The sequence below is a fragment of the Thamnophis sirtalis genome, unplaced genomic scaffold (assembly GCF_051295495.1).
Source record: "Thamnophis sirtalis isolate CommonGarterSnake01/CBP01778 unplaced genomic scaffold, rThaSir2_p1.2 scaffold_1, whole genome shotgun sequence".
Classification (NCBI taxonomy): domain Eukaryota; kingdom Metazoa; phylum Chordata; class Lepidosauria; order Squamata; family Natricidae; genus Thamnophis; species Thamnophis sirtalis.
The window spans coordinates 135,312,185-135,600,542 of NW_028261381.1; the positions used below are offsets into that span (position 1 = coordinate 135,312,185).

A 288,358-nucleotide genomic window follows, 5' to 3' on the forward strand; every position below is an offset into this window, starting at 1 on the left:
GAAAAGGCCCGCAAAAATTAAATTGGAAAAGCCAAATGTGAGATTTTTAAGGGTGGGACTTTGAATTTCTTTTTTATGCTTTCTTCCTTTCCCAGAATTTAAACATATTTTTTGTAAGTGGTACTGAATAGTTTCTCCAAGGTCATCTCTGTAGCTATCTATAATACAAGACCAAAATCTAGTGCAAACTGTGTTCCTCCTCCTCTTACTTTAAAAGTCAAAAAAATAAAATGGAAAAACTGCCAACCACTATGTCTCCGCAAAGCAGATAACATTTAAAAACTCGATCCTATTCCATAGAATTAAAAAAGTAAAGGACAGATTATAGGGCAGCAGTAATATATTTTATATATTTCTCATGCTTCAGGTGGCACATACTTAAGAGTCCCCAATGAGATGGGAAATAGGGAGAAAACACACTTTGCATACAAAAGGAGCTTTAGCACAAACCAACCTGGCCTCACAACACACATAAGAACTGGAGCATGATGCTGATATTTCTCTGAATAGCATTCCAAAGAAATCCTTGCCTCAGGGCATCAGAAAGCAACAGCTAGCATCACTCCACAAGCAGGGCAAAAAAGCTTCACAGCGGTCAGGAGAGCTGAACTATTTCCTGCGATGCAAAGTTATTCTCAACTGTTCACTCACATCCACCTAGATTAGCAACAAGGGTTGGCTTCTTCTCAGTGATGCGATCCTCACAGTTTAACAACCAGTTCAGTGATCGTGTGATTTGCAAATGCGGGCGCAGTTTGAAGAAATCTTCATTTCTGGGTTCCTTCAGAGGAATAACACAGTTGATTTGCTCGGCAATCTGCTCTGCCACGCAAATCAACTGAGAAGATAAAAGTAGGAAAATAGCGCAGGCGGGCGGGTGAGCCCATCTGATCGCTGGGGCAAACGGGTTCGCTCCCAGCTGATCGTCAGAGCTACCAGTTTGCCTAAACCAGTCTGAACTGGGAGAATCCCATTCCTGCTACTTCTGTCATCACATGATTCACAGACATTGTCTGGTGGCATTTTCAGGGATTTGTTGGCAGTTTTTAACACCATTAAAATTTGCTGCAGTGTGTGCTCGTCCCCTCTCTTTCTGCACCAGGAATTTTCATTTTGCACTTACAAAATTCACAAAAAATAACTTGATCAATCCTGTAATTAATTAAAATAGTAAAGGCCTAAATGTAATCCCCTGAGTTAGGTACTCAAATTAATAAGCTAAGATTTGTTTGCTATGTCATTACTGGTTATAATAATTAATCTCCAAAGTAGCCGATGCAGATGGTAAACAGTGTTATCATTTTCATTTTTAAAAAAAGTTTTGAAACTGTGAGAGAAGATTCAGGCTCGCTTTTCAATAGCTTTTCATTATCTCATCAAAATGAAATCATCATTGCTGTATATTAATATTACATATTTAAACAATTAATTCTAGTACAATAGTTTACATCAGTGTTTTTCAAACTTAGCAACTTGAAGAAGTGTGGACTTCAATGCCCAGGTTCTTTGTCACCCTAGCCAGTTGGCTCACAGATTGCTTTGCTGTGCTCTTACAGATTACTTAAAACATTAATTGATTTCTGATGTCTGACCGCAAAGAAAGAAGCAAGTTCTAACTGCAGATAGCAGAGAATTGGTAAATTAATTTAACATTTTTACTATGAAGATTTTTGCCCCTTGTTGGTGGCCAGAAGAGCAGACTGGAAGAAGGTAAACTTCTATTAATAACATAGGTAACAAATAAGGATACACAGAACATCCCTCATAGGTTGTAAGGAATGAATCTGTCAGATTAAGTGCATGGATATCAGCTGTTGAAGCCCCAGGATTTATCTGGGGCAGGATGTTGCTGTTGCTATCTACACTTGGATGGCCTCTAATGACCTCTGTTGGAAGGAGATCAACTGAGTTCCCAGATTTAAGAGACCAATGGCAGAATTCTCTGGGTGGTTCTACAGTCTACTCCACTCTGGGGGAGGAGTCTCCCTAATTCTTTCACCATGTGTAGCTCCACAAGCATCACTGGCATGCAATAAGAAATGAACTCAACTGAACATGGGTTAGATCCACTATTAAGGCCCACAGTAAGGGCAGCAAAGCATCACTACTTCTCTGCCCTTATTGCATCTGCCCTGCATGGGGTGATCTGAGCCCCCCTGGGTAAGGAGGCTTAAAGAACCTCTTACAGGGATATGCAGAGGAATGTGCACAGGATGTAAAGGTAAAGTATATAAAGGTAAAGTCAGGTAAAATAACTTGGATTCAGGTCCCACTCTCAGCCTTTATTGTATGGAGTATAACAGGATTTGATGTTTCTCTCCTTTTTAACACATATATGAGGCTTCTGGCTGAACTCATCCACCAGTATGGCGTGAAGTGTAATCAGTATGCTGATTATACCCAAGATTGGACTACTGAGTCCTCTCTAATGGAGCCATCCTTAAAAAGTATCTGGAAGCTTCAACTGATACATGATGCACTCCTAGAACAGCACGTTACACCTCAGCTTCACAAACTCCACTGAGTGCCAATTTGCTTCTTGAGCCAATGCAAAGTGCTGGTTTTAGCCTTTAAAATCCTCCATGTCATGGGACTGAGTTATTTTGAGGGATCACCTCTCCCTGGTTACAAGCCTTTCCCACTATATCTCAGAGAGTAATCATGTTGCAAGTACCATTGGCTAGACACCTTCATTTGGTGAGACCTAGGAGACATTCCTTCTCTACCATGGAACCCGTCTTCTGGAAAATTATTTCCCCCAAAATTAGATTAGCTCCATCCTCTTTGATATTCTGTAAAGTTCTAACAAGAGATTTGCTCAGCTGCATCCACTGTTGAGATAGCCTTTATTTATCCTTGTGGTTTTTATCTTTTGCTTTCGTATATATTAATAAGATACTTTATATTGTACCTTTTGTTTTATTTATTCTTTTTATTTCACCACTTTGAGTCACTTTTAGTGAGATGGATGACTATAAAAAATTGATAAATAAATAACAGCATATACAGTAATGTATACAGTATATGCAGTGTGTGTGTATATTTATCAGCACAAATACAACACACACACACACACATACACACACACACAATATGCAATATACAGTAGCTAGAAGAGAATAAATGCACTTTTCTTGAACATCTTGGCTAATTGTATTTTAATTTCTACTGACATCCACTAAATTCATGGAAGACACATACATGAGTGTTTTTAACAAGATTGACAGGTTTCCCTGCAGCTACTTCTGCCTTCACCTATGCAAGTAAAACCTAAAATTACTTATCCTAACCAATTAAAGGCCAACATCTCTCTCTTTTTTGCAACTTAAAAGTAACCACCATGAGAGCGGGGGAGAAACTGGCCTCTATAGTTTGGCAGAACATAAATGACTCTTTCTGAAAAGCTTTTATACATTTATGTAGCAAGCATATATAGCCTGCTTCTTTTTATTCCTCCGGTTAATAAACTAAGCTGAAAAACTGAAGAAAGATTCAGGAAAAGTGCAGGATGGAATTCTGGGAGCTGGTCCACATCTCTTAAGGTTTTAAGTCTGAAAAATACTGGTTTACATCCTGTCTCTCAGGATACAAATTCTACCATTGGTGAACAATATCAAAAGTCAAAATACAGAAAATGAGAAAGGGTTATATCTGTTTTGTGATCAGCCTCTGGAGTACCATCATAGTTCCTCTCTGGCTTGTACTAACTGTCAACAGTGATTTGATATTAATATGTTTATTTAAAATTAGCATATAACTTCAGAGTGGTGTGTCTCCAGATCTCGAAGAAGGGCCCAAAACACAGTGGAGATGAAGTTACAATTGTAAGTTGTTATATTCCTTAGTCTCTGTCTTCTAGTGGTTAGTAGCAAATATAACATTTTATGAAAAAAAATGTAACCCTTCCTCAAGTGGAGTGGTCTTGAGACCTCTAGTGTTAAGACTGAGACAACATTATCAACTATAAACTCTCTAGTTTGAGAGTATAAAAAAAGAAAAATAGGAAGGCGTATCTCTTTAGCATCTGAGAATAGGATTACCTTATCATTTACTGAGATAAGAGCTCTCAGCAAGTTGTGCTGAAGTGGGGAGTCCTCATTTAGTGACTGCCTCGTGCAGTTATCATAGTGATGGAAAAATAATTTTGAAATCAATCCTCGCATTTCCAACCTTTGCAGCAGAGGTGGTATTCAGCAGGTTCTGACTAGTTCTGGAGAATCGGTAACGGAAATTTTGAGTAGTTCAGAGAACCGGTAAATACCACCTCTGACTGGCCCTGCCCCCATCTATTCTCTGCCTCCTGAGTCCCAGCTGATCGGAAGGGAATGGGGATTTTGCAGTATCCTTCCCCTGGAGTGGAGAGGGAATGAAGATTTTACAGTACCCTTCCCCAAGAATGGGATGGGAATGGAGATTTTACAGTATCCTTCCCCTGCCATGCACACCAGGCCCTGCCACACCCTCCAAGCAATGCCCATAGAAACAATAGTAAAAAAAAATGAATCCCACCACTGCTTTGCAGGTCCTTAAAGCAAAGAAAAGCTGAAATAAGACTACAAGAACAGCTGCGGTTACACTTAATGAACACTTCACTTAATAACCAAGTTACTGCTCCCAATTGTGGTGAGTAATTGAGGATTACCTGTAAAATAAAGAGCTGGATATATGAAGAATTGCAAGTCCAGATAGAACTGTTCAGTTAGCTGGTCTCAAGTAATGGGAAAATCCAAAGAGTTGAAGTGTGTGATGTGACCAGAAGAATCACATTAATTAAATTAGCAATAGCAATAGCAGTTAGACTTATATACCGCTTTATAGGGCTTTCATAAGATAGAGGTAATTCATGGTACCTCAAATTGTTCCACTCAAAAATGCTGCTTAATGTAATATTAAAAGCCTACTGCCTTCTGCAAAGATTTAGCTGTCCTGATAAGCTCTACACAAAGTGTTTTGATAAAAAAGCAGCACTGTTACTGAACGATTTTTCATGGAAGACTCTAGAAACTACAGAACAATTCAACTACAGAACATAGGTATGGTAGAGGTAGCCATCATCATTGTCATCATCGTCATCATCGTCATCATCGTCATCATCGTCATCATCGTCATCATCGTCATCATCGTCATCATCGTCATCATCGTCATCATCGTCATCATCATCAGTTCCTGTGCAGAGCATATTGGGCAGCAAGTGTTTTCTAGCAGTTTCAGTTGTTCCCAGCATCGTCCTAAGGGACATTAATAATCTTAAGATCTCACCAGGTTTTCTGAGGTTGGTCTTGTTTTCTCTTTCCACAAGGAAGCATCCAATGTAGTGCAATTTTTGGATGCCAGTCTTAAGGCATATGTAAGATATGATTAACAAGCTGCATTCAACATTCATTTGCAATTCCCAATGGGTGTTCTAAATATGATCTTTGTAGCATCTTTTTTATTAGTATTAGGTAGGTATAATTAGATCCATAGAACTATCAATAGATTGTGAATAGATCCACTTCAATGTTACAAGCCCATCCTTAAATAACTCCTGAGCAATACTAAATAAACCATAGGAAGTGTATTTGTTTAGCTCATAGACTTTCTTTTGGCTTATAGAAATTCTTTATATTTGCTGACCAATGAAATATCTATCAATCAGTTATTTAGATTGAACTTCATATCCCATTAAGGGATGTTGTTGTTGTTGTTGTTAAAATCTGACTCAGAGGGATGTGATTAACAAGCAAACTGGATTGAAAATGAGACATCTTTTGTTAGTTTAGCATACAAATGGATTCAGGAAACAATCCTTATTAGATCGTATCCTTAAAATACAAATGTAGAACTAGTTATGTGTGTATTTATCTATCAAATTTAGATATTTCCCATCTCACTCTCACCCATATAACTTGATATAGTAATTTTAATCAGATAGACGAATTAATGTCCTCAAAACTGGCAATGCCTCAGTTAGCAATTCTAACCAATGAAGCTTATTGTTTAGGGAACATAAATTCTAAAGGAATTTAATTAGGTAAGAAATGATATCATTAACAGAAAGAGCAGTTGACATTTGAAATATCTGTTTTTGTTTATGTCAGGAGGTTGTCTAAATCTGTAACTGACCAGAAAACTCATTGATGCAAAATGCGGCACTTTAATTATGAGTTCCATATTATTGCTGAACTCTTTAAACTAGTATAATAGTTTCTTCAGAGCTGTATCTGATCCTGGATCATGGATAGGGCAACTAACATGACAGCCAGAGAGATTATTTTTCTTGAAGAGCAACTGGTGAAAATGACTTATGGTGGAAGTCAGAGAAAAGAGTCCAGCTGAAAGGAGAGCAAGGAAAGTAGGTGGAGACCAATTCTAGTGTTGTTAGTCTTGACCTACGGTACTTCAATTACCCTCCTTCCTTCTCATTTCATTCATTCAGAATAGAGCTGGAAGAGACCTTGGAGATCTTCTAGTCCAACCCCCTGCTCAAGCAGCAGACCCTATACCCGGGATGGCGAACCTATGGCACACATGCCACAGGTGGCATGAGGACCCATTTGTCAGGGCATGCAAAGTGTTGCCTTGTCAGCTGGCCAGCGGCATGCACACGCTGGCCAGCTGACTTCAGCCTTTTTTAAAGACATTTTTCGCCTTCCCCAGGATCCAGAGGCTTTATAGGAGCCTGGGGAGGGTGAAAAGAGCCTCCCTCACCCCCCAGGAAGGCCCTCTGGAGGCTTCAGGAGCTTCTCTGAAGCCTCCAGAGTGCAAAAAAACAGCCCTATGGGCAAACCGGAAGTTCGGGAACGGACTTCCGGTTTGCTCGTAAGGTTGATTTAAGCCCTCTGGAGGCTTCAGGAAAACAGCTTCCCCTGCCCCCTTCTGGAGGCCCTCCGGAGGCTTCAGGGACCTTCAAGAGGCTTCCCTGAAGCCTCCAAAGGGCAAAAAATGACCCTACAAGCAAACTGGAAGTCACTTCCGGTTTGCTCATAGGGTCCTTTTTAGTCCTCCGGAGGCTTCAGGAAAGCTTCCTGAAGGTCCCTGAAGCCTCTGGAGGGCTTAAACTGATCCTACGAGGAAACCGGAAGTGACTTCCAGTTTGCTCATAGGGTTGTTTTTGCCCTTCAGAGGCTTCAGGGAAGCCTCTTGAAGGTCCCTGAAGCCTCCGGAGGGCCTCCAGGAGGGGACGGGGGAGGCTATTTTCGCCCTCCCCAGGCTCCTATAAAGCCTCTGGAGCCTGGGGAGGGTGAAAAAAGCATGGAAAAATGGGGGGAGCACCTTTCATGTGCACATGCGAACTGGGGGTGGGACATGTGTTGCATTATGGGTGCAGCACACCCGCGTATGACCCTCCCTGCACTCCGCCCCTTATGGCAAAAAAGGTTCACTGTCGCTGCCCTATACCATTTCAGACAAATGGTTGTCCAGTCTCTTCTTAAAAACCTCCAGGGCTGGAGCACCCACAACTTATAGTGGCAAGCTGTTCCACTGGTTAATTATCCTCACTGTTAGGAACTTTCTCCTTAATTCCAGTTTTTCTCTCTCCTTGATTGGTTTCCTGTTTTTCTCTCTTCATGGATCCTTCCCACAGAACAATTGCATTGCAATAGCTCTGTGGGTACCTGGATGTTTATATATTGGAAAAAGGAGACAGTCTAAATGAATAAATTTATGGGTTGATTCTGCCACCCACCCCTTTATCAGCATTTCTTTGTTCGATTTCATTAGGCTTTTCATGTATGAAAGGAATGGAACATTTGTAATGGTTTTTATGAACATTATCCATAAATGTCATAAGTGTCATTTTACAGAGAAAAAATTGTTATCCTTCTGTAACTTCAGTCTGTCAGCAAAATCCTTCCTCCTCACATGGACCCCAAATATGTCTCCTAAAGCAAGCATAGACAACCTTCAAATTACAGTAGCAACTTCGGCAACCTTCAAATTACATTATCAACTTTTGACAGTAGAACTACTCAAATTTTCACAGGATATTTTCTTGTTTTTCTGATGCAGAAAATGTGATATGAACTTTAAAACAAGCCCCAGATAGTTTTAACATACTTTTAAAAGGACAAATACAAAGAAAAAAAATTAAACACCCCTCCAAACTGTGCAAAATTAGAAAGAGGCCATCCTCTTTCCCACCCCTGAAGAAAACTTTTAGCATTGTCTCTAGCCTCCCCCTTAACTTCATTAAATTTTCTGCCTTTTTGTAATTTCAAGTAAATATCCAAAATTCTTCCTTGCTATTTCAGCAAATAAAAATTGACTAAAAGATATGTTTTCATAGAGAAATAGCTTTGCAGTCGAGCTTTTTGCTGTTGCAAAGTCAAGAAATCTTTCATCTAATACAACCCAGAACTATCAAGTTTCACCAAGAGATTTATAGAATTCTCATTAACTGAGATTTCCTGTAGGAATCCTGCTAGGATTACCTGTGCTTACCAGTAAATCACTTGCTCCATTTGATAGATTGAATTCAAAGAATAAAGATCCTCCCAAGAGATAAAATTTTATCACAGTGTTTTATCAACAGGTATAGGTCTGAATAATAAATAGAATTTCTCTGTGAGTGAGATGAGCAGTCTCTAAATTTGACAAATAAATACACTTAATGCAGTCCATCAATCATAAATGACAGGCCTTAAAACAAAAAATAAACACCTCTGGTTTCTGAGATTTGACTGTGATTGCAGAAATGGTTGAAATCGTGTCAAAGAACTATCCTAACTCAGGTCTAGTCCTATACCACTAAGTTTTGCAATTAGTCAGACCCTTCCTCAAGTCCTTACCAAATGCCTTGGTGAGGTCACACTTGGAATACTACATTGCCAAAATGTAAAAAAGATATGGAGACTCTAGAAAGAGTGCAGAGAAGAGCAGCAATGATCATGAAGGGACTGGAGGCTAAAATGTATGAAGACCAGTTGCAGGAACTGGGTATGTCTAGTTTAATGAAAAGAAGAATTAGGGGAGACATGATGGCAGTGTTCCAATATCTCAGGGGTTGCCACAAAGAAGAGGGCATTAAGCTATTCTCCAAAGCACCTGAGGGTAGGACAAGAAGCAATAGGTAGAAACTAATCAAGGAGAGAAGCAACTTAGAACTGAGGAGAAATTTCTTGACAGTTAGAACAATTAATCAGTGGGAGAACTTGCCTCCAGAAGTTGTGAATGCTCCAATACTGGAAGTTTTTAAGAAGATGTTGGCTAACCATTTGTCTGAAGTGGTGTAGGATTTCCTGCCTAAGCAGGGGGTTGGACTAGAGGACCTCCAAGCTCCCTTCCAACTCTGTTATTCTATTCTATTCCTGCTATGATGACTCATCAGGATAGGAGGGGGAATCATGGAAGAGATGAATAAAAGATGCCAGGAGTATATAATTCTCAGCAGGGCCATCCAGGTCATGAAGGTCATCTCAGCTGATCAGATAAAACAAGTCCTGGATGTTGAATACTAGCGCGGGAAAACTAGCGCGCGCACAAAGGACTCCCTCCTGATTGGTTCCCGGGCGGAGCCGGTTCAATCCTCGCCCTGATTGGCCGAGCTACTCGACGCCCCATTGGCTCTTCGTTCAAACTCGGGGGTATAAATGTAGGGCGCGAAACACGCCACGTTGAATCGCAGTTTACTATGAGCTGAATAAAGTCACTTTCCTCTTAACCCTTGTCGCGTCCTTCCCTTCGCTCCAAGATACAAAACTGGCGACGAAGGTGGGATCCCGATTCCCGCGACCACGGAGAAGAACAGCCAGCTGCCACCGCGTCTGAACCAGCTAGCACGCTACCCTCGGACCAAGAACGCCGGCAGCGAACGCGAAATTTCTCCGTCATTTCTCTCCCTCTCTCCGGCTCCACATCACGATGGCGTCATCGCTTCCTCCTTTCGCGCCATTCGGCGGAGCCACCGGAGAATCCTGGGACGGGTTCATGGAGCGGTTCGAGTGCTACCTGATCGCCTCAAAAAACCAGGCTCAGACCGACGAGGAGAAGTGCAGTTTCTTCCTCTCCTGCTGCGAGCCGTCCATGTTCGCCTCTGCGAGAGCCCTGGCCGCCCCGAGGCCAGCCTACAAACTTGGGTGGGCCGAGCTGATGTCCAGGCTGAGGAACCACTACGCTCCCTCACCCTCTCTGTTTGCACGCCGTTTCGCTTTCCGCCGCCGAGTACAAAGGGCCAACGAGTCCATCAGCCATTTCCTGGAGGCTTTGCGCACCGTGGCCGCCCAGTGTGATTTCGCAGACCTGGAGGAGAATCTTGCGGAACAGTTTGTGTGCGGGGTCCGCGACGCACATTTACGCGGCCGATTACTCCGGAACCACAAGATTACCCTGATGCAGGCCGTGGAGATAGCGCGAGCAGCCGAACTCTCCGAACAATCCACGGCCGACATGGAACGCCTCCAGCTAAACCCCCCCGCACAACCCGCCGCGGGGCCGTCCACCCAGACGAACCTCGTCGACGATCTCTCCCCTGCTGAAGATGAGGAGGAGGAGGAGGAAATCGTAGGCCAGATGAGGATGCAGCCGAAGCAGAGGCCACCCCAGCAACCGCCGGCGCCCGTTCAGCCAGCATCAAACGCACCTTGCCGCGGTTGTGGCGGCCGCCACAGCCGCGCAGCCTGCCCGTACCGCTCTGCCGTTTGCCGCCGCTGCCGAGGAGAAGGGCACCTCGCCAGAGTATGCCGGGCTCCCCTGCCAGCCCCGTCGTTCATGCAACCCAGCAACCAGCGCCCGGCGCCGCAACGCCGCCAGCAACCACGTCCCGCGAAGCGCACTGAGGACTGCTACTCAACCTACCAGCCCTCCAGCGCTGACTGCGTGGTCTACCAGGCATCCCACGTTCCTGCCGGCCACCGGAAAATAAGCACCGCCGTCCGGCTCGAAGGTCAGCTTTGCCAAATGGAGGTGGACTCCGGTTCATCCCGTTCTCTCCTATCTTGGGCTTTGTTCTCCCGCCTTTGCCCCGGGGTTCCCCAGAGAAAGCTGCGCCCCGCCCGGGTCTCCCTCCTAGACTACCAGGGAAATGGGATTCCCACAGCCGGGATATACCACATCCGGGTGGAATACGGGAATTTTAAAGGGAAACTCCCAGTTTTAGTCGTTAGAAACAACCTGCCCGCTCTCCTGGGGTTGGAATGGTTCTCCGCTTTGGGCCTCACCATAGAAGGGGTACACAGGGTAGTTCCCCTCGCCGTAGATAGCGTCCTAGACGAGTTCTCAGACGTATTTGATGGGAGATTGGGCTGTTATAAGGGTACCCCCATTTCCCTCTGCCTCGATCCCCAGGTCGCTCCCGTTAGACTAAAGGCACGCAGGGTTCCCTTCGCATTGCGAGCTAAAGTAGACGCAGAACTGGACAAACTTATTGAGCAAGGGGTACTCGAGCCCGTAGATCACGCCCGTTGGGAAACCCCCATAGTCCTCCCGGTCAAACCCGACGGATCGGTGAGAATATGTGCCGACTACAAGTCGACCATCAATTTGGCCCTGCAGGCAAACCCGTATCCGGTTCCCGTAGTGCAGCATCTACTCCACTCCTTAGGACAGGGCCGCATTTTCGCCAAGCTAGACATGGCACAGGCCTACCAGCAGCTTCCCGTAGACGACGATGCGGCTACAGCCCAGACCATCGTCACCCACCGTGGGGCCTTCCGTTGCCGCCGCCTACAATTCGGCGTCTCGGTTGCCCCTGGGATTTTCCAGAGCCTCATGGAGCGGTTGCTCCATGGGCTCCCAGGCGTCGTTCCCTACTTCGACGACGTCCTGGTCGCAGCCCCCAGCCACTCGGAACTCCTGAAAACACTGCGGGAGGTCCTCGCACGTTTTAGGGAGGCAGGACTGAAATTGAAGCGCAGCAAATGCGAAATTGCTGTTCCCAAAGTTGAGTTTTTGGGGTTCCTCATTGATGCCCAAGGCATCCACCCCACTCCTTCCAAAGTTGCCGCCATCAAAAATGCACCCGCACCCACCTCTAGGGCGGAATTACAGGCGTTCCTGGGGCTTCTTAATTTCTATGCCCCTTTTATCCCCCACAAGGCGTCACTAGCTGAGCCGCTACACCGACTACTTGACCGGTCAGCGGCCTGGAAATGGGGTAGCCGTGAGGCGCACGCATTCGCGGCTATAAAAGATATTTTAACTTCATCGGCAGTCCTAATCCAGTACAGCGATAGGATGCCTCTAATTCTGACTTGCGACGCCTCCCCCTATGGCGTTGGGGCGGTCCTGAGCCACGTCCTCCCGAACGGCTCAGAAGCCCCCATAGCTTTCTATTCCCGGACACTCTCCTCCACGGAGCGGAACTACAGCCAAATCGATAAAGAGGCCCTGGCTGCAGTATCCGGCATTAAGCGGTTCCATGACTACCTCTACGGTAGGAAATTCACCCTGGTCACGGATCACAAGCCCCTCTTGGGGCTACTGGCGGGCGACAAGCCAACTCCCCCCATTCTGTCCCCCCGCATGACTAGATGGACGGAGTTTCTAACAGCATATTCATATACGCTGTTATACCGTCCGGGCAAACAGCTAGGGCACGCAGACGCTCTAAGCCGTTGCCCTCTGCCAGAGACGGACACAGCCCACGTGCCCGCGCTCTCTGTTCTGTCCATCGCCGAATCCGACCTCCCTGTCTCGGCCGCGGACGTCGCAGCCTGCACAAAGGCTGACCCCGTCCTATCTCAGGTTGCTTCATGGGTTTTGAGGGGGTGGCCCACGGAAAAGATAGCGGAAGAATTCCGTCCATTCAAAATGCGACAAGCCGAACTCGCCCTTCATGGGGGGTGTCTTGTCTGGGGGGATAGGGTAGTGATCCCCACAGCCCTGCGGGCACGAATCCTGCCTGCACTCCATAAAAACCACCCAGGCATAGCACGAATGAAAGCGTTAGCCCGTAGCTATGTGTGGTGGCCCTTGTTAGATTCCGAGATCGCAGATCATGTAGGCCGATGTAGAATATGCCAAAATTCCAGGCCGAATCCCCCCACAGCCGCCCCTCGCGAGTGGGAAATCCCTAGAAGCCCATGGTCCCGTTTACATATTGATTTCGCCGGTCCCTTCCACGGCCGAAACTTTATGATAGTGGTAGATGCTTACTCTAAGTGGGTGGAGCTGGTAATCATGACCTCCACCACAGCGGAGAGTACAGTGAGGGCCCTCCGTAAGATGTTCGCTACCCATGGGTTACCGGATGTGATAGTTTCCGATAACGGGCCCCAGTTTACCTCCACCACGTTCCAAGAATTCCTGGCCGAGCAAGGAATCAGACACGCGGCCACAGCCCCCTATCACCCAGCTAGTAATGGCCGGGCGGAGCGCGCAGTTCGCTCAGCGAAAGAAGCCTTGGGCCGCATGGGCCAGGGCGACTGGCAAGAAAGAGTGGCGGCTTACCTCTTGAGCCAGCACTCCATACCCTGCCCAACGACGAATAAAAGTCCCGCAGAGCTCTTGATGGGTAGGAGATTGCGAACCTCCCTAGACAGGCTCCATCCACTCTACGCAGGGGATCTGCCGAGCAACCTGGGGGCCCTCCCTTCCCACGCGTTTAAGTTAGGGGATCCGGTATGGGCCCGCTCCTTTTCCGGGGATCCACGGTGGGTTCCCGCAACCATCACAGCTCTGACCGGCCCCTGTTCCTTCAGGGTCGGCCTGGCCGACGGAGCACAATGGAGGCGCCACGTGGACCAATTAAGGCGTCGCCTTCCCGCGGAAACAGACGGCCCAAGCCCTGCGCACACCCGCTCACACCAGGAGCCAACATCGTTGATTTTTTCCCCATCGGACCGTTTCCACCCGGGGAACGAGAGGCAAGCCGATACGAACTTTCCGGACAGGCACGCCTCAACCGGCTACTCTTTTCCTCGAAGCCCTTATCGAGACTCTGAACCTACACCCCAACCAGACTGCACGGGACCGCAACCGGACACCCCGGTGGCCACGGAAACGCCACCCCAGACAGTGGGACATTGGACAGGGGACCCGGGGCCAGCTCTCTCCCGCGGGCCCGAACCACAGGTTCACCGCCCTACCACGGACACGCCCCCGCCAGCGGTTTCCCCCCTGTCAACGACCGCTGGGGAGCCACGAAGGTCAGGGCGAGAACGCCACCGCCCCGCCTACCTACAAGACTATGTTTGCCCTTCCCAAAAGAACTCTTTGACTGGGGGGGGAGGGGTGTTGAATACTAGCGCGGGAAAACTAGCGCGCGCACAAAGGACTCCCTCCTGATTGGTTCCCGGGCGGAGCCGGTTCAATCCTCGCCCTGATTGGCCGAGCTACTCGACGCCCCATTGGCTCTTCGTTCAAACTCGGGGGTATAAATGTAGGGCGCGAAACACGCCACGTTGAATCGCAGTTTACTATGAGCTGAATAAAGTCACTTTCCTCTTAACCCTTGTCGCGTCCTTCCCTTCGCTCCAAGATACAAAACTGGAAGTGCCTGATCACTGTAGTCACAATAGCAAAGGCATCATTTCATACTGTGCAGGAGAAGACAATGATACTTCACTCCAGTATTTTACTAAATAAATCTCATGGATGGAAAATATACAATAGCATTGGATGACAGGCCCCTCAACTCAGATGCACTCAACATGCTGCTAAGGAAGAAGTGTCTTTCACCTGATTTAATTTAACAATAAAAGTACTGTATAAATTATAAAGAGAGGGAAATGATAGTAAGAGCAAAAAGAGAGAAGAAATATATAACTATTTTCAGTTGTAGGTATTTGAGTCCACAGCGATACTTAGAAGTTTGTGATACTTAGAACCCTTTTGAATATTCAATATTTCTACATAAATATGGGATTTAAAATGCAATCTGTTGTCCCTACCTGTTACATATTGAGGGAAATTATCCAAAGCTAAAATAAATGAACAAGTAAAATGGCTTTGATTCATTTGTTTAATTGGATTCTCGATATTTAGTTTTAGGACTTGTGTGGAGGGTTTAGAACACCATTCTATATAAGTCTACTCAGGAGTAAATTTCAATGAGTTCTTAGGACTTACTCCAATGCACACCTATGGGACTGCAACCTTATAGCACAGCACAAATCTTGGGAATTGTGCTAAAGAATAATATTAACAGAGCTTCTGAATATATCTAATATGCCTAAAATAAATAAACCCCCTGCATGTTTTATGTTAGTGGATAGAATTCCCAGAACCAAAACAATAGTGGGGGTGATTTTGGGGCCATACTAAAACCCTGATCTTATCGTCAAGGTTAGTTGTAATGACTATAGATTACATTTGCTATCAGAAGCAGGCTGCTGCTGGAGAACAATTTCTAAGAACACAAGGAAACACATGTGGAATGGTAGTTGTATTCCTGTGCCACTTGTGGGCATCCTAAAGACATTTTGCTGGCCACCAAGAAAAGAGAATGTGGAACATGTCTGATCCAATATCGATATTCTTTTATTCCTATAAAATATTTTCATTTATGTTTAGAAACATATTGTAGTATTTTTTTCAATGACAATGTATGAGTTTTTTGCAACAGACAATATAATTCATATTTGTTCCTCAAATCTGGCAACGGGAGTGCAAATCTCTCAGTAGCCATATAGATATTTCAGTGGCCATTAGCTAACTTGTCTGATGTTGTGAGGGGAAATCTACATATGCCAACCTAGCGCTCCTTGAAAAAGAAACCATATTTATGATGTCAGAAGTTCAAAATTAAGTTTAATAAGTGTATAGTCCAGTTTTAAGGCTGCATATCCTTCAAAAGCAGTTTGGAAGAAGTACTTCAAAATGAAGAACATCACAAGAAGTATATTTCTTTAAAGTGGTAATATTACATACTGACAGACAGTATGGTAGGTTCCTCTGATCCAGCGGGAAAATACTGAATGGTGATTGGCTAAGACATTTGACAGCACCCTATAAAAGAAAATGCTGTCAAACAGAAGGCTGCTGGATTTACATAGTTGTGACTAATAAAGAGTTGTGTTACTGTTAACCTGAGTCTGTCTCATCCATTCACCCAATCTAACAAGTAATGTGAAAAAATGCCTTTTTAAAGACCTACTAAGCAAACACTCTCACCACTTCCAAATAATTTTCAAAACTGTGCACAGCCCTATCCAGCATATTAATCTCAAGACAAAATCTATGTTCTCATATTGCATTAAATCATGGTATTGTTTTTATTAAGTTTTGTCACCGTATAACTTGTAACTGAGACACTACTGCTTGTATGTGCCGTCATGGAAGAAGCTGCTAAGAATTCTATCATGAGACAGATTAATTGTTTTGTTTTTATAATAAACACTTAATAATAAACAAATATAATTATGCTTTCACCTAGCAGCAGTGAAACTATCTCAAATGTTACATTATGAATTTTCAGTATCGACATAATCCTACATCATGGCTATAGTCTCAAAATCCAAGGCAAGGTATTTTGCAAAAAATATAGCACCAGGTCGTCTGCAGAGAATGTTTTTGAACAATTTATTATTCAGGCTACGTTAGTGCTCATTTAATTATTCATTTTGTTTATTTATAGTGGAGCTATTACAGATAATATGGTGAAAATCCCCAGCAACCTCAAACACCAGATGTTAGTTTTCTATCTGTAGTCCCATAAGGCAAATCTAAGCACCAACAAGAGAACTTTAAAATAAGCCCAATTACTTTTGTGCTAGCATGTTAATTTGCCTAAAAGAAAATCAAGCAAAGAAGTACGTAACAAGCCTGTAATCATTGCTCCTTCCTTCCTTCCTTCCTTCCTTCCTTCCTTCCTTCCTTCCTTCCTTCCTTCCTTCCTTCCTTCCTTCCTTCCTTTGCACATAAAAACACAGGAAAGGATCTTATGATAAGCAAAATGTTGGCCTCATAACTTCCAATAGAAGAAGGTGTCAATTTGGTGCACTCCATATATTTTGGTGTCTTAACACTCCTCGGCCTCTACCAGTAGTCTAATAGCAATGGCAGTTATCCAAAATATTGGAGGATTCCAAGTGGCTTACTACTAGTTTAGTAATAAGTCACCAAAATAACTGGCAGAAATATTTCACAGGGTTACCTGGGATTACAGGGACTTCTTTTTTCTATACCTTATTAAAACTTATGAGATACTTTGAACAGAAATCTTGAATGAACCTCTGAAATTCAGTTATGGATTGATTGATTTATTGAAGAGAAGAACGAGTCAGTGAGAAGTCCCAATTCACTAATAGTAGTGGAATTCATGTAACGAGTTTTAGAAAGGATGATTTTTCGGTGGGTTTAAGAGATTTTTCCATTCTTTGGCTGAAAAGATTATTGCAAAGAATTGTCTTGTTTGACTACATTCAAAACACTGAATAGTTTCAGGTTCTTGATAAATAAAATGAAAGTCCTCAATAATCTGCATTTAGCATAAAAGATATGACATGGATCCTGGAAAAATGCTGAAGGCTTTATAGATTGGCTAAATTTAGACAAGCATATTCTGAATATACTCTGATCAAGTGTTAATTACATGAGCATGCTAGCTCATTCAGATTAAACTAGCATTTCCCCCCAAAAAAATGATTGTTGTGATTGATGAATCTTCCTAATATATGGTCTGTAGAGATTCTCAGTCACCCAGGTCATGGTTGTCCCAAAGGTGCTTTTTCAGGAGGCAACTGGAATTTCTTGTTTTTTTCTTTTGAAGACGTTTCACTTCCCATTGAAGAAGCTTCTTCAGCTCTGACAGGATAGTGGGGAATGGAAGGATTTTTATTCCTTGCAGACAGTTGATCATTTGCATCCTTTTAGAGGCTCATTGAAGCATTTGGAGGTTTATCTGTGTCCTCAGAATCACCTGAGTAGTCGTGCTCCTGGTTCTGGTCGTCTGCAATTTTTTTTTCTGGGAGTAGGAATAGTGTGGAAGTAGGAATGGATTTCCAGAGGGGGTGGGGAAATGGCAGACTACAGGAATCAGGAGCACCACTCAAGTGACCCTGAGGACACAGATAAACCTCCAAGTGTTCCTAATATGTGGTTTCATGTTAGATTCAGTAACCAGCAGCACATACTGTAGACTTTTTATATATTCCTACAGGGTAAGCTTACCATTCTTATCCATTTAGAAAATATTTTCATAGATATGGCATTTAGGCATACTAAATAAGCCATATTAAGCAACTCAGAATTAGAAATATGGCAGAAATAAAGATCTTAAGAATTTTTGAATAAAACATTTACTGCATGATAACATTATTTATGTAATAAAATAGAATTTCTAGACACACATATCACAGTAGTAAGAAGATAAACATAAAAAGCTTTCGAAGGATTCTGAAGTAGCATGTGATTCCTTTTTTTCTTTTCAGCAAATTGGTGGGTTTTTCTCATGAAAAAAGAAATCAGTATGACAGCCAAATCTCTCCATATTGTCCCTCAAGTTATTTGCTACAGTTTCATCCAATTGCAAGTAATGGGTAGCTTGAAAAAGCCTCTGATTATCTCTTCACAAGCAAAATACTATGAAGTTCAGCGTCTCCCCTTTTAGTCAGTGTTTTAAAATGGTATATTTTTCCTAAATGTCACAACAAGATGTCTGAAACTAAGATTTTGAGTTTCCTTCCTTCTTCCCCACAATAAAAAACCTAGTACCTAAAAAAAACTGTATAAGTATTATATGATTAGATATACCGGTATTAAGTAATATAATTACATCAATTTTGTACACATTTTAATTGTAAGCATATATTATTTAAATTAATTGACAATTTGTACTGGTATATAATTTACACATTAGTTAACACAAGTTAAATCAAGTGATTATACTTCATTACCTCATTCTTTTTATTAATCCAGACAACAAAAATAGACAATTTTACCAGTTTGTATTCAGTTCCAATATAAATAACATTTCTCGGAATCTCTTTGGCCATTTCCTTATTGGTGAGTTGTCTTATATTGTCACCCTTGTAACCAACTGCTTATGCTAGCAACTTTTAGCAAATTAAAATCATTCCTTGAAAATTATTCCTGGTTTTTTATTAAACATAAGCCAACAATTAATAGATCAACTAAAATATATCTCACTAATATTTTCTACCATTATTTTCTCATAGAACCTTAAAAACAATTTTCACTTAAATGTTTATTATATATATAAAATTAACCACTATTTTATCAAATCCTTTTAGTCAAATAGATTGGATATTGATACTATTTCATACTATAGTACTATTTTTAAGGCAAAAATAAGTTGATAAAAATTGTTCTTTAAACATCTGAATTATAAGGGAGCACACACTTACCTAGTGGAAAGCCAGTTTGGTATAGTGGCTAAGGCACCCGGCTAGGAAATACCACATTTCCCCAAAAATTAGACAGGGTCTTATTTTCTTTTGGCCCCTGAAATAAGCACTTGGGTTTATTTTGGGGAAGTTGTTATTATTTTTGAGGCACAGAAGGTGGTGAGCTTGGTCACCTCATGGTTGTTGCTGTGTTGCGGGTCGCTGGGCCTGCTGCTCTTTTTGCGGCAGCAGCAGCCATTAGTGTGACAGAAGGGGCATGGTGGCTAGGGTTGTGGGAGTGGCCATTAGGTAAGGGTGTGTATGGTGCGTGGCATCATGTTCCCCCTCCCTTTCCCTCCCTCCAGCCTCGCCTCATCTTGTGTTGTTTGCGTGGCAAGCAACCAGAAAAAAATGAAGGGGACCGGCTGTACATGTGTTTAAATATTTTTGGGGAGGGCTTATTTTTAGGGGAGGGCTTTAGGCACATGCACTCAAAACCCTGATTGGGCTTATTATCCAGAAAGGTCTTATTTTAGGGGAAACAGGGTAGGAGACTATGAGTTCAATTCCCCACCTTAGATGTGAAACCAGCTAGATGACTTTGGCCCAGTTATTCTCTTTCAGCCACAGGAAGAAGCCAATGGCAAACCATTCCAAAATTTTGTCAAGAAAACTTGACATTCTGGGAGTTGAAGTTCACAGATCGTAAAAGGACCATAGTTCCCCGCCTCTGCACTAATCTATGAGGTCACCAAGAGCCAAACAACAACAGCAAAATTCCTTTCTTCCAGTTGTATTTTAAGACTTCACTGAAATCAACATAAATGAATTTCCCATTTTTGTTGATATGTTTGAAATGTTGGTTGTGTTCTTGAAATAATGTGTAAACTTTATCTAATAAATCTTATTTATGGGACACTTTCAAATAATTTCTTAAAATATTACTAATTAGCAACATGTCTGTGTTACATAATAATTGCAATTTGCATCCATTTTTTATTTCCTGTGCTCAGTGGCAAAATAAAGTTTCCAACCTTTCACATTTGCACTCTTAAAACATGAGCATTTATGAAGACTCTGGATAACATTCCACACATCTAGAAGGCTGCCCCAGACTAGAGAAAGCTGATCTATCCTCTATCTATGTTATAAAATATTATACACATTAATTGATTTGTTAAACAAATTTAAATGGCTATCTTTACATACATGGCTACCATTGATAACTGTTCTGACCCCACTCCGTATGGTGAGTCACGCTGACACAAGGTTACTGTTAGCCATGCTTTATTCACAGTAATTACGCACAGATAAGACTTTGGCAGCAACCCAGACTCCCACAGATAAGAGATACACACAAGAGCTTCTTCAGCTTAGTAAAATGGTTGTGTCCTGCAAAAGGTCTCCTCCCAAAGTCTCTTCTTATATACTCTCTTGGGAGGAGCCAAATCACAACCACCTGGGCCTGATTATCTTCTATGTCTCCATAATTGCTGCCTGAGCTTCTCCACCCTTCTCTGCCTGACATCAGGGACAAACTCCCTTTGGCTTTCACCGCTGCTCCATGCCTCAGGTGCCTCCTGGTGGCCAACCAGCCTCTATGGTCCCTGCCCAGGGTCCTCCACATCGTCCAGAGCCGACTCATAGGTCCCTCGCTATCGGAGTCTGTCGGCAGCGCCAACAGCTCCTGCTGGGCCACAACAGGTAACTTACAACATTAAAGGTTCACAATATAACTCCCCCACCAAGTTAATTCTGTGAACTAATTTCATTATTTGCTGTTTAGGATGCTATTTATTTTCATGGTTGCTCCTTGCCATATTCTTTCCTGACTTCCTTCTGATATAATTCAATGTGGAGGGATTTTCCATTGTAAAAAGACCAGAGTGAAAAATGCAGGAATGGCAAAACCTAGTTTTCAATCAAGCTTATTGTAAGGATAGAGTAACAGTTTCGTGTTTTCTCTTTCTTCCTTCAAATGTAAATAATAATTCACTTAAATACATATTTAGTAATAAGTATGACAACGGTTATTGTAGGAATTGTAGGAATTTTACAATTAAAATTCTGCCCAAGAAGCAAAAGAATGCATTAAAACATGATATCCTTACAGAATGATATTGAAATAAAGGCAGACAAAAATAAGGATTTGCACAACTTTTCATTACAAGAAATTGGGGTGTCCCCCCCCCCTGAAATTAGTGGAATTAACACCCAGAGGCATCATCGTAGTATAGGCACAAGAGTAACAGGGTATTTTCAATCTTGTAGGTGAAGCTACACTGTTTCCATCTATTCTAAGTCCCAGGTTAGCAGCAGGAACGACTCCTAGCATCTTTCAACCTTGGAAATGTTTAAACACTCTTTCTGGCATCCTTCAGGTATCCTTCCCACCAGGGGAAGCACTAGGCAACTCGTATCTGCTCTCAAGTACAGAAAAATCCTTGTGCAGTTGTTAAATCAGTTGTCAGCCAGCAAGCAGCATGTGATCCAGAGGCATCAGACACAATCAGCGCTAACATGCAGATGATGGCTTTGGAGTCATCGCATGGTGATATGAGCCACAAACAAATTTAATAAATAAATAAATAAATAAATGACTAGATGAATTTTAAAACTTCCTCCACATAGTTTCCTTGATTATCTTCTGACACATCACCTTCAGCAGACAAGTAGTGCAGGGAGAAGGTATTAGGAAGTGAGAATTACAGGTCCTGACATCACTGAACTTCACATCCCTTCAGACGTTTGGTTCAGTCCAGGTAGAGAGTGTACTAATTTTCCTATCACTAGCACTTCCCAAGATGCGGGACCCTGGCAGTTAAACTGCTAATTGATGCTGAGCTGTTAGATGCAACTACTGTAGTGCATGTTGTGTCTGCGGGCAACCTGCGGAGCTGGCAGCAGAGTCGGACAGGGAGGAGATTGGGGAGGAACATGGGCCAGTCCTGGAGTTTGATGAAAGCTCATACGAGGGCTCTGCGTCAGAGGCAGAGAGGGGGGCAGGGACATCTGGGAGTTACTGTATGTGCTGCCTCCAGAGTTGGACATCAGCGAGGCAAAGGAACAGGCTCCCCGTTACCAGTGTGCATAAGGGACGACTCGGGAGTAAGGCTTGAAGATGATGGGCTCCTCGCATAGGACATAAAGGAGGAACAAAGGCATGTGAGACTTTGCAGGAAGCAACTTGGTTCACGCTCATCAGCTTACCTTCTGAAGTTCCATTTTAACTCTTTGATCCATGTGGCTTGCCAAGCTAATTGCCAATTAAGTCTTAGGCAGCATTTCAAGGAAGTTAAAGATGGGTGTTTATCAGCCTTATCCCAAAAGACTTTGGCAGCCTATTGTAGGACTCTTTAAAACTATTTGGGACTCATTATAGGCTGTGAATGAACATAATTCACTAAAGTTGCCACTAACACATTTACAGACAAGTGCCAAAAGATTGCTGGCTATCTCCATTGGAGTCCAAAGGGGAAATATACCCTAAACAGGTGCCAGATCAACAGGTGCATTGACACCTGGTTTTCTGAAAGCTGTCCCGCTGGAATTCTGCCAACCTGTTCAAGCAACTGGTTGTTCATGACAGAAAGCACGATTGTCCCCCGCTCAATCATAACATGAGACTTATTGCCAAGCTGGCTTCTTAGGCCATTCTTTGTGATAAATGTAACTGCAGAGAATCATGCTGAATTAGGTTCTGCTCTTGGTTATTTTTAAGAACACTTCGGAAATTAACTCCAGCAGAAAGTGAGCTCTAAGAATGGCAGAGCCTTGGCAGGCTGACTTCAAACTGGACTCAACAGTGACTAAAATACTTGAGTTTCCATTCTAGTATGTTACAGGATTGCAGAATTGGGAGAGATTGCAAGATTCATCAAATTTAATCTTTTTCAGGAAAAACAGTTGACAAGAAATAGAATAGAATAACAGAGTTGGAAAGGACCTTGGAGGTCTTCTAGTCCAACCCCTTGCTTGGGCAGGAAACCCTATACCACTTCAGACATCTTCTTAAAAACTTCCAGTGTTGGAGCATGGTTTAAGCTTTATCTCTTAAAAATCTTCCAAAATGAAGCCACAACTTCCACAAGTTCTGCTTTATTATACCTTCACATATGGGCAATGCTGATATTCATAACATCAAACTTGAGAGTCCAAACCAAGATTCTAAGAGGTTTGTCGGTAGCAACCCTTAGCGCAAGGGGTATAGTTATCCATTTTTTTTAATATAAGAAAGGAATACGGTCAAAAGACCATTGGGAGATGAGCAGTACAGAAATGTGAAAAATAAATAAGAATATGCAGTTGCTCTGAACTTGTACTATTTCCAAATTACCTGTTTCCCGGACACCAACAAAGCATAACACTGAGATCTAGAGGTAAGTCAAACAGGGTGTGCAGGCTCTGAAGTTACATGCACTCATATGACATACGGACATGCAGCATGAAGTCATCTATCCAACAGCAGTCCATATAGCCAGGAAGAGGGAACCAGCCTTCCATTGCTCAGTTGCCTGCTTGCTTGAGAAATAAGCTACTCCTGGAGGGGGTTTGTGTGAATTCACGTGCAGAGACTGAATTTGGGTGGGAAGATTAATATGTGACCTTCAAAAGAAAAGCAAGTGCTGAAAGGAACATTAAAGATGTTTCTGCTAATGCAGTTCTACTGTACCTATATTCTACCTATATTCACACAAATGATGCAAATACAAAAAAGTTCTGGCAGTAGTTTCAGGTTGTTCAAAGTGCACAATACTCAGTATGCATACCCTTGATTTCTAATGTTGAGATTTAAACACAGCAAGTGTCCTCAAACAGTAACTGCCAAGAGCATGCACATAGGGTACATGCACAGCTACATTCAGCAAGCAGTCACTACTATCATATCCAAGGTATTTCTTGCTGGTGGCTGTTTTGCATTCATTGATTCTTGGAGGTATTGCCTTCACGCCTGTTGTTTATTCAACACACTTTGTGTGTTGTGTCCTTTTGTTTATGGAAAATTCAGAGTATGCTTAAAAATACAAATATTTGCATTAGGTGGCCTGCTAACTGCAGGGTTATTCATGGACAGGGTATTCTTTTCATACTGTTATGCAATGTTGATTCAGCCCATAGTGCATTAGACATATAGGCATGGTTGAGCTAGGTTCTTTTTTCACTTGTTGCAGTTCTTTTAGCAATTCAAGTCAAATCCCCAGACACAGAAAAGGTAATTATTGTATTATGATCGAAAGGGTTGTCTTGTGGAATATAAAAACCAACCAACCAACCAACCCATCCACCCACCCACCCATTGATTGCCAAGCAGTTTCTCTTCACATTTCTTTCAATTAAAATAGCAATGGCCCAAATCAAACAGTTGCTTCTGAGAGGCTATAGCAGTGATGGCTAACCTTTTCGGTACCGAGTGCCGAAACTGGATCGCACATGCCAGAACAGCGGAACCCTTAAGACAGCAGCTGGTCTAGCATGCATGCGCACCGGACCAGCTGTCCAGCACACATGCGTGCAACAGAACCCAGAAGAGCAGCGCACATACCCACAGAGAAAGCTCTGCATGTCACCTCTGGCACGTGTGCCATAGGTTTGCCATCAAGGGGCTACAGCTAAGATTACCAGATCTGGATGACCAATAGATAGCAAGTAGCTAAGAGCTTTCTTATCTCTTTGCTATTATCTTACTGGTTGTCCAGATTTTGCAGGCAAGAACTCCGTTCTGAATCCCATTGTTTCCTTTTTACAAAACACCCAGAACCAATCCCACTTCCAGATTAACTGATCTCAGAATAGGAAAATTGGATTTAGTTTGTCCAAATTGTGGTCAGTCTATAAAGAAATAACTGAACTTTGGGAATGAAGTGTTCAAACAAAGTGGGTTTTTCATTTAATTAAGTAGTCTTTCACTGTTTTTTTTCCTTTTCCATGTTCATACAGTTCATCAGCTATATTAATTAATTTTGCATAAATATTGAGGAAGAGAAACCAAAATTTAAAAAGTAATTAAAGAACATCAATACATGTCATGGAAGTGTGATAGGACAAGATTTCTTTGTTTCCTCAGATTCTGTGTAGATTTGCTAACGTGAAGAAAAAACGTTTTGCAGCTTTTGGAAACGGCAGTTCTTTTGCAAATTTATAACAAATTGCACTTTAGGTAAGGTGAGACAAATTTTCTTCTCCATACTTCATCGCTGATTCAAATTCATTGAAGCTAATACGGCCATCAGAATCCTGATCAACCACCCTATAAAAGAAAAACATTTTGATACTTTAATTAATGAAATCATTCTATATTTTATAGCATGAAAGTATGTGATTCTGTAAAGCAAAGACTAATATCTAATTGACAAATATCTAAGGCCAGCATTACAAATGTGCAAAAGGACTTTTCCTTACAACATTTGCAACTTTTAAATGTAGCTCTTCGTACAGTATATAGCTAGTTAATTATAGAGAAATATAAAAAAACCTGAGTATCTGAAAGTAAAGATTGTTCATGCAGCCTTTGGAAGTCCTTTAGGGATTTTTAAAGATGTATGTATGTATGTATGTATGTATGTATGTATGTATGTATGTAGCTGTGTGTGTGTGTGTGTGTGTGTGTGTGTGTGTGTGTGTGTGTGTGTGTGTGTGTGTGTGTGTTCTCCAACATAATTCTGGAACTTCTCGAGCAATTACAACCAAACTTGGTACACAGATGACTTACTCTCTGGAAACAAATACTGTGGGGGTAAAACATCCCTTACACCTCTTGGTGTGTGTCATCTGTTAAGATACAGCCTGTTGTGCCTTAAAATGGCTTCTACTGTACAGTGCAGTGGAGTTGCCATGGTAACGGCTTCACAGTACTCCACAAGGGGACTCCCTCTGGTAGGGAGGAAAATCCAATATTAGAAATTATGTTTGGTCTGGACATTTCCCCCCTGTAAATAAATTCCTGAGCAACGCCGACTTATCAACTAGTATTTTTTATAAATAACTCAACGTGGCGAATATATTTAATACTCGGGAATGAAGACAAATAGGATATTATTGCAAGATCCAATCTGAGTCAATCACTGGAACCAAACGTTTATTCTTCCAAGCTTTCAGGCTCATGCTGGAGCCTGAAAGGGAACTTCTCTCTCTCCAGAATGTATGCTCTGGGCTGTTCTAAGCATTGTATTTATATGGCATGTGGTTGTGTGTGACTTTTAGTTGTTAATTAGGGTGTTGATGACCAGCTATTAACTCATTAGTTGTTGTTTTCTTGGACACCCTGCTCTCCACTCCCAAGTACCCAAGAAGCTGGTGGTAAATCAGCACTCACTATTACCACTATGTGGTAAATCAGTCAACACTATTGACTGACAAGGGGCACATTTCCCAGGCTTCAATCATTTCTCTGGCTATTTTTGTTTCTGCTTGGCCAACAATCTTAGTATCTGCGAAATCATGCAGTTTGGGAGATAAGGCTTCTAAAGGATCTCAAGAATGGAGCTCATTCTCATAGTGCTCTGGAAGCCTCATTCCCCAACCATTAGGTAAATTCACAGAAGAGCAAGCTACAAATAGCTATATATAGTTATGGTTTTTATATTATCTCTAACATGGCAAAGTGCTGCTAAGCCTATGTCTTGTTAACTATTAGAAATATAATGTAAGACTAGGTGGAATTTTGCATTAATTTAGCACAGGTTACACAATACTGTTAAATACAATAATGCATCATTAGAACAAGTCTTCAAGAATTAACAATGACAACTGTTCACCTTATAAGCTGCTCTACTTTTCTCATTGCTGATTGTTTGTGAAACCAATTATTTTGTTGTTTCTGTGTATATTTATTTTTCATTCTGAATTATTATGCTAATGTTTGTAACTGATTCATCAACCAGAGTACGTGCTTTGAACGAACAGCCAGATAAATTGAATAAAATATAAATAAATAAATAATCTGAATGTGTGAGTTTTCAAGTATTATCTAGTTCAAATGAATAACTATGATGAAAATGACATGTTTCATTTCAACGTATCTTTGAAGTAGGAAAAATATTTATCTCTTTGAGTCAGTAAATACAAATCAATAGACTAGAATCACTGCTGTTTATTATTCATCAAATTTTCCTAATAATTTTTAAAACTATTTATTTTGTGCCATTCAGCACCTAAGGCTAATCTTTTACTAGAATGGTAGATGTAATTAGTACACAACTTAATTCAATGCAGAATATAAATTACTTTCTTATTATATTAGGTAATTAAAGCATTCTGAAACACTTCCTACCCTCCCTGGCTGAATAAAGCCACCACTCCAGCTGGAATTTTAAAATATCTGTGTATTGTCTAAACAGCATAAAGAATTCCTTTTGGTATGCTCTCCAGTTTTTTGATTAATTAAAATGCATATATTATAAATGTTGCAATTGTGTCCCCTCCAATCAATAACCCCCTTTCTAATGCAAAGCATTCTCTCACTCAGTTCTCAGTGCTCTATTTCCAGATAACATTTTGGATATTCAAGACATTTCTTTAGCTGCTGATCTACTGGATAATTCACTGATAACTGGAAATCTGAGTCAGGTGACAGGAATTGGCACAAACAGAACAAGAGTATTTTATACATACAGATTGAATCACAGAATTTGTCTACCACCAAGTCAGATCATTGGTTACCAAGCCCAATATTGTCAGAGGAAAGCAATCTTAAGCATGAATCTTCCCCAGCCCTATTTGGAGAAACTGGAAAATTCAGACTATAATTTCCTCTCTGCAAAGTTGCAGCTGGTCTGTATGGTAGGGAATATATTTAGCTTGCAACCATCATTTTGGTTGTTTTCATTCACTGGACAGAACAAACACCATTGCATCTAAGGGTTGTTATGTTTTAGTGAAATTAGCCCTACCGGTAGTAGGATGCGGTGTCACATGACGTATCGAGACTTTTTCTCCCTTTGCTAAACTGGGACAGATGCATGTTGCATCTGGCCCGCGGGCCAAGAGTTTGACAGCCCTGCTCTATATTGTAATATAATGATTACAAAACGTATTTCCTGCTAATTGTGATTCCCATTCTATTTAATATTTGTACAAAGACATTGGATGTTAATATGATGACAAATTTTAGTTTGCCTTCCCTTCATCACCGATTGTGCCAAACTCCTCAGTTTATTCCTGCTTGGACTGAATAATGGGGTTGATATAAGAGGAGTGTAGAGATTAACTTGGAGAAAATATGTAGCTGTTAGTAGAATATGAGCCTAGTCTGGTAAAACAGGAAAGTTGAGAAAGAAATTCAAGATTGTGTTCACTGCTTTTACTCTCTCTGGTATAAAGAGGAGGGACAGAAAATGTTGTCGGGCTTTCAAGTTTCTGTTATTATAGTATATGTCGATAAAGTAGACATATTTCTTGCAATGTCTATTTCCTGCCTTGCCCTGCCTTGAAGGGCTGACATTGGTGAAATTAAAGCTGAGCTTTAAAGAAAGAATTGAAGCTAAATTCCGACAAGTTAGAAGGTTTAGTGGTTGGGAGAATATTCCAGACAAGAACATTTTTCCCCTAAAATGGTATGTTTGAAATTTGGGGGTTATTCTGACTTTGTCTGGTTCTGTCCTTGCATTGCTAGGCCAGCATTGTAGTAGGGGAATGATTACTTTTAATGGTATAAAGGTTCCCCTCACATATATGTGCTAGACATTCCCGACTCTAGGAGGCGGTGCTCATCTCCGTTTCAAAGCCGAAGAGCCAGCACTGTCCAAAGATGTCTCCATGGTCATATGGCATGCATGACTAAACAGCGAAGGAGCACGGAACGCTGTTACCTTCCTACCAAAGGTTGTTCCTATTTTTCTATTTGCATTTTTACATGCTTTCGAACTACTAGGTTGGCAGAAGCTGAGACAAGTAATCGGTGCTCACTCCATTACATGGCATTAGGGATTTAAACCGCTGAACTGCCGACCTTTCTGATTGACAAACTCAGCATCTCAGCCACTGATCTAGCAATTTTTTTAGACAGATCTAATTTGGCTTCCATTTCTCACATGTTGGTTTCTTCCTCTTTGATAATTATAATCTTACTATGGAGGCGCCTGAAGGAAATGCAAACATTAGAAAAGGTCCATATTACAATGATCAGACCAGGTGCTTCCAGGAGGGAGCATTTAACACTCATCCTGGATTAGTCCCCAGTAGATTTCCAAGTTGAATTCAAAGCACTGTTGTGTGGGTCAACCCTGAGGGAAGCTGCCAAGGCAAAGGGTGCTCCAGATGGCTCTGGAATTTTCTCCCCAAAACAGCTTGATCTGCATCTTCATGGGCCTGTTTATCAAAGACTAAAGTTTATTTATTTAAACTGCAGCCTTCTCTCTCTAATAATATTATGCTTCTTAGTCTGTCTTATTAATGTATATAATGAAACCTTTTATTTATACTTATTTGATAGCTTTTTTTTTAATCATGCTTTTTAAATTTGGGATTGGGTTTTTTTATTGTCTCATTATTCTTTGGGTAGGACAATAACATAGACAATTATCAAAACAAACAAATAAGATGCATGAGTCAGCTCTTCCTTCATATCATGTTCTTAAGTCATACCTACTGGAAGCATCAGAATTTCAATTATTAATTAAATAAGCCAAAATTATAAACCACAGTTTGAAATGGGATTGTTTGGATAAAACATGGCAAACTTATCACAGTTTGACCTTATTTCCATATTTAAAAAATCATGGTTAGTTGAAAACAGAAGAAAATTACTTTCGTTCCTTTTGTCAGTCATGCCATGATTGCAAGTTCATGCATGGAGCAGCAATCACACATTGTACTACATTCAGGCAGATTAAAATATTGCAAGAATTATGCTATTATATCAGTGAAAGGATGGTCTAGGGATACCCACTGGCTATGACAAACCTCTGATCTGAGACTGCCTCTTGACATGATACAGACAAATGGCTGATGTCATCTTATGCTATGGCAACACTTTGACTTCTCTGGGATTTCTAACTAGCAATATTAGTCCATGGATAAAAATTAAAGGAATAGGAATAGGAATAGGAATAAGTTTATAGGCCGCCCTTTTCCCTGAGGGGACTCAGGGCGGCTAACAACTTATATGGGAGGGGAATACATACAGTAACATATGACATAACACGTAATTAAAAAAAAAAAGTATTTCTTTTGTTCCTGAAGGAGATTTTCAAAATCTTAAAACTATAGGTAGCAGTATTGTGAAATTACATTGTGCCATTTGGCATTATAATACAACTTTTTCATGGAATGTTAGGGAAGAAGAGAATTTTAAAAGGTCATCTAATCTATTTCCACTGCTCTTTTCATACAGATGAAAAGGCTGATAAATGTACAATCCTTTTTGTGCTTGATAAAGGTACATTTTGCTGGCTATTATTATTCTATCATCAGCAAACATTGATTATCCCTTTGAACTATCAGCAAAGAATAAAATAAATAATGCAATAGTGTTGATTAATGAGAGACACTCAACTGATGGCTTGTCATATTTCAATATTATTACTGTTTTCCATTCCTTGGTGGAGCTGTAGAGGTTCCTATAATTTTCAGAAAAACTCATGTTGTTTTTCACATACACAGGAAAGATGGACCCTTTCTTCTGATATACCCAGAAACCTGAAAGATTTGCTTAATTTCTGAAGAGGGTTTTCCAAGGCATTAGCAGACAATTCTATCAAGGGTCTATTTGGTCTTTGGAACATGTAGTCAAAACAAACTGGTGGTCAGCGTAAATAATAGATGAAGTTCAATTGTACTGCCTGAAACTTGCAAGGATCTAGATGAATTAAAAAAGATTTAGATTCAATGCCAGAAAGAGAAAGGGAGTATGGGTGCAGAAGCCAATATTTTCCATTACATTTCACCATTAGTAAAACTGAACTTCATCATTAATGAAATTCAACCACTAGATATAATTGAATTTCCCTACGCAAAGAAGGATCACAATCTGGGATCCCTCTTGGATTCAAGCTTCTGCTGAAAAGCAAATCAAGATTATGGCCAGGAGAGCTCTTTTAGTTTTGTAGCTATCTATTGTGGGCCATTTCTAATCCAGCAGGCTCTTTTGATAGCCACTCATGCCTTTGTCACTTTATGCTAACTCATTCTATATAAGGCTGCCCTTAAATTTCCTTCAAAAGATACAGTTGATACAGCTGATACTAACAGACATATCACCCACATAACATTCCTACTTTAGAGTTATATTGGTTTCCAACTGGTTTCCCAGTACAATTCAAGGTGCTGATTGTCACATTTAAATGTCAGGACCTAGGTAGTTTTGAGACCACTTTCTCTGAGTGGAACCTGCCTGTCTAGTGAGATCTATGATGTAAGGCATTGCAGGGCCCCAACTCTGGGGGAATGTTCTCCATAAAAGGGGGATGACTCCCTTCTCCAAGAGCAGCATTCTACTGGAGATAATGGGGAAGCAATAGCACGATATCCTTTCTCTGTTGGAGAAGGATATCAAGATGTGGCCTTCTGAAGAGCCTTCTAGAATTAGATGAGCAACTGAATTGTTTCTGAATTAGTATTGCCATGTGATTATTGACTATCTTAAGAAATATATGTGTGTGGTAGATTCTGATTTTATTGCTATGTCATTAGTGGTTTTTTTATTTAACTATATTTTAATCCTCCTAATGTAATGAGGAATATACAGCCACACAGAGTCACTTTTAATTTAAATGGCATATAAGTCTTAATAAAATAATTTAAAAAAAATAAAAGACTCAAGAACTCAGTGTTTCTATTGCATCTGAAAAGGTCCTAAACTATTTAACCACTTTTTTAGAACTATTTTAACCCAATTCTTCAGCACAGCAATTCCTGGAAAATTTACCTGGGTGGCTGAGAATTTACACACACACACAGACACACAGACACACAGAGACAGAGATGGAGAGAGAAAGAGATGGAGAGAAGAGAGAGAGAGAGATGGAGAGAGAAAGAGATGGAGAGAGGAGAGGGAGAGATGAAGAGAGAGAAGAGAGGAGAGGAGAGAGAGGAGAGGAGAGAGATGCTTTGGGCTGAAATCTTGATTAAAGAAAAAACCTTTTCACTCTGCTGTTTAAAGGACAAATACTTACTTTGTTTAAATACGTAAGGCAAAAAGGAAACACTTGCAACAGAATGCAGTGAAAGTAACTAAGAGCGCAAAGCCATTCTTGCTTACTTTAATATTCTTAATAAAAGTATAAACAAGAACTGAAGTGATAATGAATTTATAACAAATCATAGGAAGCCAAGGGGCTCTCCAGTCATGTTTTGTTTTCTGCACACTTATTCCCACACCCTCCTGCCTCTTTTACTGACAATGCCTCCTATAGCTATGTATTATTTCTTTTATTATTTATTTAGAAAGCCATGTACCAGTTATCCGGGTTCATTGAAAAACAGGTCCCAAATGGGAACAATTAAAAGCAGTTTATGATAAGCTTTAAAAACCATCAATTTATATTGAATTACATAAATAATTCAATAAAAGCTTCTAAAAATAAAATACATGGCTTAAAAGCTTTTGAAATGGGGGAAAATAATGCCAGATATGTAGGTGCACCACTTTAATGAGTGCCTACAAAACAGGATAAATCTTACTGCTTGAAGGTTAAAAAGTTCAATGCCAACAATATCAGAATTCTTATTTGTTTATTTATTTGTTTGTTTGTTTTGTCAATCATGTATAAGATAACAAATATAAGTATATACAAGATTATGAATACATGAAATGGATACGAATAAATGTTAGGGCAGAGATGATAGACACATTGGTGCGCTTATGCACGCCCCTTACAGATCTCTTAGGAATGGGATGAGGTCAACAGTAGACAGTCTAAGGTTAAAATTGTGGGGGTTTGGGGAAGAAACCACTGAGTCAGATAAAGCATTCCAGGCATTGACCACTTTGTTGCTGAAGTCGTATTTTCTGCAATCGAGTTTGGTACGGTTTGCCTTAAATTTGTATCTATTGTGTGCTCATGTATTGTTGTGGTTGAAGCTGAAGTAGTCATTGACAGGTAGAACATCGTAGTAGATAATTTATGAACTACGCTTAGGTGACACCGAGGACGGTGTAGTTCTAAGTTGTCTAAGCCCAAAATTTCAAGTCTGGTGGTATAAGTTAGGGTATAAGTATAAGCAGTGGAGTGGAGGACTCTTCTAGTTTGTGACTCTGGACTCACTCAATTGTGTTAATGTCCGATATACAGTAAGGGTTCCAGACATTGGATTCGGATGGCATGCCTCAATAACTATTATATAATTTAAGTAGTAATGTTTCTTCTTGGAGAATGTATGTTGTTAGATATTTATTGTCATTCAATGACCACCCTCATGCTTTATCCTTTGTTTAAGCTTTTTAAGCATGCCAGGAAGAGAATGAAAGCCAGGCAGAAGAGAAGAATGCCATAGAAGATAATTTTAATATCGGGATTATGGGAGTTGTTGGTATAACAATGTTTAACACTAAATAGAAGTTGGGGGAAATACCAGTTTATAATTTTATAATAATATTTATAAGACATATAGTAATGGCACTTAGACGAATATATTACTCCACAATGCTTTACAGCACTGAGAGGTTTCAATGTTATTGCCCCCAATAATCAGGTCCTCGTTTTACTGACCTAAGAAGGATGGAAGGCTGAGTCAACCTTGTGCTCTGTCAGGATTGAACTCCAGGCTGTGGATAGAGTTAGTGTGCAATACTTCTTTAACCATATGCCAGCAGGGCCCCTGTTTGTTTGTGTGTGTGTGTGTGTGTGTTCTGTACACACACACACACACACACACACACACACAAACACACACACACACACACACACACACACACACACACACACACACACACACACACACACACATATATATATATATATATATATATATATATATATATATATATATGAGAGAGAAAGAGGAGAGAGAGGGAGGGAGTGGGTGAGAGAGGGGGGAGGGATGGAAAATAAAATGCATCTATTTATAAGTTTAAACTGGAAGCTATTATTGCAGGACTACTAAATTGTCAAACTGACTGTACACTTTGTATGAAGAGTGATGCTTGGGGATAAAATGACCCACCAACTGATGTTTCAAGGATTGGCAGCTTTTTCAGTAATCTGTCTTTTTGCCTAATAAATTATCCACTGCTATTTATTTCTAATACTTGTACCTTTGTTGATGAGCTTCCTGCAGTGCTCTGCAATTTTCTCAGATGCATGAGTATTAATTTCACTTTTAAAAATGCATGTAAAGAAAACTAAATAAATACTTAACAAACGTGGAACAGCTACAGAAAAGATTGTTATGGTTTTTAGAATAATGTAGTATAGACATAATGACAATCAAACCGGCTATTTTGATAAACGAAACTATCAAGGAAGCATTTTAGTTGCAATGGTATCATCAAGATCTGTAGATACTTACCCTCTAAAATTGTCTGAAGTGCTCTCCAGTTTTTCAATGGCAAACTAATTTAAAGTGATGGGATTAAATAAGAAAGGCAATATATTGTACTGAAGAAAAGGGTTGAAAAAATTAAATAGAAGTGGTTACTTTTTATTGGAAATTCTTTATTTCTGTTATGTAATAGGATCCATATTCAAATAATGTAATTAATGAAAGCAATATTTTATTATTTGGGGGGCATCATTTTAAATAAAAACAAGGTAGTAAGAGAACTCGTCTCATTGACAGTTGGGATATAACAGTTTTATATAAACACTCATATGCATATAAGTCTTCTATTAAATTACAGGTAGACCTCAACCTATGACATTAATGGAGCCTACCCATAACAGTCATGTGTCATAAAGCCCAATCCAATTTTACAACTTTTGTGGTGGTTACTGGTGGTTGTTAAGCGGATCCACAGTCATTGAACAAAGCAATGGTTTGATTCATGTACATATCCAGCACTTTTTCATCCTATGTAATCAAAGACCTAGACCACTTAGCAACATGCATTTCTACATGTACTCTTCCCTTCTAAGAATGCATTGGACGACCATCTTAACGCCAAAATGATAAGCTGATATGGTTCTCTGATTCTTGTAAAGGCAATCTTGCTGCTACATCACAGGTGTCAAACTCAATTATGTCACGTATCGTGACGTTTTTTGCCTTTGCGGACCTGAGGTGGGATAGGCCTGCATTGACGCATCCAGCCCACAGGCTATCAGTTTGACACCCCTGCACTATATTATCTTAAGGATATTCAAAGCAGAACAGAATTACTATACTCAATTTCCTTGCATCCTGGTGTTCACGTCTTCCAATGTTAAATATTTATAAAATCAACTATTGTGGAAGTGACTGGAGAATTCTGGGAGTTGAAGTCCACAAGTTTTAAAGTTGCCAAGTTTGAAGACCTCTGCTTTAAACATTGATCCTAGGAAACTGCCAACAAAGGATATAACACTGGGTAGAAAATTACATTCCTTCTTACATTTGTTGATACAATGAATATTAGAATCAAACTATAGAAATATATTTTATAAAACAAAATGCTATATTTTGTGATGACCCAGGGCAAGGCACAGAGACAACAGTCAGTTCAAACTCCCCTTTATTGCCTTAACTTTCCCCCAAACACATTCAAAGCTCTGCTGTGAATGAACTCATATACATATTTTTTCCTACCGGGTTCTGTGACTGTAGTTTGGTGGAAGTGGAATGTGACTGAGTGGGCGAGGCTATGCGTCACATCGAGTTGGCTGTGCCCACTCAGTCACAGGACCCACCACCAAGCCATGCCCACAGAAGCAGTAGTAAAAAAAAATGAATTTCACCACTGGACCATGCCACATTTATAGTTATTAACAAAAACCAATACTTAGGACAGTGTTGGCGAACCTTTTCAGCACCGAGTACCGAAACGGGAGTGGGGCCACGCGTGCAGGGGAGCGCCAGAAATTGGAAGAGCAGTTCCCTGTTGCGCATGTGTGCACTGGGAAAGTGTGTTTCCAGTTTCTGGCATGCACATGTGCGCCGGTCTCCTGGCCTTCTAGTTTCTGGTCCACATGCGTACACGAAGACCAGCTGAAGAAGAGCAATGGGCAACGGCTGGCGTGCCCACAAAAATGGCTCTGCGTACCACTTCTGGCACGCATGCCATAGGTTCATCATCACAGACTTAGGAGGTCAAACTCGATATGTTCACATCTAGAATATATTATTTCCTTCCCTCAATGAGTGATTCCCCATTATCTGTTTAAGTATAAAAATTCACTTAAAAGATTTCAAACAGCTAGATAGATATAGATTGCTATCATAGCTGCCCTCTTAGTAAGAACAGATGGAGCAACAAAACTTTATATTCAGCATATGCAATTGCATAAAATATGCATAAAAACACTGATGTGCTCAAATGTTTATTAATAGAAAAATGTGCCACACAGCTACAAATCAGAAAACAGAAATTGTACTATATTAATCTACACTTTCAACATCTGCTTAACTACTGATTAAATTATGTCAGCTTTGTTCTCAATACAGCACTAATAGAGACAAATACAAATTTATGGATGCTTTTGCTCTATTAAAAAAAAAGTGTATACACCCAAGCTTTTTCAAATTCCATTAATTTTATTAGAAAGCAATGGATATTCTGGGTACACTCTCACAAAAATCTAAATCACTTAATAAGAGTTAGGATTTCTCTGGATACTTCTTTGTAGTTGTGCTCATTGAAATATTCAGCTTTACAAAACAGTCTTAGCAGACTACAGGCTGCATCAAGCCATGGATAATATCTAAATTAAGATAAGTGATAGCAGTGCTCTATACTGCACTACTGAGATTACTTTTGGAATACTGTATCCAGTTCTGGTCACTATAATACAAAATTATGCTGATGACCTAGAACCCTGATGGCGAAACTATGGTATGTGTGCCACAGGTGGCATGTGGAGCCCTCTATGCTGGCATGTGAGCCGTTGCCCAGCTCAGGTCCACCATACATGAATGCATGCCTCCCACCGGCCATTTGATTTTCGGGTTTCTGCCATGCATGCGGGGGATGCACGTACATGTGCGGGGGGCTGGGGAGGGGAGCATGGGGGAGCTCCCCCCCCCCAGTGCCCTGTTTTTTGTCCCAATAGACTTCAGGGGGGCCTGCTAGGCACAAAATGGGGTGCAGTGGGTCATACGCACATACACAGAGGCACATGTGTGCTGACACACACACACATACGATTTCAGCACGGGAGGACAAAAAGGTTAGCCATCACTGCCCTAGAAAGAGTGCAGAGAGGAGCAACTGAGGGGAAGACATGAGAGCAGTCTTCCAATATTTGAAGGGCTGTTCCAGAGAAGAAGGCAGATTTTTTCTCCATAATATCTGAGGGTAGAACAAGAAGCAATAAGTGGAAGCTTATCTGAGGAAGGTCCAACCTGGAAATAAGGAGGGGTTTCTTAACAGTGAGATTCCCAGAGTTCTGGGTGCTTTATTGCTGGGGGTTTTCAAGGAAAAAAAAAAGATAATTATTTTTTCTGAGATGGTATGAGGACTCCTGCACTGGGCACAGGATTGGACAAAAAGATCTCCAAGGTCCTTTCCAACCCTATGATTCTATGATTTTTGATAGTGTCTTTATCCTACATGAATTAGCTATTTGTGAATGTATACGTTCATTTTTGCTTGGTTTCGGTTAAACCACTTGAAAAAACAAATTTCTTTCAGTGAAACTGGTGGAGATTTTATTATGAGAAACTAGAAAATGTAAACCTTAACTAAGAATGTTTATTTATATACAGTATATCCTATCGTTCATTCAACTGCTGTTATTTAAAACAAATTTAGATTGCTTAAAAATACAACTTTTCAGGAAGATATTGGCAATATCTTTTTTCATCACAAACTGCCCCAATAGTTATGAATATCAGTTTAAAACCTGAATATCTTGCTCACTGCTAAAAACTCATTTACTCCCTGTGAAAATACCTACTATTGATGCTGAGTAGAACACACACATACACACAGAGAATTTATAAAGTGAAACATTAAATTTACAGCAATTTTATGCAAATATAAAACCATGTGAAATATTTTATAACTGTACAAACAAAACTTCCACAAATTCAATACATTTTAACATCAATGCAAGACTAAGCCAATAATAATAAACACATATACTTTCAATTTATAATATTTATATATTTCATAGTTTCTCATAATGTGAGAGAAATAGGTGGTTAATTATTATTGTCATTATCAGAGTATTTTATAAAATCATATCATACAGAAAAAAGTATTTTTCTCCCTTATTTTCTTCATCTTTCAATTTATATGTTAATTTTTCCATTATCACACTAGACCATACGTTATCATACCAATTTTTCTTATATGTCCCTTCTAGATATTTCCAATATTTTGCTATTACTAATCTAGCAGCCATTCATAAAAAAAATTAATAGACCTTTGCATTTCAGATTTGTATCTTTTTAAATATTTATACATATATATACCACTAAAATGTGTCTTTAAGCTTTAACTGGGCGTCATAGGACAACAATTTTTGAACCAAGGTACTCTAAATGGGCTAACTTACAGAATGCATCCACAATCTGACTCTTGTGGGATTCAAATTGGGCAAATTTGTGGTTGCTTCAGTGCTGCTGCGCTACCACCAGGAGGGTTCAATACATTTGTGTCACCTTGGCCATTAAGAGAGTGAGTAAACCAATCCCTCCTCTGACCACTGGAGACCAAGAAGAGTAGTTCCACCCTAGCTCTCTGGAGGTTGGGTAGATTGGTCCCACCATTAGCTGACAGACAATTAGCTACAGTCAAGCCAGCAGGAAGTCAGAAGTTGGAAGTTGCTCCTGCTCCCACTGCTTTTTTTATGGCCTTGGTCATTCTGTTTCTGTGTTTAAAAAGTTAAAGGTTCCCCTCACACATATGTGCTACTCATTCCTAACTCTAGAGGGCGGTGCTCATCTCAGTTTCAAAGTCAAAGAGCCAGCGCTGTCCGAAGATGTCTCCGTGGTCATGTGGCCAGCATGACTAAATGCTGAAGGCGCACGGAACACTGTTTCCTTTCCACCAAAGATAGTTCCTATTTTTCTACTTGTAATTTTTTATGTGCTTTCGAACTGCTAGGTTGGCAGAAGCTGGGACAAGTAACGGGAGCTCACGCAGTACTAGAGACTCGAACCGCTGAACTGCCAACCTTTTTGATCAACAAACTCAGTGTCTTAGCCACTGAGCCACCACGTCCCTATGTTTCTTTGTTTAGGCAAGGAAATATCTCTGAAATGATGACTTGGTTGGTCACAGATTCCCTATTTACAATGGTAAAAGACATAAATGATTTCTCTATTCTTTGATTAGCAATTAAAGCAATTTTCTGAAATATTATGTTCTGAAATTTACTAACTTTTGACTTGTAATGGAATGTATGAATGACCTTGAAGAAAGAGAGGAGATACTGCCTAAGAAATAATCAGTCAAGTGAGGCAGGAGCCCGCAATAGCATAATTGTCAGAGAAAGAGACTTAGAAGTTTCTTTGCCTTCAGATTTGCAAGGTTCTGTCAATGTAGCCTTACAATAATGTTCATCTTACTGTGTTTGCTTATCTGTTTTATCTGAGAGATCTGATAACAATCTTTCAAATCTGGAAGCACAAACTTCCGGTCTCTGTTTTTAACTACTTGATCCATTAGAACAGGTCTTTCTCTGACCATTAAGTGACCTGCAAGCTCCTGCTTTTCTTCCATCTCTCTTGTTATTAGTAATATTATATTACCAATCTCTTGGCAATAAAATTTACGTGTAAATTGACCCTCTAATTATTTATTCTTCTTACGGTACAGGAGAGGAAACTTTCAGTGATATTCTTTCTGTTTTCTGTAATCTTGCTTTTTCTACGTGGTTTTTCCATTTAAATTTGCTTCAACTTTTCAGATGTGGGCCTTCATTCTTCACATTTTTTAATCTTGACTGGAGCAAGTGTGTTTTATTCAAATATACAAAATAGTAGCCAGTTTGTATCATCTACCGATGACAATAAATTTTAACTCAGATGGTTCTCTAAATAGCTTCCCTCTTATACAAAGGAAGATAAAATACAATGTCCAATAAATAATATAATAAAATAAATAAAATACTCTCATGCTGAGTATCACAAATACTAAAAAAAATGCTTCGCTTTTGAATTTGACAATGACCTCTATATTTTTCCTAACAATATTTCCACAGAATGAAAACAAATGCCTGATGCACATCAGGATTTTAAAAAAGATACATTACAAACCAAACTAACTGTATGTGACTAAATGAAAACATAACCTTTCGGCCTATATTTTATTGATTCCATTACTGTTTCTTTTTACAATCTTACTTTCATCCATGATTGAAAACATTTTAAACCTCACAATCAAAGCCAACTACCATTTCTGAATGAACAATGTAAACAAGATACAAAAATAAAAGCAGACAGTCAATCAATACTATCAACAAGGAGACTATATTCTTTGAAATAAAAATGTGAGGTAGCTGTTCACATTTGTTGAGTTTTCTTGCTGGTTTCATTCATATACCTAGCAACAGACTTACAGAAAATTAACAAACAGTGATATTTTCAGACTGTGAAATAAGTTGCAAAGCTGTACCAGATGCTTTTCCAAAAGGCGAATGGGCTTTTTTTCTCTCCTTGAAAGTGTTTCGCTTCTCATCCAAGAAGCTTACTTCCCACCATTCAGTCAGAACTGTAGAAACAGCTTCTCAGACGAGAAGCGAAATGTTTTTAAGGGGGGAGGAACCCCTCAAAAAAGTCCAGTTGCCTTTTGGAAAAAGACCTTTGGGACAACCATGACCTGGATGATTGAGAATCTCCACAGATGTATTACAAAGCTGTTGTGTTTATTTTTAGTACTGACTCTTGACTCAGATTAATTTCATTTACAGATTTCAATCCCAGGAACACTGAAGGGAGATAGAAGTATTAAAAGAAGCACCCTGAAATAAGAGCTAAAAGAAACCAAGTTTGAATTAGAAATGAGGAGCCCATAGCCCTGTTTAGGCATTATCCAATTCTCCTTTTTAATGCTACATACAATGTAGTGGGCCAGGCATATTGCTGACTATTGCCAAGACAAGACTGAGAAGATGTCTTTCATTGTAGCTGCCAGCATATCATGTTGCCAACAAAATGCATCTTCATGGATAGAATGGATGTGGGTTGACAACTACAGTCTTACCACAGGCATCATGATTACCATCAATAGTTTAACATGGAAATTGGTATAAGAATGCCTGACATTTCCAAGGTTCAATATTAATGTGGATGCTTGACTAGCATTATCAAACTTAGCCTATCTCAATGTTTCTCAACTTTAGCGACTTTAAGATGTGTGGACCAACTCATAAATTGGTTGTGAATGGCAAATTCTGGGAGCTGAAGTCTACATATCTTAAAGGAGCTAAGATTAAAAAACACTAGCCTACCCCAAAGAATTATCTGTTAGGATATCCCCACCTAGTGGAACTGCAGTTACCTATTTTCAAATGGTTGCTTGAAAAGCAAATGGGCTTTTCAAGCAACCATTTAAATGCGCAAAATGGTAAAGCAATCAGATGTGTCTTTCCTACAACTTTCAGGAGAAAGACTCATAGCCAAGGCTTGTTCTATGCTTAAATCACTTTTCTTTGTAACAATTTTCTTGAGCTTAGAGAAAGTGATGCAATGTCAGATTCTGCTCATCGAGGGTTTTTTTATTACATTTTTAAAACATTCAAAATGCATTTAAGGCATTTCTCATATTGTTCTATTTCTCAACAGTAATAAAATACTGCTTTGATTGAGATGGTAGGGAAAACTAAGGTGATCAAAATTTTAGGCTATTATTTCTACACTGAACTGAAAGGTTTAAATGGCTGCATTTTATTCAAGATGGAACTGCATATTTTTGCATTATATTTTTAGATATAGTCACTACAGATGAGGTTATTATGAAACACTACATAGTCATGCTTTTAAAAAGTAACCTATACACAATAATTTTTACTAGTCAATTTCACAGAATAGTACTTTCATTATGACCTAGGCTTCACAAAATCACAAAACAGTCTCCTTGTCCCCACAAAACCCCTTTTTATTAAGCAAATGTGAATTCCTCTCATTCACATCCAGCCAGGCAAATAGTCTTTCAACGATGAATTTACAACCACAGACATTATCAGGCTTGGAAAGCTGCCAGGCCAATATCTTCCAAAAGCAATGCTGTACAAGAAAATACTTGGTAGAGTCTCTGAGAGTCAAAAACAAATCTTCAAACTAATTAAGCGAACTAATTGTCTCCTACAGGGATGGGTTGTTACCAACATTACTGCTGGTTTGGTGTGCATGCAATTTGGGTTCATGCGCAATTTTGCTCCACAGGCATGTGCAGTTGATCATAAATAGGTCTGCACATGCGCAAAACATTTTTAAAAGGGGTAAAATTAACTTTGTGAAATTAAAATAGTTCTGCGCATGCGCAGAAGTGAAAAACAGAATGGCAGCAATGGCAGCGCCCGGGGAACCGGTTCGGGGGCATGGCAGGCCTGGGTTGCTGCCAGTTCCTGTGACCCAGGCTGCTAAATCATTACCAGTTCGGCTGAACCGGTTTGAACTGGTAGGAACCCACTACTGATCTCCTGCAAACTCCACTCCCCTTTCACTCTTCTTTATTCCCTTTGGGAGGGACCATTCATCATCTACCTATGCCTTTACACCCAAGCTGGTCTTTGTTTCTTAACTGCTCCCTTCTCCTGGCAGCTCTGCGCATGCACACTTAGGGAACAGGCCCCAGCTGTTCCTCCCCAATTTCCTCACTGTCTGAGTCTGCCACCAGCACCACTGGCTGCTGGCAGGCCACAATAGTTTCTTACAATTTCCAGAACATCGAAACCGCTACCAATATTTTCTATTTAAAACTTTCATATCTGTTCCTCAGCAACAAGATCATAATTAACTGGGATAATTTTTTCACAGATAATGGTTTCTAGTAAGCAGCGGGAATTTTTATTCCCAGCTCCAGTCAGTGTTGTAGGATAGCAGTTTTTGAAAAGTTCTAAGAATACTCGTGTAAGTAATGTCCCCAATTGGTAACAGACAGTTATTAAATATTTCTTCCTGTGTGAACTTTCAAATTGCTGTGCATAGCAAAATGAATTCAGCCTTTTCTAAAAGGAAGAAGAAAAAAGTGTTGCTTCTGCCCTCATAAGGTCTATGATTACGAAATGACAGAAAAAAATTAAAGGTAGTACAGAGAGAAATTTCAAAGACTTCTCTATTACATAGATGTTTATGGGAGATTAAATATGTTAAAATGCACAAATGGAAGTGAGCTCCACTTTCAATCTTATTTGGCCAATTATTTGTATTTTTTCAAAATACAAACAGTAATGTTTTTGTTATTAACCAACATAACCTCCAATTTAACTGTTTTTCAAATATTGTCTTTATTAAAGTGACAAAGATTACAAAACCATTTCAGGGTGAGGAGGTGGGACTATTATGGCTGATTTTGTGTGCGCTGTTGTTCTTCGTATTATGTCTTTGTTTTAAACTGTATAAGGGTATTGTAAACCACCTAGTTATTTGAAGTGGGATGGCTATAAATAAATTTCTAAAGTTCAGGGACTGCAGAACATTTTGTTGTAATGAAGAAGGTTTAAGCCAAGTGTGAATCTTTTCAAGTGTGACTGTGCCACCAAAATACTCTGAAGCACAGCTTGAAATCATCCAGGAAGTTAAATTAATTAATAAAAATGAGGAACATCAGAGGGTAGAGCCCTGTAACACTCAACTTGGTAGTGCTCTCCAGACTGATACACAGCATCTTTTTTTAGATGCTGAGAAGGTCTTTGATATGGTTCAAATTGAATTCATGAATTGCATTTTAAGAAGTTATTAGTTTCCCACAGGTGCTTTTCAAAAAGCAACTGAACTTTCTTGGCTTTTTCCTTGCAAATGTTTTGCTTCTCATCTAAGAAGCTTCTTGGGTGAGAACTGAAGACGCTTTGTGGATGAGAAATGAAGCGTTGGAACAAACATGATTTGGATGATTGAGAATCTCCACAGACAAAATATAGGTTTCTACCATCAATTTTTGCTGGATTTTAATTCGATATCTTTAGTTAAGTTATCATGGTACTTGTCAAGAATGCACTTATCTTCTTCAATTTTCAATTTTGGTTTTTAACCACTGGCTTCATCTTTCAGGACTGCCAAGATTTTAAGACTGTGGTGGTATTTAATAGTGAATATAAATTGTTCTTATATGCTGATGATTATCCTTGAATGTAATGTCATTAGTAAAACTAATTTAAGTTGCATAATATGGTTTGTATTCTTGTTATTCCACGAACTAGAATAAGTCTAATTGGCTGCCTTTGGGATCCACTATATCTATAGACTACTGAAAGAGATTATGATTGCTAATGCTGCATGGATAGATTTGAGTTTATGTTATTCTTGAAGTAAATCACAAGTATGTTAAGTTAAATATATCTAAATATATGCAGGCAATTTCAGTAGACATAAATGGATTATTAAAATGTCCACTAAATCTCCAGGGCAAGATTAATATATATATTAAGGATTCTAGTGTTAATCCCTATTAGATATTCTACACGAATAGATAAATTAATGAGAGTTTTTTTTTAATGGCAAGCTAAAGTCCCTCAAATATCTTTGGCTAAACTGAGATTTTTTATGATGAAGATGATATAACCTACTCAAACATAGATGTTATTTTAACATCTATGTTTTTTCAAAACAAGACTTTATATGAGAATTCCACTCTCTTGGACTTTAAATAAATAATACCTAGAAAACTTAATAGGTTTTACAGTCCAGAAACATTAGAAAAGAATGTTCACCTCTAGCCTTTAATATGGAGGCAATTATATTTTAATCCCAACTTGTATGATAGAACTAATATATTGAACAAGCTATATTTGAAAATAGTGGGAAACATGTACTGAATTGAAATGTTTTGGCGAAATAAGGGATGAATACTTTAAACAAGTAATTGGTTGTTTTAAAGTCTTTGAGAGATTGTTATTTAAATATGATTTACCTATAACATTCACTTAGCTGTGTGACAATTCAACAAATGCATTGTTTGAAATGAAACAAATTCAATTTTATAAGGAATTAAAAAATTAAATGAAACTTAAAAATAGTTATATAACTAAATGTAGAATGTAGAATTGGAATATCTGGCTTTGGAGATCCATGATTCAAAAGGTTAAAATTATAAAATATGATTATGATTTAAATACAAAATTAATTCATCAGAAAATATTCATGTTTACTTTTAAAATGACTGCACTTTAGATTTTTTGTGCTGATGCTATAAGAAACATGAAAGTTCTTTAACTTATATAATGTAGTCTTACTTGGTTTTACAGTTCAGTCCAGGTTTTACAGCTGTAGCTCCCCAAAGCTTATGCCTTAAATCAGTGGTAGTCAATCTGGTCCCTACCGCCCACTAGTGTGCATTCCAGCTTTGCTGTAACTTTGCTTTATAAATTTTATAAAGTAAAGTTACTTCCCTACTTTATAAATCACCATTACTGTGGAACCGGTGGGCGGTTAGAAAATTTTACTACTAACAGAGATACAAAAGTGGGTGGTAGGTATAAAAAGGTTGGCTACCCCTACCTTAAATAATACTGCTAGTCTTAAAAGATGCTATCTTCTGGATTATGGAAACCAGAATATCTAAAAATCAATCCCTCCATCCCATGGACAACAGGATCCAAAATAACAGGAAAATTTTGGTTTCCATTTTGGAAACTTTTTTATTCCATACCTCTACTTTTCACATCTGTTAGCTATGGACCTATTAATGCACAGGTCATTTTTTAAATTACCTTTTAGTCATTAATTCATATTTTTACTGCTTGTTGCTAAGAAACATGCATAACATTAAGATAAATGAATCTATATCTTAGATACTTAGACACATCTCAGAGACTTCCTATTTCCCACATGTACCATTTTATTTCAATTCCTTTTTACTTTCTTTTTTTAATGCTGTTTAAAGATATTTTGAGCAATATACCAATAATCAACCTACATGAACCACTGAATATAAAACTATTTGATACTATAAAAGAGTAGCTGAAGTGCTCCCTGAATATTTATATTCAAGTATTTTCACAAATAAGTATTTTCTTATCTGGACAAAAGCTTAGCTTGTAGTGGAACACAGCCATACTTTTGACAACTGCTTGTTTAGCTTGATGTTTAAGGTGTTGTCCAAACTGTTTGTTCTTGTATATACTCCATACTTGCTGTATAATGTAGCTCTTCTGGATTATACCCTTTATGAGGTAACTGCTGAGAATCTGTAATACCATCTCCCTGATTTTAGCAGTTGACTCCCTCAAAAAACTCCTTTGGAAATAAATATGCAGTTTGCAACTTCATTGATCAAACTGGTTTAAAGAAGGCAGAACTTCTCCACTAAATTGGCCAGTCCAAAAATATCCATTTGTTCGTGAATTCTCCTTGTAAACCAGTGAGCTAATGAAATTGCCTGTGATCCTTATAAACCAGTGAGCTAATGAAATTACCTGTGATCCTATAACAACAAAACACATCTACATAAAGATCAAAAGCAATTTCTTGCACCTCAGCTCAACGCTGACCTTGACTTCATACTTTTACTTTTAACATTAACATTTACTAATAAAACATTTTTTCTCTTTTCTCCAAGTATTGATTTTGTAGTGAGAATAGCACTATTCCCACACAACAAAGAAATACCACCATGGTTGGGATACTGCAATGATGAAACATTAGTAAAAATACAATAAAAATGAAAACCAAGGAGAGGAATATCAAAAACCAAGATTGCAAACTGTAACCAACCAAAATATGGCAATGAAGACAAATTATGAAATGATATAAACATCTAACTCTTTAGAAAACTCTATAATGATGGAAATGTGGAAGAAAAGTCAATCAGCAGCCAGATGGATTACTCTATTACGATTGTGATATGTGAATAATTGCAAGACTGAAGAACAATATCAGATGCAGAGTCATAGAGAAAATGTATCTATTGTGGTCAGAGTCAACACTGATTTGGTAGCACAGTCAACCAATCAACCAATCAATTCATTTAAAATATACAGGTAGTCCCTGACCTTGTTTTTATCAATCTCAAGTTTCAATATTGTCCCTTCAGCCTGTTCTTTAGATTTACCTGTAACAGTGCCAAAATAAGACGAATGGGAGTTGAATGGCTCCAATTTTTATTTGTTATTGTTCACATTTTATCCTTTTCAAGGAACTTTTGATCTTTAAAATGCTCTTTTATTTTGATTAAAAGATATCTGGATAAATCTGGGGCAACTTGTAATACAAGGCTTTTATCTACAATATTAGGCCACAATCGTTCTGATACAGAAGAGGACATGCAATGCATTACCACTGTCTATTGAAAAACCAAGATGCATTTCAGTCACATAAACCAAAGTTCAAAAAATTCAATACCTAAATTTTAGGGTATGGGGGGAGGAGCCTATCTGTTTTTGACTGTTTATATAGAAGTCAGTGAATCTATTTTTGACTCAAAAAAACTTTGGAAACATAAAGGAACAAAATAAAGATTTGAAAATATCTAAAGGTAAATTCAATTAATATAATTGTTACATGACTAAAATCATATTTAATATTTATAAAAGATATGAAACAGTCTAATGACTTTAATAAATTGTACACATTGCATTTTGCACTGAACGCACAGAACATATTACAATAACAAAATGAACTAAAATCAATACATGGTTTGAAATTGACTGGATATGTTTAATCTTCCCTTTATATTGTTTTCCAGGGGGGGGGGGGGAAGCTTCCCTATTTCCCAGCTTCTTCTCTGATGTACTTCCTTACAGAAATAGGAGAAGAGGAAGACTTTTTCCATGGAATTTTAAAAATTAATTCTGCAGCAACAAATAATTCTTTTTATAATAAGGAATGAGAATATTTTATTTATTTGGGACATAAATGACCTTTGGCCTAGTAAAATACACTTCAATTCTACAGAATAAGTATAAAATGTAAGAATCATGAAATACTTTAAAACAATACAGGATAAATCAGCACATAGGTAAAATATGTAAGCCTTTAGAGATTATTTTGCAAAGATTAAGCTATGTGAATATTGCTTAAGAAAGATCATCATCGAAAAGCTACTGCAGAAATCACCAGAACTGAAATGACATTGCACTGTATAGCATGTTCCCATGGCAACTAGCCATAGGAAGATTAATGTTTCATATTCACTCTGCAGTATATGTCTAAATAAAAATTTCATAGACAGCATAAGATCTTCACTGAAGGTATCCACACACTATCTGATTATTTTCATATTTTTATATAATTTCAGGTAATTTTGAATGGGAACAGATAAAGACAATGTGTCTCCAGTGTCTGATCCTATTCATCTAAGCATAAGTGAACTTAAAATGAGAAACAAAATAGCTTCTGTTCAAATATTATCTTGCATATCCTGATCAAAAATCCCCACAAAAACAGCCATAGCTAAGAGTCTGCATTTGCTTCATGCCATATGCAGCATACATAGGAGTTGTAATAGAGTGAAGCTTAGGGTGTTACAAAGTACCCAAATATATAGTTTTTAAAGAAAGAAATTCATTAATGAGGGGTCCTTGGTGCTATTTGAGGTTGATTGTTTTCTTGCAGATATTTCATTACCCAAACTAGGTAACATCATCAGTACAAGTTCATTACTATCATGAATACCAAAATATAAGTTTATTTGAATGGATTAAAAAAAGGAGTAGTAATACAATCTCCAAAAATCTGCTTCTGGAAATATTATTTACAGAACAAGGAGCCTGAATTTTAAAACTGATTAAATAAAGAAGAAAGTTAAGATAGAATGTGTGTATATATTGTTTGTGTTTTCTTTTTTTTAAAGATAAAATAATCATTATTGTCACTTTTTTCTGTGAGCACACTGACACACAAAAAATGAAATTCTGATCCCTGCTCTCAAAGGAAAATATATATAAATATATATAATGCTCAGTTTTCCTATTTTGTCAATTTAGGATTGCCATCTTCCAGCTGAAATCAATTCTAGAGATTCCCCCCAACTGTCCGAATAAGTACTGTATCTACAAGAAATATACTCATACATAATCTGTCACCCAGCACACTTGAAAGAGAGCTCTCTGAAAAAAAAGGAAACACCAGGAAAATATTAAAATAATGTTAATTTAAATATTTAAATTTTCTGTAAAATATTTACAGGCAATATTTAAATTAATTGTGTATTATATGTAAAAATGTTTATTGCTCAGAAGCATATTCACATATAAACTATTTCCCCTTACATATGTATGTATGTATGTATGCATGTATGCATGTATGTAATACACATACATACACATGTACACATCCCATCTTTTATTAAAAGAAGAAGGTGCAGAAAAGACTGTAATGAGTTGTAATGAAAAGGAAGCTGAATTAGGAAAGAAAAAGGAAAAAAAACAAGACAGATGACCTAAAGGATGAAGTAGCTGAACAAAAGAATGTAGGACATTTGTGCTAGGCTCATCAAGCATAAAACTATGGATGCTTACTCCATCCGAATTCCTATTGAGTGTTCCTTTTTGCAGGTAAGTATGTATATCTTGCTGCTATATTTAGGATGGAATTGCTTAGACCAGCTCATTCGATGTGATAACAGTAGAAAAAATCTTTGATGTACAGGACAAAGAGCTCTTTCTAGTTTGCAAGGTATATATTTTTGTTGCACTGTAAACCAAGCACTTTAGAACTATGATTCTCAACTTGTAGTCTGAGGACTCCTGGGGAGCCGTGATGTCTTCACAAAGGCTCCACAGAGGCTTGAAGAAATGTTATAATTTAAATCTTGAGTTAAGTCTTGGTGGTCCGTAGCCATGGTCCATGGCCTCAAAAGGTACTTAAAGGAGATCTGTGGTGAAGAAAAGGTTGAGAACCACTACTTAGAAAGTGCATATACATACTGTATCTCCCATTGAGCAGAAGAGGGGCAGAAGCCAGGGCCATTATATCTGCCTGAGAACAAGGACACAAAATGTGCGAAGTCCAGCTGCTCGTTTATCTGCAGCTTAATGACTCTTCATTTGCATTGTATGTTTGGCTTTATTTTGCAAATATTATTAGGAGTAAAATCTTGGTTCCTTTTACAGGTATCAAGATACTTATGATTACTAAAATAAATAAATCAAATATTTATATATTGCTGCTAATCCTCTCCACTTATGTCTTATGTCAAACGGTGGCGGATTAAGGCTCACTGGTGCCCTAAGAACTGAGAATCTTGGTGCCCTCCCTCCTTTGTACATACTGTACAAATCTTCATTGGTTTTTTTCTTTCGCAACTTTGTTGTGCCCCCTTTGAGCCTGGTACCCTAAGCACACTCTTAGTCTGCTTAATTGTTAATACACCATCTTGGCATTTATTGTAAGCTAGCCAAAGGAAAGGCAGTAGCAATTGGGACAGGCTATTCTGTTACTAAATCACATGGTTGTAAAGTGAGACATCAAGTGACTTGCTTAAATTGAGGCATCAGTTTCAAGTACGGTTGTTAAATAGATCACTGCAGCTATTAAGTACAATGTCACAGGACAACGATTTACAACTTCCTGCCAGCTTCCCTACTGACTGTGTTTGCTGATTGTGAAGGTCACAGATGGTGATCATGTGAGCACAACATGTTGTGAGCATTGTGCATGCATGCTGGCTGCCAAACACCCAAATCATGATCACATGACCTCAGAGACATTGCAAGGGCCTCAAACTTGAGGACCAGCTTTTTTCAGTGCCACTGTAATTTCAAATGGTCACTGAATGAGCAGTCAGTAATAAGGACTACTTATAAATAACTTGGGAGAGATACAACTTCTTGCAGTCTATTTCTTATCCACTGGAAACATTGATGGTTGTGGTGGCAATTACCCTTATTCCATTGACCAGAGGTCAGGAAAGTACATCATGACTTCTTGGAAAGATACACAAATAAATTCCAATTTTGACAATGTAGCAGTTGAGGTGCGATCCAACCAGGAAATTCCATGTACTCAAGAGAGCTCAAGAACCATGGGCACAGATCAGAAGTACATTTGAGTTCACAACTCTATTTACAGTAAATTGAGTATACGACACAAACTTGAACAGAAATATAAATTGAAACTTGTAGATTTTGATGCAAAATCAAATGCAAAATTTCCACAATTGTGAGACCTGCTGCAATGATTTCAGTTATTCCTGATGGAACAAATAATGCATGAACAGATCACTAGATTCCTGCACAAATTTTGTTTGCAAAATCATTGTGACTATTTAAGGCCAGCAAGCAGGTACTGAAACAACAAAGTATGTTATGGACTCCTGTAAGTTAAAGAAAGTAAAAGAGTCTGGTATTTTTGTACCATTCCAGTGTTGTGGTTTTTGCTTCATATTATAGTGACAGTTTTGATATGTGTTTAGAACCTGTATCAAGAGATAGACTAAATGACTTGAATGACTAAATCTGAAATGAACTGACATTGTTATAATGATTTGATGAACTATGGCAACTAAGATTCACTTCTCACAAGATATATTATTGCCTTTATACTAAGTTGTTGTTAATGTCATTGTTAATATGAAAAAAATAAGAATTTAATTTTAAAAAGCAGCATCATACCCAAGAAAAAAAATCTAAGATAAGTACTGCATTGTGAAATACTTTCGGGCCTGTGCAAGAGCTGACATTACATTTCTTTCACTGATTCTCTTTAAAAAGCTATTTAGCACCACCACATGGTTCAGAGGATATATTGTCAATTTAGGTTCATTTTTCTGTTCCACATACACTGTTAAGATCAATGTACAGATTAAAACTTATGCTTACCTATACACATCACCTACAACCCTGCTATTCTTGAATGAAATTAAACAAATAATTGTTTACAGAAAGTTGTTTAAAGAAACACTGTGATTTGACAAAGCATGTTGCATATCACATAAAACTGAAACAGAGAATTTCAAATAGTAAGGTTGTGGAAAGGCGACTGAATAATTTTATAATTAAGCCATTAGCTTCTAGGTAGCCAGCTCTGCTTTGTGTGAGTCTGGAGAACTGCCCAATTAATTTGAATTCTGAAGAATGAATTAAAAAAAGGAATCCCTCCCACCTCACATCCTATATAGTATGGGGAAAAACAGATGCACCCCAGTGGTAGGATTCAATTTTTTTTACTACAGGTTCTGTGGGCATGCTTTGGTGGGTGTGGCAGGGGAAGGATACTGTAAAATCTCCATTCCCTCCCCACTCCAGGGAAAGGGTACTGCAAAATCCCCATTTCCTCCTGATCAGCTGGGACTCGGGATGTAGAGAATAGATCGGGGTGGGACCAGTCAGAGGTGGTATTTACTGGTTCTCCAAACTACTTAAAATTTCTGCTACCAGTTCTCCAGAACTAGTCAGAATCAGAACCTGCTGAATACCACCTTTGATACATCCATAACTTATTTGTGTTTTTAAATCAGGATGGAATAAAATCTGAAAGAAAGTTATCTATCAGGAGGGAGGAACCATCTGAAATATTGCATGGATTTTGAAGTTACTGAAGTGATAGCTTGTCAGACATCTTTCAGAGCATTCTCAAAGCCCCCCCCCCCCCAATTATCTTTTGCCAAAGTAATTTCACTCCACTTCTTGCACCCACCAGCATCTTGATCTCTTTGGAAACTGTTTGTAATAAGGTAATAGAGAAAATAAGAGAGGAGGACAAAGTACACACAAGTACAATTAATTAGTACATGTTGGGAAGAGAGCAGGGACAGAATACAGAGAACTGATTATTTGGCAGGAAAGTACTATACAATGCCTGCAACAGGCCAGACCAGACCATGCAATTTTTCAGAACATCTCAAATAATTCAATTCATCCTACCTGAATGCTTCAACAATGATCCTTTCTGGTAACTTTGGTGCAACAATACTGAAAGCTTTTTTGAAATCTTCAAAAGATAAAAATCCTTTACCTTGTTGAAAAATAAAACAAAAAAGAGGATACAGTTGAAAGATGCTTAGATGTACATTCATAAACCAAGACTGAAAACTGCAATTGTTGATCCACAAGAAATGAAGAGCTTCACAATGTTTTGGAAAAATAATGTAAGCTTATGCCCTTTTATAAAATTTGTTAATCAAAAAATGTGCTCTCACAGCCCTTATGATTTTACATTTTAATTGGATAATATTATTTCTAACCTTGGTAAACTCTGAAGCATCTGGCTCATTAACTAAAGGCAACTACAGAGTTTGAAAAATCAGACTGGGGAGAATTATGTCCAATTTGTCCACAAGATAGAACAATTAGTCCTTGCTTAATGGTGGTAATTGGGACAGGAAACTCTGCGGCTAAGCAATGTAGTTGTAAAATGCAATGGCATGTGACCATGCCAACATAACAGTACTTGTGGTACTCCCATAGCGATCATTAGGTAAATCATGCGTGGTCACGGCATCCTGTGGTCATATGATCACCATTTGCGACCTCTTATTGGTTGTTCCATTGACTTTACATGTCAAAAGGCATGTAAAGTTTGCAAATGATGATCTTGTGACTGTGGTATGCTGTGATGTCATAATTGTGAGCCACTTATCCAAGTGCCGAAATTACAATCAGGTGACCAAGAGGGTGTTGTGATTGCCGCAACTATGAGGACCTGTCATATATTGCCCTTGTGTCATGTCATTGTAACTTTGAATGGATTTAAGTGCCTCAAATCCCACCCAACAAGTCCTTTTCCTTAAATAATTGCCCTGCAATGATATTGATGACAGGAAAAGAAAGGTTTTTATGCTGCCCTAAGCTACATAGAAAAAAGGATATAATTAAAATATAATAGCAAAACATTTTATCAATCAGATATTCAAATAAAGTTATTCCACATTGTGGAAAACTTACATTGTCTGTCAAAAGGCATGAATAACCGTCTTATTTCACTATGGTACAAGTGTAAAACCTTCTTTGTAGTCATAAGATTTAAAAATTCTTCAAGTGATAAACCTAAAAAAATAGGGTTATGGTAAGGCATGTATCAACAGAAGTAAATATTTATTATTTCAACAAATAAACATGTTAGAAGAAAGGTGGGACCAAAAATCCTATAATAATCTGAATGTGAAAGTTAGTAGGAGGATTTAATTAAAAAATAAATAAAATTTAAAAATTAGCTTTCGCTGAATAAAATGTGGGTTAGTGGAAAATTTTAATAAAATCAGTGTAAAAGTAGGAAGTCATTTGCAGCACACAAGAAATATGAACTGAACTGTTACCCATCCATCCATCCACCTTAATATCTTGAACCAAAACCAGTAGTTTTATTTCCTTATTATATTATTTCGGCCAATTAGAACTATTACATATGATTATTGTTTCACTAAACTGTTAGCAATGTTATTTCCACAATTAATTTAAAAATGTCATATTTACAAATAGATTTCTACTTTCCAGGATTTACAATATTAATGTGGATATTAAGCAAATTATTTTTCTATTATGAAGTAACCAATGCTAAAGTGAATTGCAACTAATATTTCAGAAGGACCCTTATATAAAGAAAATTTATTTTGTTAGCTAAACTATATTTTAATCTCATGAATTTATTATACGGCAGAAATATATAAGTAAGAGTTTTTTGTGCTAATTACTATCATTAGACAATAATAACACATTATCAAGCAAAAGAATAACACATTATCAAGCAAAAGATAATCAGGAGCATTTTTAAGGTTGAAGTATAGAAGATTTATTCAGTCAACTAACAGTCAGCCGTAAATTGGAATTAGATAAAGGTCAATAGGATTACAGTAATTTATTTGATTTTTAACCCAATTTTCTTACTTATTTCTTTATTTTCTGTACAAATATTTGCAAATCAATTTAATAATTTATTGAAATCCGAAGAAAAGAACCACTGATGGAGCAGATTTACCCTTCACTATTTCAGGGCATTCTTCCCAGTATAGCCAGGACACTAGGAAATAATCTTGAACAGATCTGGGAAATATAGAGGGAGCATAAAGACAGGAATTCCTGTTGCTTAACAATATTAGGTTTGGCTCAGAGTCTGAAGCAATAATTGTACTAGGGTACCTGTATGCAATTTTTCCACTTTCTATATTTTTAATGTAAACTATCACAACTAAGCAAAATTAATACTTGCAAGTTGATGTCCAAAATCATTTTCCACTATTTAACAAAATAGGTACATCAACATTTCAAACTCTCTAGTTTTTGATTAAGCTCTTATCGTCAGTGCATAATAATAGATTTTCATGCTTATATAATACCAAATGGATTTTGTTTCACAGAGGCCATAACTGAATCCACTTCCACCTAAAATAGAAAAAAAAGTATCATTAACAAAAACCAATTCTTCAGAATTATTAGAATACATAATTATCTAATTATATTTTATTCCACTTTATTTTTGATCCACTTCTTGTTTTCCCCACTATCATATTATGAGAACTCAACATTAAGAGCAAGATCAAAATTTAAAAACCTTAACATCCTTAGATTTTAATTGAAAAGTCAAACACATAAATTTATAAAACCAAAATTAACTAAATTTGAAAGTACTTAACTGGGCAGTAACACTAGTAACAATGTCTCCAGTAACATATTGTAAAGAGTAGATTAAGAAGCCATTGTATTAAACTCTCAAGAGAATCAATTTTTCAAATATCAAAATTAAAATTGCTTTTCTCAAGAAGTAATCTGATAATAACTTTATAATTAAAATGAAAAGTTAAAAACCTTTCCAGGCTCAATGCACCCACTGAAATGAAGTAAGCAAGCTAATTATGACCAAATAAATGCCAATAACATATTAAACCAAGCTTTTTTTAACTGCATTTGTTAAATGTGAATTTAAAAATCAGTGTTAATGTTTGAATTAGCATAATATGATAAATCAGGGGTTCTCAACCTTTTCTTCATCACAGACCATCTTTAAATATCTGTTGACCATGGCCATGGACCACCAAGGCTTATCTCAAGATTTACCGTATTTTCACCCATATAACCCGCCCACGCAAATAACCCGCACACGCATATAACCCGCGGGTTTTCCGGATCGTGTAAAATATTTCCCGTATACTCCGCCCACGCATATAACCCGCACACGCATATAACCCGCCCACGCATATAACCCGCCCACGCATATAACCCGCGACGAGTAAAAGAGAAGGGAAACAGCTGAGATGGGGGGGGAAGAAACGGAGAAAGAAGCCTGCGCACGCTGGGGAAGAGGAAAGGAACGGAGGAGAAGGAAACAGCTGAGATCGGGGTGGGGGAAGAAACGGAGAAAGAAGCCTGCGCACGCTGGGGAAGAGGAAAGGAACGGAGGAGAAGGAAACAGCTGAGATCGGGGTGGGGGAAGAAACGGAGAAAGAAGCCTGCGCACGCTGGGGAAGAGGAAAGGAACGGAGGAGAAGGAAACAGCTGAGATCGGGGTGGGGGAAGAAACGGAGAAAGAAGCCTGCGCACGCTGGGGAAGAGGAAAGGAACGGAGGAGAAGGAAACAGCTGAGATCGGGGTGGGGGAAGAAACGGAGAAAGAAGCAAGCCTCCGATCGTGTAAGCCTCCGATCGTGTAAAATATTTTCCGTATACCCCGCCCACGCATATAACCCGCAGGGGGGCGCTGTGCATGTAAAAACCGCATATAACCCGCGGGTTATATGGGTGAAAATACGGTAAATCATAACATTTCTTCAAGCCTTCTCAGACTTCCTATGGCGACATCCCCACCCAGGGATCTATGGACTATCGGTTGAGAATCACTGTGCTAAACTAAAAATAACGTAAGAACCAAACTAAGTTAATTCAGATAAAATCTGTAGTTCAAATCCCACATACAATACTGAATTATTAGCAACATTACTAAATGTCATTGAACATAGCTTATAATTTTTGCTGGCAATCAACTATTTGCTATTACATCTATACAATAGCATACATTTTCCCTCTGGGTTCCATTACTTAGGTAGGACCTATGCAATATGTTTTCTCTGTTGCTGTTCCTGTCCTCTGGAACAACAACTTTGGATCTGTCGGGCCCCAACCCTGCTGATCTTTCCAAAGATACTAAAGACTGTTTTTCCCCCTCAAGAATTGGGTCTGGGGACCTATTGGATGACATTTTCTAACACTTTATGCCTACGTACATTTCTGTCGGGGATTTTGTTTTGCTGAGTTATTATTGTTCAATATATACTATATTGCCAAAAGTATTCGCTCACAACTGAGTCTGATTATGTGGATGGGTGAGCTAATAGTTTTGGCAATACAGTGTATGTTGACCTGACTTGAGCAGCATGAGCAACTATATAAATTAAGTAAATAAATAACTCAGAAGCGACAAATTTGATAAAAATGAAAAACTCCAATTACTACTCTTATTTTATTTGATTAATTATCGCTGTGGCTTATACTAATACACTGAGTCAAGGTTTGATTTCCTAAGATCTGTTACACCAAAAGCTTTTGGCATTACCTCCTCAGAATTCTGATCCATGCTAAGTTAGTCCCAAACCACAGTGCTTCCCACTGATTTTTTGAATCTGGGAGTGATTTCTGCTTTTTTCCCCTTCCATGAGTTGCACTTTCAACCTCAATAGTTCTCCAAACCAGCCCTCGGCTCATGAATGACACAATACTAGGATTCAGTTGAGAATCCCAATATTAGAATTTAATCAACTTTTGTCTAATCAATGTAATTGAAAATAACCTAGCCTGAAATTGGACTTTAAGTCCAGTAAAAGACAAATGCTTATACATTATTCTAACACATGTTCCCATTGGCTGAAACCATCAGATGTTCAGTCTTTTAAATTTATATACGGGAGTGAATACAAATCACAAAGCGAGAACATTCTTCTCTTAGCACAATTTGTCTCATGATAACTGATATTTGCACTCAACACTGTAACATATTTGTCAGCATAACTGTCTTTTCATTTAACACAGATGGAAAAATCATGTATAGTTATAGTGACAGCAGTGGAATAAAAGCCAAACAAAACTGAATTTACCACAGATGATATTGCACTAAAGCTAAATGGCATTTTAAGAAGCAATTTGTCTATGGAGATTTTAAGTCATCAGGTCATAGTTGTCTCAAAGGTGCTTTTCAAAAGGCACCTGGACTGTTTTTTTTCTTAAGGAAAAAGAAGACGTTTCACTTCTCATCCAAGAAGCTTCATCAGTTGTCATCTTCTTTTTTGTTAAGAAAAAAAAACAGTCCAATTACCTTTTGAAAAAAGTACTTTTGATATAGAAGCAGTCCTTTTGATCTGTAAACCAGATTGCTTCTACCACCTTTGAGAGGAAGGGAAGTGTCTCTTTTATTCTTTGTGGTGCCATATAGAATTTTGTTCTCCCTCTACTAAAAAGTTTACAATAAGGGTTACAGTAGGTACACTTATTGAATTCTAGCTTTGGGAGGCGGAAGCTTAGAACAAGGGAAAGTGAAAAACAAGCTTAGAACAAGGGAAAGTGAACAATGGAAATCTGCAATATCTCAAAAAGATAGCAAGAATCAAATGTTTTATATTTTTAAATAATTCTGAAAAAAATGTTCTTTGAAAACTTCATATTAATAGAGATTATTTAATTTCTTATGTTCAAGTTATTGAAACAATAAGCCAATCCTCAATATAAGAAATAAATGGTACCTTTGAGGGCTTATAGCCAAATAGCATCACTATAGCAACTTTATAGTCTTCTCGGTTTAAGTATCCTTTGTTGTTTTCATCACAAGCCTCAAAAGCCTAAATAAAAAATAAAGATAATTAGGATTTTAAAAGCTCACCATTACTTATCTTGATGTATACCAGAGTTGTGAAAATCCTTCAAAATGAGCTTCATACAACATACAACAACATGGTGTTAAAACCTTTAAAGCAACAAAATCTTTTTAGACTTAGTAACTCTCTTCAGAAGCTGTTCCCAATTGTATGTATATGTTTATGCATGAAAGCAACATAGTTATTGCAACATAATTTTAAATTAATTTATTTGTAAAGGTAATGGTTAGTTTGCAAGATGGTTTTATGACTATCTTGCAAAGTTAAACAGCTCCAATTTGAAATTTTATCGTCTTCAATGTATAATGCTATGTATACATTAGATGACCCTTGTTCTGGGGGATCATTGTTTCATAGATATTTCCGTGACCTGACAAATGCCCGCCTGACAAATGCGCACCGACACAACCACCGCGACAAAACGGCAATGTTGAAAGCGCCCCCACTAAAGCGCGATTAGGGTTTTTAGGTTAGGATTAGGGTTAGGGTTGTTAACGTTGTTACCATTGTTTTTGCGTTGTTTTCGATGGCGCACTTTTGTCCATGTTCACTTGTTGACGCGCTTTAGTGGGCGCGGTTTCAACGGCGCCGTTTTGTCACAGCGGTTTTGTCGGCGCGCATTTGTCGGGCGCGCATTTGTCGGTGAACCGATATTTCATCATCCAAACAGAGAAACCAAATGACCATGGGTGGGCAAAAAAGCAGTGCCAAAAAAAAAAAAAAGCAAAGTTATAATCAGAAGCCAATATGGGTTTGTCAGAAACCTTTAGCATGCCTTTATCAGATAGACAATAATCTTCTAGACATAGTAAAACAATTACTTATGAATGTTTAACAAATGGCCCAACACAGGATATACGTACGACGTAACTGGCTAATCCAATGCCAAACTGTTTACCTCTTTTCCTGCTACTTCCTACTGTCTTGAGCATCTTTTCTAACTCTGTTGTCTTCCACACTTGAGACTATTTTTTTTAACAAAGCTAATGATGCCGTGAATTTGGCACTCCCAACCATTTAAGACCAATAAAAAAGAGTTTATAATGAAGATTCACTGTTTGAATATCTTTCCTCAAAAAATGGTACCTATTTTTTTCAGCAGCTGCTAAAATAATCACAAAATAAGAAAAAGTCAAAGCAATACTTAATTGGACAATAGTACTAACGCAGTTCAGAAATACTTTGATATTCTTTGAATGTATATGAAAGAGATTAGAAAAAATACACATGAATCTAATAATGCTATATTTCTCATCAAATAAAGATCTCAGCCTCTTTTAGTTACAGAATCATGCAGCAACATGCCTTTAAAATAACCCAAAGAGAAAAGAAAAATGATAAATTGCCTACTGATGATCACTAGAAGCACTTTGTGAAGAAAACTGTTAATGAAATCCATGAACAAATTATCAGGTCCTGAAAACACACCAAAGCTACTTCAGAAAATTTGAATAATGATTAAAAGGAACAACCAATAAGCTCTGTTATTTTAAATTCTAGATATAGAGAGTATAAGACTTTTGGAATTGAGCATTAAGCAAATATCACATTTCAGACAATTAGGAAAAATGGATCTAATTCTAACTTTCATTGAAATTTTAATGGTAATATTAGTAAAACCCATAAACAAACTTCCTACCTGGCTAGAATAAAACTTTAAAAATCTCCATCTTCCAGGCATAATTAATGTATACAAATGTAACATCTGTACATTAATTCAGATTAATGTTCATTCAATTTATGGTGTATGACCATGGTATCACATAGTACAGAAGCAGCACTTGTTTATGAACTTTGATGATGGATCTGTCCTGGTTGATCTCTCAATCATGATGTCCTTCTGGGTCAACTACGGACTTTGGGATTATGAGAAAGGGTGCTGCAGTGATGTTATCCATCAATATGGGGTTAAGTAAAATAAATAAACTGATCATGGTTCTATGTCTAAGCCCCTGTTCAACCAAGTAATGTTGTCAAAGTCTAGTCCTACTTCTTAGAATCTGTGATGCTCTGGATGTAAACAACAGACTCAAGCTCAAACCTGCTAAGACCAAATGGGTTCATGGACCTTCTTTTGCTGGAAATTTTGTAATGTTAGTTTTAAGTGGAATAATATACCTCTGTATATAACCGATACACAATTCGGGGAACTTCTTGGATTCACTGTTCCTACTTAAGGAGCAGGGTGCAGCTATGGCCAAGATGGTCTTTACACAAATCCAACTTGTGCGCCAATTGTACTCATTTCTGCACTGAGGGCCCTATTCACAATTATTCATGCATTAGTCACCTCTCAGCTGGATTCTGGCAATTCGCTCTACTTGAGGTTGCCCTTAAAGTCCATTTGGAAACCTTAACTGGTGCAGAAAAAGGCAGTTCAAGCAGATTATATGTCCATATAAAACTTCTCCACCTTCCAGGTGCAATTCAACATGCTGGTTGTCATGTATAAAGCCTTTTAAGTCTTAGGCTCTGTTATTTGAGGGACTATTTTTCCTATGGCTTCTACCTATTTTTTCCCATATATTCCTCCTAATTGAAAGAATTGGGTATGTCTAATTTAATGAAAAGGGCTAGGGATGACATGATAGCAGTGTTCCAATATCTAAGGGGCCCACCTCAAAGAAGGGGTTAAGCTATTTTTCAAAGCACCCAAAGGCACAACAATAAGCAATGGATGGAAACTCATCAAGGAGAGAAACAATCTAAAAATAAGGAGAAATTGACTGCCTTTAGAAATGGTCATCACTGGAGGTTTTAAGAAGAGATTGGAGAACCCCTTGTCTGAAATGCTAAGGTTTTGCTGCTTGAGCAGAGGGGTGAGACTAGAAACCCTCCAAGGTCCCTTCCAACTCTGTTATTGGTATAATCTGCTAATCTGACACAGTTGGCATACTTTCAGCCGCATCTTTCAAGTATGCCTCTCTTACTTAGTTTGATGGAGCAAGCAGAAATACATGTAACTGGGGAAAGGCAGTCCCACAATTTATCTACTCATGCTCCATGTCAGGCTTTACAGGGGAGAACCAGCAGTCCGTATTGCACTTGGAAACATACCGGGAGTTTAAGGACATGTTGAGCAGCACCCATAACTGCCTATCCTGCTGCATTCTGGACCAGATGAAGTTTCTGGATATTCTTGTAAGGCAGCAGCCACATTGGAACGTGCATTCCATGATCCACTCCCGCAGCGACTAAGGCAATTCTTCCCAGTCCAGGAAAAGACACAACCAGCACACAAGACAAAGTTGTATTTTGGCATGTGTTTGGGAAAGCTTCCCTCCCCCCAGTGTTTCCTTGGAATGTATCCTTCGCAGGTTGCATTGGTAGGGATTAGTTGGGGATCTTTAGCAGTTGGGAATCTTTAGACCAGGTGAGAAAATACAGGGACATCAACAATAATGATTGAAGAAAATACGACTTCAGCAACAGAGGGGTCAATGCCTGGAATGCACTACCTGACTCTGTTGTTACATCCCCAAACCCACATAATTTTAACCTAAGACTGTCTAATGTCACCCTCACCTCATTCCTAAGAAGTCTGTAAGCGTGCATAAGCGCACCAGCGTGCCTTCCGTCCTTGTTTTACTATCTCCATTTATTCTTACCCATTTACTGTGCTCATATTTATGTTTATACTTATTATACCTGTTATCTTTTACATGTTTTGACAAAGTAACTTAAATAAATAAATAAACAGACAGACAGACAGACAGACAGACAAATAAATAAATGCCCCATTTAAACTACCTACTTTAACCCATCGTTTTTTGCGGTACTTCTCGGCTGGGCAATCTTTTGATGTCACCGCTTCTTTAGGAGCCGCGCACATTGCCAACAGCAGAAAAGCACAGCCAACTTGCAAGGAAGCTTCCCCTAGCAACGGAGCGACGCTCTCCCTCAACTACCTCTTCGCGATCAAAACGCGGGTTTGTCAGCAGCCGAAGGCAGGAGAAAGACCCATTGGAGGCATCGGGCGTGGAAAAGCTGGTGGTTCGTACTTTTCAGTTCTTGATAAACAGACCAATCATTGGTAGCGAAACGATGTCAATCCTGGAGTCCAGGGGGCGGGAGCTTTCCCCGGAAGAGGAAGTTTGTCTCCCTAGTGCCGCTTTTTCTCTTTCTAAGCCGTTTCGCTGATGGATTGCAATTCATTCGCAGAAGCCACCAGTGAAGAAGAAGTTCCCTCCTGGGGTGTTTTAGGGAATTATTCTTCTGTTTCTTTTCTTACACTTTATTATACTAATAGCTTGTTCAGGTTTGATTCCTAGCGCGCAGCGCTTCCCTTCCTTCTCTCTTATATGATCAAGTCCCCGCGATCACTTTCTGCTGGGTGTTCCGAAGTGTGCGACGTGGCTGGCGATGGATTGAAGTCCCGTGTATAGAAGCGGTGAACGATTTAAAAACCACTAAATTCGGCACATTGAATTATCCTCCGTTCTCCTGCCCAGCGTGTTTTATTAATCTGTTTTATATCTATGGCTTGCCCTTGGTGAACTATAAGGATAGAAAGGGAATTTGCCTGCTGTAGACTTACTGTTTTTAGGAACAGAGGGCAGGGCGTTTATAGCGAACCAAATAACAGTTGAATTCTTTTTGGGATGCCCCTGAATGGAAATGTGTGAAAGCTGAAGGCACAGCATGATAGGTAATTGGCCAAAGGGGCTTCTGCAGTGGGAGAAGTAGTCTCCTCACTCATTTAGACTTTCTTGGAGATCTGTCCCCTTTTTTTCCTTGATATATAGGGTATCATGTCTCAGGAAAGTCAGCATGGGAAATGGACATTGTCCAGTAGTGAAGATAGTATGGATGAATTAGCTGATTCTGAGAAGCCTTCTACCTCTGTGACGCAGAGAGGCCACGAAAGTAAAAAGAGCAGCCACTCTGTCTCAGAGGCAAGGAAAGCTGCTAACAAGAGAAAAATGTCTCCTCTGAAATATGTAGCTGGAAACTTTCCAAAGGAGGAGGAGGCCTCAGATCAGAAATTTGCCCGGGAAGACTTTGGCTGGTGTCTTTCCAGTAGTGAAGATGAGGATCTTAAAACTTCAAGTAGAAATAAAGATGCAATAACTACAGTCAGAAAAGCAGAGAGTGGGACACTCATGGAGCTACCAACAGCTTGTAAGATTCCATCAAGTCACAAGTCTGAAGAGCCATCTGAAGTACAGGACACATGGGATCTGTTGAATGGGCAGGACCCTTTCAGATTCTTCCTCACTAAAGTCAAAGGAATTAAGTCAAAATACAATTCCCGAGCCCTTCATATAAAAGGTAAGCAATATCAAGGCAAAAATACCATGGGAAAAGTGTGCCTAAACATGTTAGTTGCTTTGTTTTTTCTGAAACAATGATACTTCTTGTAGCTGGCATGTAAACAATGTAGTACAGTAACAACCTTAGGCCCTAACATTTGCTCAAGCTCCCTATTATTATTATTTTTTATAAAAAGATTAATTTATAAAAAATGAATGGGAAATTAGCATGCTGTGGAATATCAATCTCTCTAGTCTGCATTTTCAGTAGTGCCTCTGGGCTCCACATAGACCCCAAAGGTATTCTTAAAAACTAAATTGTTGGATTCTGCAAAATGTACCTACTGACCCAGAAAGACTGGAAGAGCTTAAGAATTTCTTACATAATTACCAAATTGGCTTCAACCAATCAATTATATTTATGGCCAAAAGGCCCAGAAGATTAATTTTTTCTATGCTTTATGATTACAAAATACAAGTGAACTCAGTAAAAAATAATAATAAATAATAAAATTACTATATCTTGCTTGATATTTGTGATGGCTTGTTTTTGTAAGTCATCCTTTTTAAATTGTATGTATCAAGATACTAAACATATATCTTAATCAATTTAGTGCCTTCCTTATTTTAGTCCCAGCATATGCTGATTGGTAAATCTACAGGCAGGTTCTGTTCCTACCCATATCTCAATTGAATATTTTGCTAGAAACACTCAAAATAAGAAGGGACAACATGTCCAAGTTCTAATATTGTTGAAATTATGTCTACAAAAACCATGCCAAACACTCTGTAATGTACTGAAACACTCCTTTGAACCTGTAATTTAAACTGTGACTATTCTAATATTCCTGGAAATTAGTACTGAAGCTGAACATTGTAATTAGCTTTTTAGTTATGGGTTAAAGCAAACCAGGACCAGAAACTATCTTAATTTTATTTTGTTTAAATCATGAAATGTAAGCAAGCTGCATTTTTTTCCTAATTTGGATAAACCAGAATATTGCAATTAGTTGAGAATAGATTTAGCTGCTTGGCTATAGTGAGGGAGGCTGTTTAGTAATAGCAATAGGACTTAGACCTATATACTGCTTCACAGTGCTTTACAGCCTTCTCTAAGCGGTTTACAGCATCAGCATATTACCCTCAACAATCTTGGTCCTCATTTTACTGACCTTGGAAGGATGGTAGGCTGAGTCAACCTTGTGCCAGTGAGACTTGAACTGCCAAATTGCAAGCAGCTGGCAGTCAGCAGAAGTAGCCTGCAGTACTGCATTCTAACCACTGCACCACCATAGCTCTTAAATTGTTTATGTTGCAATTTAATATATAATCTTTATATAACATGCAAATTACATTGATAAAATATATTAAATGGTGGTTTTTTCCTGCATCATGGGTACGTCATGTAATTTGTTTGGTTTGGGTTTCTTGTAATATGTGAACCTGACCTGAGCAAAATCTAGGATTAGTTGATTTACATTGCTAAAAAAAATATATGTTACCACTTCAGTAGGTATGCTTGCTGTAGTTACAACATATCTTTTTTTTTCTTATAATAGATATTTTATCTCCTCTTTTTGGGACTCTTGTATCTTCTGCTCAGGTACATTTTATTTATTGTCTTTTCAATATAAAATAGAGCATATCTTTTCTGTAGTAGTGTCAAAATTCAGAATAATCTTTTGCAAATGTATAATTAAAATAGCTCTGTATTGTTGGAAGAAATGTCCATCTGGATTCAGTTCGAAATGGGGAAAAAGACACTGGAAACATGGAGGCTGTTTGGAAAAATGGTTTAATGGTGGACAGGACGACATGTCTTGGAGCTCCAGAATGAAAAGGGAAGAGATGCTGAAAGTCCCTGGGGTTTATGACCTCTGGGCTTTGAACTTCCTGGAGCACAGGAAGAGCATGCTGGTTGGTTGCTGTCAGAAGTCATAGCTAGCTTTGTAGATTGTCTGTGTGCTAAGTTTGGTTGAAACTTGGTGGGTGGGGCAATGAAATGGGGTAGATCTTTGTTATGTAGAATAGACTGGTCTAGGCCTTAATGGCCCATTAACAAAGGGGGGGGGTAAGTTTTTGCCTCTCTGAGTTTCTACTTCTCTTTTTAGGGGAAATATTCTGCCCTTTTAATATTTCTCAAAATATTTCATTTTTCTAGGAGAGGGGTGGGTGCTACCTTCTTACAATATATTAAAAAGGTCCAAAAGACCTTTTTAGTTGATAGTTTTATTAAGACCAGTATCACAAAATAGGTGGCAGTTCTAAAAAGACATGAAACTCTGTGTGTGCACGATGTACTTTTTATTTTAATGCTATTAAAGAATAAGTATCAATTTATTTTAATACATTTATGAATTTAGTTACATATTCATTATAAATCTATTAACTAGGAGTGGTAAGTCAATATTTGTAATGTTTGAACTTAAGAACTACTTTTGTAGTCCTTGATGCTTCTCAGGAGCTCTGAGTGCAAAAGGCTAACTAGTCAAACTACTGGTAATTAGATATTTTTCATGTTTTTTTAAAGTTTCTTAGGGGCTCTGATTTATTATTCTCCAGCAAATCAAGATTTTACATTAATAATACAGCCAGATTTGCAGCACATCTTGTTAAGTAATGTAAGTTGCGATTGACAGTTTGGAAAACTGTTTGTTTAATTAGCTGTTTATTCTTGAGAGAATATCCATGCATAAATTAATAGAATGTGCATTAATGACTCAATTAGGAGAAACTAAGATCTCCCAAAATCCCGGCTTAAATTTTGCATCTGTTTTTGTACATTTCTACAGAATGGCATTCGTTAATTTTCTAATATATTAGAATATTTGTGTTTTATGGGTAAGACAGCATACAAATCTGTATAAACATAGGTATAACTTCTAATGTGCTGTCATTCACTTAATATTGCATTCCCTTTCCTTTTGATTTCTAAAAACTATTTTCATATTTTCCCCATGGCAAAGTTTAATTATTGTATAGATGTGGAATGGCTGGTCCAACAATATCCAAAGGAATTCAGGTAAAGCTTCAGAATTTAATTTCAGCTTCCATTTTGTATTTCTAATTTGTGCATTCTAAATTCACTATTATCAGTATTGTGAGAAAAATGTGTTATTTGCTACATTGAGTAAGAAAAATGAGTTTAAGGATGCAGCAACAGTATCAATCTTTCATTAGAAGATGTCACTCTTTGGAGAAAACAAAGAGAAAATGTATTTTTGCACTGAAGAACTTTAATTCTTAGCAGAGGTGGTATTCAGCTGGTGGTATTCCGCTACCGGCTGTGGAGAACCAGTAGCGGAAATTTTGAGTATTTCAGAGAACCGGTAGATACTACCCCTGACTGACTCCACCCCCATCTATTCTCTGATGGACCTTGCGGGTCAAGTGGGCTTGTTGTTGACGTACCTGCCTCCCAACAGCGTGACAACAGCCCTCCCCTTGCTCCTCGAGTCAGTAGCCGAGCTAGCAGTTGAGTTCCCCAGACTTATGATACTAGGGGACTTCAACTTGCCTTCGCTCGGCAAACACTCTGATGGAGCACAGGAGTTCATGGCTTCCATGACAGCCATGGGCTTGACCCAAGTAATCCAGGGTCCGACTCACTCAGCGGGTCACACACTCGACCTCGTATTTCTCTCGGAGCAGTGGAGTTGTGATCTTGGTTTGAGGGGTAGTGAGATCTTGCCCCTGTCATGGTCAGACCACTTCCTACTGAGGCTTGACTTTCGGAGACCAATCCCCTGCTGTAGGGAGGAGGAACCGATTAGGTGGTTCCACCCCAGGCGTCTTATGGATCCTTAGGGTTTCCAGACAGCGCTTGGCGTTATGCCTGATACTCTTGTCCACAGTCCGGTGGAGACCTTAGTTGCTACTTGGAACTCAGTAGCGTCTGAGGCTCTCCACCGGATTGCGCCTTTATGGCCGATCCGCAACAGTGGATCCAGGAGGGCCCCTTGGTTCACCGAGGACCTGCGGGAGATGAAGCGCCAAAAGAGATGCCTAGAGCGCCGCTGGAGGGCCAGTAAATTCGAGTTAGACCGAGCACTTTTGAAAACCTGCATCGGAGCATATCTATCGGCAATACGGACAGCTAAGAACAATCACATTGCCGCTCTGATAGCGTCCGCTGAGTCACGCCCTGCCGCCTTGTTTAGGGTGACCCGCTCCCTCCTAAATACGAGGGTTGCGGATAACCCCTTACAAGGTAGAGCAGAGGAATATGTCCAGTTCCTCGCGGACAAAGTTGCTCGGCTTCGGATGGACCTGGACTCCAATTGCGCAGAGCCAGCCGGGGTACCGGGGGAAGGTCTTGAACAACATATCTGGACTGACTTTCAACCTGTTGCTCCTGATGAAATGGACAAGGCCATCGGAGCTTGCCATACTGCCACTTGTGTACTGGACCCGTGTCCCTCCTGGCTGGTCGCGAACAGCAAGGAGGTGACGCGGAGCTGGATCCAGGCGATGGTGAGTGCTTCTCTTCGGGAGGGCTTCTTCCCACCGGCACTGAAGATAGCGGTGGTGAGACCCCTCCTGAAGAAGCCATTGTTGGACCCAGCTAGTTTGAACAACTACCAGCCAGTCTCCAACCTCCCTTTCATTGGGAAGGTTGTTGAGAAAGTGGTAGCCTCTCAACTCCGACGGTCCTTGGAGGAAGCCGATTATCTGGACGCCTTTCAGTCGGGATTCAGGCCTGGCTACAGCACAGAAACCGCTTTGGTCGCACTGACCGATGATCTCTGGAGAGCCAGGGATGGAGGTCATTCCTCCATCCTAGTGCTTCTTGACCTCTCAGCGGCCTTCGATACCATCGACCATGGTATCCTTCTGCGACGGTTACGAGAGGTGGGAGTGGGCGGCACCGTTCTTCGGTGGTTCTCCTCCTACCTCTCGGACAGGTCGCAGTTGGTGTTAGTTGGGGGAGAGAGGTCGACCCCTAGGCCCCTGAAATATGGGGTTCCTCAGGGTTCAGTCCTATCCCCCCTTCTGTTCAATATCTACATGAAGCCACTGGGTGACATCATTCGACGGCACGGGATAAAATACCATCAATATGCGGACGATACTCAGTTGTATCTGTCCGCCCCGTGCCAACTCAGTGAGGCGGTTGACATGATGTGCCAGTGCCTGGAGGCTGTCAGGGTCTGGATGGGAGTTAACAAGCTTGTACTCAATCCAGACAAGACCGAGTGGCTGTTGTGTTTCCCTTCCAAAAATTTGGTTAGTATTCCATCACTCAGGCTGGGGGGGGTGAAAATTTACGCCCCTCAGACAGGGCGCGCAACTTGGGAGTCCTCCTTGACCCACAGCTGACCTTAGAACATCACCTGTCAACTGTGACCAGGGGGGCATTTGCCCAGGTTCGCCTGGTGCACCAGTTGCGCCCCTACCTGAACCGGGAGGCACTCGCGACAGTCACGCCCTCGTGACCTCAAGACTGGACTACTGCAATGCGCTCTACATGGGGCAGCCTTTGAAGAGTATTCGGAGACTACAACTCGTCCAGAATGCAGCCGCGCGAGCGATTGTGGGTGCACCTCGGTACACCCATGTTACACCTATCCTCCGCGAGCTGCACTGGCTACCGATTGGTCTCCGGATACGCTTCAAAGTGCTAGTCGTAACTTATAAAGCCCTTCATGGTATTGGACCTGGGTACTTGAGAGACCGCCTGCTGCCAATTACCTCCCATAGACCCGTTAGATCGCACAGGGTCGGCCTCCTCCGGGTTCCGTCTACCAGCCAATGCCATCTGGCTACCATCCAGGGGAGGGCCTTCTCTGTAGAAGCTCCGGCCCTTTGGAATGAACTCCCCGCAGAGATCCGGACCCTCACCTCTCTCCAGGCCTTCCGGAAAGCCGTCAAAACCTGGCTGTGCCGGCAGGCCTGGGGTTGATGAGTTCCCCTCCCCTCTCGACTTGTATGGCTGTATGACTCTTGTGTATTTTAATTACGTGTATTGTGTTTGTATCCCCGTTCCCCTTTGAGTTGTTCACTGCCCTGAGTCCCTCCCGGAGAAGGGCGGCATACAAATAAACTAAATCTTAAATCTGCCTCCTGAGTCCCAGCTGATCGGGAGGGAATGGGGATTTTGCAGTAACCTTCCCCTGGAGTGAGGGCAGGGGAATGGAGATTTTACAGTATCCTTCCCCTGCCATGCCCAGCAAGCCATGCCACACCCACCAAGCCACACCCACAGAACCAATAGTAGTTTTTTTTTAATCCCACCACTGATTCTTAGCATAATTTTTATTTAATAATATAACATGTTTCAAATGCATTTAAAAAATAGTTTCCTGTTAAATAATCCGTTGTCTTCATTGATAATACAAGGATAATATCCACTTGGTCTGAATTAATTTAAAATAGTCACATTGAAGCAATAGCTGTTTTTGATATTTTCTGGTAGAAAGGTAACATTTATATGTAGTCTCTACTCTGTGTAAGAGTTTTTGTTCTAGAACTAGAGATTTTTAAGCTCCTTGGATTATGTCTTCTGCACAAAAGGGCAGGTGTTATTTTCATAACCCTATGTGTCATGTTCAAATTACCTTATTTAACTGTGATATAATCCAGAGATTGTCTTGTTACTTGCCCATCAGGTATTCAGATATAAGAAATCTTAGCAAGTATTGGCTGATAGATACGGTTGAAAATTCTGGAGATGTAGTCCCAGTGCATTGTGAAATACGTTTCTCCAGTCTATTTATACAGTTGAGTAAAGCATATAAAAGACAACCTCTTTTCCCTCCCCATCAGTGGTGGCATTCAATTTTTTTTTTACTATGGGTTCTGTAGGCATGGCTTTGTGGGCATGGCAGGGAACATGCTTGCCACGACCCTCTGTAGAACTCTCCTCCCAAAGGACACCTCAGCGGAGGCGAAAGTGTCCAGTCTATAGTTGCGTATAAATGGAGATGGACCAGACCACATCGCAGCACGGCAGATTTCTTCAATTGGCGCTTGCGTAGCCCAGGCGGCCGAAGTCGCAGCGCTCCTCGTAGAGTGTGCTGTTATGCGCGAGGGAACCGGTCTGGCCTGAATCTCGTAAGACAACTTGATGCACGCTCTGAGCCAGCGTCCGATGGTAGAGGATGTGACCTTCTTCCCCATGGAGGCCGGCTGGAATGACACAAATAAGGCCTCCGATTTACGGAAAGGAGCCGTTGGACTGATGTAAATACGCACAGCCCTCCGTACGTCCAATTTGTGCCAATTTGTGAGTTCCCTCTGGTGCTTGGGACGAGGGCAAAAGTCAGGGAGTATCACTTCCTGCGCTCTGTGGAAGATGGTGTTAATCTTCGGGACAAAAGCAGGGTCCAGTCCCCATTCCTTCTCCACTCTTGTGGGAAGATTACTGCAAAATCCTCATTCCCTTCCCACCCTACTAAACTGCTTTCCAGCTCCGTTTTCCTGTTCAAGGCAACAAAAGAAGATCAGCTGGGAGGCAGCGGGGGCAGGGGCAGCCTATTTGCTGGTTCTCTGAACTACTCAAAATTTCCGCTACCGGTTCTTCAGAACTGGCTGAATACCACCTCTGCTTCCCATGAATTCTCTAAGGAAATTCTTCTGTTCATTTTTGTTCCCTTTAATTTTTCCTACCAATCTTCTTTAAATTGGGTGGTCCTGAATTGCGCTATCCTCCTTAAGTCATCACATTTATGAAGGTCAGGATGAACATAAACGGAAGGAGAAACTCAAGTCTGGTTGCAAATTTCTTTCAGAATCCTTGTGGGAAAGGGAGGATACTCTACCTTATTTTGTGCTTGCGGTGCATAGGAGCTTTCTTCATGCTTGCATTTGCTTTCCAGTAATAACTACATAATTATACAAAGTTAGAGGCTAGTATTTTTGGAAGTGGGAAGATAAGGTTGACCTTCCCATGCTGCTGTGAATGCAGGTTACATTTTTAAGGTGGAAGGGGAAAAAGTGTGAATAATACATTTCACAATTATCCTTGAGAATGTTGCTCAAAATATTTTAAAGATAATTAAGCTGTTTCAAATAAATAATAATTAGAGGCTTATACAAATATTTTTTAAATATATTTTTAAAAACTTAGGGACAAACCTTTATTAATAGTCCATGGAGAGAAGCGAGAATCCAAGGCTGAGCTACATGAAGATGCTCACCCTTATAAAAATGTTCGTTTATGCCAGGTAATCACTTTTATTATCACTACATTTACCAAAAGTATACACAGGGAGTGTATATGATTATGACTACAATTGAGTCCAAAAATTCAGTTGCTAAGTGAAACAATTCTTAAGTGAATTTTGCCCCATTTTATGACTTTTCTTGCCACCATTGTTAAGTGAATCATTACAGTTAAGTTAGAAACATGGTTAAGTGAATTTGGCTTCCCCATGACTTTGCTTGTCAGAAGGTCACAAAAGGACACTCCGTCATCAATACGAATCAGTTGCTAAAGTCTGAATTTTAATCATGTGACCTTGGGGATGCTGCAATGATTATAATTGTGGAAAACAGAAGTATCTTTTTTTCAGTGCCATGGTAACTTTGAATGGTCACTAAATGAACTGTTGTAAATCGAGGCCACCTGTAGTGCTCTAACCTGATACTAAATTCATCATCTAGCAAGCATGCTCAACCTCCCCCCATTTTTTCATGTTCAACTTTTGAATTTTTCCCCTGTGTATTAATGTGATCATGTAAAACTTTTATTGCTTCTGTTTCCTAAAAGATATTCTCTCTCTCTCTCTCTCTCTCTCTCTCTCTCTCTCTCTCTCTCTCTCTCTCTCTCTCTCTCTCTCTCACACACACACACACACACACACACACACACACACACACACACACAATATATATATATATATAATATAGAAAGGCACCAGTAAAGTGAAGGAGTTCTTTTTCCTAATCTTTCATGCTCAATCTCATGTTGTATCTCTTTTTTCCTGCATAATAAAGTTGCTTGGGTGACCTTGGGCCAGTAACACTCTCAGCCCAACTCACCTCATAGAGCGGTATAGAAAGGTATGTTTTCTGCCTTAAAGATAATGGTAAAAGTTCCCATCGCACATATGTGCTAGTCGTTCACGACTCTAGGGGATGGTGCTCATCTCCGTTTCAAAGCCAAAGAGCCAGCGCTGTCCGAAGACGTCTCCATGGTCATGTGGCCAGCTTTTGAATTGCTACCGTGTTTTCCCGAAATTACGACATGTCCTGATAATAAGGCCATGCCATATTTTTCCTGTGGGCAAAAATATACACCCTGGACAACCCCCCCCCCCTCCAGCCAGGCAGAGCCAGGCAGAGCGCCACTCACCAATCTAACGATATCCCGAAGGTGCAAAGCCGCAGGAGCCGGGCAAAGGCACTCACATTGCTTGATGCCTTTGGTTAGGTTGGTGGGTGGCGCTGTGCCCAGCTGGAGCGGGGGGTTGCTGGGCAGCTGCTCTCACGAGCAGCCACCTGGCAACACCCCTTTCCAACTGGAAAGAGAGATTGCGCAAGCACTTGTTCTGCCTCCAGCTCCCGTGCCTCCCACCCTCACCATGCCCTGGCCCAGCTCTCCCTGCAAGGCCGGGCCAGGGTGCTTCTTGGGCCCCGCTGCCGCCGGGGCCCTGCTGTTGCCGCAGCCCTGCCACCGCCACCACCATGCTCCAAGCATAACCGGCTTCCAAACTCCGGAGATCCGCTGCTGAGTCTTCCGGCAGCAGCCGCTCTGGGACTACGCTCTATGGTTGTGGGCTGGCTGATGGAAGACTGATGTGACAGAGAGTCTTCCCGCAGCTAGCCCACAACCATAGAGCATAGTCCCAGATCTCTGGAGTTTGGAAGCCGGTTATGCTTGGAGCTTGGCGCCCTGGCCTGGCCTGCAGGGAGAGCTGGGCCAGGGCATGGTGAGGCTGGGAGGCATGCGAGCTGGAGGCAGAACAAATGCTTGTGCAACCTCTCCAGCCGGGCACAGCGCCACACAGCGTGTTTGGGATATTACTGGGTCGATGAGTGGCGCTCTACCTGGCTAGAAAGGGGGGTTGCCAGGTGGCAGCTCATGAGCGTGGTCACCTCATGGCGGCTTTGTTGCGCTGCTGCAACAGTGCAACACAGCCATTTGCCCCTGAGGCTGTGCCCGGCTCTTCAGGCGCTCGCTTGCAAGAGCAGCCAGCCACTAAAAAGCCCCCCCCGATAATAAGGCCCAAGCAACATTTGGGGGGGTCAAAAGAAAATAAGACCCTGTCTTATTTTCAGGGAAACACGGTAGGTTGGCAGAAGCTGGGTCAAGTAACGGGAGCTCCGTTACGCGGCACTAGGAATTTGAACTGCCAACCTTTCTGATCAACAAGTTTAGTATCTTAGCCACTTAGCCTTTGCCCTCGTTTTCTGCCTTGCGCTATTTCTAAAAAAAATAAGGCAGAATATAGATAAAATAATGTTCAACTTAAACCTTTCCTAACTTGGCATTTTTTGTCTATATTAGGACTGTAATTCTCAAAATTCCCAGTCATTATAACTATGTTTATTGTGAACATTGGAAATTGCAGCTTCAACTCATCTAGATGACAATGTTGTTGAGATACAATCTGAGAAATTTAAAATGAATGTGTGACAATTTATTGTACAAAATAATGTACATTTTGAATCGAAGATTGTATCATGTAGTATTAGCTTTAAAAGGTCTATTGTGCAGTTTATGCAGCAGCCACCAGAGTGCATCAAAATAAAGCAAAGAAAAAGTATTTTTAGTATTATTTCCACATAATGACAGGTGCCCTACACTGAAAAGCATATTTTTAAACAATGTTCTTATTGTAGGCAAAATTGGATATTGCCTTTGGAACCCACCACACGTAAGTAATTTATCATAAATGCTGAATGTCTGCTATAGAAATATCTTATGGTAATTACTTTGATAAATGCCACTGTGATTATAGAAATAATTAGAATCATGTTGTTGTGTTTGGGTTCTGAGAAAATACAAATAAAATGCCAATTACCTTGGCTTACCAATTTCCTTTACCAATTTCCTCTCCTCGCTATTTATTTTCTCTATCTCTTGCTTTACAAAATATTTGTTTTAGGGTAATCAGAGTGCTCTTTGAATTAATAAACCTAATTCATTTAGCATTCCCCTTCCAGAATTCTCAGAAGTAGCTACACTACTTCTGAAGGTTAGTTTGGAGTGTTATCAATATATGGCAAGGTTTTTCTGCTGGAAAGGAAAATACTTTATTATAAGGTGATGGGCTTATAATCTCAACTGTTTTAGTGTTGAACATACAGAGTCAGTTATACTGATGATTTATATAAAATATTTCAGGCTTATATACATTGCCATCAGATGCATTTTAATTTTGATGTGTTTTGTGTTAGATGCACCCGAGCCCCACTTATATTTGTACATATAGTTACATACATGGTCTTACAACCATGGATACTTTCAAAGTGTATCAGAAGAACTTTAATGAGTAGGTTTCATTTTAAAAAATGGGTTTTCTTCTCAGCCAGAAAAAGATGCGTTTCTTTTAATGAATAGCAGAGAGGCGATCCACTTTTGCAAGATCCAAAGCACTTTTTACAAATAGTTTGTGAAGTGTGTAAGACCTATTCTGTCGTTTTTATACATGGGTCCACAGACATTACTGACTAGGATTCACAATTTTATATTCTCTACATCCGTGATGGCAAACCTATGGCACACGTGCCAGAAGTGGCATGCAGAGCCATCTCTTCAGGCATGCGAGCTGCCGCCTATTGCTCTTTCAGGTTCTGGCACACCAGCCAGCTGTCTTAACGTGCGTGAGAGTGCCAGAAACCAGAAGAGCATGTGCGCACCAGGAAGATGATCTTCCAGTTTCTGTGCACCGTCCAGCTGGTCTTTTCATGTGCATGCACACTAGAAACCAACTAGCCGGTGCACATGCGTGTGCCGGAAACCAGAAGACCATCTTCCTCATCTTGCACATTGGGCAGCTGCTCTTCTGGCTCTTCTGTGCTTGCTCCCATTTTCGCCAACACTACGCTATATGGCACTATGACTTCTAACAATATTCTGACATCCACGAATGTAGCAATAGCACTTAAACTTATATACCACTTCACAGTGCTTTATAGTCCTCTCTAAGCAGTTTACACTCTCTGACCCTCAGCATCTTGCCCCCAAAAATCTGGATCTTCATTTTACTGACCTTGGAAGGATAGAAGACCGAGTCAATCTTGAGCCAGTGAGACCTGAACTGCCAAACTGCTGGCAGCCAGTGATCAGGAGAAGAAGCCTATAGTACTGCATTCTCACCATGGTGCCACTGAAGCTCTTGTAGCACAGTTTCCGCGCTATTCTAATATTGTAAATTCCCTGAATTATAGAGCATTATAGTTCATATAAACCATAATTTCAGATTAAAGACATAAAATATTAGAATATTAAAAATATATAAACAGTGGTGCTAGATAATCTAGTTATTTGTTATCCATAATGGCCTGCACAATACTTTATATTGAAAGGCAAAGGTTCCTTGGAGTCCATAATGGCAGGTATGTATGTGTCTTTTTCTGGAATCATAGTTACTTATAATTCTGTTTGCAAGACAAATTAAATCATGGATGGCAACAGCCACATTCTGCAAATGTATTCTTATTGTTTGGTTTACACACAATACTAGCCCATTCTGTGCCTTTTCAAATTATGCTATACCAAAAGAAGAAAAAATCATTACATTAGCATTATGTGTGAATCAGGCCAATGTGTTTCTTTTTTGTTTAATGCTCTATAAAGGCATAGAACACGATAGGACTGATTCTTTTAAAAATTCACCAGATAAAGAGTTTGTTATAACAAAATATGTTTTGAGGGATTAAATTTAGCAAACAAATTCCTTTTAATTAATTAAAGCCTAGTGATATTCATGTCTACTTTTTTGTTTGCTTAAAATGTTTATACAGATAAGAGGGTTCTTGACATACAACCACAGTTGAACCCAAAATTTCCTTTGCTAAGTAAGGCAGTAGTTAAGTGAGTTTTGCTCCATTTTACAAGATTTTTTTTTGCCACAGTTAAACATCTCACTTCAGTTGTTAAATGAATTCTGTGGTCATTAAATCTGGCTTACCCCATTGACGTTGCTTGTTGAATGCCATTGGGAAGGTTACAAATAGTGATTACATAACCCTGGGAGAGTGCAACTGTCATAAATACATACCATAAATACAGGCCAATTGCCAAGTTCTCAAATTTTGATCCCAAGGCTATGGGGATGCAGTTAAAACACATCAAAATCTGGCACCATTGCTAAACTTTCACATGCATCCCACAATTTCATCTCATTAATCTCATTCTATCCCAAGTGACATGGTGGCCTAGAGGTGGAGCTCTCACCTCATAATCAGGAACCTGGAGTTCGATCCTAGGTAGCGGCAGATATTTCTATGTCTGTGCGCAAAGACAAAATAACTCCACATAGACATAATGCAGGTCATCTGGCCAGTAAATGCTCAGCTCCATTCAGTTGCCCCAACTCCACCCCAATGCAAGGGATTACATGGTTGTTAAAAGAAAAGAAAAAACATTCTATCCCAGGGCTTAGAGAAAAGCGAAGTCTTAAGTGCTCTTCAGAACATTAAAAGGGTGAGGGCCTTCCATATTTCAAGGGAAAAGAGTGTTCTATATGGCAGGGCTGCTACAGGAAAGGTATGTTTCCTAGGCCCCATAAAATGGCAACATTTAAAAGGGGGAGTTAGGTACATGCTCACTCCACCCAATGTCTCCTTATTTTTTATTTTATTTATTTGTATCTCACCTTTATTATTTTTACAAATAACTCAAACCAGTCCTTAAGGAGATACAGTCCTGTAAATGGTACCATGCAATATAGGACTTTAATGGTAGTAATCAGCACCTGGAATTGCACCCTGTATGCCTATATTTAAATTACAAAAATTTGGCCGTGGTTGAATGACCACGTTTGATTTGTTTTAGTTAAATAGCACTAGTATATACTACGTTTATTCTGTTCTGTTTTGTTCTGTTCTGTTTTACTCTACTCTACTCTACTCTATTTTTTTAATGTCTACGCTACCCATCTCACTATAAAGGGGCTCATTATAAGATAAAAGCAACAATATTAATCATTAAACAGTAATTAAAATGATAAATATTAAGATTAAAATGAGCAAAAATCAACAGAAGGAAGCAGTATACAATGGGGTGAAGGTGGGATCTTCTTTAATACATCAACCACCTCCAATACCACCACTTAGTTATCCTTCAAAGGTGGTTTTCTAAACCATTAATCAAAGTACTGTTTCAAAAATGTAAACGCAAAGCTCCTTTTGAGTTGCATTAGGATAGAATTAGATCTTGTTAAAATAAAATTTGTGCATATTTTGTAACAAGTTGGTAATTAATATTTTCTAAAACAATTTTCCCAGATAGTATTGTTTTATTGTTATTTTAGGCTTTACTGTTCACTGTATTTTGCAGCATATGAAGCATACTTTAAAGATGTTTTTACTTTAATTTCTAAACTATAAATATTTATAACACTAGCAGAACCATGTGCAATCATAGAGTGAGTCAGTTATATGACTAGGTATATTTTTATTTCAGTATATTTTGATTCTCAGGTGCCAGTTTCTAAGGCAACCTGTTTGGAAGAAAACATCAGGGCAAAATATGGGACATTTTCTATTTAGAATCTATGGTGATTCAATTACTTTTTAAAGTGTTCACAAAAACAAGCTGACAAAAAGAGCATGTGACTATTATATTTACTTAGCAATTTTTTAAGTAGGTGGCCATAGCAGGATCACATTTCAAATTGTGGCAACAATCACATATCAGGTTACATTTTAAAATGAAATCTATTCAATGCACACCATTGAAATTAGACTAGCTATTTAATATGACAAATGCTTTTATAAAATATCTTTAAAAATAAATGATGGAATTATAACAGTGGAGAATTAATAGACAATACAGTAGTCGATTATTTGAAAGCCCTGGTCTCTAGGAAGCTTAAATCTTTTAATGGAGAGATTAGAGTCCCTGAAATTCAGTGGTGGGTTGCAGGAGGTACGCCCCGGTACGGGCGTACCAGAGCAAACCCGGAGCACCAGATACTGTTCTGGTACGGTGCTCCGGAGGGACCACCCATCTGCCCGAGCTCCTTACCGGTGTTTAAAGTCTTCTGCGCTTCCGTGCAGGCTCATGCTGCGTACAGTACCTGTGCAATGCTCCACAGAGCAGCTGGAGCATTGCGGAGGCGCTAAGACACATGCACGCGCTGCACGCGTCCATCAGGACACAGCTGGCCCCGTTCTAACTGTACCGGTTGGAACGGGATTTGCAAACCATCACTGCTGAAATTTGTATATGTGTAATTGATTCCTCAAATAATCAATATTTGTCATTAACAAAGAGTCACAAAATCCTAATTTTAGAGCCATTCAGAATACTGCAAGAGCACTAAAATGGTAATGTAATGTTGCGTAAGCCTTCTATGGACCATGTAACACAGTGAATGACGTACATGTTATAATATACTCAGATTGTTGGATATAATGGCGGTTGGTAATTAGGAAGAAAATTTGTACAAAATTTGGAAGTTCTGAATAATATAACAGGATAAATGCACTAAAGGAAAAAGATTAGTAAACCATACATTATAGAAATATTAGGCACTTATCCTTATGTTTAGATCTGTCATGAGTTCCTACCAATCTAATCTTTCTGATAGCAATATTATATAGAAGCATCTATAAAGGTGATGTCCCAAAAATATTAATGTAATATAGAGCAACAAAATAAAAAAGAATTCAAGCACAAACAATATGAAGAAAGGAAGACATAGTTTTGCAGGAATATAAATGGGAGGTTGGGACTTGCAAGATTCTGTTACAATAGTCTAATAAAAGTAATTTTCCTTTCCCTGTAGTCTACTTCTTGGTCTGGTCTACACATGGGGCTGATAAAAATGACATATAGTCCAGCCAATCAGTTGGATAATCAAGATTGGAATAGATCTACATTTAGGAAATATCACTCTTAAAGGAAATTTTAGCGACTCAAATGGATTTATGTGCTCTTCATTTTTGGCCTTGGTCTTTTAAAATTCTTATAGTATTTGATATGTAATTATTTTGGGAATATTTACATTATTTTTACAGGAAAATGATGTTGTTGAATTATGAAGAAGGCCTTCGAGTCGTGATACATACATCCAATCTTATTGATGATGATTGGTACCAGAAAACCCAAGGGTAAGAAAAATTATAATTTGGTACTTTGGCCCATGACTGCATGCCACAGTTAATGCCTTCACAACAATTATTGAGTTGGTTATTCGTAGAGGACACAGTCTTGTTTATATATTAGTTATTTCTTCCAGAGGTCAAGACGGTCTATGTAATGCCACTTCTACCCGTTTTTCCCACAGAAGCAATCCTATAACTGAACTGAAAGAGAGCAACTGGCCCAAAGTCACCTAGTGAACTTTCACTGTGGGTGGTTGTGCATCTGAGTCTTGCTGGTCTTGCTTCCACTCTCACATCTTAAAGGCAATAGCATATTGGATTTCACTGATTTGATTTGATATAGCGGCAAATCTCCTGATCATGCAGATTTAAAAAGCAGTATCTGTAATAAATCCTATTTTTTTATCAACTAAAGAATAATAAGCAATAGTTAATACTGTTCACCCGAAAGAAGCATTTCAAAATAAATGGTCTTGCATCATATGGAGGACTTCTGAAATTGTAGTGAATTTAATTAAATTATTGCATAATTTCCGGAGGGGGGGGTTGCTGTGAATATATTCTCTTATAATTGATGTCTACAACTGAGAAAGTAGTGCTTTGCTAAAAAGAACCTTTTTATTCAGGATAAAGAGTATTTCCTGAATATAGAATGTTTGCTTTTAGAGAGGAAATTACAGAAAATATTTGGTTATTTTCTACATAATAGGTATTTGGCCATCTACATGACCTTTCATTCATCAGTATAAATAATATGTCAGGGTTGTTGCTTTAATATCCTAAGATTGACTTAATGAAAGTTGCTTTGGTCAGACTGCCCTGAACCTCTATGTCTCTGCATGTCTGTCTTTCCTTGCTACATAGATAAATTATGAATGAGGAAACTTTAAAAATTATTATGTACCTTACTACTCTTGGCATGCTCTGTTTAGTGGTACTACGGGTTGGAGGAAACCTAGTTTTTTGTGAATCTTCATTCCCTCCTTATTCTACCTCATTAATGCTTAAAGTACATGGGAGCAACACACTTAGAGACTTCCTTTTTCCACGCAGTGATAGAATAGTCAACATAGCAATAGCAATAGCACATGGTGGGAAAGGTTTTATAACAGGCCCAGATATATTTGCAAATAGGTTGGGGATCCATTAACAGAAGCCATTTCCTTTCTATATAACTGAAGGAAATAAAGAAATACTGACTAATATGTTAAAGTGTCTGAATATTTATACTCCACCCTTTTTTTTTTACAATATAGGCAGCCTTCACTTAACTATCACTGTCAGGGCTGGAATCTTGGTCGCTGAGCAAAATGAGCGTTAAGCAGACTGTCACATGACTGGCCACATGACTGGTTTGCTCATTGAGTGCAATCCAGGCACTCCCAGTTGTGGTTGATAGCAGACACACACAGATTGTTAAACAGATGGAGTCCCAAATAAAGAGCACAGGATGGGAGGGGAACTCCCTGGGAGATTCCACTCAGGAACTGAAAACCAATACAGGATTTTTAGCTCCTGAGTGAAGAAACCGGTTTCCCTCACCTACCTTCCCTACCCTACACTCCTTACCTTACTGTGCTGCTACTCTGCTCAGGAGCTGAAAATTGTCCTTGGATTTCAGTTCCCTCTTGTACCTAGGGGCTGGCTGAAAGAGCTGCCCCCCTAAGGATGTCAGCTTTCTTCTGTACATTGAAGGGAGCTCTTCCTGTGGGGTGCAGATTTGAGCTCTGATTTTGCACTGTGGGACGATGTCAGTTTTTCTCTACATGTGGAAGGAAACAACTTTGGTGAGGTGGAGGAACAGAGCTTCAAACATCAGGATCTGAGCTTCATTTTTTTATCCCATTGACAGAGTTCAATTCCCCTCAGCAGGCAGCAATTTCAGCCAGCCCACAGAGATGAGAAGTCCTCTTGGCAGTGGCAGCAGCTAGCAACCATCCGTACTGGCTTTCCCACAGACTTTCTGGGGAAGCTATCAGAGAAGATTGCAAATGGCAATCACCTGATCATGGGGCATTGGCAATTGTTCAAAAGTGCAAATAGATTGCTAATCACTTGTCAGGGCAGCCTCCCTCAGTAACCAAGAAAGAAACCACTCAACTCCATTTTGCAGAATTAAGAGTACTTTTACTGGTTATGAGTAAATAGCAGCTAAGCAAAGCAAGAACTGAGGCAAAAGCGCGCGTAATCATAGATATCAATACGTGAGCCAAACTCCCTCCCCCTGGTAACCTCATCCCATAGTCCAATCCGCACACCCCTCAGGTGTCATGTGGGTTCCATCTTTGAAAAGCATCATCAGGCTGGTACGCAGGACAGTTGGCCTTAGCGGGCAAATCCACTATCTGCAGCATGCTCAGTAGATGGTGAGAACAAAACTCCCTTTTCTTACAATCACTCCTGTACTTAAACTTCCCCTCCCAAATACCATGCCTCCCCCTCCCCGTTTCAGTGACAGCCGAAAGCAAGTAGGGAAGCAGAGGCTGACATCACCCAGATTGTTATCACATGAGATGGGAGGGGGAATCACATGATGTGAGAGGGAGGCAGAAGGACTTTTTACAATGACCAGAAGGACTTTACAGGCCATAAAACACTCTTTCTGCAGCCATTGTAACTTCTAATGGACCTCAAATGACTGGTTGTAAATCAAGGTCTAACTGTATGATTTCAAGGGACAGTAAGTGTTCATAACTCAAGTTTGATAGAATATGAAGGATGTCAAAACTGAGTTTAACTTTGCTTTGCAAAAAACACAAAGTAAATGTAAGTTTTTCTTCTTTTTAAACTATATAATATGTGCTTGTTAATGCAATTTTACTGCTTTACCTTTTAATATTTTAGAATATGGCTAAGTCCTTTGTATCCAAGATTGCCTCCCGGGAGTCCTGAGTCTGATGGTGAATCTCATACGCATTTTAAATCAGATCTAATCAGCTATTTGATATCTTATAAATCTGCTAGTCTGATGGAGTGGGTTGAAATAATTAAGCAGCATGATCTTTCAGAGACCAGGTATATAATTCAATGTATCCTTATATTAAATAATTTCTCACAGTTCCAATGTTCATCATAGTTATAAAAATGTGTTTCGATATAAGCAATTTTTAAACTATAAAATTCCTAGAATTGTGTAGAATTATGGCATTGAAGATGCATTTTTGTGAATTTGTTACTAAAAGTAATGTCACTATTTCTTTTGAAAAGCATTTTGTTTGTTTGTTTAGTAATTTAAATTAGACTCTGTGTAGAAGCTTTTTGTGAAAATGTGTCTAGGTTTTTTAATAAGCAGTAATGCAGTTTGGGAAAACAACTTTTAAAATTGTATTATATGCTGTATAATTATGCTGTAATAACATGTACTATGATGCAATTTGGGAAAACAACTTTGTGTGGTTAATTTTTATGCAGGGTATATCTTATTGGGTCAACTCCAGGTCGATACCAAGGTGATGCAAAAGAAAAATGGGGTCATCTTAAACTGAGAAAGGTAATAGATGTTTATGTCTTTCATCTTTCTTGCATTTCTGATAAAAAATTGTAGAACTATGAAAGATTGGAATATTTCCAAGTAAATATTTGTAAAATTATTTATTTATTTATATTTCATGTTTCTAAACTGCCCATCTAGACCGCTCGTCTCCCTCAAGGAGGGGATATGAGCGGTGAAGAGGTAATCTTATGAAGAGGTACTCTTGTTACTCGTTATTGTTGAAAAGTTCGTTGCTATAGCAGCTTTTCTAATAGAATAGCCTTCAGAATTTGAAAACTGTTAAGATCATAAACCCTGTTTGTTTCAGTGTTAGGCATTTTGGACTCTCAATTTACCAAAAAAATCAATAGATTTAAAGAAAAATAAAAAGCAAAACAAAAGTGTAAGAATCTGGTGAACGAAAATTCAAAAGATAGTTTTACTTAGTCAGTGAAATCCTTGGTGACCTGCTTTCCAAAAATATTGAAAAGCTTCATCTGGTATAAAATGCAGAATTGCCAACAGTTATATGCATCCCTAGAACAATACGTTACACCCTACTCCGCAAACTGCATTGGTTTCCATTTTGCTTCCAAATGCAATTCAGGATGCTGGTTTTTAACCTTTAAAAACCTTCATAGCATGCTACAGATACATGAAACATGATTTCCCCTGAAATTGGATTACCGTATTTTTCGGAGTATAAGATGCGCTGGAGTATAAGACGCAGCAAGGTTTTAAAGAGGAAAATTTTTTTAAAAAGTTTTTGCACTCTGAAAACCTCCCAAAACCGGCCCGTTTTTCACGAAAATGGCCCTGGTTTTTTTTTTTCAAAAAAGGGTATGAATAGCCCTTAGGAGGCTTGTAGAATGTTCCTAGGGGGCGGGGGGGGCAAAAACGAGCAAAAAACTGGCCCATTTTTCACAAACAGGCTCGATTTTTGTCAAAAAAAGGGGGCTTATAGAGTGCTGCTGGGGGCGGGGGGGCAAAAAATGGGCCATTTATTGCTCATTTCTGCCCTCCCCAGCCCCCAGGAGCTCTCTGAAAGCCTCCTACAGGCTATGCATAGCCATTTTGGTGAAGGGGGCGGAGTTTCAGGAGGCAAAAAATGCTGTATTCAGTGTATAAAACGCACCCAGATTTTCAGCCTCTTTTTTTAGGGAAAAAGGTGTGTCTTATACTTCGAAAAATATGGTAGCTGCTTCCTTTTTTATATTCCAGAAGGCCCTCAAGACCTGTTTACATTATCAGGCCTGGGGTTCCTAAGAAACCAGAAATATTTTTAGATGGGTCTATTGCTGCAGTGACCAGTTTGCATTTTTGCACTTAGCGGTTTCTATATTTGTAGATTTTTAGATGTTTTATATTTGTGGTTCACTTTTGGGTTGATAGATGACTATACAAATTTGATAAATAAATAAATTGGATGATCTGTCCTTTATCTGACCCTTCAGGTGTCCCAACAGTGAGCCCATTACCACTATAATTGGATCCATCCACTCTGCTGCTGTTTTTTTTCTGTTCCTTTCATTTTCCCCAGCATTATTACGTATCCTACATTATACATTATTTAATTAGCAAATTCATAAGAGATTTAGGCTTACTTTTGCAGTCTCTGCAGGCAAGGTTAGAATTTGATAATAAATAATGGTCAGTCAACCATAAATATTTTGTACACACTGCATATCATCTTGAATTGTTCCAATTAGGCAGCCCTGTATTGTTGTTGTTATTGTTAGGTAATTCACAAATTTATGCCAAAAAAGTGTATTTGGATTGCTGCAACAATTGGTGGTTTCAATTCATTGTCCTTCAGTTTACAAAGGGACTGAAAACTTAATTGGTTTTATGTAGAAATTGAATGCTGGTTTTCCCACTAATAACAGTGGATATGTTAGCCTGCGTCTGCCACAATGCTGGCTCACTAATATAAGACTTAAAGCTAAACGTATCTGGAAAATATTCAGGAAAGTAAGATTTCAGCACAAATGTCTGCAATAATTTTAGTCTGCAGTGTTGGATAAAATATTGAACATATGCAACTAATTAAGGAGCAATGTCTTCATAAAGTGTCTCATCTGCTACTTAATTGAATAATTGAAGGTGATAAAGTGTTAACATTTTATTGGTGTTGTTTCTGGTTTTTTCCCCAAACAGCTTCTGAAAGAACATGCAACACAAATACCTGATCAAGATTCTTGGTCTATAATAGGACAATTCTCAAGTATTGGATCAATGGGAGTTGATCAATCCAAATGGCTGTGTTCAGAATTTAGAGAAAGTTTGGGGAGTTTAGGAAAAAAATTGAAGACTCCTCCAAATGAAATTCCTATCCATCTGGTAATTGACCGCTTGATACATACATTTGGGTCTGGACATGCGTGAGAGAGTGTCTGTGTATTTATAGTGTTAGAAGGGCAGGGATTCAAATGGAGGTTCTTGTTCCCTTCTCTACACTTAAAACTGGGAGGAAATCTTAACATATGAAACCAGCTTCCTGAATGGTTGCTATGGAGAGATAAATGTATGAAGAGCAAATAATGGCACTGCAAAAAGAAACCAGCTATTTCACCTTCAAAATTAAGAATATAGTCTGGGTCTGTTGGTTGCTCATCCTTACTGAAAATACATTGTTCATCTCCACAAAATCTCTACTTTGCTTTTTTAAGTATTCAGATTTCAAAATGTGTATCTGATTCAACAAATCTTTGTCAAAGCAGGTGTGACTTAGTCATCCTTTGAATAAACATAAAAGTCTGTCCAGAAGCTAGTTTCTGTTAGATTTTTTTTTAATGTAGCAAAATCTCAGAAAAAATAACATGAGTTTTCGACAAACCAATAGCAGCATCAAACTTGACTGTTATATACTCATGCTCTGTTACTTGGCAGTATTTTGATGATTGGTAAATTGTATAACATGCACAACGCATTTGTTATAAATACCTGGTATTACATTTGCTTTTATTTGTTTAGATTTATCCAAGTGTCGAAAATGTGAGACGGAGTTTAGAAGGTTATCCAGGTAAGATATATATATTCCTGCCTGTGATAATACATTTGTAAGATCACCTGTCAAAATTAAAAAATTAGTCTTTTATTTCTTTTTCAGCTGGAGGTTCTCTGCCATATAGTATACAAACTGCACAAAAGCAGCTTTGGCTACACTCTTATTTCCAGTAAGTAAAAATGCTGTCTTTATGGTTAGTGTTTTAAAATAAAGATGCAATCAAACCTTAAAAACTAACACTTACTGTGTCTTATATTTCTAAAATATTTTAGAAAAATATTAGTATTAGATGTGTCTTAGAATGTTCATCATAAAAATCCAAACAGAGATTATATAAATTGACTTTCAGGTGTATTGTAATAACCTTTTAAAAAAGCTTAATTATATGCCAATCAATTGATTTTCCAAAAACAACACTTGACATCTCATATTTCAAACATGAGTACAATGTTTTCCGTGTTTCTATTTAATCCTTTCTATTAATATAATTACTGAAATTGTTGTAGATTGGATCTTTGCATGTGATTGGTAAGGATATCTAAATCAGCCTTCCCCAAACTGGTTCTATTCCATGCTGAGTGGAATAGTTCCTCTCAGAGTTTAAATCGCAATATACTTATGAGCCACGGTAGCGCAGTGGTTAGAATGCAGTACTGCAAGCTACTTCTGCTGGCTGCAGTTCGGCAATTCTATTCTCACTAGCTCAATGTTGACTCAGCCATCCATCCTTCCCAGGTGGGTAAAATGAAGACCCAGATTGTTGGGGGCAATATGCTGACTCTGTAAACAGCTTAAAGGGGGCTGTAAAGCCCTGTGAAGTGTATATAAGTCTAAGTGCTAGTGCTACTTGGAGCACTGGAGCGTTGTCAGGTGGCAGGCAGTTGATCCAAACGATATCTTGTCTTTTCTATCAACTGTTGGGATTTTTATTTGTATTAATTTACTACAACTGTGTACCTGAAATCAACCAGATTCTTCAAATGTGTTCAGTTATGTTTCCCATCATCCCTTGCCATCAGGAGTGAACCTTTTTAGTTGGGGTGGATAGAAGCTATTAACCGTTATACCTTGAAGTCACCAAACTCAAATATTTCAAGTAATGTTCAGTTATTTAAAAAGGAGGAATAAAATACCTCTGGCTATGGATTTTGCATCCTAGGAATTAGAATCTAAAAACGTATCTTGGGTTTAATCTGAAAAATTCCTTTCTTTTGTTTTAACCCAAGCAAATGGTCAGCTGAAACTTCAGGTCGTAGTCATGCAATGCCACATATTAAAACTTACATGAGAGCATCCCTGGATTTCCAGAAGATTGCATGGTTTCTAGTGACAAGGTAAGTCTTTTACAGATAATCCTCCGCTTATAATTGGGACTGGAATTTTCATCACTGAGCCATGCAGTGATAAAGCAAGATGTCATGTGACTTAGCAGCCACAATTTCCCTTGGCATCTGGCACAAGGATGTCCGGCACAGTTTGGACAACAGTGGAAGAGGCCTGGGGAGAAGAGCTGGCAGCAACAGCCAGCAACTGGGTGCATCTTGTCAGCAATGGGGATAATATGGTGAAGATCAATTGGGCACAGCAGAGACTCCAGAATGTGGAGGGGGGCTGGGGATTTGCACTGAGGTAGCTGGCCATGATATGATTACTCAATAGAGGCTGCACTGAGACTGAAATAGAGGTGGCAGCTGCTGAAGGTCCCAGCCTCTAGTTCTACCCCAGCCTCCATCAAGGAACGCCACTGTTATGGAGAGAGTTAAAGCATCCTTATGGTCGTAAATGCAAGTAAATTTTGATCACATGACTGCTACAATAGGCGTAATTTCAGGCACAGGTTGTGAGTCCTGTCGTTCAATTCTGAACAAATGGTCTTGTCAAGGACTGCCTATATGGTTTTTTCCCCTATTTTGTCCTCTCCAAATTCTTGCATTCTGTGCACAAACAGAACTCTTTTCTTCTCTTTTTTGTTTATGCCTGTTTAGTGCCAATCTTTCCAAGGCTGCTTGGGGAGCTTTTGAGAAAAATGGCACCCAGCTGATGATCCGATCATATGAACTAGGAGTTCTGTTCCTGCCTTCACAGTTTGTAAGTTCATTTTAATCCTACACCAGGTTGCAATGAATGCAAATAGAGCCAATTTGCTTTTTTTATCCACTGCTCAAGAAAGTCAGAAATGTATTTGCATAAAAAAGTAAAAAGAAAAGTATTTTTCTATGTGTAACTCAGTTCCAAAGAAAACTATTAGTTATGTAGGCTCATTTAATGGGTGTATTAAATTGCAAAACTACATTATACTTTAATGCCAGAAAAGAAGACTTAACCGATTCACCAATTTGTTCAATTCTCCCAGTCATCTAATCGCTCTTGATCGTTTATTCAGCATGATAATTTTTTTCTGGACAGTGACTATACTTCAATCTTAAAAATAAATTATGGATGCTTTGAGGGCTGTAATCAAATGTCCAGTGGTGTCATTACAGACCCAAGCTTTCAGCCTTTTATTTGAAAAGACAAAGATGGATGAAGCAAAAATGATAAAATGAAGTGCTGCAGAAATTTGCTTGCAAATTGATTACACAACAGGGGATGCTCCAGATGCGAAAATATTCCCAGTTGCATCTTCTTATCCAGTAGCAAATATTCCATCCAGTACTGTGCTGTCTCTATGTCTTCTCTTGGGAAATGTCATTAACTGTTATCATGGAAATGAACCTTTATATTTATCTTATGGAAGCTTATACAATCCCAACCAACAATTTGATGCTTACCAAAGATTTTGGTTATAATTCTCAGAATTCCTTGATACAGGCTATAATGGTAGTGAATATTACAAACTGTGTTAACATATTCTAAATAAGGCAGGTTGCTTATTCCTTCTTCAACCTTTTCAGTTCCTGGATTGAATAAATATATTATCCAGCTGATGGCGTAGGAATTGGTTCTCCAGGAATGGTTTGTTCAATCCTTTTTTGCCCAAGAGACTGAGTCAGAATTGAAGCCACGCCTCCAGCTTTCCCTGCTGATATCCAATTCCGACTCAATCTTGCCCGAAAAGAGATGTAATTTTTTTTGCTGTGAGTGAAAATTGGTTTCTTTCTCAGAATAGTTTTTCATTGATTTCTTTCGCTTATCTTTAACGTTATTAGCAGAAGGAAGGTGTTTGAACTTGGCTCACAAGTTCTTTCCCACCTGCTTGTGTTAGGATAGTGAATTCTGTGGGTTGGATCCTCCTGGAGGTTCGCCCAGACAGAACACAGAGAGAGGTCTCTCCTTCGCTGAGGAGTGAGGTTTCACTCCAGGAAGAGGAGGAACAAAAGGAGATGGAGCTTTATGATGATGAAGGTTTGGCACCGGATTCCCCTGCCTTTGCCGGTTTGTTTCCTCCTAATTTGTTCTGTTCCTTGCTATTTAAAGCCAGGAGCACTGCAGCCGCTGAGACAGAGGAGGACAAAGAGAAGGCGAAGGAGACTGGGATTGAGGCTTCGATTTCTAAGGCAGCGCCAAAGAAAAAGTGTTTCTCTGTAGAACCCACGGTGCGGAAAGAGGATATCCCTGTACTGAAACTGTTTCTGGATGTCATCCAGAAACAGTGGGCCAAGCCAGGTACTTTCCCTACCCCAGGTGGGAATGACAGACCGTTCTATAATATGGAGCCTGATTTCTCCCAGGCATTACAGGTTCCAGAAGTGGGCGCTCCTGTGGAGGTGCAGAGAGCCCTCCGTATTTACATAAAGAGAATGGCACCCTCCAGGAAAACAGAGGCGTTGTTTGTTTCTTTCCAGCCTTCTGCCAAGGGGTCACGGGTGTCCTCCTCTACTATTGGACGCTGGTTGCGAGCTTGTATTACCATGGCTTATGAGGCGAGAGGCAAACCGGTACCTCAGGGCATAACAGCTCATTCGACTAGGAGTGCAGCCACCACAGCCGCATGGAACACTCAGGCCCCAGTTGGAGATGTTTGTAGAGCTGCGACGTGGGTTTCCCCTTCACCTTTTATTAAGCATAATAGATTGGATGTGTTTGCATCTGCATAGGCATCATTTGGGCGTAGGGTGCTACAGGGAGTACATGCTTCCTCAGGTGCCACGAACCAGTGAGTTCCCGCCCTAGAGACTGCCACTTTGGTATGTCCCATTCCTGGACCCTCCTGCGCCATCAGCTGGACAAGGAACGTTGGTTCTTCTCAGCGTGGCGCAGGACGGCCCAGATCCCACCCTGGTTGTTGTTTTTGGTTAGGTCTGTGTCCCTGGGGGCTACTAATGCTGCGGGCAGGGCCTGTTCTTCTTTTGTTTCTCTAATTGGAGCTGCGCCTCGTCGGATATCAGCAGGGGAAGCTGGAAGCGTAGCTTCAATTCTGACTCAGTCTCTTGGGCATATAAGGATTGAACAACCCATTCCTGGACCGTTCTGCACCACGCTGAGAAGAATGTTCAGGTAGAACCAATGTTCCAGCTCAACAGAGATACAGTAGATACCCATACTGGTCATATTTAAAAAAGCTTTTAAAATTTAGATATCTCTCCAAAGCTGGGATGATGGGTCCTACATGTTTGACTAGTTTTTACTGGTTGATTCTTTTCCAGATTTGGTGTTTTTAAAAAACTATATTTTATGAGTTTGTTTTAATACATACTACCTTAAGTGGTTGTCTTATGCTTTTCTGAATAAATAACCAAGAGAGAATATTTAATATCCAATGTTTTACTTGCATATAGTACTGTATATAGACCCTGTTACAACCCACAAATAATAGAAATACATATTAAGAAAAACTATCAAGCAAAAAAGCTTTATATTCTCCAAGAATTCAGTGTTTCCGTAGTAGTATTTTGAATGTGAACATAATATACACAATTTTCCTGAAAACTACTCTACATTCATTATTTAACAGAATTAACCTACAGTATGATGTAGAACATTTCTTCATTTCAAATTAAGGTGGTTAAGTTGGTTTTTTGAGGTCTTGCTTAGTTTAAAGAAAATAATGACTGAGTAATAGATTATCTGCTTTTAATTGTGGCAGATTGCTTATACATTAATTATTTGATTATAGTTGCTATTTAGACAACCTACCTAATAGACACATATTGGCAGCATGTTACTAACAGCACCATATTACTGTATTTGGGGTTTTTTTAAATTTGGGTTGAATGCAATATTTTTTTTTTAGAACTTGAATACAGGGTATTTCCAAGTAAAGGAAAATATGTTTGCTAATACATCAGTATTGTCATTTCCTGTTCCTTATGATCTGCCCCCTGAAAAGTATGAAAAAAAAGGTAAGGCATTCTCCTATATAATTATTTTTTCTGCATATAAGTAAAATTAATCCACTTGAATGAATGAAAACCATTTAAAATAATAAAGAACATGCAGTTGTAGATTACTGGGAAAAGAGGATTTAGAAAGGCCAAAACAGACAAGTGAGTAGAATTTTGTGAAGAAATTCCTGAACCAGATTTCTTAACTAGATACCCGATATAACAGCTGCTTAAATTACAATTGTTAGAAGATTCTATTTTCAAATCCAGTGTCAGGGTTCCAAATAACATCCAAAATCAGAGTCCAAGGCAAAGTATTGCTCACAGTTCCAATTTATTAAGAGAGTCATGTTGGCACATCTGGGAAAACCCGAATCTGAAAGCTTCCCGGTTTTTCCCACGCAGTTGAAAGTTCAAGATCCTGCCCCCACACCCACAAGCCCATCACATGGTCCAATCTTCCACTGCCATGCTGCAGCTCCACCCATCCAGTTCCGGTTAGGTGTAGAGACAAAGGATGATCTTGGATTCTAGAAAGACATTTTATTTTGACAACATCACATTCTACTTACTGTTCCCACTCCCAATTCCCCACTAATGAAACAGCAGAGTAGAATAGAATATTAGTGTGGCAGGCCAAAGATCCCAAAAGGAACCGGCTACAGTCCTGACATCCAGCTGAACCCTGAAACTTTTGCACATCATTACCTCTTTACCAGTGTCTTGTTACAAGCTTTTTGGAATAAGCGTGAGGTACAGCTAGAATAAATACAGAATGCTGCTTCATGTTTGAAATGTTTGTTGTAATGTTTATTCCATTTGTATGCCGCCCTATTCCCGAGAGACTCAGGGCAGCTTACAGCAGGGGGGAAGGGGAATACAAACAAAAAAACAAAAAACAAGCAAGTTAAAACAAAGCAACAGTCCCAACCATTTAAGTCGCAACTGATAAGATTTTCAGTTGTTACGATTCATTTGTGTAATGGTGCTGCAATTGAACATGTCACATTTCACTTGCACTTGTACTATAATTCTCTAGCAAATCAGCATTCTATTACTGTATTCACTACACAAATATGCTCCTGTTATTGAACTACAGCTCCTCCTTGGTCTAACAAACAATAGGCTTACTTTTTAGTTCCTTTCAAATTAAATGGGATTTTAAAATATCATTGTGTGCAATAGAATTGGTTTGCTTTAAAAGCTAATAAATGGAAATGGAAGATCCTTTAGGATCTCTGGAACATTATTTTCAAAGGCTTTAATACAGGCATTCCTCTTATTATTCATAATATTTCTGTTTTCTAAATAAGCAAAGTCTCACACAGCGGTCAAAGGGTCATATTAATTTATCCTACGACAGACATATTATCTTTTTTATAGATATATAACTATATACAATTTAGAGCCCTTCCAATCTCAACAGTTCTGATGGCTTACAGTTTAAAAATGAAAAAGTACAAAAATACAAGAAAAAGAAAAGAAATCACAAACATGCAAATAAGCAAAACCATCCAACAGATGCTCAAAACATCCTGCCCAAGAGGTGGGACAATGGTCATATATTTAATAGCTTTATGAAAATTATCAGAGTAGGAGCCACTTGGATCTATGGAAGAATATTGGTCCAAAGGACAGGGGTTGCAGCTGAAAAGTTATACTTCCTGACTGCTTAACCAATAAGATCCAAAATGTGCCCACTCTACTGGATCTCAGCAGATACACCCAACCAAAGAGAGGAAGTACAAATAATCAGGATTGATGTCCTGAAGGTCTTCATAGGCGATGACCAGCATTTCAGATTCCATCTAGAAGCCAAACACTAACCAGTGCTGCTCACAAAATAATGGAGTCACATAAATCTAATGAAGCATGCACATCATTGCCTGCAACTCTGCATTTTGAACCAGTATAGACTTCCAGTCACCTTCAAGAATAGGCCTGTGTTGAGCACATTTGTTAATCTGTTTGTGATGTGACTAAAGGGCCTCCCAGTCCAGAAAAGGATGCAATTGTAATGCTAGATGTACCTATGCAAAGGCCCTTTTGGTCACAGCTGTCACCTGCTGCCTGTTATTTGAGTATGAGTTGTGAGTCCAGATGAACCTCAGATATCATGCCACCTTTGAAGTGCAACTCTGTTTAAGACCAAATATAACCAAAGAACCTTTGATTCTATAATTGCTTTTAGGATTATTGTATATAACGTTGCTCACTACTTAAAGATGGCTTTAAAGAATTGGTTTTGTATTATGAAGCAGTAAATTTAAAAGCTAATTTCAAGTAAAACTTATTCATAAACATTTCCATAGTTTCAAAGTGGCAATATTAGATTATTTAAGATTAACTGATTGGTTAGAAAATGGCTAGGTTTTAAATAGCTTTAATATAAAGAACTTTAGGAAGGGGGAATCTAATTTAATTTCAGTTCATCTTCATCTGTGCTATAAATCTGTCCTTTTAATTTGCTTTGCAGACCACCCATGGATTTGGAATATTCCTTACACCAAAGCTCCTGATACACATGGTAATATGTGGGTTCCGAAATGAACGTTTAAAGTAATTCTGAATCTTTATTTGGAATCATTTGAATACCTGTCAGATTTTATGCTTTATATCTGTACATTTTATTATATATCTGTACACTTGGAAAAAAATTGTTTGAATAAAATAAAATAAAAGACTTTAGGTTATTATTACTAACAGCATTTTTGAAAAAAAATAATTGCTTTGAAGATTAGCAGCATTAAATTTCATGATAAATCATACTTTTGAAATTACATTTATGTAGACTCCTTGTTTAGTGACCATAATTGGGATTAGCAATTCAGTCATCAAGTGAAGTGGTCACTAAATGAAATAGGTAATATTCTTATGATCTTACTTCATCTTTCCTTTGCTTCACAGAGTAATAAATATAAGGATTGATCATAAAGTTCTCTTTCATTACATGTTAGTAATATGTTAATGTAATATGTAATATGTTAATTTTTCATCACTCAAAACTGGTCACTAAATGAAGCAATTGCTAAACAAGGTGTATCTGTAAATTAGAAAATTTTGAAATGGCCGTCAGATAATTGTCTTTTTTAGCCAGAATAACTTTAATCTCTTTGGAGAGTTTTGTGAAATTCTGAACGTGATAAAAGAGAAAGTTTACAAAAAAAATGAAATAAACTACCTAGCTGTTAGCCATAAAAAATGAACATTTAGTATATTTTAATATTAATGTGTGTGTGAATTACTTAGGGAGGCAAGCCAATAAAAGAGCAAGAAACATTCAAATCTGGGATTATTCATGAGTACATTACATAATTGAATCAAGATATTCAGCTATATTTGAGGAAAAAAAGCAGTATTATTTTAAGAATTTATATCCAAATGGGAAATAAAAATATCATTTACAATAGTATCCAGTACTGCCCAGCAATAGAAAATGAAACTTTTTCTGGGCTATTTTCCTTGAATTTTATTCAGGCAGTAATTTATTTAAATAAATTATAACTTGGTCAGTTCTAACAAGTCCCTCCTAACCTGTCTCTTTATTTACCTAAGGCGTTTGATTCAATAGAGGCTTCCATGTGTACAAAGGAAGACAGCTCTCATCTTTTTATTTCCAGTTTCCTTCAGATTAAAAAAAGCAGAGCAGCTGCCTTCTTGTTTCTTCTTCCACTCATCAAAGTCATCTCCAGCCTCATTCAGCAATTTCCTTCCAGGGTTACAGTAGTTCTGGTAGCCTTTTGAAGACTGGCTGACTTACTCTGGTTGTTCTCACTATATAATTCTAGCTCGCCAATTTCTTTTGGGCCCTGAATGTTTCAGAATCAAGCCCAGCAAGCCTTTGACAGAGAGGATTGACTCCAATAGTAGATAAATGGATCCTGTTGTGAGTCTTCAAGATATACCAGATTAGAAAACCAAAGCACACATGCTCATACCAGTACTACATTTTATTACAAGGTATAGTCACAGAACCTTGCAATGAATGCACTTTTCCCCTCCCTTGGTCTTCATGAGAGGTTCTTGTCTGAGAGCCTTACTCAGGGTACAGTTCTGGCCTGGACACATATTTCTTTTATCTGACTTACCTTGGTTGCAGCTCTTCCTCCTGTTTCTCAAATCATTATTTCTATCCATTACACTTCGAAACATGGGATTTAGAATATGTGTGCATGAAATATGCTTCATATTATCAATTTCTTTTTGTTTTTGATGAGTGAAGAACAGAGATGAAAACAATCTCACTTCCATTCCTTTGCCATGTAACTGGAACACATTAGATTAAAAGGGGAGGAGCATCTGAATAGCGACTTTGGGTCCTCTATTTCTAACTTTGGGTTATTCTGATTCTTTTCTATTGCTCAACTCTGGGCATCATGAGAGAAATAATTTACAAAGCATCCAACTCTTTGATCACCCATCTTTTTTTGCCATAGAGAAAGCAGATGAAAACTTGTCACCTCATCATGTCTCTTCCTCTGGGGAATGATCAGGATTGTTTTCAAATAGTTACTCATGGCTATTACTAAAGCCAAAAGAATGGGAGGAGGGAGCTGTGACAATTCGTCCTTCTGCCTTCTTGATTGCTACCTCTGTCCTTGATGCAGATACTTTGAAGAGCCGAGGTGGCGCAGTGGTTAGGGTGCAGTACTGCAGGCCACTTTAGCTGACTGATCTGCAGTTCAGCGGTTCAAATCTCAGCAGTTCAAATCTCACCGGCTCAAGGTCGACTCAGCCTTCCATCCTTCCGAGGTGGGTGAATTAAAGAGGGCTGAAAGCCCTATGAAGCGGTATGTAAGTCAGATAGATAAATAAATAAATAAATGTCTCTATGACTATTTAAAGTGAAAATTTAAATGAAGAAGTGAAAGACAGAGAGCCTGAAATGTCTGATGTCTTAGATTGATTAGGAATCCAGACCCTGTTTTCACCAACTCAATTCCTAAAGAGAGAATACAGGTGAGCAAGTAATAAGATAGTGCCCCTTTAGAGATCAAACATTTCTGTTAGGTAGTACATTAGCAGAATTAGACTGGAAATTCCTAGCAACTGTTGAGAAAACTCAAGTTCAATATAAGAATAGTGTGTAGGATACTGCACAGAATGAGAAATCACTTTCTTTCAGATCAATCTGTTCTAAATTCAGTAAAACTGGAAAATTCAAGATTAAAATGAGGCATTAGACATATGGCACACTGTCTTTTGACTTTGGTTCCTTGCAAAGATAAAGGGTTAAGATAAAGCATGCCTAGCACTTCTGCAGAGATACAGGTAGTCCTCAATTTACAACAGCTCGTTTAGGGACCATTCAGTTACAACAGCACTGAAATGTGACTTAAGACCATTCTTCACACTTACGACCGTTGCAGCCTCTCCATGGTCACATGATAAAAATTCAGATACTTGGCAACTAGTTCATATTTATGACAGCTGCAGTGTCCTAGGGTCATGTGTGATCTGCTTTTGTATCAAAATCAATGGGAAATCCAGATTCACCTAACAACCACGTTACTAACAACACATGCAACGATTCACTGAACAACTCTGGCAAGGAAAGTCGTACAATGGGGCAAACTCACTTAACAAATCATTCACTTAGCAACATAAATTTTTGGCTCCATTGTAGTAGCAACTCTACCTGTACTCTTCACAAAACAGGACTGTTGGCTTCTGAACAATAACGATTACCGACAACACGGTATGGTATACGGGACCTTGGGAATTCATTTCATGTGCTTGTAGCACATGAATTCCTAAATTCCTTAGGGCAGCCCTACTTCCAGACTCTGTCGCCCAGTTTTCCCCGAAACCACAGCCCGATCAACCACAACATTTCCAGTAAAATTCGAATCCGCACTTTCGAAGCTCCTCACCAACCAAGCGCTACAGCTACGCTCGCCGCAAGTGTCTCAAAGCGTTCCCTTGAAGCAGCTTGTAGAGACGGAGGCGTGGGCACACACACGCACACTACGCAGGAAGCAAAAGACCCGAGCTCTGACTCCCTTCGATGGGTTTTGGGGGGGGGGGAATCGGGCGCTCTGTCCAATCTTGATTTTCCCGTCCGAAGAAACGGGAGAGAAAAAACCGGCCCCTTGCGGACCGCGTTGATTTCCTGGCCAACAGGAGTCGCACCGCACGTGGGAAAGGGCGCGCTTTGGGTGTTTTTAACGACCCGGCATTTGGGAAGGCTGAGGCCCTGACCCTGCGCCCGGCCGTTGTGAGATCTGATTGAAGGACTTGATTCAAACCCAGCCTGCGCCGGTGCGCGATTCTAAGAGACGCGCTGTGAGGACGGGCTGCCGCCTATGCTCTGCGAGGCTTGGCCGCAGCGGGTGCGGCATTGTGGTTCGCGCTTCGCCCTCTTGCCCCTTCCTGAGCCTGGGAAGTACTTCGAAGGGCGCCTGGGGCTTGGATCTGCCCCCTTCGGGAGCCGCGGAACCCTACCCGCCGCCACGGACTCCGCGGCCGCCTGTTTCGAGAATCGCGCGAGGAGAATGAGCCGTTGAGGGGAGCTGGGGATAGGGAGGAACTCCGGGGGTGCCCGGCGGGCAGAGAGGGATGGCTCGTCGCGGTCTCTGCTCCTGTTCTTTGCCCAGCTTTGGCGTCCTCACCCAAGACACCGCCCGGTTCCTGCTCCTGGCCGTTCTGACTGTTCTGTACATGGCTTGCGGAGCTGTCATCTTCTCCACTCTAGAGCGACCCTCCGAGCTGGAAACCCTTCGGAAGTGGCAGTTAAAGATTGAAAACTTCTCCCAGAAGCACAACCTGGCTTTGGCGGACCTGAAGGGTTTTCTGTTTGAATACGAGGCTGCCTACCTGATTGGTGTCCGGGTCAACGCGACGCGGCCCCAGTGGGACTTAATAGGGGCCTTTTATTTTGCAGGCACCGTGGTTTCTACTGTAGGTAAGTGAGGAAACCGTCCAAACACTTCTTCACTTTCTTTGCCTTACACTGGGTGGCTCTTGTACTTTTCCAGCTCAGAAAATAACTACCATTCACAAGAGAAGGACAATACATGAATGTTTTCTTTGATCAACATCAGTGCTGGAAGGTAAAGCTTGCATGACTGGTGTATTTGTATATGTAATTTGTGAAATGGCTTTAGTCACTATCTGTAACTAAAACGTGCTTTTCCAAGTCACAGGGTATTTAGAAACATGACAGATTTCTTTCAATAGGGCACATCTGTGTGAACTTCACTGCGGAAAGCCAAATTTATTCCACACAGTACTGAGAGCAATAAGCAAGTTACCCTTCCTTCATGCTTTTCCCACTAGTTTGCTGTGTTATAACATGTCTTTAAGAATCTCGATGTTATGGCTCTTGTTCCTGTTAACACACATTGGAAGTCAGATTTCTTGAAAGTTCATAGTGGCTTTTGCCCACTTTAATCTTGCATGTTCTTGAATATCTCAGTTTCTCTTCCTTCTAAATGGCAACACAATTAGCAATGTTCTTTCTCACATAGACATGAGTTAAATACCCAAAGGTATCACTTTTATCAAAGAATTATCTCAGCAAGTGCTTATTTTCTCCCACACAATCGTTTAGAAACATTTTTTTTCATGACAAATCGTATCACAAAAAGAACAAGCAGTGATGTTATCTGTACTGATGAGTCTTTATAATAACTGCATTTAGCAGGTGTAATTGGCTTTTAAGATGACCCAATTGTACAGTTTTCTTTTGACAGTGATTGAGTGAATTAATATGTAGTAGGTTTTTGTGTTGTTTTTGCTGCTTCAGGGCACCAAATTAAATCATGGTGACTGCCCAGACTAATTCCTACAATTTTATTAGTAAGGTTTTACAAAGTTTCACTCATTGCTTTCTTTGTAGAGCTAAGAGAGGGACCAGCTCCAGGTAATCCACTTGAGTTTGTACTTAAGACAGAACTAAAACTGACAGGTCTCCCCATTTGTAGCATGGTGCTTTAACAACTGACTCTGTAGTATGTTGTGTAAATTTCATGTTATATCTCAAATTATTTACAGTTGGACATGCTGAAGGATTGCTGCTAAACTATTGGGTTGCTTTCAACCACAAAAACAACAATGTATGCTTTTGCAGGACATAGATATAGCGTGTGGATATAAAAATATAACATCCCTCTATTGACCAGAATATAAACTCCATTTTGTAATTAAATTAGACTTACTTACAAAGGATAATTGCCCAGAGCTTATATTTAATAGGTGACGGTGTATATACATTGTGCCTGTTTATGACAGCAATCAGCTGTGATTTTTTCCCAATATACATATTCTAACTGGTTTTTATCCCCAACAGTTAGAGCATCTTCAGTATTTGTATTTGTATTTTATTAAATTTATATGCCGCCCTTTTCCCTGGGGGGACTCAGGGCGGCTCACAACTCAAGAGGGGAGGGGGGAAAAACAAACTTTAGACATATAGAACAGTACAAATTTAAAAAACACAACATTCATACCATTCGGGCGGATTACAATCTTAGTCCCAGGCCTGACGGGATAGCCAGGTTTTGAGGGCTGTGCGGAAGGTCTGGAGGATGGTGAGGGTACGAATCTCCACGGGGAGATCGTTCCATAGGGTCGGAGCTGCCACCGAGAAGGCTCTCCTCCACGTGGTTTCCAGTCGGCATTGACCGGCAGATGGAACTCGGAGGAGGCCTAATCGGTGAGATCTAATAGGTTGCGTGGAGGTAATCGGCAGTAGGCGGTCTCTCAAGTACAGTATTAATTGGTTAGATTGGGTTTCTCTCTTTCTGCTTTTTCTTTTTGGAAAACCTTTGGAATTTTTATATCTCTGTGCAATTTTTGTATTTTAGTTACAAAGAATAAATGATCATTAATTATACAAACAATCTATGATTAATTTGAACCTTGATGTTAGAGATTGAATTGTCACTTCATTACCGTAATTGGAAGCTTTCAGTATGGGTCTGTAGGTCCCTTCTAGACTCACCTGTGGCCTTCCTAAAAGCATTGAACTGGTTACTGGGGAAACAGAACTGGCTGTTCATTCCACTTTCCATTTCCATTTTTCCTTTTCCACCCATGTCATCCAAACCTTCACAGTGTAGATATACCATTCCAGAGCATAAGAAACTTATTGAGGAAAAAAGCGCTAGCTAAAATGATGTTTTCCCAGGTTGGCATTTCCCATGGATCTCAGGGACTCCACATTCTTCTTAGATATACTTTTGTGTGCAGACATTAGGATCTCATGCAGATGTTTCCATGTTACAAATTAAATTGTGCCCATGGTTTATTTGAAATTTCCGCTAAAAGCTTTGAGGAGGCACACATGGTAATATACCAATACTTAGTTCTTACAATGGATGTATTCCAGCACTTGAATTAATAAACAAGGGAAATAGCAAACTTACTTTGTATACAGTTGCTCCACTTCCAGTTGTTTTCCCTATTGTTTATTCAGTCACCCTCCTTTTTTGTGATTCTGCCTAATACATAGATAGCACAAAACCAGAATAAATGTGAAGTTGAAACAGTTCCAGGACAACTTCCTTAAGGCTCCACATATTATACTTTTGGAGTTTGATTCATTATCTACAGTGATCAATTGGATCAATGTACTATATTCATTCAAAATAGTAAAAACAGGAATAATTACAGTATTTTCAACTTCCCTATTTCTGCCTTGTGTTGTACCATAAATTTCAGTGGGGGAAAATGGAGGAAACAAATGTGTTGGTTCTTAATAGGCTCTGTTGAAAATTTTAATAGATAAAAGAAATGCTGTTAGATGCAAATATAATTGGCCAAGCTGGATCCTGGCTTACTCAGTTTTTCCCAAATCAACATGCTGACTAGAACAGTTATTTTTAACTCATATTTTAACATGGTTAATTTTAAAAACTAAAATTTGAAGGCAAAATCTAAAGCATACTTCTTAGATTTGTAATCTTCATCTTTGAGAATTCCAAGCAATAAACCACTGCTAAAAATTATTGGTTTTGAAGTCCATAATATAAGGAATACCTAGATCAGAAAAGAACTTTTATGAGATCTTTCTTTCTTTCGTGGAGGCAGATATGAAGATTAAATTCTTGGAAAAGAAGTCACCAAGGGTAATTTATTTAAGATAAGAAGTGACATAATTTTTCTTAATAAATAAATAGAACTAAAAATATCTTGCCTGTCACAAAGACCTATTACTCTTTTATAATATGTCTTATCCTACAGAAAAAAAAGTTGTTATATAAATCCCTTGAATAAATATGGAAGAAAAGAAAGCCATAATTTGTTATTTCAAGAAAATATTCTATTCTTCAGATTGTAATGAATACAGGTACAGTAGTGCTCATTTAACAACTGCTGTATTTAGTAACCATTTGCAATTACAATTTGAAGGCTAGGGATCATGTCTCTATCTCCTTTGTCACAACTAAAATCCTAATTTTGCATGTTCTCATCATCTAAATGTAATATCTATAATAACCACTATATAATATGTCTCATGTTAAATTTCAAAATTACTACAAATTATGAAATTATTACTACTCTGTGGCGGGCTCATATGACTAATCTTATTAATCGTAAACCCTTTTTAACAAGATATATACTTTGAACTAGGGCCATCCAATATTAGTACCCAGAGTACATCAGCTACTCTGTTGTCATGGTAGATGAATTCTGAATATCTGTTAAAAATTCTCTATTCACAGTAACTCTTTTGTATACTGTGAGATAGTTATATAGATTCAAGGTTACATCATATTGTGTATAAAGCTTACATTACAAAACCATGTATAAATTGGGCATACATTCTTAAAGTCACATTGAATCTGCAGTTTTACCCACTGACAACCACATAACGGTATCTGACAAATATTGCCTGCTTTCGAGGAGTGTGGGGTTGATGTTAAAGGAATTTAGCTTTGTTGCTTTGCAGCACTATAGCATGGAACGAGTACCTCAAGAAAAGCATTTCAAGGTTATGTGTCTATTGTTTCTAAATTAGTTTTAGTGATTCCTACCATCATGTTTTTCGAAAGGGGGAGTGTAAAAATAAATTATTTGCCTTATGAATTTCATCATAACCTGTAGCCAGGGTGCTTTTTTTTTTCCTTTAAATGACTTCTTATCCCCATATGGAGATTTCCAAGCTGAATTTGAAAAGTTCACTTATTGATTGTTCAGTGATTAAAGAATGTAGGCAAGCAGCAACTCTAGCAAAAACTTTAATGAAAACTCAGAGGGATTCTTTACAGGGAGGGAGTGACTCAGCTTGGTTCTGAGTGTTGTAATCCTGGAAGAGTTTGATTGTCAGTGTAAGTGCATTTTCTGTGGCATCCTCCTCCAGTTATAGAAAAGAAGCCCAACTATTGCATTGGCACTATTTACTGGCTCCCTCTCTGTGGGACATCATCCCCATAGAATTAAGATTGGCTTCCATATTTATACTCTTCAAAAGTCTCTGAAGATAATTTTGCCAGTGAGCATGTGGAGCCCAATTTGAGAGCCTATCAAGTGATTTGAATAAATATTGTTGTCAGGGAAGTGAGGTTGAATTGGGTTTTGTATTAGGGTTTTTTTTCGTTAAAGTTTTTACATAGATAAAAGTTAAACATGAAAGCATATTAAGAAAAGTTAAAAAAATAAATAAAAGAAAAAGTACAAAAAGTAATACAATTAGAGAAAAAGAAAAAAAAGCAGAAGTAGCTTCCAGTCTTCTTTGCAGTATACAAACTATCTCTCCTCCCTCATTAAACTTAAATTGCAGATTCCTTCTGTCCTATAGTCAAATTTTTCAAATTAGAATATACAAAAATCACCATTTCACATTTTTCCATTTTAGCAAAAAGTCCATAAAATGTTTCCATAGAATCACCACTCTCAGGACTCATAGTGGGGATAGTAGTAACTCCACTAGAAATTATAGTTTTTCTATACATACTACCAAAAGTGTGGATAGGCCTCCGCCACTCTCCGATACATATTAAAATCATTTATGGTAAGTGGAATTAATGCAGTGTAGTAGATTAGGACTGAGAACATTTCAGTCCATTCTCAGCTTTTGAAGTTATCTGAGTAACTTTGGGCCAGTCAGCCGCCTCTCTTAACCTAATCTATTATACAAAGTTATTATTGTGGAGTGAAATTAGAGGAGGCAATATTGTATATCATACCTTGAGCTCAGGGGTGGGATTCTACCAGTTCGGGCAAACCTATAGCTCTGAAGTGGGCCCGCCCGCCCGCCCTTCTACTTTACCTACCTGTATCTTCTCAGCTGAGTCGTATGGTAGAGTGGATTGCCATGTCTCAACTGTTTTCCTGCCCAAGCAGCAATCCTGGAAGGTAAGTCTTCTCTAAACTGTGCGCGTGCACGAGTGAAGTGTGCGCAAAGCGCGTGCTCAGCGAACTGGTTGGTAAACCGGTAGAATCCCACCTCTGCTTGAGCTTATGATAGAAAAATAGGATCAAAAATAAAATAAACAGTGAAAATGAAGGAAATATGTAGTCCTTTAAAACACATTATCTAATTTGTAATCTATGTGTTAATCTTTAAGACAATCCAGTGCTCTCTCTCTCTCAGGATTTTAACATGGGCCACACTTTGAAAGGACAAAAAATGTGGTCCAATTTTTTTTTATTAGAGTCCCTCTAATCTATTCTTACTTTCTGGATGTGGGGCTGATGTTAAATGCCATAAATGTTTCCTACACATTTCTTTCTGATTTTCCTCTCCCCAGTCTTCAGTTCTGAATGCTATTATCTTTGGACACCCAATCTGACTGAATTGTACTTCAGTTTTATTTGAGCCCTGACAATGCCATCACTCTCTCAAGCTTGCACACAATGATATATTAATAGTGATCAGAAGCTTATAAGGAATAAGAATAATATTGTGAAGCAATATGAAATTTTACATAAATACATATTATAACCTAATATTACCACTGAAAGACAACTCTAATAATACACTGAATACATGTGCAATATCTTATTGCTGAGAAATCTTGTTTACATACCTTTTTTCTATTTCTCCAGGATTTGGCAGAGCTACACCAACTACCCGAACAGGCAAACTTTTTCTAATACTTTATGGTCTTATTGGCTGTGCAGCGGCCATCTTGTTCTTCAACTTATTCCTGGAGCGTCTGATCGTAGTCATAGCATATGTTATGAAGAGTTACCATGAGAGGAAGTTAAAACGAAAACTTCGTAGAGATGTCCAGCAGGCTGATATTGATGAAGTAGACAACTTAGCTAGATGGAAGCCCTCTGTGTATCATGTCATGCTTACCTTGTGTTTGGCATCAGTCATTGTTTCCTGTAGTGCCTCTGCTATGTTCACGGCAACAGAAGGATGGAGTTATTCTGATTCCCTTTATTATTGTTTTGTGACCTTCAGTACTATTGGTTTTGGTGACATGGTGAGTGGTTGGAATCCACGCTACAAAAATCAACACCTTTATCGGTTTGGCAACAGTGTTGTTATACTCACAGGGATATGTTTTGTCTATTCCTTATTTAATGTGATCTCCATTGTCATCAAACAGTTCTTAAACTGGATATTAAAGAACATGGGCAGCACATGTCATAAGTGCCAAAGAAAACTCTTGAGGTTACAGACAAATGTTGTGATGCCAGGGACTGTTTTGAGACAGCGCACCGTATCAATTGAGTCAGATGGTGTTGACAGTGAGACAAGAGGATCCAGTCGATCTGCTGAAATGTCCATAAAAGACCTCTTAGCCTCTAACAAAGTATCACTTGCTGTCTTGCAAAAACGATTGGCTGAAATTCCTCTTCACAGACCACCAGTCTCATCTGCGAAAACTGGACTTGAAGGTGGAGTAGGTGCTTTGGGAATTATGAACAATAGATTGGCAGAGACAAGAACTGATAAGTAAACATTAACACTGGAACATGTCAGTAAGTATGGGAACATAAAGCTCAAACCACAAAGACAGCTAACTGAACAAGATGATTTTCAGAAAGGCAATCCCTAATTTTGTTGCTAGGAGTTAATATGTGTTGGATTTTGCACACAACTGTCTGTTCTTGCTGAGTATCCCCTGCTGAAGACTGGTGTCATTTCATGTAGCCACACTTAAAAGTTTCAGCAATATGTGTCAAAAGCATGTAAAAATATGTGTCAAAAGTAAGCAAAACACCCAACAGATGAAATAGCACAGAGTACAAGTGTTGGTGTGAAAAAGATGTCTCCTTGAGCCAGTATCAGACCTTCTCCATTCCATATCACTGAAATAGCTGCTGCCATTGACTCCTTACCCTGTTTGTCATCCTTCCTTTGATTAACTACTAATCTATCCTCATTGCTCTAGCCCAAAGTTCTAGAATAGCAATCAAGAAGGTTGTAGAGCAGACTATAAGTTCCTATGTCAAATGTGTTTTTACATTAGAAGGCATGTACAAACCACAGTTTTCTCTGTATCAGTCAAGACTACTCAAGGGGTCAACTGACAGTGTGCAATTCATTTCAGCTAAAAAATAATTGTTCAAAAGGCTAAGCAATTATTCTTTTAATTTATGTTACAGGAAAACAGTTCTACATATACATATGTACACACATACATACATGTATATATGTATGTATGTATAGACACACACACACACACACGAATATAAATATGCACATACACATACACACACAACTAATCCTAAACCAAAGATGCTGTACAGCAAAAGTACATCACAAAAGAATACAGTAGTTGTGTCAGGAGATAAAGTCAAGAATCAGACAAATCATAGAATGAGTTCTAATGAATACTCAGAAGCAAACATTTACTTTTGAATTTATATGTGAAAAGTTCTTCACTGCTTATTCAGAGATTTGTTGCATCTTCATCTTCCAGGATTATTTGTCATTTCTGCACTCATCAGAATTCTGCACTGTGTAATGTGTTTGCAAGAGTTAATCATTAGATTGATATGCCATGGCATGTTAGTGCATAAAACCTTTGTATTGCCCATATTATCAGGACCAACTGTATATTTCTAATGGCAAAGTTCTTCCACTAGAAATAGTGAAATAAAATTAGGTTAAACCCACTAGAACTATAAAACATCTTAGCTTTCAAAATGTATCTTCTAATTTCCAGTTCCAAAGCCTTATCTATTATTATTCATGGGCTGAACTCTTTGAAAAAGTTGCAACTCAACAGCAACTGTCTGCAATTAGGCACGTATGATTAGGCACTTTGTCTTATGGATGTTTTGTTTTAAGAAAATGTTTTATGACATTTTGTATTACCTCATAAACTGATAATGTTTATGTCATAAATTTTTTATAAACTTTGCTAAATTTCAATTCCATGAGAATCATGGGCCCCATATTTTTGATGCATTCTGAAATTTGAGGTATCCTAAGTGTATTTGAAAAGTAAATTGTAAAGGGTAAGTAAATTCAGTACTGAATTAATTTAAGGAACAACATGTCAAGAACCTATCGTGTAAGTGTCCATGGACATGAAATGCTGGGCAAGTACCATTTTAACATGCAAGTACCAATATCTATATTCTCCAGCCTTTTTCATACAGTAGTTCTTGATGATAATGATGGAGCTTTGATTAGGAAAGATGAAAATTCCTCATTCTGCTGAATAAAATCACTCAAGTGCTCAATGTGACATGGGCAACTAAATGAAAACTGTTTTAATGATTGATTAAACAAGGAAACCAGAAATCAAATGGATCAATAATGAGTGGACAACATTTTACCTTAAATAATGAAATAAATAAATAGAAGAGGAAGAGGTTGTAAAAATAAGAGTCACATTCTAGCTTCATTTATTCCTGTTCAAAGTTGTTAAAATTGAGAATGTTTCTATTTAGGCATAGCTAAATATGCTAAAATCCAATATACAAAGAAGTAATAAAAGCCTTTGCTGTCATTTGCACTGAACAATGGCTTCTATGCTCGTAAAGCAAGGAAAATTATCTTTAAAATGCACCAACATTTCTATAGAAAAAAAATCAGTAGAAAAGCAAATGAAACCCATTATTTTTGAGCATTGAAGCATAATGATTAAAATGCCACACTTCTGATGTGCCATCATAGCCAGCTATTCTAACATGGATCTTAAAGTTTAAAAAAGGAGAATAATGAGCCCTCTTAACACAAGCCTGGAGATGTTAAAAAGACTTCATCTATCAAATTATTTCACATCATTCTATTCATGAAACACAGTGGTGCAGTGCCTAGAAGGGGAGCTCTCGCATCACAATCAAGAGTCTGTGAGTTCCATCCTAGGTAGCAGCAGATCTCTGTCTTTCTCTGTCTCTGTCTGTCTCTGTCTCTCTCTCGTTTTTTTTTTGAGGCGCAATGAAAAAATATCTGCTGCGAACACTGCATTGGCGACAGGAAGGGCATCCAGCTAGTAAACACTCAGCTCCATTCAGTTACCCTGACTCCACCCCAATGCAAGGGATTATGGGGTTGTTAAAAGACCCAAAAATATTCATGAAGCAACAAAAGCATGGGTCCACAATGCAACAAATAGTATCCAACCTTTCTCCTTCCAATCCCCTGAGTTTTACAGATCCTGTTTCATCTTTTTGCCATAGTACAGGGGCTTTGTAATTCCAGCTGCCCTCACCAATCTGTTTAGGTATGGCTTTATGTAACAACTTCCTTCATGACCCCAGGATGTGGGATATACAGGGATCCAGCCCCAGCAATTATTGATGTTAATTATGTACACTTACTTAGGCCTAAAACAATTGTTTCATTTAACAATAATTTAGGCCCGCAAAAAAAAAAATTGTGAGCTGTTTTGGTTATTCCATGTAATCTTTATGTTTTTTGGTGCGCTGAATCCAAAAATGACCTCCATTTTTTTTCATAGGACATCACACCTCCTGACAATTTAGGTAACTATGTTAAATAAGGCAATACCTCAAAATAAATGGAAATAGATTTATAAAATTAAAATTTTATTACAATATTTTCATGAAAATCCTTTTTTGAACTGAAATGAGCTCACCTACACACACAAAACTCGATTCTTCTTCCTTGTAAGACTCCTCTTGATGCATTTACGCTTGTGAGTAGCATCTGGAATGTCTCTGAAGCATCCAACAGTAGTCTGCCATCATTGTAATGCTCCATTTTCCCTGGTATCTCCTTTCCATCTCTTTAATGTCTTGGTGGAATCATTCACCTTGTTCCTCGCTCACAGGTCCCAAATTTTCAGGAAAGTAGTCAAGGTGGGACTGGAGGAAATGCACTTTCTAACTCATCAGGCAACCTAAAGCTTGAAATGCTTTCAGCATTCTTCTGACGATCTTTTTGTATTGAGGATCTTTGTTATTGCCTAAAAATTTCTGTATGACTTCTTTAAATGCAATCCACCCTTCTTTTTGAGGATCCGTCATGGTATTGACAAACTCTTGATCAACTATAAGCCTTCTAATGTCTGGTCCGATGAACACACCTTCTTTCAATTTTGCCTCCAACCGGCATGGAAACTTGGTGACCAAGTATTTGAAGCATTCGCCATCTCTTGGAAGTGATTTTACAAATTGCTTCATCCAATTTTATGTGGAGAGGTGGTAGAAGAACTTTATGGAAAGGTACCAAAGTTTCTCGGAGGACATTTTTTTCACCGACTGTTAGCACCCTTGGCTGCCAACTCTTCTTGGTCCAGTGATTTTGTCGGTCTTGACTGTCCCATAGACACAGAAAACAAGGGTATTTGGTATATCCAGCTTGTTGCCCGAGCAGCATGCACAAGACCTTCAAGTCCCCACACACTTGTCAACCATGGTCTTCATATTTAAGTTTACGAAGAACCAATTCCAAGTTCTCGTAGGTTTCTTTCAAGTGTACGGAATGACCTACAGGTATGGAAGCGTAAAAACCGTTGTGGAGTAAAACTGCTTTGAGACTTCTTTTTGAAGAATCTATAAAAAGACGCCATTGCTCTGAATCATATTGGATTTTAAATTGACCCAACAGACCTTCAACATCGATGCAATAAACCAACTTGTCTTCCTGGGAGAAGTAAGGAACGAACTCCTTTTTACGATATCTGAACCATGAAGATGACACTCCTGGCAACAATAAATTCCTGCTTTTCAGCCTTGATCCGAATAACTCAGCGGCATCTTTGGGAAGATTCAAGTCTCTTACCAAATCATTCATCTCTTCCTGAGAAAACAATTTTGGTCTTGTATCATCTTCAAAGTCAGAACTTGATTCATCATCTGGTTCAGGTATGACTTCACCTTCATCGGAGCTAGATATCTCTTCCAAAGTAGCAGGGGGCTTGGGTACTGATATATCTGTGCCATGGGGGATGGGACGAATTGCTGACTGAAGATTGGGGTATGAAATGGAATGCTTCCATTTGGAATTAAACCCTTTCACATCGCATGAACAAAAGTAACAGTCATCACTATGGTTCTTTTGCTTGCGCCATACCATAGGAATCCCATAACGGAAAGATTTTTTCTTACCCTTGAACCAGTTTCGGAGGTCCTCAACACACCATTTGCACACTTTATGAGGCGCCCAAACTTTATCTGGATCTCCAATTTTTAGTCCAAAGTATGCAAAGTATACTTTTTTCACAAAGTCTGTAATATTCTGCTGTTGCTTCAACACTGTATATTCACCCCAGATGAAACAGAAACTGTCTGGCGAATTAATACACTTTCGCGGAGCCATAACATAACCGTTGAAGAATGACGAACTAACATGAATTGCGATGAAAAAGTGTGAACAGCCTAGAACCAAGAATCTGATGATGATTCGTGCACAAGTGTGGCATGCAGGAGAGAGCAGCTCTGTGTCTGTACACGAGACGTCACAGTGCTGGCCACACCCCCTGCACTGACCGGAGATGCTGCTATCTGCCCTGTGTCTCCCTCCCACTGGATTCTTCAGGAAAGATTAACACCTTCTACCATTAGAAGCACAGACTTAAAACTTGCTTAGCTTATGTATATATTGCTGACCATCAAATTTACAGTGCTATATTTTTTTACATAACTCAGACAAACGGTTTAAGGTTTTTTTTTATATCTTAAATGCACTTATGTGAATTAATTAATAGTAATTTGGACCTTAAAGTTGGTTAAAAACCCATAATATAAAAAAATACCAAAAAAAATTTTTTTTTATAAATTTGAAGACAATTTTGCATGTTGTGACAAATCATGATATCTAGGAGCTTTTTCAATATTTTATTTGTTTCAGCACACCAAAATACATGGAAATTAGATGAAAATAATCAAACAGCTTTTTAGTCGCAGACCTGTGTGAGAGTTATAATAATGACAAAAAAGTAAATTCTGTAGTGTCACCTAGTCTTTATAACTTTATAGCTTTAATAAAAAATAGCACTCCCTTTTTCATTAGTTGCAAGCCAAAGCAGGAAATATAGTTTAAGCATTTTAAAAAGGAACTTTTAAAAATGTGACTATTTTTTAGGTAGTCAAATATTCAAGTCAATGAGCACAAGAAATTGCAAACAGGATCTTCAATATCAGTCTTCCATAAAATGTTATGTGGAGACAAACAGATCCACAATGGGCAGGACCTAAGGCTTACTGTTGTATAACTTCACACACATAATTATTTGCTATTAAAGATAATTGCTAAAAACAATCAAGATCCCAGAAAATACAGCATAAGATTCGGATGGAGCATTCTATCTTTCAAAACTCTGTTCAGGACCATCTGATTGAATATTACTTAGATAAGACTTGCTTCTTCCAGGCTTTCACCTTTTAATTATATGCTTAAGAACGATTTAATATTACTCCTCTGCTTTTTCTGCAGATTTTTGGATCCCAATTCCAGCATTCCCTCCCTCAGTTTCATTCCAGAGAAATGAACTTCATCCTTCAGATTTAGGCAGTTTTCTTCTCCATTAACCTGAAGTCCTGTTGGCCCTGTTTTCAAGCATTGCCTTTCTCTATTTTCACTAGAGACAAACTCACCATGGGCTTTTTCCCAGTACAATCACTTCTGGCCTGTGATTTGACCACTGAAATCAATCCTATTTGGAAGATATCAGGTTGCCAGGCATTGGCAGTGAGGTCCCCTATAGAGTCACTTACTTTTTCAATTACCTTTTGCTGTTTTTTTTCTCCAAAAACCAGGTACGTAAAACAGGATATTTATCTATGAGGTTTTTCTTCTTCCAGTGGAGCTGCCTAAATAGGGTTAGTTCACACCTGTAGGAGTTTTGATCACATTTGAGCTATATTTGACTCCCATGTGGTTAATTGTTGAGGTTTGTTTGTTTAGCATATTTATGAAGTCACTCATCCATCAAAGCACTCTGGATGGCAAAAAAAAAATCACAATCCATAACAGTAAAAAAAAAGAATAAAAAAGAAATAGTGATAGCAGCTGATCTCACAATAAAATCGGTAGACCCATACTACATTAACACCCTGCACCCTGCATGTGGAGAAATAGCCAGGTGTTTATGCTGTTGTGAAACTTAATAACGAATTTCTGTTCCTTATTAATCTGCCATACTTTGTCCTTTTTCCATCTATTATATACTTTATTGCTTAAGTTAACAGTTTTTAATCATAGGCTTGATAAAGAACTGACAATTCAACCTACTTGTTGCTGATGAGAATAGACTTTTGTGTCTCAAAGCATTTAGTTCTGCAATGTCCAAATCACAGTCAGACAAATGAACTTTGAGCCTTTAAAAGTGACGAATATTTATGGACTGTCTTGAAAATTTGCTGTTTGATTTCCATTGCACATTTTGGTACCCTTTTACTCCCCATTCAATTGTCAGTAGAACCCTCACAGGTTAATGATATCACAGCTTCTCATATCGCAATGTGCTTCACCTGATTGGAATTGAGGTGATTATAGGTTACGGTATTTGATTCATTACTTGCTAGAATAAAACCCTAAGAATATATTTAAATTAAAACAGACTTTTAAAAAATTACTTTCCTTCCTTCACTTAACATTAAAAAAATAAAGCATTAAGATTTTGTTCATAAATGGTTTAAAAGCCATTTTTCTAGTAATTAAAGTATCAGCCTAGAAACCAGAAGATTGTGAGTTCTAGTTCTACCTTAGGCCTGAAAGCCAGCTGAGTGATTTTGAGTCAATCATTCTCTCATCCCAACCCACCTAGCAGAGTTAGGTATGCTCATCACCTTCAGTTATTTATAAAAATAATAAAGGCAAGATTAAAAATCTAACATAAAAATTAAATTAAGCAAAACATTGTTTATTTAAGTATAATTTACTCTATAAATCTCAGTTGGCTAGACATGTATATGTAATTTGCTAGGCTACAAACTATGGTGGCTGGGATCAGACAATATTAGTAAACCAAAGCCAATCCAAAAAACTGCCAAAAAGCCTCCTGAATATCTATGTTGAATCTATTATGCCAATAAAGGCTACTGAAGGCATGGTAATGGTTCCCACAATAGTTCTTTCTGTTGCTCAGGTTGTCATTTACATGTCAGTAAGAGAGTGTAATTCTGGTAAATGAAAAACTTGCAGATGTATTTTAAATTATGTGAAGCTTCACTGAATTTGCAGCTCTTGAGAATATTTCAAGTAAGTCCAGCTACTTGAAACGTTCAATTGTTAGACATGCACTGGTGAGGAGAGCAACAATTATTAGTTATATGATTTCTCTGAAAATAATCAACTAATTTAGCAATAGCAATAGCACTTAGACTTATATATTGCTTCATAGTGTTTTATAGCAGTTTACAGAGTCAGCATATTGCCCCCAACAATCTGGGTCTTCCTATTACCCACCTCGGAAGGATGGAAGGCTGAGTCAACCTTGAGCCTGGGAAGATTTCAACTGCCAACTGCAGTCTTTATTTACTACTGCAGTCAGCAGCAGTAGTCTGCAGTACTGCATTCTAACCACTGGGCCACCATGGCTCATTATTTAGTTGTTTTCTTCTGATATCATTTTTATTTACATTTGCAGGCTGGCAATAAGATACCATAAGCTCATGGTACATTAAGATCTCAACAGAATTTTGATTAAGGAGGCAAATCAAGAATACTGCAATGTGCTCTACATGGGGCTGCCCTTGAAGAGCATCCGGCGACTTCAGCTAGTCCAGAATGCGGCCGCGCGAGTGATTGTGGGTGCACCACGGTTCGCCCACATAACACCTATCCTCCCCGAGCTGCGCTGGCTACCTGTTGATCTCCGGGTGCGCTTCAAGGTGCTACTTACCATCCATAAATCTCTCCATGGTAGTGGATCTGCGTACTTGAGAGACCGCCTCCTGCCGATTACCTCCCTTCGACCTATCAGATCACACAGATTAGGCCTCCTCCGAGTTCCATCCGCCAGTCAGTGCCAACTAGCGACTACGCGGAGGAGAGCCTTCTCAGTAGCAGCTCCGACCCTTTGGAACGATCTCCCCGTGGAGATTCGTACCGTCACCACCGTCCAGACCTTCCGCACAGCCCTTAAGATCTGGCTATCCCATCAGGCCTGGAGATAAGATTCTAATCCGCCCCACCCGAATGTTGAATGAAAGTTGTGTTTTATTTTTATTTTCTTTTTTTATTATTCACGCACAGTTTTATGGGTTTTTTTTTGTCTTGCACTCCCCTTCCCATGATTTGTAAGCCACCCTGAGTCCCCTCAGGGAAAAGGGCGGCCTATAAGCTTTAATAAAATGAAATGAAATGAAAGAGACAAACAATCAAGTAGAAAAAATATCCTAATGATGGAAAAGATACTACATCCCCACTAACACTGGCAGGGCAAGTTACTGTATATAAATGGGATAAATCCCACACTCACTAACACTGATAACTCTTCCTAATCCGTTCAAGGCCACCATGGCAACCATGGCCATAATCCAAGTAATTAAGGGCATGAACACACAATGGGAATAATATGTGTTTCAGTGTTAGATGGTGGTAATATGATCTGGACCTGAGAAATATTTCTGTTTGTCCCTTGTCATGATCAGATCACTCTTATCTGCTTCTCACACCAGAGCAATAGCATCTAATTCATCTGGTCATTTCAGATGCCTGATGGACCAATTGAATTCCAGAGGACACTTGGTGGAATTCCCAATAATCTGGTGCACAATTTGCCTAACTTGGAATGAGAGGATAGAATAGGAATAACTGCACCCGTACAGCTTCTCTCTGCAGGCAAATTCCCCAAAAAACTATTTTGTTTTCAGAAAAATTCTGAAATTCTGGGAGATGAACTGGTTGAAGAGATGGTTAGAGTGTCACTAGAGGACAACAAAGAGTAAATCCAAACAAAATACCAGTAATTAAGAGACTTTATTAAGGATACACCATGGTGATAAAAGTAGCAACACTTTTTATTGCTTTTACTGCATTCTTAGATTGCATCTGAACTGTATTTAAAGGGACTTGGTCCCTGCTTTTTTGGGAGGGGGGCTGAGTTAGAAAATCACATGCAGGGCCACTGAGGGTATTTTATACCATATGTTAGCTAAAATCATTCAGCTCCACTCGGAGTTGCACTCTGGATGCTTAAGTCCTATGGAGTTCGTTAAGAAACAAATTGGCATGTATATTTGGTAAGGGTTTGATTCTATTGGCTCTGAGAAAATAGCCACCATCCTTGAAGGTAGGGTGTTTCTGCCTGAATTTTAAATCATGCCATCTTTTTTCATATATACATTTTTTTATTTTCATAATATATAGCCACATGTATATTATTACATAACCAACATTGTATTATATTATTAACTGTTTACATCATTTTGTCTTATCATCAACTCCCAAAAAATTATTGGCTCCTCTGCTTTCCATACACCATATTTGTACCTTATCCATCACTTTCTTCTCCCTCTCTCCTCCTCCCTACCTCCTTTCTTCCCTCTGTTGTCCTTCTCTTCTCTACTTCCCCTTCCTCTCTCCTTCTCCTCTCTCCCCTTTCCACTCCTCCTTTCTCTCCTCCTCTCCCAGCCCTTCTCTCCTATCCCTCTCTTCTTCCCTTACCTCTCTCCTCTATTTCACAGTCTTCATCTCATTTACTTAGTGTAATTCAGCCTCTGAGCAAGCTCCATTTTGTGTTGATGGTATTTATAATTCCTTTTCAATATACATATTTAATTTTAACATATCTTTCTTTTTTTTAAAGAGAAAAAAAGAAGTATACATATATAGTAATTGTATTTTTAATCCACCCACCCCAGCCTATTTTTGGGTAAGATGTAGACCTGGTTACAATTCCCAGCTATTCTCATTATTATATTTATATAATTATGCATCCTTACACTCCCCAAATTTGTGTTTCTATCTTTGTAATCTCAATAATTTCCCATTGTAGGTATATTTCATGTTCCCTCTCCATTTTTCCATATCTTGGTTTAGGTTACCCTTAATTGTCTTTAAATAACAATCCATACTGTTCAATGATCATCACAATTCCCTTAATCTACTATATAGAATAAAAAGCGATGCACATCTCACTTTGTTCATCGTCTTAGGAGTTCTACATGTTCCATATTTCATATATTTTAACCCATACTTAATTGTCCTTCCATTGTCATATTCAATCAATTAGCAACTCAGTTTGTCATGTATAAAAGTGAATCTCATACCTCTGCTTTACATTCTCCCCGTAACAGTTTCATATTTGTCCATATTCCTTATATTTTAACCTTTATTTAATTATCTTTCCATTATCATATTCAATCAGCAACTCAATTTTATTATCATGTACAGAAATAAACCACATATTTCAGCTTTATATTTCCCCTTATAACAATTTCTAATTATCTAATTTTTTCCTAGTAAATCTTTTGTCCCACTTCTCTATTCCCGTCTTCTCCCTTTTCTTTGTTTTGACATATCCATCCTCTTCCATTTTCCCCAAGCCACTATCAAACCCAGTGAAATCTTTTGTATTTCCCTTTCTTGAGGCATAACCCCCCTCTACAGTTTTCCCTTTGCCACTGTAAGCCTCAGTAAAATATTTTCTCTGCTTTTTATTTCCTTTTGTTGGGACACATCCCCCTCTTTTCAATTTTCCCTATACCACTGTCAAACCCAAGGAAGTTTTTGTCTGCTTTTTATCTTCCACCGTTTCTAGCCCTTCATTATCCCTCCCCCTTCTTCCTTCATTTCTTCAGTTCCTGCTTCTCTGAGTTCAAAATTCTATTTAAACTTGATTTTAATTATTTATGCATATTTTTATAATTTCACGTAGTTCTTCAAAGTTAAGTTAGTTATACAGTTCTTATTTCAGAGTTCTGGTCCACCTTAAGTTTAGCTAGTTCAGCTGATGTAGAGAGGAAGAAAGGCCGGAGCCATCTTGATCTTTTGTTTTTCCCTAATGTCCAGTTTTAAAATTGCAGTTAGTTATACAGTTCTTATTTCAAAGTTCTGATCTACCTTAAATTTAGCTAATTCAGCTAATGTAAAGAGGAAGAGAAACGGGAGCCATCTTGATCTTTTGCAGAGAGGAAATGTATTTTCCCGGTTCTTGATTTTATTATTTTTTCCCTTGTTACCTTCCACCTCTCATTGGTTATAATTGCTCAAAATATATTAATTGGAACAAACTTGCATACAGCCAAATTCCAGTATGTTTCTCTTCGCCTCCTGCTTTTCCAAGTTCTGATTTATAGCAATTGGTTAATTAAATCTTCTTACTCAGAGTTTCGTATTCCATTTGCCTCACAGGCAAGATTAGGTTATCAGTGATAAAATAGTGCTTTTTTCTTTTTTCTTTTTCCTTGTTATATTCCACCTCTCCTTAATTGGAGTTGCTTAAGATATATTAGTTAGAAGAAATTCAAACAGAGCAAATCTCCTCGGTATGTTTTGATTTTCATTTCAACCTCCTAGTCGCTTTTAAAAACACAATCTTTTCAAATCCAAAACCAAATTTAGAGTTTGCATTTGAGTGGGTTTGCCACTTCTCTACTTTCTTCTTTTCTGTTCAGATTTCTGTCCACATGCGTTTCAAGCAAATGGCTCTTTTTGGGCTAGTGGTTCAACCCTTCTTTCTTTCTTTTTGCCAAAATCCAGATCTGTCCGTTAATATTATTTATACTCTCAAGGCTCTTTGCCTTTTCCAAATTCTGATTTATAACTGTGGGAGATCTTCTTACTGGGCTTTCATCTTGTCCTGCACACTCCTCTTCAGTTGCTTTGGCTGGAAGCCAGCTTCTTGTGCAGCCATGTTGCCATGCTGCCACTCAATTCAGAGAGCAAATCTCCGACCTACGAGGGACCTGTTGCTCTCCCTCTGGGTCTGATGAGACGCTGCCCTTTCTTCACCTCCCCTCAGGGGGGTTCTGATCCAAAAAGGATCTCGGAATTGGTTTGTCAGACAGAGTTTATGTGAGACTCTTCAGAGCTCACACACCCCTCATCTGTCCAGCTGGAGGACTTCCGGTCAATCCATGCCATCTTGGCTGGTTAAAACCTTTCAGGAGATGCCAGAGGAGGTGGTCCCTGCAAATAAAGAGGCAGAGGTCCATTCCCTCCTCAGAATGCCAGGACTGAACCCAAATATACTGCATAATGTTCATGTTTTTTCAATAATTTAATTAAAGATTAAATTAAATAAGTAAAACTAATGCAACAACCTTATTAAAAGAATAATGTGTGTATGTACAGTATATATGTATAATACCCATACTCATACAGACCTTAATGATGATTTATGGAAGATACTTCACAGAACTCCTAAAACAGCTAAGATACTGTGCAAAACTGAAGCCTCTGGTAGAGGACCCAAGACGGAGGAAGCAGAGTCTGAGGGAGGAACTAGAAAAGGTATTGAAAGGCCAAAATGGTCCCAGTGATAGTAGAAACATTCAGGCCTGTGACTCCTAAGCTGGAAGAACAGCTCCAACAGATCCCCTGGGACACTTTTTATCCCTAAGTAGCTCATTTTCAATATCCCAGGTAAATCTAGAATTTACTGGTGTAGCTCACTGAAATGCATATTGTACTCTCGGGTACTGCTGGAATTTTCTTTATTAATATGTAATGTTGAGGAATGTCTAGACAATATGTAAGAAAATAAGACTGTGTGAAAAGAAGGTGTGGGAAGCAAATGAGGTCATTTTGTCCATCTTGGCCAATATGTTCTTGCACCCTATAAGCATGTTGATGGGGAAATGTGTGTGCTTTTCCTCTATAAGCTTTACAAGTCTAAGGGACAAAGTACCTCCTCCTCTGCTAGGAAAAGTTAACAATGAAAATGTGAACTAAAAACACTGATTTGTGTTTCCTTTCCCTGTTTCCTGATGTTGCAAGAAATTATGACATCCGTTCTGGCTTAAGTGTAAGTAAATAATAAAGGATTTACAAGACAAGTGACAATTCAGCCTAGGCTTCATTCCAAACCATTCCGGGACTTATAGTCTTGCACTGTATCAGTTTTAATTTACATGCATAAAATGGAAGTAATGGTGAATTATCTCACATAGTGATAATGAAGATTAATTGTAAAAATTTTGTAAGTCAAATTCTAAGGAAAAGTAGTTTTCCATAGGATAAAAGCTGTGGTTTGCAGTGAAGCTTCAACTGCTCTGGGCTATCCTGCTATGCCATCTCTATTTTGTGGCCACAATTAAGGGCAAAACATCATGGCCATCAAATAATATGCTGCCTAAAGAAGTAGCAGTAGCTCCCTCTGATTTAGTCTTATTAATAATTTTATATTTTGTTTAAAGATGGAAGTACAGTGTCAGGAACTATTTACAGTAGCGGTCCCCAACGTTTTCGGCTCTGCAGATCGGCAGCAGCGGGGGGAAGGAATGATTCTGCACACAAGTTTCATGTGCTCGGCCACTACATGTATGGCCCAGTTCGCAATAGGCCATGGATCAGTACAGTCTGCGGACCAGGGGTTGGGGATTCATGATCAACAGTACTGGGATTACCACTATTCAGAGGTAGGTACTCACAGAATTGAATCATCAAGCAAAAATCCCCAGGACTGCAAATCCCTCTCTGTGTATCTCTGTGTATTCATTTTTCTCATAAATGGTGCTACAATGCTAACTTTCTCTTTTCACTAAAATCTCTTCAAGTATATTAAGAATCTGGATATTAGAATTTCGGTAATATATGCAAATTGTCAAACATTAAAAAATATTTTACCAATTTGAATACAATGATAGTGGGCTTTCCTGATAAAGATGGGCACAGAAGAAACAAGAGGATGTGGGATTGGATATAATGAGAAGAAATAATGACAGTGAGAAGGAACAAGGAAGATAAAGTATGGCACAGAATGCAATCTTGGTTAAATTCAGAAGTGAACTAATTGGCTATGTTAGCTGAACATTTACTGGAATTTCAGGATGGACTGGAGAACAAAGAGTTGCTAATAAAGGAACTAGGTTTAAGGGACCCATGTAGCAATTACTTCCATTTTCCAAAGCAATTAAAATAGCCTCTTCCTTTTCTTTTTTCCATAGAATAGATATAAGAACATAAGGATTTCTAGACTTTTTGATTTAAGACTTTATGAAGTAATTGATTGGATTTTTAATAGGTACTCCCTTTTCCCCAAATTTTTAGGTGTAAACTGAGCATTTTTTTTAAAAGAAGAAAGTAAATTATTTTGCTGTTTTCAAATATATTATTTAAAAGTTAAAAAGAATATTCCAGAAAACAAGATGATACAATAAATATAAAAGAGTAACTCTCTGCTCACACATGGAAGCAAACATGAATATCTACTTGGTCAATGGTATTGTGATTGTTCTGTGTCAACTTGCTACGCAGCTATGGTGTTCTTCTTATCAGCATTCCTCAGCTACCTGATAATGTTTAACAACAATATAAATAATTACAATAATAAATTTTGAAACCGCTACCTTCATTGCGTATAAATTAAGCATTTTCAGATGTTTTTGGCAGAAGAGGAAAAATTAGAACTGTTGGAGAAATTCTTATTTGGTTGTAGACTGTGTGTGATCTACTGAGAGATGGTTTAATAGAGGCAAGGTAATTAAAGACTATATCCATATAAACAATTGGAAAAAAACCCACAGTATTTCATTAGAAAATTACAGACTGAACTGACAGATGGCACAATATGAAAGACTTACAGAATTGATTCTTCATGGTTCAGGAGAAACAAAACACTGGGGAAAAAACATTTTAGCAACACAAATATAGTTAATGGAAAATAAGTAACAGAAATATAATATTGCAGTTGAAAACTGGAATAAGACATTGATTCTTATGTCATAGCATGTAAGATTGGGTTACAAGAAGTTACTTATGAATTTTAAGCGATTGAAGAATTTTTAACTTGTGCTTTGTGAAATGTTTATACTCCACCCCATTTATGTCTGTTTTAAATTAAATTGGTTGGTTTATCCAGTGGTTCCCAAACTTCTTCAGTCCACCGTCCCCTTGGTGCTACAAACTGATCCTCAGCGCCCTCCATCCAGTGGAGGAATTCAATTTTTTTTACTACCGGTTCTGTGGGCGTGGCTTGGTGGGTGAGGCTGGGGGGGTCATGTGACTGGGCGATTTGCACAACGGAAGGAAGGTAGTAACAGTAAAATGCAAAACTGTAACAATTAATTGCACATTTATTCAAAATCCAATTTAAAAACCTTTTTAGTTCATGTTAATTCAGCAAAATTGTTGAACATGATCCTGTGATACCAGGTTTTCAAAGTCTGATAGTCATTTATCAAGAACCTGAGTAACTAGTAACTTAGTAAACTCAGTAAAATTTAGTAACTACTTCACTGTTCAGTAAATTCTGTGTAATACAGTACATGCTTTCACACACACACTGCTGCCTTTTGTTTTTTTTTTCAAAATAACAGGGTGGGGTGGGGGTAGAGAAGGAAGAAGACTTTGTTCTGTGGTATCTGCCATTTCAGAAATGCTCATTACACTGCTCCACGTGATCAGTCTTTCCGTATTCCTCAATATATTGGTGCCCAGCAGCTGGTCAAAACCCTAGTAGTACTTATGGAGCTGTAGATGATACTATGGCAAAATACAAGACTTGCAGCTCATGTATACTCATACAACCTAAGAGTGATGCCATTATCCAGATTTATCTGTGACAAAGGTCTCACTGTGCATAAATATCAAGATAGGAAGGGCTGCAATGTTTTGACTCCATTTGGTTATAAAACATCTTGTTTGGCATACTGGAACATTTAAACAGCATTTTCTTCTAATATGGGACGTTGTTCTATCATAATTTTGTTTTGCTTTGCTTTTTCCTGTATGTGACAATATCCAACTTTAGACAGTAATTAGACAACTTTTTAATTTACTTTTTTAAAACAGTGTATGTTGGAAATGCTTTTCCCTTTTCCACAACCTCCTATATTTCAGCCTTCAATGAGATTACTTTGCAACTCAAAGTTTGAGAAACCACCCCAAGTGCCCTTCCTCCCACTCCTCGCTTTTTAAGGCCACCTCTACAAATGGAGCGAGGAGGCAGAGGGGGGCTAGCCTCTCCCCCCACCCAGCCGCATTTTTACCTGTGTTGCATTTCTAAGACGGGAGGGGTAGAGATAGGCGAGAGTGGCACGTCCATGTGGAGACGGTACAAGAAGGATTGGGGGCTGGCTCCACTGCACAGGCCTCGAAGAGGCGGCTCGCAGCACAGCCCCGGAAAGGGAGTCAGAAGTAAAGCCATTTATAAAAGTGCGAGAGGCAGGCAGGCAGGCGAGCACTCTTGTGCAGTGACATCGGACTTGCTGCTTAATGCAGCGCCAATTCCCAATCCCTGAAATGCAGGTCCAAGGACAGTCCCGTTCAGTCCCGTATCTCTTCTCTGTGCACAGCACACGCAGAGTCATATCAGAGGAGAAAAGCACGCAAAAGGCTCTTCTCTTCTTTCTCTGCCCCCCTTTGCCCCCCCCCCGGCCTGACATGATTGTATGCCTCCTGAATGAGCGAGCAAGCAAGCAAGCAAAAAATTCTTCCAGTCTTTGGGACGTTAGACTGAATTTCACCCCTGCCGGAAGTGCTCAGCTGACTGGCAGCCAACAGAGCCCCAGGCAGAATTGCGCCCTGTGATGGGGCAACCTCCAGCACTCCTCTGCCACCTCCCTTGCCTCTTAGCGCCCCCCTAAGTCATCCCACAGCCCCCCAGGGGGTGGTACCGCCCTCTTTGGGAATTACTGGTTTATCTCCTGTCCCCGCCAGCATTTTTCCTGCCATTCCTTTTTAACTATCCAAACTACAGGCAACCAACCAGAATTTAACACCCATCCTATCTGTGCTGAGTCAAAAATCCTGAAGACCACCACTATTTTGTGATACAATCAACCAGGTGTGTGTGTGTGTGTGTAACAGTGGTGAGTTTCAAATATTTTTAGAACTTCTTCTGTAGGTGTGCCCTGCTTTGTGGGAGTGGCTTGCTGGCCATGTGACTGGGTGGGAGTGGCTTGCCAGCCATGTGACTGGGTGGGCATGGCCAACTTGTAAAATGTGGTGAACTCACTTAACAATGCTCTTGCTTAGCAACCAAAATGTTGGCTCAGAAACTCTGGCATTTGAAGCATGCAAGTCTTAAAGCTGTCAAGTTACAAGACCCTTGCACCCATCACCCTTTAGGAAAAAAACCTCAGGGATGTTCAAACTTGACAGCTTTAAGACTTGTAGACTTCAACTCCCAAATTCCTCCTCTCGCTCTTCATCTTGATGATGTGTGGATGGGCGGAGGGAGGGAGCTGAAACCAGTTCTAAACGGCACTGTAGATTTGTGGAACCTCTTCTATAGAAGAGGTTAGAACTGGCAGGAACCCGCCCCTGGTGTGTGTGTGTGTGTGTGTGTGCGCGCGCGCGCGTGTGTGTGTGTATCACTCACCTATTTCAAAGGACTAAAAGTGTTTTAAAATAGTATCAGAAAGGAGGAAAATGCAAAGATATCAACACAAAATATAAATAAGAAAATAAAAACCTACAACTTAGTCCAATCTCCATTAGTACCTCTATACCTTGCAGTATAAAATATTGTTTTCAACTTATTCAATCTTTGCTTCTAAGCTTTGCCACTGTTATTTACTTACTTATCTTTATTATTCAGTTAGCTATTATATGATGACAACGATGGTATATTTTTAATCTATTATCGAAGGGGGGGAAAAAGAGAAACAAATAATGCAAGAAGCTTCACTCATCCTTGGCAAAGAGTAGTCTTTAGAAGAACAACATTTGACTTCCTAGCAACCACTATTCTCTTCAGTTCAGAAGGTTCAGTGTTTTATCCTTGGGGTGGACAAGCTTCTGCCTTAGTGTATTCTTGGGTTTAAAGTGTGCTCATATGTTGCGTTGGTTGAAAATCCTCCTGAGCTTTTCAAATATTCCTGCAATATATTGAATGACAACATTGCTTTGTCTGTTGTTTTCTTTTTTAGTTATGGAGGAGCTCCTTCTAGATCTTTTTCTGGATTTGACAAAGGTCCAGTTGGGGTAGCCACAAGTTCTGAGAGCTTCCTTGATGTGTTTCAGTTTGTTTTCCTTTCCCATTTGCTGATAGACAAACCTTCACACACACAAACCTTTTGTGCTCCAGTGACTGGTGAGAATCAAAATGTAAATACTGATTTGGGTGTGTGGGTTTTCTATAAACCATTTTGAGTCAGCTTTCATTTACCATAAAGCATTAAAACGTAATAAAAATGGGAGGGGGACCCACAAAATTATCCCCAAACCAAAGGCAAGATGATGCTCATTCACTTTGGAGCAGCACAGTCTTTAATAGTTTCAAGAAAACCAATTGTGGGGCCCCAATCAAATCTTTAGAGGGAGGCTGTTCCACAATATGGAAACTGACATTAAAAATATCGCCTGCAAGCTTTAACTGCCTTCAACTCCCCAAATTGGGGCATTATACATTATTGATAGGAAATTAGTTCTGCATTAGGCAAGTCATCTCTATGTGGAGAAGATGGTCCTGGAAATTCTTTGCTGTCAAGAAAAGCTTAGATTAAACCAACATTCGAATTGCATTCAAAAACATTGGGGTAGCTAGTACAGTGATCACAAAACAAATGTGATGAGACTATAACAACTCTAATTCATTAATTAATGGGTTGCTACATTTTGAAGCAATTTCAGTTTGGGAGTGATTTTTAGAGGCAGCCCCTTATAGAACATATAAGACTTATCCAAATGGATGTATATTTTTAACCAACAGCTACCTCCTCTCATCAGCACACAAACCACAAGCAGACACATATTAGAAGGCTTCATCGGCACCTTGTGCAAACAGTCCCCTTTCCCAAAAAGCTGTTCTTCATCTTTATTTGCTGTGTTCGTTTCATATACAGAGAATGTAAGCTATTTCTCTCATCTATCTCTTACCTATGGGTTTCAATTTGGAGTTATATTAGCAGTATACATTTCCCTTTTAGGTCTATCTCACAACCTGGCTTGCTTTTTACTTCCAACCGCACAGAAACACATACAACATCATTAGGTATTTTAACTATATTGCAGGATTTATTTATAAATACATTAAAAATCAATCCAAATATTGTATAGACCCTTGGGGTAATGTCATTTTGTTGATCTCATAAAATACACTCATTTTATTTCTATTTTGCATCCCAATTATTGATCGCTTACCAGTCTGTAAAGTACATTTTCTGTCTTTATCACCAAGAAACTTTGGTGATAAGCTTTATTGTATTTGGAAAATTTAAAATAAGATCTCAATTTAACAGACTTCAGGTATATAGAAATTTTTTTCTTCCACACAGCACCCTGAAATAACAAACATGCCAGCTATTTGAGAAAGCAGGCTAAAAAAAATAGCTGCTGCTTCCCCTAAATAAAAGGTATGCTTCTGTTAGATACCAGAAACAATGTTTTGGTTTACACCATGGTCCTCTGTTCCGGTGGGAACAGAGATTCAATCTGATTGGTCGAAGGTTCTGACAGCTCCCTATAAAAGGACTGCTGTCAGACTGAACCTTCGCTGGATTGTACATAGTTGACTTGTGCTAATAAAGAGCTGTTTGTTACTCTGAAGCCTGAGTGTGCCTTCATTCACCCGAACTAACACTTTACGTGCTTCATATTTTAGTTCCAGATAATAAGAGGTGCTAGGAAAATTGGCAGCATGTACACAGAAGGCAAAATGCAGACAATTATTAGGACGACTAATCAATAGGAATGGTAAGTTGGTAGATATATGCTAGTGCAGTATTTCTCAACTTTGGCAACCTTAAGATGTGTAGACTTCAATTCCCAGAATTCCCCAGTCAAATGTGCCAAGGTTGATAGATACTGTGTCAAATATCAGCAGAAGCAGCCATTTTTTTCTCCCAATCCAAGATATACAACATATTAAGACTCACTCATATATTAACTTCTCAGGTTACTTTTAAATATCTTTAAAACAGAGCTTAATTTTGCAGAAACAATGTTAATTCTTCAGAATAAAAAGAAAACAACCTGTTCTTTGTGTCATTTTTCTTTTACTTGGGCACTCTTCAAATGTGTGGGCTTTAACTCCCAGAATTCTCAACTGTGTTGCTACCAAGATACAGAGAATTATGGAAGTGTTTAAGGGAAGAGAGTAAGTTTCTGGTCTTCATTCCTTGGGGTCCAGATTTAGGAGATGAACAAGTATGTTATTTCCCCACAGATACAGCTTAAGGTAGTTAAGAGGCTTTCAAACAGTGTGTCATATTAATATTTTGAAATTTCTAAAAAAAATAAGAGTAACTGAATTTACAATTAATCCAATGTATTATTTTTCTTAATCTTACTATTTACTGTGATATCAAATTACAGTCACAAGGCAGTTAAAGGCAGCATAACTGCATCTTGTGTAGTTTTTTCTCTCACACTCACACTCACACATCCCCTACAAAGCAAAGAGCATGGAGTCTCCTGTCCTCACCCTTTGCTTGAGAGACATAGAGGTCAATTCTATGGTACCTAGCTTTCATGCTATTTGAATAATGGTTCCTGCTTTGGTCCAGGTTTGCTAGGACCAGACAGACATTTGCCCTTCAAGAATATGTTCTAGACATGCCTAGAGTATGCACCAAACTTTGTCTTGCAGAACATACTTTGCACATGTTTGCAGACATTGTAAGGATATGTCTTCCTCAGCTGCAGACCTGCAGTTAAGCCTTTTGTAGATTTAAAAGAGTTTTAAATTTTTACTAGCTTTTATTCTTCCTTCAAAAAGACTCAGAATAGAGGTGGTTTTCTATGTCTGGTTTTATTGCTGGCTTCAGGGTTTGAGGGGTGCATGTGTTTCATGTAACTTTGGGGAAAATGTGATTTTAATTTTCAGAAATGACAGAAAGCATGATGGGGAAGGCAAGCAGGCAGGAAGGATAGAAGGAAGGAAGGAAGGAAGGAAGGAAGGAAGGAAGGAAGGAAGGAAGGAAGGAAGGAAGGAAGGAAGGAAGGACATAAACCAAAGAACAGCTCCACTCAAACATCACCAGCCGTAGTGAAGGCTGATGGCAATAAGAAACAGCACTGAATAGTTAAATTATTTGTCCTTTTTCTAGGGAAGATAAAGAGTTGTGACAAATCAAGAGGAAAAAGAAAAAAAGGAACATCCTTAGAAAAGAACATTAATCTGTAGTGTAAAAAAGGTTAAAATATTTTGTTTCTATATTCTTTCTGTTGAGACTGAACATTATTTGGAATTAATCATGATTGGTGCAGCATTAGCATGGAGATTGTAACACTAATTTAATTTTACAGTTTACTCCAAGATGTGATTGGAAACTAGGACTTCCTTTGTTACAGCCAGCATCAAAAGCAACTTAATTATGACCGACATTCACAATCAAAACATGTTTGAAAACTATGTGACAATGCATGATGTGATACACCTAAATTAATTATGAGGAAAAGATGAACAAGATCATGTATGAACATGTGCAGATAAATAGCTACTTATAAATAACTATAAATTTTCCAATTAAAATAGTGATTTGATATTCATAAAATTTAAAAAAACACCAAATCTGCCCCTTGGACTTTCAGCAACTTATGAATCCTTTCAATGCAAAAAGAATATGATATACTCCAATGATTGAGTTGTGAATAAATAAGCTTATGACACTGTGCAAATATTGCTAAGAAAAACAAAGCCAGTTCAGAATGAGAACAATTCTGTGTGTATCATGTAATTCTCAGCAGAACCAGGGATATATATTAGAGCAAATAAATGAAAGAAGGAAAGTATAGCTATTAACTATGACTTGACTCATTGTCAAGTTTTCTTTCTATGCAAGTAACAATATATTTTTATTATAGTTTTACTTTGTGCACTCACCAAATGTTTCAATGCTCAAATGTCAACCAGAGGTCTCATTTTAATTAACTTTCTTTTATTTTCTTAGAATTGTGACCCGTTGTACCTTACAATTTCCAGACTACAAGGGAAGAGTGGTCTAGAGAGAAAGATAGAAATTCTTCTGTTTCTCATTTTGTCTATTTTTTTGCTTATGAAATTGCTAATCTCAGGCATCTTCTTTCCTATTTTTATCTTCCAAAGCACACTTCTTGACTCTTTGCCTGATCAGATGCAGTAGGATCTGCCAACCTTCATGAGCAAAGACTAACAGTATAGCAGTTTCCTGTAACATTAATCAAAAGGGTTATCAAAAGAAATACAGACCAATCTGATATTAGTCCTAAAGATGTCATTGTTTAATTTTAATTAAGGCTCTAATCTCTCCTGACTTCATTTTAATGGCTTGAAGGATAGTGGATTGTTCAATTGGACTATTACAAGCACTTTTCCTAACTATCAGTTCCATTTATTTACAATGCATAATAGTGAATTCACATTTTATTACCAGTCTCAAAGACAGGGGTTCTACCGAGTAACAAAAATTCAGATGATTGCACAATGGTATCAAAAAGATATAGAAAAGCCATTGCCACTTAGGGATCATATGGATATTTACAGACCATGCATGAAAGCCCTACTAAAAAGTGATCCCAAGCTGGCACTCAAACACAAGAATTTATCACGTGCCCAACCAGGTGTTGAGATTACTTCAGAAAAATATCAACTGATTTAAGCCAATCCAGTTTGCATTATTAGCACTAAATATAATTAATTGTGTATGTCAACGCATTACTGTGAGATAGCATTGCAATCAGGGGTTCATTAAAACTAAAGATGTGTTTATTTAAGGTTTGAAGTGCTCTCCACAAGTTTGATGTGCCACAATTTATCAATCATAAGATGTATTTCTGAGTGTCTGTACAATCAACAGGCTGAAGATAGACCAAGGGTCTGTGTCACATGGAGACAACACTTAACATAATATGCATGAATAAAGGGCATAAAGCAATCTTTTTCTATGCAACCTGTATCTGGAATCATGTGACTTCTCTGGTCTAGTTGGGCTTAAATAACCATATATCCCTTTTCAATAAATCTTGCCAAAGAAAACTCTGTTAGAATCACACATTCATTTTTAAGCAGTGGCCAAAGATCCTGAGGGTAAAGCATCAAACACTGCAAAATTCAGTAATCTATAATCACCTTATAGGGGAGATGATTTAATAAATAAATGATAAAAATAAAATAATAAAACAAAACAAATCCAGACTGAGAAGAACTGGACAAACACTGATGACAGCAAAGAGTTACAGTTTGCAGCTTAGATATTGTATCCTAAGGCAAGAGGTCCCCCAAATGAGCTGACCTCGTAAGAACTACTGGCATTGAGGAAAGAGCCACCCAGAGGCCAAAAAATATACTTCTTTTTCTCTTGACAATACTGGAGAGCACACCACATTTCATGAATGATTTGGAAAAAACAGTTACTTATTCTATCCTCTGCTACATCTATAACATCTAGCTGGATATATATATATAAAAGATGTGGGCTGCCTATCCTCAGGAACAACATAGTTATATAGTTATAACCCCCGGTATGCCCAAATATGGGAGGAAGCTCACTACTTCCATTCTCTGTCCATCGGCTTGTCGAAAGAGACCATCCAGACAGAAACCCAATATTTTTACTGTTGCCTTTGTTACATTTTGTGTTGTATTTGTGCTGATAAATAAATAAAGGGAGACTAGTATAGATCTATTTCAAGCTATTTAGCTCTCATCAGCTAGCCATACCCAGCACAGGTTCGAATCCCAGTAAGCATATGGCTAGCTGATGAGAGCTAAATAGCTTGAAATAGATCTATACTAGTCTCCCTTTATTTATTTATCAGCACAAATACAACATACATACGTACATACGTACATACGTACATACGTACATACGTACATACGTACATACGTACATACGTACATACGTACATACGTACATACGTACATGTACATGTACATATACATACATACATACACACACACATATATATATATATATATATATATATATATATATATATATATATATATATATATATATATATATATATATATATATATATATATATGATAGAGGACCCCAAACAGGATCAAGAAAAGACACAGCCTTTTATTTCTATATAGAAACAGAAGAAGTTTTACACCCAAGGAGCATACCAGAAATCAGGCATTATTATTGTTATAAAACGAAAAGCGAAAAGATTGATTTGTGCAACTTTGATTTCTAAACAGTGACCAAAGTCCAGTGAGAGAGAGACCTCTGCTGGTTTATTTTTTTATCACACTTTTAACAGCAATCAGTATAGTGGAAGTATGGCTAATTTTATAGGTGTGTTCTTAAAATTCAAATTCCAGGACTCCTGTTCAGGAGAGAAAATAGGGAGGGCATAATTAGGCAATTGAGGGCAATAGTGAGAAAGACAGGACATTTTAATACATTTGCCAATATTATTTTTTGTATTTAAATCTCACATTTCTTATGAGCGGTCAAAGTAGCATACATGGTAGTCTCTCTGATATTATGTCCATAATAACTCTATAAGATAGATAGGGATGGGAGAAAATAACTGGTCCAAACTCATCCATGACCTGTGTGGTTAAGTCAGTACTTTGAACAATCTCACTAGTCAAAGTTTATTATTCTAACAACTATATTGTATTATTAAGAAGAGAAATAGAATGGGATACTTAAAAATCTAGTTTGCATATTTGGAGACTCTTTATTAATTCCATGGGGGGGACTGAATTACCACGTTTGGCTTAAAAATTGACTACAGGTAGTCCTTGAATTATGACCGCAATCGAGCCCATAATTTCTGCTGTTGAGACGTTTGTTAAGTGAGTTTTGCCCCGTTTTACATTTTTTGCCACAATTGTTAAGTGAATCACTGCAGTTAAGTTACTAACGTGGTTAAGTGAATCTGGCTTCCCCATTGAATTTTGCTTCTCAGAAGGTCACAAAAGATTATCACATGGCCCTGGGACATTGCAACTGTCATGAACGAGTCAGTTGCCAAGAGTCTGAATTTTGATCATGTGACCATGGGGACATCGCAACAGTCATAAGTGTGAAAAAATAACAATCATAAATTATTTGTTTCAGTGCCATTGTAACTTTGAATGGTCACTAAATGAATGGGGAATTTTTGGTGGATGCGGGGGGGGGCGTGTTTGGGGATTGTCATGTGTGTTGGGCCTGGTCTCTGGGTGTTATGTGAATTTCGTTGTATGGGTTTACTGTGTATATACGTACAATGACAATAAAGTAAATATAATTGTGTAAGTTGAGGACTACCTGTATGTGAGAATATAACTGGTACCTTGCTGGATCAGATCTCTGACCCATCGAGACCAGCAATTTGTTCAGAGTGGCCAACCAACTTCACAGTTGCCCACAGGTCTCCAGCATATGGCTTTCAGAGGCAGTCACGCTGACCTCAAAAGGCTAAAAGTCATTGATTCCTATGTTTTTAATAAAAGGGTCCAACAATTTATTGAAGCCAACCAAATTGGTAGCCAGTACTACATCTCACGATTGTGAATTGTAAAGTATAATTGCACATTATGTGAATTCTTTCGTTTGCCCTAATTCTTCCAGGATTCAATTTCATTGGGTGATCTCCGATTCTCGTCCTTTAGGAAAACAGCTTCTCCTACATCCACTTATGCCATTGGGTATCCTGGCTTTTAACCATGCTTTTGTAGCAGACAGCTACCAAAAGTGTCAATGGACATAATTTGCCTCTCAAGAGATTATCGTTAAAATATTATTTCAGTGAGGTGCCTGCTTGCTATCTCTCCGCGGTTCAAAGCAAGACAAAAGAATTAGAGTTATCATGAACCACTGACATGGCATCTGAAATATATGAAAGCTTAATTTTATCACTCATCTCTTCGTCTCGTAGATGTCGAAAAAGGAGTCATTCAGTCGCAAGAAGCAACACGGTGATATGCTACGCAGGACATACAACCCCCCCACACACACACATCTACTGACTTAATATGGATTTGTTATCTCACCAAGTATCGTTAGATGTAGCTCACATACACACCCGTCATAAACCAATGCTTTCTCTAACCACCAAAAGGCCAATTCATCCTTTCCACCCTCAATTCTCCCTTTCAACCTCCGCCCTCTGGGAGAAGACGAGCACCTAACTCCACCCCTTCTCTCTCTCTGGCTCGCGCGCTCTCGCCCAAACAGAGAATTGACCCTCCTCGCGCCCCGTACTTCCGCTCCGGTTCCTCTAGGAAGCCGTTCGATTTCCGGGGTTGGACTCTGAGCGAGCAGGATGGTGAGAATAAAGGGGGTTTGGGGGGGGACGGGGCCTGCGAGGGGGCTTCTTAAGGCCCGTTTGGAGCCTCTTCCCAGTGTCCTCTGGGAGAGACCGATTCCCTTAAGCCAGGGTATCCTTTTCTCCCGGCCTGGGTCCTTTGGGCGCTGTTATGCGATGTCATGATCGCATCGTTTCATAGCTGAGAAGTGCGGGGAACTGGCTTGGGTTGGGGGGGGGGGGCGGTTAGGCCGAAGCAGCCTTGGATATAAAGCGGTGGTGACGGGAAGAGCGCCTGATTTCCTTACCGTCTTCTGGTTACAGTCACCCGAAGACGGTAAGAAAATCAGGCGCTCTTCTGTTACCACCATTTATAACTATTATCCCTCTAATTAGCTGCTGGGCGGTTGTCCAATGTGCAGGTTTCGTATATAGCCCTCTGTGTGGATATACATTTTCCATATGTACACATGCAGAGATAAACACGAGATGCATTGTATTTACAGACATCCTTGTGTGGCGTGGGAATGTTGACAGTTTCTCTAGGGTTGCATGAGATTGTGAACAACAACATCAAAACAGAACATTCTTGCTTATTATTGCTTCGGCCAGCCACTGCCACATATGTAGCAGTTCAATGACTCCTAAGGGTGTTTTTGCTATTTATTCCATTAATTATGTTTAGTGTTATTTAGTGACCTTAAATGCACAGATATTCTTGTCTGAGACTTTTCAACTGAAACAAATATAGTAGAAATATAGTTGTTCAAATAAATTGCCATGCTGCCTTGTCATTTCTCCAAAAATTAACTGATAAATTGGTTGCTACAGATAATTTAGGATGCTTAAAGTATAACCCCCCCTCCCTGTTTTAATTACCATTTGCTTACCATTTTGTATGAAATTCGGAATATGATTTTGCTTTTCAGTATTTTTTGCTGAAGTGGTAGTCACCAAAAGGATTCTTAGAAAGTAATGTCTTGTTTATGCTTAGAAGTTCATTTCATCAAAATGAATTGGACCCAGGGGGGAATTAGTGTTGCCTGTATGGGTTTCTTCTTGCACATCAGAAACATTTTCTTATCTTTGTTGTGTAGCATTTCCCTGTTCTGGAGAGTTTTCTGGAAGGATTTTTTTTATAGTGTCAGAAGAATGAAGGGGGAATTACTTCTGTCTTCATTCTTTTGACAGTTGTTTCAGAAGGAAAAACTGAATTTGAGTTTGTACATAAACTATGGTTAAGTTGTCTTTTTTTTTTCCTTTTCTGAGTTTCATTGATATTTTGTCTCTTTGAATATAGGGTCAGAGTCAAAGTGGTGGACACGGTCCTGGAGGTGGCAAGAAGGACGACAAAGTAAGGAAAAATAACTTTTACGTGGTTTTGGTTAAGAGCATATTTGTAGAAAACATTTTCCATGCTAATTAAGCAGTTCAAAATATATATTTTCCTTCAGTTGCCCTTATTATATAAACATTCAGAAAATCAAATATTGTGTTTTTATATATTTTGACCCACTGTTAAGTTTTCATTGCAGTGTTCTAGTTTTCGAAGCATGTAGTTTTACTGTAATATATATGGATAAATAGTCAGTTTATATATGCCTTGATTTATGTGCCTTTCTTTCATTTTTATTCATTGTATTTGTTATTTAACCTGGCGCCTATGATTTGATTTGATTTGATTTGATTTAATTTGAAACTGTCTTGTCTATGGAGATTCTCAGTCATCCAGGTCATGGTGGTCCCAAAGGTGCTTTTTCAAGAAACAACTGATCTTTCCGGTTTTTCTTTGAAGAGGCTTTGCTTCTCATCCAAGAAGCTTCTTCAGCTCTAACTGAATGGTGGGGAATGGGAGGATTTATATTGCTTGCAGACAGCTGGTCATTTGCATCCTTTTAAAAAGTTGTTGAGACACTTGGAAGTTATATGTGCCCTCAGGGTCATCTGAGTACTGCAAATGGCTCCTGTAGTCTGCAATTTTTCTGGAAATCCATCCATACTCCCACATCATTCATAGAATATTCATCCCAAATTGCATAGCTAAAAGTCTATAGAGATTCTCAGTCATCCAGGTCATGATTGTCCCAAAGGTGCTTTTTCAGGAGGCAACTGGTCCTTCCATTCACCACCATTCAGTCAGACCTGAAGAAGCTTCTTGGATGAGAACGGAATGTCTTCAAAGAAAAACCAGAAAGTCCAGTTGCCTCTTGAAAAAGCACCCTTACAACTATCTTGTTTCTTATAACCATAGTTAAGATAAATTATAAATCCCCAAAGGCACAGTGATAATAATTTATGAAGCCTGTAAGACTCCTAGTAACTCTGGCCAGCTCACAACTGTAAAATTATTAAATAAAAATGGAAAGTGGGGCAGACCACATGGAATGAAACAAGTGTTCTCACTTTCCCTTGCCAAAGGACTGGGTCTTTACACCTCTTCTAAACAACAGCAGATTGGAGGCTATCCTAATTCCAGAGGTCAGGCACTGCTACAAAGAATATGTGTTACTGCGGTCCCAATAGATGATATTTCAATCTGGAACACGCCAAGTCGAATTGGTTGAGTAGACACTAATGGGATACAAGCAGTCCCTCATGTAACCAGGCTCTATACTATGGAGAAATATGGAAGTAAAATCTCAATTTATCTAGAAAGCAATATAATAACTTTATAGTTTGGTTTAGATGATTTATGAAGTAATGGGTAATTTAGGACTTTTGAAATATTTGACAAAAGCAAGAATTTGTGTTTGATAAGATACACATTACTTTTTATAAATTACTTTTTAACTTGTTTTTTAAAATAAAAAGGACAAAAAGAAGAAATATGAACCCCCAGTTCCAACCCGAGTGGGGAAAAAGAAGAAGAAAACAAAGGGACCAGATGCTGCCAGCAAACTTCCACTGGGTAAGCATGGTTTGTGCCATCTCCCTGAGTAGCTATAACTAGGTTTTGGAATAGTTTTTTTCAGTGTGCCAAAAAAACCCCAGTTTATACTTGAGCACCTTAGTTTTCCAAACTCTCAACTTGAAACATTGAAGGGCTAAAAAGTAACTGGAATAGAACTAGGTTGCTCAGTGGTTTGTTCTGAAATAGAGCAAAATCTTAGATATTTTCATCTTCAAAGTACTATATCATAGGATCCAGAAAATTAAATAATAAGGTTGGAAGGAGCTAGATTTTTAAAATTGATTCCAGGAATTGATTACAATTATAAAAATATATAGATGTAGCCCTCTCAAGAATGTCTTTAAATCGTGTTATTGGAATTTGTTTAGGCTCACATATTGCTAGATCAGTTCCATGCAAAAAGGCAACTCTTCCATCAAAAACCAGTGCCTGAAATAATAGGAACAAGAAGCATCCCAGACAAAAGACAGGAATTTCAAAATCATTTTATTACACTGTCTCTTTCTTCAGCTCACCTAAACAAGCTGAATATATTATTCCAAATCGTAAATTTAGAAAATCTTTTATTTAATTGTAGTCACTCCTCATACTCAGTGCAGACTCAAATTATTGAAGCTGGAAAGAATTAAGGATTATCTTCTGATGGAGGAAGAGTTCATTAGAAACCAGGAACAGATGAAACCTTTGGAAGAAAAGCAAGAGGTGTGTATGCTTTGTATTAGAAAAAAAAAGTTAAATTCATATTTTCTTTTGTTATCAATTTGCTTACCCTCTATTTTTTACTTCACTTCATTCACTCAGCAAAACAAACTACAGTGGGGCAAAAAAGTATTTAGTTAACCACCAATTGTGCAAGTTCTCCCACTTAAAAAGATGAGAGAGGCCTGTAATTGACATCATAGGTAGACCTCAACTATGAGACAAAATGAGAAAAGAAATCCAGACAATCACATTGTCTGATTTGGAAAGAATATTTTTTTGCAAATTATGGTGGAAAATAAGTATTTGGTCAATATCAAAAGTTCATCTCAATACTTTGTTATATATCCTTTGTTGGCAATGACAGAGGTCAAACGTTGTCTGTAAGTCTTCACAAGGTTGGCACACAATGTTGCTGGTATGTTGGCCCATTCTTCCATGCAGATCTCCTCTAAAGCAGTGATGTTTTGGGGCTGTCGCTGGGCAATACGGACTTTCAACTCCCTCCGAAGGTTTTCTATGGGTTTGAGATCTGGAGACTGGCTAGGCCACTCCAGGACCTTGAAATGCTTCTTATGAAGCCACTCCTTCGATGCCTGGGCGGTGTGTTGGGGATCATTGTCCTGCTGAAAGACCCAGCCACGTTTCATCTTCAATGCCCTTGCTGATGGAAGGAGGTTTGCATTCAAAATCTCATGATACATGGCCCCCTTCATTCTTTCCTGTACACAGATCAGTCATCCTGGTCCCTTTGCAGAGAAACAGCCCCAAAGCATGATGTTGCCACCCCTGTGCTTCACAGTAGGTATGGTGTTTTTAGATGCAACTCAGCATTCTCTCTCCTCCAAACACGACGAGTTGTGTTTTTACCAAACAGTTCTACTTTGGTTTCATCTGACCATATGATATTCTCCCAATCCTCTTCTGGATCATCCAAACTTCAGACCGGCCCGGACATATATTGGCTTAAGCAGGGGGACACGTCTGGCATTGCAAGATCTGAGTCCCTGGCAGCGTAGTGTGTTACTGATGGTAGCCTTTGTTACGGTGGTCCCAGCTCTCTGCAGGTCATTCACTTGGTCCCCCTGTGTGGTTTTGGGATTTTTGCTCACCATTCTTGTGATCATTTTGACCCCACGGGGTGAGATCTTGCATGGAGCCCCAGATCAAGGGAGATTATCAGTGGTCTTGTATGTCTTCCATTTTCTAATTATTTGCTCCCACAGTTGATTTCTTCACACCAAGCTGCTTGCCTATTGCAGATTCAGTCTTCCGAGTCTGGTGCAGGTCTACAATTTTGTTTCTGGTGTCCTTCGACAGCTCTTTGGTCTTCACCATAGTGGAGTTTGGAGTGTGACTGTTTGAGGTTGTGGACAGGTGTCTTTTATACTTGCTAACAAGTTCAAATAGGTGCCATTAATACAGGTAATGAGTGAAGGACAGAGGAGCCTCTTAAAGAAGAAGTTACAGGTCTCTGAGAGCCAGAAATCTTGCTTGTTTGTAGGTGACCAAATACTTATTTTCCACCACAATTTGCAAAAAAAATTCTTTCCAAATCAGACAATGTGATTGTCTGGATTTGTTTTTTCATTTTGTCTCTCATAGTTGAGGTCTACCTATGATGTCAATTGCAGGCCTCTCTCATCTTTTTAAGTGGGAGAACTTGCACAATTGGTGGCTGACTAAATACTTTTTTGCCCCACTGTATATGAAAAAAGAACAAATGTTAAGTTTCTAAAATGACCTCAATGAAGGAAGCCGGGGCTTCAATGTGGAAACCAAATTCACGTAACCTACCGATTACTAACAATGGTGTTAGTAACTTAACAACTGCAGTGATTCACTTAACAACTGTCTTGCTTAACAACAGAAATTTTGGGCTCAGTTGTAGTTGTAAGTCGACTACCTGTATGTATTTTGGGGTGGTGAACTTGAGCATATCAAAGAGATCAAAAACTTAATAGTAAGAAGTAGTAGTTAGTTTGAGTAATAATGTAGTGGCATATTTGCAATAACATAATAAAACCTAAGCCGAATCTGTGAATTCCATCATTCTACTCTACAAGATATTTATAGTCAACACTTTCATTCTGTTGATTACTATAATCCTAAAGTATTTTCTTTACTTCCTTTTCATCTACTCACACCCCATTGGATAATGCTGAGTTTATTTCACCTAATACCTACTTATAGCTAAATGTCTTTGTTAAATGTATGTATTGAATGTCCATTTAAATGCCAATCAAACGTTCTTTCCTAATGGATTGGAAAAATCTTTTAGACTAGTTGTCTCAAATAGTTTGGTTTCATCAAGTAATTTGACTAAATAATCTTGCTGACCTAATTCAGATCATTTAAACCTCAGCCCCAATCTCATAGATGATCCTTGTGGGAATCTCTGTTTTCATTTCTTCATTATGAGAAAGGCAGAAATTAACCTAGTTGACAATAGAGATAGATAATATCAATTGAATATTTTAACTTGTTGCTAAGAAAGTAATTAAAATAGCATTTGTGTGAGGTCTAAGTATTAATGTATTAAGATAATGCTTAGACACTTAATAGTGAAATACTTAATACTGAGAGTACGGTACTTAGAATACTTAGCCATTTCTTCTATTTTGGGATTATTGAGGATGCCATCAAATTGTCATCTCTTGATTGTATAATAGATGTAGAAATTGTTGGGAGGCATAGCAATTTGTAATACATAAACATACCTTCTTTTGTGTGCTTGTTTGCAGGAAGAGAGATCAAAGGTGGATGATCTGAGAGGGACTCCAATGTCTGTAGGGACTTTGGAGGAGATAATTGATGATAATCATGCTATTGTGTCTACATCGGTGGGCTCAGAACACTATGTCAGTATTCTTTCTTTTGTAGACAAGGATTTGCTAGAGCCAGGATGTTCAGTTCTACTTAATCATAAGGTAATCCTTGCATTTTTTTTGTCTGTGATTGAAAGCACTGAAAGTAGATAAATGTTATGAATACCTTAATATTCATTATCTAGATTAAACTCAAAGTCTTTAAGACTTCTATCTTGATCAAGACAGTGTGGTGTCTCAGAACAGTTTGTATATGACCAGTAACAACAGGAGATTCCCTCTTGCAGAGATAAAAAGAGAAAAAGAAACCACTCAGGCATATATTCATAAATTATAACATTCTGACAGTGTTCAGATTAAAAAGAAAAAATCAATGGAAATTTGCTTAATGGAACCAGTCCTCTAACCAATATGGTGAACCTGTTTGTTTCTTGCTTTCCCTCCAAGCTGTATGCTAGGTTTGCAGTTTGCAAGGGTTTTTTTTGTTTGTTTGTTTCTTTTGGTTATGATTTTCTTAAGAAAGCTATACTCTCAACAAAATTTAAACAGCGTCAGAAGGAGAGAGAATGCCCTCCACCGAAAATGAAATGAAGCAAGTTAAGTTGCAATTCTGAATTTTTGTTTATTAGACCCAACCAAGGTTGTAGCATTCTTTGACAAAAAGTATAAAGACAAATGATGACAGGATCATAATTTATCTACTACTCTGTATTCAGAGTGACACATATTGAGTCACAGCAAAGTGGACATTGAGACCAGGTCTGTCTGCTGACATGTAAAATTATTTGTGTTTGTGCAACCTGACAAATAGCATAGAGAATATGAAACGTGACCTGGCTGATCCACAGTACTTGCTTATCCCTCTCCAAAAGGGTTAAGGTGTGTCCCCATAACCAGGAGGCCTTCTCTTTTCCCTGTGTTTGGGAAAGAAATTGGCATGAACTTAACTATACTTAACCAGAAGCTACAGATTGCCAGTCTCTGAGAAATAGATTGACCATGTGAAATGTCCTTATCAGTCTGCAATAATGCTGCTTACTACTTTATACTAGGCCTGTGATAGGGCAATGGCTTAAATGCTTTCCTACTATTGGATGCGTCTTCACATTGCTTTTAACAGGTCCATGCCGTGATTGGTGTCTTGATGGATGACACGGATCCTTTAGTTACAGTGATGAAAGTGGAAAAAGCCCCACAAGAGACATATGCAGATATTGGAGGCTTGGATAACCAAATTCAAGAAATCAAGGTATTAATATTACTTGCACTGTCCAATAATAGAAAATGCTAGAACAGAGAATTGGACTACTTCTATTTCTGTTCCAAATGGCTTTTATATAAATGGCTTTGGTATTTTGCTTACTTCAATAACTGCTTCCTTGAAATAGTAATTTGATAATTGTCACTGCCACCATCTCTTCTCCAGGGAGATGCTTTTTTGCCCAAGGAATGCATACATATATTTTCCATTTAAATAAATCTTTGTAGGTCCCATGCTAAGATACGTTCGTTGACCCAGTACCTCAGAATTTTCCTCAAGCCTTAAGTTTAAGTCTTGTTTAAGAGCCTAAATTCTTAGACTACCTCTAATCTCTAGATATGTCAATCAAACGGGTACAGAGAAATATTTTTAAATAAATTTCTAAGATGGAATAACACGCAGTGTATAGCATAAAGATACGTGACTAGATAAGTTAATCCTTCCTTCCCTCCTTTAGAGATAGATCAAAGTCACCGGAAATAAATTTTATTGATTTTATAATTTATCTTTACAGCTCTATAATTTCTTTTTTCAACACTATTTACATTTTGAGTAATCTTTCATTTTCAATTATTTTGTGACTGAAATATGATACATATATGGCAAACGCCAGGCACAACTTTTGAAGGAGTTGTATAAAAAATGGGCAATGTAATTATTTGAAGTGCACCTTATTCAAATGAACATTGATTATACAATCAAGAGATAGGGAGCAGTTACTCCAGAAAAAAGGAATTCAGGTTGAAAAATATGTGTTGATCTTCATTAATGGCAAGCACATTGTATTAATTAAATTAAATCTCTGATTTTCTAACCAGGAGTAGTCACAGGTTGATAAAAGGCTTGATCAACCCTTGAAGGTATATGTAATTTCTTCCTTCTAGGAATCTGTGGAACTACCTTTGACTCATCCTGAGTATTATGAAGAAATGGGAATAAAACCACCCAAAGGGGTCATTCTGTATGGGCCTCCTGGCACAGGTATTTTTTTCTTGTCTTTTTATATCAGCATGGGGCAAAAAATTAATTACAGAATAATATATTGAAGTGTTTATATCAATAAAGACCATTAATCTGCCTTAGCAAATGTCTCATCGTATTGGCTGAAAACTATAATGAATGTATTATTGCTGTTTTTGAAATATGGTCTTTATGATTTGATGGTCTTCAAACATGCTTGAAGATGAGCTAAAGGGTAACATATTTACTTCTAGCTTATTTATCTCCATCAGAAAAAAATGGGACAGTGTTTTCAGATATGTGATGCAGAAACTAACTGATACTGGTATTTCTCAAACAATGATATGAGTTACTAGTGACAGAAAGGAAAAAAGTTCCCATGAAGGAAAGAGTATAGCAGCCAAGGTATCAGGAAAAGAACATTGTAGCAGAATATTGTTCTAAAGTTGAATTTAGGAGCCATTATTCAGATGTATCTTTTAGCTTAGACTTCAGGGAAGACTCCTTCCTCGGTAAGTAATGCTACTTCAGTTCCTGTAAATTTTCACTATTTTACAATTAACAGAAAAAAATGATCAACATACTTATAGCAATTTTAAGGACCATAAAATTATCATAACTATCCTGTTTCCCCAAAAATAAGACCTCCCCAGATAATAAGCCCAATCGGGCTTTTGAGCACATGAACTAAAATAAGCCATCCCCCAGAAATAATCCCTCTCTGAAAATATTGCAATACAGCAGCAGCCATGAGGTGACCACGCTCGCCGCTTCCTGCACCTCAGAAATAATAAGACCAAGTGCTTATTTCAGGGGGTCAAAAGAAAATAAGACCCTGTCTTATTTTCAGGGAAACACGGTAATAATACCAGAATAGCTATACGAAAGCTTTTTATTTGTACCTTGATACCTTTTTTATAAAACAATTGGTTAATTTAAAACCTGGATATTTAGAATCACTGATCAATTTGGAATCTTAAGTGAATTGATACTTGTTTTAGTAAATCTATATGATGGTTTATTTTCATTTTGGCTTTCTGTCCAGTTTATACAAAGTGGTAATCAATTTGTAATTAACATCCGGGTACTTGTTAGATTCATTCCACAGAGTTCTTAAAGCCCAGTTAGGCTTTAATTCTTCAACTTTGGAGATTTGATTTGGCTTGATAAGCTATCTGCCCTCTGGTTCCCCATGGGTACACCATCCTTTGGAGAAAAAGGGGAGAATCAGTTTTTAGGGCAAATTTTATCCAGGAAAGGATGATGTACCCATGGGGAACCAGAGGGCAGATAGCTTATCAAGCCAAATCAGATTTTATCTGTTTGGAAAATGATAGTGCTAGAGATACGTGTGTGCGTGCGCATGGAAAAAGTAGATAGAAATATATGAACTGAAATGCTTCCACTCATATTAGGTATGGAAAATTATGAAAAATGTTTTTGAAAATTAGGACATTATGGATGATTATACACCCCAAGTGAAACTATGCTTCTCATATTAACTTACATAGACATAGTGTGTGAGATCTGTCAGTCCATTGATGCTGAAACTGCTGTCTTGATTTGATTACTTCATTCTATTACGTTTTTTGGGTAGATTCACCATGTAGGAATAAAATAATTTCTTATTCCAAATATGAAAGTGACAAAGAGTACTTTTTAAATTGGCAGGAAATCAGTTTATCTGCTTCTCCTTCTCCACTTCAGACAGTGAATTCAAATAGGAAAATTTTGTTAACATGTCTCAAGCATGTAAGGACTTCCAAGGTATAACTCTATTGTTTATTGATTTAAAATGACAAACTTGATCTATAGTAGAGAGCTTGAGGACTTTTGTCAATATTCAGATTTGGGTGATTGCCTTCATGCATGAATGTGTAACACAAGTTGGAGCATGTGTTAACTTTCTGGCATTTTGTAATTAAACAGGTAAAACGTTATTAGCCAAAGCCGTGGCAAATCAGACTTCTGCCACCTTCCTGAGAGTGGTTGGTTCTGAACTTATCCAGAAATATTTGGGAGATGGACCAAAGCTTGTTCGAGAACTTTTTCGAGTAGCTGAAGAGCATGCCCCGTCAATTGTCTTCATTGATGAAATTGATGCCATAGGTACCAAAAGGTAGGACGGATATCATAGTCATTCCCATGCTGAGCATCAGTGGTCAACCCTTATACTTGTAGGGGCACAAGTGCTAAATGCTTCAGACAAAAATGTCTGAGCTTAATCATTTCTTGGGATAGTTGGAATGGAGGAAGCAGGAGAAGAGGAAATCCCATTGTGGTTACTTTTGCCAATTAATGGATTTATTGAGGGCATCACTCCGTCCTCCCCCTTGAATGTAGAAAGACTGTGGCTGGATTTCATAACATTTCGGAGGATTAGAAATCCAAAGCACACCTTCCTAGGAGTACAGTATAAACTATTAACTTCAATAATGTTTACTACAGATTAAGTCTGCATAAAGTTTCATCTCCCTTTTTTTTTTCTCTTCCTCTCTTCTCATACCCCATGCTCATTCTGTTTTTTCCCTCTCTCTCTTTTCTGCTCTACAAGGAGGCAGAGTATGGACAGGAGAGTAGTTCATGTGTATATGCAGATAGAGGAACAGATTTATTTTTTTAATATTTTTTATTGTTTTTATTAAACAAAAAACACAACAAAAGAGTCATCTTTCATTACATCTTGTAGAAAGCGAGTCAATTGGTTACAGGTACATTTCGTGCGTTCTTCCACAATCATTACATATATTTCATTCAGGTTGAGTTGTACATTTTAGAATTTATGTATTTTACTATCGTACCACAATTTTCATTTAATTACAGTTACTTAGATGTGTTTTTTTTCCCCTAAGATCATTTATATTTGAAGACACAACCACCTACTGGCATACTTTCATAATCTCAATGTATCTGCCATAACTTTACATCTTTGTATCATCCTAAAAAAAAGTCAGTTAGGAGGATATCCAACATTCCCTCTCCTTTTTTCCCTCCAATCTCACAGATTAACGCTTCTGTCCATTTAACTTTTACTGGTATAACACACCTGTATGTATCATTAAATATCCATTAACATTTCTGTGTTATTATTGTAGTTAACTAAAGATTATTTACTATTTATCTCTCCTCTCCTCTCCACAGGCCCAAATGAGATTATACCTTTATAACCATCTTTAAACAAAGATTTATTAATAAAATTTATAGGTCTTTTCCTCAGTCACAGATTAGTTAATTATGTGTTAACAAGATAAACTTTAAAAATCTAAAACAATCTAAGAGATGTTAACGTTTCTACTTAATAATCACCAAAAATATACATTAGCATTTCCTTATTTATATCACGTCTTCTTTCTTCTGACTCAAATTATTTATACCTTCATAACAAGATCTAAACAAAAATTTGTAAGATTTGTACATCTTTTCACCAGATCCCAAATTACAATTTATGGCCTGGTTATTTCTCCTAATTAAGGTTATCATTTTACTATTAGTATCATAGTAAAATATATGTTACCAAATAAATATTCAATGATAAACTAGAACAGTCTACAAAGTACTAAAATCTCTACTTATTAATCAATAATTAGCTAACTTTTTATCATCATTATTATTAACCAGTGTCTTTCCAGTAGCAAAATGGTCTTTTCTTTCTCTCCAGCTGTTGTGTCAATTCTCTTTTCAGGACCTTTCCAGAATTTAAGGCTTCTCTCCGCACTTTGTAGCTTAAAAGATCTCTCGTGTAGTTTTGTTGCCCTTGAATTGTTATTAACGTAAGCTTCACTTTGGTTGTCAAACTCATTTCTGGATAGATTTGTCTTATTAACTCCATCCTTTTCGCTCTTTCTTTTTCTCCTGCATCTTGGAATTTGGAATGAAGCACCAAGTTATCAAAGTCACTTTTCCAGCTTCTCTTCTTTCCGCTTTCACTTACATTTACTCCATTAATAAGTTCATCTAACATCTTATCTTTGTTTTCTGTATTTTCATTCTCTTCTTTAATTTCTGGGGCTCCAACCCCATCATTTTTTTCTGAAATACCCCATAGTCTGTCCCATTTATTATCAAATCTCTCAAATCCTTCTAAAATATTTTGAAGTCCAGCCAGGATGTTTTGGATTATTAAGTTTTCTTCATCTGAATATTGATCCATTTTTCAAAGTAAAAAGAAATATAAAGAAAAAGAGGAATTTGATAATTACTGCCACTCTAGCTTGTCAAATATCTTTTGAAGAATATATATATATATATTTATTTTAAATCTTAAGCACAAGTTATTTTATGGTTTTCAAAGTAGAAGGGTTCTTATCTTTTTCTTTCCTTTTCCTTCTCTTGCCAAAATATTTTCCAAGAGCACCAGCAGTACACTGTTCGTGTCCTTGAGTCTTTATCAGGTTTTAAAAACAAGTTCCAAACCCTTCTGTAGCAAAGTCAGTAAAGTCAAATAGGAATGAACAAAGGATACATTGTTTCAACAAAAAAAACCCTTCAGAGTCAGGCTTCCAAGTGGCAGATTCAACTATTGTTTAATACTTTTTCCTTAAGTATCTTTAATATAATTTTATAACAAATAGAAGGAGAAATTTATTAAAGTAAAAAAAGTTTTAGTTTAAGCCCAAAAAAATTAAAGTAGTAAAAAAAAATAGAAAAAAAAAGATCAGTCCATTCCCCTCAAGCAGAGAAACAGGAAACATTGCAATCACTTCAATCCACAAAACATTGTTACAAGCAAGAGCAAAAAACTTTCTAAGGTAGTCCAATAAGGATTAAATTCGCCACTTTATTCTTACTTAAAGGACTAATTTAGCTTTTAAAAAAAAGTTTCTTAGGGCAATCTTCTAAAAGTAAAAAAAAAAAAAAACCTCACCAGATGGAACACTTTCACTCTTTCATTCCGGAGCCATTTCCGACTATGTCAGCCTGGGGGCTGCCTGTTTGTCGCCGGTTGGAAGCACTTCCCTTGGGTCAATCAGGGACTTTGCAGTGTCCCTGCGACCAGCAAGGTTTTGTCTTCCCAGTTACCGTCTCTTCGGGATGGTTTGGGTCCTGCTGGATCATCCAGGGGCAAAAATGTCATCGGCAGACTCAGACTGTCGAGTCCACACGATGTAACGTTGTGACGTTGGGTCCTCCTCTTTGTTATTGATTCATTTAATATTGACTTAATTTTTATAGCTTTGCCCTTTTTTGAAGTTTACTTTTTGGCAAATATGTGCATAAATAAAAATATATCATGGGTGCTTGTCTGTTGAAGAAAGATAATCTTTAGTATTGACTGAGTGAACATGGAGAGGAAACGGGTGATGAATTATATATGTGCTTATAATAATTTATTATCTAACATTTAATTTTTGAAGGTTCATCTTTGAATAGAAATCACTTGGAGTAGGAAAATAGCTATAAATACAAAACTGCTATCATGGATTATAGATTAGTTTTATGATATCTTAACTTGGAAATTAAGAAATGCTGCTCATAGCATTCTTTCAGCTGCAGAACCTGTTGTACTCTAATCAAGTTTTTAATTAAACTTCAGAAATGATGTCTTATCCTGGGTTAAACAGTGTTCTGTGTATTAGCAAAACGTAATTCATTGCCCTTTGGCTTCTCAATGGATTACTGTTGGTAAAGAAAAAGATGGTGTTCTATGGGTATTATAACCTCAACTTAGATATTTTTTCCTATTCCAAAGGTATGATTCTAACTCAGGTGGAGAAAGGGAAATCCAGAGAACAATGCTGGAGTTACTGAACCAACTAGATGGGTTTGATTCACGTGGCGATGTAAAGGTGATCATGGCTACTAACAGAATAGAAACATTGGATCCAGCTTTAATCAGACCAGGTAAAAAGTATGATGGTCATGTCATATTTAACTACTTAAAATCTAACTGCTTCTAATGATTAGTTTCATGTAGAACAATGTGGTCTATATGTCATGGTGTTTCCTAGAGCATTCTGTGTTTTTCATTAGAATGGATTGATCCAAGCTGATCTGGGAATGGTTTGAAAAAACTTGGGAATTAGATCACATCCAAAGCTTGAAATGTTTTGCTCTTTCAAAAGTTTCACATTTCACTCAATTTGGTCTGCTCAAGGAAAAAAAAACAGTATTCTAGAGGGAATTACTGCATTTTCTACAAATTTTATAGCTTGCTTTCTAAAGCTTTTATTGTTATGTTTGTAATTGTGTGTGTATATGTCTTTGATTTTATGTCTATCACAAATATATAATTCTTAGGGACTAACAATATTAAAAATAATAACATCCTATACAAAAACCCTAACCCTATACAAAAACTTAAAACACATAGCAGTCAAGGGAACATTGCAAAAACATCAATCAATGCAACCAGGCAACAAGCTCAAGCACAGAACCAACTCTTCAAGACCTGGTGCAAGACCAGCAGGGTTGGGACCAGTCAGATCTCCAGCAAGAAGATGGATGGATAGCATGGTAGAAAGGTTCTCCTGTGCCAGCTCACACTCAGGATCCAGGGTGTGACCCACTTGCTGGACCAGATGGATTGAATAGAAACAGACATATATTAAATTTTAGAATAGAATATTGTGTAAGCACATATACACACAAAAGGAAAGGATCTCCCTTAAGGCTTGTCATTGTTTTGGGGGTGGTAGGAACATGTGGAATTTGGGGGAAGTGTCATGACTACAATTTCACACAAAGAGCTTGCAAGTATGGGAGATAGTTCTTATTATTCAAATTCTTTTTTTTTTAATTCAGTTGTCAATTTGCCACTTCTGCAGCCAAGACCAAAAAAGCATGGTGCAACAACTGATACTAATTAAATCAATATGTGATTGGGATTAAGAAAGTACATTTCTGGAGTGCCTATTCATGTAACTTGATATTGAACAGTACGTGAAAAAAAATTTAAATATAAATATTTGTGTGGCTTATGAAATTTGAGGGCAGAAGAAATGTTTTGGTCCATCAGTAAGGAGAAATAATTGTATTTGTGCAGTGGGCAGGAAATAAAAATAAAATTCTATGCATCTAACATAACTGTCCAAAAATGCACTATTATTTTCTTAGGTAGTATCAAGGCTAAATAATGATGTTATTTTCCAAGGAAAGCTTTTTATTTTTGATTCCACAGGCAAAAAACTGAAACTGCTAATTGTTTTTTTCTAAATTCTAGGACGTATTGACAGGAAGATAGAATTTCCTCTCCCAGATGAAAAAACAAAGAAACGCATCTTCCAGATTCACACCAGCAGAATGACTTTGGCAGATGACGTTACTCTAGATGAGTTGATAATGGCGAAAGATGATCTGTCTGGGGCAGATATAAAGGTAAAATCCTTGATAACAAATGATTTATCCCCCCCCCAAAAAAATAATTGAGCATTTGTGTCATGCAATATATTGCATCCCTTTCCAATGAAGACTTTCCTACAAATGTCCTTTATTTAACCTGTTATAAAAGAAATCGTGGCTCTCTAGTTTTACTTCCAGAAAGATCCAGTTACTGTCTTTCTTTTCTCTTTTTCACCCATTTAAAAAAAAAAAAACTTTTTTTCTACTTCCTGATACAAGTAGTCCTGGACTTACAATTTGTTTACTGACTGTTCAAAGTTACAATTGCACTGAGAAAAAGTGACTTGTGACCCCTTTTCAAACTTAGGAACATTGTCATCACTGTGGTCACATGATCAAAAGTCAGACGCTTGGCAAGTGGTTCATATTTATGATGGTTGCAGTGTCTATGGCCATGTGACCACCTTTTGCTATCTTCTGACAAGCAAAGTCAATGGAGAAGCCAGATTCACTTAACAACCATGTTAATAACTTAACAACTTCAGTGATTCACTTAACAACTGCGGCAAGAAATGTCGTAAAATGAGGCAGCCACTAGCTTTACAACCATCTTGCTTAATAATAGAAATTTTGGGCTCACTTCTGGTCATAGGTTGAGAACTACCTGTAGTAAATATTTCATTGTTACGGCAATCTTTTCTGAGGGAAGGGGATGTCCGTCCGTCCCCATAAATATTTGGAAGGGCATTAATGGACATTGTTGGGAGGGGAAAAATCATTAATGGAAAAGAAAATGAACATTTGGCCACCTGTCATGAGAGTTGCACACTTGATGTAAAAAACCTGTAAAGAATTGGTGGGGATGTTTTCACTAGGAATATTGGTAGCTAGGGAAGTTTGCCTATACATCTATTAAATGTTATTGGCCACTGTTGTGACTAGCATGTTACACTCTTTCAGGAGAGTTACAATCAGGGAGGATAAAATTATCTAATATTAGTAATTATTTTTTTCTAATTAATATTTAATGCTGTTCTTTCTACTTTATGGTTTCTAGCATACATAAGGACTACCAGCTTGTTTGAACATTACTGGTTCTTAGCACTTCATGCAAATCAGACTCCTGATTTTCTAATCAAATGCTTTCATTTCTAACAGGCCATTTGCACGGAAGCTGGTTTGATGGCTCTGCGTGAACGAAGAATGAAAGTAACAAACGAAGACTTCAAAAAATCAAAAGAAAATGTTCTTTATAAGAAACAGGAAGGCACTCCGGAAGGCCTCTACCTTTAACTTCCCCACCTTTGTTTTGGTCCTAGGTTGGGGTTAATTGCTTGAACCTTTTTTTTCCCTTCAGAATGTGGAAATGGCATTAGTGAGCAAGGTGTTATTGAATACAAAAAGAAGCTTTTCCTGCTGAAAGTATGATCATTCACTTATTGTGAATGTCTGTGTATTGTGGCATACATTCATTGTGAAATACTTTGTCATTAAAAATTGATTTCCAAGTGAATTGGGATGATTGGATTAGAATATAAGCAAAGAAGGGTTTTTAATGTGCCCCAGGTGTTCTGTTGCCTCTTAGTCTACAAATTGACATTTTTAGCAGACTCTGCAAATGTTCTGTAATTGGTTGTGACACTTAGTCTAAAGTGCAGCTGAATAGACGTTCATTGGATTTACACATATATCCAAAAAGGTACTGAAAAATATAGTGATGGAAATACTGCAAAAGTACCAGATTCATGGAAAATTCATGCAGCTATCAGAAAGAAAGTTTTGAAACAGAACTGCTGTCTACAGTGAAAATGGTTTTGATGTCTGAAGACTCTTGTTTCATTTCATTTAGTTCTCAGTCCCCTAAGGCTATGGTTTGCCAAATCACACATACATAATAAGCAATGAGATTTCATTGCCAAAGTTATTTGGACAAATAAGGTAAATCATCTTTAAAAACCAAGCCAATTCCTTCCACTTCTATAGTCAAGTTGTGCTGATTCAGTTCATGCAAGTAAGGTAATCACAATTTGTTCAAAGAAGTGAAAGTAGCCATTATATATGAGAAAGTTTTCCAAATTTGACAAGGAAATATAAAATTATGGAAATAAATTTAATTATGGAAAATTAAACGTCCATTCTATCTTTAAATGAGATATTCTGATTAAACTCCCAGCTCAGTTCATAAAGTTTTATTCTAATGCAGAGCTGGGCATTTACATCCCCCAGGCTACATCCAGCTCCTTAGCTCTTCCTCTCTGACCCATGAGGTCAATCAGAAATTAGAAATCAAATGTAAATACGTGTACCGCAGAGAGCAGAAGAAGCCAAGTCAGATTCAGCACTGCATAGTAACCATGCAGTTACCTGGCAGCCATCGGAGGGCAAGAAGAAAGTGCTTTTCTACGCCAGCACAGCGCTCACCCTTTGCCTGGAGCAACCTGAGGAGTTGAGGTGAGGGAGTTTGAGGACATCAAATCAAGTTACATTGGTTCAGCCAGTTTCTCATGTGGCCCCTTGGGAAAATTAATTGTCCACCCCTGTTAGCATGCATTTCCATTTTACCAATGACAAACTGGCAGGACAAATTCAGTATTGGGAGGTTCTTGTATACCATTAAAATGATGCTTTTTGCATTATGTTTGGGATACTTTGTATGCTCCAAAAGAAGCTTCATGGATTTAATGAAGTGAAAAATGAAAAAATCCGTCCTTTCCTTCAAGATATAAATGGAATTTGTGTTGGTACCAATTCTGCTTATTCGTTTTGGTATTTAAAAGACTTGCTAGTAGTTAAGCAATGCATAACCTTGCCCAGAGCCCTTTCCAAATACAGGGCTATATAATCTGATTTTTTCACTGAGAGTGGTAGCCTTAAATCTGTTTCATATTTTACCAGGCTTGCTTGGAATGCGTTTTATAGTACAACAGTAGAAATTCATCAGGTTGAATTATTCTGCTTTAGATGAATAGTAAATCCTTGGTAGTTCAATTCTCTATTGCTGATGGTAGTGGGTATCATGGGCAAAGTTCTTTTTCCCTTTAGGCAATGTAAAAGCAAGTTGAAAACTAAAATGAAAGTGTAGCAGGCTGTTCAGCACACCAATGTTATGTATGAATTATTCAAAACAATTGAAGCCATATTCATGTCCCTGTCATACAGTAGATAAAATATAACAGATGCCCTGTTTCTGAATGAAGAATGTTGTAAGCCTAAGGGGGAATTCTCATGGCTGACATGAATGATTTAAACCATGTATGACCAATGTTGCTTACATACTATGTCAAGCTCAACAAGGCAGCCTGTGTCAATATGGGGACCAAAAATAAATGTTGGCAGTAGAGCATTATAAACAGTTATAAATAGGTGCTCTTTTGCCAATTAGATTTCAGATAAATTTGATTGTTGGCTTCCTGGCCACAGATCTCTTTGCCCTTTTTTCTAGTACAAAGGTTGGTGCCCATTGATGCCCACTTGACTATTCCTAGAATATCTGCTCAACCCACCTTTAATGTCTCTGTTTTTGTAAAAGAACTGCCCTGCTATAAATATCCAGCTCCTAGCCTTATCTTGCCAGGAAAACCTAGGTGCCCCAGAGCCATGCTTTAAAGACAACAAGTGATTGTACGTCTGTAATTTATTTTAAAATCTCCTTATCTAGGTGATACTGTGTCTGGGAAAATGAGGTCATGATGGAAGCAATCTCACTAATTTGCTTTCTAAAAAGTTGCAGGGGTAGAAGCTTAGTAAATAGTTGAAAAATATCTTGTTTGCATATATTTGTAGCAGATGTATAAGCTGATATCCACATTGCAAATTTAAGCCAGCGTAACTGGGTCAAATGCCAGAGATTCCTTCAGTGCTCAAGTTTCTTTGGCTGTGAATACAGCTGAACAGATTGAACTGTTTAACTTTGGCAGTATCATTATTATGTGTAACCCAAATTATTTATAGGTGCCAAATGCATTTCTGAATTTGAGTTTAACTTGAATGTAGGTGCTTGATTGGTTTTATGAATTATTTACAAGTCAAAAAGACCAGATAATATATCATGCCAGCACTTTTCCAAGTAGATGAAATGCTCACAAGTCTGTACTTTCTAGAACCCTCTAAAAAAAACCTTAGTGGTTGAAAGAAACTCCCTGTCCCACGAAATAACGTCTTTGGGAATATTATTTTGGCTTTTCTGTGGTCCTGTTAGTGTTTTATGACTGGCTCTCATAACAGCCTGAATGAATATTTTCACCAGATTAACTGTCAACAGCATGCAAGTTAGTTTTAATTGTACCTTGCAGAAATGGTTTCTCAGGATAATGAATAATTAACCAAAAGTTTCAGTTTGTTCCTCTTTTCAATACGGTGAACAACCACTGTATTTTATTGTGGTTATAAATCTAAAATATACTCAGAAGTTTTAGACGATTCAAAGCAGAGTTTTTTCAATGCGTGGGTATATGAAATTTCTACTGTGACTCCAATAGCATGTGAAAGTTCACCATTGCGCTCGAGTGATGACTTTTTAAAAAAAGAGTTCCCAGGCTTGTTATTGAAGGGGCCAGAGCCTCTGTACAAAATCAGGAAAGACTTGGCATTGCTCAGCATTCATATATTGGACAGACAAGCATCTATACAGCGGTAAAACAGGCTGGCTGGAGCTGCCCTCAATTATTCACTGAGCTGAAAGCTGTAATGGAGGATTAATTTCAAATTAACTGTTATTTTCGGATTTCCCTAACCTTGAGCAGAAGGTGCTGCTCTCATCTTACCTGAAAATAAGAAGCTAGTAGCCTATAATGTGGAAGAGATTTCTTTTTCTGGAAAACTTAACACTTTTAAATACTCTAAGAGAGATGAAGTGAGGGAAAGTAAGTGAGTGAGTGAGTGTGTGTGTGTGTGTGTTCTGGTCCCACATTGGGAATTAAGCCAGCTGGGTGGCCTTGGGCCGATCACTAATCGCTAGGAAGGAGGCAGTGGCAAAACCTTTCAATTTCTCCCCACCTGCTAACTAATATGGTGACTTTGTTCAGCCTTGAGCCTATCTGTATGGGACATCCACACTTGTACCAGAACAAGTATGGCTCATCAGCGCTACTATCTACCAGATGCTGCTTTAAATTAAAAATGCTCTCTGGCTAGGCTGAATCTAAAAGCCCTTTTACGTTTTAGATCAAGCCACTGAAAGCCACTGCTGCTGTAAGTAAACAGCATTTAGATTTATATCACTCCATAGTGCTTTACAACATTTTCTGAGCAGTTTACAGTCAGCCTATTGGCCCCAACAATCAGGATTCTCATTTTACCAACCACGGAAGGATGAATCAATCATGAACCAGTCAGGATCAATCTCTTGGCTGTGGGCAGAGTTGGCATGCAATAGTGCACTAACCATTGTGCCACCACAACTTCACACCACCACAGACAAACACTGCTTCAATATAAACTATAATCTATTAACATCAGCGGTGCCCAGATACACTGAATGAAAGCACCAATCAGTGCAATATAAGTTATTGTATTCCAAGTGCCCTTCCCTACAAACTTTTAGAATTTTCTCCCATTGTGATTACGTTTGCTACACTTCTACATTTTTAAAATCTGTAAACATTAACTAAAGAAGACAGATATATAATTGTAAACAGCAAAGCTTTAAATGTTAGAATCCATATGCATGCTTTGTTTTAATGTTTGTTATTTCAACCTATTTCAGCAACAGCCTATATAAGCTAATTGCAACAGTTCCACACAGTATTTTTGGAAAATCATTTTTTTCTTGTACGTCAATGAACAATAAATTTCAATATAGTAATGAAGGACAAATCAAAACACAAAACATTTTTAAAAGAGTCCACATTCCAACATAACATTTGTAATTATGTTTACAAAGATATTTACATTTCCCTGCCCCTGGGTCACAATAAACATAAAAATTCAGTTACAGGTGTCTTCATTAATTAAAAATTTCTTCTAAACTGTCAAATTGCTGCATACTTCTACAAGCTTAAACAATCTGTACAATTCCAAGGTGTTTCAATCTTGAATAAACATTCATCCATAAAATCTGAATCAACTGGAAGCAAACAACTTCCCATTCAACTGTACTTTATTCTAGATGTATTTGGCTTATATATCTGGACTAGTAGTTTTTAGCAATGAGGCAGTTATGAGTATTACTTAAAAGCCTTACCCATATCTGCACTTAACGGAATACATGTTTGGATAAAAAAATAAAACTCTTAATCTACAGATGCTAAATTAGTCACAAACATTTTCTCCCTAGCTTTATTGAAGTCTCATTAAACCAACACACTGATCATTTGTCTTCATATCTTTCTTCAGTCTTCAAGCAGCAGCTCCAATTCTTCTATTGGTACCCGTACTCGCAGTTCTTTCTCAGCCATTAGATCGAGGATCTCTTGCAGCTCATCTGGAAAGTATTCCATAGCATCCATATATAATACCTATACAGAGATCAATAAAAAAATTATCAACTCACCTCACTGCTATGATAAGTCAAACCTAGTTTTCACTTAAAGAACAAGTATAAAACAATGATTTATCAAACTTTTTATATATTTTTTTTTATTTTTTCCAGTATAAACATTCATATTTAATGGACGGTACATTGACTGGGTCAAGACTTTTTTAAGCCACTTAAAACAATAGTAATATGAATAAATATATATACTTCAAATCTTTCAACTTCAACAATATTGGTCTCTTTCCACAATCCTTTATCATTTTTCCAATAATTCATTTAAATATAAATAACATTTCTTTTTGCCCTATAATTATTATCCCCTGCTAAGTAATTCATTTAATAGTTTTTAAAATTACTCAATATTCCACCATAACTTCAATGTCCTGAGTGTGTAGGGTTGCTAATAATGCCAATTATTAACAATATTTAATCAATCCCGGCAGAGGCGGTTTGCTACCAGTTTGCACCGGTTCAGGTGAACCAGTAGTGGAAATGGCGACTGGGTCGCCAAACCGGTAGGAATAGTAGGATCGTCATGCCCCCGAACTGATTCCCCGGTTGCCGCTGCATGTTTTTTTTTTGACATTTTTAATGTTCTGCGCATGTGCAGACCTGTTTAAAGGCAACTGTGCACACGCGGGGAGCACCGAACCAGCAGTAACACCAGCAGAAACCTACCCCTGAATCCCGGGAATATATTTCGAACTCCCCATAATTTTTATTCCTTGCTATTTTAAATTCACAATATACTTTAACACATTATTAATGTTATTAATACAATGGTTTTTCAAACTTGTATGCTTCCTGACTCAACAATTCTGGGTGGTCACCACGAAGACCTTAAAATCAACGAAACATAAAAATGGTAGGGTTTTTTTTGGGGGGGAGGGGGAATTGTATTATTATTACAAAGTAAGGAAACCTACTTTTGCCCAGGGACAGTTTTGAAGCGCTCTGTAAAATATGCCTTTACTTTTTGCCTTATCTCCCAAAGAAACCTGCAAAGGGAAGAGAAAAGAAGCTGCACTTTAAAAGAGCAATTGTTTAGAAAAGCTATGAGTTACAGTATATATATTTTAGTTTAGAGATTAAAAAAGAAGAATGAACAAACGTAACAAGTTGTGATCAACAAAAGGGAAGTGAAACTTTTCCAAATGCTCCCTGCAGATGGTCCAGAAAAAGGGCAAGGAAACAATCTGTTTGCTAAGGCTCATTCATATTGTAATGAGTTGCTCTTAACAACCTTCTCTGGCCTGATAGCAGTTGTGATAAGGAATGCAATTTGACTTCCTCACCTTCCAAATGGGTGCAGCAGGAAATAATCCCACAATATCAGGAACCAGACTGATCTTTTATGGTGTCCCAGGATTTTAAGTGTGGATTAGGAAACCTCTGGTAGAAAGTAAAATACCCATAACCACTTTTAAAATTGCCCTAATCCCACTCCCCAAAAGACAGATCTAAATTCTCATTTTGAGAATCTGAAGGTTCTAAGAGGATGGGATGGTTTGTCCTACCCTAACTTAAAACAATTTAAGGCTGAAATCAGGCCACAAATACCTACATTTGGGGAAGTAAAGAAAAAAAAATCAGAGTGAAAGGCCAGGTCCTCATTTCTACACTTAAATTTAAACCTAATACTGCACAGTTGGAATTGTGATTTGGGCAGCACAATTTTGGACTACTGAGAAAGGCTGCACATGGCCCGCAGGCTACCCATCCCTGCCCTATCAACCAATTACTGGAATTGTAATTGGTAAAGGAAGAATGTACAAATTCCACTATTGTATAAATACATAAATAAAATGACAGTCTAATATTTGCTTTCAGAGATGAAGAAGCAAATGTTCTTTTTTTATTTTACAATTAATTGCTTCCTGTCAATCTGTTCCTAGGTCTAGGAATAATATGGGAAATTAATGGAAAATTATAGGTTCACTTAAAGTTAAAGATTTTCCCTGCCCAATCATTTCTGACTCTCATCTGTTTCTAGGCTGAAGAAGCCAGCATTGTCCAAAGACATTTTCCATGATCACGTAGTCAGCATGACTACAGGCCAAGGCACACAGAATGCTGTTACCTTCCCACCAAGTGGTACCTATTTATCTACTTGCATTTGCATGCTTTCAAACTGCTGGCTTGGAAGAAGCTGGGGAGAGAACAGGAACTCACTCCATCCCCCAGCACAAGCTTAGTGTCCCTTACCTTACTTTAACAAAGACAAGACAAAATATCAAAGGAAATATATTTAATACATAAACAACTTTCTACAGTGATTCTGCTATCCATATACTTCCACTGCACCCATAGGCATAAAACCAGTTGTAAAATGTACCGTTCTAAAAGCTTTTAATCAGTAATATATTCAGAGGTTACCTACAGGATTACACAACGTAAGGCAAATGTTGATGCACTCACCATGAAGCATATATACAACCTCCAGAGCAATGGACAATGAGCACCATTTTCAGTCTGAATTGCATGTTCAAATAAAGCTTTGATTCGATTTGTTAACCCAATTTCAGGAATGGTTGCATACATATCTCCTGTCGGCTCCCTGGAGAAAAGCAAAAACTGAATGGTCACAAGAGGATCAAGAGTCTTCATCAGCACACAGGAAACACTGGGCAACATGATTCTATGTGACTAAGGTTCTCCTGGGGGCTCCAAGATGAACTGCATAGGATATCTCGCTTTATATTTAACATTTATTTTTCGTGTTCATACTTTCATTTTGTATGTATAACAACTTTATTTTGGCAATGACTGCAGTGGGGAAAAAGCTAGTCATCAGCTCATAAGAGGAAGAAAGACAACTAAACAACAAAGGCAAGAACAGAACTGCTGACTGGACCAGTTAAGATAAACTGTGCTAATTGGATATGCTAGAGCCAACGTATGCCATCTTTGCTTGCCCATTGTTCATCTCCCTTAGGTGCCACTGCATTGGATTCAAGTGGGGCATATTCAACACAACTGACCATCCCAAGGCTAGGTGAACAGGTAGGTTCTGCTTAAATCCAAGGATGGCAGTGGAGGCAAAACTTTTCCAGAATTTGTCTTGGCAGAAACTGGGAACAACTAAGTTCCTTAGTTTCAGTCATCCTATCTGAAACAACTGGCTGACAGAGTGCAGTTGTTTCAGGTTCAAAACAAAACACCTTTTCTATTTCATAGCTCTTCTCCAACTGACCTGACCATCATTATAGAGATGACATTACCTCTGGACCATTTCAATTAGTTTTTTCCTCATTTGCTCCAGCTGGATTGCAAACAGCCAAGGCTCCAGCGATTGTGTAGTTCTTGTAACAGCATCAAAAAACCGTCGGGCTTTGCTAACATTGTGGGACTTGCTTTGGATCTGGATGTATGAGCTCCAAAAAGACTGGTTGCTGGGATATCTCTTTAAAACCTCCAACAGTACTTCACGAAGAGGACTCAAAGGATACACACTGATTTTTATGTGGAACCTGAGTAAGCTTACATGCATGAGGGAGAGGGCTTCAAGAGGCGTCGTGAAATGTTGACCACTAGGCCTTTCTCCAGGATCCTTGTCTTTCAGCTTTTGAGAAACCTGACAGAATACTGACATTGCAGAGTCAATCCCAAGAGTTAAATATTGGAAAAGAGTGTAACAACCAACCAAACCAATCAGATGGCTGGAACCATTAACATGTTCTTGATCAGAAGTGAGATTTTCAGTTAAACAATCTTGAAGTAGGTGCTCATACATTTTTCGAGCTTTCAGAACATTCACCGATGATACCTGTCCATGATAAGGAACGTAATGTCCCCTTTCAGCCAGTTTGGTCAATATGTACGTTGCACGTGATTCGACAGCTCCTTCTAGATTTACTAGTAATTCTGCTTCCAGTTTAGCATAAAGAAGGCTAAGATGACAAAATTGGGGGTTTTGAATTCCACTAATTCCAGCCATCCCCAAAGATGTATCAAAAACTTTTCTAGCATCTTCTATATTGCCAAGTAGCCACTCCAGGTAAGCATACAGTTGCCAAAGGGAAACATTATTTCTGTTGTCAGGTGCCTTAAGAAGATTTTTAGCTAATTTTTTGCTTTTCTTCCCTTGCAATTTTAGTTTCTTTTTCTTTCCCATTTTCAAATACTGAGCAACCTACAAAGTCAACAAAATCAAATTAAGAAATAGCTTTAAAATGTAATGCACTTTGCATACAGCATAATGAATTTATTTATATGCATTCCAGCTAGGTCCACCAATCAACAGCAATTTATCTTTGCTATCTATATATACTTTTTGTTTTCATAAATGTTCTATACCAGGAGTCCCCAACCTGTGGGCTGCAGCCTACTACTAGGTCGTGCCCTATTCGCAACTGGCCCATGTGAGTGGTGGGCCGGCGCATACTAGCACAGTCCCATGTGTGTGGCGAGCACCAAGTACTGGTACTCACAGCCCAGCTCACATGAGTGACGTCCCAGTGGCTTCTCTCTTGCAGGAGTGGATCTGTGTGTGCATGCCAGCCTACCACTTACACGTCCCAGTTCTCTTTCCCCTCTACCAGCTGGGCCGCCAAGCCGCCTTCGCCTGATGTTCCAAAACCGGAGGAATGAGAGCAGAGGCTGAATGGGCGGAGTGCACCCTGCTCAGCTTTGCTGTCTCACCAAGGCTACTTGTGCGGGACACCCCATCCACTTTTGGACTGTCAGGCAGCCTTGGTGAATCTGAAGAAGCATGAGACTGTGCCCCAAAGGCTTCTCTTCTCCACACCAAAAGCTTTTGCAAACAGACAAAAGGTTTTGGGGGAGCAATTTTGCACTGCTTCAGACCTTCCTTGCCTTTGCAAAATGTGTTTGCACGGATAAGTCTGAGTGGATCAGCTGCGCTCCAAAAGCTTCTCTGCTCTCTTCTGTGCACACCAGCTGCTCATGCGGCCTACTTTCCCTCCTCCCACCCAGCCAGGCCACAAAGCCACAAAGGTTGGGAACCACAACCTTTTCTACACAACCTTTGCATTCATCATTAGTCTAAACCCGCATCCAGAACATCCCAGTCACAACCCACCTTAGTATGCGCTATGTCACAGACTGAAATGTTGAATATTAAGTTATATTGGATATCCTTTTCTATCCAGAACTGTCAACTTTAGAAACAGATTTGTGGATATAATGTATATATTTGATCAACTATCTGTATAAGATAAGAGAAAGAACATTACCTTAGCAATTTCATATTGAAGCCAAAAAATGCATAGGTTAGATCTGTCTTTGCCTGAAAATAAGGGCAGCATCATATGGAAAAGATTCTGAATAAATTGCTCTCCTTCCTTAGAGTGAGTCACATGCTTCTCTCCTTGGACCATTGAGTCCATATGACCAATGTTACTGACTCCAAAAAGAGGCATATCCAGAGAAGTCAGAATTCCTTGGTTGTTACACCCATTGCCAAATGAGTTATTTTCATCCATCGTGATATAGAAAGAAGAAGGCGAAAGTCTACAGCTGCATGGAACTCCTAAGAATTGCAAAAATGAGGAGAATAGTTGAAACTGAAGTTCAGGACTGGAAAGTCTTATCAATGATGGTCCAAGGTCATCAAATAAGACCTACGAAATAATAAAAGGACTGTTATTGTAAGGAATATATTTTAAACATAAACCGGCCTGAACCTAACATTTATCAGAAGAAATCAGAAACAAATTGGCACACAATAACAAAATCAACACTAAATACACAATCCTTCCAAAATCTGGATGTATGCTGATCAGCCAAAAACACACGAGCGAGGCACTTATAGAAAGAATGGAGCAGATACATTGTATTTTTTACTTTGAAATATGGGAGCTGATAACACCACGTTTTCCATGAAAGGCATGTGTTTTTGAAGATTTGCCCAGCCCACATCTTCCTAGAAGCAGTTGTAAGTAGTCATTCAGTGTCAGCTTCCATCTTTGTCTCAGGTGTGTCCACCAGCACCATAAAAAAAAGCTTCTCTTAAAATAAACGTGGGTCATATTGCATCGTACCAACCTGCCTCTCTGGATCTTCACAATCTTCTAACGGCGGTTTCTTGTTTTTTTCTGGACGCCAGGGCAACCAGTGTCTTGCTTCCCGGGAACGTTCAATATGAAGCCAGTTTTGCCATTTTGGTAGAGATCTATCCTTTATTTCTTCTTCATCCTCTGCATCTTCCTCATCTTCGTCTATTTAAAAATCGCATTCGTGAATTTTTCAAAATTGCAGCTGGATATATAAGTTCTAAAAAGTTTATTACAAATTTTAAAAACTCGTTGTAAGATGGCCACGAGAGCTCATAATAACTAAGACTGAGAAGGATCAGGGTGCATGCAAGTTCAATCTTCAACATCCTTGTTCTTGAAACTTCCATAGAATGACCACCTTTTAGAGACATGATGCCAAAGGGACAATGAGCATGATAAGGCCAGGGCAAACAGGTTTGCCTAATTAAGAAGAGTATTCTTAGAGGAGAATAAAGTTTTGAATTACTTCATGCTTTAAAAAAAGAAAGACAAGAAAAAGCAAAAATATTTCTACAGATTTTTTTAAATAAAGGGAAGTAATTCAGGATTTTTTTTTAAGTGCTGTTTGCTCTAATGCAGGGTTATCAAATTCAATTTCATTGAGGGCCGCCTCAGGGTTGTGTTTGACCTTGGGGGCCCAGGGAGCGTGGCCAGAGTGGGCATGGTCAGTTTGTCACTCGTGTCAGGGGCACCTGTGGTGGTCTGGGCAGGGCTGGGGAGATTCTCCTGCAGTCCTCTGCCAGTGAAAACAGAGCATGGGCCCCTCCCAAGCTCTGTTTTCACTGGCAGAAACATTACAGGCCAGTCCACTGTTTCCAGGGCAGCCCCACAGGCCAGATCTAAACACCCCATGGGTCAGATCCAGCCTGCGGACCTCGAGTTTGACATCCTTGCTCTAGTGTTTAGGCACCAGACTAGAAACCAGGAGACTGTGAGTTCCAGTCTCGACTGAGGAACAAAACCAGTTCTCTCACTTGGCCCTAGGAAGCAGGCAATAGCAAAGCTCTTCTGAAATCTTGCCAACAAAATTGCAGTAATTTGTCCAGGCAGTTGCCAGGAGTCAACACTGATTTGAAGGAACAAAAAAAAAATCAATATCATAGTAAAACAAATGCTCACTGTTCATAATCAGTGAGAACTTTGTCCTTCACCAAATAAATGATAAAAAACAAAGGAACTTAGTCCTCCAACTAACTACATGTTCATATACCTGTCATTTACAAGCTGAATAAATGTCATTGCTAAAAGTGTTTAATTGTGCCAGAACTTTTATGTTCACTTTTATAATCTAAGGCCTTCCGCCTTTTCAAAGCAATTTACATAATTCAAGCCTCACTAAAATCAGAAGGACACTGAAAAACAAACAAATGTGGGCAACACTTCTGTTTTTGAAATCATTCTTTGGGACTGAAAAAAATTATTTTTTCTTAGATTCAACAAGATGATTGCAGATGACTATTTTCCAGCTTAGCCTAACTTAACTAGTGCCTACAGAAATATTGACGTACAACTCCCATTCTTCTTCAGTAAGCCAGACAGTGTCTATACTAGCTGATGTAAAATGGGATTTCTAATTCCATAAATCCAGAAAGCAAAGAACTTGAGAACACTGTTCAAACTTGTGGACATAATGAATCATACTAGCGTGACCGAGGCAGTGCAGACATTTCATAAATTATCTATTTCTTTTGGGCAAACCAGAAACAATAGAAGAGTGTGACTTTATCATGTGCCTTGGCTCCTCAGATCTGAAATGCAAAGTAATTACCAGGTGGGTTGATGAGCACCCAGCCCCCCTTCTCTTGTTGATGCATCCAGGCCTTCCAACCTTTAGCTCCTTTTTCTCCAACTCGAGGCTCTCCACTGTCCCAAAAGGGTTCAAAGAATTCCCTCTAGAATTGGGGGTGGAAAATGAATAAATACAGGAAATTACAATCGCAATATTTTAAAGACTCCAAAATTCATTAATCGCTTTAAAATGTCCTTATAATATCTCCCATTAAATATTCCATTGAATGGTTGGGATTTTTAATATAAAGTTTTAGAACAAGTTATTTAAAAAGTTAGGGAAAATATCTTCCAAAGATGACTAATGGTGCCATACATGTTCTTATTACTTCTTTTTTTTAAAAAAAAACCTTTTCTTCAAAACTGCCCGAGCCATATGTACACACTATAGCCTTAAACAATTGACTAATTGCACAAAAACTGGAAGAGTGCTAAAGTAATATTTATTTGATTAATATCTACACATATTATATATTTCTTTCCCCATATATGCAGCCTGCTTTTTTGTTTTTGTTACCCAAGCCCAAGTCCAAAGTCATTCAACTTGCTATCATGCCTAAGGTAAGAGTCAGTCTTCTGCTTTCTAGTCTAGTGCCTTAACCTCTGAATTAATTTGGTTCTCAGCTATTTTTAATAATCTAAATATAAATAAAAGTACAGGTCACACAAACAATAGAATAATAAAGGTAGGAAACAAACAAACAAACAAACATAAAAATAATATAAATACATCTAAATGAATATATACCTTCTCTAACTTAATGACCACTACTTATCCTGGAATCAAATTATTAGTCAGTTTGGCCAACACTGGATTAATGGAAAGGAAGAATGACAGTATAGCATTGTTCTTTAAAGAATTTAATGGTCTAAGACCAGGATATTTTAAAGACTGATGACTTCTCTATCAGTCTTTTCTAATTTAGGTCCCCTCTAGAATTCCCCAGCCAGCATGCATTTCATCTCAGTTGTTGGCAGAGAGAAAAACGATGAAGGGTCTTTATTTTGAAGGAAGTATAATACTGGAAGTAAAAGTAAAAAACAAATACAATTTGTTTTTTGACACAAAGCAGTTTTTAACCCAAGCTGAGGGGGTGAGGGGGGATTAGAAAAGGACAATGCTAAAGAAAAAGTAGGTTTTTAAGATTATTCAAATATCAATTTTAAAGTGCAAATGAAAATTCTAGTTGTGAGACTGCCTAAAATCATCCAGTACACCCAGCTGAACCATAAAAAGTGAATACATAACTAGAGCAATGGGCCATGTATTCCAAAATTACTCCTGTGTTTTTCATTCACAGTGCAATCTTGAGAAGGGAACCAGAATTTGGAAGCACTCATATTTTGAATTAAAGCAATCAAATGTGCCTTTATGTCTGCACTGGGATGCCTGATAAAATTTATCCTACAGATTTATAGGATTAAACCAACCACTGATCCTGGAATGTTTTAATAAATGAACAGCTTGCCATTTCTGGATGTAAAGATAAATCATGGTGTGGCCAAAAAGAAAAAGAATCAGATGCTTCTAACCCTCATTCTCTGTGGATGGCAAGCCCGAGCCTTGTCATATAACAGTAAAAACTGCTCAGTTGCTCAACAAACCAAGCTAATGAGTTTATGGCTAAGACAAGATATATACTTGGGACACCTCAGCTCATCATTACTACTTATACTCTTTGCATAAAAGAAACATTCTGTTCCAAGGCATAAATAGAAATTTGCATTAAGCAGTTTTATGTGCTCTGGTATTCTGATTAGAAGCCAGTTTAAGGTTTGAATCAATTCCTGGTTGAAAAATGATTTTAGAATTGCTTAACTTGTATAATCTTCAATCACCCTTTACCTCAAGCAATAAAAACCAATAAAGAAACCAAAGGATTAATACAGTTAAAGTCATACATCCTTGTGACATTTCTTGTTTGGCCTTTATTTCATTGTTCTAAGTTGGTGCTGACAATCTGCCAACCACTAATATATTTGAAATTCAGCCTTGTTGGCATTTAAACTATAAACAACTATAAAGCAATTTTGAAATGCATAAAAAATAATTGCAAAACAGCATTCACTTATTAAGCTATTTATTGCTAAGCAAAGCCTCTATCCTCCAAGCTGGTGAGAGGCAGATTCTCATTCTTTCTCACATCCTTGAGCTATAGGGCACAACCCATTTGCAAGGTGCAAGTCCATTTGGTTTAGGATGATCAGGGTGCAGAAATACTCACTGAGCAATGCTATTCATGATCGTACAGTCCGTGGCACACAACCTAAAGTATTTTTAAGATTAACATGTTTTCTAGTTCAAGGAGCAAATCAGAGTTAATATCTCCCTTAAGGGCATTCAGCAAGATCAGTAGTTTACTACAGAAAGCAGGTATTCTGTCTGTTTGTCTGTCTGTCTCTCTCTCTCTCTCTCTCACTCTCACACACACACACACTTGTGGACAAAACAATAGAAGAAAGCAATAGCATGACTTCTGGGTATTAGAAATCATCAGCTGAGTTCATACATTTGTCAGATTATTCGCTTGTTTTAAGTATGTTAGTTGGGGAAAGAGAAACTGGAAAGAATGAGAGAGGCTAGTTTTTACCTGTCCTCTTGTTGGCAAGTCCTTGACATTATCTGGTTTAAAAAAGGTAAAGTCAAGCATGGCTTGGAACAAGGACACAGCTTTTTCTGAATGCCCAGCCTGCCTAAGGAAATGGCACTGCTGAAGAAAAATGGCTTGGGAGAAAAAGAAACAACATTTCATGTAACAGCAGTTCAAATACAGATGACAATTTCTTTCTTTCTTTTTTTTTGTTATTTATGACCGCATCTCTATTAGCAAGTCCCAGAGTTTGAATTACAGCAACCACATTAAAAAAAGAAGAAGACATATAACCCCTTAAGTAATACTTTTTAAAAGAAATCAATGTTGCCAACCAAGATTAATCATTGTTTTCTTTCAGTTCAGTCAGTTAAATGCTCCAAGGTTTTGCAAAACTCCAAACAGAAGTAACATTTTTGAGAACAGAGGTCAAATTCATGAATGCAACCAGGAATATTTTGGAATACAGTAGGTGTGTAGCCAATTGCACATTAGGCATATTTTCTACTTCTTTTTTAAAAAAATATTGTCACTTATTTGAAAACATAAAAAAAACTTTTGTCTGTTATGTTAGAAATTAAGAAGAAAAATGGCTGAAATAAATTTAGGAACAGAAGAATAATAGGCGATTTTTGTCACTCATTCAAAGTTGTAGCAGCTCCTCATGGGTCCCAAAGAAAAAGTTGTTTCAGCCAGATGACACAATGAGTGGGACTGCACTCATGGCCATGTGCATATAAGGCAACTGTCAAGTCATGGAGTTATTGAGACAGTGAGCCTTGTCCTCTGACAATAAAGCCAGGAAGACACATTTGGATCAACTCAGAGTGACCCCACCTAAACCACTTCCTGAAGCATCCAACTTCCACTGTGTTCCTTTCTGACAGGTTGTCACTCTGTCAGGCAATAAAAGGAATAACCACTAAGTGGCAGAAGCCTTCAGTGTAATTTTCTTCCTCATCTCCTGTTCAAAGACTCTCATTTAAAGTCTGATATATCTTTTTAAACAAGATTTTTTTTAAAAAAAAAAAAACCTGTATGGTTATAAATGACTGACAAATCCTCGATATTCTTAATCAGTAAATGAGAACGTCAGGGGAGAGCTACTCCTCATTAGAGGCACAATTTAAAAAGGAGCCCTCATTAAGTCTGGCACCCAATAGCATTTTTTCTAACACTTTCCCATCTGGGAATGTCTACCAACTTTAATACTCTGTCAAAATTAATTTACTCCAGTTCTGGCAAATACAGTTCAGATTGAACCCAATGTGGTTCTCCAAAAGAAATAAAATTCACAGAAGAAAGGATTCAATTGGGTACCTGAAAGTATTTTTAAATACTGCTGCTAACCTAACAACAAGCTCATCTTTCAACTATGTTCACTGATATCAAAAATAGCCAGCCCAGCTTCCCTGATGTGAGGCCTCCAGGAGCTATTACACCATAACTCTTGTCAACTCCAGCTAATACAGCACCGGGAATACGGAGGGTGATTGGAACTGTAGTCCAACACTCTAGTCCAAGGTCAACAAACTCCAACAGAGGGGCCCCTGGCTTCTAGTGGGTTTATGCTTTAAATATATAAGCCCAACCTTCCCCAACATAGCATCTTCCATATACGAAGAATGAATTCCCACAACTACTAACCAGCTTGGCAAATAGCGATGCTGTGGAGAGATTGAGTCTTACAGTCCAACTGCCAGACTGGAAGGCTAGAACAAAGGAAGAGTCTGCAGGATTCAAGGGAACAACTCTTCCAGCTGAGCAGGCAAGCTTATTTAAGGATTTCCGCCAAGGCAAGATCATAATTAGTGATCCCACAATACAGCAGAGAATTGTCATGCATTAAAGTCTCTCTAAAGAAATTACCTGAGATCTGTGTGGAAAAAGCAACTGCAGCGGACTTTTAGATCAAAAGGACCATTTGACTATGATTCAAAACATTTTTTTTTAATTTATGTTTTTCACATTTTCTCCCACTACCCTTCATATTGGAAAATATGTTTTTGATTGAGTCCTGAGTTTCGTAAGTAAAGTTTCTGTCAGCTGTAGAAATATCTACAAAAACCTGGATTTATAAAAGGGTCACAAATCAAGCAAAAAAGAAGAGAGGAAATTGGACCCCCAAAGCAGCCAATGAGAACCAACCATGATCTATGCAAACCAAAACCTGAGATTAGATCTATTCTTCGGGTTCATCTTCATGCCTCATAAGTAAACACAAGTCCCCAAAGACCCAAACGTGTCATGACAGGAGAGAGGATTGGTCTTGTAAAAGGCCGAAGAAGCTCAGATGCCCTCTTACCTAGCATGGCTTCCTCTGTGCCTGGCAGCGCAGGATGGGATACCATACTGCCATCATTCACAGCTGATAATGTGCTCAGGCATTTTCCGTAGCAGCCATGTGTTTTGGAGACAGTAAAGGTACTGAACTGACTCTGGCAGAATAAGAGATATTTCTGCCACAGGGCTGGGTTGTTTGGGTGCAAGAAAATCAACTTTTGCCATTCCTTCACCACAGCAGATGGCTCCCAGAACTCTAGGCAAAGTTTTAGCCGTGCTAGTTTCAGGTCCACTTCATTTGGGTTGTTTTCTATTGCTCTTTCCAAAATAGCCAGTTTCTTCTCCAGTATTAACTTGGATGATTTCTTTCTCTTTTCCCGTTCTCCCTCACTGATGGCATAACAGCTAGGATGTCTCATGAGCTCATCCTTAAAAATAAAAGCAGCAACAACAAAAAAGAATATAAGACATTTTAAATAAAATGGAAATGGAACTGTGTGTCCTTTAGAAAAACCCACAGCCAATCCAACTATTAAATTTGAATTGGGTACTGGAGGAAGTGAAATCAACAGCCAAGGCACGTGCACAGGCCTGTTTAATCTCCTCCTTCCAATTCAATTCTGGTTCTCTTAGTTACATTCCAAGCGGCCATTTAACTTTTAAAGAAATATATCAGCAATAGAGTGGTCAATGCCTGGAATGCGTTACCTGACTCAGTGGTTTTTTCCCCAAACCCCCACAACTTTAACCTCAGACTGTCCACTGTTGACTTCACCCCATTCCTAAGAGGTCCGTAAGGGGGGTGCATAAGCGCACCAACGTGCCTTCCGTCTCTGTCCTAACAACCCCATTTATTTGTATCCATTTCATGTATTCATAATCTTGTATGTACCTATATCTATTATCATATACACGCTTGACAAAACAAACAGACAGACAGACAAACAAATAAATATCTGGAGCTTATTAATTTTACATTAAAGTTTCTTCATACAGGGAGTCCTTGGGTTACAATGACAATTGGGTGTGGGATTACTGTCACTAAGCGATGGGGTTCTTAAACATGTCATGTGACCGCATCGCTTAGCAACAACAACCCTGGCAATCCCTATTATAATCCCAAGACAAGTGAGCTGTTAAGTAGGAAACAGTGGGAGTCTCAGGTAAGGAGCACAGAATTGTTGCAAAGTGTTTCAGGGAGGTGGGAGAGTCCCAATTGCAGGAGTAAGCACAGGAAAGCCAGGGGACAGATAGCCTGGTCTGTGGTGACAGGATTGCAGGCTGAAGGTGGACAGTATGGAAACTGTGAGTGCAGAATGGCTGGGAGGTCTTATCAGAATGATTTACAACCGTCCCAGCCACCTCTCCATTGACTTTGCTTGTGGAAAACTGGCAGGGAAGATTGCAAACGGCAATCATGTGACTGTGGGACATTGCAATTCTCATAAGTGAAAACCGGCTGCCAAGTATCTGAATCACAATCATGTCACTATGGGGATACAGTGATGAATGAAACTTTGAAGAACACTGATTCAGCAGCACCATCACAACTTTGAACAGTTACTGAAGGAGTGATTGGTAAGTGATGACTACTTGTATCTATGGAGATTCTCAGTCATCCAGGTCATGGTTGTCCCAAAGGTGCTTTTTCAAGAGGCAACTTGAAAAACCTGCTTGTTTTCCTTTGGAGACATTTCTCTTCTCATCCAAGAAACTTCTTCAGCTCTGACTGGATCGACTGGATTCTCCGCTTCCAATCCTTCCATCTCCCACCATCCAGTCAGAGCTGGAGAAGCTTCTTGGATGAGAAGAGAAACGTCTCCAAAGGAAAACAAGCAGGTTTTCAAGTTGCCTCTTGAAAAAGCACCTTTGGGACTATTTGTATCCTCTTCTTTTCACAGAAGATAGAGTGGCAAAGCAGTGCAGGAAGTGGTAGAAAATTGCACTGACAACATACTAAGCACCTACCAATTTCTGAGGCCCGGTCTTCTAAAAAATAGAAGGGAAATCTGCAGAATTAGGGGGAAAGAGGCTTTTAACTCAAGTAGGCAGAGAATATTCCAAAATCCAATCTGCACCTCTAAAATAATCACCTTTTGTCATAACTTTACATTAGATCGATATCTTATTTTTCAGAGTATAAGGCGCACCTTTTCCCTCCCAAAATGAGGATGAAAATTTGGGTGTGTCTTGTACACCAAATGTAGCCCACCCAGCCCCACCAGAGGCCAAAAATGCGAGGCATGGAGGCAGCAATGGTCTGTGACAACCCCTGCAGCCTGGAACAGCTGATTGGGGGTATTCCGGCAGTCCGATCCACCTGCCAATTAGCTGTGTTGAATCAGGCTGCAATAAGTGCTGAAGCTGACCTGGCTGGTCAGAGTTTGCAGCAGCAATCACATTCAGAAAGCACACACAAGTAACTGATTCAGCAGGATTCAAAATAATAATATATAATACATTAACAAAAGCAGGTTTTCCAAGATAGCAGTAAACACAAGCAAAACACAAGCAGTTTCACTTTCAATTCTTGGCTAAGCCAGGCTCCTTCCTGTTTCCTTGTTGCTCACACAGCAAATTTCAGAGTCCAAATAGCCCTCATTGGCTGACTTAGTTACTATGCCTATTCATTGGCTGACCTTGTTACCATGAGTCAGTTAAATACCATGGATGCTGGAAGGCAGAGGTAGAATTGTTTTTCTTATTTTCTAATGTGCGTCTTATACTCTGGAGCATCTAATACTCCGAAAAATATGGTAGATAGAATAGATAGAATTCTTTATTGGGCAAGTGTGATTGGACACACAAAGAATTTGTCTTTAGTGCATATGCTCTCAGTGTACATAAAAGAAAAGATACAACCTTAATTGTTAGTACAGACATGCCTACCTGAAAAGAAACCAAATCCATCCATGCTTTGACATCTCTGGGATTCTCTCTGACTTTGCAGTTATATTCTTCCACCTTTGCCATTAGAAGGGAGTCTACATTTTGGGGGTTCTCTTGAGGGTCTTGCTTATTTAGTGAGCCATGTTCAGCAGAGGGCCCTTTTCCTTGTAGCCAGAGCGTGGTTTGCAGATCATAAACCCCAAGAGGGTTTACCCAGCTTGTAGAAGGAGCCTCTGCTGGATCTGGTTGCAAAATTGGTATCCAGGAGGCTGAGCCAGATGAGGAGTCCTGATTTTTACCACTGACATGAATGCCTGCTTCATTCAAGAGTTTCTGACCAACTTTTGTGAAGTAGCGTTCTGGTCGCTTATAGGAAGATGATTTTTCTACTGCTGAGTTCCCCCAAATAATATGTTGCTCCTTAGGTTGAAGGCCAAGGCAGAAGTTGCTTCGTCTCCTATACCTTTAAAAGCAATAATTAAAACAGACTATTCCCAAAGCAGTGGAGGGAGAAAAGTCTTTCTCAGACTCTAATCACTGTAACTTTTAAGATCTGGTTCTGGAATATTTTCCCCCACAAACTCTCTGAACCTTCCTTAGAGACTACTGACCCTTAGGACATTAGATATTCACCATAACCAAACCATGAAGTAGGAAAGCAACTGCTACACATTCTGCACTGCTCCTCAAATGGCAAACATCAGCAGGACTGCCACCTCAGAAACCAAAATCTCAGGGTTAATCGTTATCTAGGATCCCTTATTAAAATGAATTTATCGATTATTTCAATTTATGCCTTGCCTTTTCTACTTAGAAGCAGGAAGTATCACTTATTTTTACCTTTAAAAAGAAATAAGTTTGTTATGTATGGAAAGCACCAAAAGCACAAGGCAATGTATATGAGCTGTTTTTAATGTAGTGCAGAATAATGGCATATTTTCAAACTCCAAAATTATTTTTAAAATGTTACAAATAGATACCATATCTATAAACTGAACAACCTCGTCAGGTGCAAGACAAGACTCTGAGATTTAAATGAGCTCAATCCTATGTTTGCTTTTATCTAATGGGCTGAATTTTGCCAAACTAAAGTTAAAACTTTTTAATCTACTGGAGGATGAGGATATATCTGAGAGATTCTCGGGGATGACTACTCTGAACCTCTTACTCCCTCCAGATCAGGATTGCACAGTCTCTTAATTTAGGCTTCTTTTTGGAAAAACTCTTGTGTTGCCAAACTTTCCCCCACTGCTCCTACAGATGCACATTCCATCACACTGCCAGGTTGGTTGCCGGGTCACAAACTGGAAGTCTGATGACCAATTTTTTCAGGGCAATTTTCTTGTCCACTGTTCACCTTCCCACTATTAAAAAGCAGGAATCCTACTCTGCTGCACATTAGGTGAGGGAGGGAAAACAGGACAAGGTTGGGTGAGAAAGTTGCCAAATGCTGCTGAACAATCAACAACAGAGGATTCCCAGATGCAAACACTGAACTCTCTCCGATGTGAGACTTAGGCAAGTCAACTGTGTTGCTAGAATGGCCAGGTGCAAATCCATTCGACTGTTGGCTCTGCAGAGTCGGAACTTATTAAATTAGGACTCAGGTGGTGATTAGTAAATGAACTCACTGGGCAGAATTATGGCACTAAAAAGCAAATGTCTTTTCCTGTGACAACAGGCTTCAAAACATTTTTATGACCTATTATAAATGTGGAAAGATTCTCAGGGGATCCTGTTATGTGCAAGACGAGTTGCCTATTAAAAGAAAAGATGTACATTTTTTAAAAATAAAGGACAATCTTTTTTTAAAACATCCGCACGCTCATCAGCTTAGCTTTGATTTTTAATTCTGCAGTCAGTTAAATATCAATACCAAACAGGACAAGGCACCTAAAGATATTACAGTCAAGTACTATTGTGACTACACAGCAAACTCCCAAATCCTAACTTCCCCTCTCACTTCCAGATCATGGAGCTGCTTCCTTTCACAAAATTGAGTAGGGCCCACGGGCTGTTTGTTCTCACATCTAGCCAAAATGAGGGAGGGAGGGACTAAAGGAAGAGAATATCGCTCAGCCTTCTACAAATTGCATAAAAGAAGATGCCCCGAGTTCTTCCTGAACCGGAGATTATTAGTATTCTGAAGTTATATTTTACTCTCCATAATATTATCTAAACTGTTACTGCTCCCAGATTGATTACCTTGCAATGTTGCCTCGATATAACGATTTATATTGCCAATTTGCAGGGTCTGGCTTCTTATCTGTTCTGAATCCTTCTGTTGTCAAGCCCTGAATGTCATCAAGCCAAGTAGAAGAATAGGGCACATTTGTGGTTTTTTCTTCCAAGCTGCAAATATAAATTTTAAAATGAAGGAAGGGGAAAATAAGTACAGGTAGTCCTTGGCTTACAACATTTGTTTAATGACCATTCAAAATTACAACGGCACTGAAAGAAGTGGCATGACTAGTTTTCACACTTACGACTCTTGAAGCACCCCTTAGGATCACATGATCAAAATTCAACCGCTTGGCAACTTGCATGTATTTATGATGAATGCAGTCTCCCAGGGTCATGTGATCACATGTTGCCAACTTCTGACAAAGCAACAGTCAATGGGAAACTAGATTCACTTAATAATCGTGCTATCAATTTAACAACTGCAGTGATTCACTTAACCCCCATTGCAAGAAAGATTGTAAAATGAGGCAAAGCTCACTTAACATCTGATTAGTCTAGCAACAGAAATTTGGGGGTCAATTGTGGTCGTAAGTCAAGGACTACCTCTAGTACAAATCAAATCAAATCTAAAACAAAAATGTAAGCAATATATTTTAAACCAACTAAAATTTAGGCTTCCTCTTATCCCTTAATATGTATGAAAAAGGGAAAGAAAAGCCAAATACTGAATGAAGTGAAAATTTACCATGTCATTAGTAGGATTTATCAGTATCTGCTGAGAAAAAATCCACATCAGTTTCAATGGAGTGTGCCTCAACTTAATAGAGGTAGGATCCTGAATCAATTCATTCAATATGTAAAGTATTTTCTTTACTATTACATTATTTCCTCTTTTAGAATTAGCTGGATTTGCATTGAGGTGCTGCAAACATAATTACCGTATTTTCACGACCAAAAGCCGCACCGGATTAAAAGCCGCAGTATCAATTAACGTTAATTTTTTTAACTTTTTCCACATATAAAGCGCACCGGGTTATAAGCCGCACATTTCCCGACGCTTCTGGACATCGCGAGGAGCGGCACGAGGGTTCTTGGCGCTCCGGGGGGCGCCGAGGGCGGCTGGGAGGGGCGCGCGGCTTGGTTTCTCCTCCCTGGACGTCGCAGCGGCGGCCCCGGGCTCACCGATCTCTGTGTTTTTCGCATCGGGGCATGCTCTTGCAGCGCGCCCCGATGCGAAAGGCACTGGGATCGGTGAGTTTGGGGCTGCTGCTGCGGCGTCCAGGGAGGAGAAACCAAGCCGCGCGCCTCTCCCAGCTGCTTTCGGTGCTTCCTGGAGCGCCGGGAGCCACAGATGTCCAGAAGCGGCTTTTGGGGCTGGTGGGGATTGGATTTCCGGCTCGGTGGCCCCTGTCGCTTCTGGACGTTGTGGGGAGCCGAGGAGAGTGTGGAGGGGAGCGCGCGACGGTTCTTGGCGCTCCAGGAGGCGGGAGAGGCGCGCGGTTTGATTTCTCCTCCCTGGACGTCGCCCGATCTCTGTGTTTTTCGCATCGGGGCGTGCTGCAAGAGCATGCCCCGATGCGAAAAACACGGGGATCGGCGCGCCCGGGGCCGCCGCCGCGACGCCCAGGGAGGAGAAACCAAACCGCGCGCCTCTCCCGCCTCCCGGAGCGCCAAGAACCGCCGCGCGCTCCCCCCCACACTCTCCTCGGCTCCCCACAACCGCAACAGACGTCCAGAAGCGACAGGGGCCACCGAGCCGGAAATCCAATCCCCACCAGCCCCAAAAGCCGCCTCTGGACATCTATTGCAGTCGCGAGGAGCAAAGCAGCTGGGAGATCTTTTTCCACATATAAAGCGCACCGGGTTATAAGCCGCACTGCCGATTTTGGATCAAAATTTAGGATTTTTAGTGCGGCTTATGGTCGTGAAAATACGGTACTTTTCCTCCGCTATTATTTAAAACAGTATTGGGGCTTAGCATTTTCAGGCGCCCTGTGTTTTATTTATGAGTTATTATATTTCTAGAGCCATAAGTATATATTATTTTTGTGGGGGAAGCATCTAACTGCAGAAGGACAGTTCTGATATTTTATTAATAATCAGTTATTAACAAGAGCTAAGAAATACAAGAGACAATTCAATATAGTATTACAAAAGGATCACAAAGCTTAAAGACAAAAATATTAACATGAGATATTACCTTGATATCTACAATTATTTAACGTGAATAAAATGACTGATGGAAAGCTAGTATTGGTTTTCTTTTGAAATCATTCCCAATATTGTGCCGAAAGCTGTTTCAAAATATTAATAGTACATTTACAGAAAAAGGATTTGAAAAGAAAGGCAGGTTAAAGATCATCCAAATTACTGAACTTCTAAAATGAGTGCTAAATTAATACATTAAAAAGTTCAAAATTATCTATTGAGAAACTTTCTCTGCTCCAGCTCATATTAATCTGAATAGTTTGCAAGGGAATTTAAGACATGCTAATAGACATTTGTACATATTTCTGGTTAGCAAAAGAAGATAAAATTGTTTCTTAAAATTCCAACCTGGAATTCAGATTTTGAAGGCGATAAATGCCAGGTTCTAATTTTTAGTTCTATTGCTTGTGACAATGACGAATTTCTGCCCAATATGAATAACCATAAAAAATGTGAATAACCCAAAATTATTATTCACAGAATATAACTTAGTATTATAATAGTGCTTCATTCCAAAGCCTGAATGAATGATTAATTAACATTAGTCAAATTACAGCTTCTCAAAAATTTACAGCCAATTACTCATTGATTTCAGTAGTACAGAGACTGGCTGCCAGTTATTCTAAACATTAATAATACAGCATACACTTAATTTAAATGGCTATCATTACAGCTTGATCTTGACAGTCTAGTCAGTTTCTAATAATGCATTATGTCTATTTGTTATTCATATCACAATGGCAATAAGAAATAAGGCGTAAAATAACCCCAAGTTCCACATTTTGAACAGAGGACAGACATTGCTAGCATCTCCAAATATTGAAAAGAGTGTACTGACCCCATTTAAATCTGCATTCTTTCTTTCCCATTCAAGTAATTCCAAACTCCAACAGGACTTGTATCTCCACATAAAAGTTATTATAGATTAGGGAGGCTACCTTGACTGTTGAGTTCACTATCTGGCTTCAAGCCAGCTACTCTCTCTCAGTCTATTTTACTTTACAAAGCTGTTATTTTGGTGACAAAAAGCGCAATAGATTGCCCCTAAGTGTAATGCCTTGAATTCCCAGATGAAAGACTTGGTATACATCTAATAACAAAACAAACTGCCTTTTACTTTGACTCCATTACAATCCCTGTTCATCTACCTGCCCATCAATCCAACAAACCACTACTTTTTTCCATTTATTTCTTCTCAGAGAGACACTTCTAATATGATGACCATACAAATTACACTGCAGTCGACTTGTGTCTTTTTGTCCCTAAAAGAAAGGATAGGAGACATCCTAATTTTTAATGCATCCTTAGTTGTTAATTCTCATTGATTTGAAGCACAATCCTGTACACATTTATTTGGAAATAAGTTGCACCAAACTCAAAATAGCAAAAATATGTATGAATTATTCTCAAATCTGAACTACCTTTGTCACTAATCCTATTCACAAAAAGGAAGAAATGATTGGATCTACGAGAAATGCAAGTTCAGAAATGAAATGTACTTACGTACTTTAATTCTGTTCCTCTTTTTTCATTATTTCTATCATCTCTCCCATCCTCAGATTCAGACCCACTGGTGCTCCATGCTTTTCTTCTTTTCTTTTTCTTTTTCTTGTGATCTTGTTGCTTTTTCTTTTTCTTTCTTTTTTTAGGTGACACTTGAAAACTTTTGTTGGTTTCATTTTCTCCAGGGAGTTCAAAACTGGTGGCTGTATTGCTTATAAAACAGATAAAATCACATTTTATGGCGCAGATTATACAGCATACTTTAAAGTTCGGTTTTTCCAAACACAGAACAAGTTAAATATGAACATTTAGGCTGCATTTATAAAGTTCACAGCTAGTTTACATGTCATATTTTTCTTACAAAGCGATAAAATCATGTATTTGCCTGTCTTTGACAAACAGGTATGTTCTAGTTTGAGAGACCTGAAATCCAATTATCCCAACCACTAATCTTCTAAAATGTCTCATCTCTGGAACAAAGATACAAAGATTTTGTATCCAAAAAATGAATAAGAGTTAATTTTAAGAGTAAAAAACATTAATCTGAGCAGCAATGACAAATGATCATACTGTTCCATCTTCACAAAGAATTAGAACTTATCTTATTTAAAGGAAGGAGAAAATTTTAAACAATAGTCTTTGTGATTTAGTGTGCATAAATACAGAATGCTATAGCAATTATATAAGCATGGCAATGTTCCCTCTAATTTTTTTTCAGTGTGAGCGGAAAAGTATAGTGTTTGAGCGGCACATTTTCATGCCTGAGCACCTGAATTTTTTTCACAGATGTCACCTAAGACAACAACGAAATCAGTATTATTTGAAACTCAAAGTTATGTTTATTCAAGGTACCCGCTTAATTAAAAGTGTTATATAATATCAGTATCACTTAACAACGGTCCTGCTTAGCAACCAAAATGTTGGCTCAGAAACTCTGGCATTGAAGCGTGCAAGTCTTAAAGCTGTCAAGTTACAAGACCCTCGCACCCCTAACCCTTTAGGAAAAAAACCCCAGGGGTCTTCAAACCTGACAGCTTTAAGCCTTGTGGACTTCAACTCCCAGAATTCCTCCTCCAGTCATGTTGCAGCAACGTCATCTGCGTGGATCTGCTCCATCTTCGGTTTTTTCACAGGAGGCAGGGCTGCTGCTGAAGATGCCAACGAGCTCCCGCCGCCACTAGAATATGCATTTGTTTAGCATGACATAGAATAGTCTTTCAACCAGAAGTATGGAATAAAAGAGAGACTGATAAATATTAAAAAAAATAAAACCAAAAAGCAGCTATTTATTTGAGTTCTAGATAAACATTTAGTTCAGAAGAGATTAGAATAGAACAGAGAAAGAATAGAATATAGAGAATACAATAGAAATAGAATTGGAAGGGACCTTGGAGGTCTTCTAGTCCAACCCCCTGCCTAGGCAGGAAACCCTACACTACTTAAGACAAACGGTTATCCAAAATCTTCTTTAAAACTTCCAGTGTTGGAGCATTCCCAACTTCTGGAGGCAAGTTGGTCCATTGGTTAATTGTTCTCACTGTCAGGAAATTTATCCTTAGTTCTAGGTTGCTTCTCTCCTTGATTAGTTTCCATCCATTGCTTCTTGTCCAGCCTTCAGGTGCCTTGGAGAATAGTTTGACTCCCTCTTCTTTGGAGCAACCCTGGGCCCTGAGATATTGGAAGACTGCTATCATGTCTCCCCTAGTCCTTCTTTTCATCAAACTGGACATACCCAGTTCCTACAACCGTTCTTTATATGTCAATATCATTTAGACAAAGTTGATCCCCTTATTCTCCACTCCAGAACCTTGGAGTTTGAAGTTCTTTGGTTCTCTTCTCCCACCCTCTGTGTTCCCACGAGGGGATTAGCATCATAGCTCAACTGCCCCCCTCCCACCCATAAAGACCAGGAGAGCATCGCTGCGCATAGCCAAATGCTACCATAGCAACTATGGCGTTGTCTGATGTCTTTCTTGCACGCTAAGATGGACTGACGGGGTGAAGCATAGCTTGCATTGTCCCTACTAGTGTGGATTCTTTTCCCAGCCTTGGTCACTTTACGAGGGGTGGACTTCAGTTCCCAGAATTCTTCAGCCAGGGAAATTCTGGGAGCTGAAGTCCTCCGTCTCTCCCTTATTCCTGTTTCCTTTTCCTTCATTATATTCAATTGTTTCAATATTAAGTGTAATTCTTCCTTCCTAACATTTTTCCATTTTTTCCCTTATATTCTTTTCCATTTCAACATTGTCTTTGTTCCTTCCATTCTTTCTTCCTTCTTTCAATCCTTCCAATATTTTTTCCTTCATTCCCTTGTCTGTTTCAATATTAAGTACATTTCTTCCTTTCTTCCTATACTTTTTTCCATTTTCTTCCTTATATTCTTTTCCATTTCAACATTGTCTTCCTTTTTTCCTTCCTTCCTTCCTATACGTCTTTCCATTTTCTTCCTTATATTATCTTTTCTGTTTCAACAGTCTTTGTTTCTTTCTTTCTTCCTTCCTTCCCTTCCTATACTTCTTCTTTCATTCATTATATTTTCTTTTCCATTTCAATATTAAGTGTAATTCTTTGTTCCTCCTTCCTTCTTTCAATCCTTCCAATACTTTTTCCTTCATTCTCTTTTCCTTCAATATTAAGTGCAATTCCTTCCTTCCTTCCTTCCTTCCTTCCTTCCTTCCTTCCTAAGTTATTTCCATTTTCTTCCTTATATAATATTTTCTGTTTCAACATAAAGTGCCTTCCTTCCTTCCCTCCCTCCCATCCCTTTCTTTATGTTTTCTTCATGCTTTCTTTTCTTTTTCCTCTGCTCTTTTTAAATCCCCCCCCCCTTCTTCTCCTCCTCTACATTTAGGTTGGATTAGTTTGTACAATGGTCATCAAACTTCTGAAGTAAAAATAAATAAATAAATCATATTTAAGAAGAAGAAGAAAAAGGAAGACGTTTTTAGTTAAGTCAAACGTTTTAATAAAAGTTTCATCTTTTAAGATTTGTCCAACACATCCAATTGTAACCTTAACAGTAAAGAATATCACCCCAGCTGCTAAAGGTTCAACCAGTCTGAGAACCATTGAAAAGACAACAGTGCAAAATCCAAAAGACACAACTTCCTCACCGCCATTGCTTTGGTACCAAATCTTTGAGGAAGGGGCTCCAGAAAGAAGGAGGAGGAGGAGGAGGAGGAGGAGGGAACCAAAGAGAGGCTTTTACCGAGTCTGCGCCCCACAGCCAGGACTGTCCTTGCGCGCCTCAAGCCGCGTTTCTTCCCCGCAAAGCCCTTCGGGCAACCCGAGAGTTCCTTTTGGCGCCAGAAGGGCTTTGCAGGAAGAAACGCCGCGTTTCTTCCTGCAAAGCCCTTCTGGCGTCAAGCGGAACTCTCGGGTTGCCCGAAGGGCTTTGCGGGGAAGAAACGCGGCTTGAGGGGCGCAAGGACAGTCCTGGCTGTGGGGCGCAGACTCGGTAAAAGCTCTCTTTAGTTTCCTCCTCCTCCCCCTCCTTCCACAGTCTGAGTGACGCTGCCGCCAGGCTGAGAGCTGCCGCTGAAACAAGTTTGGGAAGGTCCTTTGCGGGCGGCCAGTTCTAGCCGCCTGCAAAGGACTCCCCCACGTTTGCTTTGAAAGAAACCTCTGCGCGGGAGTTAGAAACCTCTGCGCGGGGGTTTCTTGCCATGTGCGCGGCCGCGCGGCCGCGCACCTTAGAGGGAACAGTGAAGCATGGGCATCTTCAGGCTCCTGCCACTTTCATCAACTGTCACAATCCTGCTTTTCTCAGACTGACCCACATGATGTGCAACCCTCCCCTCCCCCACAGATGCTATTAGTCTGACTCTCTAGAGAGTGGACGGCATACAAATCCTAATAAACGTAAACGTATTAATATATAAGAAACCAAACCAAACTGAAATATAAAGCTTCCCCTACTTTTCTGTTTTAAAAGTACATTATGAACAACAAAGCTAAAGATCTTATACTACCTTTGGAGAGGAGAAGCACAGTGGGTAATTTCTAAAACATTTTGGTGCAATCTCAGTGCATCTTCATTGCAGAAGCTTTGATTTGTCAGCCAGTTTAAATCTAAAGATTGAGAAGAAAGACAGTAAATAAATATACAATAAAACTGTCATTTGGAGGTTTTTTTTAGTTATGGGTTTCCTTTGCCTCTTAAATGCTAATTTGTTTCAGCACAGATTAGTGAGGCTACAATTTACCAAAGGCAGGCAGCAACTCTAAATATGTTTTTCAGCCTGCAATAAGATGATATTCACTCATGTCCATTCATGAATCCGGCTATTGGAGCTTTTGTATCTGACAGCCAAAAGAGAAATAAAGAAGCCCAAAGTCTGTGGAGAAAAAGTGATGCTGCTCTGCACAGTACTGCTTCTTGCTTATGACATGCATCTTCCTGCAAATCCCTTACAGTCTCAATGTTAGTATGCTTGCCTTGTATTACATGAGATCTGGCTGCAAGAGCGACTAGGATATCTTCCTGCTTAGTCACCAGGGATTTTTTAAGGGAACTTGTAGGATGTCCTCTATGACTTATGAACAGGAACCCTGTCCTTCCGGGCTCCTTCATGCAGCTGGGATAGGGAGATGGTTTCCCGAATCTGTAAGCTGTTATTGCCTCACTGAGAGAGGAAATGCAGCCAGCAATCTTCAAGGAAGCAGCAGTGCACCCATTTCTCAAAAAGCCCCCTCTGGATCCAAAAGTATGTGGAAATTGGGCATCTGGATTTTTTAGAATTCTCACCGTGTGACTCTTTTATAAGGGCAACCACGAAGACTGTGGAATATAAAGTGCGTGTTGCATGTTTTCTGTTCAGCCAGATCCCTTCTGTCACCTTAACAGGGAAAGAGTGGTGTATCTCATTGCACATATGTTGTGCAATGACAATAACAATAACAACAACAATATAGTATCTGTATCTGCCCATTTAGAGTCAGCTTTGTTAACAGATCCAGTTAATTGTAACTTTCAATATGTCAATATGCTTTACTGCCAATGAATAGTTTCAGAACTTTTTTTGCACACACCAAGGATTTGTCAGGCAGAGGGCTCCAGAAGCGTTGGGACTACACCTCCCAGAAATCGTACCGTAGCGTGGCTCAGCGGGGAGGAATTCTGGGAGTTGTATTTCCATCTACTCGGAAGACCTCGGCTTTGGAAAACGCTGCGTCTCTGCAACGGGCATCTGTAGAAACAAGCGTCCGGAAGGAAAACCAAAACATGGTTTCAACGAAGAAGGGCTTCTTTGCCCGTTTGTTACTGAGGGACATAAATAAGAGCAACGTCATTACCTCTGTTCGAGCCTTCGTTTGCTTGTACGTCCTCGGCATTAGCAGCATCGGCAAAAGCAGGAAAAAGAGCCATCACGGCAGGCCGCAAAAAACCTCCAGAACGATTACTTCCACTGCCGCCTCCAGCAATAGGGCAAGGAAGGCGACAAGATGGCGCGAACGCTTTTCCTGAGCATGCTGGGAAATGTAGTTTTTCTGAGCGGTGAGCTCAAAATGGCGCTGCTCCATTCATTCGTTAAAAGTTTCTTCGTGTTCCCTCCATGCAACGTGGGCTTAAAGCAGATTCTAAAACTGCTAATCAGGAAATTCGTGTTTTCAGATTATTGGATGGAATCTTTTTTTTTTAAGTGAATGGAAATCAGTACATATTTAAGCAGAAAATCTAACTTTGAGTACAAGAAAACTTTTAACAATATCCTTTTGCTATAATTTATAATTTTGTGTGTGTGTGTGTGTGTGTTAAAGGACACGGATTTATCAAAAGGAGATTGTTGAATAAATTTTGGGCTTTTTCTTTTAAAGGGAAAGTAACATTAAATTTCCAGAATTTTTAAACAACCTCAAACGAAAGTGTACATTATATTTACATTTTATAAAAGGAGAGTTTAACAGGTTAGAAGATGGCATCCAGCTGGAATATTTTGAGAGAATGAGTTTCTATATAAAAATATGCTCATGAAGGTGTTACTTTTAAAGCGTTAATAATGTATACCATAGTGTGATAACAAATCACTCTGAGGTGTTGAGAAAATGGAAAATTATCAGCAAGAATTAACACCTTCCTTTTAAAACTGAAATACATACTTACCCAGAAGATTTTAAAACAACAAAACTGATTTAGGTCAGGCCTTTCCAGTGATTTTTCTATTTGACTTTCAGTCAGTGCATTAATATGTCTATTGGACATAAATTAAGCAGCTGTGGACATCCTTAACTATGGATAGATTTTAAAAAAGGAGGTTACATTATGCAAATACAGAACCCAGAGTCTGCTGCTGCTCCTTTCTCATGTAGGAAGTATATTCCACTAAAACAGACATTCCATGAAAACAATCTGGAAAATTACTTCCAACACTCATGTTTTAGAAATTTCGTCTTTTTTTGTACAAACTACTTAGACTCCCTGTGTGTATTTTATTATGGGTATTACCATGATTAAATGAGCTCTGCTTCTGACATCTGCCACCCTAAGCTGCTTCTTCACTTTCCCTAAAGAGATAGCCTGAAAATTGTTTTTACTGGTGAACAACATGTTCAGATTATCAGGTGTCTGAGCCAGAGTTTTCTAACACAGTGCATATTATACAAATTTCTCTATTCTCTGCATATTAGATGTAATGGTAGTGGTAAATTTGACTGCACTTACACAGTGTAGTGTGAAAGCTACACAATGAAGTGTGAACTATGGAACCAAGCTCTGATACAGATCAGAAAAGTGGCCACGAAAGATGTAAACCACTGGGCTGTGCATATCGACTGAAGAGAGGTGTGCTTTGCCACTCCATCCTTTCTCATTAAAAAAAATGTAGAGTCTGCAAGTAGCCAGACATGTCCAATAGCAGATGCTCTTTTTATTAATTTTGCTTATGAATCTATTATCCTTTTCTACAACAAAGCATTCATCCTTTTCCACAAAACAATGTAAATGTATTTAGGGTCAGAGCAGCAGAAGCAATTCGCCCCCCCCCTTTTTTTTCCTACTAGGGATAATAATAATGGTGCCATAATTAAAGAGATTTTAAAATGAGAAACAATATGCCTAGGATTTTTTTCATCGCTGATGGGAAGTAGGTGTTTTGGTTTGGTTATAAAACACGGATTGGCAAGGAAAGGGATAGAATTATGTTAATTGGGTATTTCACATTTGAAATAATACACATGATTAAGTAAAGAGGGCCTAGTGAAGCTATTAACTCAGGGTCTAAAAATTTGGTGGCTGTTCCAGTACTACTGTATTAGTTTTCATAAATTACTTCATTTGCAAAAATACTAATCTTTTTTGGCATATTTCAGATTTTGTCTTCAATGTAAAAGTTTTTCAACTTTGTTTCAAAATTCCATTCTTATTTTGTTCCACTGACATTGACATTGCCTTCTACTTCACTCCGAAAGTTTAATTTGCTTTTCTTTGATTATTTTCTACCCAAATGCAGTATGTGGCATGCAATTCATGGCAAATCTAATCTCCCTACCCCCCAAAATAGATTTGAATTTTGTTTCAGATTTTAAGTTATTTTTTTCCTTCATTCCCTTTGTAAACTTTCAATAGATTGATTTTCAAATATTCAGTTATATATTACTTATTATATATGCATAAAGCTGTTACTTTAGAAACTAAGTGATGTTATGCAATGCATAGAGAAAGAAAGAAACTGTAGGAAATAAAGTCATATACCAGGGACAGAGCAAGTGTAACTAGATCTAGTTTACATCAATTGCACACTCCTTATCTCTCTATACTTTTTAATTCTTGCACAAACCATCCTGGCTTCCACTACATCCACAAACATCATCATAAGATTTAACTGTTAGTTTGGCAATAAACCTCCAAAGGGGATGATTGCCCCCCAAAAATGCAGAGACGAGCTTTGGGAGTTTCTCACCAGCCCACAGATTAGCATTATGTGTTTACCATCAGAAAACAGCTGCTGACCCTTTCCAGATCAACTGGTTCTCAGAAAAGTGTATAACGTGTGTGTCAAACATTGTGGGTGTTTGAGCACTCATACATCTGCACTTCCTGCCTTTGAGCTTGGCAATTGATGCAGTCCTCAAGGTTTGGAAGGGAGCCCATGCATTTACTGCAATCACTAAATTGCTGAGTTCATTTTTTTAAACTGCAATGCTGTATGACACTTGACTAAATCTCCTTATCAGCTGTTTCCAAATACAGTTTTAGTGTAATAATCTCAAACGCATTTTACGCATATTGGCATAATTCAAATTTATGACAAACTCTGTCTCAAACTATAAGAATAAAACTCTTATTCTGCTCTGATCAGTAACACCAAAATCCAGAGATACGTTTTACACTTCAAAAGATAGGGAATTGGGGTCAGTATTTAGTAGCCATAGTATAATGGAAAAAATAACAGCTTACACCTGTTTTATGATTTCTTCTCACTCCATAATAAGACACAAGAAACTTGCTTGCTTAGTTCTGCTCAGTTTATGTAATCCTTTTCCTCCTATTCTTTTGTGGGCAAATTTCATGAGCAAATAGCACTTATATTTATATACCACCCCATAATGTTTTACAGCACTCTCTGGGTGGTTTACAATATCAGTATATTGCCCCCAACAATCTGGATCCTCATTTTACAGACCTCAGAAGGATGGAAAGCTGAGTCAATCTTCTTGACATCCAGATAATCTCTTAATGTATTTTTTTGGATTATAAGACGCACCTGACTATAAGACGCACCCAAATTTAGGAGAACAACAAAAAATGGGTTTGGCCTCGGTGAGCCCCTTTTTCACCCCTTCTTTGGGGTCTTTTTGACCCTTTCCCAGTGTTTTTTCTACCATTTTCGAAGCTTTTTTTGGCCTATTTTTGAGGCTTTTTTCAGCCTGATTTTTTTTTTAAAAAATGGGCCAAAAAAGTGTCAAAAACGGGTTGAAAAAGGCCAAAATAGGCCTGAAAACAGGGCATGCAGAGGCCCAAAAATAGCCAGCTGGTGGGCGTGGCTTCAGCAATATTCTGCAAGACACACAGAAATTTTCACCCCCTTTTGGGAGACAAAAAAGTGTGTCTTATAGTCAGAAAAATACAGTAATTATCTCTTCAGCTTAGGATAGGGATGTCAAACTCATACAACACATCATCACGTGATGTATTGCAGATTTTCCCCCCTTCGCTAAGCCGGGGGTGGGGGTGGCCAGCGCATGACGCATCTGGTCTGCAGGCTTCAAGTTTGACACCCCTAGCTTAGGAAGACTTAAAACTTTTCATCACAGTTTTCATTTTTATTGCATTTCTTTTGGCATTTTCTCATCTGTTAACAGGCCTCTTCAAAAAGGATATTTGAGACTTATACCCACTATCATGAATTAAACATTTCATAACACTTGTCCCTCCAATCATTGACAAGCCTCTCCACACAACAGCATGTGAATACTAGTAAAAACTATGGGCATTTGATCATTGTTTATAACAGTGCTTTTCAACCTCCACTGCTTTTAAGATGTGAGAATTTCTACTCCCAGAATTCCCCAGCCAGCCTCTACACCTCTCTTAAAAACACTGCTGTTGCTCCTAGCTATTCTCCCTTGAAGGAGATTTCTGGAGGTAGGGAGAGGAGGCTGCAGACAGTCATGATTCCTGGAAGGAAGACATGAATATTTATACATGTTTAATAAATAGCTTGCTTCTTCTCAAAATATGCCCAAACACCCACAGTTTTGGAAGTGTCACACCCAATTTTCATTTCAAAGGAATGTTTAAAAAGAAACAGGAAAAGGACAGAAAGAAGTAACATTTCTATCCTTGAAAACATCTAGCAAATTAGGAATGCTGTGACTGTGTGGAACTTTTATGCTGGATTCAAATTTAAGCCCTCCAGAGGATTACTTTCAAATTCTTTGAAAGGCAGTCATACTGTGTGTGCCTGCCCTCACAGTCCTTCCTGCCTAATAAGCATGCCTAAAATGCTTGAATATATTTGCACCTCAGTTCTTCAATGGATAAGTAATTTAAGGATTGCTCAGGCTTTTGATTCTTTGCATTGTGATCACAAAAGACTACATTTTTCTTGTAATATGGCTGAGGCTGTGTGGAATTCAATATATTTTTATTTATACCTATATTGTATCTATGGGAGAGAAAGAATAAAAAAGAGATTCACAGTTAGCTCCATCTTCATTTAAGGAAAAAATCTTGTCTTAAGATCTTTTTCTTTTCTTTGGGGTTAACTAATGCTCAGTGCATACTGTAGTATTATTTAAATTAATGTTTATTAAAATAAAGCTGTTTGTTTGTCACAGTGTGATGCAGCTGCCAAAAAAGCCAAGGTAATCCTAGGCTGCATTAACAAAGGGATAGAATCAAGATCACATGAAGTTTTTGTATCGCTTTATAATGCCTTAGTAAGACCACACTTGGAATATTTCATCCAATTTTGGTCACCATGATATAGAAAAGATGTTGTGACTCTGGCAAGAGTGCAGAGACGAGCAATAAATAGTTGCAGGAATTGGGTATGTCTAGTAAAATGAAGAGAAAGACTAGGGGGGTCACATGATAGCAGCCTTCCAATATCTAAGGGTCTGCCACAAAGAAGGGGGGGGCTATTATCCAAAGCACCTGAAGGCAGAACAAGAAGCAATTGATGGAAACTAATCAAGATGAGAACCAATTTAGAAATAAGGAGAACTTTCCTGACAGTTACAAAAATTAGTAAGTGGAATGGCTTGCCTTCAGAAGTGGGTACTCCATCAATGGAAATTTTTAAGAAGAGATTAGTATGAAATGGTATAGGGTCATACCTGAACAGGGGTTTAGACTAGAAAACCTCCAAGGTCACTTCCAACTTTGTTCCTCCATTAAATGCAAAAAAAAATATAATCCTGGTGGGACTGATATAATAAAATTACTGTTCTTTCCAATAAAGAAAAATGTGTATAACTCAGGGTTGGAATGGAGGATCCTTGGTACATGATTGTTTTCTTGCAAATGTTTCATTACGGTACATAAACTAGGCACATCATCAGTGGTAGTCAGTAAAATTACTGTTTTTTGTAATCTGTCTACCTTTGTAAATACAATTTTGCACTAGCTATTATGCTCAACAAATTCCTATCTAACAGTACAAATGAATAATTACAAAGATGTATTTATTATTTAGGGAGTTACTGATTACACTTTAATTTTTTCCCCACTGTACATTTGGTTTATTTAAATGAATTGCGGTACATATTTTTCTGGCATAAATTTGTAATGCAGAGGAAGTCTTCATTTGAATATTATTGTGGATCCACAGCAAGCTCCTAAAAGCTTTCTAAAAGTCTCGGTAAAAAAAATGTCAAGCAATTTTATTAAACAGTTCTAATACTTTAGATCTTAACTGAATCAACAGTTAAATTGGCCAACTGGATATATTTCAAATATATGCATATGAAATAAAATAGAAATTACCTTTAAAATGATTCACGTAAAGCTATAATCAATGGTATATTCATACATATATTATTTATCATGTATGCAATTATTGTTGCTGTTTTGTTACTGTTAGTTATATTTCTTTACCAAATTTGCAATTAAATTCAAATATTTTGGCTTTGGATATTCATCTGCAATTTATCATCCCTATTTATTTATGTAACAATTCATCTTTTCTATTGGTTAAACTTCCTTCTTTGGGGCTAGAAGTTGCTTCATATAACTGACCTTAGTGGCTTCTGCATTTTGTCAACATATATCTATTAGAAGGTTTTTCTCCCTTAGGTTTACACTATAAAAACTTTATTATAGGACAAATGTTTCCTATCTAGATCCTTTTTTTTTTTTTTTTTTTTTTTAAAGTATATTTTATTATGTTTTCATTCTATACAATCACATATTCACTGTGCTTGATCAGGGCATATAACATTGAATAATAAACACGGCCCTCATTTATATAGAAAATGCCCTCTACAATACAAACCCAGTATACCACCTTGGCCTGCCATACACCCTCTTTCAACCCCCTCCAACTTTCATTCTTCCTTCTCACAAACCCCTCTACGCCTACTTCCCCTCCCCTTCTTTCTAACCCTATCACTCCCTCTCCATTCCCTCCCTCCCTTCTCCTCCTCCTCTCTCTCACCCTCTCCACCCTCCTTCTTCTTTCACTCGACTCTTTCCTTCGGTATCTATTACCTTCCAGTATATTCGGTTTGTACTATTTTCGCACTAACATTGAAAAGCCACAGTATACAAATACAATCATGGAATTTAACACATATTGTATTTCCCCCCTCCCCCCTCCCCCTAAATCCCCACCTCCCTTCCCTCCCCCCGACTTCCCAAAGACCATACTTGGTATAATTTTTGAACAATCACAGTCTAAAATATCTCTACATTGAACTCAGCTTCTTACTGTTACCCAAATTTTAAACAATTTAAGTTATTACCGATACTAAGCATAAGCTATCTGGAGTTTTTTAGTCCCATATTTACTTTTTATGTAATCAATCCACTTTTTCCAGTCTCTTTTGTATCTCTCGTTTGAATGTTCTTTGAGATATGCTGAGATTTTGGCCATTTCGGCTAAGTTCATAACTTTCAAAGTCCATTCTTGAATTGTGGGTAAATCTTTCTTCTTCCAATACTGCGCCACCAAGAGTCTTGCTGCCGTTATTAAATACAGGATCAAATTAGTCTCTGCTACTGTAAAATCAATGCATATACCCAGTAAAAACAGCTGGGGGGTAAATTTTATCCTTCTTTTAAAGATGTTTTGCAGGATCCACCATATTTTTATCCAAAATGCCTTAACATTACGACATGTCCACCATATATGAAAATATGTAGCATCACAAGAACCACATCTCCAACATTTAGGTTGAACATTTGGATACATAGAGGCAAGCTTTTTAGGATCTAGGTGCCATCTATAAAACATCTTATAAAAATTTTCTCTCAAGTTTTGTGCTTGTGTAAATTTCACATTCCTTACCCAGATTCTTTCCCATGTTTCAAGCATTATTGGTTCCTCGACATTCTGAGCCCATTTTATCATACAATCCTTAATCAGTTCCGTTTCAGAATCCATCTGTACTAATACATTATATATCCTCTTTATATGCATTGAGCTTTGATCTTTTATTTGTTTAAACAAATTATCCTCAACTTTTACAAAGCCAGTTTTTTGATCTGTTTTCCACCTAGCTTGTAGTTGACCATACTGAAACCACGTTTGAACTACCTTCTCTTCTTTAAGTACCTCTAAAGATTTTAGTTGCATCACCCCTCTTTCTGAGATAAGAAGTTGTCTATAGGTGGTTCTATCGTGTTTTTGTTCTACATTCATATTTTCAATTGCATGTCTAGGAATTGCCCACATGGGCACTTTATCATTTAGTTTATGTTGATATTTTTTCCAAACCCGCAATAAAGCATTTCTTAAGATGTGATTTTTAAATTTCTTATCCGTTTTTTTGTTAAATAACAGGTAAGCATGCCAACCATATAACAAATCATATCCCTCGATATTCAAAATTCTGTCATTAGTTAGATGAATCCAATCACTAATTGCAGATAATGCCACTGCGTCATAGTATAATTTTAAGTTAGGTAATTTCAATCCTCCTCTTTCACGTGCATCTTGCATTATTTTCATCTTTACCCTCGGCTTCTTTCCTGCCCACACAAATTTGTTGATACCCTTCTGCCATTCTAAAAGATTCGCATCTCTTTTAAGTATTGGTAACATTTGAAAAAGAAATAAAAATTTTGGTAAAATGTTCATTTTTACTGCCGCTATTCTACCCAGCAAGGACAAATGCAGTTTTTCCCACCTTTTCAACTCCAACTGTGTACTATGCCAAAGTGATTCATAATTATGCTTGTATAATTTCCCATTTGAGATTGAGATATTAACTCCAAGATATTTAACTTTTTTAACTACCTCACATCTTAGCGTCGCCCCCAGTTCTTCCTTCTGTTTGATAGTCATATTTATAGCTATTATTTTGGTTTTTCCTAGATTTATTTTAAATCCCGAGACTTGACCATATTGATTGATCGTATTCAATAATACCCTACTAGATTCCTGCGGTTGTTCCAATATTATAACCAGATCATCCGCAAATGCACGAATTTTATATTCTTGCTGTCTAATTTTGATTCCTTTTAGACCGCTCAGGCCCCGTATCTTATTCAACAGTATTTCCAAAGTTATAATAAACAATAATGGGGACAGAGGACAGCCCTGTCTTGTACCTTTTTCAATTTGAAAGGAGTCTGTCAGACTTCCATTGACAATGATCTGGGCTGTTTGCTGCTGATATATTGCACCAATTGACCGTAAAAAGCCATCTCCTATCTGCATTTTTTGCAATGTCTTCAGCAGGAATTGCCAATTAACTCGATCAAAGGCTTTCTCCGCATCCAAAAATATGAATGCGGCCGGGATTTGATTGTTCTTTCCCAGGTATTCTAAAGCGTTGATAATTAATCTAACGTTATCCTTCATCTGTCTGCCCTGTATAAAACCAGTTTGATCGGTATGTATCAGTTGCTGAGTTACCCCCATTAGCCTATTTGCTAATATTTTAGTAAAAATTTTATAATCTACATTAAGTAATGAAATAGGTCTGTAATTTTTTGGTTGGGTGAGGTCTTGATCTTCTTTGGGTATCAACGATATGAACGCAGTCTTCCACGAGGGAGGCACTTTCCCTCCCGATTGAATTTTATTGAATAGTTCTCTGAGGGGTTCTACCATTTCTAACTGTAGATATTTATAATAAACAGCTGTTAAACCATCTGTGCCTGGTGCTTTCCCTAACTTTAATTGTTTAATTGCCTGCAAAATTTCCCCAGAGGTTATAGGTTGGTTCAGCTTATGCCTATGTTCTTCTCTGAGTAGGGGGATTTTCTCTTTATCTAGGTATTTGTCTATATCTCCGTCCTTAATTTTATCCCCTTTATACAACTCTGTAAAAAATTCCCGAAATACCTTTTGAATCTCTTCCTGTTGAAACACTTCCTTCCCTCTGTGACACAATTTGGTTACATTTCGAGCTTTCCTTTTTTTTCTAATCTGATAAGCCAACCACCTACCGGGTTTATTTGCATTGCAGAAAGTATTATGTTTAGCATATAATAAACTAGTAGCTACCTGGTCAGAGATCAGCATATCAAACTGAGATTTTAATATAGCAATTGTTTCCCTAATCTTTGTATCTCCTGGATTCAATGTTAATTCTGACTCTTTCCCTTTAATTTCCTCTTCCAATTCTTTTCGTTTTTGCCCTTGTTTGTATCTATGTATTTTATTTATATTCATTAATACTCCTCTCATATACGCTTTGCTTGCATCCCATACATATTCCAAAGATGTACCCTTGTTCATATTGAAGACAAAATATTCCGATAGCAATTTTTTACAATCATTAACATACTTTTCATATCTAAATAAGTTTTCATTCAACCTCCAGGACCTTCTTGCCTGGGCTACCCTTCCCAATTCCATCCAGACTGGATTATGGTCTGAAAGAACTCTCGCCATAATCTTTGTCTTCTTCACCCTACAAAGTAAATCATTTGTAATTAGTATAAAATCAATCCTTGAAAGAGATTGATGTCTATTGGAAAAAAAGGTAAAGTCATATTCTTCTGCGTGCCTCTCGCGCCAAGCGTCTCGCAATTCAAAGTCGTCCAGCATGTCAAAAAAGGGTTTGGGTAACTTAGCTCGAAATTTGGTGTTCGGGCGAGCTGTCTTCTTATCTCTTTTGGTGTCGATCACGCCATTCCAGTCACCCATTAATATACAAGACTCAAAATCCCACTGTACTAATTTAGCATGGAGATTTCTATAAAATCCATCTTGTTGTTGATTAGGAGCATAAATTCCCAAAAGTAACGTCTTTTTCCCTTCTAAGATTAAATCTAATGCAATATATCTTCCAAAGGGATCTGCTTCAATTAGCTCAGCTTTAATGTCTTTTCTTAAATATACTACTATGCCATTTTTCTTTTCCATGGCTGAGGTCGCAAAATGTTGGCCCAGTTTGGGGTTAAACAAATATTTTTGATCGGTTGATTTGATATGAGTTTCTTGCAAGCAAATTATGTCATTCTTAAACTGTTTAAGATAATGAAATATTTTCTTTCTTTTCTGTGGAGAGTTCAATCCGTTAACATTCCATGTCAAAATCTTAGTTGTCATTTTTGGTTGCCTGAAGCTTTTTTAGAGCCTCCCGCAAGGCCTGTCTCACCTTTGGTTTAGCTCCTCCCACAGCTTCTGAGCTTGTTGCAGTAGCTCCTTGGTCAGTGGCCAATGATTGTTGAGATTGTTGCATAGTAGCTTGTTTATCCGTTTGTCTGGTGGTCTTGCGGTTGGATCTTTTTTCCTTGACTCCTTGCCCTTCCGGAAGAGGGAGATGATACATTTTATCTGGTGGTTGTGTGGTTTGCTGTTTATCTTGTTCGTCTCGTGGTTTTTCACCATATCCCGAAGGTTCAGGATATCCCATCTTCAGAATCTTATGATAGAAATCACGAGCTTTCCATACAGAGCTGAGACGATATCTTTGTTTGTCCATTGTAACTATAATACCGAATGGGGCATCCCATCTGTACTGTATCTGGCGCCTTCTGAGCTCTTCCACCAGAAAAGCATAATCTCTTCTGGCTCTTAGCATCTGAGGCGGTATTTCTTTCAGAACAATCAGGTCCTGTCCACCAATTTGAAGCTTAGTATTGTAGGACTCTTGTAGTATCATATTTCTAGATTCTCTTGTAACAAAGTATATTACCACGTCTCGGGGAAGTTGCCTTTGTTTTGCCGCCCATGAGTTAACACGAAAAATCCTGTCAATCTGCCAATCAAAATTGGATCCCGGTTTTCCCACCAGACGGTCAAAAGCTTCAGAAAACATTTGCTTTAAGTTCTCCTGCTTTTCTTCACGCAGCCCCCTCACTCTTAATGCAAGCTCCATCTGCTTGTACTGTATCATAATAATTTGTTTTTCAGCATTATCAATTTTTTGTTCCACCACTTCAGTTTTGGATATCAGGTTAGTTTTAGCTTCATTGAGAGTTTCTAAATTATCTTCCATTCCAGAAATATATTCTGTTATCACATTTACAATTCCCATCATATTATCATTCATTTTAGTGACCCTGGTATCGAATTTGTCATATAGAACTTCCATCTCATTCCTTATTTCATCTTTGAAATCTTTAATCATTTCTAGATTCTGTTCTCTGAATTCTTTAAACATTTCAAAGTTCTGTTCTCTGGATTCTTTGAACATTTCCAGAAAAAATTCTTTTGTTAGTACATCTCCACTAGGGGGCATAGATGGTGGGGGCTGCAACTTTGTGCCAGGTATGGGAGACGTTTTCGGAGGTAATTTAACAGAGGTTGATTTGGATGCCATTATATTTTGGTTTTAATTATTTATTCTAAATTACTAATCCACTGTGCTATGTGGAGAAAAAGAAATTCCTCCCCCCCTTTTTTTCCCTTCTTTTTTTTTTTTCTTCCAAGGGGTTTTACGGAGGATTTCAAAAGAGAAAGTCCGTTTAGAATGTTTGGAATGTGTCTGAGTCAACAAAGAGTCTTGAAAGCTTTAAGGGAATAGCTCTAATTAAATTATAAGAGATTATTTCTTTACCTCTGTAGCAGGAAGCCGGAGATAACAGATGCAGAAGCTGTAAACGCCATTTTGAAGACAATTAAGCAAAAGAGGTTTTTATAACATTGAAGCTGGTATTTCAGATAGAGAAAAGATTTTAAAGTTCACAAGTTGGTCTTTGCTCGTATTGACTTTTAATAGTCTCTTTTCTAAAGATTGTCCTGAGGGGGAGGGGATCCTGTCTCGTGCTGTGAATAACAGCTGCGAAGTTCAGGTCGGAGTTGAATGACTCAGCTTTGGGTTGATTCTCCCCCTCCGTCCACAGCTCACAAAGAAACAAACTGTGAACTTCAAAGAAGATTCTTACCAGCTGAGATTCCTCACTGCTTTTTTCTTGTCTGAAAAAAAGAGTTATCTTCTTGATATTGAGTAGATAACGATCCTGAATTCTGGGGGCAGCTCTGTTAAGCTGCCGACCGGCGACAGGCCACTCCCCGGAAGTCCTATCTAGATCCTTTTTGACCAATCCAATGACTAGGATAAGGAGACTTTGGGTGGAAATGTTCGCTTCATTACTATCATGGGAAGTTAAGTTGGGAAGATGTAGAGTTGGGGAGCATATTATTAGAAACATTAAGTTAACCTCCCTTCCCCTCAAAAAAGCCCCCATAAAAGGCTGCACTATTTAAAGTTTACAATCAGTCAGAATCTCTTCAATTTTGCTTTCTCAATGTTTGCATTTCTTTTTTGTTTTGCTGCATTAGTTAAAGATAATTATTTACAGCAGAGAGGATACCAAAAGGATGAGAAAGTAAGATGCTACTATAGTTATATTAATTAAGTCTTCTGCGGTTTAAGCTTGAAGCAAGGTGACTTTACTGAGGCATATTGATCTCTGCCAGAGATACAGTTCTTCGTTGTTGTTTTTTTAAACTCCAAGTATTCATTACTCAGCTATGCACCCAGCTATGAAATGGTTGATACAGAATGCTTGTTTATTGCTTGTTTGCTCATTGGTGATATTTCTTTGGCATTGGTCACTATTACTTGGTTTTGAGACATCTATTTATTTGCCTCCTGTATCTATTTCACATTTAATTCTTGAATAGTTTTCAGTATGGCTATATGAATTTTTATTACCATACTATCCTTTATGTGTTATTTATATCCATTCTTTACCAGCTGCATATATATATTTTTAATAATTTCAATATGTGGTCTTAGTATTTTTTCCACTCCTACTTGTATTGATGGGGGACTGACCCTTTCACCATTTTATCCTAATCTGTTAATCTCTTGTCCTGACTTGTATTACCTACCTGATGAATTGTTCATTATGTACTGGCAGATTTCCAGATTGTTTTAAGCATGTTTTTCTTCAGCCTTTGTGGAAGAAAACGTCTCCGGATCCCTCTTAATGTTCAAGATACTGGCATATGTCCATGATTCCTTTTTCTAAAAAAATCTGAAGTCGTTCAGACAATTACTCTTATAAAACTGATTCCTCATTTATCTTCCTGTGACCTTCTAATCTATATCAATCAGGTCTGTGACAGGCCATTCAATTGAGACAGCACTATTTCTAATCCTGAATATTCTGGAAACCAAATCTCAACACTTTCTATTACTGCTGTTGTTTTAGACTTTATGACACTTTTGATATATTGGACCATCAAATATTGATTGATTAGATTTTTAGACCAACATAATCTTTTCATAATGGATAGCTTACAGAGATGAAACATTCACCATACTGTACAACCAAATTAACTGAGATAGTAAAACCATTAAAAAACATTATCGTTAATATAAAATGAAACATTATCCCAATAATAATTAGTAATTCCAATGGGACTATATTAGTGAATTGATTAATAACAAACCTGCAGAATAGCTCCAGAAAGACAACTGCAGTAGGGCAAACATACCTCCTGAGGAAAGGACAAACACGTTGATCAATAGCCACCTCAACTTTTTGGGCCCTCCCCTGCAGATACTCTTTTAGGTATTATTGCTTGTGCTGTTGTTTTGTTCAAGCATTTCTTGTCTTCTCACTATTTGATTAGTAAGTTAGTACAGCTTTTTTAAAAATTCACCTTATTCAGCTTGGCAGTTATTAGAGTAATGTTTTATATGGATGTACAGCATTTGGCTACATTACAGAGAGCTATTAAAATGCATGGCTTTAGTGGTTTGTGTTTTTTGTAAATATATTTTCTGTTGTTCCGATTAATAAATTGTGAAGCATTTTTATTGGACATTTTTTGTAATTATGTTTCCATGCCTTGATTGGGGGGGGGGATAAATTATCTCCATCTTCATAATCAGTATGAATGGAGACAGAAATTGAGGCAGAGTTCTTAATTCTACTTTCCATGAGAAGTATGGTGCTCTCCATCTTTCCTGCTAACCTTGAACTGTGAAGGGGAGCTAAGGATTAAGGAACAGAAATGAGTTATACTGTGCTTTAGACTCAAAATGCGCTCATAATGTTCATTGTAATGATACTTTCCACCCTAACATCAGAAGAGCAGGAGAAGAAAATAGTGTAGCCTTTCATTTTTGAGAAGCAAACGAGAATGGCTTCTGCCATTGCATGAGCCTACTGAGGCCTTGAAAATCTAGCATTACTCTATGGACAGCTCCACCAATTACAAAGCTGTTGTTTCAATTAAAGAGGACTTTTGGTTGTAAACCTATCTCTAAGAATCAATATACTAGAAGTTATTCCTATATGTACTTTAAAAGGCTATCTCAGTCCAATCTTACAAGAAATTCTATCCAATGTCATGTAAACTTATTTTATTTTTACCAACCATTGTTTATACAAACAGCTGATACAGGATGGTTGACATATCAATCTACTTGTCAAAGACAAAGTGACAAATATAAATTCAAATCTGCCAGAATCTTCCTGCATATACAATATATACTATGTCAGTGTTGGTGAACCTTTTCGGCACCAACTGCTGAAACAGACATGCATGTGTGTGCATGGAGTTGGAGTTGGAGTTGGAGTAGTTTATTTATATGCCGCACTTTTCCCTGGGGGGACTCAGGGCGGCTTACAATTCGACAGGAGGGGAAAACAAACAGATTAACACATAAGAACAGTACATCATTAAAAGCACAATATTCATACAATTCGGGTGGGTTACGGTCTTTAACCCCAGGCCTGATGGGATAGCCAGGTTTTGAGGGCTGTGCGGAAGGTCTGGAGGGTGGTGAGGGTACGAATCTCCACGGGGAGATCGTTCCATAGGGTCGGAGCTGCCACCGAGAAGGCTCTCCTCCGCGTGGTTGCCAGTCGACATTGACCGGCAGATGAAACTCGGAGGAGGCCTAATCTATGGGATCTAATTGGTCGAGTGGAGGTAATTGGCAGTAGGTGGTCTCTCAAGTACCCAGATCCACTACCATGAAGGGCTTTGTGGGTGACAAGTAGCACCTTGAAGCGTACCCGGAGATCGACAGGTAGCCAGTGCAGCTCGCGGAGGATAGGTATTATGTTGGTGAAACGAGGTGCACCCACAATCGCTCGCGCGGCCGCATTCTGGACTAGCTGAAGTCGCCGAATACTCTTCAAGGGCAGCCCCATGTAGAGCACATTGCAGTACTCCAGCCTAGAGGTCACAAGGGCACGAGTGACTGTTGTGAGAGCCTCCCGGTTCAGGTAGGGGCGCAACTGGTGCACCAGGCGAACCTGGGCAAATGCCCCCCTGGTCACAGCTGACAAATGGTGTTCAAAAGTCAGCTGTGGATCCAGGAGGACTCCCAAGTTGCGGACCCTATCTGAGGGGGGTAGTATTTGGCCCCCCAGCCTGAGAGATGGAATATTGCTGAATTAGTGGGAGGGAAACACAACAGCCACTCGGTCTTATCTGGGTTGAGCACAAGCTTGTTAGCCCTCATCCAGTCCCTAACAGCTTCAAGGCCCTGGTTCATCACGTCCACCGCTTCATTGAGTTGGCACGGGGCGGACAGATACAGCTGAGTATCGTCCGCATACTGGTGGTATTTTATCCCGTGCCGCCGAATGATCTCGCCCAGCGGTTTCATGTAGATGTTAAAAAGTAGGGGGGACAGGACCGAACCCTGCAGCACCCCATATGTTAGGGGCCTACGGGTCAATCTCTGCCCTCCGACTAACACCGACTGCGACCTGTCCGAGAGGTGAGAACCACCGTAAACAGTGCCTCCCACCCCCACCTCCCGCAGTCGTCGCAGAAGGATACCATGGTCGATGGTATCGAAAGCCGCTGAGAGGTCAAGGAGAACCAGGATGGAGACGTGGCCTCCATCCCTGGCTCTCCAGAGGTCATCGGTCAATGCGACCAAAGCGGTTTCTGTGCTGTAGCCAGGCCTGAAGCCAGACTGGAATGGGTCAAGATAACTAGCTTCCTCCAAGGACCGCTGGAGCTGAAAGGCCACCACCATGGGAGCACCGGAAATCGGAAGAGCAGCTTCCCAGCATGTATGTGTAGGAGCGCTGGAAACCGGAAAAGCAGCTCCTGTGCGTGCACATGCGGGAGCACTGGAAAATGGAAGAGCAGTTCCCCAGGACGCATGGATACAACAGGAAGCTGAGCACACACTTGCACACTGGTCATCTGGTCTTCCATGGCACACATGCACATGTGAAGACCCAGAAGCTCAGGTTCCTGGCACATGCATGCGTGTCAGAAAGCTGCTCTTCTGGTTTCCAGCACTCCTGTGTGTGCGAAGACCAGCTGGCCGGCATGCATGTGTTCGCCAGAATGTGGAAGAACAGCAGACAATGGCAGGCGTGCCCAGAAAGATGGCTCTGTGTGCCACTTCCGACACGCATGTCATAGGTTCACCATCACAGTACTATGTTATTCAAGTCAAGTAATTTGAATTAGACCAGTATTTTTCAACCATGGCAACTTTAAAGATGTGTGGACTTCAATTCCCAAAATTCTGCAGCCAGCATTCTGGGAGTTGAAGTACACACAACTTAAAGTTGCCAAGGTTGAAAACACTGGTGTAGACATATATCCAGCAACATTCTACATAGTAGAATAGGAAACTCTTAAGAAAGTGGCAAACAAGTCTTAAACTACCTAAAGGGTTAGTTTATGCTTCTCAGGTCGAGTCCTGATGTTTCTGAGTAACTTTTTGAGTAAATTGCATATTAAGAAAGGATTACATGCTTGAAAACCTGCCCTTCATTAGTTTAGTGTCACTGGGATAGATTGCCAACCTCAATTTTACTTCATCTGAACAATGCAGTGTTGGTTCCTTCCCAGGCTATGATTTAAACATCCATATCCTAATTGTTTTGCAGTGCAAGCTACTACTCAGTAGCAAAGCACGGACAAAACAGTATTTTATTATGTTGGCAGTTCTTTCTATCACCATAGCAAATGCTGGGTTCTGATAAAGGTCACTAGTAAACAAATGTTGCTAGTGGGAAAAACAGACCAAAAGTATTTCTCCCATATTGTAGTATATACTTCCAAGATGGTTGCAATGCAACTAGAGGGAAGAAGAAAAGTGCCAAAAATTTCTGGAGCATAGAATCTAGAATCTCCTTCCAAAGTTCACCGAGTGCAGACTCAGAAAATTATTTTTGTACTCACTGCATGGCATTTCAGAAGGGCTTGCTTTTTTACATTTACATTTGAAGCTTATTTGATCTTAGTTTCATAACTAGTTTAATTGTTTTATTCAATAAAAAATGCAATATTTTCCGATAATGAAATATGGGATGAAATATGGATACAATGACTCCTGGCTTATTATAAACAAGCTGTATCCATTGCAAATGTGCTTTCACTTGATTTTTTCTAACAATAGCAGCAAGCAAACTGGAGAAAAATAACATACTTAATAGATCATCCAAGTGGGATTTCTAGTTTGGTTTCTAAAGAGCTTGGAATTTATACATAAATAAGCCTGATTCATAACTCTGACTTTGAAGGGCAACAAGAAGCCAGAAACCTCAAGTTTCTGAAGCACTAAGTTTATTATTGCAGATTAATTTTAGCAACTACTGCTTGTGAGAAAAACCAAGTGAACATTTGCCATTTGTCTTGCTTTGCAAAGAACAACTCTGTATTTTTATGCTGTCAGAGGCTCTTAACCTTGTAGTTTCCAGAGAAAGAGCTATATTAGTATGTTGCTGCTGAAACAGCTACTGTAAAGAGTAAGGATTTATTCTTTAAAGTATCCACTTCATCAGATGCATAATGTAGTTTTAGTATATCAGGCAAGCCTTTTTGCTACCATATATCAGAAGCTAAAAAGTAAGATTTAAGCAAAGATTTAAGCAGCATACACTGGCCCTAGCAAATAAAAGGGCATGCACGAGACACAGTGGTAGAATTCAAATAATTTAACAACCGGTTCTCTGCCCTAATGATTTCTTCAAACAACCAGTTCACCAAACTGCTCAGAAAGTTAACAAACAGTTCTCCTGAAGTGGTGCGAACTGGGTGAATCCCACCACTGATGAGACATGTTTAGATGGGGGAAAATGGGGATTAGAGTTAAAAGGCAATGTAATTTTAAAACAATAATCTATGATAATTCAGTTAAAACTTAAATATATCAAAAATGACAATTACAGCAATAATGATTGATATTACTGCAATCATCTTGGTAGATAGCAATAGCAGTTAGGCTTATATACCGCTTCATAGGGCTTTCAGCCCTCTCTAAGCGGTTTACAGAGTCAGCATATTGCCCCCAACAACAATCTGGGTCCTCATTTTACCCACCTCGGAAGGATGGAAGGCTGAGTCAACCCTGAGCCGGTGAGATTTGAACAGCTGAACTGCAGAACTGCAGTCAACTGAAGTAGCAGTGCTGCATTTAACCACTGCGCCACCTCGGCTCTATGTAAATTAACCACTGCGCCACCTCGGATCTATGTAAATTAATAGCTATTATGAGACAATAAAGTATTATATTTATTCAGACCCTCCCAAAATAAGATGCAAATTTGCTATGAAGATTCTATTGGATGATTTTACTTTTTCACTTTTATTTTTGCATTTTATTGTTGTTGTTAAACAATTTTACCTTTTTTCCATTTTTGGTCATCAGTAAGATTTGTGATTTTACTTTTTCTTTTTAAAACTTTGTTACATGAGTGGAAAGATGCGACTTGTTTTTGAAAAGCATAAACTTTGTTTTGGCAGGAAAAAGATCTTCTCCAGAATTTTAATCTGCTAATATCAGAAAAACTGCTTTATGTTCTAGGTGAAATATTTTAAAATAAATTGGCTAGTGCTTAATATCCCCTCCAGCAAGAAAACATTTTTTTCAAATTTGTTCAGTTCTTTGGGATATATTGCCAATATAATTCAGTGATATCAAATTTTCAAAAACAATTGCCAGTTGAACTCATGAGACTTCGCTCTTACTTCAGCATTTTGAAATGGAAAACTTCCCCAACCCACTTATATTGTTCATCAAAATAATATGTCATCCCTACTGGCTTTATAACATTATGCTTGAAGCTCTTCTTTTATTACAAAAATGTTTCTTACTGTGAAAATTAAAATGCTGGATATCAATTATATTTGAAGAACTGTAGCCTTCCGATATACAACAGAATATACAACAATATTGTATTCAAACATTGATTTTCAAATACGTAAAACATCCATGCCAAAAAAACTCAAACTTGAGTCATCTTTCTGAAAAAAATATAAATAGGGGGAAAGTTTCAGTAATAATCCTAATGACAATCTGACAACGTAAGAATTATAAATGTATATCATATTATTGTTATATTTTCTGTTTTGGTAATACCAAACAGGCTCAATAAAATGGCAGAGCTACATATATCTAATAAATTTCAGTGATGGTACCATCTTATAATATACTTGTACAGTTGTATACCATGAATTTTGTTTGATTATTCAATGAATTATAATCCTTTCCCCTGTAGAACAAATTCAAGGTAATCTGAAGATTCTAAGTTGTGACAACTTTAGTATACAAGTATATGACAAACATTAATCAAGTTGGATACTTCCATGTTTTTCTGGAGGCATATGTTTTTGAATATACAATGATTAAATCTCAACTTGCAAATTATGTAGCAGGCATGTATGTGAAATAAGCCATAGCTGAACATCTTCATTGCAAAATTTTGTTGCAAGTTCCACTTCTATAGTTTTTTTTCCAATGTAAAAGTTTCTGCTATTATCATCATTCCCGTTTTGTAAGTGACTGGAGAGTATCGTTCCTTCGTCTTTAATATTCTGTTGGAAGAGGCTATTAGGCAGAGATGGGAACATCTTTTGGAAATCTCCATGGTACCCAATGTTAAAGATGCCAGAGACCCATTTTCCACTGCAGTTGCTTCTCTGAAAAACAGCAACCAATTACATTCTCAACAGGTACTTTAGTCCTTCAGGAATCTCCTGTATATCTCATCAATATTTCACTTGGGGAAAAAAAAGACAATACAGAAAAGCATCTATGGTTCTAATGTCATTTGTACCAGTAAAATAATCTGATACCATGATTATTTTTCATTTAAACTTTTTAAACCATATATTGATAAAATGATACTACTGCACTAGGTGACATTACTAAGTAAATTTGGGATGGTGGGGGGAAGGACTGCAGAGAAGCAACTTAGGAACCGGCTGTCTATTTTCCAAGTGACAAGACTAAATCGTAAATACTGAAAATAAGGAAATCAATCGGTTGAGTCTGATTTATATTCAAGTTATGCATATGTACACGGAACATTTTAAGGTATAAATCCAACATTCACAATCTGATTCAGGAGGACTTACATGAAGACACTTCTGCATGTGTTGTGTCTTACATATTCAGTCACGAAACTCCAGTGAAAGTCTTACATTCACAGGCTGATTGCTGACCCGCCCTTACCCCCAACCTGAGATTCTTTGTGTGTTTGTGTATGCAATCAGACAAGCAGGACTCCCTTTTTTAAAAATTAGGTTGCACAACGAAAAGAACAGTAAAGAATAGTTCCTGGTCTCTGTTCAAAACTTGTTCTGTCCGGTCTTATTCCCAGCCGGCTCCAGCTTGGAGGCTGAGCGACACCCAACCAGCCTCCCTCGGCCAAAAAGGCCGAAGAGTTCCGGGCGCGGTTACGCCTCGTCCGGCCAACCGAGCCTTTCCAAGCTGAGGCGTTTCTCGGTTGGCGTTGTGCAGATGCCGAGCGCGGGAGAGAAACGGATCATTCCCCCAAGGCGAAGCCGCGTTTTTCTCCGCGGGAAAAACACGTGGCGACCCACGGTTGGCCAAGCAGATGGGGATGGGTCTGCCCTTCGTCTGCAATCGCCGTCCCAACTCTCAAGCGAGGGGGCTGCTCGCCTCGGCAGCGAGGCAAGAAGGCGTTGCTGCTGGTTGTCAGGCACAAGCGCTTTTCCCCTTGGAAGGGAAGGAATGAACGCCCTGCCTTTCCCTTCCCTTCCTCTCCCTGCCGGGGAGGCAGCCCAGCCCCGGACTCCCTTGCTGCAAACGCCCAGGGGAAGGGAGGTCTTCCCCGTGCCTGTCCATGCAGCCGCAGAAAAGCTCTGCAGTCACCTTTGCACTTTTTGGGCTAACCCGCCCCGTCACCCACCGTTCCCCAAGGCCTGCAGCCTCCCTAATTCCCTCTCGCCTCCTTCCCGTCTCTCTTCGGATTCAGCCATTCATACAAAACTCTCTCCAGCACATTCATGCCAGCATCGTTCCTTGACGCATTGCAGGTGCAAGGCCACCAATCCAGGAGGCCGACTCATCTGTGCCAACCATTGCAGAGTCCCGCCGACCAATCAGAAAGCCGTTCACAAAATACCCAGAGAAGACGCCTCGGCAATCGGATGCTTTATGGGTTGGTCCACTGCTTGAAAAAAACGGGTAACCCTCCGCGAGGCGATGTAATCCCTTCCCTTAAATTAATTGATCATGCAAAAGCTTCGCTTCTTTGGCGCGGACGCTGCTTCGTTTTTGGATTCACACCACGGCTGCTGAGAGTATTTGTCTTGACAGTCTAGGCTAGCTTCAGCTCGGGTGCTGTCGCTTGACATAGCTCTGGTTTATATGAAATGTGTGTTTACTAAATATAATGAGCATCTGGAGTTTACATGCATCTTTATTATAGATTGCTACAGCAAAGTCAAAGAACATCGAGTGAAAACGATTCTCTAGAATGTCTTTGGACAGAACTTATCCCTATAAAACTCCTATAGGAATCTGCCTGTGAGATAAACTAAGCAAAATTTCCTTCTGCACAGTAACATTTTCTCCTGATTGTCCAAGCTTGGGGATAGGCATTTTTAAAAGTAGCAGAGATAAATAAGAAATGCATCCCAGTGGCTGTATTTCCCACCAGAAACGTGTAACACTCACAGCCCCCATAACGCAATAAATATAATGGATAAGAAGCTCCTTTACTTTGGAGTGTTGATGAGGAATAGCCAGGTTTTCCTCTATTTCAGCCTTTTAAACAGCAATAAAATGATCCCATCACCAGAAAACTGCATTTGAGAAGATATCATAGTGCAGATTGAAGAGATACTCCCTGTTAATGGATTATGATTTTGTTTATTTGTACCGATGAAGCAAAACCTCCAGCTATAAAATCAAATGGCTTACCAATAACTCATTTACGATAGTAGAAGGGAATTTTAGAAAGATAAATTAGCAATAATATTTGTCAATTCGCTTCATTTCCCTTTGATACCTCTAAATAAAGGAGTTAGTTTAAAGGTGGCACAAGTCAAATTTAAACATTTTTATCCAACCTAAAACCATCCCATGTTCAGCTCTCATTTTGTTTTTGAATCACTTTTGGTGTTTTAAATTTTTTTCCCAGATGAAAAATTCTAGAGAACTAGAAAGGTTTTGTACACAATATTGTGTGGCCTTGTATTAACCAGATGAGGGGTGCGATGGCTCAGTAGTTAAAGCACTTGTGGGCTGGAAAGTCGACAGTCCAGGTTTCAGAACAGTGGTGGGTTGCTCCCTGTTCGGCCCGGTACAGCCAAACCGGTATAAGTGGCAGCAGAAGGCCCTGCCTGGACGCTTCTGCGCATGCAAATGTTGCCCATGAGTGCACGTGGGAGTGCGCCCAAACTGGTAGTAAAAATATTTGCAACCCACCAATGTTTCAGACCTGAGTGCTGTGCAACAGGGTTCCCCAGCTCCTGCCTACCTAGCAGTTTGAAAGCATGCAAATGCGAGTAGATAAATAGGTACCACCTCGATGGGAAGGTAATAGCATTTTATGCACCTTGGCATGCTGGCCACATGAACACAGAAATGTCTTCAGACAATGCTGGCTCCCTCTACTAAGAAACAGCAGAAAAAGAGATAAGCACCACCCCCTAGAGTCGGAAACAAGTGAAAAAGGGAAACCTCTACTTTTAGTATTATTCAACAGATATGAATTTTACTTTTTCAGGATGTTCACAAAGGAAGTGCAATTGCTCAGAAAAACAAATACAGCACCTGACCTTATCAGTGTTGGATATGAATTCCCCTCTCAAACTTAAAATCTTCAGAATTGATCTGTCATATTTGTAAATAAGTCTTATCCATGTGTTTAACAATAAGGTCTGTCCCATAAGTAATAGGTAAGATGTATTGGCTCTAACAATCAGATATTTAAATAAAGAATTTCCAGTGCTTGTGAACCAGCCTTCTCTTGTTAAGGCTGTGGTGTTATCATGGTCCATCAGTACTTCTTAGAGCACAAATGGGAAATCAGCTTCTTACTCATTTCAACAAAGCTTTTGACAAAGAAATGCCCTTGTGACCTCTAGACTGGACTACTGCAACGTGCTCTACATGGGGCAGCCCTTGAAGAGCATTCGGAGACTTCAGCTTGTCCAGAATGCAGCCGTGGGTGCCTTGAAGCGTATCTGAGGACCAATAGGCAGCCAGTGCAGCTCGCGGAGGATAGGTGTTACGTGGGTGAACCAAGGTGCACCCACTGCTTGGATCTGCACACATATTTTGAAAATACGTTACGACGTCCTAGGCCCCTGGGTGGGGCCCGACTAGTAACCAATGCCAAATCCGGCGAAACAACTGGCCGCTGTGATTATTGTATAATAATAATAATACTAATAGGTACTTTGAGTGCAATCCCAAGCAACTGGAACACCACTTGAACACCATTGGCATTGACAAAATGCTATCGATCAGTTGCAAATAGGAGCTTTTCTTGGAACATTTTACATCCTGCAACAATGCCTTTAATATAATTAAATATTGATAGTACAAATTAAATAACATTAAGCAAAGGTATTACCAATAGTAGTAGGCACCTTGGGTGCAATTCCCAAATAACTGAAGCATCACTTGAACACCATCAGCATTATAAACTCACCATCAGTCAGTTGCAAAAGGCAGCTTTACTCAGAACATCTTATAATCTGCAACAATACCTTTAACACTATCAAACTTCAACATCTGCCTATCCCAGGTCCTTGGGAAAGACTCAATAGGTGAATAAAATTGCCAAACCCAGTCTAAACATCTGGCGGGCTGTGCAACGAACCATAATAACCAGGACAATAACTGGAGAAAATTGCAAAATATAGGACTTGAGAATAGAAGTAGAAAGACCAGCAAAAGAAAGCAAAGATAGTATCAATAGTGATAGGTGTCTTGGATGCAATCCCAAAATATCTGGAGCATCATTTGAACACCATCAACATTAACAGAATCACCACCAGTCAATTGTAAAAGGCTTTGAGTAGCTTAAATCCTGTGACAATAACTTTAACACCATCAAACAACATCTGCCTATCCCAGGTTTTTGAGGAGTCAGTTGGTGGATAAAAATGCCAAATTCAGTCTAACCATCTAGCTGACTATGCGGTCAATCATAATAAGTCATACCTCCCCATTCCCCCTTCCTCAGTGCAGCTGTAGAGAGGATATTTTTCCAGCTAAAGTGGTGTATTGGTTAAGATATTGGATTAGGATCCAAGTTCAAGTCCACCATCAGTCATAGTCCTTGTGTGATGGACCAGTTATTCTATTTTCCAAGGTTGGTATTGTAGAAAAAAATAGATGGAGTGATGTATAAACTGCTATGAAGTTCTAGAGAAAAGATGGAGATAGATATGTAGTGCATAAATATTTAACTTGTGCTAATACTTTTATTGAAACCTAATCAGCTTAACTATTCTTAAAAGAAGTTTCTTTGAGACAAGTCAATTTTTAGCATTAGGCTTTGAAGCTATTTTCTTTCAAAAATGGGCTTTTTGTTGAAAGTATATCTGAGAAAGAGAGATATGTACAGAAGTTTTTCAGTGACTCATGGTTATCATGATAAATTGTAGTTTACTAGCAGTTTTGGGCCCTAGACTCAGAAAAGGCTCTATTACTGTGGGCTTTTATAAAAATAAGATAAAAAGGGACTCTTAACATCTCTAAATGCTATCTTCCAAATTTGGAAGACTATTGAACTATAACAACAAAACATTAGACAGTGGCTTCTTTTGGAATTTATAATCAGAAATCTTTTATAGTAAACTGAAATTGATTTGGATTTTTTTATGATGCAAGCATAGAAAACAATCATATTCTAATTACTCATTCTTGTTTTTCTTCTTCTTTCCTTCCCTATTGATTTTTTCTAGCATTTTAAAAAATGTTTTAATAAAGCATCTGATTAGATTAGTTTAACAGCAAACAAACAGATCTGATAGATCTTGCCATTACAACATGTTGGCTAGAATTTCTAAATCATTTGACAATATCAACAGCAAAATGACATCTCAGTAAATTATACTGTTATAATGCAGAGGACTTGGTGGTTTTTTGTATGGGAGCCCTGTTCCATTTTTGTGATTAAATTAAGCTCAGACTTCTTTATTATAACAAAGTAAGGTTTTCTGAACACTCAAGCTAATGGACCTTTGGATTGCAGAAAGAAAAGGACAGCAGAGCAGGAGATGTAAAGTATGAGATCTATGCATTTCTGTATAAATTATCTTCAGGAAAGACAATTAGCCGGATTTTAATATAATTTATTTGTAAATCATAACATTTCAAGTACAGGAAAGGGTAAAGGTTACCCATAAAATAATGGCACTTTCGATATTTTATTAAAAAAAATAATCCAATCTTTAAACAGTGTAATCAAGACTACAGATGTATGTTCAAAAAAATTTTTTAATGAAAAAAACTACTTTGGACTACAGTATGGAAGCTCTAGACGCAGTGTAATGATAACATTATGAAATGCAAGAGGTCATTGTACAAGTATGCCTACATCAGCATGCATCAAAGAACAGCTGTATTTGGTCTTTCGGCCAATTTATTAAAATCAGCATGACTGTGATCTATGCAGGGCTACCTGGGACTGAGCTGCATGGAAGCCAGCAGCGCTGATTCAGGACTGTATAAATTTGATTTGTAAAAAGATCAAAGAACATATCAAAAGTAAAGGTTTGTTTACTTTTGCATTAGAACTACAAACAATTTGCATATATATAAAGTATTTCATCTCAGCTAAAGGAAAGAATGAAGTACTCAGTCTCTTATCATTTGCATTATTATTTGCTTTCTCTTGTTTTACACTGTCAGAATTTCTCACAAACATTATAAATCATTTGCAAACAATTTAGACCCATATTAGTCATTTATAGCAAAGAGTAGGGAGGTTTGTGGCATCTCAAAAGCCAAAATACTTGTTTACCTCACTCACTGCCATAGGAAGAAGGCCAAAGCAAGAAGGCCCCATTAGATTAATTTTCCTGACATTCAGACGTTATCTAAGCTCCACTCCCTAATCTTCCACCTCAACTACACCACTATCTACTCTCAAGGGGCAGGAAGACAATATCTTAATTTATAAAGTAATTAAACAAAATTTCTTATTGTAAAATTTCAAATGTTTATTGCCATTTTTTCAGATGTGTTGGACTTAAATTTCAGTGATGGTTTGCATCTTGGAGAAATTGGAGCTAATTCTGGTGATAGCATTCATCTGCACATGACTGAAAATGTTAAGAAGATGCAGATGGTACAGGTTTACTTTGTGGATCATAGTTTGTAAACTATAATTGTTATTTGTAGATTATAAACAAGTTGATATGTGATTTAAAGTAATTTCCCAGATAGGTTTCTGCAGTATTGAAGCAGTTGTCTCTTGAAATAGAATAGCTAAGTATAGACTCAAAGTCTGAAGTAACTCAATGGATTCCCTGGTCTGTGAATTATACAAGTATACTGGAGTGGAAAGCCTTGGTGACTATACCTCATACCTTATACTCATTCAGTTGGTCTCCATGGGATTGACTTTGGAAAGAACCGGGAGACTGCAGTTGACTCAGAATGAAGTGGTTTATTCTTGAATGTGAATCATCATCACCATGTGATAATCTATGGGCCCATCAATAATTGACAGATTTCTTGATGTAATTTAAAGTGTAATTTAAAATTTTAACATAATGCCATATATGGCTTGGCACTTAGCAACCTTTAAGACCTATTTCAAATAGAACGGATTCATCTTGTGCCTTTTCATGGCGGAAATAACTAATGGTTTCCATTAATTATTTTCAGGAGATTTTGGAGCAGGGATTCGCAAACTGCACCTTTCTGTTGTGGTCCTTATTTAGCACCTATCCTAATTACTTTCTGGAAGTTTTTGAAAACTGAACTGTTCTGGGAAGTTATTCTTTGTAATCATTATTCAGCAGCTGATATATAGTTTAGCTTTTTTCTTCTTTTTATTTTCAACGAACTTGATAAACTTGTTCCAAATTTAGCTTTGCATCATCTCTACAAATCCAGCATATTTCTGCATACTTTTTGTTGATGAACTGTCCCTCTTTGCACCTTTTTGAATTGGATTATATTTTGGTGTAGTGTATTTGTATCAGTTGTCTTTGATTCCCCCTATCCCACTCACTGGAATAGTTTCTATTGTGATTTTAAGATATTTTTTCTTAGGAATTCTTATCTATCTCAAGTTCCTTTTCCATTACAGATGGTCTTCAGTTAACAATGACAATCCAGACTGGAATTTCTGTCACTAAGTGACACCGTTGTAATGTGCAATATCACATGACCACATCACTTAACAATGGCAGTTCCAGTGCTTTCCAGTTGGTATTGTTAAGAAAATCCCATGCTATTACTACGTGACAATATCTGTGAGAGATGGTGCCTATGGAAGGGGAGTTGGGGTGATGGATTACATTGAAGCAACAGTTTTGCAGGAAAGAAGGATCACATTCCAGAAAGGTGGAGGTGCGACAAGAGGCAGCACAGCCTGGAGTTGGATAGGAGACAGAGCAAGAGATTTAGAATAGCCAATCCATAGAATTCTTCAAAGTCTATCCATTAGGGAGAGAATACCAAGGGTTTAGCCTGGCAAGATGCTGCCTTTGCATGTAAGCAAATAAAGAACTGAACTCAGCTCAGTTAACAATATCACATGGTCACATTTGCAATATCCTACCAGCTTCCTTGTTATATATTCCTATAGGAAGCCACCAAAGAAGGTTGCAAATGGCAATCAAATGACTTGCAGAGATTCTATTACAATCAGCGCTTTGAGGAACAGTTATAAGTACCATTCTTTCAGTGCCATGGCAAAGTCAATGGTCACTGAATGAGTAGTCACTAAGACAGAAGCACCTTTAATTTCTTCTGCCATAAGAACCTGATTATTGAGCTTTTAGAAGCCAGAGTATTCCAGAGTTGGTAGGAGTGAAAATGATGGAAAGGTCTACTTCAAACTGCTTTGGAGTGAATGGGATATGGATGGGTCCAAGTGGAAGTGTTTCCTGAATACAGTGGGCTTGGCTAATGCCTTTGATCAACTGAGATCGGATCTGTAGTAGAACAAAATCATGAATGAAATAAGAAAAAAATGACATGTTCATATTCATCACATATTTCGTTTTCAAATTTACATTTTGATTGAGTATGTTGACAAATTTTAAAGAGTAGAGCTAAAGCTTCCTGATTAAATCATTATTTATATACTGGATTTAAGAAAAAAGGTGATGGGAATTTTTTTTAAAAAAAGGTCCATCCATCCTCCAACTCCAGGTGGCATGGAACCATCTATTTCAACACATTGCCCTCTTCTGTATAGAGCTCAGACTTCCCTGTGTATTCATAACTATATAGGCCAGAAGGCAAAATGTGAACCACAATTTGTGAGTAGAGCACTGAGTTGCATTTAATTTAATTTCATTTCTACAAAAGATATAACTTACCCTTCTAACATATATGCATCATTCAATCTAATTGAAAATTAACTCCATCTCCTCAGGCATCATTTTGTACCTGCCTTTACCATCTCTCAGCTCCTAAAGTGTACTTGGATCCTCTTAGAGAAACCCTAGTTTTAACTAAAAAATGCTTGAAGCATGACATTTGGGCATTTGTGCCAAAAACGTGACTCAAATATTTTATGTGACTACTTCATGTTAGTTGATGACTTGATGTGAGTACAGCACTGTGAATGTTAGATGTTAGGTTGCTTGAAAACCACTGACATAATTCAATCTAGAGACAGAATATTCTAGGGTCAAAGTAAACCTGGCATTAATTGCAAATAGGCTCTTGAATGAAATGCAATTATGGTTAAAATGCCATTACATTAATGGAGTTATTGTGCACATTTTTAGGTAAATGACAGCTTACAGGAAAGCACAAACAGCCTTTCAATGTTAGAGTAACTGCAGATCTAATCTCCAGAGTTGTTATTTTCATTTCTACAAATGCTGTCATTGATACTAGTGGAGATTTCTTTGAAGAACACCAGGGGGTCACATTAATAAACATATATACTACCCTCTTGGCCCTTTCTTTGCATGGTTCTTTGATCATAATTGGCACTTTTCCTGTTAGACCCCAGAATGACCATCATTTCTCATGTGCTCAATAAAATTGGAAACGATGGTTAATTGTTGGTTTCATATTCCACTTAGGTCTCATTCCGCTATCACGAATCCAAAGTGCTCACATTTTGGATATCTCCCTGCTGATGCTGCTGAAATGACACCAGCTTCTCCAGAGGCATTTAAATACAGAGTAAAATATTCACAGGCAGAAATAATTGTATATTCCTCTTTTGAATGTACAGTACAAATACTACTGGGAAGCCAGTGTTACTTATGTGGTATGAGTAGAGTGCAGGGGTGGGTTCCAGCTGCTGCTACTGCCGGTTTGCTCAGGATATGCTGCGCATGCGCTTGATGCGCACTACATGTGCATGCACAGTACTAGAAAAAATGTTTCTGCGCAGAAGCAAAAAACAAGATGAACCGGTGGCAGGCCAAGTTACTACCTATTTAGCTGAACTGGTATGAACTGGTAGGAACCCATCTCTGCTAGAGTGGGACTTAACCGACAACATAATTTAACCACAGTGCTCAGACAAAAAGTTTTGAATTTAGATAAGGCCATACTTGATCTTTAATATTTAATAATAGCTACCCTAAACATAAAAATATGCAGTTTGGTGAAAAGATTTGGAGGACCAGGGGTGGGAGTTATGCTCATAATTAGTGTTGCTCAACCTTAGCCACTGTAAGATGAATGGACTTGACTCCCAGAATTCATAGCTGGCTGGGAATTTCTGCGAGTTGAAGTCCATTCACCTGAAAGTGATTAAGGTTGAGAAACACTGCTCAAGATCTTTAAGAAATACATATAATCCTGCAAAAGCCATTCTGAACATAACATGCATAATCTATCTGCAAGATTCTGTGAGGAAGATATGTAAGATATCTGACACAAAGTGGATTTGTAAAGGTATTGAAAATAAGTAACGTTTAATGGCGTTTAAGTTCAAGCTTCAGTTTTCACAATTCACAAAAGTTACGTCAAATAAACTCATTAGTGCTAGGAGCATATCAAATTCCTTTTAAGCCATTATGTTTTTGTACCTTATTTACTGTTTTTCTTCCTTGTTAGGCCACATGCCAAGTCTTTAAGAAAAGGCAGCCGAGGCATGAGTAAGGAAATCCTATTTATAGTTTTTAATGTAGTCCTGCAATCACTAAAATAGTCTGATTGAGTGTTGCAGTGTAAATAGATACCCCCTTCATTATAAATCACTGGTGCCCTTTCATGTGTGACATGATGTTTTAACAGTATTTTTATTAATAGTCATAGCAATATATATCACAATTAACCATTCTGATGATAGTTAGATAGAATGCAATAGTATGTTGTATTGCATGTCTAACATAACGTGTCTTTTAATCCAAAAATTATATATTTCCTCAAGCAGATGGGATTGCCAGTTCTTCACTGACTTTCTGCATTTATTGTATTTTTGTAGTTTAGTTATTTTTATAAAATCCGTGTGCCACCTCAATCATAGATTGTAGGCAGGTAAATGCAGCTGGTCAAGGCTGTCATGTTTTTGGCATCAGATGATTTGCCCATTAAATTTCCACATGTGAGAATGCTATGCAATGCCTATGAGCAGGCCATACAGGTAATCCTTGATTTACGACCACAATTGAGCCCAAATGTCTGTTGTTAAGTGAAACATTTGCTAAGTGAGTTTTGCCCCATTTTACAACCTTTCCTGCCACAGTTGTTAAGTGAATTACTGCAGTTGTTAAGTTAGTAACACTGTAGTTAAGTGAATCTGGCTTCCTCACTGACTTTGCTTGTCAGAACACTGCAACCATGATAAATACAAGCCAGTTACCAAGTGTCTGAATGTTGATCACATGACCCTGATTGTAAGTGTGAAAACCCATCATAAGTCACTTTTTCAGTTGCAGTTGTGACTTTGAATGGTCACTAAATGAACTGTTGTAAGTCGAGAACTACCTGTAATGCAGAATCAAATGAAACAATGTGATTTCTAAAACATAATACATATTGAAGAAATTTGTTTTTTTTAATAATCTCATAACTGTTGTTAATAATATGTATTTATAACAAACAATTGACAATATAATTGAGATTGCTTTCTTACCATCCCATACACCCATCTTATTTTACAACAATCCTACTTCTTCCTTCCTTCCCTCCTTCCTTCTCTCCTTCTCTCCTTCCTTCCCTCCTTCCTTCCCTCCCTCCTTCCCCCTTCCCTCCCTCCTTTCTTCTCTCCTTCTCTCCTTCCCTCCTTCCTTCCCTCCTTCCTTCTCTCCTTCTCTCCTTCCTTTCCTCCTTCCTTCCCTCCTTCCTTCCCCCCTTTCTTCTCTCCTTCTCTCCTTCCTTTCCTCCTTCCTTCCCTCCTTCCTTCCCCCCTTTCTTCTCTCCTTCCTTCCCTCCTTCCTTCCCTCCTTCCTTCCCTCCTTTCTTCTCTCCTTCTCTCCTTCCTTCCCTCCTTCCTTCCCTCCTTTCTTCTCTCCTTCTCTCCTTCCTTCCCTCCTTCCTTCCCTCCTTGCTAATATTGAAGCAATTTGACTCACCTCAATCCACATCTACATTACACGCACCCACTTCAGGAATACTGCTTCTCTCTCAGGAGTGAAATCAGCCAAAGATTGCAATATCGTATATCTCCCTCAACAGGGTGTCCTCAGTTTGGAGCTTCCAAGTTAAGGGACTGAGGAGAAAAGGCCAGATGACCTCTTCTAACCCTTTGCCAAAAGGAAGGGCCTCATTCAAACACCAATTTTTATTCATCTCAAAGTAATCTAATAATCTTTGGCAATTCAGGGCTGTATGTGATATTTGGGGCTGGAGTAATGCAACTGTGGAAGAGACAATGATGTCAAGTATGGGTTGAGTCTGAAGCACCTGCAAGACAGGGGTGGGTTCCTGCCAGTTCTAACCTCTTCTATAGAAGAGGTTCCACAAATCTACAGTGCCATTTAGAACCGGTTCCAGCTCCCTCCCTCCGCCCGTCCACACATCATCAAGATGAAGAGCAAGAGGAGGAATTCTGGGAATTGAAGTCCACAAATCTTAAAGCTGTCAAGTTTGAACACCCCTGGGTTTTTTTTTCTAAAGGCTTAGGGATGCAAGGGTCTTGTAACTTGACAGCTTTAAGACTTGTGTGCTTCAAATGCCAGAGTTTCTGAGCCAACATTTTGGTTGCTAAGCAAGAGCATTGTTAAGTGAGTTTCACTACATTTTACAAGTTGGCCATGCCCACCCAATCACATGGCCAGCAAGCCACTCCCATCCGGTCACATGGCCAGCAAGCCACTCCCACAAAGCAAGCCACACCTACAGAAGAGGTTCTAAAAAAAATTGAAACCCACCACTGCTGCAAGACTAGGAATTTCTAGGGCTCACATGGAGTTTCAGGCTTTTATAACCTTCAACTGAAAATAAAAGGCAAATGTGCTGCTGAGTTTGGATTATTACTTGGTCAGAGTGAGATCTGGGAGCCACAGATAGACCCCAAACTGTTCTTTTCAGAATAATTGTCAGGCCTGCAACCATCTTTTCTTTTGGGTCTTTGGTCTGCCACATTTCTATTATTCTGCTATGCATTTTTTATTGTGGGGAAAATGGGAGGGGAGTCACATATGATGTAGCCACAACAAAATTCTTTCTAGAAAGTCAAGGTCATCCTTTGTTTCTGCACCTCTGCACCTGACCGGAATTGGCTGGGTGGAACTGCCAGCAACTGGCAGTGGGAGATTGGGCCATGTGATGGACTTGTGGGTGTGGGTGCAAGTCTTGAACTTTCAACCAGGTGGGGAAAACTGGGAAGCTTTCAGATTCGGGTTTTCCCAGATGTGCCAACATGGCTCTCTTAATAAATTGGAACTTTGAGCAATACTTTGCCTTGGACTCTGATTTACTTTTGGATGCTATTTGGAACCCTGACAATAATGTTCCTTGATCATGGCAATTTCCAGATCTTTTGATGTAAATTCCTGGACTTTTTAGTAACAGCTCTACTGTTTGACATCTCAAAGGCTTGGCTTTTTTGTCTCTTTATTCTGATTTGTATTTGGTATTTTCAATTTGGTTATGCTGTTTTAATTATTGGTGCATTTGTATGCCTCCCAGACATTGTGTCACATGAAGGACTATATATATTTACTTAAATAACATATTTACCTTATTAGTAAATACATCAGGAGAATGCTCAGACTAACTAACATGGTATAGAGTATAGACAAGGGCCATGTTCTAAGTGTAAACACAGTATAATTGCAGAGACAAGTGAATAAATTTCTTTAAAAATTAAAAAAGCTACCATATTTTTTGGAGTATAAGACACACCTTTTTTCCTCAAAAAAGAGGCTGAAAATCTGAGTGCGTCTTATACACTGAATACAACATTTTTGTGTCCTGAAGCCCCGCCCCTTCACCAAAATGGCCGTGCATACCCTTATGGAGGCTTTCAGAGACCTCCTGGGGGCTGGGGAGGGCAGAAATGAGCAGAACCTGGGCCATTCCCCCCCTCCCCAGCCCCCAGCAGCACTCTATAAGCCTCCATAAGGCTATGCATGCAATTTTTTGACAAAAAATGGGTCCATTTTTCATGAAAAACCGGCCAATTTTTGCTCATTTTTGCCCCTCCGAGTAGCACTCTGCAAGCCCCCCCAAGGCTATTCATGCTTTTAAAAAATGGGCCTATTTTCACGAAAAACGGGCCATTATTGGGAGGTTTGCAGAGTGCAAAAACTTTTCCCCCTTTTTGGAAAGCTCTTTAAACTGATTGATGAGAATTACATTGATCAAGGGTTGTACCAGCAGAAACAAAGTCTTAGGTGCTGCAGATTGTCAGCGATTTCCTTCTCCAGCACATGGATAAATACACCTGGAAACATCTCCCTACCTACCTACTGTATTTCTCTCTCTCTCTCCCTCTCTAGCTACCTACGTACCTACCTACTGTCTCCCTCTCCCTACCTATCTACTGTATTTCTCTCTATCCCTCTACCTACCTACCTACCCTGTCTTTCTCCCTACCTACTTACTGTATTTCTCTATGTCTCGATCTCTATTTCTCTTTCTATCCCTTTATCTATCTACCTACCTACCTACCTACCTACCTACCTAACTAACTAACTAACTAACTAACTTACTTACTCTCTCCCTTAACCTACTTAGCTACTGTATTTCTCTCTCTTTCTCTCCCTCTTTATTCCTCTATCTACCTACCCACTTTTTAAAAAAATTGCTGTGTCTTATACTCCAGTGCGTCTTATACTCTGAAAAATATGGTAATTATTACAGCGATGGTCTTTTCCCTGCCCTGCACTGGCATATAGATTAGAACTGCAATACAACTGCAGAAATGATTTTTTATGATGATTGGAACTGTATTTTTCAAACATCTTCTGTAGGTTAAAATGTATAAGTACTCAATACCAATTTTCTCGGTACTTTGATGTGGGGTTAAAAAAAAACCTAAGTCTATACTTATATGATTACTTTATACTTACTTTTTCCTTTAGTCTAGTGAAGCTATGTTAGTTCCAAAATTATTCCTGTCCTTCAGTTCCCTTGAAAGCAGCCTGAATGTAAATAGCTTAGACACAGATTCAAGTGCTAATTGCTAGAACCATCCAACTTTAAATATTGTGATTGAATTCAGTGCTCTTAGCCAAACTCTCCTGCTAGCTGAAAAGTGAATTCCCTGTTAACCTGTGTTTCAACAATTAAGGAATCTTAATTTGATTTGATTTTCCTCTGGGTTCTCATTGGCAAGAAAAGTGGAAGTCAGCATCCTAAAAATGAGATACTAGAAAATTATGCAAGGTTTTTCAAGTGTCCTTTTTGTTGAAGTTAGCACAATTCACAGTAAGCTTTTGATAACAGGAACTCTCCTTTGCCCTGGCATTCCTAGATTCTTGGATTTCTCTATGCATCTTTTACAAATATATGTTACTTTCTGTTCCTTTGTTCTATAACTCTTTCTGTGTGTTTGGATAATGGCTTCCAAAGAGACCACTCTGCCTCCTGATTCTTGTGCTGTGAATCTATGTATTAAATCAAATGAATCTCTGACTATAGGGTCATTATTCAGAAGAACTGAATAATTATCTGAGAATAGTAGTGTATTTGTTATTGCTCCTCCTTTTAAAAACATGATTAAGTTGGATGTGTTTGCTCTCAAGTATTCAAAGCAACTGGACCTATAATGATTGCATGACTGATTTGCACCATCAAATGAGTTTCATGCTGTCAAGGAAGTTGAGACTTATATAATTCAAGCTAAAGTAGAATGACATATCACTAAGATCAGACCATAAGAAGAACCATACAGTATGAAATGAAAGTTCTAGTCTAGTGTTCTGTTCCCACAATGATCAAGCAGATGCCTCTAGAGACCCTACACTGAGACTATCCATTTCTACCACCCTAACCATAACAATGGCTTCAGCATGTTCACCCTTATTTAACCTTTTTCTTAAACCAAAGAGCTCTACAATCTATATACTACTAAAATCTCATGTCTCTAACTTTTAACTGGGTGAAACAGTGCATCATATAGGGCAAAACATTTTGAACCCAGATACTTCACATAGCCTAACTCCAGCGGTGGGCTGCTGGGAGTTCGCAGGGGTTTGGGAGAACCTCTAGCTAAGATTCTGTGCAGTTTGGAGAACCCCAAAATCCCAATCCTGGCTGGTCTTGCCCGTCCCTCCCCTCCCAGGAGTCCCCACACGGCCTGTTTTGGATGCAGGTAAGTGCAGGGCACGCACAGAGGCTCAGGGAGGGTGAAAAACAGGCATACCGGAAGCTTGAGAAGGCCAGAAACAGGCCTATTTCCAGCCTCCAGAGCCTGGGGACGCCATTTTTGCCCTCCTGGAAGCTCAAGGAAGGCCTACGGAGACCAGGGAAGGCAAAAACACCCCCCTTGCTGTGGTGCAGGAGGCTAATCAGGCCACTCCCACCATGGCCATGCCCACCCAGCAACCAGGCAGAGAACCTCTTGCTAAAAAATTTGAAACCCACCACTGGCTAACTTTCAGAGTGCATTCAACATCCAGGACCAATGACTCCAATGGAATTGAAATTTAGCAAATTTTATAGAACATTTTGCAAAAATTATCAGAAAGGATTTTGTGGTATAATATAAAATGTCATTAGACATTTTGGGCGGTCACCTCCTGATGTTTGATTGTGCTATACAATCCAACATGGGTTACTTTCAAGGCAGGTACATCTCTAAAAATCCCTTTGAATGTTTAAGAGTTTTACCAATATATTAGGAGCTGTGCCATTGTGGAAGGCATTGAAGGATCTGGTAAGGAAAAATCTCTGAAACAATTACCCAACAGGTAATAGCTAATCTAGTGTTACATAGTCTTCTCAAAAAATGTTTTGCTCCAGCCTCTTAATTATTTTGATCGTTCTTTACTAACACATTGTTCTACTCTGGATCATAGGTTCTAAATTATTCCTGGTATGTGTACAAGAGCTGCTGAATGGAGCACTTGTGTGGACCTTCTTTGCAGCAGAGACACATCCTAGAATCCTCCTCACCCCAAATTTAGGAATCTGGGCCAGCTCTAGACATTTTGGGACGTTAGATAAAGTCATATTCTATTGCCTCCCATGATTTGGCTCCTCTTGTGATATTGTTACTGTAGGAATTTCAAAATGATGCTCTTTTGTTTCTTTTCTTTGAGTTTTTTTAACTGTACACTTACAATTTTCAGTTCCATTTTTTTCCCTTCTCTTGGATAATTTCCCCCTATTTATATTGCAAAATTATATTTAATACTTGAGCAGGCATGCTGATTCATAGAGTGTGTTTTTACTGCTTTTTCATTGCATTTTTCAGAAATATTTTCAAAGTTGGTGTCCTTTAAAACTTGGTACTCCAAGCCAATGCCTATTTAACCTTTACTTAGAATCAGCCCTGTTAGGATGTTTCTACTCTGCTATTTTTTAGGCATTGATTGAAACCCTACATGTTCCTCCAGACTTTCCCAGTATGAAAGTTGAAAATATGTTTTTCTTCTTTACTGCCACCTTGATAAATTTTATTGGGTATTATTTTGAAGTGCTCTTTTCTACTATTTTGGTATTATTTTATTGTATACCTTTTGCTGTTCTTAAGTGGATTGGGATACTTTGGTATATGAAGTAGCCTATAAATACATAAAGGTTTTCATTTGTAATAAAAATTCTGTTCATGGCAACACATAATGGTTTAGCCTTCCATTGTTTTCCTGCCAAAAATGTTAAAGATGCTACTTATCTTCCCTTTGGAAACATCTGACTTTGGCAGAGTAACTCCACACTAGGGCTTCACACCAGAGGTGGGTTCCTACCGGTTCGGACCTGTTCAGTTGAATAGGTAGTAACTCGGCTGGACACGTAACCATAACAGTTCTATCCTGGGCACTGCCATCTTTATTTTCTGTTCTGCACATGCATAGAACAATCTTCATTGAAAAAAATGTAATTTCCCCCTTTTTAATGGTGTTTTCATGCCAGTACCAGAGAGGTCCCAGAGTGGGCTGTTTTTCATAAAAATGGAGGCGTTTTTGCCTTCCCCAGCCCCCAGAAGCACTCTGCAGTACTCTGGAAACAACTTTTTTTCTTACTGGGTAGTTTGCAGGCACTCCCTTAGCACCGGTGAGGCTGGAGTCCCCCCACCCCAAGGGTGGGTTTCAAATTTTTTTACTACTGGTTCAGTGGGTGTGGCTAGATGGGGGGAATGTGACTGAGTGGGCATGGCCAACTTGACGTCATTCAAGCATACTCAAGTCACATGACCCCCTCACCAAGCCATGCCCACTGAAACGGTGGCGAAAAGCTTTGACAGTTGTGGTGGGGAGGGGGCTCCAGCCTTGCCGGAGCTAAGGGAGTGCCTGCAAACTATGTGTCCGGCCGAGTTACTACCTATTCAGCCAAACCGACCTGAACTGGTAGGAACCCAGTTCTCCCCCCCTCCCAATCAAAACTTTTCACCGTTTAGGTGTACATGGCTTGGTGAGGGGGGGGTCATGTGACTGAGTGTGCGTGAGTGATGTCAAGTTAGCCATGTCACTCAGTCATATGCCCCCCCCCATCTAGCCATGCCCACCAAACCAGTAGTAAAAAAATTTGGAACCCACCCTGATTCAAACCCGTTCAAAACTAGTTCTAAACCTGTATACTTATATTTCCATGGAGTTTGAATTGAATCAGACCATTTTTGGCCTTGCTGTGGTATACAGGTATGTGAAGCTGCAACAAAGCTGGCATTTTCATTCCAGGCTCTGCTGAGCATTTGGCCAAAGACTCACCCTTGCCTTAAGATAGCCTTTACTCCCTTCCTGCCTTCCCAGAGAGTGGTGTCCTATTCCTGATACTGTCTGTAGCCAGATTGGGGTGACTTTTTTTCCCTCCAGACTGGTAGCAGTTTGGAGCAGGACACCAATTTTGATGCTCTTTAAACATTTTTTGTGGGTCAAAACAGAAGTTCTAACTGGGTACTAGTGTTCTCTATCTCTTCTCAGGATTTCAAGTTGGGGAGGGGGGAGAAGACAATTGCTTTTTAGTTTCAGAATGCTTTGGAGGAATTGGGAAACTACTGTGCTAAAAATAATCACAAGTCATTTGGGACTTGTGCTAATCAGGTAAACAAAAGAAGACAGTACTGCAGAGTTATCGTTCATGTGCATAATTTATTCTGTAATTTATTATATTTTACATAATTTCTAATGCTCTTGGAAATTACAGAAATGCAGGAACTTCAGTTGGCCACTGAAAACTCATGTCTTTGCTCTGGTAATTTTATTCAGTATCCTTTCTCTTCATGTGCTATGTAAAAAATGATGTTATGGATTGAAGACTGCAGAAACTGCCACAATTATCAAGGAGCTGAGGCAACTCACATATTAGAAAAGCTACTATATTTAACTTTTGGGCATTTTAGATTATGTTTCCATTTGTACCAAGTTGCATGGATCGGGCTAAGGGTTCATGGTACTCAGCAGAATTTTAAACTATTATGATTTTCTGCATTCTCCTATGCTTAATAGCACCTACTGTGCAAGCCCTTTACATTGATTTATACTAAGGAGTCCTAAGTCCATTTGTGTTGTGTTTCCTTTTTTATATGGCTCTGGATATTTGAAGACCTGAATATAGTTTCCAGTAACACAGCATTTGTTGCAGAGAGTAGACCTAAAGATTCAAATTAGATTTCCAGACAGGATAATTTACTGACAAATATAGTCTGCTTAGCTCTCTCCTTATTGTTCTATTTCTTCAAAAACTTGACGTGAGGATCAGAGTGTTGAGGAAGAAGAAATCTCTTCTAAATGGCTCTCAGGTTGAAAGGGAAAGCTCTGTATATCCTAGATGCTATCTCATCCTGAGGAAACATTAACCACTCAAATAAGCCATTACTGTTTAACTTCCCTATGGCCAGGATTCATAATGAAATAAAGCAGCAAAATTGTAATTATTGATAGTTACTGTAGAGCAGGGGTGAAATCCACTTATCTTTGCTACCAGTTTGGACCTCCCGTACATGCACAGAGCATCAAAAACCAACACGATGACGTCCAGGTGGGTGGGCAGAGCCTGCTACCGAGTGACTGCAAAGGTAAGCGAATAGCGAGGGGGGGGAATCACCTGTGCCACGTGATTTAGATTAGCTAGAAAGCAGGAAATCCTGCATTCTAGTTAATATAAATCGTGTGTCACAGCTGATCATTGGAAAAACCAATTCACTTCTTTTACTACCGGTTTGGACAAACAAGTAGCATTTTTACTACTGGTTTGGGCGAACTGATCCGAATCGGTAGCATTTCACCCCTACTGTAGAGTAATAATAATCTGCAGACCACTAAGTGGTGAATAAGAAGTTTCAGTGCCCATCCTGCACCCAATTTTGTGATATTTGCATTTATCAAGTCATAAAAGTTTTTAAAAGTTGGCAAAACACCACATTAAAACTGAAATAAAGTGCTGTATAATTTTCTATTTAACTTCTTCATTTGCTACCTGAATTTTTCTCCTTCTTTGCTCACAAAATGACAGGATTAGTTCGGTTCAGAGGTGGGTTGCTCCTGGTTCGGACCAGTTCAGGTGAACTAGTGGTAATTGGGCCTGGGTCATTGAACTGGTAGTGATGGCTGGCAGGCCACGCCCCAAACCAGCCTGCTTGGCTGCTCGCCCTGCCTCGCCTTCGCCACATGTATCCACAGACCTGCCTCCTCCTGCTTACACACAGGTAAGCATTCATGCTAGCCTAGCCCCCCTTCCCCGCCAGCCAGCATTTCCCGAAACTGCCGCCATTGCAATGGCGGGGACGGGGCAGCCCCAAGCTGGGTGCCCCAAAATGGCATGGAGACACGGGCAAAGGCTTGGAGGGGGGTGCAGCACACGGGAGGCTCCCTGCAGTTCCTCAGATCCTCTTCCAGTGGTGCCAACTTTATTTTCTTTGAGAGCTGCTTTGCAAACAAGGTGCAAAATAGCCTCCTCTTGGCTCCGAGGCCATGGCCGGGAGATCAGCGGCGGCTCCTCCCATTTCACCCTGGTCAGCTGGTCAGCCTGGTGGGAAAATTGTGAGTGGGCAGGTGAGCGGACGGGACTGGCCTGGCCTCCAATTCTCCATCTGGCAGGGGTGGCAGTGGCGAGTGGTAAGGGAAGTGAGCCCCAGGCCAGCATCCCTGCCTCCTTCCTCTGAGAACCAGCTTGGGGGGTGGCTAGCCTCCCCCGCCCCCACACCCTTGCCTTGTCGCTCACATGGGGCCTCTGCCGGTGGAACACCTTCTGCACCAGGGCCAGAGAGGGGCTGAGCTGAGCTGGTGGGGCCTGGTGCCGGGGCCGGCAGCGGTGAGCCCAACGAAGAGATGCCTCTTCCATCCTCGGCTGTTCTGAAGAAGCAGTTGCTCTGGCTGCTGCTATGCCTGCTTCATTCTCCGGCCTCTCTCCTTGGCTGCTGCTGCTGGGGTGTCACCAGGGCAAGCACGGTGTGTGTGTGTGTGTGTGTGTGTGCGCGCGCGTGTGTACAGGAGGCATGGAACATTCGGTGCTGAGGTAGATGCAGCCACGGCAGCGGGGGAAGCAAGGCTTCTTTGCCACCCTCCCAGCTGGCAAAGGTGGATGTGGCAAGGGGGTGGTTCGGTGGATGTGGCAAGGGGGGTATGTGACTGAGTGGGTGTGGCCGTGAGTGACATCAAGTTAGCCATGCCCACTGAATCATATGCCCACCTAGCCACACCCATCGAACTAGTAGTAAAAAAAATTAGAACCCACCTGGTTCAGTTTCTTTTACCTGGCCAGATGGAAGATAAGAGAGATGTTTCTGCTTTCCTGCTGCACTCATACATTAGCTGTTCATATGCATTCAATTCACATTCAGTGAAATGTCCAAAGTTTAGTCAATTTGGTTTTTTCCTTCCTGCAATTTCCTTGAACTTTTACAACCAGTTGAAAGATTGTGAAATGGATCCTAGAAATCTCTCAAGGTACTCTGAAAAATACTTTAAAATTTTAAGTTTTCTACAGTGCCATGGACAAATCAAGTACGTTTTTTTTTTAATTGAAGGGGATAAAGACTGAGTGATTAAGCAAATAAAATTGTATATTGGTTAAACAATTTACTTGAAAGACAGACTGGCGGTGCAAATGTTATTGAAGAGAGAAGCCATGTAAAGATTGCCATAATGAAAAATAATGGGCAACCAAAAGTGACATAATATACTTTCAGGAAGCATATGGATGTATTCCTTAAAAATTTTTATTCTTTCTTTTCAAGAAACAGATTACTCTGGGAGAACATGTAGCAATCTCATATGACGTACTTGGATCTGAGCCACTGAACAATAAACAAAACCGCAGTTATGAAATGTGCACTACAGAAAATGGCACAAAATTGGGCATGGGTTTAGCATCATTAGAGCCAACATGTTAATACTTCTCAGAGGAAAAAAGGAATAAAGATGAGTCTTGTTAGCTTCCAGGAACAACCATTTACTGATGGTTTCAGAGAAGGAGAAAAAGAGGAGGAACAGTAGACATAATGATTGGCTTTGCTTCTTAACATTATGCGAGCTAGGAAGCAAATATTATGACTTGATTATTAATAAGCTTTTGTCGTTCATAAGGAGAATGTTTCAGTATACTCCACCTCCCCAAGATAACTGCATATGAAACTTTTGAGTTTTATTTTTAAAAATCTGGCCTAATTTTTTTTTAAAGTCCTCAATCTGTGAACAGAGCATTGTTTTTGTCCCTCCATTGAAATAATTAATAATACAATATTCTAGATGGTCCGTAACAATGGCTCATTAAAAGATGGTTTTTAAATCTATCCAGGCATTCAGAAAATATGAAGCTCAAAAGCTTTTGGCAACTCCATCTATCAAAAATACTTAGCTGGCGTTTCTAGTCAACCCAGATGACTAAAATGGGTCTATTGGTGAACTACCATATTTTTCAGAATATAAGATGCACCTTTCCCCCCCTAAAAGAGTGTGGAAATGTTGGTGCGTCTTATATACTGAATATAGCCATTTTTGGCCTCCTGAAGCCCTGCCCACAAATCCCATTTTTGTGAAAAACAAATGACAAAAAATGGAAGTGTTTTTGCCTTCCCCCAGCAACACTCTGCAGGCTTCAGCAGGGCTGGGGGAAGGCAAAAATGCCCCCGTTTCTGTGGAAAAAAATGGCCCATTTACACTGAGTAAGTCTTGGTATAAGACAAGGGGGTATAAATTATAGACAATATTTCATAGAATATACTAATCAAAGCAGCACAAAATACTGCTGAAAATTATCCTTGACAATTCTGTATATAAACCATAATGTAAGGCTATATATCTTTAGATGAAACAAACTCTACTTGACTCTCTTGAGATGATGGAAGTGTAAGGGTACGTCAGAATCTATTTCAAGGAGGGGATAATTGCACTTCCAAAGGGAAGTGGCAGTTAGTTTGATCTCAGAAAACATGATAGCTAGCAGTTTCTATTTTATAAAGAGAGAACAAAGTCTGCTATACTCAAATAATTTATCACTACCAGTTAATGGTATGTTTCAAAGGAATTGCTTTGAGAATTGCAACTGAGGTGTTTCAAAGGACATGGAAGCATAATCATTAAAAGGCTAACCCTGATTCACTGCAAAGTAAAACGGGATTTCGTTATTCATTTCTGTGGAAAGAGGAAGTCCCTTTTGTTTTCAAAGAACCAATACACAGGACAGTGTATATGAAATAATTTACAGAAATTTCAGCTCATTTCATCAGTTTGACTGAAGATCTTACCAAATTAAACCATGAATAGACAACAGAAAAAATAATAATTTGTGATTAATATGATTAGGTCTTATTTTGTTTTATATGCACAACTCTCCAGATTTCCCTTGCACCATTTTTATAATTAAGATTATATGTCCTCACTTTCCAAGAGTATATAGAGAAGAAGGATGTAATGGGACTCACATTTATGCAACTGCATTGATAATCAACATTTTATTCCTTAATGTACGGAAATAAAGTCCAAAGTATCTGGTATTCTCTACTCCCAGAATTCCATTGCTGAGAAGACTTTGTTGTTAGTTGTGAAGTCGTGTTCAACCTATCGCGGCCCCATGTTCCTCCAGGCCTTTCTGTCCTCTACCATTCCCGGGAGCCCATTTAAGCTCATGCCTACTGCTTTGGACTCCATCCAGCCATCTCATTGTCGTCCCATTCTTCTTTTGCCCTCAATCTTGCCCAGCATTAGGCTCTTCTCCCCTGAGTCCTTCCTACTCATTAGGTGGCCAAAGTATTTGAGTTGCATCTTCAGAATATGGCCTTCTAAAGAGCAGCCAGGGTTGATCTTCTCTAGGACTGACCAATTTGATTGCCTTGCAGTCCAAGGGACTAGCAAGAAGACTCACACAATATATATATAATTATACAGAGGTGTATAACTACCTGACTTTCCAATTATGGTAGACTTTTTGGTTGTATCATGTTTCTTAGTTTTGTAGTATGATCATAAAATTCATATTAGCTGATTGGAAGGATGAAAATTGCAATCCGATTGCTTTAAAGAGGGTCTCCTTGGGGAAAGCTATTGTTGATGTGTACCCTCCCCCCAGCCATTAGACATGTACTGTCTATTTTTTGAGATCTACTTCCTTCCCAAAACGTTTCCCTTTGTGTAAGCTTGAGGTATGATCCACAGAGGTATTTTTCAAGTCAAGTGTGCAATTTTAGGGTGTTTTATAGGGGGGAAAATAGCACCTGAGTTACAGCATCCTCTTCTCCTACCTTGAAAACTGTCAGCTGTGGTCCGAGACACAGCAGTTCCCCATCTGGCCATTTTTCTCCCACAAGAGCATGCAAGTTATCCTGTTAATTCTAGGCTTCCCTTGCAGCCTACGGCTAAGGCCCGCCCCACGTGGTAGAAAGGTTTACTATGCTCTGAGGCCAATTGTCTTTCGACGGCTGCTCTGAAAACCGCCTCCCCCCCCTCCGTGCCCCCAAAGCAGAGGCGCGTACCGAGCCTCTTAAGAGGACTCTGCAAAATGCTTAAATTCCGCCAAGCATCCGCAGCAATAATCCCGGAGGGCAGGGCGCGCGGGACTGTGTAGCGTGGCCGCTACTACTGCGCCCGTCCAACGGACGCCTGCGAAGAGCCCGAGCTGTTGCAACTGGTCACTGAGTTGGCAGAGAGGAGTGAGCTGAGGAAGCTCCAGGCGGCGTGGAGGGGCAGAGCTGCCTGCTGCAGTCCTGCTACTGTGCGCCCCAGTCCGGGGAGGAGAGAGAGAGAGAGAGAGAAAGGCGCTGCTCTGGCGGAGGGATACGCCGTTCCCTATAAAAAAGGCTCCGCGCAGCCTCACACCTACAGCATTTCTGGCAAAGGGAGGAGGAAACGACGCTGTTCGCTGCTGATTGTCTTCTGCACCTTCGCCAGGGCACAGAGAGCTAACGCCGCCAGCCGCAATGGTAGGTAGCTTGGATCTACCGCGTGAGGGATTTTGTGTGTGTTTGTGTGGTTGGTGTTCCTGTTCGGGTTTTGTTTTAAAGCACGGACGAGAAACATCTGGATTTGTCGCTTGACTTCCTACAAGCTGCTGTTGGATCTTTCGACTCTTGGCGGGAACCGACTAGCAACGCGTTTGCCCTTTGGCTACTATGCCTTGCCAACTTCGGGGGCGGGGTGGGGTGTCAGCTTGGACTGCACTCTAGGAGCGGAGGTGGAAGCGGGCCCTGCGCCTTGAGATCTGCTGGAAAGCGGATCCGCTCTTTTGCATGGAAGGTGGGAATGGGGTGGTGGTGTCCCTGAATGGGGCGAAGCGTTGACAGCCCTTGCCCAGCGCTTGTCCTTTTTCTTAATAGTTTCTAACTTGGGCTGTGGAGGAGAGCATTAAGATTGCAGGCGAAGTTCCAGGCGGCCTTGCAAGTCGCCCGTCCCGCGCCCGAGTCTCTTTCACTCGCTTCCCACGATCTCGTGGCTGTTGTGTGCGGAGAAACTCGCGACCGCTTGCCGGAACTGGCGCTCTTGTCGGCGCTCGCTTGCAGGAGTGCAAGCCGGTTTCCTCCCCAGTTAGCGCCCAAGGCTGGGTGGGGATGCTTCAGAGTTCAGCGATCGCTTGGGCTGGGAAAGTGGCGGATCCGCCTGCTCTCGGACAGGGGGCGATGTTTGCTTGGAGAACCGGGCGGTCTCCTTGCTTGGCACGGCGGCGGTCGCAGCTCCCGATTTTGTGTTTATTTGCAAGGACTTTGGGGCAAATGTCTTTGGAGACGGGATGGCAATTGCGCGGGAGGAGCGCCCTGGTCTCCTTTCCACATCCCCACGTCATAGGGGCGAGGTAGTAACTGGGGCCGCGCCTTGTCTGTAGTCAGAGGTGCTGCGTGCGCTTCCCCGGAGCTGAGATTTCCTGTGTTGTAGCTGAGGAGCGGCCCTTCGCCCCCTCCACAAAACGACAAGGCTAAGATTAAGCCTAGACCCTCCCCTAAAGAATAAAGACCGCGTATCTTCGGCAGGAATGAGCAGAGGCTGGGGAAACGGATCAGGCCTTCATTGAACACAAGACCGCATTCAAGAGAATTTATCCTATATTTTGGCGGGTGCTGTTTGGATTATTTAGCTGGAAGTGGTAGGGTTGTTTTCTGGAAGCAGCTTTCCCCTTCTCTGCGCCTTCCAGATGTGCTGGCTGATGACAGGGGTTGACAGAGACTACCCTGAGGCATACCTCTGGAAAGTTCCTGGTTAGAACCATATGGGAGCTCAACATATGGCATTGATATGGCTGCAGATGGAGCAAGAACCCTGCCCTGTGAAAATGCAATGTAAAGAGCCATGATTTTGATGTTATTAAAAAAAATGTTGATGATTGCATGTGCCTTTTTTCCCCTGGTGGAGATAGGATGAGGAAAGTAGATGGCCAGGCTGACTGAAGGAGATGGGTTAGGAAGATGGCAGGGGAAGGATGATGGAAACAATCACAGTTTTTATACCAGCTGCACTGCGGAGGGGGAGGGAGAACCTCTGCGACTATTGCACTATTTCTCCACCCCCCAAAAAATAATTTTCCAAAACCCTCAAATGCAGCAATTGCAAAAAAAAAAAAAAAGGCTTTGAAGGTTGGATTACATCATGTCTCCTCCTCTTCTTCCTCTTGAGCCTCCACCCTACTAATCCCTAGAGGTGGGAAGCTAGGAGAAGATAAAAATCCATGCTATTTACAGTAGCAACTGGAAATTATTTCCTAGAAGCCCTGAACAAACATCTTAAAAGCTCACTAATACACTGTGTGTGAGAGTGTTTGTATTTGTGTACAAGAGGGCTTATTTGGGTGATTTTTGGAATGGAGAGTGAAAGGAGAAATGGGTAAGATCTGCTTAAAAGGCAGTCTCAATCTACTAAATCTACTAAAATTGACACTATAGCTGTCTGGTGTACCAAAATGTATGGATCACAATTGGGCTGTTGGGACAAGGTCATGTTTTATGCAGAAGGCAGTCAGGGGAAGCCTTTTTAACAAGGTTTCCCCTCGCCCCTCTGCCCATAGTGGAGCCCTCCAAGTGTGTTGGGCACATGTTGTGATCTGACCCATTTGGAAGTCATTCAATTAGGGAAGGCTGCTTAGTGCAGATGCATTGTAGAAACTGACCCTTATATTTCATTTTCCCCTAATGTGCAGTTAGATTTTACCTTGGTCAGACATCTCCCAAGAGCATTTTAGTTAATGATGATCTTTAGTCTTTATTCAGGATTTTATTATTATTTTAACTAGAATTGCTGCGTAATTGTGAAATGCATGATATATTGAGAAAAGAAAGGATGGAAATCTCAGCTTTCATTTCCCATAGTAGAAAGGAAAAGCCCAGGTATGTCTCCTTTCCCCTTTTGCTGCTGGGAGGGGTTACATCATCGGATCTGACTCCCCCTTCACACAACCCTGTATGGGCGGGGTGGCTGGTTTAGCACTATGCTAGCTACTTTCATCAGGTAACCAAAGTAAAGCACATTTGTTCTTGTTGCCTAAAATACAAGCTAGATATTATTATATATTGTGTGAAAAACATGTATAAGATCAAAACTTGAATGTATAAAACCTGGATTCTCATCCTTCAAATCACAGACTGAGGGCTTCATACACTCTAGTTCTGTTGATTTGCAGTCTTCATTTTATTGAGGTGTGGTCCAGTTTCCTGCTCTGCATTGCTCTGATACATTATGTAAATCACTATGCCAACTTGCCTCACCGAAAGAACATCCAGCAACTGGATTCTGGGAAGATTTCAAAAAAGGTTGCTCATTAGTTGTGTACAAATCCTGCAACTTTTTTTTTTTTATGAGAAGCTTACTTTGGGATGTCCTTTAATTGCTGGCAAGCCACTGCATTGTGAAGTCAGTTATGCTTGCCAACAGAGGTTTTCAAACTGCAGAGGATTTTGACGCATTTGTTGATCTTCAAATTTCATAGTAAACTTCCAGACACATCTTCACATACATACATCTTGTGTATTTAACAGGAAATCAGTATTTGGATATGAGTCTTGCAGCATCAAATAGCTATTTCAAACAAAGCTTTAAGGCAGACATTCAATATTTGGATAAGAGTATAATTTTTCCAAATTCAGCAACCTTTTAAAGAAAATCTGTAACTTCATTGATATATATCACAACCCCTGGTATGCCCAAATATGGGAGGAAGTTCACTGCTTCCATTCTCTGTCCATCGGCTCGTCGTAAGAGACCATCCAGACAGAAACCCAATATTTTTACTGTTCCCTTTGTTACATTTGTGTTGTATTTGTGCTGATAAATAAATAAAGGGAGACTAGTATAGATCTATTTCAAGCTATTTAGCTCTCATTAGCTAGACATACCCTTACTGGGATTGGAACCTGTGTTGTATTTATTTATCAGCACAAATACAACATTATATATATATATATATATATATATATATATATATATATATATATATATATATATATATATATATATATATATATATATTCTTTCTCACTAAGCTATTAAATATTGATTAGGCTAATTAATTATCTTATAACCCATGTCTATATAAATAACTGACTATATAAATGTTTACATAAATCATAATCTCTTTGCACTGACAGTGTCATACAGAGCAGAATACCATTTTTCCTTGTCAGATATTACAGAGTGGGACTATTGATTAGGACAGTTACTAAAGTTTCAAAGCAATGCTTTATTTTTGGAAAACTAATAGATTGGCAACTTCCAGTGATTTCCTTGACAAAAAAAAAAAGATCAGATGGTTTTTTTAAAAAAATATTAAAATTTTTAAACACATTAAAAGCATGTGTAGTTCTTGAACAGAAATGACCTAAATAGTTAGGCCCTTATTTTGCAGGTTTGTTTTTGTTGCCCGTTGCTTTGTGGTAGGATCAGTAATTTCATGGCTGTAATGAAAACCTGATGCAAAATGCATTTGGGGGGGAGGGTCTGTTTCTTGACCATCAGATTAATAAAGAAGGCTCTCCAGCTTTCTGGGTAATTCATATTCTCTCTCCCCATGCTGTCTCGGTTCTGTTTGCACGATCCATTGAAGAGAAGAATGGTTTATTGCCAATTGCTCTTGGATGTGCCAAGCATTAATATAATGTTATGTCATCTTGCCTCTGAGTTGCTGCTGCATTGTGTGCTTTGACATAGCTACAGGTAAACAATGTTCTGAAATACTTTTCTATTCTTTACATAGGCCGATCAGCTGACCGAAGAACAGATTGCTGGTGAGTATTCTAATTGGAGGGAGATGGTTTCTGTTGGCCTAGCAACTTATTGTGAATACAAAAATATTGCAGAACATTCTTGGTGGCTGCCATCGCTTGGCTATTTCTCAAGACTTTACATTCCTGTTGGTGTGGATTGATCTTTAAAAGACAAGAAAACATCACATTAAATTGTTTTTCGTTCAGTAATTTAAATATGTTCCTGAAAACATACATGTTTGTATTCATTTCTATCTAGATAACTGGTTACCATAGGAATTGAAACCTACCGGCTGGTTATGCAACCCACATCCTTTTTTTTGTGTACACAGTTATAGCTGTATAAATATAAAGACTGTGACTATGAAATGGATACAGTCCTTTGATTTCCTCTGTACGTTTGCTTAGGTACCAATCAAGACCACTTATTTCAACATTAAAGATCTGAGGTTTTCTGATGCATTGGATGTTAGTTACTAGGCAAAGCACTGTTTCTCATGAAATTGACAATATTTATTTATAGCAAGGCACATTTATCTGAGAATAAGAGTTCTGAGAGTTCTAAAAGCTAAAAAGTATGCAGTCCAAAATTATTAAAGTAGTTGGGATTTTTCAGAGAAAATAATGGCCCTTGCCAAATTTAAACAAAATGCTGCCTTTTTTCCCTTTCCCTTCTGTTACTTTTTGGTTTATCAAGTCACAATTTCTGCTTGGTTTTACCCAAGGTTGTGGCTAACTATACCGAAGGGAAAAAGTAGTATAGCATAATTTGGGGCCTTAAGACAATTGCATTGGCTAGGTCAAGAGTGGGCTGAAAAGTCCTGAGTAGTCGTTCCCTCTTTTTGTAATTTTTCTGTCCTGCTCATCCTCTAAAGCAGAAGTGTGCAAAATTCAGCTGTGAAGTGGAAAAGATTGTTCACATGCATCGTGGGTGTGTCAGCTGCACATTTCCCTGGCTCGAGATGGTTGAGTTAAGAAGGCAAGAGAGCACTGACTTGTGCTCCTTGGCACTTACTTTCTTGGCCCAACTTCTTTAAGGAGCTGCCGACCAGTATAATTAGCTTATGCTAGACCTGAACCACTTGGGGATCTGAATACTGCACACTTTGCATTCAGAGCTTCGTTCCTGGTTGCATTTCTCCCTATGCGTGTTATGCTTATAGTAACGCTGCAGGTGCAGCATAATGGCTAAGAGTCTGAGGTACGAATCAAGAAACCCCTAGTCCAGACCTTACTTCTGTTGTAAGTAATTTCTCTTTTTTATATTTTCACTAATCTTGGAAGTATTTTTTCCAAGTAAATCTCTCTCACACACATACATACCAATTGTGTGATTTGCATGATGACATCACCCCTGCCATCATGTCACTGGATCAGTGACCGGCAATTACTGTTCAAGTATATCTGTAGGGCATCAAACCGAGGAAGCTTGATGCATTATGGTATTATTGTGCATTCAGGATGGGATAATAGTTAATCTGCAGTTTCAGGGTTAAGAGATCTCAAGTGTGAATGAACCATTAAGAACATTACCACTTGGTTGAATCAAAGCATAGGTGAATGGCACACAGAATTCTTTACTCATGTTCTGTTTCTGGGATTCGTGCAGTCTAGATTAGGGTCCTGTTTTTCACACTGAAACCGTGTCCTCAGAAAACCAACAAGCAGGACATGAGTTTTGTAAGCCCTTGCACTTACATTCCATACTAACTAATATTGAGAGACTTACTGCATCCAGACCTGGAGCTAATAAATAGCTGTCATGATAGTCTCCATGAATTTGCCCATTCTCTTTAACAAGATCTACAATGACATCATAATGAAGCTAATTAGATGCTCTGTGAAGTACTTTCATTTAGCTTCACTGGATGACATGTTTAAGTGCAATGAGAGAAGAAGATGCTATGCAACTGTAAATGTATACAATGTAAAGGCTTTAAAAATCCATGTGTTCAATGTCTAAGAGGGAATTATTTTATACTCATTTGTTCTTTCCTTCAAAAGAGAAAAACAAGATTTTTTTTGCAGCTAATGAGTTTTTAATCATTATGAATGCAATGTATTATAAATATAACTATCTGTTTTAAGTATCAGTAATGTTATAGCTGTCTTCACCATATCTCACTGCCACCCACTCCCAGACTTCAAGTTTTTTAGGACATGGGACTTTGGATTCTTGTAATGTACATTAGGATGAGAAAAAGACTGGTTCCATATATATTCTATGTGTGGGATTTTGAATGCTACTTTCCATATTTCATATCCAAAAATGTATCTTGATGTTATGGAAATGGATGCTTTTTACATGGTGTGGATTACTAGTCATTCTTTGTTGACTCAATGCAATGGTTATTGTAGGCCAAAATGACTTGGGTGTCAGGATGCTGCTCTTGTCTAGGTATTCTAGAGTAACTTTCTTTTTGGATCTTCCCCAATTTGCATTCATAGAATTACTGCACTTTTAATGATGAGATTTGACAAGACACAATTTTAGGCTTCGACCTATGACCACACCTAAGCCCAAACTTTATGTTGCTATGTGAGGCAGTTGTGAATTTTGCTTCATTTTATGACCTTTCTTACCACAGTTGTTAAGTGAATCACTGTAACTGTTAAGTTAGTAACACAGTTGTTAAGTGAAACTGGCTTCCCCATTGAATTTGCTCGTCAGTAGGTCTCAAAATGTGGTCATATGACTCCAGGACACTGCAATTGTCATAAATATGAGTCAGTTGCCAAGCGCTTGAATTTTAATCACATAATCATGGGAATGCTACAATGGTTGTAAGTGTCATAAATGGTAATGTCACATTTGTCAGTGATGTTGTAACTTCGAGCAGTCACAGTTCAGAACAGAACTGTTGTAATGCGAGGACTATCTGCACAGTCCAAATGGGAAAAATTGTAGGCCTGTATATTGTTTGTTAGGCATTACATGTCATTCTATGTATACATTTGCAAAAAGATGGAACATGTCATTAATTTGTTCATTTGTGGTATCATTCACTGGAGAGAAGACTTATTCACACATAGTGTTATCTATCAGGTTGCTGTGGGCTGATGATTGTTTTCTTCCCTGTTCTCAGAGTTCAAGGAAGCCTTCTCTTTATTTGACAAAGATGGTGATGGCACCATCACAACCAAAGAGCTGGGGACTGTCATGAGGTCGCTGGGTCAAAACCCTACAGAAGCAGAATTGCAAGACATGATTAATGAAGTGGATGCTGATGGTAAGCATATGAAGGGATGAACCAGCTATCATTCATACATGAACGTAATTCATTTTCTTCAAACTCATAACTCAGTGTTGGTAAAAGTTCTACATTACAGAATTGAAGGTTTGTAGCAGCTAATTACAACTGTGATTTATAGTCCTAATAAAATCTGCCATGTATTAATGACAGCTATAATTGTGTCTGAATCAGGGAAATCTAAATAAAACAGCACATGAAGATACAGCATATCTACTAAGAATATTATTGATTCCTGTCCTTGGCGTAGCTGCTGTCACTCACATATTAATCAAATATATTATGTGTAGCCTGGGACTAATGCCTGGTAAAGCCTTTTGGGGCAGATCTTAACAGGCAAACAAGTTTGAAATGGGAGAGAACAAGTATTTTAGGTAAGTGGGACCTAAGCTGTTTAGGACTGTAAAGGTTAATACCCAAACTTTAAGCTCTGTCCCATAAGCAATTTATAATCAGAGCAGACCTTTTGGTACAGGTATCACATGACCGCTCTTAGTGACAATCTGTCAGCTGCATTTTGCATTGCAGTTTCCACTCTTTTCAACAGTAGCTCCTTATGATGAGTGTTACAGCAAACAAAATGGAATGCAACCAAGGCAAACCATTGCCAAATACAACAACCTCAAGAAAGGTCACACCACACACACTAGGTATAAATGGATCCCAGCTTTAAAGGTTATTGACTTCTGTGGATTGGATGGTAAAGAGCCGCGTCATGAGAAAGTTTCCTCCGTATACCGTTGGCATCTGATTATTGCCCCCAGCACTTTTCTATAGATATTGAGACAGATCATAACTCTATGGGACATGATAGATAAGCCAGATGGTGAACAATTGGGTCCCACACTGAGTCAAAGCTGCTGTGAAAAGTGGGGTTTTCTCCCAAGATTCAGTCCTATCAGATGATCCCAAAGGGATCATGGTTAATGGTATCAAAACTTTCCCAGAAGCCCAGGAGAAGAAGTAAAGCTAATTCCATCACATCTGGTTCTGACAGAGACCCTTGCCAAGGTAATCCTTTGATTAAAATGACTCCCAATGATTAGTATAATTCAGTTATGTCTGGAATTGCAAGGTCTTCTCAGTTAACTTTCCCAGAAATGGAATGATTGTTTATATTGCACATATTGCCAGTGCCAAAGGACATGAGGATTTTCTTTGCATGGACTACTTGCCTTCTTTATAGAATTAAGATACATCCTTCCCTCAGCAACACATAGATTACTTCTCTTTACCATGATGTCAGTTCTGTCTTAATCAAGAAAGGCAAGAATTAAATTATTGGCTGGTAGTCCTCATTTCTCCATAAAGCTAGCCCCAAAATTCCAAGTGACAAGCTGTTGGTAAATTTGTTTCCCTATGACTTGTCGGGGATGTGGTGGCTCAGTGGCTAAGACGCTGAGCTTGTTGATCAGAAAGGTTGGCAGTTTGGCTATTTGAATCCCTAGCGCTGTGTAACGGAATGCGGTCCTGTTACTTGTCCCAGCTTCTGACAACCTAGCAGTTCGAAAGCATGCAAAAATGTAAGTAGAAAAATAGGAACCACCTTTGATGTGAAGGTAACAGCCTTCCGTGCGTCTTCAGATTTTAGTCATGCTGGCCACATGACCATGGAGACGTCTTTGAATACTGTGGTTCTTCAGATTTGAAACGGAGATGAGCACCGCTCCCTAGAGTCGGGAATGACTAGCGCACATGTGCGAGGGGAACCTTTACCTTTTATTATTTGTCTGTGTGTTTATTTATTTATTTATTTATTAGATTTATTTGCCAGTACTGGCAATAAAATTATAAATTATGGTAAAAAGATTGGGTGGGAGGAAACAAGGTGTGCAGGGAGTGAGGTGGAATCTGCTGTTAGTCCATCAATCACCTCCAGGAGACAGTCTCCATTGGGACTCCGAGTCAACTGATAGAGCCAGAATTTCAGATCCTTATGGAGGGTCAGGAGCAGATCTCACCCTGGAGAGTAAGATGTTCCAACGGGTAGGACCCTTAGTGGAGAAGGCTTTTCTCCTGTATCCTGCTAGCAGAAATTTCTTGACTAATGGGATCCTCAGCATATCTCCTCTCCTGATGCAAGGTGAGCCCATCCCATTGGGATGAGATGGTTCCTCGGGTAACCTGGACCCGTGCCACGCAGGGCTTTGTAGGTAATAAACCTATACCTTGAATTGCACCTGGAAGCAGGCCAGCTGCCATTGCAGCTTGCATAACAGAGGTGTTGGAGCACAGCTTATCAACTTTGCCCATCAATTCTGGCTGTGCATCTCCAACATATTGTTGAAGAATATGCCACTTGTACAAATAAAGCAATGCTGGCCTCTTGTGTGGATGGAGTGATGGCAGAGAAGTAAGCATTTTTTAATACTTTTCCAGCTGTTGATCTCAATTCCTGTCCATTTGTGTTCCATTTGTTATCTTATTTGCTTCATTATTTTCATATTCTTTGCTGGAACTGGTTTCTCTTGCTGTGTAAGAGAAAAGAGTGGCCATTATTCAGCCCATCTCTAAATTTCATAGATTAGACCGGCCAAGCACTAACATAACTGATAAGTAAAATGAGAAATTTCCTAAACGCATTAGGGTAAATATCCAAATGCATTGGGTGCCTGAATTGGATTGCTTTAACTAAGATTTCCATCAGCTGCTAGTCTCACTAGAAGGTGATCTGTCCATGCCAGTTGAGTTACCATAATTTCCCCAACATCTAATCACTAGCTCCACTCAAGCAGAAAACCACACCTAATTTGTGTCCTGAACAAAATGCCTAGAGTAAACCAATGCCTTGCCTGAGATCAGAACAGCTAGCTCAGGAAGAGAGACTATTGGGTTACAGGATAGACAATGTGCTAACAGTATCCCTATCTCCAAATACAGTAGAATGCATTCAGGTTTGGCAGACTGCCAAATCGAGTCAGTGAAATAGAAACCTTATAGGCAACAGCTTCTCTATCTTCTTTCCCTCTAGTTTTAGCCTCTGGGCTATGGAGTAACTTGGCAAGAGATAGACTCCACTTTCTCTACCACGTCCTTGTGATAGACTCCAAATATAAATTAAATCTGGGATTAAATTCTGAGTAAAAGATGTTTGAATGGCAAGAGAATTTGCAGTGCAACTCCCCCCACCACCACACAACTTTCTAGATAAAGAGATCTAATCTCCCTGGAGTTTATTATAATCTCCCTAGTAATTATAATATGGCTTGCCATTGCTTTCTTGGGTGTTTTTCAACTTCCAGTCTAGGCTGGGATTTCCTGATTTCATGTTATTACTAATAGCTTTGACCCTTCTTAGTATTTCCAAGGTCAGTCAAAATTGGTTAAATCCTACTACCTGCTGTGAAATAATTGTGTGTTGGAGCTGTGTATTTCAGGTCAAATTACCCATTGCCTAGCTGCAAATTTTTATCATGCATCTTCATGGCATCAACCCTAATCAGGATGGGACCCTAGCACAGTTGAAGAAACTTAACATACAAAATGTTTCTGTCTTGCCAAAGAAAAGTTATTTGTATTACTTAAAATGTTTGAGTGGCTTGTTGAGAGAGACACAGAAGAAAAACTAAATTTGAATTGGCTGTACTATATGTAAATAAAACTGGGTGTGATTAATATGATAACTGTTCCACTGATTTGTTTAACCATTTTTATCTTTTATGTGTTAACATTTGAGTTCTCTGGGTACTGTTCCTTAGAGTGTGGGGGAAACATAGACAGTAATAAAGGAGAATATTTGCAACTCACGGTTGAAATGAGGGATCCTTAGTGCTCTCTGAGCTTGGTTGTTTTCTTGCAGATGTTTCATTACCCAATCTAGGTAACATCATCAGTGCTCATTGGGGATCAAAGATTTCTTCAAAGTTAAAATCATCTCTAGAGCAGAGCATGGCATAAGTGGAATCGAAGCCCAATCATGCTCCTGCATATTCTCTTGTGATACAAATGAGTTCAACATGAATACTTCGAACGTTATAAAAAGACAGCTTGATCAGAGGTGATCCAGATTTTTGAAATACCTTTCTAATCTGCAAACAATAGCTAACATTTTCTTACAACTATTTGTATCGTCCAGTCTTGTCTACAAAATAATTTCTAGTCCAGTAACCTAGTGGAAGAGATTCAGAGCATTACTACACTGTTGTCTTCCAGACAGGATATAATTCACTGCCTTCTCTGCCAACATGCTGTGTCCAAATGGGAGGCATCAAGTTTGAGAAAGCTTACAGTTGTATATCATGTGTTGAAGACATGAGGACCAATTTTTAATAAAACAACTGTCTCCTTATAATTGGTTAATTTGTCTTATACCTACAAATATGGAACAGTGCTTTAAAAAAGCCTTCACTGAGGCCAATTGTACAACATCCCTTCCAAAATAAACCACACACCCTTGAGAATTTTGAAGATCTGTCCCTCAGATTGTTTGCAGAATCTGAGTAATGAGTGTAAGGAATAGATCATATGCCGAACAAGACATAATGTTGATCTTCCAGTCACCTGCAGTCCTGTATTCTACCTGTTTCCCAAGATCAGCAGTCAGATTTTTAGTTCCTTTGAAAATTATTCTGGTATTTAAAGAGAAGGGAATGACTGTGAAATTATAAATTAGCATTAAAACTAGAGAGAATATCTGGATTTTGTAAAAACTAAGCATTTCCAGTTCATAGTTGAGCAGGCAGTAGAGAATAAATTTCATTTCTCTCTTTCCCAAGTCCTGAAATTTCCACTTGCAGTGGCCTTTGAACTAGAGAGCACAAATTTAGTCAGTTATGTGATGTTTTCAAAGCAATTCAGGCGTGCAGGGAGTTGAACTGATTGACATCTGCTAAGAAATTGCATCTTTTATATCTAAAACCTTTGATGGTATAAAGGGACTCTCCTATGGTAAAAAAAGGTTTTTTATTTTTAAAAAACTGATGGCATGCACATGATGTCATAACTTGGCTGAGAATCTAAATGATTTCTAGTGAATGTCAAATGCAACAAGGAGTATGAATCTAAAAGTGAATATATCCAAGAATAGTGGTGTTTTATAGGGAAAATGGAGTGAGTGATTCTAAATTATACATACATGGTGAAGAACTGGAACAAACAGATTAAACTGTGTCCCTTAGCAGAATGAATTATACAATTTTAAGATATGTAAATCTACTAGAAAGGCAGTGAATAGTATGAATGTTAAACAGCAGTGAAGCTTAGGCATGTCAAGGAAAACAGAAGTATGTTGAAGTTAATAGGAATAGCATTCCTTTGATAAAATGAGGTAGGTTAAGGGAAAAAATAGGTGAATGAAGATACTGAAAACTGAACAATATGAAAGAACTTCATTGAGGTATTTGAATAGAAAGAATGTATGAGAATTCAGTTACAGAACAAATTTTAACTAAAGAGGAAGGGGTTGAGAGGAAGAAGACAGAACAAATTACGTTTTGATAGAGTTGAAAATACATTTGGACATATTTTTTCCTTTCTTTGCCTTTTTTTTTTTTTGACAGGCAACGGCACCATTGATTTCCCAGAATTCTTGACTATGATGGCTAGAAAAATGAAGGACACAGACAGTGAGGAAGAAATTCGTGAGGCATTCAGAGTTTTTGATAAGGTATGATTTTAAGGTTAACTGTGGTATGGGTGTTAGTGTTACAATATGCAGGTTCCTTGGAATTGTTCTTTGTTACCAAAAGCACATGCCCTCCTAGTAAAGTCCAGCGAGTCTTGTAATTTGCATTTCACAATCAAATTTCTAACTGGTTGCTTTGTTTGACTTATCTTCCTAGCAAAACTATTTGGAAGGGCAACACAACGTGAGAACTGTATGGAAACAAAATATATTACAGTTCTGCAACTGTTTGCAAAATTCTGCAAACGCATACTTGAAATCATGAATGAGGACTCTTTCACAGTACTGTTTAGTAGTTGCATATCTTTAAATATTAGTCCAGTGAAAACAAGTCCAGTGTATAAGATGCCTTTAACAGAAAACCAGAATTGCCCAAATTGTGTTTTGTGTGCTTGTGGCAAACGCTTTAGTATATTGCATTCTAATGTAAAATTGAAATGGTTCTGATTAAGAAAGTTATTTGTTGTTTGGGGTAGCAAATAGCGATGCTTGCCATTCTGGTGTCTGTTTCACTGTAGGAGAAAGTTGTTTGAATTCTCTGGGAACATTATGACTAAGGAGCCGAGGTGGTGCAGTGGTTAAATGCAGCACTGCAGGCTACTGCTAGATCAGCAGGTCAGCGGTTCAAATCTCACCGGCTCAGGGTTGACTCAGCCTTCCATCCTTCCGAGGTGGGTAAAATGAGGACCCAGATTGTTGGGGGCAATATGCTGACTCTCTGTAAACCGCTTAGAGAGGCCTGAAAGGCCTATGAAGCGGTATATAAGTCTACTGCTATTGCTATTGCTATAAGTGAAAAATTTAATCCAGGTCTTTCTGTTTCTAATTATAATGCCTTGGTAAGACCACATTTGGAATATTGCATCCAGTTTTGGTCACCACAAGGTAAAAAAGATGTTGAAACTCTAGAAAGAGTGCAGAGAAGAGCAACAAAGATTATTAAGAGATGTGGAGGCTAAAACATATAAAGAACGGTTGCTGGAATTGGGTATGTCTAATTAAATGAAAAGAAGGACTAGGGGGGGACACAATAGCAGTGTTCCAATATCAGGGGTTGCCCCAAAGAAGAGGGAGTCAGGCTATTCTCCAAAGCACCTGAAGGCCGTACAAGAAGCAATGGATGGAAACTAATCAAGGAGGGAAGCAACCTAGAATTAAGGAGAACTTTCTTGACAGAACAATTAATCAGACTTGTCTCCAGAAGTTGTGGATGCTCCAACACTGGAAGTTTTTAAGAAGAGATTGGACAATCATTTGTCTGAAATGGTATAGGATTTCCTGCCTGAGCAGGGGTTGGACTAGAAGACCTCCAAGGTGCCTTCCAACTCTGTTACTCTATTCTATTCCTTATAGAGTTGATGTATCTGTCAGAATCAGAGTTGCCCGGGTTTGACTAATGAGTCTTTTCTCCTTGCTTGTATTCAGTAAGGTCAAAATTTGAATGGGCTATTTTTTATCACAACTTCACCTTCTAAATGAAGAACTGTATCTTTCATAGAGAGTCTAAAACATGCTTTATTTTAGCATGTAAGCTCTAAATTCTACTTTTCCAAGAGAAGCGGTGGATTGGATCAGATTCATCATCTCAGTCAAATACCTGATCATTCCAATCAGGAGGCTGCCAGATATGTTGGGTCTGCAAATTCAAAAATTCCTAGGCAGGAAAGCTTTCCGGGAACTGCATTTCGGACATTCTGGGGGATGTTAGGTTGAGAATAATTGCAATAAATCCTGGCTTATTAGACTTTTAGAAACAAGTACCCAAATTTCCTATAAAATCTAAACTAAGAAGAGGTTAACAACTTTGAAAGAAGCATTCCGAACCAACCCAATAACTTAAAATTCACTCTTATGTTGACTTCTCAGCACATAGATCTCTGGATCACTTGGTACTGTTAGGATATTTGTATGATATAGGTTTTGTGTTTTTTTTAAAAAACACATTTCTGTTTGAATTTTTCCAATGGAAAGGAATTTCTTGCTACTCTCTAGAGGACTTCAAAGTCTTTGGAGATGATCTAGGCATTCAGATATGCTGCCAATAGAGTTAGAGAAACTTCTCACTGTATTGAGACGAAAGACACTGTTCCTCATATATTTAGATTCTGATAATTTGGTTTTTATGATGGGACACTCAACAACTTTATTGGAATTTTAAGTGATTTCATGTTAAAAACGTTCTTCGTGGTATAAGAAGTAAACCAATAGAATGGAACAAGATTAGAACATTGATTCCAAATCTAATTACAAAACTTTTAAGTTGGCAAAATAAATAGTTTGAGAACTTAGATTCCAATTAAACCTTAATTCTTTTGCTGCTTACAATGTTTGCCTAACAGTAACATTTTACATAATACTAAAAGATTATTGTTCTTCTGGTAATCCTCCATTCCTGAGAGATTTAGGATATGTTCTTTGCACATTTCCCTAAGACTACACCAATACAGTTAAATTCTGGATAATATATATAGGATAAAGTTAATAACCACATAGAACATAGAAAATAGTCGTATTACAGGTTTAGCCCAGAGTTAGCTATTGCTATAGCATCTTTCTAAGATCTCAAATGTGAATTTTGCTATTAGTTGTTCCCTGATCTTTGGGCTGGAGAAACCAGAGACTGAACTTACAAACTTATATCATCAAAACATGTACTTAATTAACAGAAATACTGTCCTATTATCCCTCCAGTTTTTTTCATTTCCCAAAAAATTGCCATGTTTAGTTGTATTGTACATTTTTTTTCTGGAAACTTATAATTCTCTCAATTTTGCATTATTTGTTCTCCACCCCCCCAACCCCCTAGGATGGCAATGGTTACATCAGTGCAGCAGAACTACGTCATGTTATGACAAACTTAGGAGAAAAGTTAACAGATGAAGAAGTAGATGAAATGATCAGAGAAGCAGATATTGACGGAGATGGACAAGTTAACTATGAAGGTATAATCTGGATTCCTATAACTAGAATTTTGCAAAAGCAGAAATCACAGTGGGGTCTTACAAGTTGTGGATTATACCTCTTAGAATACAGCGAGGTAAGGAATTTCTGCATTACAATTTGTTTAATTTCTGAAATGGTTCCTTTGTTTCTTTCAGAATTCGTACAGATGATGACTGCAAAATGAAGAGATCTCCTTTCACCTTTTTTTTCCTCTAGAAGAATCAAATTGAATCTTTTACTTACCTCTTGCAAAAAAAATGTTCATTTATTCATTCTGTTTCTGTATAGCAAAACTGAATGCTGAAATACCTTCTGTCCACAAACTGCATGTAATGGTTGGTGGTCCTGTTCCCCAAAAAATCAAGTTAGCCATCAGTTTTTTCCCCAATATAAATAATTGTTCTGCCTTTTAAAAATAAGAAAGCACTTAGTGAACTCCTCAAAAGTTCCATTTGCTAATAACTATTACTCTGTTTGGGCTGGCCAGTTTTTCATGCATGCAGCTTGACAATTGAGCACAGTCAGACATTTGTATTAAAACAGTTTTAAAAAGGAGAAAAACCTTAAAGGGAAAAAAAAAAGCCTAATCACTCTTTTGTCAAAAAGTGGGTTCTGGCTGAATCTGTAGTTATAAAATTGTCAAAGCTGGTTACTTTCAAAATTGTTTTATACCTCAGGTGGTATGCAGCAAAGTGGCTGAAGACTGGAAAAAGTTTAGAGGCAACCCCTCCCCCCCTCGTTCCCCACCTGAGGTGGAGAAGGCTCACCAATATGTAGCTGTAGTTTGTTTCCAAAAGCAAATAGGTGGCATTTCTGTGTTACTACATTGATTTTAAAATTGTCTGCATTGCACTATTGTGGAACGGATGTTGGGCCATTACCGTTCTAAAAAGTTTTAACAAAATCTTTACCAAAGGGCAGGAGCACCTTTGGGTATATGCTCCTTCTCTCTCTCTCTCTCTCTCTCTCTCTCTCTCTCTCTCTCTCTCTCTCTCTCTCTCTCTCCCTCCCTCCCTCCCTCCCTCCCTCCCTCCCTCCCTCCCTCCCTCTCCCTCCCTCTCTCTCTCTCTCTCTCCCTCTTCATCTCTCCCTGTTTCTCTCTCTCTCTCTCTTGCAGTTTTAAAATTTACTGTACCGAGACTTGGAGCTGGCAGAGGGGCCTGTGGACTTCAGCACAACTATCAACATCGATGTTCAAGATAGTACAGTTATGTCCATTCCAAGTTGTAAATGCTAGTCTTTTTTCCAATAAAAGACCATTAACTTAAAGGTGGTGTTACATGCTTTGTAAAAGCCGAAAAGATTTATCTCTATACGATTTGAGAGATTAAACCAAAAAGGAAAAAAAAAGAAAAAAAAAGGTAAGGCGGCAGTACGAAAGAAAAATGTGTTCTGTGAATGACTTGCTGCTAAATTATAATGCACATGTATGCAATAACTTAACCTGTTTAATGTTTCTTCAAGATGGCAAGAACTGACCTCTTGTAACCCAAGACCTTTGCTATAAATAAATGAACTTGTGCTTGCCTTTCATCTTTATGACAATCTTAATTCGCTGGCTTGTTTGATTCTGACTCATCCGGAGTCTGTAGGGAAGTGGCACCATTTTTTATTCCTGGTTTGTGGTAGCTGTAATGCTAGAACTGACATTTATTAGTCTCTAGTCTAGTCTACTGAGGAGCTGCATATTGGCAAGATGTCCAACTTTATTAAAAAGGAAGGAAAAATTCAGCAACAAAGTGGGCGTCCAATGAAAGAGACCTAGAGTCAAGCACATATTCAAATGAAAGAGGTTTAAGCATTCAGGTTCAGCTTTGGTCCATGCATTGCTTTATAAGGCAGAATCCTAACTATATCTCCTTTAACAGCTCATAATGGTTTCATTCACAGACTACAATGAGGGTTGCAAATTCTGAAACTAAGCTTTGTTCAAAAAAGACTTGGCTCTTTGTGTTACGCACCAAAGCAGAGGATAGAGAACCTAAGGGATTTGGAGCTTGTTTGCTAATGTTTCTTTAGTTTATACATTGGCAATTGGATGCCCTCCAGAGATTTTGGACTTAATTCTCAATAACACCAACCAGAATGATCAATGGCAAGGATTGTCCAAAATATGGAAGGTAGGCTGTCTGTCTGCAGCAAAATGCAGTAATGTGAATAAGGGATATGCATGGAACTGTGAAACCACTTAGATTAAGAGTGAGAAGAATCTTTAGAATAAAAAATCTTATCATTTTGTTTTGAAAATTCTGTAACCCTTTCAAAAAGTATTTAAAAGAAAGTCCATACATCTCAGCTGGAAATTCCATGCCATTATTTGATCAGACAACCCAAAGAAATGAGATCAAATGATGAAAAATTAATAGCTTGTTGTAGTGGACAAGTATCTGAATGCTTGTATGTTTGCAAATGAGCATTCTGTAGTGCAATTTTTCTGCATCCATGGATTTTTAAAGAAGGTCTAGGTAGCATCAAGGTTTAATCAAGCGGTCTTTGCCATGCTGCTGTATTTGCATTTTTTTTTAAATGCAAAAGCATCGGAGGAGCAAAATCCAATAGGAATACAGTTTTTCAGTTTCTATTTTCAGCGAGAGGAAAAGACACTACAGAAACAAAGGGTTTAGGAAGATAAATTATTGGACTTGTTCTTTGTTGTCAGGCTGAAGATGAAACAACAAGAGAAAAGGGGAGTAGATTTTCCTGTTTATAATACTAGAATTGTAACTCCAATGTAGCCATAATTATTTGGCCCCAATTCCCTTTCTTCTATAAGCGTGGAGGTAAAAATTGAGATTGACTCCTTGGAGATAATTATGCAGTTTCCTTAGCAACATTAAGGAAGTCAGTTGCTACTGGCACCATTTGAGATGTTTTTTCACTTCTCAGTCTAACCGAGAGGCCTGATATTCTCTAATGGGACTTCCATAGCCCCAACCCTCTACTTGGTAGCTTAGCAAGGTAAACCAAGTGCTGCCACAATACAGCACCCTTGGAAAGTAATTCAAGATTAATATGATGCAGAAATATGTGTTTCAAAAGGAAAATGGGAATGGATAAATATGAAGATGTAGCTCGGTTATATCAGATTTGTGTGAATAGAAGATTGGGGTTGGGTTTCTACTTATAAAATCTATTTCATACTACTGGGGGCATGAACAATATTCTGTTGGATTTACATCCCACATTAAATTGCGGTGGTGCAATTCTTTGCAAGGCTAAGATGCCAATTTCCCCCCTCCCTCAAATCTTAAAAAATCCCACCCACCCCCCTCCCAAAACCTGCAATATTGCTTTGAAGCATCATACCAACTCACTTGAGGATGTCCAGGAAGATTCTTGATGCTGCAACCCTAATCCTAATCAGTTATTTCTTTTCTTTTTAAAAACGTAAAAGATTTACAACTTTTTGGGCTAAAGACAGCTACATGTATGTATTTTATCCCTCTTTTCCATTAGGCGTGCATTTTTAAAAGCAAGGCATTGTACTACAGCAATTCACCTCTAGTTTATGCATAGTCATGATATCAAAGGGACTCAGTATCCATATAAGTAACAATGGCAAAGCAGCCAGCTCTGAGCAGGATCTTCATCTCAAAGAAGAAAAACCAAAAACCGGCCATGCGCTGTAGCTCGTTTCTGCTTGTTGTATTTTTCGGTCTGCTTTTGTTCTTCAAAAGAGATGTTCTTTCCATGATTCCAGCGATGTTGAAATAATTAAATTGCAGATCTCTCCTACTCTTGCCACCCAGTCACACTTGGCAGGAAAGAATCCAGAACATTTCATTCCACGAGGAACAGCAAAATAGCAAGGCTGGTGTTACAGGAGATAGTGGCAGACCCTTTTTAATAACATTCCTGTTGACATTTTAAAACAAGAATGCAGGTGTCCCTGGGGGGGAAGAGCTGAGTAGAATACTCAAAAAGAGCTTCAGAACAGTGGCCCTTATGAATGATTCAACTGACTTGATGGAAAACAACAGACCATGCGAAACTACCCACTTTCACCAGAGCTGTCCACTATGCTACGCAATTTAACAACCCCCCCTTTATCCATCTACTTAACTTTTCATACTATATCTTTTTAGATTGTATTCCTATCTAGCTTCACAATTTTGGACTAGGAGTGAGGAATTCAAATTCTAAACATTCTGGTGGCCATTTCCCAGAACCTGACATCAGTATTGGCCTTTTTAGACTTGATGGCAGAGTTTTAACAAAGTCCTCACACATCTGTCTGCTTTTATTTCTCCCTACAATCTTATTCCTTCTTGTACTCCAGGCAAGGCTTGCCTTTTGCTTCATCCAGCAAGGGTGGCAAAGTCCAGGTTATGGAATCAATTCCCACCCTCTGTAGAAATTTGATGGCTTTCAAAGGGCTTTATTCCAAAATAAAAAGCCTTTTTATTTAAAGAGCAAGTCTGGTTGTTGCATCGTGTTCCTATTTAACCGATAGTTCTAATTTATTTAAAATTAAATATTCTAAATATTAATATTTGTAATAAATATACACATTTGGTCCTTGCCACTGATAATTATAATTATTGTGTTGGTTGTTTTAGTATTGTTTTCTGGATGTTGAGTTGATTTTATTGGGTTTATTTGTAATAATAAAAATAATAATTTATTAAATTTGTAAGGCACCTGATTCACATTGACTCGGGGTGGCTCACAACAATCAAATAGAAATTACAATCAAATCAATAAATAAGAAAAGATAAAAAGAGAGTAAGCCTCATGAGGCAAGGGGTCTCCCTCTACTTTGACAAAGGCCTGGATGAAAAGTTGAGTCTTCAAAGCTCTTCTAAACCTCAGAGTGGAGTGCTATCTGGACATCTTGAAGAACTTTGATCCAGAGGGCCCAGACTGCTCCAGAGAAAGGTGTATTTCCTTGGTCCATTTTAAATGAAGAAACCGGGAGTATATCAATCGCGCGAGATTGAATAGCAATACAGATACTGTGGGAGACAAGCAGTATCTCCGGCAACCCTTGTATTGTTGTTTTTTGTTTTGTACTGTACTACAGTTTGGTTAAGAAAGATGATGGTTTCAGATGGAGTCAACTTCAACCATTGGATAACTTTGGACAAGCCCTTATTTCTCAATAGAATCCACCTCAGGATTACTATGAGGGTAAAACTGGGAAAGGAAATGCATACTAAACTACTTCAAACCTTTGGAAGGCTCAACAATATAACAAGGAACAAGTTGGTTATTATATTATTATATAAATAAGCATGAGAGTCTTTCAGGCTGAACAGTGAGATATAAATGCTTAACCAACAAACTGAATGTATGTAAGTAAACATTACTGATATTTATTGGCAATAATAGTTGGAATTCTAGTAGATGAACAACCTGACAAAACAGGTGAGGAACCTGGAGCCTTTTAGATATTGCTGTACATCAGCCCCAGCTAGCATAACCAATGAGAAAGGATGCTGAGAATGATAGTTTATTAATATCTGCAGGGACATGGTTTTCTCAGCTGCATGGTAGGAGTAAGCAGCATTTCCTTGCTTTTGGAAATAATGCTGATGAAGGTCAAGTTGAAATTACGTGCTACTTAAGAACTTCCTTCCATTAGCCAAGTGACAGTCCAGGGTAAGCTCAATGAAATATTCACAAGGCAACTAACTAAGGAGATCGGTTTTCCTTAGGCAAATAGCCGTATAATTGTTAAGCTTCAAACTAGCGGGGGGAAAACCCTACAAAGGACACTTCACAGAATGATGCAGATACTGCATCTGACTGCCATATGTGCTAGAATGTTGAGCTGGATGAGGGAGGAAAAGCCTTGGATATACGATTGCATGTAATTCTCTGTTCATGAAATCTGCCAGGTAAGACCTCACCCTCCCTTCATGTACTTGCTGTGTTCAGTGAACCAGATGGGAACTTTGCCGCATCAGCTTCTCTTAAGAGTTTATATAATATCACATGCTCTGTGACTTCTTTACCTTGATGAATTATGGTGACATTAACTTGATTAACGCTGACTAGAAGGACAGCAGAGCATTTTTAATTAGAGGATTAATGTAACAATATAGTTAGGGACAAGAGGTTTATTAGCTGCGATTGACTGTGATAGCCCAATAGAACCTCCATATTTAGAAACAGTATGCCACTGAATTTAGAAACAGCCTAATGCTGGGAAAGACTGAGGGCAAAAGAAAAAGGGGACGACAGAGAAGAGGTGGCTGGATGGAGTCACTGAGGCAGTGGGTGGGGGCTTAAATGGACTCTGTGGGATGGTGGAGGACAGGAAGGAACATTGTCCATGGGGTCGCGATGGGTCAGAGATGACTTCGCAACTAACAACAACAAAAATGCCATTGAATAGTACAACATTTCCCCAAAAATAAGACAGGGTCTTATTTTCTTTTGACCCCTGAAATAAGCACTTGGCCTTATTTTCAGGGAGGTCTTATTTTTGAGGTGCAGGAGGCAGCGAGCGTGATCACATCATGGCTGCTGCTGTGTTGCAATATTTTTGGGGAGGGCTTATTTTTGGGGGTGGGCATTAGCTAATTTTAGCCATTTAGCATTGGCTAAAATAAGCCTGATTGGTCTTATTATCCAGGGAGGTCTTATTTTCAGGGAAACAGGGTAGTTGCTCAGAAAAATGAGATGTTTTGTATTCCCCTTGTCTACACAGGGGCATGGCTGCCAGTTTGGAGAATACAAAGCAGAGCAATAGGAATCCTTGATCCCACCTAAGTCTGGGCATCTGCAAAAGATATGAGGGGGGGGGATATACTTCATCATGTGAATAACTTGACTTACATACTTGCATCAGATGTCATCACAAAAGTAAATTATTGTATCATTTCTGTCATGGTACAATAGTGTTCTATCACCTGCAATTTGTTACTTGGTCAGTTGAAGGACCAAATATGCCATTCCAAGCAGCTGTTAACATTAGAGAGAGAGTGATTGTGAGTTTTTTGCTGCTGGCAGCTAATGCCTGGTAGTAGGGGAAATGAAAGATGGAAAATCCTCCGAATGCTTTTCTTAACTTGTCCCTCATTAAAAATATAACGGCAACACCACTCGCTGGGCTTGTCGTTATGGCAGAATAAGTCTTGGCAGTCAGGGCAGAATATTTATGCCAAGATGTTTTTTCTGCCAGCTCAAAGACCAGGGGGAAGCACTTGAAACAGCCATCTGGTAGAACATTTGGCCTTAAGACACTTCCTCCCACTCTTTGTTTTCTCCTAATAGCAATTATCAAATTATTTTACAGTTTTTAAAGAGGGTGGTAAAAATGTACAATATTATTATGTACTCACATTGTGGTATCAATCCACCAACCTTTCTCATTTAATGGATATTTGAGAGAGCTTTTTAAAAATTCCACATCAGATAAATTGGGTCAAGAGCTGCCAAATAAACAGCAGCTTTAATATGAAACAAAACAGTAGAGCTTGAAGAAAAACTTTTTTGATAACCACTTCTGCATCAGAACCGAAATACAGCCTTGATCATTATTTGAAATCTTTAAATCATGGAAACTTGGGGGTGAATCTGAGTGGATGTCCAAAGCCTCGATGGCCCCAAATCCGATCTCCACAAGTCAGTGTGTCTGTTTTCCTCACTCTTCAATCTTTTCCTCCCTGCTCCCCTTTTCTCTGCTAATCAAGCCATCAGCTCAAGGCACAGAAAGAGCAAGGAGTTAAAGAATTGATGCTGTTGAGATGTAAAAAGAACAAGGGAGTGTGTGTGTGTGTGTGTGTGTGTGTGTGTGTGTGTGTGTGAGAGAGAGAGAGAGAGAGAGAGAGAGAGAGAGAGAGAGAGAAAGAGAGACAGACGACAGAGAGACAGAGAAAGGGGTGCACAGATCAAAATATGCTAGAGCAGGGATGTCAAATTGGATTTCTTCGAGAGCTGGATCAGCATTGGGGGGGGGGAGACAGGATGGATGCCTCCTGCTGGCCAAAACAAGGTGCCTTCCCAGCCAAAATGGGAGTACAGGGGTGTGCACGACCCCTGCACCCCATTTTCAGCCGGGACAGCATCCTGCAGTACTTTGCCGGGCAAAATGGGGTCCTTTGCTATTTCCAGACCAGCCCTGCGTGCCAGATTTAAGCACCCCTGTGCTAGAGGATGACCTGGAAAGCATTTTATCCAGAGCCCCTTAGTCTTAGTGGCAGTACTTAAAACTGCTAACATTCTAATAGACAAACACTGAAGAAAAAGAATCAGAAAAAGTTATCAAGTTATTCAGAATAAAGATTTGAGAAAGGATTATCAGTACTCTGGCAAAAAGACATGGTCTTTTTTTTAACCTTATGTCCTCTTTCTAGCATAGAGGTGGGCAACATTAAACACTCAAAGAGCCACAAAGGTCCTAACCAGAAGCACCCCATTCAATTCTGGAGGTGACTGGAAGTCCGGTCCCCCCCCCCATAGAGTCTCTTCCTAGCACAGTGTCCTTTTTCCTCTACCTGTCCTAACTGAAAGTCTTATCAATTGTGGAGCTGACCGGGGACAAGGAGCCGCAGTAGAGTGATGAAAGAGCCACATGCGGCTCCAGAGCCGTGGGTTGCTGACCCCTGGTCTAGCAGGTATAGACTTAAAATGAAATATTGTCTGGCTTTTTGAGGGTCCTGGGGTTGTGGGGTTGCTGGCGCTGGGATTGTTTCCACAATAGAGCCGAGGTGGCGCAGTGGTTAAATGCAGCACTGCAGGCTACTTCAGCTGACTGCAGTTCTGCAGTTTGGCTGTTCAAATCTCACCGGCTCAGGGTTGACTCAGCCTTCCATCCTTCCGAGGTGGGTAAAATGAGGACCCGGATTGTTGTTGGGGGCAATATGCTGACTCTGTAAACCGCTTAGAGAGCCCTATGAAGCGGTATATAAGTCTGCTTAACTGCTAACTGCTACTAATAGCAGTCACTGAAACTTTTTTTTATTGTGACTTTGTAAATTGTTTGTTTGTTTCTTTCTCTCATCCATTGACAGACCCCCCCAAAAAAGATGTATATTATTTAATTTATTTTCTGATTCCAGACATAGGTTTCAATCTAGCCTTTTCAAATCTATGATCACTGTAGTTTAGAGATCACATGACTCATCATACAGTGAAAGTTGAAAACAGGTTGTTATCAATTTTATATTATTGCTTGCATCCTCTTAAAAATAAAGATTTGTTGGAAAAAATACTGAGTTTAAAAAGACCAGTCTTTCTGGAAAAAATAGTTTTACGTACATGTAGACCTAAGCCTATTCTTTATTGCCCATGCCAAGAAAGTTAAATAGTTAGCATGTCTTTGTTTTCCTACTATTTGTCCTCCTTTCCAATTGTCTATATCTTCCTTGGCATGACAGATATCTGATAACCAGTGGTGGGCTGCAACTGGTTTAACAACTGGTTCAGTGAGTGCACCCTGCGTGCGCACACACACCTAACACACTTGCGCACAGCGTTCAAAACACAGCAATTTGAAGCTCAGCTGCTTACCTTCTAAGGCAGCCCCAGTAAGTGGAACAGTGGAGGCGTGGAAATCAGCTATGCCGCGTGAATCAGCTGAGCCAGAAAGAAGCAAATATAGCACAGAATAGGGCGGGGTGGGTGGGCGGGGCCAGCTGATCATCTGACCTACCGGTTTGCCTGAACCGGTCCAAACTGACAGCAGCCTACCATTGCCCTTGACAACTTTGATGAAAGGCTGACACAAAGCCTTTATAAATTTTCTTGCAAATGCTAATTTTGTCCATCCCACCAGTGAGCATATTTTACCTAACGGACTGTGCTGCAGTCAGTTGGAATTCAGAGACAATGTGTTTTCCTCTCCAGGACAATGTATCCTTAGATCTTCATTTCCTAAAGGAGATCCTACTGCAAACCTGCTGAATAAATCCATTAAGAATTGAAGACGGTATAGATAGTCCTCAGCTTACAACCACAATTGAGCCCAAAGTTTCTCTTGCTAAGCAAGACAATTGTTAAATGAGTTTTGCCTCCTTTTACCACCTTTCTTCACTTAACAGTTGTTAAGTGAATTTCTGCAGTTGTTAAGTTAGGGGGAGGGCCTTCTCTGTTGCAGCTCCGGCCCTCTGGAACGACCTCCCCGTTGAGATCCGGACCCTTACTACCCTCCCAGCCTTCCGTAAAGCTACTAAGTCCTGGCTGTTCTGGCAGGCCTGGGGCTGTTGAAGTATCCAGCCCCACTTTAATTGTGAATGTTGTTGTATTTTAAATGTTGTATTGTCTTATTTATCGCCCTTCCCTTTTTATTGTAAGCCTCCTGGAGTCCTTCGGGAGTGGGCAGCATACAAAACTAATAAACTAAACTAAACTAAACTAAGTTAGTCACACAGTTAAGTGAATCTGATTTCTCCATTGACTTTGCCTGTCAGAAGGTTGCAAAAGGTGATCATGTCACCCGGGATATTCCAACTGTCATAAATATGAGTCAGTTGAAATCAAGCACCTGAATTTTGATCATGTGACCATGGGGATGCTGCAATGCTTATAAGTGAAAAAACAGTCAAAAGTCACTTTTTCCAGTGCTGTTGTAACTTTGACCAGTCACTAAATGAATTGTTGTAAGACAAAAACTACCTGTAATTGTTAGTCAACAGACAACACACAGAATTCTGCTAAGAAATAACTGCAATTCCTAGAACAGTTAATGTTCAGTATACGTCATGCTTCTACCATGCTAAGATTGCCTGCTACTGGATTGTAGCAGGAAATGAGATACTGCTGTAAGGTTTATATTTTGACTTTCTGGGACTGCTGTCAGTCTTCACTCTTCATTCTAATTCCATTCCACAAATAATATGTAGGAAATTAATGAACACAATTGCTTTCATGGGTGCTCCTTTTTAAAAAATCTCTGAATTTTTTATTATATCATAAGACTTCATGGAATCAACCAGAATAGCTGGCAATATGTGACTGTAATATAACACTTGATTATATTATCTTTGACACTGTTGTAATGAGTATTGATAGCAATTCCTAAATGATAACTGTGATAAAAGTCACAGTTTATATCTTCTCGATTATGGATGCTATGAGGGAATCTTACTCTATGGTGGCTACTCTAAGTAAGTGTTTTTAAGGGTCTCTTTTAGATCCCTGTTCTCTGATCAGCTTTCTCATCAAGCCACCTGCAGGTAGCCTTGGCTTACAATCATTCATTTAGTGATTCATTTGAAGTTACAACAGCATGAAAAATGTGACATAATCATTTTTCATATTTACAACTGTAGCAACATTCTCATAGTTATGTGATCAATGACTATGGATCAGATAAATGGCAACTGGCATGTATTTATGACTGTTGCAGAGTTCCAGGATCACATGGCCACCTTTTGTGACTTTCCGACAAGCAAACTCAGTGGGGAAGCCAAATTTCCTTAACAACCATATTACTAACTTAACAACTGCACCAATTCACTTAGCAACTGTGGCAAGAAAGATTGTAAAATGGGGAAACATTCACATCGTTACTTAGCAATGAAAATTTGGGGCTCAACTGTGGTCCTAAGTTGAGCACCACCTATACTTTCCCCATGTTACACTGCAATTGCATCCCCAGTGCAATCTCTTCCTATGATTTCATTTAGATCAGGGACATGCGAGGGAGGGCATGCTATTGATCTGTAAATCTAGGCTTAAATTTCAGTAGCATAGATGAACTAAATGTATTCTTTGTGGTGATGAATTCAGAATCTTCCTCTTGCTCCATGTAGTCTTCCAAAGCAGTAGTATCACCACTGTTGTTGTGGTATCTTCTGACCATGTTCAACCCCAAGGATACATGATGGCAGGTATATTGAACAAGTTGTGGAGGTGCAGGAAAAGGGAAAGGAGTGCTAAAGAGAAAAATAGCAACTGCTAATCAAAGTGATCAGAAATAGTATTGCATTTTGTTGGACATGGAACAAAGAAAAAATAGCACTTTCTAAAGAGTGCATTCCAGCTTTCCCAAGTTGGGGTGAGGTCACATGTACAAACTGTTATGTGGGAAATAGTTCTTTATATGAATTGGAGATGAAAAAAAAGCTGACAACCATAGTATTCTGCCTTAATTCAGTTCACATTGGGTATTCAAAAGCCAGTATCTGACAGAACTGAATTTGGGGCTTTATTCTCTGAAGAAACTGAACAAATTTCAAGACAAATGAAAGAAAAGAGGGGGAAAAATAGCACAATTTTTCACAGCAGAAACAAATTTGAAATAAACTTGGCAGCTCTATCCTAAGATATAAAATTTGAAGAATTCCTCTAAAAACCAAAACCTTGGATCTATCCTTATTTTAGGGTTAGGTTATTTTAAGATAGATTATTTAAATCCATTTTATAGTGTTTGACAGACCTTGGCTGCATAGCTCTTTCTATCTATTGTTCCAAGTACTATAGATTTTAACCTCAAAAGTATTTATACTATAATAAATCTAACAGTTTATAGACTTAAATTTATAGTCTTGTTCACTTGTAGTTTTTAGTTCATAGTTTTTAACCCCACAGGTATTTTGCCGTAAATAGATTTTATGTGTACACTTATAGTAATTTTACTGATTTTGTCTTATAGACATAGTAAATATCAGTACATCTTACGTTATTGTACAGTGTTCTTGTGTTACATAGATATTTCATAGATTTGTGATTAATTGTTATTGTTCTGTATTTCTTGCAGTTCAAAGTTTGAAGTAAAATTGATTACGGTAATCAATTGAAAGGCTTAAGATAAGATTACATTTTCTTTATGCAATTGTTTAAGAATAGATTCATGCTTCTTAATTTTCTTGCACAGAATTCAGGTTGGCCACTGGATAGATCATGAAATAAATTTTAACATACACAGTTCAATTTAGGAACTCTCAGATTTAGTCATTTTTAACATCTCTGATTTAGTAATATATGTTGGTTTAGAATAAAATAAAATTTTCAGTTGGACAGTTTCTAAATCACACACACACAGAGACAAATATATGTATGTGTATATACTGTATGTATGTATGAATACATCCATTTAAATTCAGTCAACTTCATGGACATTGTATATAGTTTTCTGGGCAAAAATAGGGACAGGGTTTTCTATTGCCTTCTTCCGTTTTTAAAAAATTTCCAAGTGTAGCTCTGATAGTTCCTGGTGATATGACACTGCATAACTTTTTGAGATCTGCCAAGGGTGGGCAGATGCTGCCAATCATCTGACTTAAATAGCATAGAACAACCTTAATCACGTAAACATAAATAATAACTACAGGAAACATAAAATAAATGAACTGACTGAAACTCTCATCTTTCAAAAGCTTTTCTTCAGAAGGAAATATTTGGCAACATTACAGTAGACCTTTATGGAGAAAAGCTTCCATTAGTTGATTGTTGATTTTACTTTGACATATCTCTGGAAATGCTGGGATACATACAAATCTCTGATAATGATTTTAAGAGACATGTAGATTTATATGGGAGATCTTGATCCTTCCTAAAGAAGCAGACAATTATGGTAAGATGCCTTAATGAATGGCTTTTGTGCCTAAGAACTTGTCTTGGTAGATCAAATCTGGCAGGAGTCTTGCTCATAATAAACATCTGCAGAACTTCAGGCTTTTGTGGAATCTGAAAACCCTTCCCAGTGCACTAAAATGAACACTGACATGTAGATATTCTCCTGTGTATAATTAATATCAGGTCACATCTTATAAAGTATGATGGTTGTAATACTTAGAATTGCTAGTTTGACTTTTCATCCTGATATACAATAAAACAGGAATTTTCTTGAGGACATCCAACACAAATTTTAAAACAGGCTTAAAGCTACACACATTCCACCAAGTATAGTGTGTGCAGAAGGAAAATATGTCATCCAAGTATATTGCAATGTGATTTTTTTTATGTTATTAAACATGTAAGTTAATTTTTGTACTGGAAGTGTATGGATCACTTCAACTTTTTATTACCATGTAAGTCCATCCACCCTTTCATTAGAAAAAGCTCAGTGAAGCATCAGTATAACAAAATATAAATACATTATTTAATATTGCATTACTTACATGGTTTGTATAATACACTTAATAATTAAAACAAGGGAAGAACAATAATTAAAAGCAGTGAATAAACAAATATGTTCAAGATTATGTGGTTAGGCTGAATGTCTTAAAGTATATTCTGTATAGATGCTTTTCAATTTCTGTTGAGATTTTTAATAGATTTAAGAAAAAAGTTGGGTCTTGAAATCCTCAGGGAATTATTCAACCAAGTCACAATGGCTGACAATGTATAAAATCATGATAACATGGATTGTCCCAATTATTTCTTGCTCAGTATTTAGGCTAAATGCTAAGATGTTCCTTACCCTTGATTGATGCAGTGACAGATTAAATATTCAAATCACAAGTAATATAAAATGACAACTCTTTTATCATCTCTTTCTTACCTTCTCATCCAAGGAATTGGAAATGTTCGCATCACAATCTTGAATATTAGGCTGAAAACACATTTAGTTTTCCCTGAAGTGGAAAACTTAAGCTTAAACTGCACCAAATTGGACTGGGAACACTTATGATACTTATCAGTTCTACTGAAAGATCATTTTAAGTGGGCTTTTTCAGTTTAAAGTGATGCAGTCCAAACACTTATTTTTCATTTTAGTGAAATTTAAACCATAGCAATTAGCACAAAATCATTCTGTAAATGTAATTGTTAAATAATATTTGAACCTAGATTGACTGTTACATTAATCTAGCTAACTGACATCCACCACAAATATTGAATTGTCATGACACATCTGTTAATTAACACAATGTTAATTAATAGAGAATATAAAATAAATAGAATGCCATAATGCACATTTTATTATTATAATATAGAAAAAGTATTTGTTGTTTTTATTGCACCAAACTAATCCATTTCTCCTCTAGAACCTAATATAATATATGGTAACAGTAATTTATGATGTGTTATAAAATGCATAAAGGCTGGCTTATTTATTATGCAAACCACAATATTGTTTATTTGGCATTGATTATATAAATAAAACAAGTTTAATATAAGATCACCTAAGATTTTGATTGAGTAAAACTGTTTTTATTATGATTCAATCTAACACTTACGATTTGTAAACCATAACATAAATCAGACCCAACAAGAGAGTTTTCAGTGGTTATCTGTGAAACAGTGGCCTTCATACTTTAGATAGGGCTGGGCAATGTTTGGCAGTTTAGATTTTGTTGCATTACAGTACATTGCAACTCCTATATAACAGCCCTGGGGGTGCAATGGTTAGAATTCAGTATCGCAGGCAAACTCTGCCCACATTCTGGAGTTCAATCCTGATGGGGCTCAAGGTTGCTTTCCATCTGTCCAAGGTCAGTATAATGAGGACTCTGACTGTTAGGAGCAATATGCTGGCATTGTAACTGCCCAGAGAGCGCTGTAAAGTACTATGGGGTAATATATGTCTAAGTGCCATTGCTCCATATCCTTGACATCAAATGTAGGGCAATCAAGATATTCAGACATCAGGGAAACTACACATAGGTTTATTAACACTAATGGGTAACAATAGCATAACAACTGTAAAAGAGTTCTACTTGCTTATTTATACTAATGATCTAAATATACTTTCTAATAAGAGTACACTGTTTTGAAAATTAATTTTAAAGAAGTTGGTTGTGATTTGGCTGCTGCTTTTAGTTTGGAAATTCGCAATTCACAATTTAATGAGCTTATATGCCGCCCAATCCCGGAGGACTCCGGGCGGCTTACAAATACGAAATAGAATAAAATAACACATAGGGGAAAGAAACATACACAGTTTAAAAAACACACAACATACATTTGGCTTAACTGGGGGTTGGACCTGATTTTAAAAATCAGCATCCCCAGGCCTGTCGAAACAGCCAGGTTTTGGTGGCTTTTTGGAAGGCCACAAGAGTGGGAAGGGTCCGGATCTCTGTTGGTAGATCCTTCCACAGAGCCGGAGCAGCTACAGAGAAGGCTCTCCCCTGAGTGGTCGCCAGCCGGCATTGTCCGGTCGACGGCACCCGGAGGAGGCCTAGCCTGTGGGTTCTTATCGGACGTTGGGAGGTGTGTAGCAGGAGGCGGTCTCTCAGATATCTAGTTCCAATGCCATGTAGGGCTTTAAAGGTAAAGGAAAGATATTCTAGCTTGCAGAGTTTGTATGTGCCTATTGACTAGACTTTTCAGAAGGCTGTATTGACCTTTGCAAGAGAAAATTGAGTTTTACTTTAACCCTGTAATCTGTGAATGCAATCATTGTGGTCTTTACGTCGAGGCATCATATAATTGGACTGATTTTTCAACACTTTTGCAATGATCATTAAGCGAACATTGTAGTCATTAAGCAAAAAATTTTTCCCCAATAGGTTTTTTTGTGTGTGCTAAAAATCCTTAGTAAATGCCAGAAACTAGCAAAATGTCAAAGTGTGGTCATGTGTCCACAGAGCACTACAAACAGTCACAAAGCTGTGGCTGCATTCTGTTTGTGCGGCCATTTTTATTTTGAAAATGGGTCATAACTAGCTTTTGTGGAAGCCCTGCTAAGTGGCTGGTTGTATGTTGAGGCCCATTTGCAATTGTTTTCTTTGGTTTACTTTGGTTTTTGTGACTCAGTCAACAGTTCCTTGCTCAGATTGGAAAACAGCTACAGCATGGTGTCTGCCTCAGCTTCTGCTTGAACTAATTCGCCTTGTTCCAAGTGGAAGTGTAAAGTGCCAATTTTTCAGGCAGATTGAGGAGACAGTGAAGAAAACTTTTGCAGTTGCTATGGCTACTACTATCAATTATTCAGAAGACCCAAACCCAATGCTTTAATATACCTTATGCTTAACAACAACAAAAAAAAAAACCCTCCAAGAAATGTTATTTTTTTATTTTAAGGATATTCTTTGTGCCATAATGAGGGAGGGAACCAATTTGCAGAAGACACCCTGTATGAAGTGACAGAAATAAATAACCGCAGTTGGCAGTGCAGAAAGCCAGTGTTTCTCAATTAGTCTCAGGGGCTTAAACTAAAAACCAAGCAAATGTTTAAAATGCAAAAGAGCAGATCCTCAGGCGAAAGAGCCAGTTGTAGGAAAAGAAAAATACTTTACTGGACAAGGACATAGAAAGAAAGGAGAATTAAACAAGGCTGCCTGGCAACAGGGAATGCAAGTCAGAACAATTCTTGACTATCATTAGTAGGGCTGCAAAGTCTACAGATGCACTGTGGGCCATTCTATTATTTTTTTTAATCAAATAGATGGTAAAAGCTTGGCTTTATCTGGTTTGCAGGTTCAGTGATTCCATTCCTCCACGTTGCATACTCCGTATACAATAAGTGCAGTCCTCAAACCTTCTCTCAAGATTGGACTTTTATTGAAAGGTTTACCACCCTCAACTGTTTAAGGCTCTCTTTTTCCCTGAGTCTACTCGACATCCCTTAGGATTCACAAATGTTTTATGCTTGGCTGACACTTTTATTATTTGTGTACCTCTGCCATAATTGTGCTGATGCACACTTCAGTGATGCTGGTATGAAACAATTTTTAATTAAGAATGATCCAGGAAGAAGCGGCCAGATGGGTTGGTAGAAAAGAAGGAGATAGGTATGATACATAATATTAGGTACCTGAAAAATAAATATAACATTTGGGAAGAGCTTCCATCTATATATGCCATTTTCTTTAAAGCAGAATTACAGAAATGTTGCGCTGTCTTGTAGTAGCTGTCATCCATGAATAGATAGACCCATTCACATGAGATAGCTGGCTGGAGTTATGAAACAGCTAAAATGCCACGACCTTCTTCAGCACACTATTGAATACCTTGACCTTGAAGATGTGGAACAATGCAGAATTGCACCAGTTTCTGGAATGGTTTCTTACACAGCAAAGATATATTTGCACAGAAATTGATTTTGTGCAGTTTTCTCAATTTTATTTGCTGTATTGAGAAGGTTTTGGTTACTCTTTTTAAAATATGTATGGGAATGTAATATTATCTTTATCAGTTCCTTGAATAATTAGATTTAGAAGAAAGTAATGGAGAGAAAAGTTCATATACCCATTTGTTGTAATGAGAACACAGGGTTAAATCAGTCTGGACAAGGATGCTTGGGACTAAACTAACATCTTCTGGTTGATACCAGAAGTTGGGTTAACTATAATACAATATTTCCAGCTGATCAAATTAGGTATTAGAATGATACTTTGGAGGAAAAGGGAAATACCATAATTTTTAGATTATAGTACATTTTCTTTTTACTCTGATTAATAAGAAGCATCAATTAGCCTTGGTCCTAATAAAAGCTACAAATATTAGAATTTCTATGCATAAATTACATGAAAGAAAACCTGAGGGACTATGGGAAGAGACCAGAGATGTCTTGAAAACTGAACTGGGGAAAATATTCCAAAAATATTGAAGAGGAAAATTTCCAAGTAAGATGGGGAGTAAAATCCTTGGATAAAAGGATGAACAATGATTGAACACAGATTTCCAATGTAAAGCCAAGAAGAATTTGGAAAAGTAACTCAACCAAACATGTCAACTATTAAATATATTTAATGAAAAAAGAGATCTTTTGAAGGATCAGAGAAATCACAATAAAATTTATAGCTAAGAAAAATAATAGACCAGATCTCCCAGAAGCAAATGAGGCAAAGAAGACATAAAGTTTGTAGCACAAGTGGGATTTTAGAATGACAGAAACATTTGTCAAGAGAGAATATATTCAAGAACCAATTCCTCTAAAAAGTGAGGTATGACAGGTAATAGACCACCTGTCAAATAGGCAAGTATCAAGTACAGATGAATTGTCCACTGAACAATTTAAAACTGCAGAAGCAGCAGTTAAGCTGCATCTAACCACAGTTCAAATATGTCCGGACAACAACTTTCAATTTTTTAAAGAGGCTGGTTTCATTTTAATACCGGGCTTTAAGGATATAATTCTATTCCTCTTGTTTCTGATCAATCTCTTCTACCACTATTCTGCTCTGGTTTCCCTAAACAGCTGAATACAGGGATGTTTGGCGCTCTCTCACTCTCTCTCTCCCCTTCCTTCCTTCCTTCTTCCTTCCTTCTTTCTTTCTTGTGTCTCTCTCCCCTACTTATATTCTTTCTTTTCCTTCCTTCCTTCTTTCCTTCCTTCTTTCTTGTCTGTCTCTCTCCAACTTTCTTTCTCTTTCTCATTCTTTAGCTCTCTCTCTCATACACACAAACACAATTTCCCTCAGGAAATAGAAGAAGGTAGACAGAATGGAGAAAGTAAATAAGCAGGATGAAAAAGACTACTAAAATCTCCCTGGAAGAACTATGAATGACTTAAAGCAATATCAGGATAGCAAGTATTACCCCTGCAGTCATCAGGGGTCGAAGCCAACTCACTGACAAGGAATGACTTTTCAACAAGCTAATTTTTAAAATATGTGTCACTCGTTGACTGCTGTCATCCCTGTTAAATCAATATTTTGTTATTTATGCCACTATTTCAAAATTATGCTGCTTTATATTTGAGAGATTCTAGTATGAGTCACAACTACACAAGAAAATGAATTGAGAAATATGAATAATACATTCTAGCACACAAGGCTCAGGCAAGGAACAGCATATATCCATAGGAAGCAGAGGTGGGTTCCTATCAGTTCGCACCTATTCAGTAGAACCGGTTCGTCAAATCTACCGAACCAGTTAGAAGAGGTTCCACCAGTGGACCCAGAAAGCAGGTCACACCTACAGAAGAGGTTCCAAAATTTTTTGAAACCACCACTGGTGGGTGTGTAATGTCCCGCAGTTATCTACGCATTAATAATGATCTAGTAATATTTCCTTATACATTTTAGGGACCTTTCTTTCATAATTGGTGTTTTCTTTCATACTTTTGGATTTCTAATTTCTGTTTCTGTTAGTTGGCAATTGCTAAAACCAATCCCACGTGAAAAAGTATTCAAAGCCTTCTTGATTTTAATTGTCAATTTAATTATTCCTGCACATTGTAATATTTATTCATTTACATATCTTTGTTTTTCCACTGTTGTGCAAACACAATTCCAGCAGCTGCTAACATGTGTAAAATTAAATATATATTATGCTCCCTTTCAAATAGCCAACAAAATATTTCTGGTTTTCATTCCATATCTTGCTTTACGATTGCTTCTAACCACTAACTTCTGAATAGCTACTTGGACCAACCTAAGTACTAATTCATACTTTCATATCTGGTCACACGGGTGGCAAGCCACTCCCACAAAGGAGGCCACACCCACAGAGTAGGTTCCAACAATTTTTGAAACCCACCACTGCCATGCCCACCAAGCCATGCCCACAAAACCGGTAGTATAAAAATTTGAATCCCACCACTGACACACACACACACATATTCCTGCACAAAAGACTTTGATTTCTGACACCCCATAATTTAATAAACCTCAGCAAGTCGAACTCGGATCATCAGATTCAGTGTTCAGATGATCTCTTCTCTATTACTTTTCCCGTCATTAGAACACAACAACAGGAAAAAGATGTGTTTAAATATTGTATCTTCAACTTCAGTTAAGAAATTGTTATTGAACTCAGTATTTTAGAAGCCTTCCCAAAAATGTCAGAAAGAAATAAGCAAATCAACTAATAAACTGTCAGTTCCTATTGGCCTCTCCTTTCTTCCCACTGACATTATATGGTTATATATTACAAGTATGCCTTTTTGATGATATATGATGCTAATCTGTCAAGGAAGCACCATCAGTCAGATGATGTACTGGAATAAATGCATCATTAAAATACAATATGATACAGAGATATATATATTATTCAACAATTCAAGATGGGATTCTGGCCAGATTAACTTTGTAAATCAAAGCTGCTGGAATCCAAACATAAAATAAATTAAGAATTAAGATAAATTTGCACTAAGAACAAGAAGCACATATAGCAATAAGGCTGTTTTTTAAGCAATCTGAATTAAGTAATGAAAATAGCTTTTATTACAAATATTTCTTTCAGAAAATAAGAATTACAAAGTTTATTATTGAATGCAAATGGAACAATATCCTCCAGTGGCAGAAAAATAATGGTCCAAATAAAGAAAGTTCAAAGATTTGCAGAAACCTTGCAACTTCTTTTTCTAAAGTGTACCTGATCTATCTTTCTGTTTTTAAAAATTAAAACAAACATCTCCATCTTTAAGAAGATTAAGTACCATAAATCTTTGCTTGGAATGTTCTCACAATAAAATACTTCAGGCTTGGGTGACAAGCCAATCAGTCAACTCCAATCACAACCAATGGATCAACACTCATTTGATCTAAAAAAAAAGTGGACCTTGCACTTGCAGGAAAAACAATAAGATATATATATATATATATATATATATATATATATATATATATATATATATATATATATATATATATATATATATATATATATATATATATATATATATATATATATATACATACATACATACATACATACATACATACATACATACATACATACATACATACATACATCGTAAATTTTCACGGGTACAGGTATATAGATCTTGGTGTATTCGGATCTTTTCCCGTGTAGGATTGAGAGTATCTTGGTGACAATATGTTTTTGTAGATTTTCACGGGTACAAGTATACAGATCTTGGCGTATTTGGATCTTTTCCCGTGTAGGATTGAGAATATCTTGGCGACATTTCGATGAGGTCCCACTCGCCATCTTCAGGCTGGTGCCTTCGGCTTGCACAAGCACGAAGCCAAAGGCACCAGCCTAAAGATAGTGAATAGGATGTCGTCGAAACGTCACCAAGATACTTTCAATCTTACATGGGAAAAGATCCGAATACGCCAAGACCTGCATATGTGTGTGTGTGTGTGTGTGTGTGTGTGTGTGTGTGTGTGTGTTAATAAAATTAAATACTATAAATACTATAAATCTTTGGTTGGTCTCACAATAGGATACTACTGAATAAAATATAATGATACCATTGCAATGTCAAGGAACATTTAATTTTTTTATATTGGCCAACCAAATGTTTTTGAGGTGATTGCAAACAGAACTTGGAGACATACTCCTCTCCCACCATTTTGTCCTTGAGATCAGCATTTGGAGCCATACTTCTTCCAGCACAGAAATAACACTGAGATTTCAAGATCAGTATCCCTTGATAGAATTGTCCTTCATGAACTTATTTAATCAAACTTCAAGTCATTTAAGTTCATGGCCATCACTGAATATGGTCTACACTAAAATGTCATTGAATAGAATAAAATAGAATGGAATGGAATAGAATAGAATAGCCAAGTATGCTTGGACACTCAAGGAATTTGTCTCTGGTGCATACGCTCTCAGTGTACATACAAACAATAAAGTAATATAATCTTAAAATGCCAATAAGAAAAGGTAGTAGAGAAGATGAGAAGGATAATGGCATCCAATCACAAATTATAGAACTATATTCTGCATATACGGTATGAACCAATTTGAAATTCCTTAGCTCAGGGTACATTTTGAATGCTGCAGGTTATTAATATGAATAGTGTGAGATAGCATAATACAATACAATAGCAGAGTTGGAAGGGACTTTGGAGGTCTTCTAGTCCAACCCCCTGCCTAGGCAGGAAACCCTATACCATTTCAGACAAATGGCTATCCAACATCTTCTTCCAGTGTTAGGGCATTTGCAACTTCTGGAGGCAAGCTGTTCCACTGATTAATTGTTCTAACTGTTAGGAAATTTATCCTCAGTTCTAAGTTGTTTCTCTCCTTGATTAGTTTCCATCCATTGCTTCTTGTTCTACCTTCAGGTGCCTTGGAAAATAGTTTGCCTTTCTCTTCTTTGTGGCAATCCCTGAGATATTGGAACACTGCTATCATGTCTCCCCTAGTCTTTCTTTTTATTAAACTAGACATACCCAGTTCCTGCAACCGTTCTTCATATGTTTTAGTCTCCAGTCCCCTAATAATCTTTGTTGCTCTTCTCTACACTCTTTCTAGAGTCTCCACATCTTTTCTACATCATGGTGACCAAAACTGAATGCAGTATTCCAAGTGTGGCCTTACCAAGGCATTATAAAGTGGTATTAACACTTCATGTGATCTTGATTCTATCCCTCTGTTTATGCAGCCTAGAACTGTGTTGGCTTTTTTGGCAGCTGCTGCACACTGCTGGCTCATATTTAAATAGTTCTCCACTAGGACTCCAAGATCCCTTTCACAGTTACTACTGTTGAGCAAGGTACTACCTATACTGTGCCTGTGCATTTTGTTTTTCTTGCCTAAATGTAGAACCTTACTCTTTTCATCATTGAATTTCATTTTATTAGATAGTGCCCAATGTTCAAGTTTGTCAAGATCCTTCTGTATCTTTAGCCTATCTTTTGGAGTGTTGGCTATTCTTGCCAGCTTGGTATCATCTGCAAATTTGATGAGTTCCCATTTATTCCCTCATCCAAATCATTGATTTCTCTAGAAATCTACTGGATTTCTAGTTTCTACTAGAAGAGGGACTTAATTGTGGAGGATCTACTGTAAAGCCTTATTTAGGCCTCCGAGCCTGTCTAAATGTTGTATTCAGCAGATATCAACATAGGTTATTTACCTGCTGTTATAAAATGTCTTTCTTGCTTAATTTATAAGCTTTCTCTTGGTACTCAAAATAGAGAATCCTTTGAACTCAATGCTGTTATAATCTTCACAAAAAGCTTTCCAACCATGTCAATGTAACAATGGACCTGCACCTCAACTCTTGATGCTGGCTTCAGCTCTGATCCCACTGACTGTAGAATTGCAGAAGAAATATTTTAACATGTTCTCATCTGTATCCCACAAACTGTTAATCAACTTAGTCTGCAAGTAACTGCAGCTTCCAGTTCCCAGTTCCCTGGCATAGGCACTGGAGAAAGTTGGGAAATCTTTTTTCAGTTGCTTGAAGAGTCCCATTAAGTTCAAAAATTCAACTCCTTAAAGCAGCTTCATCTAAGCTCACCTTAACTCCTCGCTAAACCTTCTTTATAACCCGATTGTAGAAATAAGAAGGTTTTATATATAACAAGCTATTGAGAATATAGACAGCATGATTGCTTGAACTTTTTCCATTTTTAAAAAAAATTAGCGGTCATCATAGAAGGGATCTCTATTGTGTGTGATGAAATAACTTGTTGCGTCTATGTTTTGCTTTCCTCTCATGTTGCATCTGCATGAATTCATGTGTTTCATGTGCGTGTGTACTGGGATGCGAAAGATAAACTGTATTTATCTAGGTTTGTGTGGGGGAACTATGGCCTTTTAATGACTTGTGAACTTCCAACTCCTAGAAAAGGTGGCTCAGGAATTCTGGGAGTTGAAGTCCAGTCATAAAAGGGCCGTAGTTCCCCACACCTGCTCTAGGTCAAAGGTCCTAAAGGGAGAGGCCTAGAAGGGAGCGGTTACACAGAGATGCATTGTGGGATTTTGTGTTTTGTCCAATATTTTTCCTTTGCTGCCCCAGTCAGATCTGATCCATTTTCAAACTCAGTCTTTCTTTTTTCCAGTTTCTTTCTCTGGCACTAAGTTTGGTATCATTCCATTCTAGTTTTGGAGAGTAATCCAAACAAAGAAAGATCTCAGTAAATTTGCATAATTTCTTATAAACTTCGTGTTAAATTGGAAAGAATAAAAATGAGGTTTTGGAGCTTTTTTTTAAAATTTCAAGACCTAGGACTTGGCAAATCCTTGTGAAATATTCCAAGAAATACTGTTGAGATAACCTAGCCATCATTGTCTGTCATAAGGACTTCTGTTTTTAGTAATATAACTATATAATAATGTAATAATATATAATGACTATTAATATTACTTAGTATAGTAATATTAAATAGCATAGTAATATAATAATAAAAGCTAAGTTTGGGGTGACAGAAAACAAGGAAAGGCAGATTTTGATATGCATCAGTAAAAATGAAACCAGTGAGATTAATCTAAGTGACTTCTTTGAAGGGAACTATTACTTTTGAGAATTTACACATAATTTCTTGAAGACAGAAAGGTTAAGAAAATATTTTTGACCTCCTGCCTAGATGTTGCTACGAGGACTCAGACTAAGAACAAAGTATTCTCAACTGTTCATGGGAATCTGGACCTAAATTAATGCATGATTAAACACACATTTTGAACAGACTTTTAAAAAAACCCGTACGTTATTTAAAAGGCCTGGATGAATAAAAAGTCATTTATCACTGAATCAAGTCACTGAACCAATAACAAAAATGCCATCGGGCAAGTTGTTCTGGGAAGGGGAAGGTTATTCTATAATCAAGATGACACTCCCAACTACAAATCACCTGATCTGGGGAGTCCAAATGAAGCAGACCTTCAAAAATATCCTAAAAACTGCTGATCTATTCAGGCAAAAGGCAAATTGGTAGTGCAAATAGGGGCCAACTCACTCACCTTAGAACAATATTCTCAAACCTGGTGCCCTCTAGAACTGGTTGGATTATAAATTCTAGAATTTGTAACCTACATGGGTTTTTTGGGTGTGTGTGTGTGTGTAATTTGAGACCAATGTAGCTGGGCACCATCAGAGTGGAGAAGGAAAAAGTTACATAATCATTTGCTGTAGCTTTAACAGATCATGCCTCTGATGTCTAGCCTAGGCTACATAAACAAATAAAATTTCATTACCCAGATAGAATCCGAGATTAATTCCACGGTCAAGGTGAATTAAGGATCAAGATCAAGCACATTATTTTAAACTTCTTAAGTGAAAATATGAATGTTGCCTATGAGTCTTCCAAAAGCATACTTATTTACACATTTTTTATACTTTGGCACCATTATTTATAAAATTCTGTAGCTCAGGAGCAATGGATTGAGACCAGAACTTGTGGAGAATTAGAATTTAACAAGAAATAACACAATAATAAAGTTGGAAGAAATCTAGGAGGTCTTCTAGTCTGACCCCCTGCTCAAGCAGGAGACCTTATCCATTCTAGACAAGTGGCTGCCCAGTCTCTTTTTAAAAGCCTCCAGTGATGAAGCAGCCATAAGTACTGATGGTAAGCCATTCTACTTGTTAATTGTGCTCACTATTAGGAAATTTCTTCTTAGTTCTAGGTTGCTTCTTATGAAGCTTTACCCTGCTCATTCTCACTTTGATCAGAAGAGGTTAGAACCATCTATACAGTTTACGGGCACCTTATTTCACATTATTATTTTTCTAAACAAAGAATACAATATGCAGTGTTGAGTAGATGGGATTAATTTCCTAGATGGCTGAGAGAGAACATGGAAGAAATAGCTTAGTGTTGACAGCAATTCAGCATCTGCTTCACAGGCCCTATATAATTGCAGAGTCTGTAGCTTGTAATTACTATCAAAGGATATTTCTGTTGATTTATCATTTTCTGCAGACATTTGGATCAGCAGAAATTTTGCATCACTAACTGATTTTAACTGAATATTATCTGTGAATTATAGATCCTGGAGAAAAACAGTGAAGTGTTCACACTTGGACCAACTGCTCATTTGCCACTCACTAAATTTTATCCAGCTGTTATTTCAAACCATCTGTTACTGTACTGTCTAGCAGACATTAACCTTCAGAAGTGATTGGGTCATTTTAACACTGCATTCTCTTTAATAGTAATTTTATTAAAAATGAGGATTACAATGATAACAATACAAACTAAAAAATAAAAGACTTAGAAGAAAAATAGAAAAATATATTATTTCCCTCCTTTATCACAAGTATTAACAATTTAAATAACATCACCATTTCCTAAAATACAACAAATGATTTTTTCTTTCCATATCAGAGGTGGGTTGCTCCCAGTTTGGCCCGGTTTGGCCGAACCAGTAGTGGCGTAATGGGAGGCTCTGCCCACCAGCCCAGACACTTCTGTGCATGCACAGAAGCATTGCGGGCATATGTGAGTGTATGTGTGAGCACAAGTGAGCCAGTAGTAAACTGATTAGCAATCTACCACAGTTCCATATCCTATCTCTTATTTATAAAGAAATAATATAAAGAAATTCTTAACAACTCATTTCCTTAAGCGTTATCAGAGATAACATCATATCTATTTTAATCTTGATCAAATAAACTAACTTTATATTTCTCTTTTGCTTTTAACAATCTTGTTCTTCTTTACTCCCTTCAAATAATGTGTGAAAACTTGAATCAATAACCTTGAATTCACCTTCCACCACCAGCTTCAGACTTTACAGTATTCACAATGGCAAAATGGCAATGTAAACATATCTGAATCTTTTGGTATTCTTTCCTTCCTCAATCTTAATTCTGTGTTGCTTCTGAAGATAAGAAAAGCAACGTAAATGCAATCATAATTTCTGCATACTAGCTGGCTGGTGATCTGAAAAAAATGCCCTACATTTTCCACAAAAGAGACCTAATGGCTAGGCCTCTCAGCAATAGAATTGTTTAGTAGGGATGGTGCCTTCAAAGAGCACACAGTAAAAGCAGCCACAGTAATTGGGTCAGTGGATCCTGTCTATCAAGAGTGAATAAATCTTAAAGCAAAGCATATATGGACCAGAAATAGTTACAGCTTTATGAAGAAGCCCCTCAAATTCATTTACTTTCTTTGATATTGGCATCCTAATGAAAAATATGTTGAAACATCATTTTTAAAATAAGTTGTTTTAGTTGGTGATGAGCAACAGGAAAGGTGATGGGTGATATATAAATCTTGGAATTTACTATTCTTTCAAGTTGTACAAAATTTATAAGAACATTTAGAAGCATTCATCTGTTCTATTTTCCTATGATATTAAGACATCTACTTTCTCTCTCTTTCTACACACGCATACACACGTGTATCTATATATCTACACACACACACATACATACATATACACATACATACATACACACATACATACACAAACATAAACATATACACACACACACCAGGGGTGGATTGCTGCCAACATTACTGCTGGTTTGCTGTGTGTGTTGTGTGTGCATGCTCAGTTGCCTATACATTGTTCTGTGCATGCATAGAACATTAAAAAAGGAATAAAAACATGCCTGCAATGGCCTGGTCAACTGGGAAAACGGTTTGGGGGCTTTGCCAGCCTGCCACCCCTACCGGTTTGGTGACCCAGTTGCTATTTCCACTACTGGTTTGCCTGAACCCATATCTCTCTCCCTCTCCCTCTCCCTCTCCCTCTCCCTCTCCCTCTCCCTCTCCCTCTCCCTCTCTTTCTTTCTCTCTTTCTCTCTCTCTCTCTCTCTCTCTCTCTCTCTCTCTCTCTCTCTCTCTCTCTCTCTCTCTCTCTCTCACACACACACACACACACACACACACACACACACACACAAATACAGACAATATGATCTGATATAAATTATCTTTCATTGACCGAACACAAAACTAAAGCAGCTAATAATGAAAATGTACCTAGAACATGAACTCTCAAATTTTGAAATGTACTTGATGTTAGGAATGCTTTTTGAAGTATATGATTACAGGTTCACGTTTGATGCCAAATGCAAACAGGCAGGCCTGCTTTTTCCACAGTGGAAGGATGATCATTAAGGTGGCAAATGTAAGGGAAAGCAAGTGTAGAACACTGGGGCAAAAGTGTCCTAATTTCACATGCATGCTGAACATCCGCTGAGAGTGGTGACAGCAATGACTAGTCAAGAAAAGATCTTTGTGGGGTGGTGTAAAGCAAATGACAACATTGATTCAATGTGCAGTGTATCTGGAGAAAGTGCTTTTAAGGCTGGCAACGGTTTGTAAAAGAATTCAAAGTGCTGTGGGTGTTGCAATTCCTGATAGCCATGAAGACAATAATACAGCTAAAAATTTACTAAAGAACTTCAGAATAAAAAAAATACTAAAGGTACCCATTTTTGTTTACAATGTTCCTGTACATAAAGCAATTGCAAAATCAAAAGTAGCATATAAGGAAGAAGTCCGCCATAGAATATTTCATCTTCAATTTCTGGTTTTGTTCTGTATTCAACAAGTACCTAGACAAGCATTTAAAAATTGTGCTCTTTGGTTCTAAAAGATGGAGCCATTATTTATTTATTATTTAGTTTATTTGAAGCCCATCTCTCTATATAAAAGCGAAATGCCACTCACGCGGCATCATGAAATCTCCAGAGCTGCAAAGCCTAAAAAATTTAAATTTGGCACGTATGTTCCTCTTGGCTTCTAGGTGCTCACTAAGAAAGATTTTTCAAAATGACCATCAGATTATTAGTATTTCTTTTATTATTATTATTATTAACACTCTGATGCTAAGGAGGTAGATGTTCTATTTCCTCTCCCAACCTGAAAAGAAATCCGTTCCAACTGCCACTTGGGGGTGGCCAGCGCATGACTCATCTGGCCTGCGGGCTGCAAGTTTGGAGAAGAGCCTGAGGGAGAGAAGGGGATAGGAGAGGATCAATGGGACCAGCCTGGGGGAGAGAAGGGGGATAGGAGAGGAGAGGCTTCTGTGAGGCAAGCCTGAGGAGAGAAGGGAAGAGGAGAGGCAGATCTAACTACTCATTAATTTTCAATCAAGTGTTGATTTATCAAGCCCAATCACATAGTTTCATAGTGGAGCATGTGTATTCAGCTAGCATTTTATATTACCAAGAGTTTATTTTTTTAAAAAAAATAACTTTATTTATTTTATACCAAAATACTAAATTATAGTATTTGTTGGGGAAGCTTTGGTGAATAGAGAGTAGCATTTAACATTATTGATGAGGACAAGGCAATGCTGCAAAGAATGGGGCTATTCCTGATTTGGAGGAAATTTGTTTTTGCTTTGAAATGAAGACAAAGTGTGGTGTGCAAGGTGAGAGCACAGGCCTGTGACCTGGAGGAGCTCTGTGGACGGTGCAAACACAGGAAATTTCATTTTGTCCTTTTTCATTCCTTTCAGTTGAAGCCCCCTTAGCAGTCTATTAAACTGCCTATATTCAGCAAAATCTGAATCCTCTACTCTAAATAGGATATAATAGCACTTACATTAAAACTATATTAAAATTAAGTACATTTAATTGGTCATCTTTTAGTTTAATGCTTTTCTCTTTATATCAAAAATTAGAATTTGGGAACAACCTTTCAAGAACTTCTGATTTTTGTGAGCCACATGTGGCACTTATTTATTTATTTATTTATTTATTTATTTATTTATTTATTTATTTATTTATTTATTTATTTATTTATTTATATATTTATTTGTCTTGTATGCCGCCCACTCCCGGAGGACTCCGGGCGGCTCACAAAAGACAAGGGAAATGGGGGAACGAGACAAAGACAACATAATAAAAACAAAACCAACATTCACAATTTCCGTGGAGGTAAATGCTTCTCAGCTCCCCCCAGCCTGCTGGAACAGCCAGGACTTGGTGGCTTTGTGGAAGGCTGGGAAGGTAGTAAGGGTCCGGATCTCAGCAGGGAGCTTGTTCCAGAGGGCCGGAGCTGCAACAGAGAAGGCTCTCCCCTGGGGAGTCGCCAGCCGACATTGGCTGGCAGATGGAATCCGGAGGAGACCCAACCTGTGTGATCTAATTGGTCTGAGAGAGGTAATCGGCAGGAGGGCCTCCCTTTGTTCAACTTTAATATAAGTAGTTTCTTCTGCTGTTCAATGGACCATCATTTCATCTCCCTTATCCACAGCTGCTAATTATTTTAAGTAGCTCCTAGAGCAAGATGAAGCCCTTGCAGTTATATAGAAAGGAAGCTCTTTGAGACAAGGATCAGACAGGCAGACAGTTTGTCTTTCATACAATCTTTAATTCTAGGAAACACACTGCAGAAATAGAAGAAAGAACAAGGAGTATGGGTTTCCACCACATTTTCATGCTTCTGTTTTTATACAAAGAATCAAATTCAGAAAGCCATTTAAATAGCAATTGTAGAGAAGAGCATGACTCTGTCTGTTCATCTGTGGATTGAAAACCTCAGGTCATAAATTGGAAAACTGTAATACCAATAGGCTTGGATTGAGAAACCTTTCAATGAGAGGACCAGTGGTGGGTTCCGTGTGGTACGGCCCGGTATGGTCATACTGGTAGTACCCAGGAGCAGCGGCCACCGTACCAGTATGGTGGCTTCTTCGGCCCACCTTCCTGCCCACATTCCATGGCTGTTTATAACGCAACCGTCCCATTGCACATGCATACATAGCGTGCAGCACCTGTGCGACCTCCGCCAAGCAGCTGGGTGTCACAGGGAGGTGGTGTGTGCATGCCTGCACAGCGTGCGTGCCCTTCTAGTATGCCCAGCCCTGTGCGCTGTGTACCAGCTGTACCAGGGTCCAGAACCCACCACTGGAGAGAACTATCTTCCTCTCTTAAGAGTAAATCCCAGTCAAATGAAACCATCCTAAGTTTAAATTTGGCTCAGCTTTCAAAAACTTTCAATTCTTTCATTAGTTTCTTTACAGATGCCAATGGAGCTGACTAAAATGTAGAAAAAGTGAAGGGTGGAGGAGGCACAATGAGTTTCCACTGGCCTTGAACAGAAACATTCTCTTCCATTCCAGGCTCTTCAGCTAAACAGTTGTATCTCTTTAACAATGCCAGAAGCAACAGAGAAGGACTTGTTTTCTTGTGGCAGATTCAACTTGTCTTTCCCTTCAATCTTGTGTTGACCTTTCATTCAGTCTTGTGATGGTTTACCACAGAACACTGTCCTTTTCTCTCAGTTCATAAGAATTGTCTCAGCTCAAAGCAATTCCTCACACCCCCTCAAGTGCTAAAAATGAGCCCGTACCAGCCTGCATTTATGTAACAATTCTCAGCACTAATTTTTGCCCTTCTTAACTACAGCAGGCACTGAAAGGGGAAAATTTCTCTGACAAAATGTAATCTGTTATTGGGCTTCCAGTGAGCATCTCAGATATGCTTTTCCTGCCCTCCAGTGTGCTCAGGAATGCAGATGCTTCCAGTTCATGCTTCTCATGGCTTCTGAGCCATATCTCTGCTGCATTCTTAATAAGGTACAGAGCTCTTGTTTGGAAATCTGGAGAATGAAGTCAGTGATAATAAATAAAAGCTTATATATTGGTTAGTCTTTAAGAAGCTACACGTTTTTCAACACAACAGATTAAGACAGATCCTCTTTAGAAATCACTCCTACATATTCGAACCTTCTCTCTTCAAATGCTGACAGTTCGTAGCTCTGTGCACGGTTCTTAACTCTGTGAGAGAGACAGGCAGTTTCTAAATGTGATAAACAAACAATTCCCAGTTCAAGGAAGAACAAGCAATTATATCGATAGCAATTTTCAGCCCCAGATAAGAGATGAAAATGTCAGGAAGTATCTGTCACCTGAATCCATTATAAAATGTAGCTTTCTTTATTCAGGCTAGTCTTAAAAGGTGTTAGATGCAGCTAGTACTGTAATGAATTTAGGTAATTTTGTATCCTTTATGTAATTGTCTTATTAATAGTTCCCTTTCAATGGCATATCTATTCCTCAAAATGTGAATAATCAGACTTGCCTTGTTCATCTTGCCCTGAAGGCCTCCTGAAAGCATCACCAACTTATACATCTTATTGGTAAACCTGCAATTAATATCAAAATGGATTGAAGCTACTTTTACTCCTGGATTTAACACCTGTTCTTTTCTTTTCTCCATTCCCATAAAGCAAACACCGAGGCCAATGAACAGAGAATTTGGTTTTTTTTTTCCTTTTGCAGGAAGCTCTGTGGACTAAAATCCCTGCTGTCCAAAGCAGTCCAAAGTTATGTTGGAGGAAATGTCTATCGGCGTTGAGTTCCAAATGGGGGAAAAGACACTGGATTCATGGAAGTTGCTTGGAAAGAAGATTTATTGATGAACAGGATCACATGGCTTGAGATCCTGGGCAAAAAGGGAAGAGATGCTGAGAGTGCCTGGGTTTTATGCCCTCTGTTGGTCTTTGAATTTCAGCTTGTGTTCTGATTGGTTGTCAGACTTCCATGGGGCCATGCAGGGGTGACTTTGTAGGTTGTCTTTTGAGCCCCAGGCTTGGTTGACTCTTGCTGTGTGATGATGTAGTGAAACGGTTTTGGGCAATTCCTACTATGGTTCTGCCTGAAGGAGATAGATTACGTAGAATAGACTGGCCCAGGCCTTAGTGGGTCATTGACAAAAGTGTGTGTTGGGGGGGGAGGTGAGTTTCTGCCTCCTTTTAGGGGGAAATATTTCATTTTCCAAGGAGAGGGGTGGGTGCTAACTTCCTACAGTTATAATAAGCCAGGAGCATTTAAACAAGAGTGGAGGGCCTGTCACATGTATGCGTGGGCTGATTTCAGTTGTAAAATTTGGCAACTCTGATAATCATGCATTTTGAGGCTGTGAAAATTAGGCTCTTCTGTGGGAGCCGTTGATTACTGATTCTGAACTAGTAATCCACACTTCTGTGGTTCCCAATCACCCACACTTTCTGTGCCATCATCTGGTCTGTAACTATAAGGCCTCTCTCCTTCCCCAAGCCTTCTATTTCTCAGCCTTCTCTGCAAGTCCAACCCCCAACTTTAATTTCACAGTTTGTTTGCAGTCTTAAGGGACAGTAAACCTAACCCTCTTCTTCCTTGTGCCAGCTCTTCTACTTCTGGAAGACTGCCATCATATCTTCCCTTAACCTTCTCTTCATTAATTGAATATAACCCTTGACCAATATTAAGATGGTTCTTCTGGAAAAAATAAAAAGCCAGAAGAATAACTCTTAATATGGGTCAAAGGTTATATTCAATTAATGAAGAGAAGGTTAAAGGAAGACATGGTGACTAGAAGAACTATCACAGGGAAGAGGGTTTAGTTTTCTTCTCTGTAGGGTTTGAGGATCAGGCAAGAGCCAATGAATGGCAGCCGTACAGGAGAGCCCTAAATTTGAAATAAGGAGTAATTCCCTGACCATGAAGATATTAAGGAACAGATCAGTCTGCCTTCCGTAAGTGCTTCATCACTGGAGGTTTTTTCTTTCTTTCTTTCTTTCTTTCTTTCTTTCTTTCTTTCTTTCTTTCTTTCTTTTTAATATTTCATTAAATTTCTGCAAAATATAAAAAAGAATGTAAAAATGAGTTAAGAAGGAAAAAATGGGAAGGGGAATTTGAGAAGGAATAAGGAAAAAAGAGTAACTTCCAATTTTCTATAAATATAAAATATATTATTGATGTAAATTTCAATATTACACAGTATTTTATCATCATAAACAATCCTGATAGTCAAAGCCCAAAATTATTGGAGCATTTATTTTGGTTTCCAGCAAAAAGTCCAAAGTGGTTTTGATGTAGAAACAAAGCTAGAAAAGACTTTTCTCCAATCAAGGTAGTTAATTTTGCCATATCAGTCAATTCCATTAACTACACCATTCATTCTGGGAATCTGTAAGTCTTTCCATTTCTGTACACATAAAAGTCTTGCTGTTGTTATCATATTGACAATGATCCTGAAATTTTATTTGGATACTCAAGCTGGATGTTGACACACATATTTTTAAAAAGGCCATGTTTGTGTCCAACTGCTTATTCATAAACCTTAACAAAAAACCTGCAGTTTCAATTTTAAGAATTAGATCCCAATAACTCTTAGCCTTTTTATATGTCCACCAAAGGTGATAAAAAGTACCTTCAGAGTGATTACATTCAGCACAAGAGGTTTTCAAACAAAAGTTGATTTGTGAAATAATGAATTAATCTATGGCCCAATGTTACATGAAAATCCTCATACAAAACTTTAGTTGCAACTTCCAGAAAGATCATCCAAAAGTTACAATAGAATGGTAATTTTTTTAAACGTGGCAGAATAAAAAATGGTTAAGTACAATTCAGAAGCTATGCTAAATGCATTTAATTAATTTAATATGATGTTAATTAAATCAATGTTATTGTTTACTTTACCCTATCTATTTCTGGAATGTAGTCGTAGCATACCAGTCAAATGTCAAGAATAGCCTTAGGCTCTGCAAAGTCTGCACATCCACACTGTTTGAGAAGCTGAGGAGAAGATCTCGCTAGCAATAGCAATAACGCTTAGACTTGTATACCACTTCATAGTGCTTTATAACTAATCCAGTATGAGGATGGAGATTAGTAAATGATTCAGAAGAAAAAAGTCCACTTTTCTCTATGGCAGACTCATGTCCATGGAAAATATACAGAGGGAGATAAACAGATTACAACTTTTTCAAATCTTGGTCTAACTTCTTTTCTCCACAGAATATAATATTTAATTAATTGATTGATTGATGTATATGCCCATCATCCTACAAATATAACTCTGTGGGACAGGATGGAGAAGTAGGGTAGTTGTATGCAATATCTTGTGGTAATATGAATTATGTTGCTACATTAATTATTAAATCAAGCTATTGATATGTATTTATTTATGAGATTTTATAGTACTATAAGTGGGACCCTCTGAGCAGTTAACAAAAGTTTTAAATCAATAAGATAGTCAAATGACATGAGGATATTAAAACAATATCAATATAATAGATGTAATAAAACCTTCAGAAAGCTAACCATAAACCATAATAAAACTGGTCTAAAATCAGGATGTATGAAAGTAAACAAAAACAATAATTTGATAAGATAAAAGTTTAAATAATTCACGAACTGGTCTGTGAGATGAAAAACAGCAACCCTGGAGTTGAGAAAACTTATATATATTTCCACATCCTGTTGTTCCATTAGGAGTGAAGAAGTGAAAAAGGAAAAAGATATGTCTCTGACCTGTACTGCTACGCTCACATTTCTCCTTTGCAGGAAATGAATTGCCTAGATAGTGTCCTTAGGTCAGGGAACTAGCAGAATGAGCAAATTGAGCTTTCCAATTACAGGTACTCCTCGACTTACAACAGTTCATTTAGTGACCATTCAAAGTTACCTCACTGAAAACAGTCACTTATGACCAGAGAGGGGATTCACTTACCATCCCTACTGGTTTGAAAATGTGAGCACGTGTGCACCTCACACATTAGTCGGGGGGGGGCAGGGGGCGGAGCTCTCTTAGCCGCCACTATCGGTTCACCCAAACTGGAGAGAACTGACTGAATATCACCTCTGCTTATGACCATTTTTTACATTTACAACCATGTGATCCCCTTCTGAGATTTCTGACAAGCAAAGTTAACAGGGAAGACTGATGCACTTAAGAACGGAGTTACTAATTTAACAACGGCAGTGATTCACTTAACTGTGTCAAGAAAAGTTTTAAAATGGGGCAAAAATCACTTAACAAATGTCTTGTTTAAACATAAATTTTGTGTGAATTGTGGTTGTAAATTGAGGATTACCTCTAGTAGAATGTTTATCCCATTAGCCGCTGATAATTGATTATTAATGGAAGCTACTCTAAAACAAGAGAGTTGCTGTTAAAATCAGGTCCATATGTCAGCACGTTCCTTGGACATTTCATAATAGCTCTGGACCTCTGAGGGCCCAACAAACAACCTGGCAAAAGAAGTAAAAATGTGCTCAACAACAATTTGTATTGTTGATTCTCTAGATCACTGTCTTAACGTGGAGATGAGAAACCACCCCTGAAGAAAGATCTACCAAGATGATATGGTCAACATCATACAATAGGGAATAGATATGTGACCTATCACATTTTTTTATTCCATGGTCACCGTGGACACAGCAGAGATTCATGGTTGTGAATCTTCTGGAAAAAGAAAAAACTTGGATTGACTGACTGTTGTTTTTTGCCAAATCCAAACTAGACTGTAGTCCCATTCTGTTGTTTAGGTGTTAGCCAGATCTCCCAATATTATGTCACCTGTAGATTTGATGAAATAGTCAATCCACCTCATCATCCATTTCATTAACAAATAGGATCAGCAATGCTTCCTCCAAGACAAATTGCTATGGAACCTAATTAGTTACCGCTCTCCAACTTGCAGTTGTTCTCCATTAACACTAATTCTTTGCATATAAGAATATATCTGGCTGGCTAACTCATGTATCATGATTTATGTCTTTCACGCTTGGTCATATTGCTAGCTAGCCTCATTTTAAGGTATAAAGATAAATGTCGGTGCCTTTCAAATTGCTACATTTTACTTGACTTGTATTTTTCCTGTTATCAAAATTTAATGAGGGTTTATATTATAATTCAAAAAACCAAGCTATTATTTTATTTGATTTACAATCTGCCTCAGTAGGCAGCTAACACAAATTTAAAAACAAAGAACATAAAAAGTTAAAAACATTAATTAAAATTAAAATTGATATCTACCATGTTTTCTCAAAAATAAGACAGGGTCTTATTTTCTTTTGATCCCCAAAATAAGCACTTGGCCTTATTTTCATGGAGGTCTTATTATTTTTGAGGTGCAGGAGGTGGTGAGCATGGTCACTTCATGGCTGCTGCTGCTGTGTCGCAATATTTTTGGGAAGGCTTATTTTCAGGGGAGGACTTATTTTAGTGCATGCGCTCAAAGACCCAATTGGGCTTATTATTCAGGGAGGCCTTATTTTCAGGGAAACAGGGTATTAAAATGAGAATAAAAGGGCTGGTGAAAGAGATACAGTACATATTTTTACATTTTCTGAATGCAACATTGGAAACGAATGCATTCTGGGGCAATCATATGTTTATTTTATAAATTACGGATTGCATTTATTATTTTATATATAATGATAATTTTTGATAATATGATTGATTACTGCTTTATACACACACATATATACACACACTGCTCAGATTCAGGCAATTCTTAATAGCCAGATTGGTTTGGAATGAGAAAATGGTCCTTTAGGTAATCAACCTCTTCCATTTAGTGCTTCAAAGGTTAATATTAGCAATTGTATTTATTAAGCTATTATAGTTGACATAGACTGCTATTGAAATGATAAGTAGGTAGGTGGGTTGGTGAATGGAATGCATCAATGAACGGATGCATAGATGCATGGATGATAGATGAGATAGATAGATAGATAGATAGATAGATAGATAGATAGATAGATTGATAGATTGATAGATAGATAGATAGATAGATAGATAGATAGATAGATAGATAGATATGGATGGATGGATGGATGGATGGATGGATGGATGGATGGATGGATGGATGATATAGCTAGCTAGATGATTGATAGACAGATAAGATAGATTAGAGAGCATAGATGATAGATAGATAGATAGATGGATGGATGGATGGATGGATGGATGGATGGATGGATGATATAGCTAGCTAGATGATTGATAGACAGATAAGATAGATTAGAGAGCATAGATGATAGATAGATAGATAGATGGATGGATGGATGGATGGATGGATGGATGGATGGATGGATGATAGATAGATAGATAGATAGATAGATAGATAAATGGATGAGATGATAGATAGATAGATAGATAGATAGATAGATAGATAGATAGATAGATAGATAGATATGGTGCAGGCACCAAAAATAACTCTAAGTAATGATTCATAGCACTAAAATATGATTCTGTTATGTACTGATTAGCAACAGTGGCTGCATTTTGCACTAACTGCAATTTTTGGACACATTTCAAGAAAAGCCTAACACATGCATTTCAGAGGTCAATGTTATACCAAGAAATGAATCACTTTCACCAAAAAGCCATTGGTTCAGGAAGGTTGCATCTCACATAATTGTTCAAAAACAGCAGAGTCACAATCTGTGAATCTAGTGACTACTAGGGATCAAGGACTAATCACACACTGCAAAATTATTTTTTCAGGAAATGAAACCTAATCTATAGGCTAGCTGACCTTCAATGCTCAAGCTAGATTTCTTGTTTCTCAACAGTGTCTTCATCTTGCCTGAATTTAATATCAGTTTGTTCTGCCTTATCTGGCTTACTATTAGACAATATTTCAGAGTACTGATTCAGCTTTGGAGTTGGATGTAAGGAACCATGGCGCATACTATCATTAGTATGTTAAGTGAACATCACTTTATTTTCTCACCAAGATTCAGCATCTTTCTAAAGCACATTAAAAATAAAAGATAACATCTTTTCACTTTGATTATATATTCCTCCTCCCATTTCCCTTCTCCCTAGTTTTTGTCACCCAATTCTAACTTGCCTGGGTAGATAAAAGTAGAAACCAGCTCATTTGGATTGTATGTGGCTGCATTTGCGACGTTAAAAAGTCTTGGAACTGCTGCTTTTAAATTATTCATTTCCCTGGTCTGGAGGAGATTCTCCTTAGCCTCTCCCTCTGTTTAGATCAAACTCAGCATACAACCTTCCAGCTGTGCCCAAATCCCTCTCTAAATTTCATAAGCAACCTTGGAACAGCTACTCTCTCAAAGAAAGAGTTGTTACAACATACAGCAAGGGTCAAGCCACTGTGATGGAGACAGTACAGCAAAAGGCCTTCAGTTCTGTTCAGTTTTCTTATGATGCTTAGAACTTACAATAATCTTCAATACAACAGGATAAGAGAATAGAAATTCATTTGAAGTCAGTGGAGTAAAGCCACTGTACACACAACAGAGTGCGCTTAGATATAAGCATGTGAGCAGGGTCTACAGCTTGAGAGCAAAATGTAGAAGGGCGCAAATAACATCATTCTGATAAAGCATCCCTGTATATTAACCAAGCTGACCTACTTCTGGATATTTGATTTGTTCATTTGAAGCTGGGTTTTCTGCATGCTCTGAAAAAGGGAAAGATAATTCTACCATATTCAACTGAGCTGTTAACACAGCCGATGTATGTTCTAACAGATGGTATGTTAGAATTCCCTACGTGATATCTTTTAACACGGTTACTGTATCATTTGAATAAACGAATGAATAGGTTTCCACTCAAAAATGTGGGATGAATTTATTTAAGATGCACTTAGTGGGCTTCTATTGTTTCTGTCTTACTACTGACTGATCATACTCTTCTCTTGAGGCCATGTAGTACTATATGGGGGAAGTACAATATGAGTGAGCACGTCTCTCTTTTGTGACCTTGTAAATTCAGAAAAGGGAAGATAATTGTCAAATAGGACTGAATCTAGGAAGGCTTCATGAGGAAGTCAGGAAGTGACTGGTACACCAGTCAATCCCTAACTTCTCCCTATGAAGAGTGAAATATTCACATCCCACTATACTGAGAGTCCCTTGGTCACAAGCAAGGTGCCTTTATAATCAACATTACCACATCACTCAACACTTTGAGATAAGCCAGATCAGGAAACAGACACCAGAATAACTACTTTATGTTTATAGGGGTATAATAACTTGAATATAACCATATAGGATAGTGATGGCGAACCTTTTCAGAACCGAGTGCTCAAACCAGAATGTGCATGCATGTGTGTGCATGTGCATGCACTGGAACACTGAAAACCCAAACACCAGCTGGCCAGCGCACACATGCCTGGTTTTTTTGGCCATTTTTGGCTGTTCTCAGGCCACTTTTCCGGCCAAAAAGGGCCTGAAAAATGGCTTAAAAACAGCCTGAAAAATAGTCTGTAAATGGCCCGAAAAATGGCCTGAAAACGGTCCCAAAAAGGCCTGGAAATGGCCTAAAATGGCCTGGGTTTTGGCTGTTTTCAGGCTGTTTTCCAGCACTCTGGCGCCCGTGAAGACCAGCTGGCCATGCCAGAAACCAGAAGAGCACTGGTGACAGTGTACGTACCCACAGAGAGGGCTCTGTGTGCCACTTCTGGATATAGAATATAATAACTTGAAAGCTTGAATATAATAGCTTGAAAGCCTGATAGCATTTCATTCTCTTCCTTCCTTTTGCAATAAAGAGAGTCAAGTTGGGATAATTTTCAGTTTCTTCTGCGCCCCACTTGTATTTTCAGACTAAGGTGCTATTTTCATTTGGCTGCTATGGAGCTCAATGCTAGCTCCATACTCGTGTAAGCTACCTCCACAGCCTTGGTATTTACTGTAGGCTGATAAAGGACTCAAAAGCCAGAAGTAAAGATCTCTGATAGGGCAAGCCTTATTCTCATACAACTAGTTTTCAATTATATGCACCAGGACCATCTGCTCTTTCACCATTAAGTAAGGTGACCAGATTTTAACATTGGTAAAGCAGGACACCGTTGACTGGGGGAGGTTCTTGATTAAAAATTTGGTCTATATGGTCCATGGTCCATACACACCACACCCAAATATGCCTACGGTCCTCGGCTTTAGCACAACAGAAGCCCTTAGGTTTTTACCTACACAGCCCCCTACATTTTAAGTTGGATTGATTTTTTTTTACAGGAACCCTGGAAAAGGAAGTATAAAAAGTCAGACTATATTGCGGTTAAAAGGGCACCGCAAAAAAAATGTGAAAACCGACTAAGACCTATCTTGGCTAATTCATAGCCTACTTCAAGGCGGTGGCAAACCAGTCTCCCCTCCTTCCTTCCACCCACCCACTTTTCACCGCCCACCACTTCAACGAGGCTCTAACCTGATAAAAGCCTCAACCAAAGCTTGAACTCGGCAGAGTCCCAGATGCTTCAAGCCTACTCCTTAACAAGCGAGTTAGGCAAAGCAGCTGCTCCCACCTTTTTCACTCCGCCCGGCACGTCCAGCAATCGTGCCACACTTGCGCTCCTCGCACCTGCGCATGACCGGCCTAGGATATTAGAGGCACAGGGCCGACATCCTGCACACCTGGCCGCTCGCTCGGCTGTTCCCCGCCCACGGAACCCACCCACCCCTTGCCGGCGGCACGTAAGCTGAGCAAGCGCTTCCTCCCAGGTGCACAATGGCCACAGCTTGCAAGCAAGCTGGCCTTCTGCCGATCGGGCCATCTGGGATGGATTTTTTCGTCCTCTTCCTAGCAAATTGCTATCGGTTTTGCAAACCCCTCAAAAGTCTCCCGGGATTATTATTATTTTAATACAACTCAAAAGGGGGGGGGGAAACCCAGCTCCTACTAAACTACCCTGGGTGAGCACGTGCAAATCATGTATGACCATTCATCCCCATCTCTCCCTCCCTCCCTGGCCCTCTTTCACAGCTAACAGTCTCGTCCTTTCCTGCCCGATGCTTCAGATTAGACCCATGCCCCGAATTAGCCACGCTTCTGGGCATCGTCCTTACTTAGGCTGCCATTCCAACGAGGTGTGTGACCTCTATGCAACTCGGTTATTTATACAAAAATTGGGACTTTTTTAAAATGCCGCGGGGCGTGGGACAAATTGTTAAAAATCGGGGCTGTCCTGCCAAAAGCGGGATGTCTGGTCACCTTACCATTAATTCATGGATGAGCAATTTTTTCTCCCCAAATGGATCTTCAGAAGCTTAAGGCCAAAGTCACAAGCAATTTAATCATAAAAATCCAGGATGAAAGTGTCAATCTTCTTTCCCATGGAAAAAGTCAATCCAGTGCCCACAAGGTATGGATTGATCTAAGCTGTTTCTTTATATCATTAGTCCTTGTTTGTTCTGCTTGTATGGTGTGCAGGTCTGTATGTACATTCTTATCTGGAAGATTAACTATGAGTTATAGTGGTGATAGGGATTGTAGGGAAAGGACGCAGGGACTTCTACTTGAGGGGGCCAGGCCATTCAATCTCTGTGCATTAATGTGCAAGCACAAGTTCCATTTTAATTAAATTAATTTGAGGGGTAAACATGCAAAAAGGAGTAAGAAATAGTAATCCAAAGAAATTAAAGCAATGAGGTAAAATAAAGAAAGCAAAGCAAAGCTACAACAGGTTTATTTTATTATCTTCAAATATTTTTAATCTGTCTATCCTTCAATATCGTGCTTCCCTCATATCCATCTGTCAGTCCTTCATGGACTGCCATTTGTCAGAAATTGTTAGGGTCTCCTGCTTGGGCAGGGGGTTGGACTAGATGACCTACAAGGTATCTTCCAACTCTGTCGATCTGTGAATCTGTTAAAAGGTAGACCAGATCAGGAAAACAACTCCACAATTTTGAATGGCGCTAAACTTCACTAAAATAGGCTAGTGCAGTTTTAAGATGGGTGGACCTCAATCCCCAGAATTCCCAAGCCTGCATATACATATTGTTAAAATAGAACATCTCTATGGCTCTCTACACTACATGTAGGTCCATGGCATGGACTATGCACAAACCAATTTCACTTATCTAAACTTCTCAACTCTCTTTTTGTGGATCTTTCAATTTCATCCAACTATGACTTTTTTAGCCAAGGTGGCGCAGTGGTTAAATGCAGCACTGCAGGCTACTGCTAGATCAGCAGGTCAGCGGTTCAAATCTCACCGGCTCAGGGTTGACTCAGCCTTCCATCCTTCCGAGGTGGGTAAAATGAGGACCCAGATTGTTGGGGGCAATATGCTGACTCTCTGTAAACCGCTTAGAGAGGCCTGAAAGGCCTATGAAGCGGTATATAAGTCTACTGCTATATTGCTATTAGCCTTCCTGTGCCTCCTGACTGTCCATTCTTCTTTCCCATATTTTTTGGTGGTTTGCTCTTCCTTTATTCTCTCCCTATGTATAAATCACCCTTCATTTTTGCATTCAACAGTATACATTGATTTAGGAACTATTTATTATCATTTTTTTATTTATCCCAAATACCTCCTATGTACCCCATTCCTATTGCATTCAACTTATTTTTAGGTTTCTCTTGATATACCCAATAGTCACTTGCACATAACAAAGGGGACAGAAGCACATTCTTACATAAAACTGTATTGCTTTCACTTGACATTCATTCTTCAAAAAAGGCCACATGAAACTGATTATTAGTCTCAAAAGATGCTACCAGACTCTTTTTGAATTTTTACTAGCATAGACTAATCCAGGCCTACTCATATAATAGATCATGCACCATCCACCACATTTCTACCTTATATTTCTTCATCTATTTCACAATATTTAGCTTTTCACCAATTGCACAGAAATTGCAATATTTCACTCATTTTCCCTGTCATACACAGCTACCTTAGTCTTTGGTACACTAGTTTTCAGATTCATCCCCATAAAATCTGTCTAAACTTCACAGCAAATCATTCTGGTCCTTAGCCAATAACACAGCATGATCTGCATACAAAAGTACACATATACTGACATCACAAACCAACACATTTTAACATTATCACAAACACTCCTTCATGCATTTTCCAAAAATACATTATTTGAAACATTTGCTAAGTGTTCCCATTTATTCTTACACCTGCTTCTATCATATATTATTCTTGTTATTGTACAGTAGTCGAGCTCCATTTCTACATTCATGAAAAAATCCACAACTCTGTACTATTCAATCTATCATATGTTTTATTTTAAAAAAATATAATACATATTCTTCCTCATATTCATACATCCCTCAATGACTTGCTGAAGATTATTTCTGAGATTTGCTCACTGTCACCTCCTGTAGCC

The 288,358-nt window shown here is 38.7% G+C and overlaps 6 protein-coding genes and 1 long non-coding RNA gene across 12 annotated transcripts; 4 read left to right on the forward strand and 3 right to left on the reverse strand.

Moving 5' to 3' along the window:
- Positions 1-25,064: 25,064 nt before the first annotated feature.
- On the reverse strand, positions 25,065-63,127 carry EFCAB11 (EF-hand calcium binding domain 11). 3 transcript variants are annotated; one of them, XM_014055126.2, is made up of 6 exons: positions 62,866-63,127; positions 58,980-59,075; positions 55,591-55,636; positions 54,203-54,304; positions 53,183-53,273; positions 25,065-25,452 (listed from the first exon to the last, which is right to left on the reverse strand). In XM_014055126.2, the coding sequence occupies exons 1-6, from the start codon at positions 62,941-62,943 to the stop codon at positions 25,359-25,361; spliced, it is 507 nt and encodes a 168-aa protein (XP_013910601.2). In that variant the 5' UTR covers positions 62,944-63,127; the 3' UTR covers positions 25,065-25,358. The 3 variants fall into 3 exon arrangements, with proteins under 3 accessions (XP_013910601.2, XP_087581488.1, XP_013910602.1); XM_087725362.1 differs by lacking the exon at positions 62,866-63,127 and adding an exon at positions 60,751-60,886; XM_014055127.2 differs by lacking the exon at positions 25,065-25,452 and adding an exon at positions 49,750-50,193.
- A 136-nt stretch (positions 63,128-63,263) lies between these two features.
- Positions 63,264-152,909, forward strand: TDP1 (tyrosyl-DNA phosphodiesterase 1). 2 transcript variants are annotated; one of them, XM_087725387.1, is made up of 15 exons: positions 63,270-64,382; positions 65,923-65,966; positions 67,330-67,385; positions 72,432-72,528; positions 75,149-75,183; positions 80,498-80,590; positions 83,429-83,599; positions 83,996-84,074; positions 86,214-86,396; positions 87,030-87,078; positions 87,166-87,232; positions 88,290-88,397; positions 89,049-89,151; positions 92,237-92,345; positions 94,804-95,020. In XM_087725387.1, the coding sequence occupies exons 1-15, from the start codon at positions 63,863-63,865 to the stop codon at positions 94,875-94,877; spliced, it is 1,788 nt and encodes a 595-aa protein (XP_087581513.1). In that variant the 5' UTR covers positions 63,270-63,862; the 3' UTR covers positions 94,878-95,020. The 2 variants fall into 2 exon arrangements, with proteins under 2 accessions (XP_087581519.1, XP_087581513.1); XM_087725393.1 differs by lacking the exons at positions 92,237-92,345; positions 94,804-95,020 and adding an exon at positions 152,785-152,909 and having other exon boundaries at positions 63,264-64,382; positions 89,049-89,145.
- KCNK13 (potassium two pore domain channel subfamily K member 13) lies at positions 98,871-106,725 on the forward strand. Of its 2 annotated transcripts, none has more exons than XM_014055114.2 (2): positions 98,871-99,231; positions 105,321-106,725. In XM_014055114.2, exons 1-2 carry the CDS (start codon positions 98,886-98,888, stop codon positions 106,184-106,186), a joined length of 1,212 nt encoding a protein of 403 aa, XP_013910589.2. In that variant the 5' UTR covers positions 98,871-98,885; the 3' UTR covers positions 106,187-106,725. The 2 variants fall into 2 exon arrangements, 1 of the variants encoding a protein (XP_013910589.2); XR_015698003.1 differs by having other exon boundaries at positions 99,128-99,379; positions 105,321-105,455.
- On the forward strand, positions 132,802-150,323 carry PSMC1 (proteasome 26S subunit, ATPase 1). Its single transcript, XM_014055123.2, has 11 exons — positions 132,802-132,894; positions 134,174-134,227; positions 135,685-135,781; positions 136,362-136,486; positions 139,228-139,413; positions 140,432-140,560; positions 141,457-141,553; positions 143,462-143,651; positions 147,222-147,373; positions 148,692-148,846; positions 149,969-150,323. The coding sequence occupies exons 1-11, from the start codon at positions 132,892-132,894 to the stop codon at positions 150,101-150,103; spliced, it is 1,323 nt and encodes a 440-aa protein (XP_013910598.1). The 5' UTR covers positions 132,802-132,891; the 3' UTR covers positions 150,104-150,323.
- Positions 152,910-155,052: 2,143 nt separating the features above from the next.
- On the reverse strand, positions 155,053-182,260 carry NRDE2 (NRDE-2, necessary for RNA interference, domain containing). 2 transcript variants are annotated; one of them, XM_014055122.2, is made up of 14 exons: positions 182,044-182,260; positions 180,720-180,819; positions 176,753-176,959; positions 173,059-173,205; positions 170,854-171,316; positions 167,987-168,392; positions 165,682-165,815; positions 163,071-163,194; positions 161,292-161,464; positions 160,481-160,867; positions 158,507-159,417; positions 157,704-157,842; positions 156,212-156,283; positions 155,053-155,265 (listed from the first exon to the last, which is right to left on the reverse strand). In XM_014055122.2, exons 1-14 carry the CDS (start codon positions 182,114-182,116, stop codon positions 155,140-155,142), a joined length of 3,462 nt encoding a protein of 1,153 aa, XP_013910597.2. In that variant the 5' UTR covers positions 182,117-182,260; the 3' UTR covers positions 155,053-155,139. The 2 variants fall into 2 exon arrangements, with proteins under 2 accessions (XP_013910597.2, XP_013910596.2); XM_014055121.2 differs by lacking the exon at positions 182,044-182,260 and adding an exon at positions 181,496-182,000.
- A 19,800-nt stretch (positions 182,261-202,060) lies between these two features.
- On the reverse strand, positions 202,061-203,646 carry LOC148049742 (uncharacterized). The gene is made up of 2 exons (XR_015698280.1): positions 203,109-203,646; positions 202,061-202,670 (listed from the first exon to the last, which is right to left on the reverse strand). It is a non-coding gene; the product is annotated as an uncharacterized LOC148049742 (long non-coding RNA).
- A 24,277-nt stretch (positions 203,647-227,923) lies between these two features.
- On the forward strand, positions 227,924-245,677 carry CALM1 (calmodulin 1). The gene is made up of 6 exons (XM_014071509.2): positions 227,924-228,073; positions 232,324-232,354; positions 235,420-235,563; positions 241,083-241,189; positions 244,014-244,149; positions 244,306-245,677. Exons 1-6 carry the CDS (start codon positions 228,071-228,073, stop codon positions 244,332-244,334), a joined length of 450 nt encoding a protein of 149 aa, XP_013926984.1. The 5' UTR covers positions 227,924-228,070; the 3' UTR covers positions 244,335-245,677.
- Positions 245,678-288,358: the final 42,681 nt, after the last annotated feature.

Excerpts from the sequence above, each read along its gene's own strand:
- EFCAB11 (XM_014055126.2), bottom strand. The coding sequence starts at position 62,943 with ATGTGCGCGGCTCCTAAAGAAGCGGTGACATCAAAAGATTGCCCAGCC. Across the intron at positions 53,274-54,202 it reads CATGCCTTTTGACAGACAAT|GTAAAGGATTTTTATCTTTT; the intron begins GTAAGTTTTCCA and ends TTTTTCAACAAG. Across the intron at positions 25,453-53,182 it reads ATCATTGTTGAAGCATTCAG|GGTGGTTGATCAGGATTCTG; the intron begins GTAGGATGAATT and ends TTTCTTTTATAG.
- TDP1 (XM_087725387.1), top strand. The coding sequence starts at position 63,863 with ATGTCTCAGGAAAGTCAGCATGGGAAATGGACATTGTCCAGTAGTGAA. Across the intron at positions 86,397-87,029 it reads ATGAAATTCCTATCCATCTG|ATTTATCCAAGTGTCGAAAA; the intron begins GTAATTGACCGC and ends TTATTTGTTTAG. Across the intron at positions 87,233-88,289 it reads TGGCTACACTCTTATTTCCA|CAAATGGTCAGCTGAAACTT; the intron begins GTAAGTAAAAAT and ends TTTTAACCCAAG.
- KCNK13 (XM_014055114.2), top strand. The coding sequence starts at position 98,886 with ATGGCTCGTCGCGGTCTCTGCTCCTGTTCTTTGCCCAGCTTTGGCGTC. Across the intron at positions 99,232-105,320 it reads CACCGTGGTTTCTACTGTAG|GATTTGGCAGAGCTACACCA; the intron begins GTAAGTGAGGAA and ends CTATTTCTCCAG.
- PSMC1 (XM_014055123.2), top strand. Across the intron at positions 135,782-136,361 it reads TGCCAGCAAACTTCCACTGG|TCACTCCTCATACTCAGTGC; the intron begins GTAAGCATGGTT and ends ATTTAATTGTAG. Across the intron at positions 148,847-149,968 it reads TGTCTGGGGCAGATATAAAG|GCCATTTGCACGGAAGCTGG; the intron begins GTAAAATCCTTG and ends CATTTCTAACAG.
- NRDE2 (XM_014055121.2), bottom strand. The coding sequence starts at position 181,679 with ATGGGCAGATACAGATACTATATTGTTGTTGTTATTGTTATTGTCATT. Across the intron at positions 163,195-165,681 it reads ACTTGCCAACAAGAGGACAG|AGGGAATTCTTTGAACCCTT; the intron begins GTAAAAACTAGC and ends CCCCAATTCTAG. Across the intron at positions 160,868-161,291 it reads GTGAAGATCCAGAGAGGCAG|GTCTTATTTGATGACCTTGG; the intron begins GTTGGTACGATG and ends ATTATTTCGTAG.
- CALM1 (XM_014071509.2), top strand. Across the intron at positions 241,190-244,013 it reads CATTCAGAGTTTTTGATAAG|GATGGCAATGGTTACATCAG; the intron begins GTATGATTTTAA and ends CCAACCCCCTAG. Across the intron at positions 244,150-244,305 it reads TGGACAAGTTAACTATGAAG|AATTCGTACAGATGATGACT; the intron begins GTATAATCTGGA and ends TGTTTCTTTCAG.